Consider the following 288,358-nt stretch of genomic DNA (forward strand, 5'->3'; position numbering starts at 1 on the left):
TTCTTCCCCTTTGGCTTCTGGCATGCTTGCTACTGAGCTAAACTGAAGCAGAGCGAGCAAGCGGAAATCTTCAAGCAGACTCCTTCCTCCCATGGAGATACCTTCTCACAGGTTTACACTTGAGCTCAGACTCCTTACAGAGATAGATATTGCGGTGCTTGACAGCACATCAAACTGTAAATTAGGAACAGCCTCAAAAGAGTCACTTCCAAAATACTCTCCAGAGGCATTGATTCCAAGGTGAGTGATGGGCAGATGCCACCCCTCCTGTGTCATTCCCTTTCACCTGAGGAACTAGCCCTTTCTTCTGTGGTTGGCCCTGGTGAAATGAGGGAAGAACTGGGCCATAGATTTCATTAGGAGGCACATGAAAGAGTGAAAAATATCCCAGGCAATGGTCAGAATGGACAAGTTGTTAGGGATCCCTTGGACTGGATGGAGCCTGGAAGGCAGCTGGGTGGGAGGCAGATACTGTGTGGTCTGGCAGTCTCCTGAGACACACCCATTCAGGGCCAAGTGGGTACTCTAAGAAAACAACATTTTTCACATTTTTTAAAAGGGTGTTGACTTTTAATTCAAACTTAGTTTAGTTTCCCCTTGAGATAGTTGACTTGCCTGTTCTAGAGGGAATTGAGTGTTCACTCTGGTGACTTTGGTTGGTGAGTCAAAGAAATGGGGAATTTTGTTTCCCCAGCTCCAGGCACTATATATGCATTTGTGCTTGGAAATTGAAGAATCCAGGCAGTTGTACTGTCTTCTTTATCCTGAGGATAGGCGGTTCTGTGCATTTCCTAATGAAAACCTGTCTGTCTATCCAGCCAGTATCACATTCACATGAAATGAAGCCAAACTTGTTTTGCTTGCGAGAGAGAGAGAGAGAGAGAGAGAGAGAGAGAGAGAAAGAGAGAGAAAGAGAAAGAAAGAGAGGAAAGGAGAGGAGTCAAGATTAGCCCTAATTAGGGGCCAGGACTTAGCTCAGTAGTTCCACTGCCTGCCTCACAATTGCAAGGTCCTGAGTTTGATCCCTGCTACAAAAAAAAAAAAAAAAGATTAGCCCTAAGATATGTTTCTTCACTACTGGGATTCTTTGCTTTTACCTAGAGTGAATGGCTATGCTCTCCATGTAAAATTGTAGGAGAGTAGAAAACAAAAAGAAAATAAAAATTTCTAGTGAAATCTCCCTGTAGTGTGATATAAAAAATGAAATACTTTTTACAATTTCCTCAAATTCTAACTCAGAGGAAGTTCGCTTTTCTCACTCAAAACAGTATCCTACACTGCACCCCACCAAATGCATTCCATACCCCAGCTCTGCCTCAGACCGCATGGCTGTCAGTCCACATTTCAGTCCTCCCAGGGAGACCTGTGACCATTTGGAGAGCTCAGTGACGCGTCCTGCACCGTCCAGCCTTTTTTACTATGTATTTGCCCTCAGTTTTTATTTTTGTAACAAAAGAACAGTTGACAGAGCAAAGTATCGCCTCTGAGGTCCCACTTACTTCACAATGAGTTTGCAGGGAGGCTAAATCTCAAGATTAAAGAAATTGGTCAAGTGCTACCAAAGGTCCTTGAAGGTTTTGAATCTAAAGGTGTAGAAGGGATGAGCATGTTTATCATTCTTTATTATTGCCAGTAAGTTCTGACCACTGGCCCCAATCAGAACAGAGCATTGTTAGAGTGAACCCTAATTAAAGTAGAAGAGCCCAGAGCTGCACTTTTTGCCAGGAGAGAAGCTGGGTTGCAGGCTTTGCAGGGTTGGGAGACCCAAGCCTCTGGAACTAGATGAGCTTGTTTGATTTAGTGGCAGCACCAATCTTATCCTTGAAATTGTTTCTGAGCAGAATGTTACCAGCTCTTTTGAAAGTCAGTCTGACTGTATTTGCTGCTAATTGTAGGTTAAAATGAGCTACTCCAGGCCAGCTTATAGCAAAGCATAAATTCAAGTGGCTGTTTTAAGGATGTCCTTGGATTAAGGTGAGCTTTAGTATTCTTACTACCTGGCTTCTAGAAGTTGAATAATTTCTATGCTTCTGATACATAACACTCTAATCATCAAATTAAGATAAAGCCCAAAATTCTGGGGAAGATAAGAATTATTCTAGATGAAATTTAAATTTCAGCAAAAATCAGAATCATGGTGACTAATGGTGCAGTTTACGTCTATCGTGCCCCTCCTTGGATACCCATCTTCTGAGCTTTTTCCTGCTCCTTCATTTGGCCACTTACTCTTTGGGCCATATTCACAAAGTGTGGTTCATAGGCCACATTAAGCCCTTGCAAAATTTCAGAACACTAGATCTCAGTTCTATTCTACTGAATCATGCCTTGGGTGTGGTGGAGATGAGTCCCAGGAAACCACGTTTAAAATAGGATCCCCGAAGGATTCTGATACACAACCCAGTTTTAAAAACTTCTCCTTACAGAGAGGTTAGGCTGGTTCATCAACAGGAGATTTATAAGTGAAAACTTTAGTGCTGATTTGAATGGAATGGAAACCAAGAGGAGAGTGTGGAGGGAAGGTGGTAAAAGGAGCTGCATCATCCTCTCACCTCCACTACTGCTAAACGAACATACTGTCCCTGCCACCTTGGACACCATAGCCCCAGGACAGCCAGGCTGAGGCCAATGTGATACTGTAATCACAGGCCACATTTTGAGTTCCCCATTCTTGGACCTTCATCTCCTCTCGGTCATGCCCTCTCCAGTCTGGTCAGTGGCTTCTCACAAAGCCATACCCATGTTCATAACCAAGACTCTGCTTATGCTTTCCCAAGCCCCATCCCATACAGAAAGTCTCACCTCTGTTCCTTGAAATAGCCCAATCTTTCCTACCCATCTTTCCTGCCAAAGTCCTATCTCCCATATAAACTTTTTCCAGCCATTTCTTCCTCTTCATTCCCTGAAACCTTTCTTCCCTTAGAATTATATATCAGTGTTTTAAAATTAGCATTTAATTATGACATTTATATAAAATTCCTCTTGCCAGTTGGATTTTGAAGTTCTATAGCTAAAAACTCTATTGGATTTTTCCCTTGACTTTTAGCTCTGAATACAAAGGAGTTAGATGGTGTGAATCTAATAAATTCTTTGAAATTATTCATTGATGGAGCACCTTCCTGCCTGCCCAAAGGACTATATGGTGATTTCAGCCATCTTGATTATATCTGACCCCAAGAGTCAGTGGTATTAGAGAGGTAGTAAAATTGTACATGAAACATTCACAGGGAGTAAAGCCCTTATTCTGTCACTATTTATTAAACCCTCACTGTATACAGGCACTGGGTTAAGTGCTGAGCATACATGGAGTTTTCACCCCCACCCCACCCTCTATCTGTGGAGTCAGATTATTTAGGTGCTCATAAAAATCAATAAAAGAAGACTGAGGATTTAGCTAAGTGGTTCCGCCTCCTGCGGTTCGCAAGCTCAAGGACTCAAGTTCGATCCCCAGTACCAAAAAAAAAAAAAATCAATAAAAGATTACAGAATGTTACATACTAGAATGGATGGTACACACAGACCCTGAAAGGGAAGCACAGGACCTGACCTTAGCCATTGGATATGAAAAAGGGAAATCATGCTGAAAATAACTCTGGACCTCCAGATTAAGACTGTGTATCCCACCCCCATACCCACTGCCCTACAGCAAAAATCAAAGTTGCAGGACTTTCCCTTGAGAGCTCCCAAACTACTCAAGAGCTGCTTGAGACCAGGGGGCTGAATTTTGACTATGAAGTGATAAATCTGATTTATTCCAAACAGACCAAATCCCTAGAATTCTTCTTGGATTTTGTGGCAATAAAATGGGTATGATAAGAGAGCCCTGCTAAACTCACACTGTGAAGATAAAGAAATGTTGTAATATACTGGAACTCCTCCAAAGATAGAATGCATTGTCAAATGATCCCAAATCTGCAGATTTTGTCCCAGATTATTTGCTAACCATCTTGAGAAGATGTGAATGGGTAAGAGGCAATGACAGTGTGTGTGTGTGTGTGTGTGTGTGTGCTCACGCATGCACATGCACTGTGTGTAAATGTGTAAGCAAGAAAGCAGTTGTTCCTGTCCCTGTGGGTCCCTCACAAAACTCAGTCACACAGATCAACTGCTGTCTTGTGACTTTCTGTGAGTTGCAACAAAGGGACATTTTAGGGGTTTTCAGAAGAATCCTCTTGGGGAAATTTGGCTGCCTATCAAATGACAGGGTATTGTTTAGTCTTGAATAGCTTTGCCAGCAACAGGCAAGTTCAACAACGAGATAGTTACTCTGAAAACTCAGTGGGTAGAAAAAGCAGTAACATATGGAGACAGAGATGTGTTTTCATTGTTGGCCTTTTCTGTAGCTTGCACAAAGTGTGCTTACACGTGTCTCTGGAGAGTGTGTGGGAAGGGCCGGAAGGGCAGTGGGGGAGACAGGAGATGCTGGCCACTCAGTACAGTCTTATTCAGTCCGATGGGTTTTATTATGGCAAACTCACACACTGAAGACGTTTCTCTTCAACCTTTAAATCATGAGATTCAAAATAGCATTGTCATCAGACCCAGAAGCTGTAAATAGGTAATGCACCTGATTGTAGTTAACAAAAAGGAAAACACCTTCAGGGACTAAGTCTATGAACTCCTCTGCATTAAACATGATATGATGTTAATCACTATTTAATAATTAAGCCATAAAAGTAAAAGATATCTGTTTTAACAAATATTTGCTTTTCTGGTCCATCTGTATGTTTCTCTTCTGTAAGTATTCAAATATAATACATTTAGAAGTCTCTTTAATAAGAAGAAAATGTACTGATATTTTACTTCCTGTGTCGGGCAACCTTCTTATGCCTTTGCACATCTAATTTATTTACTACTCATTACAATCTTGTGAGAAATATAGGAGCATTATTTGCATGCACAGTTGAGAAAACTGAAGCACAGAGAGGCTAAATAACTTGCGTAAGGCACACAGTTGATAATTGGTGAAAGCCTGATTTGAATCCAGGCATATGGATTCAGGTTAATACATTTGACTTCCCTGCCATTACTTTCCCCAAGGCTTATGAAGCGAGATGGCTGGTAGTAATCGTAATTGTCTTTGAGTAAGTCGAAAAAATATACTGTGTCTTGAGCCTTTTCATAGGCTAACTTTACAAATGGTTGTTAAGTTTGATGGTTAAAGTTGAGGTAGTCGTAAGTTAACTTACAGCAAATGACACGTCATAAATAAAAGCGGCTAATTTGAACAACCTAAGTCAGAATTTGCAATGAAAACAAGGGGGAGAGGTTATTTTAGAAAGCCATCTTCAGAGGAAAAAGCAGTAAGTTAACATTGAGCCCCTGAGGTGAAAAAGACTACTCTTTGCGATTTACCCAAGTACTTGGAGGTGCCGCACAGTTCCAGCTTTCGCTCAGATCTGAGTTTGAAAGTGCTTCTTTAGCAGCTCTTGCAGGATAAATTATGACTTCAAAGCAAAAATGTCTCCATTCACAAAATGGGCTGCTGATGAGAGCTCAAGGGTGCAAAGAAAGCCTAACAAGCACAGAAATACAAGGGGGGAAATGGAATTTTACCCTGGTTCTGTCTCCTCTCCCATATTTCATACCGACCGTATTGTGTGTCATTCTCAGCTCGGCATGGAAGGAGGGGTACCCTGAGGGTAGTAGACTCCATTAAACCCCACGGGTATGGTCACAGAATCATGCTGGGGATCATGGACAACCATCTCCTGTGAGGCCTGTGCTCCAATCCCTGTGAGACCTGCTGAGCTGAGGCCTTGTCGTGGCCATTGACCAAGAAATAAGGCTTTGCTTGGGGCTGCGAGTCTGAGCTCAGTGTGACGTGGAAATGCCCTCTGGAAGTCCCTCTGAGCCCGGAGCTGTCAGGCAAGCTGAAGGTCCCTGTAGGCCTCACTGTGTTGTGTATGGCTGTCCCTTCCTCATGGTGGTGAGTGTTGCCATTTTAAGCTGCAATGCTGGCGTGGCTTTGAAGAGCCCAGTGTTCACAGGTAAGGATGAGGAAGGCAACTGTCCCAAGGAGCCTGGCAGCTGGTGGTGTGAGGCATGGGACAGAGAAGCAGCAGCACAGAGCTCTGAGAAGGCAAGGGGCACATGGGAAGGGAGTGGCACCCAGGTTCTAGCCTAGCAGTGAAGGGACTTTGGAGCCAGGGTCAAGCCAGAGGGATTAGGTGACACCTTTACTCCATGGGTTCAGCTCCGATGCCCCTAACTCAAAGGAGTTAGTGACCTAGTGAGACCCTGCCTCAAAATTAAAAATGCAAAAAAGGGCTGGGAATACAGTGAAGGCCCTGGGTTCAATCACCAGTACTGAAAAAGGAAAAGAGTTCTCAGCAGAAGTCAGCTCAGATCCTGCAGCTAGTGAGCTGAGAGTTGGTGGAAGGAGCTGCCTCCACAGGGCTCTCAGGGCATTGCGCCTGTGTCTCACCTGGTACTGCAGCTCTCTCCGAGGCACAGCTGGGACAGACCACTGGGCTGAGGTACTGATGTCTAACCATGTCCCCCTCCACCCTGCCAGGAGCCTGAACACTTTCTCCCACCCTCACCTCCAAGAAAGAGCGTTTACGCATGGGGAGTGGGATGGGGAAGAAGGTGGGTGCTAGAGTTCTGGCTCACTTACTTCTTGGTTCAGAGAGAACTCATTTGTGTTTCCAAGGAACTGTGTCTCACCTCTACTCCTTGTCTAGAGCCATTCAATCAAACTATTAACCTGTTGGTGTTCTTGATAAAACCATCAACTCTAGGTCAGGCTTTGTGCCACATAGGTTAGTTAGTCCTTACATCTGCCCCGAAAAGAAAGTATTTGTTCCCTATCTTTTCCAGGAGGTAACAGGATACATGGTGGATGTGATTCACTGAAGGGCCAGCACGACAACATGGAAGAGCCAGCAGTCAAAGCTTGATGGTTTGCACTGAGTGTCTTGTATCACAGTCCTCCTAAGACTTGCTAACTAAGTTCCTTCATCTTGCTTCTCTCCAGCAGAGGCACCCACCTCTGACAGTCACTGCAGAGGCAATGGGAAGAAATGCGATCTGATTCATAGTTAGTTCTACTCAGCCACTGTTACAATGGAAACACCTCTTATAAAATGGTGTGAACAGTTTCTCACCTTCAGTTAAAATTTTCCTCCCACCACCCCACTTGCCTCTACTTTTGTGGTAAAATAAGAAACAAGAAAAAGTCTATACTCCAACTCCTGTGCTATCTTGATTCAGCCATAAAAACATAGAAAATAGATCCAGTCCCCTGGGAACAGATTATTGACAAAAGGGGTAGGAAGAGTTAGCTGAGAGCCCAGTGCAGGAAGGAAAAAAAAATTGTGTGCATGAAAAACTCAAAATGAAAACAAAAGTGGGTTTTTAAAAAATTGCTGCTAATAGAGTATTGAGACACACATGAAAGAAAACATATGGGAAAAATAAATACGAAAAGCAAAGAAATATAAAAATTTTTTGCAACTGTGTCCCTTTCTCTAGTGAAAAGACATTGGCCATTAGGGAAGCTGAGTGCTTCTAGCTGGCTATGAAGGCAGCCAAGACCCTGCCCTTTTTCTTAGTTCCACATTTACTCTGAACACCATCAAAACAAATACACTCTGTCAATTAATCAATCCACTGGTACTGTGTGTGTGTGTGTGTGTGTGTGTGTGTGTGTGTGTGTGTGTGTGTGAGAGAGAGAGAGAGAGAGAGAGAGAGAAAGAGAGAGTCTTGCTATGTAGTTCATCTTGGCCTTGAACTCACTATGCAGCCCAGACTGGCCACAAACTCATGGCAATCCTCCTGCCTCAGCCTTTTAAGTGCTGGGATTAGAGGCGTGCACCACCATTCCCTGTCATCCACTGGTACTTGACTATTATGAATTATTCCTACATCTTCACGTCCATAACATACATAGAAGCAAAAGAGCAGGAAAAAACTAATAGAAAGTCACTCACTCTCTTGTAAAAAGATTATTTCATTTCAGTCTCCTAATGAACAAATTCAAACTTCTTTACATATCCACACATATGCACATGCAAATGCTTCACCAATGAATTTATTATTTTTTTCCCATTAACTTTATTGGTAATTTTAGGTATAAAATACAGTTACATTCATCATTGGGATCTTGCACCATTACATGAGTATCTTGGTTCTTATTTTTTTCCCCTTCCCCTGCCCTCCCTTTACCCCCTCCACCCTTCCCTATTTGCAAAGACTTTGTTTCTATTTTTTTTCTTTTCTCATATTTTTTCTTTTCCCATTTTTTCCTTTCCCCTACCCCTCCCACTTCCCCTGCTCCTTTAGGCCTTTTCTTCCTATTACACAATATCAATTATACATTTTTTAAATTACAATATCAAGATCTAGGAGACATTACTACAGATTTTATAGAATTTAAAAGGATATAGAAAGCATATTACAAAAATCTTTTTTGAAATCAATTTGACAACTTCTATGAAGTACCCTGGAAGACAAATTAATGAAACTAACTCTGGGGGAAATATAAAATTTGAATAGCACCTATTAAAGAAAGTACGTTCCTAGCTTGAAAACCTACCTATATGACAACAGCAGGCTCATATACATTTTAACTGATAAATTATATCAAACAATTAAAGCAGAAAGAAAAAGGAACACTTCTCCCCTCATTTTAGGAACTCAACATTGTGCTAATCCTAAAACTGGATAAAGATAATAGAAGAAAAAAGTATGAACATTTAACAAAACAAACTATTCGAAGTCAGATCTGGCAGTATGTAGAAAGTGATTTTGTCATAGGGATGGCAGTGTTGGTTCAGTATTGGAAGATCCACCCCCAAAAGTCATCTTTTTAACAGAGGAAAGGAAAAAGCCATATGATCCTGTCATTAGTTGGAGAAAAAATACTGGACTAAATTCTACAGCTGTTCATGGTAAAAGCTATCAGGAGACTAGAAGTAGAACAGAAACTTCTCAACAGATTAAGACATGTACTCCATATTTCCAGTGAGAACGCCTTACATGAACGGAGAAGATACAATGCTTTCTCCTTAAGGTGGGGAACAAGGGCAGATATGCATACTCTTTATCTGTCCATTAAACTTTGAAACCTAGGCCCAACCAAAATAGTCTGGCAATAAAATGACACAATTAGGATAGGATTGGCAAGGTAGAAGCAAAATCTTTATATGTAGATGAAATGACCATCTACAGAGAAAATACTAAGAAATCTCTAGGAGCCCCTAGAACTTGTATTTGAATTTAGCAGGATTAGAAAACACAAGGTATATATAAAAATTCAGGTCTGTGTATACTTGCTATAAATGAAGAATTGGATATTGAAATTTAAAAGTTATGTAGGAGTACAAAGGACCTAGAAAAGTGAAAAAAAAAAAAACAAAAACAGTGTTGGAAGACGTTTAGTACCTAATTTTAAGACTTCTTCTAAAGCTACAGTAATCAAGGCAGTGTAAGGAAAGACATAGAGATCATTGGAATAAAACAGAGAATCTAGAAATAGAACCACACATATATGGTCCACTGAGTTTTGAAAGATTATTTAACATTAGCATTTTACAGAATATAAACTCAATTCAAGAGCCGAGGAAGAGATAGTGTTTTCAGCAAACGGCACTAGAACACCTGGTATCCATCTATAAAAAATTAACCTCAACCCTTTATTTCCATACATGAAAATAACTTGAAGGGATCTATGAACCTAAATATGAAAGCCTAAAAGTATAAAAGTTCAAGAAGAAATTATAAGGGAAAATGTTTATGAATTCAGGGTAGGTAAGAACTACCTAGGATACAGAAAACATGATATATAAAAGAAAAAAATTGATAAATGAGATTCCATCAAAATTAAGAACTTTAAATGACATCATTAAAATGAAAAGTAGTCCTTAAACAGACCATATTTACAATGCATATAACCTATGACCAGAATATATAAAGAACTCTTACAGCTCATTAATAGACAACCCAATTAAAAAGTAGACATAAGAAGATGATAAATAGCCAGTGTAGCACAAAGAATGGTGTGCAACTCTAGAATCAGAAAAATACTAATCAGTACAATAACAAGATTGAATTATGCACTCATTAGGGAGATGAAATTAAAAGTTTTAAAAGCCTTGTCATGACTTTTTCTTTTTGTTGGACTCTCCCCCTATGCATTTAATTTGTCACGCCCAATGGATTCATTCTTCTGGGTTTCCTGGGGTTGTGCTCCTCACTGTCTTTTCCTAGGGTATTGTCTAAAATTTTTTGGAGTGCAGCTTTGGTATTCATGAAGTTCCTGAGGTGCTCTTTATCATGAAAGTATCTTATTTCTCCATCCATTTTGAAAGATAGTTTTGCAGGGTACATCAATCTAGGTTGGAGGCTGTTTTCCTTTAGGGCTTGAAATACATCATTCCAAGCTCTTCTTGCCTTGAGGGTTTGCATTGAGAAGTCTGCTGTGATTCTGACGGGCTTTCCTTTGTATGTGATTTGTTTCTTTTCTCTCACTGCTTGTAGAATTTTGTTCTTCTGTTGGATTTCTGGAATCCTAACTATTATATGCCTATGTGTAGATTTTTTTTGATCAAGTCTAGCTGGAGTCCTATATGCCTCACTTATCTGTATGTCAAGTTCTTTTCTCCTCCTTGGAAAGTTTTCTGCCCTCACTTCTGTGAACAGTTTTTTTATGTCATCTGCACTCTCTCCTCTTTCTTCATTGACTCCAATCAGTCTTATGTTATTCTTCTTTGCACCATCTAGCAGCTGCTGGATTGATTTCTTGTGTTCCTTTATAATTTTTCAGCAATTTTTCTTTTCCTGGTCACTAATTGCAATCTTATCTTCTATATCTGAAATTCTGTCCTCACATTGGTTCTTTCTGCTGTGCAGACTTTCCATGGAATTTTTAGTCTCCTGGAAATCAGTTTGCATCTCTTTTATGGATTCCATTTGTTTCCTATGTTGGGATTCCATTATGTTCCTCAGATCCTCTGTTTTTTAATCTGTGTCCTCTCTAGATTTATTAATCATGTCTTGCAACATGAGCACAATCTTTGTTGTTATCTGAGTAATTATTTCTGATTTCATTTTTCCCAGATCCTCTTTTTTTGGCAGTTCGGAGAGTCCAGGTGGTTGAGTGTCAGATTGTTCCATCTCGTTTCCCTTTGGGGTTGCTGTAGGTGATCCGGAAGTCTGTTTTTGAGGCTTGTTTATGTGTCTTCTCGTTTCCACGGTGTGTGTCTGTGGGGGGGTGCTTCTGGTGCAGGCACGGCTCACTTTCTCTGCCCTAGGAGCATGGAATGGCAGCTGGGGAGCTTCCTTCCAGGTGCTGGGACTGGCTCAGCTTCTCTGCCCTAGAAGCGTGGGATGGCAGTGGGGGAGCTTCTTCCTGGTGCTGGGACTGGCTCTCTGCCCTAGGAGCATGGGGTAGCAGTGGGGGACTTCACCTATGAATTTAACAAAATTTCCATTTGAACTGACATGCAAAAAAGAACAGAGTATGTGCATGTACTATGAAATTCACATTGCCCTGTTTTGGTTTTGCTAACATTAAATTGGTCAGACAGAATACAAATAGAGCTGACTAAAAGTAAGGGCTTATAGAAAATAACCCTTGTTTTACTTCCCGGAAGATCTCAAATAATATCCTATAGATAAAATAATAACTTAAGGAGTTACCTTGTTATCCAATAGCTTGTTTCTAAAAAGTGTCTTGCCAACTAAACATTACCGGGTTTGGTTGGCTCGTCTCTCCTTCTGGAGTTGGATTCTGGACACCACAGCAAAAAGCAGTGGGAAACTTTATTCAAGAAAGGAAAAGTGAAGAGTGGGGGAGAAACTGGCTCTGTAGAGCTAGTTTGGGCCAAGTAAAGAGAAAAAAAAGTGAGAGCAAAGATAAAAATATATAAGCCGTAGAAGGTTATGATAGCACCAGCTCCTCATGGCAGCCTTTCTTTTGTACTGTCCAGATCTGAAGGAAACCCTTCAGAACGTCTACATCTGGGTCCACAGGTGGTGCTGGGATCCCTTGCCTCAGGTTAATATCAGGTCTAGGCATCCAATTGGATTCCCAGGAGAAGTCAACACAACAAGCAGGGCTTTGGGAACTGTTCCATGCAAGTGTCCCGGATCTTGTAATTAACAGGTCACTCCTACTTCCCCAGCCAGCTTTTGCCACCCTCTACAGTCTTGTCCTTTCCTTTTTCTAGCATGTAGTAAGTAAACAGGCTGGGTCATAAAATCTGTGGTTATGTGTTCAGAATAAATTCTCTTTGCTAATGAGATGATAGCCCACATTTTAAAATGTGAAATACATATGGTGTAAAGGAGCCAAGCATTACTGCAATATCTTGCATCAAAATTCATCTTTCTATAGTTCCTGGAAACTCTAAAATTTCTCTGAACACTGTGATTAATTTTTAATAGAAGCTGGGAACTTGAAAATGGCAGCCCCTTGTGAAGTGTGAAGGAGTGAGCCACAGAGACCAGGTCCTCCCTCCGCTCACCTGTGAGAGGCTAAGTGGAGGAAACACAAGACATCCTCTCTAACCTTTACAATGACACCTTCTTTATTTAATGCACTCAGCTACTTAATGAGTTTGCCAATATAAATCTTTAAAAAACTGTGCGCCAACTCAGCAGGGGGTCTAAATCCTGGTGTTATTTTTTCCATTGCTGAATAAATGATTCCCACCACCAGCACCGCACTTGCTCTGTTTGCTTGCCCTCATTAATATGTATGAAATGAGAGGAATAAGCATTGAGAGATTTATACTGTACCATATCCAACTTAATTAATCAGAAAGGGAGCCCATTTCCAGAAGAGGGAGTCAACGTTCACAGGTTCCTACATCCCTCTGTTTAAAATCATATAAATCCTTCAAAAGGAGGAGACTTTGAAAGTGTCCTCCTCTTTTTCTCCACCTATTACAACTATTAACTGAACTTTTAGTAACCTACAGATGTTAAAGAATCATATCTAGGTAGCACCTGGAATTTAATTATAACCATAAAGTCCCTACCCAACACACTACTTAATCATTCAATAAATATTAAATTATCATCCACCAGTAGCTCAGCAGTATGCCAGGTACACAAGACACAAAGGTGGGCAAGACAGAGCCTGGTCTCCAAGTAACATTCAGTTAAGTAGAAGAGACACAGATACAAAAAGATGAAGCAGGGAGAGAGTTCCCAGAGAGAGTTGCAAACCTCAATTGTTAAAACAGCCTCAGGGTGCAGTGGGGAGAGTAGGGCAAAGAAAGAAGGCAGTCAGAAAAAGTTCCACAAGGAGCTGATAGCTGAACCATCACTGCAAAGACAAGGGCTTATCTCCCCATGAGATTATAAATGCTACTTGATCTCCAGGAACTAGCACAGACTAAATGCTCAGTAAAATTTTCTAAATGCATGAATTATGCAAGTTTGTCAGGCCTGGGAGCGTGTGAGAGTATCTCAAGGGAATAGGGATGGATGGCCAAGGTCAAATGGTTTGGGTACGTTGTGAGAATTACAGAACCCATTACAACAGAGAGGGTGTGAGTGAGGAAGTAACGAAAAGTGGGTCTGGAAAGGGATTATAAAAAGTACCTTGGTCAATGATGTTGGGTAGAATAAAAGGTAATCTCTCAAGAATTGTTACTTCACAAAAACCTGGGAGCATATCAGAGCACTGTCAAGCTCACACATAAACAAGCACAATATGAGAGGTGCCTTGCAGTCATTCTGGACTGTTCTTTGGCTTGTTTACATGGTAAAAAGAAAACAGAGCCAGGTGTCTCACCAGTAAGATGTATTTCCTCCAGTTTGAAACAATGGAAAAGTTCTGGAGATGAATAATGGTATTGGTTGCACAACAATGTGAATATGCTTAATGTCACTGAATTGGATATTGGAAATAGTTCAAGTGGTAAATTTTATGTTATGTATGTTTTACTAAAATCAAAGTATTTCTTGAGTGTCTATCATGGACAAGACACACAGATTTACCTCATAGAATTTTGGTATTGATATCAAGCTCCATGGGTTCAGTTCACTATTTTTTACCAAAACATAAGTAACAGAGCCTTCAGCAGACATCTCAGCGAATTGTTGTGTGTCAAAACAGCAGTACTCAGATTCAGCAGCCACATTAAGGTGTAGAAAATTTCCAGCAGGTTCCCTCCCTTCCCAGTAAGCAACTTTCCACGAAGCTAATTCCAATCCTGATTTCTAATGGAAGAAGCTCTTTCTCCTTTTGAAGATGAATGTTTACAAATCTTGCTTTTTCTTGATTTTATGCAGCAGAATCTTTTGGCAGTAGTTGACACTGCTGTTCAGTTTTTATCACTGCATAATGAATTACCACAAACGCAGATTCATCGCTGCTCAATCCCCTTGAGTCAACAGTCCAGGCAGCAGTCAGCTGGGTTCTCTGCTGAGGGTATTACTGGGCTGCAGGCACAGCACAGGCTGGGGGTGCTAGCACTACTGAGGTGCAGTCGTCTCCCACGAACCCTGGCTGCTGGCAGCTTTCCTTTTCCGGCACCTTGTCACTGAGGCCCCTCTCTGCTTGGCAGCTGTCAGTCGGGTCTTCTCAAGGCTGCCTTCTGCCCTTCCCACTCAGGGTCCCCCAGCCTAGCAACTTACTTTATCCAGGCCCACAGTAGACTACTGTTGCTGCTTGTCTCTTTCAAAAGTCACCTGATTATCTCAGACCCACCGAGGGCAATTTCCTTTTTGAATAACTCAAAAGCAACGAATTTTGACTCTTAATTTATATCTGCAAAATCTTCTTGCCATGTAACATAACATACAGGAGTGCTGTGGCTGACATTCACAATCCCACCCACACTTGAGGAGAGAGGATACTATAGCATGCACACACTGAGAAGGCAGAAACCTTGGGACCACCTGAGAATTTGGCTTCACCAGCCAGGTGTGATGGTGCACATGTGTAATCCCAGCACTCTGGAAGGATGAGGAAAAAAAAATATGGCTCATTCAGCCACAGACACAATTAGTGACTTAGCAAGACCTTCTCTCAAAATTTAAAGGAAAACAATTTTAAAGGACTGGGAAGATAGCTTCATGCCCAGTCTCTGGGGTCAATCCCCAGTACCACAACAAAGAGAGAGAGAGAGCATTGCACCTGCCCAAACTGCTTTTAGTTGTTTCCCTGACCACAAATGCAGGGAGGTCATTATTTTCCTATGAACATTATTTTTTTGGACATTTCCTATAGAAAATACCACTCAAAAATACAAATTAATATTAAATTACTATTATAATTAGCTACAATCAGCATTTTAGTGACCTACTTCCAGATTTTTCATAAATATTGTAAGTATGCATATATATGAGTATTTATCAATTAATATCAGAAAATTATTTAAATTACATTTTCAGTCCAATTCTTCACTGGGTTCTTCTACATCCATTTTCATCTTTTGTTTTTGAGCCCATTATGGACTGGCCTGTGTTTATTTATGTATTATGCCACCATATGTAGATATGTATATATGTACATTATTAAATTTTGCTAAAGTAGAATTTGACATTAGTAAACATCAGTGGAATATCCAAAAAGTCCCTCTTGGGCTAAGGATGTAGCTCAGTGCTCATAGAGAGGTTAAGTAGCTTGCACAAGGTCCTTTTTCAATATCCAACTGAAAAGGAAGGAAGGAAGGAAGGAAGGATGGAAGGAAGGAGGGAAGGAAAAAGAGAGAGAGTGTGTGCCTGTGTGTGTGTGTGTGTGTGCTCTTTCCCATTAAGCAAACATGAAGAAAACTGTCCAGGAAGGCTCTCCTCAGATTAAGTGGTTGCCCAATACCTTTTATTGGATAGCAAGAAGTATAATTGACAAAGTAAACAGTGAGATAGTCATACTTAATTTTTATGGATGATTTTTTTTCTTTTTAAATCTGTAGTGGCAATTAGGATTTGCATAAATATTCCATCTTTCCTTCTCTGACCGTATGATAGATTGCTTTTTTCCTGCCCCCAAATAGCATAACCTATGTGACTTATCTTGGTCATAAAATTGTAATGATGTAAGGTCATCCCAGGGTAAACACATTGAGGACTAGTTTGCTGTTCATAACATTGCCTCCACCCAGCTCTGTGCCCACATGGGCTGCTTTGGGAGGGCAACTTGCAGGTCCCAAGGTCCATGATTAGCAGAGTGCAGACCCTGTGAGCTCACGCAGAATGAGAAAGAAATGCTGCATTCAGACACTGGCTGATTTTCACTGTAGTATAATCCAGCCTAACCTGACTAATGTAATAACTAAAGTCTGAGAATAACTTTTTTTCATTTCATAAATTGGTGCCAATTCAAGTTCATATCTATAAGAAAAAGTCTGTTGCTTCTGTGCATTCTGATGTGTACAAGTTGGAAATGGGTAAGGAAAATATGGAAGTGCTGAGAAAAGCACATGAGAGCCTCTCCTCAGGGTAAATACATTCCTTCTGGTGGGACTGGGTGGGAAATGTTGGGAACCACAGATTTTCACACTTCGGCTGGGTGATCAGAGACTGAAGTGCCTGCTCACCTTGGCAAATATATATTATCCACTGCTAGTTCATCAGGCTAGTTAGAAACTAAAATGGAAAAATCCACACGTGTTCAAGTTGTTAAAATCTAATTCCACTGAAATTCTCTTTTAAAAGCAAGATATCATGAAGAATTACTTTTGAATAAGATCTTTAAAGCACTCAATCCTTTGTAGCCATTTCTCATATGAATTTGCCAAAGATAGAGTCTTCTGACCCAGTGCTTAGACAGTTACAGTGCCATGTGCTCAAGCTAGTATAAATCATAATGTTTGCTGTTGACTCAAAACAAAACAAATAAACAAAATCAAAACAATCAGTCCTACACTGAGTGTAATGAGGTGATAGAAGATTTTTAGCAGAGAGCAGAATACTTTCAGATGTTAAAACTCAGTTTTTCATCAGATGACACAGTGACTACCTTTAATACTCCGGTGACCCTTCCAACATCCACTGCCCCTTCTTTGTGGACCTGGACTCATTTTTTTCTTCAAGTAGCCACACTTTCTATGAGCTTCTGCACTTTGAAAGGGCTCAAAAGCCCCTGTGCCCACTGTGGGTGTGGGTCTGAGCCCATTGGTCGGTTGCCCTCCCCTGGCTATAGTGATTTCTGCCAGTGTGAATGACACAACATGTGGACCCATGAGACTGGAGGGGATGTTGTCAGAACTTCTGAGAAAAAAGTATCATTGTTCTTTTCTGAAAGCTTCTGGAAATGCTCTTTTCTCCAGCTCTCTGAAAGGACACATGTGAAAGCAAGTACCCTGGGAATTTCCTAGCAGCCAAATTACCACCATGAGATGAGTCTAGCCTCAGGATGAGTCTTCCATTGTTGTAGTGAAAGAAGAAAAATGGAAAGAAAGCTTGAGGTCCTGGTAAAGCCTCAGAATTGCACTAATACAGAGGGAGGGAGAGCCTACCTGTGGGCTTCCTGTTATATATATCAATACATGTGCTTTCAGTGTTTGTTTAGGCCAGTGTTTGTAGGGGTTCTGATTTCTTGCATCTGACACACTTACACTGACACATTACAGACTAACTAGAAACCTGGTTGTCTATAGTCTCAGAGGGAACACAAAAATCACAGAGCAGCTGACTGTTTCAAATCAATGGCTATGCACAGTCCATAAGTCTAAGTGCCCAGAAATGACAGAGGATGCTAAATCTCTTGCAGTTCCAATTGTAGTATGTTGGATAGAATGGTAAATTACAAACACTTTAGAGATGGTCTTTTTGGTGGTTTTGTTAAGAGGCATGATCAAGAAGGGAATAGTAGACAAAAAAAGAAAAAGCCCAAAGATCTGATGAGGAGGATGATGATGATGATGATGATGATGATAATCACACACACTGCTACTGTGCTTATTATGTGCCCAGCAGTGCTCCTCCAATGCGATGCCAACACCACCTTCTGCTGCTGCTTTGACCTTTTGGGTCCTTTAAGGCTGATGCAGAAACAACCCATTACTGATGCTGGGCATTCCCTGAGCACACTTTTTCTGTAGACACCTTTGAAATCCAGCAGAACTACCCTGGATTAACTTGGATGAAGAGAAGTGCTCAGATCGCTGTACCTGGCAGAACCCAGTGGATGTTGTTAGCAAATGAGGAGTTACATCAAGGCACTAGGTGCACAGGTGGGCTTCTCCTGCCAGCACACACTCCTCTGCCACCTACTTACCTGCTGATGCTATTGATAGTTTATTTTCTGTAAACAGATTCTACATTTTGCCTTCCACCCTCGCTAACACATGGAAGTTATATTAGGATGAAAAAGCACATATTAGAAAGAAGATGCATTTTTGCTAAAATTGTAACCATGTTAGTTAAACCTATAAAAGTAAATAAAGCAAAATAGAAGAGAACACATTAAAATGCTAAATGGTTGGAACAGCAGTACATTCCTTTTGTTTCCTTTGTAAATGTAAAGAAAGCGCTCCGTAAGTTAAATGAGGAAGGCTTTATTAGTCTCCTGTATTATTACCAATGTTGTATGCAAGGAACTATAGGAAACAATCAAGAAATGTGTGCAGATGGTTACTAGTTTTATATATTCACTATTTTTCCCTCTCTGTATTTTCCATTTTTTCTCTTTTTTCAATAAGTTGCTCTCACCCTACCCCCATTGTAGCACAAGATCAGATCTCTGTTCATTCTGGAGAGGCACACAATAGAGTGGAAAACAGGGCAAACCACAAGCTTTTGTGTCTTTGTTTTATAAAAGCCTAAAAGATTCTCTATTCATATCCTGAAGAAACAAGAATGATGAAGTTCCCCAAACTTCCCCAATTCCCTGGGCTCAGGGAAGGATGGAAGAGGCGGAGGTCTGGAGCCAGTCCCAAGAGTAGAGAGGAGCTGTGTCCCACATTAAGCAGCCCACTAGGAAGGCTGCCAGCCCAGAGAGGGATGGCCACATTGTGCACATTGACAGAAATATAAGCAGCCTTCACAAAGATTCCTGGGCGCCCAGCATGACATGGGAACAGCAGAAGACCATTAAAACTGTGGACAGAGATGACAAGCTCTCAGACCTATCCCATCTGGAGCAATGACAGAGGACCAGTGTCTCCTGCCTCCCCACCCTTGGCTCTGTAGAAGATGCCAGAACTGTGGCAAGGAACAAAGTTAGAGAAACCCAACACAAACCAAAATGTAGTTGTGCTTTACATGTTGACTTGTTTTTCCACAGTCCCAGCAAAATGAGTAAATTATAATCAGATCTCAATTTGAGATAGAGAAAGTAAGGAGATGAAGCACTGCTTGCAGACCAGAGTTTGATGAACAGGACTCTTGGCTGCTCTAGTGGAAGGCAGTGATCCTACCGTAAGAGTTTATAGCCTTCTGAGATACAACTTCAGAGACAGGTGGACCTAAAATCACCATGCCAGAAAGAGGCCACATGGTGGAGTGTGTGGTAGAAGGAGATATGACTGGGAGCTGGGATTTCAAAGAACCTCAGTGGAGAAGAGGAACTTGACAAAGTACCTCAGCAGAGTGTGTAAAATTAGGGCTATCCAGGTGAGGGAAAAGGGCTCTCCAGAACACAGGCAGCATGAGCAAGGAGTCAGAGTGGAACAGGAGCATATTGATTCAGGAATGATGGTAAGGAGACACATTTCACCAACTGAATCAAGGGACTGGTGGACGACTGGATACTAGTGAGCCACCCTTAAAGGGTGACTCAGAGCTTGTGTTGGACACCATGTGCAGTAGGACACCAAGAGAAAATCTCAAAGTCGTATGTGAAAATATTTTTAAAACATGTATTCTAAGATTAACATGTAATTGGTATGATAGATTTAGACAGCCAGGGAAACTGGAACCAGGTAGAGCATGTGGTAGACCATATCAAAAACAAGTGAAAAGTGTGGTGAAAGTTTACATTAGGACTGGATGAAGAAAAAAATGAACACAAGAAATAATAGAAGATGTCTAAAAGTGAAATTCATGTGGGTAAGTTTGAACTATGAATTTAGCAGTCTGTTTAACTGAGTTCACAATCAGTTGATCACATAGTTCATTCAATCTAAGTAATGTTACATTAAAAATCATGCAATATAATTTAGTTTGCTGTTATAAGCAGCTGCTCACCTTGGTCCCTTCGGAAATACCTTGTTTTGGTTGAGTGAGGAAAGAATCACAGAAGTAAAGAGAAAACCAGTGTTTCCATCCTCACAATGTTTTTCTTATAGTTTTTGCTGCTATCGCTGCTTAATATTTCTTAACAGTTTGACACATTTTTCATGAGGCATCTGTGAGGACAAAGTGTCTAATTGCAAGAACAAAGCTACCTTGGAGTACTTCAATATGTTAGTCTTAGAGAAGGGAGAATTTATTTTTAAAAAGGTGTGTGAAAAAACTACCCTGAAACAACAACAACAACAACAACAAAAACATTCAAAAAGCATGTGAGGAACTTCCTCAGCAGCATATTAGAGGTTTTGGATTTCAAATTGGGTTCAGTTCCCTACTCTGTGGCCTTGAACAAGTTAAATGTCTAACCCTTAGGACCTTGGGGAAAATTAGAAACAGGTGCCTCTTCGAAGTCCTAAAATGGCTGGAAGATTTGTTTTGTTTCTGACCCTCACTCTCCTTTTTGCCATGGCACCATGTGCATTAAGCAATCTACACCACTGTATACAGTAGCTCTGTTACTTGAAGTCTCTGTCTTCTTATCTCCTCTTTGTATATTGAAGTAAATAGTATCTGCCTCATGGGGCTATTTTGAGGACTTAATTGCTATAGAACACCTAGAGTGTTTAGGATACTGCTTGGCAGATTTAAAAAATGCTACAAATGCATACTATTATTGTCATATTGTTATGAATATAAATCTCCCACATTGTACTGCACAGGTTGGCAAACTTATGCCCCACCAACCTGTCCAGCTCACTGCCTGTTTTTGTATAGCCTCAGAGCTAACCATTATTTTTATAATCTTCAAGTTGAAAAAATAACCAAAGGAAGACTATTTCATGACATATGAAAGTCGTATGAAATGCAGATTTTATTGTCTGTAAGTACAGTTTTATTAGCACACTTCTACACTCACTCACGTACATATTTTCTATGGCTGCTTTCATGGAACAGGGACAAAGTTGAGAAGTAGTGTAAGAGGTGTAATTGCCCACAAAGCCCAAAATACTCTCTATCAGGCCCTTTACAAAGGCCAACCCCTCTTTGAAGATGTTTTTCAGTGGCACCAGGATGTGCTCGTCAATCTTTCCCAAGTATTAGAATTAAGTCAAGATGATATTTTAAATTCTTAAGCACCAGTGAGCATTAAGCTGTTGAAAGAGAAGAATTCTTAAGTCTTTCCAAGTATTTTGCAATAACTTTCAAAACACTGTTACCTCTTTCTATGGGTGATGACAGTGTGCCTCACATTAATTCTCCTTCTAATGTACAAAGATAGTGGCGGCATACTGCTCTGCCAAAGCCAGGCCCAACACAGGTCTATAGAGGCTATCCTGAGTGTGACTGTGTGTTAAACAGATTCAAAGTTAGAAATGTATTTTATATGGATAGGAGCCAAACAATCTTTGGCTGTCACATGATGTCAACATATATAAATGTAAAGCAGAAAGTTCAGTCATTGAGATGTTTTATCTGTTTGATGCCAAAAATCTAGATATTTGGTAACATCTGTAAAATTCATTACATTTCTCACCTTTCATCTGGATTTGGCATTCAGCCTATATAAGCTAATGAGACCAGCCAAATATTAACCACTAAAGAAACCTTCTTGGTTCTTTGTCTTCCTTTTCAATGCATGTTTTTTTGGTACCGGGGATCAAACCCAGGACTTTTCCCTTTCAAGGCAGGCAGAGGAACCACTGAGCTAAGTTCCCAACCCAATACATTCTTTTTTTAAGGCAAGATCTCAGTATGTTGCCCAGGCTGGGCTCAAACTCACGAATCTCCTGTCACACCCTCCAGGCAGCTCAGACTACAAGTATGTGCCCCTGAACTCAGCTATTTTCTTCTGTTCCTTAATTTCCCTTTTTCCTCTTTTTGGCTTTCACTGTTTCCCCTAGCATAATCTTTACTGTCACAACTTTTCAAGAGTGTCATCTTCTTTCAAACGCCTTTAGTCTGAGAAAGAAAAATGATTGGCTTTATCATAATTGAGACTCTCAATTAAAATCCAATGGTCAAGCCTCCAAAGGCCTTTCAATTGCTAGGAGGCTGTTTCCTGCACAATTCATTGCACTGCATGTATGGCAGAATTGAAAGAAAAGGTCATAGAGAAACAGGTTTCCATTTATCTGTTCATATTTTTTCTATTATTCTTAGATGATTTTTAATGATCTGTTTAATGTTATAACTGTTTATAAAACTCCTATGATATAACACAGACTTCTCCAGGCCACTTATTTACAATTATAGCAATTACACCTTTTCCACCACTTTGGCTATTTCAGGAGGCATGGTTATGGTCCACATTGGTCCACAGGCTTCTGCTGTAATAACACAGACTTTGCCAAGACAAATGCATCCCTCTCTCCCTGCTCCCCTAAACTCTTGATTGATGTTCTGCCTTTATGAAGTCTTACTGTGAACACAGCATTTAGTCCATGATGCTTTTGTCAGAATGTCTTTTGCACATTCCCAGGGAGGGCTTTTTCTTTTCCAAACAACACTGTAGGGTAAGCTGTAGCCTCAGATCCTATAAATAGGCAGAGCAGCTGCAAAACTGTGTATTTTATTGTCTTTGGTCCTAAAGCTGCTGATTTCATATTTTTAAAAAAAAAAAAAAAAAAGGAAGAGCTTTGAAAAGAAAAGGAAAAGTATCTTGATTTTAAAATAATTACTGCATGGTCTCTGGGGGGTAGTAAGGTATATAATATTCTTACAAATATTTGTTTTTCTTTTGCTAAACAATCACTACAAAAATACCATTTTCCTGAAACCCATTATCATTAAAGATGAAAATGGTGCTTATAGTACTAGATTGGTCAGCTTAATGTTAGTGCCAGCCAAATCTTAGAAATGCTAAACATAAAAATCTTTGAAGAGTGCAAGTATTGGTGATGAAGTAGCAATTGGTACAGTTGTGTGATAAAATCATTGCAGACCAATTTAATTTGCAGGCAAAATTGCATTACAAAGCAATCATGACAAATAATATTACAAAAACATTCTTGGGTCACTAAATTTCCTTAATATCTTAGGGGACAGACCAGAGTGACACTGAGTTTTAATTAGATTAATCATAATTCTAACTATTTTACAGACTATAATCTTTCTCAAATCTCAACCAGAATGTGCAGACTCTCAACACTCAGACATCTTTTTGTCCTTTATCCACGATGGAAATATAGTTAAAGAAGATAAGCCACGATCATCACAGCTCTGTAGTAAAGTGCCCAGTAAGAAGAAATCACCCTTGGCTCTCATATGACAGCCTCAGTGCCCAGTGCCACCCCTTGACACAGGCTTCAGTCGCTCAGAGGAGGAAAGCAGACACGTGTGACGTCACACCCTTTTCCTTTCTGGCTCGACTGTAACACCCTCTTCATTGACTCATTCACCAGTGAGTTGGAAAACACCTCTGTTTGCTCCTAAACCTTCTGCAAAGACAGGAATTCCCACAAGTCAATTGATTTCTGGAAAGATATGAGATCATACCCGTCCTCTCCAAGAACCTTCCAGAAAGCTTCCTATTCCCTTCAGAGAAAATATCTAATTGCTTTCTAGAAAGATCTAGAAAGCCCACATATCCAGCGTCACCTTTGCCCTAGAACCTCAAATTCTGCCCATGTGCACCACTTTGCCTAGTCCATGCCAGCTGCACTGGCCCTTGGTCTGTTCCTCCACCTGTGCAAAGCTGTTCCTGTGAAAGCCTCACTCCTGAGAGACCCTTCCACCAGGTCCTCTCCAACTCACTCAGACTGCTCAGGTGTCTGCTGCAAAGCCATCCCTCTGAAGAGGCTTTCCCTGGCCATCCTGGAGAAGGCAAAATAGTGGCCCTGATGGATTTACATGTTCTAATCCCTGAAACTTCTGAATATGTTATCTTACATGGTAAGAGAGGCAGGTGGGAATAAGTTAAGAATCTTGAGGTGAGAAGATTATCCTCTATTACATGGGTAGGTCCAATGTAATCACAGTTGTCCTTATGAGAGGGGAAGAGTCAGAGAGAAACTTGAAGATGCCAGGGTGCTGGCTTTGAACACAAAGAAAGGGGAAATGAGCCAAAGAATTTAGGTAACTTCCAGAAGGTGGAAAAAACAAGGTAAGCATTTCTCCCCTAGAGTCTCCAGAAAGAAAGTAGCCCTGCCAATATTTTGATTTTAGCCCAGTGAGACCCATTTTGGACTTCTGACCTCAGAACAGTACAGTAATAAATTTGTGTTGTTTAAGACACTAAGTACTGTGTATATGGTAATTTTTTATAGCAGCAATAGATTTAATAGAATTTTCTTTCCCAATTCTGCAAATGAAAGATCCCACCCATGGGGCAATTATCAATAATTTGGTGTCCATTCTTGAACTGTGTATTTTGACAAATTTCCCAAAATTATGTGACTAAAGAAGTCAATCTAGGGTTAGGGTTACTTTGATCAAAGCTGTAAAGAAAAATTAACCTCCAGAAAAAAATAGGTAAATATTTAAACTCAAGATTTGTAAAGCAAAAAATGCTTCCCATACACAAAAACAATAGAGAAAATAGAAATTTAAAATTTGAGAATTTAATAGGTACCAGAAATAGACCTTAGAAGAGGTATAGACCCAATTAGTAAATTGGATCTTGGTTGACATTTCTGTTTCCAGTGTAATTAAGTGTTTATTTAATTACCTTCAAAGGTCCTTTTCACTTGGAAAACAATAATTTTCTTTAAAATACTAATGACCCCTCAAAGAAATAAAAGGACAATCTGTAACTTTCCTCAGCAGTATATTAACCATGTTACTATTCTGGCTACCTCAAATGAATCCTAGTGCCATAATTATATTACTTTATTTCATTCACTCACCATTGCATTCGCTGGGTAGTGTGCTCAGTATTAGGAACTCAGTAGCAAAAGGTATGATCCTGGTTTCAAGAATCATACAAATAAAACAGGCAGTGTAATAATATAGTACATACATGCAGATAAACCTGACAGTGTGCTCAGGCCTGTGGTGGGAGGAGGACAGTGAGTGACCAAGATTTTTTTGGAGGGAGTAGGAATTAGGAACCATCCAGGTAAATGGGGTGGCAATGGGCGAATTGGGGTAGGGAAATATTTAGAGAAAGCTGGGAAACATCAGAAACCCTGGCATAATGGAGGACACCCAAAAATACCCCTCAAGTTATATTTTTATTTCTTCTCTACTAATGATACATAAGGTCATACTATATTCATTTAGATCTTTATGTGAAGGTAGACAAGTAGTTTGTACTCACTTTGCATAGTTGGTGTTTAAGCATCTCAATTTGCCATATTTTATTTATCCTTTTCCCTATTTATATACATTTAAATTGTTTCAACTGTTTTGTTTTTTTAATTTACAGCAATGCAATTGTCACCAAAGAGTGGTAAATGTTCTTGTCGTATATGTACATGTGAGAAATTTCATAGGGCATTATGTCAAGAATTGGGCAGAAATAATGTTCCTAGAATCTTCAGCACTTCTGGGAAGAGTTCTCATCAGTCAGTGAGGAGTGTCTTAGTTACTTCCCCACTGATGGGACACAATATCCAACACCTACAACTTAAAGGATCCACTGATGAGTACAGCCCCCATGATTCAATCACCTTCGAAAAGTCCAAAAGCCCTCCCCTGGAGCACAGGAGAGTTTTGGGGAACATTCCAGATCAAAACCATAACAAGGAGCTGTGTGATCCAGCTTCCAGGAGGGTGAAGGAAGTTCACTGCTTCTTCCGTCTCTCTCTCTACACTCACAGTTGTACTCCTTGCTATAAAATATGTCAGTCCTACTTCACAAATGGATACTCATCCTCAGTTAGTGCCTCCCCTATTTGGAAAGAAAGATGGTGGAATTGTTAAGAAACAAAGGATGTGGTAATCCAGATGCTAAAGTTGAGTTTATAATTGCAATTAAATTGACATATAAAGTTCATTGATAAAATTTATGTAAGAAATAGAAACTTAACGTGGTCCATGTTCAAGACAAAGTAGTTAACTGAGTAGAAAATTCCTAGCAATTAAAATTGCCTAATGCAGACATGACAATCCTAGCAGCCTGTGAATGTGACAAAGTTCACACATTTGGAAGGTCCCTAAGCAAATAGGACCTTGGGGGAGAGATAAACTAGTAAGAAAATCCTTGTTGAGAAATACAGGCATGCATGGGGAAGAAAGAAAGAAAAAAATAACCTATTAGGAAACTTAGGCAACATCTGAGAAGATTGTACTCAGCCAGTAAGGAAGGAGGAAGGCCCGCAGGCTGGGAGATAAAGCGCTTGCTGTAACTGCCTCTTGGATGTGCCTGCATTCCAGACACCCAACCTGGCAAGAGGGTCATTAAGGTTTTACTTTCACTGTGCTTTGTATCAGTCTATCCCTTGGGTTTGGGAAAGTAAGTGTACTTCTCACAGTTTGGAAATCAAATCCCCTGAATTTATAAATATTTCATGATTAATTATGCAATACAGCTCCAGTTTCCAAATAGCAAACCTCATAAGAAAAGTTACAGTTGCATACTTTCAGAATTATGCTTTTCTAATTTAAGCTATATAACAAGTATGTGTGTGTGTCCATGATAATGAGATTGACCTTTGACAAAGCACTAAAGTTTAATGATTGTTTTATTGCAATTTGCTTTCTTTCCTTTTCTTTGTTCATTAAGATTGATTTAGATTTTATAATTTTGCTTTAGCCCCTCTGGTGCTTCAGAGCCCATAGTTCCCAAAACAGGTAAGTGCAGGATTTATGTGCTCAGTTGAGCTACACATATATCAGGTGATGATGTGGGAAAACATTTTAATTATCTAAAGTTTTTAAGTTTATTGTACAGAGCACTGGATTCCCTTCCTAATATTATATGATAATCCACTTTTTTCTTGAAAGTGCTGCACGGCATATATTTATGTGTCCTAATTAAAGTGGGTTAAAAATAAATACTTCTTTTTAAAATTTGGGGTCATGTGTGGAGCTTTCACAGAGATCAGCAAAATCTGGAAATCACAGTTCCAAGAAAATTGCCTTGACCATTCTTAACTAGCATGCACAAGGGGAAAGAACAATGAAATTTTCCCCTGAAAGATTATTTTTTAAAGTAAAGGAAAAATTTGCACTTATATTTGGAATGTTTGATGCTAGTGGTAAATTTTTCTAATTTATCTCTACTAAGAGATTTTTGTTGTTAATAAAGTACCAGACCATTGCAATCCTCTTTCCATCTTTATAGTCAAAATTTTGAAGTGAATTCCCAAGTCATGAATGAATTTTTATAAACTGTTTCAGATCTCTGTTTAGTTTTGTTACTTCTCAAAAATTCATGTTAAATCAACTTCAAATTTCCTTCTACCTACAGAATTTTTTCAAAATTGATTTAGCACACACTTTCCCTCTTTTAGGTGTTATTTTTCTATTTTATTTCCTATGCCCATCTCCTCCCTGCTATTAGCAGCCATTCTGAAGTGTTTATCATAGGAGTCTGATTTTTGTTTGTGTTTTTACAAAATATTTGTATTTGTTACTGTTCTGCATGCATATTTTTAATTTATTCAATTTTTTATTAGTATATTTTTCAGTATATAATGATTGTATTCATCATGGGGAGTTGGCACAAGTACATAACACATCTTCATTCTTTTTACAGCTCCACCCCCACCCCTCCCATGCCTCCTTCCATCTCTTGGTCTGCTTCCCATCTGCAAAAGATCTTTTCCCCTGTTTCCTATTATCTATGTTTTATTTTGCCTTTAATTGATTTATATCTTGGGTTTCTCATATAAGACAAACCATGAAACATTTAAGCATTTTTGCCTAATTTACTTCACTTAACATTATGTTCTCAAGATGCAGCCATTTTTCTACAAACAACTCAAATTTAAACTTCTTTATAGCACAGTAGAACTCCATTGTATATAAATACCACATTTTCTTTATTCATTCATCTATTAATGAACATATAGGCCATGTCCAGGATTTGGCTATTATGAATTGTGCTGCTAATGTACATGAGTATGCATGGATCACTGTAACATAATGTTTTTAACTCTTTCAAGAGGATACCTAGAAGCAAAATATCTAAATCAAATAGAATTTCTAGTTTTAATTTTTTGAAGAATCGCCATTGATTCCCATAGTGATTGTACTAGTTTGTATTTACTAACAGTGTACAAGGATTTTTTCCCTATAATATCCCTAATAATTGTTATTATTTGATTTCTTGATGATAGCCATTCTTTCTGAAGTATGATGGAGCTCAGTTTTGATTAATTTAAATTTTTCTAATGGCCAGCAATATTGAACATTTTAGGTATTGATTGGTCATTTGTATTTCTTCTTCTGAGAAGTGTCTATTTCAGTTGTCCATTTTTTGATTGGGTCTTTTATTTTGGAGGGGTCTAATTTTTTTAGTTCTTTTTCTAGCCTAAGTATTAGTCCTCTGTGCCAGGAATAGCTGGCAAAATTTTTTCCTATTATGTAGGTTGTCACTTCTCTCAGTTGGTTGTTTCCTTTGCTGTGAGAAGCTTTCAATTTAATGTAATCCCATTTGTTGATTCTTAACGTTATTTCTTGTGCAATTGGGGTTTTGCTAAGAAAGTCCTTGTTCATGCCTCTGATTTCAAGTTTTACCTGTTTTATCTTTGTACTAGGTTTCAGTTTTTCTGTTTTAATATTTAGATCTTTGATCCATTTTGATTTAGTTTAGTACATGGAGAGAGAGATGGGTCTAGCTTCAATCTTTTGCATATGGATAGCCAGTTTTCTTAGAACCATTTGCTGAAGACGCTTTCCTCCAACATCTGTTCTTTGCCTTTTATCAAAGATCAGGTGGTTGACTGTGCCTGTTGTTTCTGCATAGTCTGTTCTGTGCCATTAATTCACAGGCCCGTTTTTGTGCCAGTACTGTGCAATTATTGTCACTGTATCTTTGTAATATAACTTGAAATCTGAAATTGTGATGCCTCCTATTTTGCTGCTATTGCCCAGGATTGCTTTGCCTATTCTGGTTCTCTTTTGGCTCTATATGAACTTTATGAACTTTAGCAGTGTTTTCTCTAGTTATGTGAAGAATGCTATTGGTATTTTGATTGGAATTGCACTAAAACTATACATCAGGTTTGGAAGTAGGACCATTTTGACAATATTGATTCTGCCTATCCTGGAACAGGGGATATCTTTCTATTTTTGGATGTCCTTTTTGATCTCTTTTTTTCAGAGTCCTATAGTTTTTATTGTATAGTTTTTTTGTGTTTTGAGGTTTTTTTGGTACTGGGGATTGAACTCAGGACCTTTCACTTGCAAGGCAGGTGGCAGAACCACTGAGCTAAATCCCCGGCCCTTGTAGAGGTTTTCTTAAGTTAATTCTTATGTATTCAATTTTTCTTGATGGTACTTTGAATGATATTGTTTTTCTAATTTCTTTCTTCATCAATTCATTACTGGTGTATAGGAATGCTATTGATTTTTTTACATTGATTTTGTATTGCTGCTACGTTGCTGAACTTAGTTACTAATTTTAGGAGTCCTTTGATGGATTTGGGGGGTTTTACTATGTAGAGGATCATGTCATCTGCAAATAATCATAATTTGAGTTTTTCCTTTCTTATATGTATCCCTTTTACTTTTTTTCTTTCCTGGATGCTCTGGTTAATGTTTCAAATACTACATTGAACAAGAGTGGTTATATTGGACATCCTTTTCTTGTTTGTGATTTTAGAGGGAAAACTTTCAGTTTTGCACCATTTAATATGATGTTGGTAGTACACTTGTCATAAATGGCTTTTATCAGATTCACATAAGGTCCTTCTTTAACTATTTTCTTTGTTTTATTTTTCAATAAATGGATGTTGAATTTTGTCAAAGCTTTTTCTATATCTATTGATATGATCATGGGAGTTTTTATCCTTGCTTCTGCTTATGTGGTGTGTTACATTTACTGTTTGGCATATGTTGAACCATCCTTACATTTTAGGGATGAGGCCTATCATGATGTATGATCTTTTTGATGATTTGTTGCATTCTTTTTGCCAGTATCTTGCTCAGAATTTTTGCATCTATGTTCATCAGAGAGATTGGTTTGTAGTTTTCTATATTAGTTGAGTCTGGTTTTCGAATTGGGGCAATGCTAGCTTCCAGGAATATATTTGGAAGTACTATTTCCATTTCAATTTTATTAAAGTGTTTGAGGAGTATTGGCATTATATTCTCTCTGAAGTTCTTGGAGAATTCAGTGGTGAATCTATCAGGTCCTGGGCTTTTCTTAGTCAGTAGGTTTTTTTTATTACTGCCTCAATTTTATTGCTTGTCATTATATTGTTCAAAGTTTTTATCCGTTCTTAGTTTAGCTTTGGGAATTCATATGTATTTAGAAATCTGTCCATTTCTTCAAGATTCTCCAATTTTGAGGGGTATAACTTTTTATAGTAATTACTAATGATCTAGATGTCAGCAGTGTCTATTGTTATTTCATCTTTTTCATTTCTTGTTCCATTTATATGAGTCTTTTCTTCCCTTTTTTATAAGATTAGCTAAGGGTTTGTCTATTTTGTTTATTCTTTCAAAGAATCTGCTCTTTTATTTATTGATTCTTTGTAATTTTTTGTCTCAGTTTCATTAATTTCCATTCTAACCTTTATTATTTCCTTCTTTGTACTAGGTTTGGGTTTGAACTGTGCTTTCTTTTCTAGGACCTTGTGCATTATTAGGCTATCCATTTGTGCTTGCTCTATTTCTAGAGCAAGTATTCAAAGCAATAAATTTCCTTCCCCCTTAGGATTATTTTCATTTTTTCCCATAGGCTTTGGTGTGTTGTACTGGCATTATCATTTGATTCTAGGAATTCTTAAATATCCTCCTTGAATTCTTCTGTGGCCTATTGAGGGTTAAGGAATGTCTTATTTAATGTCCAAGTGTTTGTAAAATTTGCATTGTTTCTTTTGAGTTGATTTCTAGTTTAGTGTTTTATGATCTGATAGTACACATAGGAGGATTTTAATTATTTTATATTTGCTTAGGCAGGCTTTGTGGGCTATTTTAGAGAACATTCCATGGACTACTGAGAAAAAAATGTATATTTTGTTGCAGTAGGATAGAACACTCTGAAGATATCTGTTAAGTCCATTTGTTTGAATGTGTGGTTCAGCTCTGATATTGCTTTGTAGATTTTTTGTTTAGTTGTTCTATTTGTGTGAGGGGGCATTAATGTCCCCCCTTATGATTGTTGGTGTTTATTTGATCTTTTATGTCCAGAAGTGTTTATTTTATGAGGTTTGGTGCCCTGATGTTTATTGTATATATATATCCACAATTGTTATTGCTGCATTTTGAATTGTTCCCTTAACTTATATGGTGTGAGCTTTGTGACTCTTTAATCAGTTTTAGCTTGGAAGTTATTTTGAGAATAAAATTTTTATTGTTGTTTGGTTTTAAAGTTCCTAGTATATGAAATATTGTTTTCCATCCTTTGATTTTTTTTGTCTATGAATTTATTTTTTGGATTAGATGCATCTCTTAAATAAACTATTGAGTTTTGTTTTTTGATCCAGTCTTCTAATGTGTCTTAATGAGGAAGTTGAGGCCATTTACACTGAGAGTTATTACTGAAAAGTATTGACTTATTCCTATCATTGCATTCTTTTTCTGTTGTTGGCTCCTTTATCTTTCCCTTTTTGCTTACCTTACTTGATATACTCATTCTATCCAATGTCTTGATTTTGTTGACTTCATTGTTGTTCTCTAGGACATTCTTTGGTACTTTTTGGATTTCTGGTTTGGTGTTTATGAGTTTCTTAATGTGTTCTTTTTCATGGAATGTCCTTATTTCTCCATTAATTTTGAAAGATAGTTTTGTAGGATACATTAGTCTAAGTTGGGAGCTGTTTTATTTTGGGGGAGTTGTTTTGATTTTTTGGTTTGTGCTTGAAACATTTCACTCCAAGCTCCCCTGGCCTTTAAAGTTTATAGTCTGCATAATTTTAATATGTTTACTTTATAAGTGAATGTTTTGTGTTTTTCTGAGAGATTTTAAGATTCTGTCCTTGTGTTGGACTTTTGGGATTTTGACTATGATGTTTCTCGGAGAGCTTATTTTTTTCCTTTTAGTTATGTGGTGTTCTATAAGCCTTGCTTACCTGTATGTTGGGTTCTTTCTCCATATTTGGATAGTTTTTTGTCCACCATCATTTACCTGTTTCATATCTTCCCATGGAAAATGAGGGCAACTCCAAGCTTAGCAGAGGGTCCCCCTTTGCCAGCACAAGGTGGTGGGCAGAACCTCATGCTGTCTCAGGCTTTTCCAGTATTTGGAGAAACAATAGGAGGGTACCTGCTCTGTTCTGGCTCCACTGTGTCTGCCTTCCAACCTGAGTGCCAGTTCCCATCTCTCCTCTCACAGATATCCCCAGGTCCACTTTCTGGCCTGCATCCTGTCACAGTCTTGGATCTCCTTGGCCTCTGCATTCTCCACCTAGGAGGTACTGGGGCTCCACCTGGGGAGCCTGCCTGTAATTGTGGATACACACTGAACAAAATGACTCACAAGTACAACACTCCCATTATATGAGGGGGAAATGGGCAGCTTTTTTTTTTCTGTCAAGCAAGCCTTCTTTCTTCTCATATTCCTGCCACTCACAGGTGTTGGAGTGCTATTATGTTCAAGACCTAAGTGGATGGCATTTTGTCTTACACTTTTCTCTTGCTTTCAGCTTCTCCCAATCTCTGGCTTGCATGTATCTCACTCACTGTGCCTCACATTAGGGAGGTTAGAGTGACTGTGAGTCTATTCCATCAGTCAGGCTGCCACTGGAGGGCCAGGTCCCTCCTCCAGTCCAATCTCCTCCATGATGGCATATATGTCAGTACTGGAGTGGGTGGTGGGGTGCTGTGATCCAGGAGTGGTCCAGTTTCCCCTCATAGAACCCCTAGGCCCTGGATTTTGGCCCAGCTAGATTCTCATTTCATCAACCTTCTCATATTAGACTTTATCTTTTGCTTCTACCTCAGGTACTTGCCCTCTTCCATGCCAATTCAGAGACACTCACCCTTGCTATTCCTTATTGCCAACCACTCTCTTTTCACTTTTTCTCTTTTCTTTTCTTCTTTTAAATATTTTTTTATTTTTGTAAATAGCATTGTGTTATAATAATTTTCTTTCATACTCCTCACACTATGTCTTTAGATAAAAGCAAATAGCCATGCATACAGCCAGTCCATTATTTTTAATTCTTGTGTAATTATTATGGACCCTTTTTCTAACTATTAATTATAAAGAGTCAAACAAGAAAATTCACCATTTCTGTTCTTAGTTGGAAAAGCAGACATTAAACAAATAAGCACTTATAATAAGTGTTCATCATTTATTTTTTCAATAAACACTTATCAAATGCTTTCCATGTGCTAAACATCTTTATTTGGGGATAAAATAGAGAATAAGATAGAAGAGAAGCTTACATTCTATAGGATTATCCAAGCATTGTAGACGATGGAAAGGATTTAAGGTCAATGGCAAATTATTAAGGTTGTTAGGCAACAGAATGATATGATACATTTGGTATTTTTATTCTAGATGCAGTATGAATAAATAATCAGTTGGAAGGAAGCAAGATTGGATTTAGGTAACCTAGTTAGGAGGATTTTGCCGTAAAACAATTGAGAAATGATAATGGTGTCAAGAGGGGTAGTGATAGTTAAACAGGAAAGAAAAAAGAATGATGTGACACATATTGGAGATAAGACATACAGGATTTGCTAACAAATTAATGGTGAATAATGAGGAAAAATTGAAAAGAATCCCTGATTTTCCAGTCTAGAAACTGAGATTGGGAGATTGAATGTGGGTTAGTGTTTTGAAGAAAAACACATTTCTGTTTGGGTCATGGTGCCTAAGCAGCATCTCAATGGAGGTGTCCAGTAAGCAACTGAGTATAGGAATCTGGTTCTCAGAGAAGAGCTGTGGACTAAAAAGTCACTGCCTTCAACAATCACCACTTATGGATTGTCTTAAAAATCAAGAAAATGAATTGGTGTAAAGAGAGGGAGAAAAGGGGCAATTACACATTTCAAATGAAATGCAACATTTTGAGACTGGGCAGTGGAGAAAGAATCAGGAGGCTCTACTTAGTCTGAGCCATTTGAGTGTCTCTGCTTCCCTATCCAATGACCTTAGCCACACTTCTTTATGGTAAAATGGGAAAGCATGCAGATATAGAAAGGTGTGTTGATACAGAAGAAAAACCAATGTTTATCTTTCTATACTCTCCACAGCTCAAAATGTTTCAGTGACAAAATATAGAGGGGTGAGATTGCCCATACACCAAACAAACAATCAGTTCTGCAGTGGTTACAAACTGGTTGTCCTCAAAGTCAACTCAATTCTGACACCATCTACCTGAGAAAGAATCAAATCCCACAAGTCAAAGGCTCAGTCCTACAAGGCTGCCACCTATGCAATCAACTATCCAGAAGCTCTCTGAGCCCTGTCCCTTTCAGTTCTTACAGAAATTTTAGATATGCATGACTGATTAAATCCTTGAGTGCTAGTGATCAACTAGAGGTTGATAAGTGAGGCTGAAGTTCCTAACCTCACTATCAGGCGTTCATCTTTCCTGGATGCTCCCTAGAGGCTGCCAGCCACCAGTCATTTCACCTGTGTGCAAACATCCTTATCATTTCAGATACTTCAAAGTTTTAGGAGCTATAGGGCATGTCAGCACAACAACCAAATACATACTTCACAATACCACAAATAGTACAAAGATTAAATGGAAGTTAGGAAGTACAGCTGGTGTATGCAGACAAATCTTTAGTGAACCTGGAGGTGAAGGGAGAAAAATATTATCAGACAATATCTAGAGGGGAATTATGGATCCAGAAAAGGATTGATTTTTTTAGGTGGACAAGGTTGGGCATGATAAAAACATGATATATAAGTGCATGGGGATAATGAACCATAGAAATTCCCTGAAGGGCTGGAGACAGACTCCAAATCCAGGATCAGGGTCTAGCATGCAGTGAGAGGAAGGGAAGCTCCCCACAGATGACACCTATCTATCCTGTCTCTAAACGCTATTTATCTGACAAAATTAGGTAATGGGAGGAGGAGCTGGTTTGCAAGATCTTTTCAAATGGGTTTCACAATGAGCACAAGGAAAGGGACCTAACTTCTCGAAAAGCAATTTGTTCAAAGGTCAGTGTCAAAGAAACTAGGGCCCAAAACAAGAAGACAGCTATAGAATTTAGCAGAAAATCTGATTCTGTATTGTCACAGGGCAAATTTGGGTTGAGAGAAGACTGTCTGGTGGAAGAAAATTACTCGGTTTTGTCTGGGAAGAGAGCATAACAGGTTCTGACAGAAATTGGGAGAAACTGTGGTGCAGCCTTTCATTTTACTTATCAAAGCACTGAAAGCACCCTTCTTCCTCAATGTAAGCAGACAGATGGAGCAGAAGGCAGATTCTCTGGGTTAATAAATTCAGGAATATCAAAAGAAGGAGGGGGACTGACCCCCAAAATGGGCACTGACTGGAGATACACTAAAGCCTTTTAGCACTTAGCTGGTCACTGGCCAAGGTTAATCCACTCTGAGATCTCACCTGTGAGTCTGAAATGCTCTGTGATGAGTCTACTGCTGCACTTGGGGAAAGAGCACATATAAATGGAGCAATATTTAATAACAGTCAAATGATAGGTGGAAACATATCTAAATGTAGTAAATCTACCTCTTTAAATCTTGGCTAAAGTGTATAAATGTTTCATTTTCCTAATCATAGTGTTAAAAATCAGTATTACTGTTTTGGTAGTCTCTGATTTGACTTTCTATACATAGTAATACATCTATGAAATCATATCCTGTGTTTTATTTCTTGGGTCTGTATACTTCGAACAGGTATAGGTACTTGTGTTACAAAACCAGCATTTACCTGGGAATAGTCATTTGTAGCCAGAGAGAAGTCATTTTTGTAGTGTTAGACCTTCAAACCTGAGCTTCTAAAGTGACATCACAGGTAGTAAAGAGAGAGGCCGTATATTATGTTGCAAAGAATGCTAGCTTAGGGACCAGGCTTTTAGTGCTGGCCTGCCATTAACATGGTAATATGACTTTGGGAAAGTTACTGAACTCCTTCAGCCTCTTCATCTGTAGAGTACCCTCTAGGCACTTGGGGATTTTTAAGATCTCTCCCAGTTTTAAAATGCCTTCCTCTGCTGTATTAATCAGGCTTAGTTTGATATCAAATGATAGGAACAGACCTCAAACTGACTTAAGTAAGAGCGGAGATTTATTAGTTCACATAACTTCAAAGCTATTGGCAGCCTACATAGCACATTCTGAGAAATGGAAAGGGGACTCTTGAATGAGCAGGTGGCTGGGCAACTTTTATTTGAAAACAAACATAAAATCCCTTCCTTTGCATAAGTAGAGCTTGCTCCCAGATGCACACAGTGGATCTCAGCCCCATTTGTCCCTTTGGCTGGAATCCCTTTGTAGTTCACACCTTGCTCAATGTTATAGAGTAGCTCTGAATCCAAGGTTAGTGTGGTGTCAATCATAGGGAAATCTAGGGACCCAAACACTTACTATGATTTACTATCTCCATTTGGCTCTGCATTTCTTTTGCTGGATCCACTCCTCCCTCCATCCTTTCCCAGTGGGGCATGTGTGTGTGAGTGTGTGTGTGTGTGTGTGTGTGTGTGTGTGTCCATGTGTGTAAACGAGACAGGCAGACAGACAGCAGACAGAGACAGAAACAGAAAGATTGAATAGTGAGCATACTGGGTCTTATGCTGACCACTTGGATCAGAGGGAGGTGCCCATGTCACACCAAACTACATCCCCTTGGGTCAAGGGAGTTCAGGTGCTGTTCCTAGGGGGAGGGGATGGATACAGCCCTGGGACAAATAATCTGTGCCCTTCCTCTTCTTCCCTTTTTATTAGCACATATTTGCAGTACATGCAATTTACAATCATCTTGGGGTCCATGCCCTTTTATGTAGCCTTTCAGTTTTCAATAGGCTTACTAAGGAAACTTAGAAGACTTCAAGAACCTTGACTGAAGTTTTTCTATCAGCAAAAGCCTTGGAAAGGTGCTCACCAATGCTGACAATGCTGTGGTGAAACTGGTGTATTTGCAAATTGCTGTGGCATCGTTACTTGGCACAAAGCTTTGGAAAGCTCCTGAGCAATTCTGATCAATAGTTATAAAATATGCTTATATCATGTGGCTTAGTAATCCCCCTGAGAACTTACTGTAGAGAAATAACTCAAATTTAAAAATTCATGTGTGAGAAAATGTTTATTCAACATTATCTATGGTAACAACAAGTTGAAAATGGCCTGGATGTCAACCCCAGGAGAATAGATAAGTAAATTATAATACAACAATTGAATAAAATATTGAGTAGCCATTAAAATGACAACTGTGAAGTATCTATAATAAGCATGCTAAGTGGAAGAAATACCTGCAAAAATATTACAAACCCTTTGATGACAACACAAAGTATGGAAGCATATAGATAAAATCTAAAATGGAACATCCAAGAATGGCAATAATGTTTTTGGCGAGGTAAGATGGGAATTGTTGCTCTTTAAATTTCTTGAAATGTTGGTATTACACTGTTTTATAATAAATAACATTTACTGGGAAAATTCTGTGGTTTAAAAATAATTACCTCAATTTTTCAAGGGGGGAGATCCCAGGGATTAAATGAGATAACATAGCATACAGTGTGTAGGAAGTGCTTGGCACATTTTGAAGTTGCAAAAATGCTGGGCATCCATATCAAGGCAATACATTTAAAACACTGTGTACACCCTGTACAACCCTAGAAGATGATAGACAGTGACTTTGTCACTTGAGTTTTCTCTAATGCTAAGAGAAAGTAAATTCTCCTTGCCATAAATCCCCTTACCAAATCATACTCCTTTACTCTGCTGATCTAGTCTCTAGGGCCTCACACAGTGTTTCCTCAGACGTCCATGCTAAGATTTATTTCCAGGTACCCTTACCTGAAGGGTGGTTGTCTTGGAAAGTTTTCCTTGGAAGCTGAGTACATAGTTGTTTTCCAGGGCTTTGATTTTATATCGCCTAGGGTAAGATGGAGAGGGGAGGGGAAGGGCAGCTATGGAGAAAGAGAGAAGAGAAAATTGACTTTAAAACATGAGCCACATAAATATATTCTCATTCTAAAATATGAGAACACTACAGCTAACATGAAGCTAAGACTAAAGTCCTCTTTGATACCTGTTAATGTGCTCAGGCTATCATAACAAAATTCCACAGTCCGTGTAGCTTAAACAACAGAAAATTAAATAGAAATTTATTTCCTCACAGAAAGTTATTTCTTCATAATTCTGAAGGTTGGAAAATGCAAAATAAAGGCTCTCACAGGCCTTGATCTCTGGTGAAGCTTCTCACTCTGGTTTATAGACCACTGCCTTCTCACTGTGTCCTCAAATTCTTTTCTGGTGCATCCAAGGACAGAGAAGAATGTTGGGAGCAATTCTACATAAGTTTTGGGAAAAGTCATTCCACAATTAAATTATGATCAGGCCTAGTCTTGCCTACAGACCAGCTATGGCATGTTGAGAGGTAACTCCATTTTTGTCTCTGGTCACAGCTAAAACCTCAATGGTCCCATGATGCCATGACACTCCAGGGCAGGATCACATCAGCTGAAGACATCCTGGTTTCTTGAAAACTGAGTAGTATAAGAAAGATTTCACCTGAGGAGGGAGAGACTCCTAATCAACATAAGTTCTTAATCAACCTAGGATCTTCATCAGCATAAGTTCCTCATCATCCTAGGATTATTTCTACCCTGTAAGTCATCTGTTACTCTCAATTTACTGAATAAAAGTGTGGCAAGCATGGGGTGCCTTCATCTTTGCTGCCCAGAGCAGCATTTATCAGACCCAAAGCTCAGTTTCTTCTCCAAGTTTCATTTCCTGTCTTTATTCATTAATTTGCCTTGTGCTGTTGTGGCTCACAGGAGACCAGGACTCACTGCAGGAGTTCTGGTAAAGTCCCTTTTCCCTGTTCTCTACAGAAGGAGAGATGGGAGTTCCCTGATCCTTTCAGATCAGGCCCCATGTATCCCTTATGGCTTACTCTAATCTTAATTACTCCAAATGCAACTGCACTGGGATTAGGACTTCACACATGAACTTTGGGGAAACACAAATACTGAATCTATAACAATACCTTTTCCTTTCCATCTGGACACTCCTTCCCCACCTATGGCTTCTAGTATTATTTTTCAGGTACAGGCATGTATCTAGAGTTTTCTACAAACAAAACAAAAAAGTATAGCCATAGATTTTATGAGGTTATTTTTATTTGGTGCAGTTTAAAAAATCTTCCCATGCATAAACTTCTCTAACTTGTGTTTTTGGTTTTTTTGTTGTTGTTGTTATTTGTGGTAAAGGAGAATCCAACACAGAGGTCCTCTACCACTGAGATACATCTCCAGCACTTTTTATTCATTTATTTTTGAAATATGGTCCAAGTTGCCCATGGGAGGGCTTAAATTTCCCCGTCTTTGTTGCCTTTTTTGAGACAAGGTCTCACTAAGCTGCCTAACTGACCTCAAACTTTTAAATGCTTTTACTTTAACTGCTCAAAGGACTTGTGCCACTATGCCCAGATCACTGGTTTTTGTAAAATATGTCTTGTTGAATTTTCAGAGTAGTATATAGTGGACCATTTTAAAAAATGTTTAGCTGTTGTATAATATTCCAAAATATGGTTACCAGAACCTATTAATTACTTTAAATCACTACTATTATATCACTAAATATTTACATGGTCTATTTTATGTTTCCCAGTTACAAACAATTCTACAATGAGAATCTTTATTTATGGTTCTTTCTGTTTGTTTGTTTTGTTTTGGGTACTGGGGGTTGAACTCAGGTCCTTGCGCTTGCAGGGCAGGCAGCAGAACCACTGAGCTTAATCCCCAGCCCTATTTATGGTTCTTTTTGTAGAAAGGTGAAATCTTCTCAAAGCTGACTTTTTGGGTCTGGCATATACATACTACCATCTTTAACAGATGCTATTAAATTGTCCTTCAAAGTAGCTATACCAATTTAGACTCTACAGGTAACTAAGGAGCTGTTTGAACATACTTGCCAACATTTCATGATATCAAATTTTAGTATTCTTTGCAAATCTAATGAGTACAATGATTTTTATCTTTGTTCTGATTGATGTGGAAGATGAGCATCTTCTGGAGTATTTATTGGGCAACTGCATTCCTGTCTAATCATTGCCTTTTTATGTGTTTTGCCCATTTTTTCCTAACAAATTGTTTATCATGCTTCTATTCAATTTGTATAATTCCTTTACATATTCTATATGCTAGTCCTTTGTCTGTTAATTAGGTTCCAAATATTTTCTCCTAATCTGTCATCTGCTTTTGTACTTTATTTACAGTACGTTTTGTCTTAGAAAGTTTTTATTTTGGAAATAATCAAAATTTCTAGTGTTTTCCTTTAGAGGTTTTGCTTTCATTGTCTTAAGAATGCCTTTTCTCTCCCAAGATTATATTTGCGTACTGTCATATACTCATTTAATTCTCACATTTTGTTTTCCTTTTCCTTTCAGATATATATGGTCCATCCGAAACTTATTTTTCAAAGTGGAATGAAGCAGGAACTAACTTTATTATTTTCCAAATAGATAGCTGTTTGTCCCAGGATAGAGACTTGACTCTTTTTGTTAGAAGCTCAAACTCAAAGAAAAAAACCCTTTTGTATTGCACTGTTTCTGGGCCCATCTCAAGAGGAAAATCAACTCCTAAATACAGTCATGCTCAACACCCTGGAAGAACTTTATCACACACTTGAAAGCAGAGAATCCAGGGTGTGATTCCTCTTCGTGCAACAGATAGAGGTTGTAAATGGAATTTTAGTAAGGTTAAACATTAGTCCTGAACCAAAGGCTTACTTCAACATTGATCCCTCTCAAAAGCAAATCATCTTTTCTATAAACCAATTTATCAACCCATTTTATCTCTTTTATAATTAAGATTTTCCTATAATTTGGTTTTTGGTTGAATGAACACACAATTGAATATAGACAATTTCCTGAAATTGTGTTAGGGGAAGATTTGCCATAACATTATGCACATTTTGAACCAACTTATATTTTGTTAAATCACCAGGAACATTAAACATCATTGCCTCAAAGATATTTTGGATTTCCATGTAGTTTTCAAAAAGGCTGAAAGAAGGAACCAACTGCACATAATATTCTTGATTCCTTCACCTGACTATGCAGTGCAAGGGAGGACCAGGTGTTGAGGATCTGCATTTGAAAATACTACCTCAGCCCCTTCATAACTATAACCTTGGCCAGTCCTCTTAATATCTAGTTACTTCACTTGCCATGTCTGTTGAATGGAGATGATGGAAACACTCGCATATTGGAATTACTAGAAAGACTTCCTGGAGGGCAATTCACTTTCTGGTCCCCCTTCTGTCTCTCTTAAACAGAAGCTAACTTTCTCTCAATAAATTTTTCCTACTCTACAAAAGAAAAGAAGGAAGAAAGAAAGAGAGAAAGAAAGAGAGAGAGAGAGAGAGCCAGCCTGGGTCAATACCCTCAAGCTCTTAGAAAAGTAATCACATGACACAAGACCATTTTTAGCCCTGCAGGGTGCTGCTTTGATAATGTCTTGCTTTTGTCCTTTTTTAAAACTTTGCATGTTTTCATGTTTTCTTTTTCACTATCACTATGTTTTTCTTATATATTTTCAAAGATAGTCTTTGTCCCAAATTCACTGAAGAAGATCAGGAGATGGCGGGAGCCATTCTACATAATTTTGGGGGAAAATCATTTCATAATTAAAGTATGACTATAGCTGACTAAGGCCCAATGTTACCTTGCCCAGGAGCTGGCTATGACATGATGAAACATAACTCCATTTTTGCCTCCAGTCACAGCTGAGACCTCAGTGGTTCAGTGATGCTGTGATACTCAAGGGCAAGATTACATCAGCTAAAGACATCCTGGTTCCTTAAGGACTGAGTAGTAAGAGAAAGATTTCACCTGGGGAGGGACAAATTCCTTATCAGCTGAACTCATCCCACCTATTATTGTAAGAATTCTATCCTTCTTGCCTTCATCAACCTAAGACCCTCATCAACCTAAGTTCTTCATCAGCCTAAGGTCTGCATCAACATAGGATTACTGCTGCCTCCTAAGTCACCTGATGCTCCCTTCTTTTCTTGTGTGTGCCCAATAAATGATGGCTACCTCAGAGAATCTTTGTCTTTGCCCACTCTGAGGCACTGACCTCCCGGCCCCCCATACACTTTGAAATTACACAAGTCTCTGTTGTCTGTGTTTCTTTAGTCCTCAACGTCCCTCTTTCTAGGCAGTCGGAGGATTGATCGCCCTCTGATAAGGAGATATCTTTGTGACCAGCACCTTGATCCTGCACCGCATTTTGATTCCAAAGGAGTGAGAACCTTCATCACTGTACTGTTCATAATCAACCTGGAAGGGAAGCTCCAGGCTTCAATTGTCCAGGTTCAGAAGACACTAGGAAGAAGCCACGTACTGCACCACAAAGCTTCAAGAACATGATTGCCATGTTTATAGACTGGAGCCCGTTTAATGAGCAGCACTTTGCTTGGAGACTTCAGATGTGTATCATCTGAAAAAAAATTAGGGCTAAGGATATCTGGGTGCACCGAGGATTCCTAGGTTCCAAGTTTGTGCTCTTTTATCACACCTGCTGCTGCCTCGTGAACCAACCTATGACTTTTAGATTCATTAGAGTCTCTTATCTTATAGAATCCAAGTCTCAGTACATTTTTAGGTTCTCCTCTGTGAATAAATATCATCCCAGAAGAGCAAAATGTACATGTACAACTTCTTTTGGGTTTTCTTTTTTCTTAAGTTTTTCAGGACTAGGGGTTCAACCCAGGTCCTTTCAAAAGTTAGGCAAGTGCTTTACTACTGAGCTATACTCCCCAGCCCTAGATTATATGTTTTTGCATCTACCCTGACAACTGATAAAGTCCTTGTCATCCAAGAATGGCCAAAAAGTGCCTGGAATTCTTCAGCCTGCCATATTATAAGTAAACCAGGGGTAAAAAAAAAAATTAGTCAGGAAAGACATTGAGGATATGGGAGACATCATTCATTCTGGAGAAATTCCAGAGGAAATATAACTATAAAAAGGAGTTTCTGAAAGGAGAGTGGGAGTGTAAGACTCAGGCAGGGGAGAAGAAACACAGAGCTATATGGACAGTAAGACTTGTGAAAGAATCACTAGCAGGAAAGGCCAGGGTTGGAATGATAACCAAGGTAAACAGGAGTGGCCAGAGTGGTGTGTGTTTGCCACAAATCTAAAAGGCAATGACTCCCTGATGTTGAAAGAGCCTAGAGGTGCTATTATTCAAAGAATAAGAAACATCAAATAGTTTTATAAGCACCTATATAAATGTTTAATTTATAAAATAAAAATATAATGGTTATATACGTTTGATATATTCTCTCTATATTTGTTATATATAATTTTTTGTGTATGTGGTATGTGTGTGAACATTACTTGAAGAAAAGGTCAAAATAAATAATTTGAGAACTTTCCTGAACATAGGACCAGAACCAATAGCAACTGCTGGACCCTTCTTTATGTAAACCAGCCTGTAAGAGAGTAGGCAGGAGCTTCACAGTATTCAGCTAAGCCTGGAAGAGAGGCTGCTATGGACCGTGTCCCCCAAATTTCATATATTAAAAGTCTTGACTTGGCCAGGGATTTAGCTCAGTGGCACTGTGCCTGCCTGCCAAGTACAAAGTCCTGAGTTTGAATCCCAGTACTGGGGAAAATAAAGTCTTGATCAGAGCGGTATTTATATTTGGAGTAAAGAAGTAATTGAGGTTAAATGAGATCATAATGGTAGTGCCTTGATTCAATGGGATTGGTGTCCTTGTAAGAAGAAAACCATAGAAAACTCCTTTTCCCCTCTCTCCTCTCTTCTTTTCCCTCTGCCCTACCCCTTCCTGTCACACACATCAAGGAAGGTCCATAAAGCCATGTGAGGACATAGAGTAGTAGTGATCCATAAGTCAGGAAGAGAAAGTGAGGCTTCCACTTTGGCCAGAGCCATAATGTTGGACTTCTAATCTCTAGAACTTTGAGAAAATAAATTACTATTGTTTAAACATGCAGCCTGTGACATTTTGTTATGGTGCCACTAGCTGACCAGTACAGATGGTTAGATGGAAGTTACAAGACTAGCTTTCCTATTCCTCTTGGTCACTAGAAATGACCATCTGAAGTAACCAAGCAAGCAGAGAAAAATTCTGATCTTCCTGGTAGACATTCCTCATTCAAAACCTCCTTCTCTTAGACAAATTTATGGGCAGAAAGGTGTAACCTTTCTTCATCCATTATGAGGGTCATGACCAACGCTCTTACAGGGAAAACAGGTGAGCAAGAGAAAAGTATTTATGAATTGAAGCTCTACGTGACATGGGAGCCTTCAGAGATCCAGGGTAACCTCAATTTTTATGCTTAGGTCAAGTGAAAAATGATCAGCCATGTAGAAATGGGGCTGGACAAAGTGTACCACCTACTGATAATAGATTGAACCTGGCATGTTTATTAGATTTTTTGATATCTCTGTGAGATGTTCCTCTGAGGAAATGAGAGTCTTGTGATGTACCATCAGATAAGATATGTCAGAAAACTGCTTTGTGGCCACTTCTTAAGAGGCTGAGTAATGTGAGAGTACTAGTTCTAGGTTATGACCGTCCTTGGGAGAGTCAGGTTCTAGTTTCTATGACCCACACTGGGGAAGAGAAATTTTTAAATTTATGGCCTTCCTTGGGGAAGAAAGAGGAGCAACAGGAAGAAAGGAAAGAAAGGGTTGGAAAGATCTTGCTTCTGAGGCTCTCCTAATGTCCCTTTACTTCAAAGTATTCAGCACACCAAGGTACTATATTTTGGGGATATCATTTCCTGAGCCCCAACAAAAGCCATACCTACTCTGAATTCTGAACATAGGCACTGCCCCAAAGTAAACTGATTTATTTTTAAAATGCACCACATGTAGTCTACTTTAACATTACACAAAGAAATTGCGTTAACAAAAACTGCTTGAGAGGGCCAGGGATTTAGCTCAGTGACACTGCACCTGCCTCGCAAGCACAAGGTCCGGAGTTTGATCCCTGGTAAAAAAACAAAAACAAAAAACAAACAAACGAACAAAAAAACTAACTGCTTGAGAGGACTTCTTGACCAAAAGTTACTTACTTTACATCACATGTTATTTAGTGTACAGTACATGCAGCTAATAGCCTGAATGTGATTGACATTAAGTGTGGTAAGGTGTGATTATTCATTCAGTCACTCAACAAATATTTATTGCTTTCATGTGTCAGGCAGTACTGTGATTGCCAGGGATATAGTGGTTAGTAAAAATCCATTCCTGCCTTGAAGCTTACCATTGAGTGATAGGAGACAGACATTAAACAAATAGACAGGTAAAATATATGTGGGCTGTGCGGGAACATAGATTAGGGTAAAAGGAAGAGCAACAAGTAGAGTAAGGGGGAGGAGTCCCCATGCTGTATGTACCTGGTCCAGGGGAGAGCCTGGCTGAGAAAATGAGGCCTGAGGAAGGACCTACAGAAGATGAGGGATTGAGGCCATGGAACATCTTTGAATGAAGAGCCCAAGGTGAGCTTGTGCAGAAACTCGGAGGGCTGAGTGGAGCAGGTGAGTAGAGAAGAGCAGATGATGAAATCAGAAAGTTGCAGGAAAAGCCAGGTGAGGTGGACTCTAGATTTTATTCCAAGGGAAGTGGGGGAAAATACTTTTGGATGGTTTGGAGCAGAGGAGTGACATGATTTTTACAAGCTAGTTAAAGAGTCATGTTGGCTCCTATGTGGGACTAGCTTGTAAGGAAGCAAGTTCAGACACAGGGACACCACTTATGAAGCTATTAGAAAGTTTCAGATGAAAGTGATAATGGCTTAGACCAGTATGATAATGGTTAAAAGGGGAAGCGATCAGATTCTAGATCTATTTTGATGATAGACCAACAGGTCTTAAATTGGATGTGATGAATGAGAAAGAAGCAGCCAAAGATGATTCAAAATTGTTAGGCCTGAGCAGCCAGAAGGATGACGTTCTGTGATCGGCATGAGCAATGTTAGTAAGTGAAGTATGGTCATATCTCCAGTCACCTTCAACCAAGAATTCTCCAACAGACCCGAGAGCATGGCCCAAGGTGAGTGAGTCAACACCACCAGTGAGGTTCCTGGGGCCTGTCCATGGTGTGCTTGGTAAGAAAAACAGCTAGCCAGCTTACCAAAAAAGGAAACCTAAGAAAGTAATATATTGTCTAATGAATTAAGAAAAAAGGAGAAATTCCCTAAAGTAGGGGTATCTATTTAAAAAAAATAGTCAAACATCAGACTGTAATAATTCCAAAATCCATGGCTGCAACTTGTTCAGAGTAGAGAATAGACAGGAACAGAATAGTGAGGAGGAGGCAAGGGTTGGGGACTTTTAAAAGTTGGCTTCAGTAGAAGAAAACCCTTTAAAAAGCTATTTGGAAAAAGGAAATGACTCAATTGCTCTGAGGCATGGAAAGAAAGGGGGAGGAACTGTGAGAAAATCAACATGTATATTTTGCTTCGTCTTAATAATACAGCCCATGGCACAAAGTTTCCTAAGAAAACAAGTGTGCAGGCTTTCATTTCATATGTTAAAATGTAACATTCTAATTTCTAGTAACAAATACCTCGTTATGAACAAAAGTATATTTAAGAGGTTTTACAAAGAAATTGACATCAGTTGTTCCCCTCCTCTGGCATTCAATGAAGTACGAATAAGATGCTGGTAACCAGTCACTGGATCACCTGAAACTTGGAATGTACTGAATTATATATTATTTATTTTGAAATGTAATACTTAAACTCCTTTCAGCCTGAAAATTGTATCTGAAAACACTCTTAAATTTAGCTAGTCAACCATTGTCAGTGTTTTATAGCACGAATAAGTTGAAACTTGTCCCAGGAACAAAATCCAAAGTCGGGGTAAGACTTTAGGAAGCCATCCTTATATTCTGTAATTACTGGGAAGTTTTCAGAGGAAAATTTTTTTCCAGAGGAAAATTTTGTATTCAATGATATTATTTTTAATATTTCATTTAAAAATTCTTTCCACTGATAGCAGTAGACTTTCCTTATATAATCTAAAAAGCAGAATTGAAACAAACTGAAATGTAACTTCATGTATGAGCACATCCCAAAGCATTCTTTCTTCTAGCGGGGTCTTCTACTACCTAGAAGCAAATGCTTTCAAAGCAGTTTTCAAAAACAAGAGTATTTTAGGCGGGGGATTTAACTCAGTGGTTTTGCTGCCTGCTTCGCAAGCACAAGGACCCAAGTACAATCCCCAGTACCAAAAGAAACAAAAAACAAAAAACAAAAAAAAAAACAAGCATATTTTAATTTTCATCATTCTTTTGGCCAAATAGCAAATTCCAAAGTGATGTTTAATCAACTGACTTATCTGGTATGAAAAGAATAAATTACATTTAGATAACTGCATTTTAAACAAACTCACATCCAAGTAGATACTTCTAAATCCAAATATTAGTAGGAGAGCAATTAAAAGGTTAGGTTGGAACAGAAAGATGAAAATATGGCCAAAGACAGTCTTTGCTCTGTGTTATATAACTAACAACTTCAACTAAATATAAAGAGCTTTTGTGGGGGCAGAAAAAAATATGAGTTCTGGTTTACTTACCATGTATGGTTCATTCATTACCTTATTTCTAATCTACCATTCTCTTAATATCCCAAACAATAAATTGATAAAGTTGATATCAGGCATGAATGCAGCCAAAGCACCACTGCGGTACAGTGAGATGCTTGTTGCACGCAGGGGGAGGCAGTGCCCCCAAAGCTATTCAGAGGGGCAGACAGTAAATCACTGTTAGTAGCTCCAGCCTGCTGGTAGAGCTGCGCCTCAGAAAGGCTCTTGCGTGGCTCCCAGTGGATTCAAATTGCAGCTTTATCTTCTTCCGTGGGACTCTTAGTGTTATATTTATATTCTTATTACACCTTATTTTCAAGGATCTTGCTTTTGTAATTGCTGTATTCACTCATCACTTGCATCTGTCTCTCTCTCTCTCTCTTTTTTTCCTCCTTCAAAAGGCAAATTAGACATTTGAAAGTGAAAGTTCTATGCTGGAAGAAGGCCTAGATTTTATCCACAGTTAGAACAGGAGTCACAAGAAGGGTACAGTATCTTTCTAGTGTTCTTTTTCCTTTCCTTTTAAAAATATTACTATTCCAGCCAACCACCTATTTCTTACCCTACTGAACCCTTGAAAGAGAATTCACTGCTTTCATTAACTCAGAGATAAGAGCAAAATGAAAGAGACACAGTCCCAGGACTTAAGGAGATTCTAATCTAATAGGAAAGAGAAACCTTTAACGAATAATTGCATCAGATATTGACTCGAGCTGCAACATATGATGTGTGCTATAAAGCACATTTACAGGATCCTTTGAAAATATATAATGGGGGTATGACCCACTGGAGTTTTGGGAAAGTCTTTCTTGAGGCAGAGACTGTGAGGCTGACATTTGAAGAATGAACAGGAGTTACCCGTAGAAGCGGGCACAGGGGAAATTGCACGCTGAAGCACATGGGCAGACCTATGGTTATAATGAGGAACATGGAACTCTCTAAGAACTGAAAACATCAATGATACTGTAAGAAGGGGAAGCAGTGCAGGGAGCACAGCAGAGAGAAGAAACCAGAGAAGTAAGCAAGAAACAATTTGCGCCCAGCCTTGAAAGCCAGACTAAGGTGTGGAGATGCCAAGGGAGGCTTCTGAAGTATTTTATGCAGGGGATTGATACATTCAGACATGCATTTTTCAAAGATCACATGAGTGAACAGGATATTATTTATGTTACTTTGGGGGAAACCAACCCAAATCAATGCTATATATTGACTCAGACGCATACATGCAAAGTGTAGAAAGTGAACTGTAAAGATGCACAGACAATGCCGTATAGTGTTACCTATGAAAAAAGGAGTATGTGAGGGGGAAAACAAGTGCTGGCTCTAAGGAAATTCACCTTTTTTATGATGTTTTATTTCCTAAAACAAATACAAGAAGCAAATGGCACAAAATGTTAATAGCTGTTAGTTCTGAGCAGTGCAAATTGGGATGTTGCTATATTATTTTTTCAAAATTCGTATCTTTCAAGCTTCTCCAAAGAGAAACAAAATTAAAAGAAGAAGAAAGAAAGGAAGAAAGAGAGAGAAATGGTAGGAGAACCAGGAGAGAGTGGTGTGTCAAAAAAGAGCAGAGAATACTTCCCAAGGGAAAGAATGGTCATGGTCATTGTTGCTGAGAATTCAAATAAAATGAAAACAACTTCCTCCTCCTTCTCCTTTTCCACTTCCCCTTCCCCTTCCCTTCTCCTTCTCCTTCTCCTTCTTCCTGTTCTCCTCCTCCTCCCTCTCCTCCTCCTCCTTCTTTTTCAGTACTGAGGACTGAACCAAAAGCCCCATTTTGTCTTCTACTTTGAGACAGTGTCTCACTAAGTCACCCAAGCTGGGCTTGAACTTGCAATCTTCCTGCTTCGGCCTTCCAGCATGTTAGGAGAGTCCTGTTTCGGAAATGAGAGTGACTGGAGCTTGTCCACATGGTGACAGGAGATGGGGGAGATGGGCTGGAAGTCAAGCACAGACTTCCTGAGAATGTGTCGATGGGACGGCACTCACACCGGAGCAGGAGCGCTGCCTTCAGGGATAAGAAGTGAATATGGGGCAAAAATTGCTCCCATCTTGTGAACTGTGTTTTTCAGGGAAGAGGGAGGTGCTGAGGGCAAAACATCTGGATAGGGTGAGATATCTGGCTAAGGGGAGAAAGAGACTGAGATGAAGGAAGAGGAGACTGAGGGAAAGATAATGGTAAGGATACAGGTGAGGTCGGGAGTTCAACGTGCCTATACGTTTTCCTAGCAGGCTTCAGCCCTCCAGTGCTAGAGCAGAGGAGGCTGATGCTAATATAATATAGAACTGGCTTTTGGTCAGATGGCCGTTCACCAGGAGATAAAGAAGAAAAAGGACTTGACATTTCTCCCAAGAAAGTGCGATTGTGCTAGATGGAGGGGCTAAGGAGGCAGTGGATGGGTAGCAGTGTCTGGAGGTCATCTAGACCAGCAGTGAGGGCGGGGGTGTGAGCAGAAGGGTGGAAGGCGTGGAACTGTGATCAGAGAGGCGGGACTCAGAATTAGTGCGTCAGACCTGGAATCTTTCTGATGATAAAGCCTAGGATGAAGTTCAGACTGAGTAGCAGAGGGGGAAGAGAAGACTGTGCAGATGAGAGAGACAAGCAACTGAGACAGCAGAGGATACTGACACTGCTGGAACTGGAACGACAACAGGAGGCGAGACAGGTAGGACAGTAAGCCTGGCTCTAAGTCTTATGTGGTCTGTGGACCATAGCCTGGAGGTAGTTGTAGAACACAGCCACCAAAGGCTGGACCGTTTTGAAAGGAGAAGAAATGGCCTGAAGTCAGCATAGACCCAAGGAGGACATGGACCTTACCTCTCAACACCAGGGTGAAAGGGCGAGGGAGAAGCAACAGCCCCACTCCAGGATTCACGGGACAGTGAGTCTCCCCTGGCTGAAGTCAGAATCTCCTAGGGAGCTTCCAAAACTCCCGTGCCCAGGTCACACCTAGTGAGGGGACCTCTGGAGCCTGACAATTCTGACATTTAAAAGGTCCTTTGGTATTTCTAACACACAAATGGTTTTGAAACCACTGGTTTAAAGTAAGAGTAAACTTTGGAGAAGGGACCAAGGATACAGAGAGTGTGCTTCTTGGTGATGAACGATAACAGCCCAGGTCTACAGTAAGCCGGGCACAGAGTTCTCCCCGTTCACCACTCCTTTTTGTCTTAGCACGGAGGAGGTCTCTTGAGGGATCCTAGGTGAGTTCCCCTCTTTTTATTTTAACCTTCCTCCTCACCCTTCCCAGGTGATGTGAGGGAAGCGGATGCTGTCATGGGAGCATTTATCGAGGGAGTTGTTATGGGTAGCTCCCTGCCCTGCCCTGGGTTATTGACACAAGGCGAGCCACTTTTTCCATTGTGTCTCCACCTGACCCCTATAAAAAGTGACATTAGGATTGATGTGGAGGGTGAGGAGGTGGACAGTGATGCTAGTTAACATCTACTGAGCAGTGAGTGCCCTAGAGTCATTCTCCATTCACACACCCCAGCGATCCGCACGACCCTCGGGCAGGGAGTATGATAGGAATCCCGCTGACAGATGTGTGCCCTGAAGGATAAGCGGCTTGCCCTGCCCACGATCACCGATCGCGAGCTAGTTAGTTACATATAACCCAGTCTCCGGAGACCAAAGCCTTAATCACTGCACTGCAGTAACTGCAGATCGGCTCACTTTTCTCCTAGTTGTGGCAATCTGTGGTTCTCTCTCATTGGCTCCTTCCGCCTCAGACCTCAAAGGCTTTAGGGGGCAGCACGGGGGAGGGACGAGACCATGGGGAGTTCTGGGAGCCTCCCTGCGCTGGCTCTTCCTCCTTGCTCCCGGCTTCTCCGGGGAAGTAGAAATGTGCTGCTACATGGCCAGGACGACGGGCGGCCGACTGGACGGTGGGAGTTTCAGATCTAATCCTTCCAGGAAGATTCTGGGTGGTATTGCATGGCAGTGCAAAAGTAAACTCGAATTCCTCCCCTCTCGTATTCTACAGTTTTAAATTATGTAAATTTAATCTCTGCCTCTTGGCTCAGTGTTACTACAAATTAAATATGCAAGTATTAATATTGAAAATAATTTCCCTTTAAACAATATCCTGAAACTCGATGTGGGGCATTTTCAATATATCCATAAAGCAAACAAGACAACTTAATTGTTTGTTTCTCCAAGGGAAGGAGCTAAACCCGGAATTAATTTGGTTCGTCTAAGAAACAATTCGTTTGCTCTGCCTAATTCTGCCAATTGAAGAACTTTTCCCGGACACAGCATGTTAATCAGCGGGGGAGCGAATAAGGCTGGGTCTCAGGCGCGGGACCTAACGGGACCAGCGTGGGGAGGCGGCCAGCACCGGCTCCGCGGCACCGGCCCACGTCTGGGTGTTTGCAGCGCAGCTGAAAACCGAGGGCTCCACGGGCCAGACCGCGCAGTGCAGCGAAGTGGCCGCCTCCACCCGCCCCGCCCCGCCCCGCCCCGCCCCGCCCCGCCCCGCCCCGCCCCGCCCCGCCCCGCCCCGCCCCGCCCCGCCCCGCCGGAGCCGCCCGAGCCCGGGCTGCGCGCGCACCTAGGACCGCGCCCCCGGCGCCCCCGCGTCCCGCTGGCCTTCGAGGGGAGGGGGGGAGAGCGGTCCCTGCTGGCGGTAGGGGAGAACAGCAGAGGAGCTGACATCGCCTTTACCATTCGTCCACCTTTTCCAAGTGGTTTGTGGAATAAAAGGGGACGGTGGTGGTTTGTCACTCGTGCATTTATTTATTCTTTGTGAGCACTCTTAAGCAGATGCCTGTTCATACAGGAACAGAAAAAGGGAAAGTGGTCTCGTTAGTGGCGTTAGCCCCCATTAGGGAGCAGGTAGTTTCTAACACGAGGCCACTCAGCCTCAGTGGACTTGAATCCCCAATTCCCCAACTTGATTTCCTCCGTCGACCTCTGGACTAGGAAAGATTGCTCCGACAACTGCTGGGGAGCCTGGTGTGACTTTCTTCAAAGGCTATGGCCACGGCCCGAGCCATCTGCGCAGCCCACTGGGGAGCAGCAGCCGGGGGCGCGCAGTTGCTAGGGGGCGCACGGCGGCCGGGGGAGGGGCGCGCGGTCCCACCAGTTGGCACGGCCCCCGAGGTCGCCAGACTTTTCGGCTATTGTAAGTCCGGGCGGCGGAGGAAGGCTGTGCCTGCCACTCAGCATGTGATCATAACAATAGAGCCTTCCAAGGAGTTGCGATTTTTCTCTTTCACGAAGCTCTTGGGTTCTCGGCATTGTTCGCGTCTTATTTCTAAAGTTTACGCATTTCTAACAGCAGTCGCGTTGTGGACTTTAAAACTAAGGAGTTTACAAAACAGATTGTCGTTGATAACCCCATTCTCTGTGCTGCAGTTAACATGCTTTACTAACGTGTGTATGCGCGAGACTAATAGCCATGTTCTCCTCTTCCGAGTGTATTTTTAACCGCACCGGCTTCTATCTATTGAGGTGCGTGGAGCGTCCATCATTTCTAGATCCACCTCTTGATACAGTAATCAGAATCAGAAAGGCTCGCCGTTCACTTACCCGCCTCCTTTAGAACTTTTCCATTTAAGAAAATCGATGACCAAATCCTTTCTTGTAACTCGCTCCTGCACTACGTCTATTTTTATTTATTTTTCTGATCTGGCAGGGCTCGACAGTGCTGTCCGGGATCTTCTTCCCCTAGCTGGGGCAGGGTGGGGGTGGCGAGATGGGAGCTGGGCTGCTCTGGGAGTCGCCACCTGGACCTCCGCCCAGCGCTCCGCGGCCAGGAATGGTGCTGGGAGCTAGCGGCGCTGCCAGAGCCCCTAGAACTCCACCTGCAGCGCCTAGGTTCTCTCTCTCTCAGCCTCGTTCGCATTCGCGCGCGTGCGCGCGCGCGCTCACACACACACACACACACACACACACACACACACACACACACACACACACTCCACAGCTTTCCTCTGGGTCGGAGGAGACGCCAGCCAAAGGAGGCGGGGTTGCAGGAGGAGAGTCAGCCGCGCGCAATCCAGTCCGGGACTTGGCTCCGCCCCGGAGCGTCGGCCTCTCCGTTGACAGAGGAGTAGTGAGCTGCTCGGGTGAGGCTGCAGCCAACTCCGCTCCCCGCGCACTCGCTGCCCAAGCGCTCGGGACGCGACAGCAGCGCTTCTCCGCGGCGCCCACTGCCCATGATGCCCGCCTAGGAGCGCGCGGCCGTGGCCAGCACCGCCACGCCCGGAGCCCCGCGCCGCTGGCTGCAGACCGGGCCAGAGCCGCGCCCCCACCCCCACCCGCCCCCCGCCCCGAAATGACTTGTTAATCGGCGTGGACACACTGAGGGGACTCGCTGGAGCGGAATCCAAGTGGAATTGGGATTTGGAGAAGAGTTTCTTGAACATTTACCCTCCTCAGTGTGGGTGTTTCTTCTTCCTCTTTTTCTTTTTGGCTTCTTTTTTTCCCTCTTCCCTTCACCGTTTGTCATCGGAGATGAACGCAGCTCGCTTGCATCCCAGAAAGTAGACGACGCGACTGTTGCCCCCAAAGAGACTAGCACACATGTAGGAATGACAAAGGCTTGCAAAGCAGAGAGCGCAGCTCGAGGCCCGGAGAAATCTCCTCGATAATGGATTACTAAATGGGATACACTCCGTACCCGTCTGTTCGAAACCCGGCTGCCTGCCCGTCGATGCACCGAAAAGGTACGGCCCGGGCGTCCCCGTGCGCCCACATCCTGAGCCGCTGGGCTCCCTCCCGCCCGAGGGTCCTAGGCTGAGACCACCTCCCGCGCTCGCTGTGGGCTTTGTAGTGCCTGCGTTTTATTTTGTCTCATATTTCTGCCCCCCGAGCGATGCCCAGTCCTGGGGGAGCAGTCCTGAACCTGCCTGCCGCTCCTCTACGCCGTGCGCCCCAGAGATAGCCAGTTCCGCGGTGCGACCTTCCCCACCCGCCTCTCGTACACGCCCGGCGCCGCCCCGGACCGACACGAAGAGGAAGGCTGCCCTGCCCAGGCCGTGTGCGGGTCCGAGGCTAGTCCTCACTCTCTGGCCAGCAGGGAGCAGAGTGGGTCCGGGAGGGTGGGATTCTTTGAGCGCTCCCTTCTGGTGTGGACCGCCAGGAAGGGGTTCTGCCCTAAAGGACTAGAGGCTAGGTAGAACCCCGCTGTTTTCCTCCAGCCGTAGGTTTGGGTTCTGGGATGGAGGAAAGGCTCCCACGGAGACCATGGGGAGGAGAAGAGAATCTTTTGTTGTCGGGGCTGGGCCCCCTGGAGTGCGGGAAACTTGTAATGGCCCTGGCACCCGCGCCTGCCTCTTGGTGAGATCCCTGCTCCAGTGGCTACTGGCACCAGAGGTTCCGGGCTTTGTTTGCTCGAATGAGCACCCAGGGCGGCCACTCGGTATCTCGCAGTGCCCTGGCTCTCAATCCAGTCCCCACCTCAGCTCTCAGCCGAGTGGCAGGTTCCCTGTCCGCTGCGTCCCGCTCAAGCCCCGAGTCCTCCCCTTTGGGGCTGGTGCCTGATGCACCTCCTCCAAGCTTTGTATGTCCCTCTTTGGAGAGGGGGGTCCCGGGGGGAAGGGTGGGGAGACCTGACGTGAGATAGCTCCGGGCTTGCCACTCACACGGAGACGCTTCCCCAGCCCCAAGTTGAGGATGTCCGGCTCCTCCACACACCCCTGAGCTGCCTCTCTGGCGGCGGCGGGGCGCCGGGGAGCAAGCTGGGCAATGCCCACCCTGCCTGACCCTGACGCGGAGCGTCTCTGCTCTTGGTTCTCCACTGTGGGAGACCTTGCAGGCAGGATCCTGACACCCCCTACCCCCTGGAGCTGCACACAGCGAGCCATGGAGCTATCCCGGACTTCAGGGTGCCGGGAAAGGAACCCGACCCCCACATTTTTCCGCTCCGTCCGGCCCCTGCTCCTGGCGCCTCCTCCCCTTACAGCGTGGGTTTCTGAGCCAGGCTGTTTTGGAAAGTTTCTCCGAGGGCGGCGGGCACGACAGGATTGGAGCTCAGCGTGCTCAGTCTGCGGGAAACCGGACCGGAGTGGATTGTGCGGACAGCCGGGATGTAGCCGGGAGCCGGTCAGGCCCGCTGGAGAGGAGCCTCCTGGCCCCGCGCTACCTGCTGGACCAGTCTCTCAAGCAGTGGGGGAAGGGTTAATGGGATGAGTATAGGGCAGATCTCGGGATGCTGGTGTGACATGGTGACACGGGCCGGTGCGAGAATGCAAGGGACCCAGGCCCGGGTTTCGCTGGCTTGCAGCTGTCCAGCTGCCAGTGTCGCATTCTGAGCCTCCTGCGCCCGTGTGCGTTGTTCCTGAGGGGATGTCCAGGGAGGAGGAGAACGGAGCCAGGTGCGCGGGAGCCAGTGAGGGACGCGAGACCAAAGGTGCTGCCTTCTTACCGGGACCAGCCATTTCAGGGGCAGCCTCCAGCCTGTGTGGCCCCGGGCAGCCCAGGGGCTGTTGCGCACCGGGTCTCCTCTGGGAGTGCGATGGCCAAGTACTGCCACAGAGGGGGCGCTCCGTGTTTACCCTTCCTAGAAATCGACTTGCTACTCAGGAAAGGTTTAACACTTGAGGCGCTTGAGGACAGACCCAGAAGCACGCTCTCACACTTACATGCGCAACTTTCTCTGCTTCAAGTCTGAAAAGCCATTTAACCTAGGTGCTGTATGTGCAGGCAGGTCCCCGAAAAGCTGTTTAATGTTCCCTAGCACTGGCTTTCAAGTCTTTCTTGGTAGGAAGATCCAGTTCCTATGCCTTGCTTTTCTTTAACCCTGATAGTTGTCGGTCTTTTTTCCCCTGGTGGACATACATTTTGGGCATGAGGTCAACCGTCTGGTACTGTGAAGAGCAGGGGAAAATTAGTGGTTCAGAATACATTAATCTTTTTGCTTTCCCCCAGAGATAAAGACACTTGTGTTCAATTCTGAATGAAAATATTCTACATTTTTTTTTACGCCTTACCCAGATAGCTAGCAGAGGTCAAGATTTGGAAGCCTTTTGTATAGTTTTTTAAAAATTTTGTGTTTAGTCATTTACGGTAAGCTTTGATTAAACTACTGCAGGCACCAAAATTAATTATTAACCTAACCTTAAATATAGTGGCAGAACTGTGTCTCTACCTATTAACCTGAGCTATCTGTTAAAAAGTAATTGGTCTACCCCTACTTGTTTATATGGTAATTTATTTGAATCTTGAGTAAGCCCTACTCCATTTGTACTTTGGTTTTAGACATTTTTGAATCAGGCATTTTCCAAACCACTCTTAAGTCAAAGAAGAATGAACAGCAGATTTAACATCTTAATTTTGTTTTATGAATTTTTTGTCATGATGTGAAGAGGCATTCTATTTTCTTATTTGAAGTTTAAGGGTGGCAATCTTCCCAGTGTGTTATGTTTTGCAGCTATTCCGCTTTAAAAATGTGCCACGTTCTCAATACTATCTACAGTCTACATGTGTAAATGTTAAGCAGATACCCCAACTCACCATCTCAGGAGTCCTCTGTACTGAGTGGACAAAAACTCTAAGTTAAAATAGGGTAAAAATGAATAAGACCTGGCAAAGAGCACTCAGGTAAACATTGCTTGAATAAATAAATGAATGAATGAAATAGTCACACCTTGTTCACATTTCTCCACTTAGCGCATACTTTTTTATTTTTCCTATGTGAAAAATGTCTATACCTTCAATTAAGTGATTATCACAATGTGGTAAATAAGTCAAGTTCTTTCAAAGTTCAATGATTTTCTAACTTAATAGAAAAGTATTGTTAGAAAAAGCATTGTAGGGCCGGGGATTTAGCTCTGTGGTTTCACTACCTGCTGCGCAAGCACAAGGGCCCAAGTTCGATCCCTGGTACCAAAAAAAAAAGAAAAGAAAAGAAAAAGCATTGTAAAAAACAGCATTTGTGTGCTGAGTAAGCTAACAGTAAACTAGTGAAGTTGCATATATTGAATCAGGATAGCAAGGATTAGGAAGACTTATCTTTGTTGAATAAAAACATCTAAATTAAGAACATGTATTAAATTTAAAGTAAATATTCATGCTTTAAAAGTAAATGGTTTTGTATTTCCATATGAAATGAAAGGAAATGCTGTTTTGAACAAAGGGGTAAGTCAGATTGTTTACTATGTATACAGGGACTTGGCTTTTTCACAGCAGGATAAAATAGTGATGGTGACACTGAAAGTTTTTTTAGAACTAGGTTGCCAAGAACTGATATGTTCTTCCATCTTATTATTTGCAGAAAGGAATCACAGAACAAGCCAAACTAATTGCAAATGTGTTAATTAGGCATCTGCCACTTGCTTCCATGTAAAGCCATCTTTATTGCCCCCCGCCCCTTTAGGGTTAGACAATTTATTGTCCTACTCCTGGAAAGGGTGTTTCTTAACATATTTACGTGAGAGTCCTGTGTTATGGCACTACATTGATGTGTGCCATGTAAGGTGATGCCTTGAAGCATTTGGCCAAGTGTTCTCATCTAGGTGACCCTACTCTCTTGGGGTGCCCTGGAGCCAGGTTGTCTTTGAGATATTTCTATTTCACAGTGAAGGCTTTTTCCATCTGCCTTAAAATGTGCTGCAAGAGCAACTGAGCTATTCTCTGCTGGCAACCACATGGTTGCCACTTGGGGATATGGTAAGGTAGGGAAGGGAGGCATTTAATCCCTTTGAAATGGGCAAATAAGATGTCATACCCACAAACCTCAAGGGGAGAAGGGAGTTCAGGACTACTTAGCAAGGGACTATTATAGTATAGTATATACACAAAGGTTTCTTGCTTTGTGAAAGAGATGAGCACTTGCAAGACTTTATTAGAATAATTCTAATTACAATAGTGTAGAGTGTCATATTCAACTATCTACAGTATTTTGGACCTGGCAGATAGCCAGTGCTTCCTGGGTAGATAGTGCTCTTCAATATAAAAGGCCGCTGAAACTTAATATCTTCAGAAAACCAACCTCTAGCTCCTCCTCTCTGAAGTTTGCTTTTCTTATAATCTCCATCATGATACTTCCATTATTTGAGTTACGGGAAGTCCTCTCTGCACTGCTGTGGGCTGCACCTTCAGAGTACCTGCAGACTTCACCCAAATCTCGCACCTCAGTGGCCCACGCATTAGCCAAGCCACTGGCCTCTTCTGCTGGGCAGTTCTGCCAGTCTCCCTACTTGTGCCCCTGCTTCTGCTCTTGGCCACTGCTGACTTTTCTCAATGCAGCAGTTGTTTTTGCTTTTTAAAAAGCTAAGCAAGGTCAGTTAACTTCTCTGCACAGGTACTTTCCTGTCTCATTCTGGTAAAATCCCAAGTCCTTCCTGTGGCCTCTGCCCTCAGGTCTCTCCTGGCTTCCACCTGTCCTTGTGGTTACTTCCATATGCCAGGCTTGCTCTCCTTTGGGGTCCTTTGCAATGACTTTGCACAGGCTCTATTGTGGCATGGAGTGGCTTGCTCCCCAGATAGCTGTGTGACTGGCTCCTCACATCCTTCAGATTTCTGCACAAATGTCACTTCCTTAGCAAAGGCTCTTTTTGATCATCTTCTTTACCTCGTCCTTTTCCCCTAGAGCTTCTTGCCCCATTGCAGGCCTCATTTCATTCCTTTGCATTTTTCTCTGACTGACTATATATTGTCCTTGTTTATTTTCTGCCCTCCTCTAGAACATAATGCCACAAAGACAGACATTTTTATGTTTTATTCCCTGCTCTACCTCCAGCCCCTAAAACAGTGACTTTTACATCATAGGCCTTCCATAACAAGTACTTGTTGAATAAATAAAAAGTGAATCATTTTGCAAGCAGCTGACCTCTATCTCTCTTTTAGGGCCTGGTTTTTCTGTATCGTGTTTTCATCAAATGAGTTATTTCTGAGTCTCATGCACCATTAGTGGAACATTCACTGTGTGTTGTTTTCTCAGTCTTGGTGATGGATTGGCACCTGTGCATTCCCACACTTTCACCCAGTCTCCTTCTGTGGTAAGAGCACACATCTGCGAGACACCTGGTTGGAGCTGGAAGGAGTCTGAGTTAGGTAAAATCAACTTGCCAAGAAATAGAGATGAGAAGATAGCCAGCATTTATGAGGATTGAGCTTTTGACCCTGGCTTCATTTGTTCTGCACTCCAACCACTGACTACACAACCTTCTTACTTTTTTGGAGTTTGCCAATAGTTCTAAACTCTCAGGAGAATTTATTATGCCTATTAGGCCATATTTTGCTCTGTACCAGAACAATATAACTTGTTCAACATCCTGTACTTAGAGTCAGAAGACAGGTTCAGTACTTTGAGTTCCTTGGGCCACCCACTTAAATTTGAAGCTGCAGTATTTTAAGTGAAATTTGTGACTGGTAAGCTTACTCTTCCCACCTTGGAACACTGCAGCTAGCCTAATAGGAAATCACAAATGCAAATGCATTTGGTAAAATATATACTTTGGAAATTTGAAAAGTTTGATGCAAAATCTAGTTCCCACTCCAAACCCTGGGCATAGCAAAGACCCTATTTCAACATCTTCTAAATCATATAAAAATTATAGTCTTTTGATAAAGTTTTAGTGTAAACCACATTAGGAAGTTAAATATCCTCATTCACTAAAGATGCACAATCCACAGAGCAAGCATAGTGACCATATTAATCAGAATCTCAACTGCTTCAGGGAGAGATTTCTTTTGATATGACCATTAAATCAGGCAAGGTCATGAGAATGGCACTTTGCCAGGTATTACAAAAATTCAAGAGAATTGTTTTTGTCCAGTTAAGTTCTGAAATCCTGTATGTCAGTGTAACCAATAAAGTAGAACAAAGACATCAGAATGAACCAGGAGTTCCGGAGGAAAGTTTTGAGTGTTAGGGTTTACAGGGTGCTGTTTATAAATGTGAAGGGACCATCAGAGGAAATGTAGCAGCCAGCCCTGGAGGCAGGGCTGAAGCTTTTCTGGAATTGCATCCTTCTTTTCTCATTACAAACAGTATGACTGAGCCAGTCCCTTAACTTCTCTTTTTCAGTTTCCATTTGTACATTGCTAACACGATGACAATGTCATGATTGGTGAATAGAATCAATGTGATAACATCCATGAACTTCCTAGCACAATGCCTGGCACACAGTAGGTACTCACTGAGTGTAAGGTATTATTTTTATTTGGGTGATTATAGGACTGGAAAACGCTCTGGGAATGGATTTTGAAACAGCAGACAGTGCTTTCGTAGGGAGCAGTAGAAATGGAAAAGCCTACAAATATGTGATATAAAGAGAGGATGCAAAAGAAACAGGTTTTGGGTTAGAAATGAACATTCACATCATAAGCCGTCAGTAGTGTTGTGAATTTCAGCTGAGAAGTGTGTGAAAGAGTCACTTGCAGGGCAAGAGTGATGGTCATGGTCCTAACTGTAGAAGTTGAAAAAATACTACCTAAAACATTGAAGAAACAAACCACTGTACAAACAAAACAAAACAAAACAAAACAAAACAAAACACCTAGTTGCATACAGTGCAGGACCTATGTCAAATTAGAGCCCACAGGGAAATTTTTTAAAACTGATAGTTATTACTTATTAAGGATAATTGAAGGATAAAATGCACTATCTGAACCCACATTTAGAATCTGAGAGCAGCTCCTTCAGAAATGAATCAAATTCCCAGGGAGGAAATCTGTAGGAGAAAAGCTTGACTGCTGATAGGGTTATTCCAGGAGGCTCTAACCAGAATTTTTGCCAAAGGTCTTAAGAATGGCCATGTGCCCGCCTGGTCACTGTTCCCTGGAATCAATTTGGAAGAGCACTCATCTCCAAGCAAAAGTAACAACTACCTTCCCCACCACCTGAACAGAGGCAGCATTTTCTGTACTGATATCCTGCCACAAAGCCTAAATTTTGATTCACATAATCCTCATGCAAGTCCTGACCAGTGAGAAAAATCTGACTTCCAAAAGGCACAGCAAGGGGAAATAAATTGATATTATCACCACAATTCCCTGAGGGCTTTGGCTGTCCTCATGTCTTCTAGGAATATATGGCTTCAAATTACAGTTATTTTCATCCTGGGGGAAAGAGTTTTCTCAAGTTCTCTGTAAGTGGAGAGGGGACATAAAGAGAGTAAAATAAATCAACAATAAATGTGCCCCAAAGACTGAAAGACTGGATTCTCCCAAGAAGCCACTGTGATGACCATTACTTTGAAAATATTGTTAGTAATAGATATTTCCACATAGGTACAGCCTTTAGACTTAGGACTTTCCTTTATTCTAAGTGGGTGCTTTCTAGTGGTTTCCATCTAACCTACAATTGCCATCTGTAGAAAATGTAATTTGAAGAATCCATGCCAATTTAAACATTTTAATAGATGATTCTCTAAAATCAATGCTGTTTACCCCTCTCTTGGCCCTTCTGCCCTCCCTCTTCTTTAAGACCTGCCTCCAGCCATGATTTGATTTGAAGCATTTACTGAACAGGACAGGCTCTGGTATTTAGTACCATGAAAACATGCCATTGGAAAATAAACATCTTAGGGGCTGGGAAGAAGTAAAGAATTTTATTGTTTAATGTTATATGGGAGTTTCACAGAGAACTGTCTGTGATGGACCCGTCTTTCCTTTTTTTCCTATTTGCAATTCTTTACTCAACAAGAGTATTCAATGTTTTCATTAATATTGCAGGCCCTCCAGGACTTGCCCACCCCTCCCCTAGATTCCTACTGGCCTTGAATGAGAAAACTGAGAGAATACTGATCGAGCTGGGGGATGAAATGCTCCTTTCCTGAAAATGGAATGCTCTATGACAATCTACATTCCACAGAACACACCAAACAGTCCGAAAACTGCCCCTCCTCCTTCCTACCTCAGAGAACCACATGACTTCATTCACATATTTTGGTTTTTGAGGGCATTTGTTCTTAGACCTCACTTACCCAGGTGGAAAACTGTTCTTTCTATTCAGCCTTTCACTATTTTAAAAACACAAGCATTGGAGTTACTAAGCTCATCCTCCTGGCTACCTAGTGAGTGATAAATAGAAATTGTTCACAGCGTACACATTTAGTATGTGCAGCAGGATGGCAGGGGGGTTGATTTTTATAATACTTGTTAATGGTTTTCAAGATGGGTTCTGTGCTAGTTCTGCTCCCATCGTGAATGATGACCCTAGCTAGACACTGTCGTTGGGGCCTTCATCTATTAATCATGGAGGCTGCTTTCTTATTCGGTTGCCATAGTTTCAGTGCCTCAGATAGTGTTGGGGTATCTCAAAAAGGTTTGAAACATACTAGGGCTTGCAAGCCTTGAAGTTATCTTGGCAGTTGTGCTCAGAAAGAGCTGAAAACTGCTTCCCATATAATTCAACACTGGATTAAAAGACAACTTCTGAGAGTCTCCCTGGACCTTGTTAGGCGCACATCCAGCTGATATTTACTCCAGGATTTGTCTCTTGCTCAGTCTTGCTCATGAAAAAATTACAGTCCAGGGGCTGATGTCACTTTCATCTTCTGACAAGAAAGCAAAGGGGAACGAACTCTGCATTAAAGGCAATTCATAAATGTGGAGGTAAATGAGGGCATTCATGACTTTGCTCAAAAATTCAGCTTCATTTGGCTTTGGCTGTACAGATTGCTAAATAAATAAAATGACATCATAAATGCTTGTTTCGTTTTGGCAATGTAAAGATTTAGAGCTTTACTTCAGGTTCAACCTGTAGTGTTTTGGGTTTGACTACTGAGGAGCTAGACACTGTCTTACTGTATTTTGCAACCAAAGGATGACAAATTTTGGACCACAGGGCTACTGCCTTGTCAGCTCTTATGTATATGAATACTTTTCATTTCTTTAACAATTCTAATATTTCGCCTGGTTTGGAGGTTTTTAACTTCACAGCTGATTAGAAAGGCTCTTCGGTTGTGTGTGTATTGACAGACTGTCAGGAAAAGATTTGGGAGAGTAAGTTGCTGCATGAGGGGGATGCACACATTGTCATGATTTATTTGCCTGGTGTCTGATATAGGACACAGCTTGCTTTTGTTAGGTAAATCTGGCCTTGTGCAACAGATACTGGTACACTTCTCAATGTTTTAGTTGCCATTTCTCAAATGGGAGTTCAAGGACTCCTATCAGTCTAAGCCAAACAATTTGATTCCTTTTTAGATTGAAACAAAATAACCTGACACATTCAGGACACGCAGGCATCAGGTAAAAATCCAGGCAGATGCAGAGGAAGAAAACTTCTGAAGTCATTACAAATGGGACTAATGTAGGAAATTAGCTACTTTTTTTTTTTTTACTAGAAAATGACTAGTTTTTATTTCAAAGTGAACCTCAAAGCAGCCGTTTTAAATTTCCCCAGATCCAACCTGCCAAAATTTTTGTGTAAGATCAACAAGCATCTTTAATACACATCCCTGTTGTACAGGCCCCTCCCTTTCCCAACCACATTAAATGATTGATTTTAGAGCCCAATAATGTGAAGTAAATTAAAAGGATAGCATGGCCTTAATTGCTACTGGCTTCACCAGGCTTCTGGGCACTGGAATTCCTTGTGGAGAAACACTTTTAAGTGTCACAGCAGTTTTTGATCATGTGGTCTGGTTTACCCATAGGCGGCAATTATCCCCAGCCCCTCTCCCCTCCCCCTCACGTATCTCCCAGAAGCAAAGAAAACATGCATTTGTAAATTCAGTATTATGGGCCCCTGATTATTTGGCAGGGTAAAGAAATAGTTCCTGCTTAATTTTCTAAGTTGGGGGGGGGGCGGCGGCAGTGTGACTAACGTCAGATCTTTTTCTGTTAAAAGAAGAATTTTAGTAAATTTATTTTCTTGCCTCAATAATCTCAAGATTGTGGTTACTCTTGGGTGTCCAATTAGACATGAATAACATATAGTTTTCAGAAAAGTGAGCAGTACTTTTTGTGTGGATGTCAGTCAAATACAACATGGACTTTAAGGAATCGTAATTAATGATTTCTGATTACAGATGTTCTCTTGTGCCTCTAAGGGATCCACAGAGGCTGTATTTAGATGGAGCATTTTCAGACAGCATTGACACGAATGTGCTTCCATTACCTTGCCACACAAATCACACTGTGTTCTTATTATAATGAAAAATGGGATTCTGTATCATTTTTATAATGGCCATATAAAGAGTGAAATATCACTTGAGTGACTACTGAAATTTATAAGTCTTACAGAGTCTTTGTTTCTGTAGAGGAAATGTATTTAATTTAAAAGAAATTTACCTTTTAAAATTGCCGATATTTACTGCCTTAGCAGAACTCAAGACCCTTCCAATGACTGAATGGGATTTTGAATGGTACCTCAGTTTTTTTCAGATAAAAACCTGTATTTGCTGAAAGTAGTAGGCCAGGTAGCATTTCTTTTGCCCAAAAGTACTTTCACTGAGTGTGCCACACAGAATCAAGAAATATTGAAGACACTGGAGAGAATTGGTTAAAAGTACATTTTCCTATGTCATGAGTTTTACAACATATCAAGAAGCTGAATTATAAATGTTAATGTGCTATTTACATTCAGCTTTTAACGAGAACCTAATAAAAGTTGGGTATAATATACAAATGCCAACTTATGAATTAAATTTCTGTGAGAACAATCATTTTGTAGCTTATGCAAGACTCTAATAGCATATAACCCATCTAGTTTGGCATAATTTGTGCTTATGAATTATAAATGTTTAGCTTTTACAATTAGACTTACCCATCTGTAGGCATCTTAATGAGAAATTACCAAGATTGAATTGATCTGTAATATTTGCCATACTGTGTTCTAGAGTAGTGATTATTTAAGATAATTTTTAGAGTGGTTGTCCCACTGAGTACAGTATGACTTTATCTTAAATTGAAATCCAGTTGCCTTGCACCATGGTCCCATGTTTGCTCAGAGAAAGGTGTCAAAAGTAAAAGAGCAGAAGAGTTGTGTAGGTAACTGAAAGAGAAGGTGACACATCTTTTGGATACTTTTTTAAAAGGGATGTTCAGAGTACAGGGAAAAGTTTTCTATAAAAGTCAATTTATTATCTACAAGGCGTTTCTTCCCATTTGTGATGAAAGGAAGTTCAACATGATGAATATGCTGATTAATTAATTCTCCAGGGAAATCTCTGAGGGGGAAACTTTCACTTCATATTTTGTCATGTCCCACACGAAAGACCTGTTAATATTCCCAAATGTATCCGTTCCCAAGAAAAAAGAGGACATCATTGCCTTTGCTCTCAGAAAAACAGCCACGTCTAGTTCTACAGCAGATCCTCCAGTATGCCAGGTGTGGTAAAGGAGGCTGTGAAATGTTGTGAGTAATCTGACACCATCACATTATTATTGAAATGCAAATTCCTCTGAGCAGAGCTTGAAAGGCCCTAAGATAATTATTTTCTTCCACGTTGTCAGCCATACCTAGACTTAACTGGAGGGCTTATTATGTGAAAAGTGTTCCTAATACATTCACATCTCTCATTGTTTCCTATTCCCTATGTTGTCCTCTTCCTTGGAAGGGAGTAGACTGGCTTCCAGCAGTGAGATGTGCACAAGAAAGAGGCTCCCTGGAGTCCCACATCAGAACTAGTAGTCAGGCATACTGATGACTATCAACAGTGACAGTATTTGATGGTGTTATTAACAATAAAGACTCATTTTTATAGTGCTTATATTTTTCAGAGTGTGTCTATAAACTCTACCTCGTTTAATCTCATTACAACCCTCAGTTGCCAGGCAAGTATTATTATGGGTTAGGTAGAGCAAGTATTATTATGTTCAATTTAAAGATGAGATAACTGAAGGTTAGAGAGGTCAAATAATTTGCCTGGTAAGAGGGCCTGGGACCAGATCTCCAGCCTTCTGAGCCTGAGGTTTTAGTTTCAACATGTCTCTGTGCTGTTTGCTCAATACTTCACAAATCTTTTTTATTTATTTTTATTTATTTATTTTTTTTATTCACAAATCTTTTTTTAAAAATACAGAATTCCAGCCATAGATGTTCTTATATAGTGCCTATTATGCAGATTGAATCTCAATACAGAGCAAGTTTAGAAGTAGCTTTCTGAGCGGGCTTCTCAGTGGAAGGCCATTTATGGAGGCCACATCGTCTCTGCGAGATCCTTGGAACTTTAAGTCAAAATCTCCTGAAGCAGATCAGTTGCCAAATGGAGGATGTTTTTATTTTGATTCTAGCCCTATTTTATTGTAGGAGTAAAAATAATTAGTAATATAAGGATGGCAACTTTGACCCTAGCACAGGGTGGAACAGGAGGGACAAAAGGATGAAGCAGATATTCTGGGGCTTGCAATTTGTACCTAAACAAAACACATGTTTTTAGCAAGGAGTAAAGAGCACCTATGGCACAACATAAGTGGACCTTCCCTCTGACAAAGATCATCTTACTCTGATTAAGAATACTAGGAGTAGTCAAAGTAGCAGTTCAATTTACTTGAACAGATAAACATTTTTTTTTCTTTTTTTTGGTACTGGAGATCGAACTCAGGACCTTACACTTGCAAGGCAGTCAAGGCTCCACTGAGCTAAATCCCCAGCAGAATGGATAAATATTTAACACACTCTAGGCAAGAAAAAGTTCTAGACACTGTAGAAAGATAATGATTAACTAGCTAAGAATTTACTGAGCAGTCCTATTAGTTAGCTGAGACACAATACCGCCCACCCAACTTTAAGGAGGAAAGGTTTGATTTCCTTATGGTTTCAGCCAGGGTCGGTGGGCTCCAGGGCAGAGACAGCATGGTGGAAGGTGTGACTGAGCAATGCTGCTTAGTTCCTGGCAGCCAGGAAGCAGAGCAGGGGAAGAGTACTAGAGTGGACAGGGCTAGGATTAAGGAATGGGTGAGATTCCAGCAAATGGGAGCAAGGGGAGGAAGAGCCGGGATCAGGGGGGCAGTAGGGAAAGGGAGAATGGGCCCCAGAACAGAAAGAGTTTTCCCTGTATCTGGAGCTCAGGCACAAGTGGTGTGGGAATCAATTGAGGACAGCTGAGAACAGCCATTGGCGGGTTCTGCCCTGCTTAAAAGAGAGGAGTTAGAGCCAAGCATGGTGGCACATGCCTATAATCCCAGAACTCTGGGGGCTGAGGCAGAAGGATTGTAAATTCCAGGCCAGTCTGGGCAACTTAATGACTTAGTGAGACCCAGTCTCAAAACAAAAAAAGTCTGGGGATGTAGCTCAGTGTGAAGGTCCTAGGTTCAATCCCCAGTACCACCAAAAAAAGAAAAGAAGGGAGGAAGGGAGAGGAAAATAAGGGGGCTACTTGGCTCTGCAGGCAGCTGCAACTTTTCAACAAGAAGATGACATCATTAGATAGACGTTTTAGAAATACTAATCTGTTAGGACTGTGAGTGGAAAAGGGGGACAGATTCTGTTGGCAAGGTTTAGCTGAAAGTAAAGGAACAGAGGAATAAGATGTCACATCTGGGGAGCTGAATGGACAGTAGTGGCACTGGCCAAAACAGGAACCCAGATTTATAAATAAAATATTTAACTAGTAGCTTTCATAAACTGTACTCATGTGATACATAATAGACCAAATACCAAAGACACGGACCTGGTTCTATTATGCTCACCCTCAACTCGGCAAAGAGAGTGCTGCTGTCTTAAAATTAAATGCATCCAAGATGTCACATTTGGTGTGGCAGCTGAGACCAGTTTCTCCAGCAATAGGGAGACTTACCCCCTAACTCGAGGTGGGTGATGTAAGGAAGACTGAAGCACTGTCCAGGGTGTCAGTGAAAACTGACCTTGAAAAGGGCAGGAGAGCTAAGGCCGGAATGATTTGCTCATGTATGAAGCTGGGCACAGATGAGTCACCTACCTCTCTTTTTCATTCCAAACAATTTTATGAAAGTTTTTAAATTTTGAAATTAGATACACATGTGGTTGTTCCTCCCCTCACTCCACTTGGGGGCATATTTATATGAGTGTTTATCTCTTAGATTGCCTTTATGCAACTGAAATGTTCCAGATGATGTAATTTACAAAACACAAATAACACCTCAACTGTGGTGTTTATTTCAAAAAACAGTGTTAATAAGATAGCTAGGGTTTTTAAAAAAACTTTTGCTGCTTTGTGCTAAAATTGAACACTGCGAACACTGCTTGTATAACAGAAGGGGAAATGTGATTGTAATATTTATTTGGACTGTCTTCATTGCATAGATGGCTGAGGTATCACAGATTTCATTTTATGGTTTCAACCTTTAGATAAATATTGATATAGTGCAGTTGTCCAGAAGATTCCACCAATGCTTCTACTAGTTAAAAGATATTTGTACACAAAATCCTGAAAATATGACTATTCTACACTTACCTTCACATTGCATTTCTCTTGCAAACTTTTCTAAAAAAACTTGTAGCATGTAAGTTTTATTCTCATACATTAAAAAAATCAACTGAGTAGTAGAAGTAGTAAGAAACAACATTGGAAACATCAGGTGTTTTCAGTGGCTTTAACACATTTTCTAGACAGAGAAAGTTTATGAATCTGCTTTGATGTCATATGTTACAGGCACAAACTTGTTAATTCAAGTTAAAAATTAGCAAAGTAAGGAATAATTATTTTTAATGTTAGGACACCGTGTTTGAGTCGGTGAGAACTGAATTATAGATTACTTATCTGATCTCTTGTATGTCAAGTTACTGCATAGAGGCCGGTCGGATTGCTTGTTTCTAACTTTACTTGCAGACTGCCCTCTAGTGTTCACGTCAGCAAACCACTTTTGTTTGGATCCCAAGAAAAGTGAAAAAAACATACAGAGAATGTTATTATCTAACCAACAGCCTGCCCGCCAAGCCACGCACACTGACCCAAATACAGATAGGAAGTTTATGGTGCATCATTTGAAACATTGTGAATAAAATAAAATGTGCCCATCACTAATGGCACAAAGGACAGCGTGAGTGGAAAAACATACACAGGAGTGACTGAATTGAAAGCTGAACTCTGAAGTCTTAAGTCAAACATGAAAAATCAAGGCTTAGGGCTCCCAATTAATTTCACTTTATTTTCTATTTTGTTTTAAAATAAACTCAGTCTAAATAAGTTAAAAGAATTTCTTTAATAAATTTAAATAAAATGACAAGTATTAAAAAACTTATTCAACCACCATTGGGTGTTTGAACAGACATTCTCAAAGTTTGTGGGTCCTCAGAGAAGAGTTCTCAAACTTCGATACATTTTCGTAGTCCAGACTTTCCAAGAGTAAGTCCAAGCACTTTAAGGAATATTCTCTGAAGATGTTAAAGAGACACACACTGCAGCTTAAACTGGTGTTAAGTACTTTGCTTTCAGTAGTGTCAGCTTTGCTGTTCCTTGGATAAAAAGCAAACATACTCTAGAGTTTGCAGTAAGGGAGGAGAGTAAATTTTGGACTCCCTAGTTATTTTTGCATGTATGATGTAGGCATTCCCATTGGTCATGACAGTAACAGGACAATGATTCAAGTACATCCAGCTTATAGAAGCAGTGACTAACAGGTATTCCACCAAAATGGTTAATGATGATGATGGTGATGATGGTGTTTGTCCCAGAGCATTGAAACTACCATCAGGTAGGGCATCTAAGACCATATTAATGCTAGACATACACAAAATCCATCTGAAAGTCCAGCTTCATGTAGAGGAGTATCATGACAAAGTAGTTGAATGTATGAGCTCTAGAGTTTGCTATTCTGTTGGTTATGTGATCTTGGGAAAGTTCCTTGGTATCTCTGTGCCTTGTTTTCTTCATCTCTAACATGAGAATGCTAAGGTACCTATCTGAAAAGATGATTCTTATGATTAAATGAAGCAATATGTACCAGAAGGAAAACTGGCGTGTGGCAAGCCCTCAATAAAATTAGCCATTATTATTTGACATCAAGCCCTTCTAGTAGAATTAGGCAAATTTAGTGTTTTTGTCACCAGCAGGGAATAGGTCCTTTGTATGAAAGTTGAAACTGAAAAAATAAGGTAATGACAGCATGATAGTGTCCAAATGACGCTCTTGCCTGCTTCTGTCTTTTTCTCTATGTTCTTTTGTGTGCCAGGGCATGACTTAAAATAACTGATTGAATAACTACCGATTTATTTTATGTAGGAAATAAATTTATTACATGCCTACTGTTTGCAGAGAGCTAAGTTAGATACTGCTGCATAGTTTTAAAATAGTAAATAAAGTATTAGAGGCGAGGTACCTAAGTTTGCTACGGTGTTTACTTGCCTTTGGGTGCAGTGTGAAGTCTGCAACCAGCTCTCATCGGCTAATGTCTCATGCCCTAGGCTGTGACTCTCCTGCTCTCCAGGAACAGACATAGAAATGCTGGGGTAATAACACCAAGAGTGTTATTTACTACATGAGTTTTGTGAATTGCAGTGTTTAGATTGTAGGTAATGTTATATTTGGAATCACAGTGTTCAGGAGTTTTCATCAAGATGGCCTAAGTTCCCTGTAAAAGTCTGACTCAAAACCAGTGTGTCGAAATCTGTTATGTACATCCACTAATCCCCTAAGTGAATGTAAACATTATGTATTGCAAACATGTACTAATAAAAGTAAAAAAAAAATTTAAAGGAAACAACTCTCCCACAATGTATACTTGCAAAAAGTTCATTTTTTACAGTGAAACTTTGTTATATTGCCATTTACTCTTCATAACAGTAAACTGAACTGTCACATGAAGTCATTAGCTTCAAACACAAAACCTAATAGCAAACCACTAAACAGTAAAGTGGAGGGGCTGGAAAGTAGTCTCTGTTCTGATCTGGCCTTCATTCCTACTTCACTGAAGTACAACGAGGAGAGAGAAAAGTTGGGCGACTGAGGAAGAAAAGCGTGGGCTAAATTGATCATTAACTCTAAAGCAAGTGAGAGTTAATTCTGGCTTTATCTATTCCAATTATTTATTGAGGTGGGCAAAGCTTTCTTCACAGAAATAAGGACATTACTGGTCAGGGATTAGGGAGTACACCAAGTTAGAGCCTGAACACTGGGTGTCTCCAGAGATGGATGCTAGCAACTGAGGCCTCCCCAGTGGCATGAGAATCTCTTTCATTTGGTATTCACCCAAAGGCAGGACCATCTGACGGCTGTTTGGTGTTTCTTGTGAAATGGACTTGAGCCCTGGCCAGATGCTACGGGCAGATGTTCACAACACAAAAACCTCCATCAAAATAGGCCCTACTTGGCAGTGTCCTAACAATCTCAACAAATAAGGCAGTACTGGTCTGGACTGACAGTGACCCTACTGCCCAGACTTGTCCCTTTGGCTTCTGGTGCAGGCCCTATTGGGAAACAGCTTCCTCCAGAGTCAAGGACTATGGGTTCCAGAGCTTCTTGACACAAAGCCTCTGAAAGGGTATTTAATGCTTATTTCCTATGTATGTGTGCTAGTATGCGTGTACCTAACCGAAACCTTTCAAGAAGGTGACAAATCGGGTTATTTGGACTTCACTGCCCACCTTACATCAAATCAAATTTTAAAATGTAGAATTTTCTTCACAACTTTGCTTTCTGCACAGTCATTTTGAAAAACTATATTATGAAAAATACTACATGTTACTTTCATGTAGGCCTCTCCAGGTGAAAGTGTATACTTCATTGCCTACCTTTACTAATAAGTAATTGGTGATAACTGCAATATACTTTTGTGCAAATATTTTGCTCAGAAAGGATTTTTGCACACTAAAATCACTTTACAGTGCATATTTCAGGGGCAAACTGGTTGGATGATGCCCCGTTAATGACACTGGCTTGCGCTGACTTGTACAGGCTACAATTAACTGTCTTTGAGTTCAGTGGTTAAACTGCGGAGTGCCTGAGGCACTTTTGGGTAGAAATTCTCCCCTGTTTTTTTGTTTTGTTTTTCTTTTGTTTCTTAAATTTTGCAAGTTAAGCACTAACTCTTAACTCACTCCTGGCTTATGACTGGTAGAATGTGTTACCCATCTGATAGATGATTCTTTCTAAGGCAAGGTATATTTTGTAGTAGGTGATTTAAAACATTCTCACTGATGTTACTGTTCATTGCTTGTTTTCCTGAGCTCAGGCCACACATACACACAGAATACAGAGACCCTCCCTAACTCTAGGCTCTCTCTGGGACCCACGCCCGTACCCATTCATTAAAGTCTTCTTCTCCCCAACTCTTTCCAGAGATAAAAATCTGAGAAAGATCCGTCATCCACCCAGATCTTTCCAGCATAGAGGCTGGACACATTCTTTCAATCATTTCTACAGGTGTTAATAGAAAGAAAGATTATAGATTTGCTGAAGCTTATCATAGGAATGTGAGAAGCCATATGTGTATTGTTTCATTCAGTCATCCTGCTTCAAAGTCTGTTGAGTTTTTCCCCTAATGTGTGATTCTGTTTTTCTGGACTTCTTTTCCGTTCTCTAATGTGGCTCCTGCTCCCTTAAATGAAAGGCACCTCCGACTAAAGGAGCTAAGACTATGCCCAGCAACCAGTGCAGGGTCCTATTGAACCCATTGTTTGCCCCCAGCACTGTGGAGCCACATCTCATTTGATAGCACAGTGTGTTCTAGGAATTCCACTTCATCAGTACAACAGACCTTCTCTAATGCCTTCCTATTTCCCCATTTACTGCTGTCACAGGCAGCGCCACACAGTCCTGCGGCAGGCAATTATAATTCACTTCTCCAAGGCTCCACTCTCCCCAGTTTTCAAAGGGACCACAAGGCCTCAGCTGCCATATTAAATAGACACTAATGACACCAAGCATGATCTGCCAAAGCAGTGGTTGAGAAGGTGTGTTTAAGATTTAATCCCTTTGAGGGGCAGAACTTGGAGTTCAGAGGTAATCTCATGACAGTGGTTACATGGAAGTTTAGAAGAAATTTGACTAAGATTATACTTGATGGATTGTCAAGTGGTTAAAGGTAAATGAGATACTACTTGTGTTTAAAGTAAATATGTTAATAAATTTCGCAACACACTCCCTAAAAAACAGGCCAAATACAGAGTTACACAATGCAAGAGTCAAATGTGCTATACATACACATTTTTGCTCTACAGTTTTCAAAGCTATTTGGAAGCTAGTAATACAGTCTCGTTTTCCAAGCTGGGAAACATCCTCTGGGGCCCCTAAGACTTTTAGGAATGAGTTTACGCTCTCTAAAGCCCAGCCACCTCCTCCTGGGCCTTGTATGTAGGGAGATGCTTTCTTCTTCACGGGATCTCCGTTATTACTAATTTATCCTCATCCCAGATCCAGTTCTTTTTTTAACTTTCCAGTATAATTTGGCAATGGCTGAATGAAAATGTATTCATTTTTGTCACATCTGGCAACATTTGGGACCACTTATGAAATAATTTTCTATTAGATTTATAAAATTGCCCTATTAGTAGTATTTGTTGTAAATGAATGTGAGTATAAGTAATTATATGTGTAAATAAGCTTTCTAAGAGTTGGCCCCACAGTTGAGGGGGGCTTGAGCCCCTTCCTGGAAGGGAGGGTACAGTTTCAGGCTGCACCCATGCTGGAGCTGTCTTCTCCGACTCCAACATTGTTTCTTGATCTTGGCCACTGTGCTGAGGGAGGAAAAGAGCCTCCTCCTACTGAACCAAACCTTTGGGGATTTTATTTAGCGCCAAATCCAAAATTGACCCAAAAGGTGATAAAGTAATCAGTGTAGAGTTTCTCCTAGCTCTTTTATATGCACAACCTCATTTTATTCTCATGGCCTTCCATGGTACCTGTCTTTATTCTGGTTCAGAACAATGGCAGAAGCATTTTCCTCTTGACCAGAATGATCGTCTATGTAAAGTTACATAGTTGTTTTTTTTTTTTATCATTTTGCCCAAATATTGCACCATGTAACTTTCATCTTGACAGACTAAGACATGTTGAGAAGGATGGTTGGCTACAAAATCCTCTTTTAAAAAGCGGTGTGAACTTCAGAGGAAGCTCTGGGCCGTAGATGGTGTGAAGTGTTAAAGAGTGAGAACAAGCAAGCCTGTGGCGCTCCCCTTGCAGTGCTCTCTGGGCCAATATGTGATTCTCTGACTGGTGTCAGTGATGTCGGGGGTGGTGATTGACATGCCAGTGTCTTCTGTTGTCACTGTTTCTTCAGGTTAACAAAGATAACTGCAGTGAGGATCTACTAGAGGATCCTGTGACTAACTCTCAGGAGAATCATAGTAGCAAATATCAGGGAGATGTCCTCAAGCCCTACCCTGCCTGTCAGAAAGGTGGCAGCTCCTGACACTTTTAAGTTGTCAGTGCAGACAAATGAATCCCTTAGTGGGACGTTTGATGTCCTTATTGTTTTAGCATGTCTGTTTAATTGCAAACAGGAGGCTGATAAAGCAAGCTTGTGATTACAACCTCTAAGGTACCTGTTATACCTCAATTCAATACCTGGGTCAGAACTTACAGGTGGGTAGGAGGGAAACAACCTCAGCAAACAAAAGGATGTGCTGGAGAGAACAAATAGGCAGTGTTTTCACAATTAGGGCAGAGAAGCCAGGACTTGGATTCACAACCAGATGCCACCCTTCACTACCTGTGTGAATTCAGGCAAATTCCTTCACTTGTGTTTTGTCTCCTTTGTCTAGTGGAATAGTAGCAGCAGCTGGTTCATAAGGTTACCTGAGGATTCAGTAAGTCAATTGTGTAAACTGCTCTAAGCATTGGCTGCGTTGTAAGTGCTAGGTAAGTAAAGTTTTCCTCTTTTTACCCTCCCATCTTCTGTGCAGGTAAACATGCTGATAAGAGATGAGCTGTGTGTGTGTGTGTGTGTGTGTGTGTGTGTGTGTGTGTGTGTGTACGCAGATGTGCTAGCAGATGTCGCCCAGGAGTGGTTCTACACATGAACTATAACAGGAGCACATCTGGCTTTGCCAAAGACCCACCCCATCCATTACAGGACTGAGACTCCACAGAAATCAGTGTCTTTTAGGTGATTGTGAAGATCAGTTCATTTGGGGAGCCTCTCATTCAGTGAATCATTCTGAGAATAGTGTTCCTCCTGTGTGATATGATTAGAGAGCCAAGCTTTTCCTCTGAGGTTTTGGTGCATACCAAATGATGTCCTAGCTGTTTTAACACTGTTTAAAGCCCTGAGTGACCCTCAGGTGTCTGTATTGCTGCTAAATGCAGAGCATCTGGGTACTGTGCAAGGTCCTCAGACAGCAAAGCAGAAAGATGTACACTGGGTACAGGCTGACAAGTCCCAGGAAAGTGATCATTGGAGAAGATCAGATCTGCATTTCCAGGAAAATTGTCTTCTTACTTTTGTTATGGTTCAGAAAAGTTAGTTAAAGGCAAAGTTTCAAGTCCAGGAGCCTGTCATGTGCTCTCTGTATCATTAGATATTGTTAACATTAGCACATTGGAAGTATTATTTCACAGGCCTGGTTTCAAGTTCAAGAACTAAAAGGTGGAATAGTGGTGTCAGATAACCTCAGAGTATCACTCTCTTCTCTCTAAAAATAATCCAGACATTGCTGACAGTGTGAAATTTGTGATGAACTTTCAGTACAAATATTTATTTTGCTTTTAAAATATAAACCAAGGAAGCTTAGAAGCCATAAAAGGAAATATTAGGGAAACTTATGATCTCAAGTAATCAGCAAGTATGTATAATACTTATATTTTAAGATGACAGTGGTTTAAAGTGCCTCTAAAAAATAAATTCCCTGACCATTGATATCTTTCCATTCAATGTTAAAAGGATGCAGCTCCTTATTTTTATCTGTACAGAGGTAAGATTGATTACTAACACAAAAAGCCCATTTACAAGGTGCATGAACAATGGAACCAGATTCCTGGGTCACAGATAATTATGTGTGCTGTGACCAGATGCACAGGTAGTGCTTACCTTTGGCAGAGAGCTGTTTGTGATGGTGCAGGTATATTGGTAGAGCATGCTGGTTATTGTTTGTACACTACTAGATAGTCTGAAAAGTATAATTTAAACATCTTACGAACTATCTACAGGAAGATTTGTGAATTTTACATAAATGGTGTGCTGCATTTCTGTGATTACCAGAGAAGTACTCATATGGCACAGTCTGTTAACAGTAATTGGATATTTATGCCTCATTAGAAAAGTCTAACTTCCCACTTGTTATAAATAAGATCATTTTATTTGTTGTTTTCCCACCCCTGTTCATGTTTTATTTCTCTTGTCTATGCTAGCAGAGGTGGAAAAAAATTAGCCTTTCTCACCTAGGTCAGGGAGCTCCAGCTGGCACAGCTGGCCCCTGTGCCAGCCCCTTGTCCACCTCTTCCCATTCCAGTGTCTCAAGGGTATCACAGTGGTCCAGTCTTCTGCAGAAGACATGTGATCATAGTCAGGATACTTCTGCATCTCCTCTCTCCAAGCCCAGTGCTCTCGTTCTAGTGTCTGAAGTCTCAGTATGCTAAGGGAGAGAAGAGGGCGAATATATCCCATTTTAAGGCGAGCCCCTCATACTCCAAGATGAATTTTCATTTCTTGATTCATTCCTAGAATGGTAGAGGATTACACAAGCTGATAAAATAATCTCTTCCTAAGTCATTGGCTGTGTCAAGGGAATTTAGTACGAGCTTTCCCTCCAAATTTCAGAGATATCAAAGAAATGATTTATCGGGTCCATATTGTTTGCTTATAATGATTTTTATTTTTGTTTCCAGTTGATTCAACAGAGAACCTGAAAAGTACTTATCTGGTTTTCCCATCAGCTAGCACGGAGAAACTTTAAATTAGTGGTTTAGAGCACTGTGTCTACACAATCATTCTCCACATCTTAAATAGTTCCTTTTAGAAATAGAAGATATAGATAGAGGAGGCCAGGGCTGTCCCATTATTTCTTTAGTTTCCAAGGCAGCATTCATTTAAGCATAGAAATTTAAATGTCTTCACATAATGATAAAAATTAAAATTGCTATCTATTACAGTTTGCGGAATAGGATTGTAAAGAGCACTGTGGCTTTAAGGTACATTTCAGCCCTCCAGACAGAGAGAATAAAGTTGTCTTCATTTCTCTTCTGCTGACTTGGCATAATCTCTGGGTTTCCTGGCTTCAGTGTTCTTGCTGAAAAGATCTTTTTTTTTGAGAAGATTTTTTTTGGAAGCATATCTTAAACTCTTCAGCTGAAGAAGCTACATCAATGAAAAGTGTATTATATAAGCATAACTTTTCCCTGATATGCAACATTATCTTTATATATTATAAATTGAAAAGAGCTTTGAATTTAACACAAATACTGGGGGACCTATTTTATCATTCTCGTCTATTAAATGCTCTGAGATGTGTAAGCCACCCTTAGTGACCCTCTAGAACCCAAGCAGGAGCTTAGACATTCCCACCATGCATGACCCCAAGGCTAGTTTTCTGCTCCAGTGTGACAGAAAATATAATATTCCCCGAGACACACCGTGGGCCTTTTGCACCTTTGCTCTGCTGACTTGCATGTGGTAGCTAAATGTACATTATGAGGAGTGTGCCAGTCATCCTGGGAGCAAGAGGCACAGTCCATAAATCAAATCGCAAGTTAAGAAAACTGTCAAGGAGGGTGAAGGTGTCATAACTGGCCCTTATAGTTCAGTGGAGCCCTGCTGTGTTGTTACCCACAGAGCTTTGAAGCCAGTTCAAGAACAGTCTTTCCCCTGGGACTGGACGGGTCAGTCCCAGGAATGACAGACAGCCCTGTCTGCAGGTGTGGGTCTTAAGTGGCAGGATAGATGATCTCACTCAGCAACCATGACAGCCATGGGCCAGAGTCCTGGGCACAAAAGGTGTGTCCAGGGATCAGGTTCAGCACTTTTGAAAATGGCATCAATCTGTATCCCCTCAGAGCACATCTGAAAGTATAGCTTACATACTGCAAGGTTCTGAGTATAATATACTTTAATTAATACTGCTGATCATGTTCCTTCCTTATTTGCAGAATGCTTTACATTCACTGTTGTTGACTCAGGGGATCATTTGACTTCTTAATAAAAGTATCAGATGTATAGCAATTTACATCATTGCATTTTCTCCTCTGGTTTAGATCCAAAGACATTACTAGCCAGTCTTAATGCTTGCTTGTTAGTAATACTGTTATGAAATAAAGCTTCTATTGTAGAGGCTTCCTTAATAGATAAAGCAAAGACCATTTTAAAATCAGCATATTACTTAAGAGAATATTAATCAAATAGTTAAGTAATGAGAGAAAAATGATAAGTTCCCTTTTGATCTAAGAATATATAAAATCCAGTAACTTTGGATAAAACCTCAAATTTGTTGGCATCTCAAATTCTTAGGAGTGAATTTTATATGTTTGAATAGTGAAAAATAAACATAAAATGTAGTGTGAATACATTCAGAAGCTTAGTACATGCCTTGATTAGCAATCCAATTAGGATGACCTGGAAGAAAAAGATCAAAGTAAATATTTCCATAAAATTGGATATGAGATTTTTCAACCACATCAACGTGCACCTCTTTAGGACACTTAATACATGTGCCCGTGGTATTATCTGCCATTTCTTTAATGATAGTAGATAAAAAGCAAGATTTTTTAAAGGCTAATAGGTTTTAAAAAATCTCTTTAAAGTCTTTTTAGAGTAGCAGGAAAAACTGATTCAAAGGCAATGAGCAAACGGGACAGCTTAATGGAAATCAGGCACAAGCCTAAGGAAAAAAATAGGCTGGGAACCTAAAATAAATTAAATATATAACACCTTTCCATTCTGTTCCCTTTCCTTTTTGTTTTCCATGAGAATCTATTATTTATGGAAAAGTCTGTTGGTTGCTTATCAGGCTGAAGCTTGTGTTTGCTCAGACAAGCGATAATGAGCAATAAAAAGAGGTGGGAATGGCTAGTGAGGGCATGGAATAGGGAAAGTGGGTGGGCAGTACAGACACTACACACTATACACATAGTTTGCAGGGTCTGAGTTTTGAGAACTCTGTGATTCCCCCATGTGTTCTTATGTTAATTGGAAGGGGGTTAGGATAAGGATCTGTAATGAGTACGGGGGCTTTCCAGGCAATCTGCTGGCCCCAGGGAAGAGCTCCCAGTAATTACCTAGTTACATCCCCAGGGTCCTGTTGACAAGTGATCTAAAGCCTTGTTCCTGGGCCAGCAGCATCTGCATTACCTAAAAGCTTATTAGAAATGCAGATGCTCAGGCAGATTGCAGGGATATAATCTGCATTTTAACATGATCTTCAGGCAGTTGGTGTGTATGTTAATGTCTGAGAGGCATAGGTTAGGTTCAAAGGCACACAGACACGAGATATGAGGCCTAGTGTTGGCAGGCAAAATGGGGTTATCCTAGAAAAAGCAGGAGCAGACTATTTTTAGCTAGTGAGCTAACTACATTGTAGCCCTGTGAGGGCATTTGTCAGTAGTTTATCTTTCAAGATGTAAAGCAACTTGAGTGTCTCTGGGAAGTTAATTATCTGGACCCTGACTTGCGTGTGACTCTACTAATGGGGAGCCAAATATTTGCCTAATAGCCCAAAGGCCATGTGGACAAACTGAGGTTGAAAACCTGGGTGATGAGAATGATCCTGATGTCAGTGGCATTTAGAATTATGTTTATCACCAGGTTTTAGGGCACTAACACCAGTAAACCATGATGCTGCTCTGGGACTCCAGCACATATTTGTTATTGAAATGATTTATTGTTTTTTTAAACCTTGTTTCCAACATGTTTTACAGCTCCTTTAAGAAAACTTTAACCATCACAGCAACCCCACAAAATAGCTCAAGGCTGTGTTCCCTTAACACCAAAAGGCAAATGAGGATTTCTGCCATTACTCCTGCACAGCTATGATGGGTGAGAGAACTGGATAAGGCATGAAGATGGGAGGATAGAAAGACAGCCGTTGTCAGAATAGACTGCCACCACATCTGAATGGCGTCTTCCCACTCTGAGCTGCCCTTTTCCAAAGCAACCAAGCCCATTTAGATGGCACATGTGTAAACTGCTTTTCTCTTAAGAGTTGCCTATAATAGTAGAGGGTGAGGTTGCAGTTAAATCTTCTGCCGTTTCACCTTTTGTGCCAAAGTTTAAAAAGCAATAAATACCGAGCTAGAAAAACATTGACTAGAAATGGTGATATCCCAGTAATTACAAGACTGTCTTTGTCCTTGCAACTTTTAGATATAATGATCTCAGTTCTGTTTGGCAGTCAGAGTCATAGGAAACCTCATTTGAGAAGTACACAAGAAAATTGTAACTGCATTCATGCATGGACCCTGCACCTTTGTGCCAGGCCCAGTGTTAGAGAGGATTGGGAAGGAAATACCTCAGTGACCCTAAGAAGGGCCACTCATCCTGGAAAGGGTTGGAATGAGTGCCTTCTATTTCCTAGAAACAGTAAAAAGACGGAAATGTAAATATATTGCTAGAAGAAAGACTAAAGTTTATTCCCATCTGTTCCAGTACCCAAGTTATTTCTTGGAAACATTAGAGGCCAAAGGAAATTATTATTCCTATTTCTATCATGGTGAAATGCAACAAAAAACATGGATGGCCATATAATCAGAGACACTACAAATGTTATTTTAAGAGCTTCCCAAAAGATCACAGAATTTAATGGAGAAATGAAAGAAAAGAGACAAGTGCGTAGTCTCCTGCAAAAGTGGAAAAGGCTAGTTTGGTCATGAGTTTAACCACAGTGAAGACCTGATCGGGAGCACTGAAATTTAACCACATCATCCACACACATCTGCTGGTCTTATCGAATAGTCCTATTTACTTTTCTTCTGCCAGCATAAACTTGTGTCAGCGTGTGAGGGTGTTATTTCTACTACTTAATCTGGGTTAAACAGCCCTGAAAGGTCAGGAAACTGGTCAGATTATAAACCTTTGGAGACAATTAAATAGTCGTCATGCGTTGATCAGTCTTGACACTCTTTGAACTTAAAAATGGGATTCTTGACCTGATTTTAAAAAGTAACAAATCTAGGTGTTAAAGATAAAAGTTATTAACCTGTTAGTTATTTCTTTGTAGCCAGGAGTAATGTTTCAGGAGTGATGAAAATATTTTAGGAAGAAAAAGATGTTTTCCATAGAAGCTAGAATGAGAGAAAAACAAAAGGTTACAATATTCTTGCAGTTTTGAAGAATATCCCAGAAAAAAATGAGCATGGCAGGGTTTCAAGCACAGAGAAACTTTCCTGAAATGGGTCACGTTGTCACAGGTTGTATGCAAGGGTGTGGGGATGGAAGACATCTTGCTGAACCAAGGGGCCTTCTAATGAGTTTTCCAAACACATTACATTCAATTTAGTTATAAAATAGAAAGGTAACTGTTCTGTGGCTTAAAGGAATCCAGTTATTGTGCTAACATAAGAAAACCAATCATCCCTCCCATAGTAGTTAAAAAGATGACATTGACATCATGTTGAAAGAGAAGAGCCTGGGGGTGTGTGTGTGTGTGTGTGGTGTTGTTGGGGGGGGGATCATCAATTCTCCTATTTATACCATTTAATTTATACAACTTATACTATTCAACTCTATTATTAAACTATTTGGCCTTTGTGGGTATTCAAATAAACAGACTTTTGAATACAGAATCTCGGCATTACAAATGGGAAATAATAATGCGGTCTCCAAAATGACAAAATAATATCAGAGCAAGAGTTGAGGTATGCCCTGAAGCAAGTGTGTGTGGAAGTGAAGGAAGTGATGCCCAGCCCAGGGAAGTGATGACAGAGGAGCGACCAGCTACCAGTGTCCCCGCCCCCTTCCTGTTTCTCCAAGTGGAACACCAAAACCAGTTTATTCCAGGTTTAAAATGGTGATAACAGGCACAGGTTTTCTCCTGGTCTACTACTTTCTCTGAATGGTCAGACTTCACCTTCAAACAAATCTAAATTCTCTTGGACTCTTCAAATTTTGCATTTTTTTGTTTTGTTGGTGTATGAATTCATGTTATTTTTCAATTCTCTACAATGTAAAGTAAATGAGAGGGGAGAAAATAAATGTTTTCTAGACCTTGTTAATGAACGATGAAAAGATACTCAAGGTCCTTTTTTAAAGGCCATTAAATATGAGATATGTATGTTCAGAGGTCAGAGTGCATCTCATGGGAAGAAATAAAGCACAGTGGAGCAATGAAGAAGAAAAGGGAATGCCAAGGTCCTGTAGAAGATATTTTATTTCTCAAAGTGTCCAGATAACTAATTCACACACACTCCACAGAATATTAGTTTTGGTAGCCCACTTAGGTGTATGACTCCTAGAATTTAGCACAATTTAATGGGTAGATTCCAGCTGTAAATGATATAAGAAATGATCATCTTGGATTCCCTATCCAGAGTCTTAAAAAGAATTCCACACTAATTCCTATACTGTATCTCAAATGAAAAAGGAACATAGAGAAACTCTTAATCCTTGGTGGTTCTGCAGGCTGCACTCCCTGTGGCAGGGATTGAATCTTCAGATAATAGGGAGGGGAGAATGAGTGGGTAACTAGCAGTGCATGTGGCAAGATGTAATATGGACTTCTATCCATGGGACTTCTAACTGGATAGAAAATCATCTTAAAGAACTTGAGGTTTGCTTTTGCCCTGCAAACCCAGTCATGTGTAAGATTCTACCAAGTTCGCTCTAACTATTCATTAGTGTTCAAAAGTGTAATGACAATAATGCAAGCTTAGCACTGACAGAAGGAACTTGTGGGGGTGGCCTCTGATCCTAGGAACATGGACAATAATTAACCCTTTATTTTGTCTTGTAAGTTTGGGGTTGCTCCCTTTCAGAATGCTGCTTTCAAATGTCATTGAATGTCAAATAGTCATTTTAAAAAAATAAAAATTTTGGTGACTCTACTCCCATTCCTAACATGACTTCTGAAAACTAACACAATAGGTTTAGGTGGAGGCTGGCAGTGTTAATTTGAATCTGCCAAGTTTTGAATATTTAGAATTCACTGAACACACTGATCATCACCAATTTATATTCTGTGTAGCCAGGCCAGCATGTGATTCCGCTATTTCCATGTTCACCCTCCACCCCACCACCCCTCAGTGCTGATCCTCATGAATGTTATCAAGTGTCTACAGCCTGTGAAAACCACAATCCACATTGAACTCCTGTATTTTGCCCCCAATAGTGTCAAACACAGCAGAACAATCTCCTTTGTAAGTCATTTATGTTGTCATCTTAATATTATCATGAGTGTGAATTTTATTGTCTTGGGATAGATCGATAGCTTTGACATCAGTTCCATGTTGCTAATAGAAAATATTATTTATGCAAGACTTTTTCCTGTCTGCTTTCAGCCATGTGGAAATACACTGTCATCTAAGTGCCAAAAGATCTGAAGTAGAAGTTGTTGGCAGGTATTGGTGCCAGTCAGCTGAGAATAAACTGCCAAGGAAGACACTGGAGTGAAAAATGATAGTTTAGGCCAACTTTTTTCTTTCTCTTTTGCCCTTGAAATGAGGTACCTAACACTTGCATACACACAACATCAGTCTGTATGAAATATGAGGCTGCCTGCTGACAAGCAAATGGGAAACGTTGGGGGCAACTTCTATATACCCCCTTATCTTGCCAACTTCATACCCACCCCTTTATCTTGCCCCGTCTTTGCTCTGATAAAGTGGCATGTGGGAATCATGGAGAAGTTCATTTCTTCTAGATCCCAGAGTATGACAAAAGGCCAGGCCCTCTCAGGAGGAGTGATGTAAAATGGAAGCTACAGTGATAAATTGGGATCGTTTGTGAACATCTGAAGCAAGAGTTCATGCAGGGACGGATGCCTCTGAGGTGGTGAAGACAACAAACAGGCAAGGCCAAAGGCAGCCTTCCTGCCACTCGCTTAAACATGACCTCACAGTGATCAGAGTTCAGTTTGACTTGCAAGCACCACAATAATTTCTTACCTACCTTTTATTAAAATGGGTATTTGAAATGATTTTGAATCAAAAGCATGAAAACAGATAATTTTCCAACTAAAAAACATTTTTTAGTGTTACAATAACTATGTGCCTTGGAAACAATGACTATTTGTATCCTATCTCATTATCTGAAGAAAATAGACTGAGCATACAAAGAATCATCTTTCATGTAACCAGAAAGTTACAGAATAAGAAAAGGAGTTTTATTAAAGTTGTGCAATTTAGTACAGGAAAATGAACAAGATAAAATGAAATTGGAAAGGAAAACTAACAGAGGTAGCAGTGAAATCAGAAAACCCTCAAGAACACTTACTTGCAGGCTTGGTGGCCTATGCCTGTAATCCCAGCACTCTGGATGGTTTAGGCAGGTGGATTGTGAGTTAAAGGCCAGTCTGGATGAGGCCAGCTTGTAGCATAATGATATCCTGTCTCAAAAAACACCATCACCCCCCCAAAACAACACTTACTTACTCAACAATTTAAGAATTAACCAGACTAAGCAATATAACTCATTGTGTATCTAGTGACAGTTCAAGATACATTGGGAAGAACAATTGACATTGACTAATGACCTAAATAATTAAAATTTTAGATAAGAACCCAGAGGTTAAAGCCCAGACCAGAAGTAAAATAATACCTAAATATAAAGTATCCAGACTTTAAAACCCTTGAAAAATAATTTAACCTGAGCATCTACCATGGATGGAAATATTGTGAACCATTCTAGTGGTGAAATCAAGTTATTGAAAGAAATCCATCAGTTTCTCAATGTATTTTTGTGTGATCAAAGGGAAATTAATCAGGTATGAATTAAAGAAAAGCTGTGCATGTCAGTGTTAGAGGAATTATAAAAATGCATTTTAACAAAAGCACAAGGTCACCCTACGAGAATGACATGAGGCTCTCTGCGAAGAGCCGCTAAGGAGCAGGGACAGCAGTTCTGCACACCACCAAGCACAGCTGCAGCAGCAAGATGATTCCCACAAGTCATGGCTCTCAATGATGTGTTTTGTTCTCGGATTGCAGAGCAGGGGAAACACTTTCATAGCATGTCAGATTATGTGCATACTCAAAAGTCTGCAGAACTTTAACTACTTTAGAATTAGGAATATGTGACACGTATTTCAAGAGGAAAACTACAAAAATAAAACAACAAAAACACTACGAAAGCAACCCGCTGTTGTCTTCAACTTTAGGAGGGAGAAGCGTATGTAGTATGATGCTTGTCCAGATAATCACAGCCAAAGCTCATTGTAAAATCTTGTGCTAGAGGAAAAGTGATGCTTGACGGCACTTCCAGAGGTAGGAGTTTCGGGTTGTGGATAGGAGCGGATAGGGTATAGATGTTTATAGCTCTTATACATAATAAAGAACTGTTGCTTGATTACAGAACACATGATTAATAATATTTTCTTAATTGCTATAAATGACTTTCAATGAAAAATATGGCCAACTACAAGAACATACCAACAACAACAACAACAAAGACGACAAACATGCAAAGGCAAAAAAAGGGAAAGAAAATTCTAGAAAATATCTGTAAAACACTGTGGTAATGGAGTGTCTAAAGTGGGATGGCTAGGAGTCTTATAGGATAAGCTGGCATAGGGAGTGGGGCTGATGGTCAAGTAGGACTTCAGCTTTGTCTCTTATTTATGTCATGAGAAAGTCATCATGTTTTATGTGTGTAGTTTAAGTATTTAAAAAGCATCTATTTAGGGCTGGGAATTTAGCTCAGTGGCCTGCCTCACAATTGCAAGGTCCTGAGTTTGATCCTCTGTACCAAAAATTTTAAAAAGCAGCTATTAAAATATATTCTAACAGACATACAGCAAGTTAAATGAAGTAGCAGGTAAGAATATTACCAATTATTGTTGAAAGCCAAACATAGCTAACAACACTAACTGAAATTCTGATCATCGATCAGAATAGAACTAACCTGAGAACACAGGTAAAATGATAGAGGTAGAAGCAGCGGTGATGAATCTATGGCACATGTGTTATTTGTTTTTCTCTTAAGACAAAAGATGATGTCTAAGTTGTTTTTTCTAAACCAAAACCTCAGCATTCAGGTTTAATTGCAATGCTGGCACTTTGTGCTAAATAAGTGGGTTTTGGGTTGCAGTTTAGGCATTTGTCTCTAAAAGGTTTGCCATCGCTGACCTGAGGCCTTGCTGAGTCACTAAATTGCCCAGGCTTGGTTTGTACTTTATAATGCTTCTGCTTCAGACTCCCAGAGTACTGGGGTTACAGGTGTGTACCACCATACCCAGCTTTGGCCCAATTTTTAAAGCAATTAAAACTGTTAAAACTGGCTTTGGATGACCTGGCTGCATTTATTCTCTATATCCTTATTCATCAGTCTTTGTGTGGGTTTTCTCTATGTATTTCTAATTACTGTGTTTCTCATTCTTTCTAAAAGTGTTTAAATTCCTGAGATGAAAATACTGTTGCTCCTTTTAATAGCAATAAGTATAGCAACCAACATTTATTTAATGCTTGGTATTTGTTCATTTAATCTTGGCAGCAATCCTAAAGGCACAAGTTACTATTTATTGTCTATTTGAGAGAACTTGAGGATTAAGGAATTTTTCCCTAGGTCACAAACCTGGAAAATGTCAGTGCTTAGGAAGTTGAGCTTAAATTAGACTGATGCCAAAACCCAGGGTCTGGTCTCTAGTGACTCCTCAACATTGTCAGATACACAGCAGTATGGGAGTACCAGGTGGTCCTCCCTAACAGGTGTCTAGAGCTTGTTTATTTATGAAGTATCTCTGTGTCTTTGCAAGTCACATAACCTCTCTGGGAGAACGAGTTTCTTCTCTGCAGACTGAGGTACAGGATTAGATGATCTCCAGACCCTCCTGCCTCTAATCTTTTCTATGATTGCGTTTGCTATCACCATCCCACTCTCAAGTATTCGTTATGAACATGCACTGTGGTATCTTACTGATAGGTATGTGTGTGTGCACGCATGTATGCCTGTGTGTATGCCTGTGTGTGATTGCTGCAAATACTCACCTTCTAACTGCTGTTGAAGCTGCTGCTTGCCTAGGTAGGTGTTCCAAACACTGGGCTGCTCTTACTATGGACTCAATTTTAAGGAACGCCTGTTCTTTTTGTTCACACATGCTAATACATTGTCCGTCTTGCCTCTCCTAATAGCCCATGAGTCTTGAACTTGGAGCCAGCAAAGTGCTGCCTTTGAAAAGCACAAAAGAACACCAGTTTGGTTTTTTAAAAAAAATCACACGAGGCCTGAATAAAAAGCTATTCGGCCATTCAGAGGCTGCTTGCATTGTGCAGCTGTTCCTCGACTGCTGAGAACATCGTGCTGTGGACAATGCAGTACCTTGAAGGAGACACAGCACATCGAGCTATTCAGGACTTGCAGGACCTGGGATTGTTGCCAGTGTGCTCTGAGGAAGATCGGGTGCCTTTTTTCTTGGTCAGACCCTGATAAGCATATTGCAGTTTGTTGATGGTGGTTTTTGTTGTTTGCCTGCCAGCGCTGGTTTCACAATTTTATTGCAGTGATGTCTTCCCAACATGTTGGTACTTAGGGAATTTTTTTTCCTGTTTTGGTCCCACCTCTGTGAAATGTACAGTGAGACTTTGATTGGTCATAGTGCACTCATAGTTAGCAATACATCACTGTGTGGACTGAGTTCCCATGACTGGCTTCCCAGGACAATGTCTCTTTCTTCACCAAGCTGATGGTAAATATCTGGTCAGCCTCATCTATTTAAAACCAGCCAAGCAAGAATCCTAGTGCTGGGGAGAGGATTCTTTGTTTGTAAGTAAACAATGGACTCAGCTCTTCCTAACTAAAATTCCAGTCACTCTTAAAATAATACCAAAGGACTAATCCATTTCCAATATGGTGGTGGGAGTAGGGGTCTGCATAAAGGCAAATGTACTGGTGATGGCTGCTATTTCACCACTGTGCCTAACATCTGCTTTCATAACTGATAATTCTTGTGCAAAGGAAATCATGTTTCTCACAGGTAGAGCTGGGTAAACCAAAAGCCAGGTGGGTATCTTTATCTGAAAACATTTCCTTCTGGGTAAATAGGCTTGAGTTGATTGAATTATTTGGGGTTGGTGATTACATCTTTTTAGGGGTTTTTTTCTTTTTAATGCTTAAAAGCTTATGCCTGGCATGTTGGCACATGCTGATAGTCCCAGCTACTGGTGAGGCTGAGGTAGGAGGATCACTTAAACTCATGTGTTCAAAACTATCCTGGGCAATATAGCTAGACCCCATCTGGAAAAAAAAAACCTTAAAAACTAAACTGCTATGCAGAATGACTAACATGTATTTTTCCTTTAGAATGATATAGAAGACTTAAGCAGTCTGTTTATGAAAATATGGGTTGTGGAAAGATTGAGGGAATAGGTGTAACATATTTTTAACAAATCATTTGTAGAAGTCTCTTGAGAAGAAGCTCTGCTCTTACAGTTATAATGTGATTTATTAAAAAGCTGGACATTTGGGCTGAGGACGTAGTTCAGTGGTAGAGCACTTGCCTGGCATGGTCAGGCCCTTGGTTCAATCTGAAGCACGGCAAGTAATAATAACAAGATGTAAGAAATAAATAAGGTGCTACATATTTCCTGCCTCCCCCTGAGCTCAGCCTCAGCTCCAGTTTTAGGGTATATTGAGACCCCCAGAATGAATGGTCCATCAGTGTAGATGGTGGTGCTTTCCGGCTCCCCCTGAAGCTCAGCTGATCGGCTATCACCCACTGTCTCCTTCAGGTTGAGGCCAGCCTGCTGTCCTACAGTTTATATTCCTATCTAGTATTTGAACCATCATCAACCCCACTGTTCTTTATTTGTGATTGGGGTACAAAGTCAAAATAAGTGTGATAGTACATTGATCACAGTTCCTAATCATTCACAACCCAAAGATCACTTGTCTGTCAAGAAACGCCCACTGCTTATTCATCCATGCTCATGACAAGCTCCTGATGTCACCATGTATCTGCCCTTCACTGCAGTTTCCATTCGTCTCTACCCAGTCCTTTCTGTCCTCTCTCCTGATCAGCTGCAAAGCCAGCTTGGCAGTTCTGTGGGACTTGACCCTCTGCATCTCCTTCTTTGCCCACTTCCTGGTTCCTCAGCGGGTCGGTGACCTTAGTTGGTCTAAGCTTCCCCATCATAATCACCCCCGTTACCCCTACTTCCTTCTCTCCTTTTGGGTTTCTGGCTGTGTACTCCTCTCCTGTGAGCTAGCGGCAGGCCTTCTCCAGGCTGCCTTCTCTCCTTCCTTCCCTTAGCTGATCCTAGTCACTAGTCCTCACAGTGTCTGCACATTGTGTATAAAAGGATGATTATTTGTATTATGCTGAATGCTTTTCTCCCCCAGGCTGAGTGGCCTGATGTTCGTGTATACAAGAATGAGTAAGCATCCTTTCTTGTATTTCAATTGCCAGAAAGCCTAAACTTTGAATTTTTTCAATTGTACTTTACTAGTTATTTCTCCCTTTTCTATATCCCTTCTAGAAAAACCTTCTGTACTAAAAGTATAAAGCCTTCCCCTTTTAAAATCATCGATTCAATAACTGTGTTCCTGATTCCGGCCTAAGTATTGGCTGCCCAGTGGTGAATAAAAAAGACATGATGTGGGGTTTCCTGGGGCTCAAGACCTAGAAGGAACAAATGTGAATTCAGCCAGCAAGTGTACACGTGCATTGACCACTGTGGCTGGTGTCACCAGTGAAGGGTGGGCATGGGGTATTCAGAAGGGAGTTGTGTTGAGGAAGGGCTGTCAGAGTAGAACTGAGCAGGTGACAGGTGAGCTAAGGAGGTAACACATTTGAGCTCCTTAGGTAGGGGGAGCAACAAATGAAAACAGCTCCAGGAGAGAAACAGCCCTGGGGATTTTAGGACACAAAGACAGTCAGCTGGACAGTGGTGAAAGGGGGCCTCTTAAGAAACCTGTGTGTCATTCTAAGTGCGCTGGAAGCAGCAACAGGACCTGACTTACACTCTCCTAAGTGAAGTGCAGCAAAACAAAATTGTGGCAGCAAAGATGAAGCTCGATAAATTTAGAAACAGTCAACAAAACTTGCTGCAAAGAAGCCATTGGATCCAGTAGCTTGTTTGTGATGGCCTTTCTGCAAGTGTTTCTGGTAAAGTCACAGGGGAGGGGGACTAACTCAGGGTGGATGAGAGCTTAGGAGGCTGATGCAAGTCGGACCCACCTGCAGATACTGAGTAATGAAGGGAAGGACTTAGCTTTCCACAGAAAGAAACATGGGAAAAAAAGGAGACAGGCTTGTTTATCGGAATATCAGCAAACCAATGTGAAGCCACCAGAGCAAGGGGAAAAAGGGTGGGGTAACCTCTTTGGGGGCCTGGGGAGCAAGAGCACACAGCACAGGTGAGGGGCAGCACAGATGGGAGTGAAGCAGCATCGGGTGGTGAGGGGATTGTGCGTCAGGCCTTTGTGTGTCCCCTGGTAGAAGTGTTCCTCTGTGGGAGGAAGAAAGGCTTTCAAGAGAGTAGTAGGGTTTAGAATCCCAGCTGCCTCAGGATGCTAGATAAGGGCTGCTTTCTAGCAAGAGAAAGGACTGAGGAGCAGTTAGCAGCTTTGGTAAATTTGTTTTGCAGCCCTTCCAACTACCTCTGTACCATTTTTCTGTGGCAGAGCTGCTTCACTCCAGAGAAAAGCATGCTGATATATTTTAGAAAGATTTTCAATAACAAGGGCTTTCTAAATAACTTTCAGTTTAACGAGGAAATCATCCAATCAGAATGCCCTTCCCCCAAGTATTCCAGTTAGTCAAAGTTTTACTGAAACATGTCAGCATTGAAAAATGCAGAAGGCAGCAAAGTAGATCTGACTAAAAAGGCATAAGAAATTCCACATCTGCACACAGAGCAGCAGTGCTGCTCTTCAGCTGCCAGCCATTTCAGACCTGCCTGGAGAATACACAGGAGCCCTCTGGTTAAAAAGAGAGGAAACAAAGGAGATTTAAACACAGAGTAGAAAGGCAGCCCTTTCAGAAGGGTCCCAGGCACATATGCTTATTGAGTTGTGTACAGGACATTTTGAAATGTTAATTTAGAAATTAATCGGTAGCCTTGCATAGTTTGAATTAACAGCTAATGGGTCTTACGTAGCCACAACACAACCCAATAGGCGTGTTAGATTTATTTTAAAGCACTCTTTTAAGAATCCATACAGTGCATGCACAGGGGCAAGATAAGGTGTGTTTTTGAGCAATTGGCAGAGGGTGGGGAGAAACTTGATCCTGCACTTTGTAAATTATGAACTGTTTACACCTGTCATCTCTGTCTGGATCCCTGTTAATGATACTTTAACAAATGGCTCATGTCTGAGAAAATGCTAAGAGCCAGTGCTTTCAAAGAAAAGGCATTGCTATTGATGTCCCTTGCAGTTGGAGAGGAAAACTAACAAAGCGCGGTGACATAGGTGAAGTCTTTTGCCACCAGGTTTTGGGAATATCTAGAAAGGTGGCCTTAGAACTGTCTCCAGGCGAGTAGCAGGATCTTAACACCAGGCAGTTTGAGCTGGTTATGCCATCCAGGGGGACCCAAGTGTCTCAGCAAGTAACCCCCAGATCCCACAGTCCCCAAACTGAAAAGGACCAATAAAGGGCAATATTTACCACTTCCTATTAAAGTCAGTGGATCATACCCACCTGGTTCACAAAATTCTGCTAAGAATTGTGTTTTTAAAACTTTATTCACCTTTTCTTCACTTTAAACCTCCCCATTCTCACCCCCAACATCTAGTACAAGGCCTTGTATGCAAACGAATTGACTTTTATGAAGTGTTTAGTGGATTTAAGATTAGGAAATGTCTATGATTAGAGAGAGACAATGTAATAGTTAGGAGGGGCTTCGGGGTCAGGTTGTCCGGAGTTTAAACCCCTGTTTCCCTGCTTCTGAGTCAGTGTCTGACCTTGGGAAGTCTCCTCATCTGCAAAATGGGAATGATAATAGCATGCACGCAAGGTGTTGTGAGACTTAAATGAGTCATTACACATCAAAAGACAGAGCTGAGTCTAACACATGGTAAACGCATGCTAAATAGTATTTTGCAAAAATAAATCCCTCCCAGGCAGGGAGATATCGTCTCAAAATGTACCACCTAAAATAAAGGCAAGCAGGTATTTTTTTTGTCACTGACTAATAAAGATTATACAACTTCTGCATTTCAGTAGCATGTTTTTAAAGTTAAAAACTTTAGATAAAACAAAGGATTTACCACTCAGAGTCCAAAGGGCCTTAAGTAAAATTGTATGCAATTTTATGTTTTAAAATACCCTCAAAATCTAGTATGAGTCTTTTAAAAAATAAATTAACTTGCTAAAATATTTTTTTCCTCTAGGAGGAGAAAAAAAAAAAAAAACCTTACCAGATTTTGTTTCCTTTTGGAAACAAATTCACATCTGTATTGCCAAATTTCAATCTTAATACAGTGTAAAACAACTGCATTTTAATTTTTTAACCTTCACAGAACACATAGACTTCTGATGAGAACATGTGAAAGAACATTTATTTTGTTCAGCTGTTTGAAAATAAAATCTAGTGAACTAGAAGAAAAACACATATTAAAAAATTAAGACTGTGTAATGGGGATATCTAGCTACAACACTGGCATTTGTACAGTTACCCTATATACAGATTATAATGTCATTTACCAGTTTTTGGAAGAAATAGTGACTTTTATAATAGAATGAAAGTAATGTGAACAAATATTTTATCTTTTTTTCCCCCCTGTAACAGGAATCGAACTCAGGACCTTGCATTTGTGAAGCAGGTGCAGCACCACTGAGCTAAATCCTTGGCCCAAACTGGTCATTTTAGAAAGATATTTAAGATGACAACATTCAATTCAAATGTGTGTACCGGCAACCATATTGAATTATAGCCCTTTTTTTGATTGGGAAAACAAAACATAGCTCCAAAGAAAAGGTGAAAATGCTGATTAAAATTAGCTTACTCAATGCCAAGTGTTAGACCATAGAATGGCTCCTTTAGCTGTGTCTCAAGATACAGCTATTTCAGATAACCCTTTGAAATATAAAATACTTAGTTAATCATCATTTGCACTGAACAGATTCTTCACTCACACTGGCTCAACTCCTCTTTGGTTTTGTTCTTGTTTTGCTTTAATGCCTGAGGTTAATAATACCCTTAGAGACTTGTCTAAACGTGCACCCAGGACCTTCAGAGTCTTGGCTTATTATTATGCCAGTTTCACAACCAAAATCCATTAGTTAATTTAACATAGAAAAAACTCATTTGTCTCTTTCAGTGTTTCACAGTCAAAGTGACATGGGGCAGGCATTATCTGGTGGAGGGGGGAAAGTGAAATTAAAGTCCCTAGGTGCGGCCATTCACAGCAGACGGGTGATTACTGGGCTGGATATAATTATAGAGCCACAGCGACTCCCTCAATACACTGGCTATCTGCCTAGCACAAAGGTTTAGATCCCTAATTTGTTGTGGCTGGAATATCCATAAAGTAGCCATGTATTTTTGGGTACCATCAATCACAACTTAGATAGGCACTGCTGCTGTTTGCATCTTGGAAGCTTGGCGACTGTTAAGCTTCTGCCTCATTTTTGGACTGGAAGATAGGATGAAGGGCTGCCGAGGGGCTTTTAGTGGCAGAATGATGACACTTCTGCCAGGGTCCTATCGCGGGCTCATTAGCTGAGTGGATATTTGAGCCTAGTCAGTTTCAATACATACAGAGTCATCTGTTTCATTACGTTAATTTACCTGAGCTGGCTTTCCTGGTAATCAACTGCTTCTGCATTATCAGTTTAGTATGATAAATGCAACTGAGGATGGGAGTGTGAGGGAGGCATCAGTGAGCAAGGTGCTGGGGCCTGTGGTTGCACTTCCCTTCTAGGAGCACTTCCCGAAACGCACATTGTATTCAGAAGCAGGAAGTTCACCAAGGCTTGTTAATCATTTGGTTTCAAAGGAGAAGTTGGGAAAATAAGAAAGAAATTGTGTACTCTGTTAATTACTTAAGAAGAGTATCCAGTTGTTAAGGAAATGAAGAAAGGAAAAAGAAGCAAAAGAAAGGGCTACCCATTTGTTCATTAGGTGTTTAACTCTAGTGATCCTGGAGAGTTGTAAATTGCTTTACAACTAGATTCACTTACATGATATGGTCTAAAGGAAATTGTATCTACCGCTTGAATCCTGCCAAAAAGTTGTTAATTGAAAAGAAACCTTATTGTTTTCTTTCCTGTTTTTGATTCTCTAAGTTGAATCTTTGTTCCTTTAATAAGCATTTGCTTTGTGCTTTTAAAGCTTGAGTGCTATTAAATTAATGACTGAATTGGACTTTGGTCTGTTAGGTTGGTTAAGAACAGTTTTGTATGTTAACATTTAACCCTAAGTCTGTCCTCACAGGGCTGACTTCTAGCTGAATGTTATTACTGAATTTCATACCATGCTGTTGACTCAGTCTGCCTAAGACAAAGAAGACTACTCGAATCAATTCGTTTGACAATAAATAAATAAATAAATCAGCATTGAACCACACAAAAAAAGAAAAAGCATTTATATAAATTTGAGGCTATATATACACATTACCTACCCCTTTCTCCTACCACATCAGCTCTCAGGAGAAAGATGGATAAGAATTTCTTCCCTAGCCTTCTTTACACTTTCACCTTTTCAAGGCCTGTTGGAATAAAAGATCACTTTCTGAAAGTATGTATGTAAGAAATACTTCTCTACATGCAGAGAAAAAGCCCATGTATTTTCTTGCATTGAAGCATTAGAAATAGTTTATTTATTTAGCAAGTCCAAATCCATTTGTTTAAGTTGGCCACAATTGTCTTTTGGCTATGTTCAGCTTTCATTATCCAAGACTGTGGAGGACCCAACTCCATTTTGTGAAACACAAATATTCCATTTCTTTTTTTCATAATTCAGATAAAAAATGTTAAATGTCAGGTATGACTGTGAGGAATTAACCTCTGATTGAATTGATCATTTGGCTGGTAGGAGCTTTAAGTAACAGTTTAAACTTCATTGTCCGGAGTAGATAAAATAAGTACGATCATCTTTTCACACCCAGGGAATTCTGCACCAGCTATATCTTTCTCAGTTCTTATTTCATTGTCCATATAATTGAATAAGGTATCTACTCTAATGCAATATTAGGGTCACAGATTTAATAATACAGGACTTGGGGAACGCAAAATTTACTTTTCTCAAGATAACAATCTTTTCCTTGTGGTAGGCACTGTATGCACTTAAGCTGTGCTCTCAGCAATGTAACTAGGTCAGGGATTTCATAGAATGTGGAAGTATTGTGTTACTGTAAGAATACCAGCTTCTTACATTTCATGTATATTTCAAGAGCCTATATTTGTAAGTAGAAAATCAGACTCTGTGTGTCAGTCTTGTGTGTGTTACCTGAGTGTGTGTATATAATAGGGTTTCTGAAGCTGGCTAGCACTAAGTCTTTTAAAAGGATATATTCTGCTTCAAGGACACCAGTCCTTAATGAAGTGAATTAAGTAAGTAAATCTAAGCCTTTCTGAAAAAAAATTTGTTTTGGTACCGGGGATCGAACTTGGGACCTTCCGCTTGAGAGGTAGGGGGCAGCACCACTGAGCTAAATCCCCAGCCCCTGTTTCTGAAAAAAATTAAGATATAGAATGTGTAGAATTTTTAATAGTACATGTGCATGTGTACTTTATTTTGTAGTTTGTTATTAACATGTCTCTCTCCCTCATAAATTATCAATCCTTTATGGACAGGGATTGTGTAATAGGTTAGTCATTCATGAATCTTTCACCCATCAAGCATGTGTTAGACTTTGCCAAGTTCGCTGTCTAGTGGTATGGACAGATTAGTAAACGAATAATGCCAGCTTGATTGCTGTGATAGAAATCTCCCAAGTTCTGTGGAAGAAAGGAGGGAAACATTAGTGATTCACTGTGACTGGAAATCAGGGTAGACTTCACAGAGGAGGTGGTGTTTGGAGAGTGTCTTTTGGGAAGGGGAGGAATTCATAAGGCAGGAAAAGGAAATGAGATAGAGCAGTGGTGGGGAGAGAATGTTGATGGTGAAATCATTGCAGGGAAAATCCCAAACCCTGGCAGAGGGAAAAGTAGTGTAAGATACAAAGCACCAAAAGGACAAAAGAAAAGGAAGAAAAAGAAAATTGAGGAGTCATCCTTCCATACCTGTCACTCACCTACTCAATTCAGTTGAATTGTGAGAAGTTCTCAAAATCTGTGGTTATTGGCAGTTCCTTGTGATCTGATACTTAACTATGTACAGCAGGCAGGAAAGCCAAGGCACTAGGGCAGGGCACCCCGCCAAATTGTGGGGAGAGAAGATGCTGGGAGGCTCAGAAGTACCACTTCCTTCCCAAGTTCTAGTCCAAAAAATGTCCCTCATTTTTGTGCTGGCCAACAGTGCCTCAATAGTGCCTTTGCTCAGAAATGTAGACAATAAGCTCAGTGTAAATGACTGAACATAAATACAAAGGACTCTTTCCTATGAGGGATTTGTAGTGTAGTTAGAAAGAGAGATCGATATGAGCCAAGAAAATGATGACTAACACAGTAGCTGTAGGCTGGTTCTCTTTTTCACATTGGCATGACACCGGAAAAACACAACATAAAAATGCAACCCTTCTTCCTTCAAAGGAATAATTTAAGTTTCCAAGAAATTTTGCACCAAAATGCAGTTACCAGTTTTCTCAGAGTAGTAACAAAATATGGCCAGTTTCAGTGCAGGAAACACAAGGCTGCAACTGGTTAGTTTTGGGAACAGGGAAACTGAAACTATACTGAGGACGTGTTTTCAGGAGACAAGGGATGGTGTATAGATGTAGGAAACACCTATATAAAATCCATAATGCTGAATGATAAGGATACTTACTTTCCAAATGCTAACTCTAACTCTTAAGTTACTTAACTCTAACTCTTAAGTACACTGAGAGGTAATTTAAGTGTACATTTATTAAACAACTTTTTATTGGCTGAGGGCTTTTTATCCTAACAATATGTGAAGGGAAAGCATCATTATCATTATCTTTGAGTGTAAAGCAGTCAAGAAACCTGAAGCTTACAGAGATTAAATAACTAGGCTGAAGCCATTTGACCACTAATGGAAGGAACTGGGCAACAACCCCTTAGAATGTTAGCTTTCTAAAACCACAGGCCTCTTTTGTTCCCTGAGGAATCCTAGTGCCAACAACATGCGTAGCACAGAGTAGGTGCTCAATAAATATTTTCTTAAACAACCCAGACTTCTAGTCCTATGTTTACAAAGCAGTCGAGTTCCAGGTAGTCAAAGAAATGATAAATTTTTGTATCTCCTCCCAGGATAAAGAATTGTCAAGATAGGCAAGTGGGCAGACATGCAGTTGGGGTAAATAACAAATTGACAGCAGTAAAAACAGTAAGGATGAATAGTTTCAAGATAGTGTTGCCTAGGTTTTACTCAAAATATTTTTTCTTGTACTAGTAGGAAAATGTTTTCCTTGTCATTAAAACAACAGCTAAGGCAACATATAGTTTATATATAGAACATCTGAGCCTTAAGGAATAACTTCTAGAAATTGTGTTTGTGTGTGTATATAACCACTTAGTCACACACACATTCTATAGAAAGTTAGGAACCTGTAAAACAAATTGTTATGTTGAAAGACACCTTTTATCCTCACTGTAGCATTTGCTGGTGGAAACTCTGTAATTACTGATAGGTTTTGGATGGTGAATGTTCCAGATTTTTTTCAAGGCTTGACAGCTGCCCTCTTGATATTTATGTGTTTCTTGCTAGGAGCCCAAGATTCACAACTCTGGACTTGTAATGAGGAAATGAATACAATACAAATAACATGAAAAGGACTATGAATTGGATTTCACCAGAGAGACAAATCACATATTCTGTGCTGCTTTAATTGGAAAACAGTTCTTTCATAGGGTTCCTTTCCCTTCAGCTGAGATAATTAAGACTGGGCTGACACTGGTGACCAGCTACTGATAATATATAGTCAGTTGCTAACAATGCACCAATCAGTAATCAAAATTTATATTTCCCAGGTTACCAGGGCATGGTTGAAGAGAAAGCAGTTTTGATAAGGCTAGGAGATGGTCTCCTAATGCGATATTCATGTGGCCTGTACTCCACAGCCTCTTGGTGGGTTAATTAGGTCTGCTTTATTTCAACCCTGTCATAAAAGACAGCATACCTATTATCCGTGTTTACATTAGAAATGCTTTGCCAGCCCCATGCTGGAAAAGAAGTTTTCTGCATGGCTCTCTATCATTTTTAATGGATTAAATTATATTTGTAAATGGGTTGGTATGAGAGTAGGTGGATACAAATAATTTCGGATATTTTTAAAACCACTCCATGCAGCTGGCATAAACATAAGTTTTTGGATCATGATTAATTACCCCTGGCTATGGCTGAGGCATTGAAATGGAAGGGATTATGGTTATAGTTTGAGTTATCCTTTGTGTTGGAATCAGGAGTTCCCAAACTGATCTGCTCACCTAAAATCACCCGAGGATGCACTAAAGTTTCCAAAGCCAGATGATAGCTGCAGGTCAATTAAGTCACTACCTCTGGATGTGGGGCACAGGCATTCTTAATTTCTGAAGCTCTCCTGGAAATTTTGATGTTCAGGCAAGTTTGGAAACCACTAGTTTATGCTCATTGTATTACATATTTTTGTATGTGGTTTGGGGCAGAGAAACATGTATGGTGGAATTAGAAGAGAACAGGCATGTTCTTCTGAATACCACTCACCTCTAGTGTGCAAGTTAGAGTTGAAAGTGGAATCAGAAACTACTCTCTCCCATCCCCATGAGAGACCTGAAATCCCAGGAGGGACATCAGGTGACCACTGGGTGACAGAGAAGCAACTAAAAAGTGCTTGCAGTGGACATAAGCCTCTACCTCCTTCTTAGCGTTTAGCTCAGTTTTTGTTGAATAGAGAAGTAAAAAGAAGAGGAAAGAGGAGATGGTCCCTTGCAGCTCAGCTCCCTGACCAAGGTGTTTGTAGGATGAAGATGTTCTTTGGGATCGAATCCCCCATAGTGGGCACCTCTCCACACTGCCCCCTTCGCTCTTTTATATTCTCGTTTCCCTGGGATACTCTAAGAAGACCATCCGTTGTTCACTAAACTTCTAAAACGCCTGAGGTCCTTTAGGTAGACTTCCAAAGCCAGATTTGCTGTTTCTTTGCCATAAGAGGTGAATGGGAAGAAAGGGCAGTCAAGTCAGACATTGTAGGGGCAGATGCCTACCCGGAAATAAACATGCAGGTAGAGAAAGGAAAAAAGTTTCCATACACAGATTGGAATCTCATTGTATTACATATTTTGTTTTTTTGTGGGGTTTTTTTGGTACTGGGGATCAAACTCGGGACCTTGCACTTGCAAGGCAGGTGGTGGAACCACTGAGCTAAATCCCTGGCTCCGTATTACATATTTTTGTATTTGGTTATGGGCAAAGCATCTCATAGAGGGAAAAAATAAATAACAAAGGGCATTTGCTTTGAGCTCATCTGATTATTTTTGTATTTGACTTCATTGCACCCTGCCTTTCTGAATTTGCTACATTTTTATTTGAAAGCTAATAAATTAGGCAGCAGTTCATAAGATACACAGGCAAGTTTATGGTGTCCATAAACTATCAGCCAGCATATATATCCATCAGCGTCACAAATAAACTAGAGTTATCATTACTGACACTGTAGAGCCCATAAACTTCCCTTACCTCACCCTGCATTCCAGGATATTACAATTGGTGAAGCATACTGACAAGGGACAGGATCTTAGGGAAAACTGTGGGAATTGGCAGGTATTAGGAGGCTTAAGTTCCAGGTTTGCCTCTGGAGACAAAGATTTTTTAAATTACCATTAATAATGAGTTTTGTTTTGTTTTTACAAAGAAACATATGCGTGGGAATTTTTCAGAAAAACATGAAAGAGTACTACATAGGAAGTGAGTACATTCCCACATCTGACCCTTCATCCCCCCTCCCAGAGATGCTGTTACTAGATACTGACATATTAGAACTGAAATACTGTAGACACAGCACTTTTTAAAAGTCATTCTTCACTTGCATTTCAATTTTCATTGACAACAATAGCACCTTTTACAATCACCATAGGACTTAATGCAATGAAAGGTAACAATACTCGAAGCCACTTGAATCAAAATCAGTACATACTTAATAAGTACCTTCAATGCACACATGTTGCCTAAACAAGCCATTTCTAATGAATATTTACACCCATATACTTCATTTTTCTCCCCTGGTGAATAACTAATCTAAATTTATGTTGCCTGTCTTTGTTTCAGAATACTTTTTCCAGAACAAAAATTATCTCTTTCTTTTCCACCCCTCTTTTAATTCTCAGCCTTTTGAGGAGGTTCTAACTTGAGATCTGTTTTAAGCCCAACATCTGGGTGGGTGGTACATCCTGGCTAGAATACTATCTCCCATACCTTCTCTAGATAGTTTGGCACAGGATCTGTTGTTGTTCCCCAAAGAAGTAAAATCCCCCCGAGTTGCATACAGAGAAGAGCTGCAGTGCACTCTCATCTGAGCATGCATGTGCTGAAGCATGAGAGATGCTTGCCTCAGAGTCAGCACCCCACCCATGTCTTGTCTGCAGAGGGAAGACACCCACTGGCTCATTGTGGGATTCTGGGCTGATGGAAGAGCAGAGCTCCAGAGCCCCTCAAACTCCAGCCAGCAACATCTGCATACCTTCTCTCCAGCTGGCTGGTCCAGCTGTTCTGGTGTCAGGAGAAAATTATGAGTCACTAGGAAGGGATTGGAGGCAAGAGTGAAGTTAAGTCATCACTTGGGATCTGTTTGTCATTGGCAATTGAGCTTTAGTAACAAGCCAGGGGCTGACATTCCTAGGAAGGCCACACACTCAGAGCCTAACTTCACATTCCAAACTTCAGGGCATCTGAACTCAGTATAGTGAAATGAGGTGGGGTTGTATGGATGCTGGATATCCCCACCCCAAAGACCTCTGATTAATGCATGATCCTAATTATATTATTGCCACCTCTCTCCTTGCAGATGTGTTTTGGCTGTAGTCCTGTATTCCATACAAAGTCAAGCTAGTAGGCTAAATAATGCTTGGCCAGAGCTGGAAGGCTTAGGTCTTTTGATTCCAGGCACAGTATTTCCTTAACAGAGCTGTGGGAGAGCAGCTGCCAGAAGAGTGTCCACAAAAGTCCACAACAGGATGCTGCTGGACCATCTGTGGCTTCCTGCCCTAACCAGGGCTCCCCCAGTACATAGAAGGAAGGATTTGTCGGAAGATCCAAGAACCATAGACCATTGGGCTCTCTGCCGGGACTTTTAAACATTGTCTAGTCGAGTTCCATGTCCTATGTCTGAGTTCCCTGGATGAAATTCCTTCCACCCTAGCACTCATCTGGCCCCTCAGTCCTCTTAGGTACTGAGGATGCTAGAAAATTCCTTCTTATTTTGAGCAGAAATCATCTCCTTAGGGATTTTACCCATTGTTCTTAGTTCTACCCTCACAATTATGTTTCAGGTTTCTCTTCAGATATCCTTGCATCTTTTTTTCCTTGTTTTAACACTTTCTCCTCCAGAAATTGTGGTAACTTTCATAATTCAATGAGTATTTGTAAAGAATTTACTGTGGCCAAGCTTTCTTCTAGGATGTGGAGATAGTGATTAACAAGACAAATTTGCCTATATGGAGTTTACATTCTAGTGAAGGGGAAGGACTAACAAATGCAAAGAAGAATGTAAATATGAAAGCATCAACTAAGGACAAATCCTTTGCAAAAATTAAAAATAAAAAGATGGAAACCAAAACAAACAAACAAAACATGGCGGAGAGTCAAAGAAGGCCTATCTGAGGGAGTGGCATTGTAGCTGAGTCCTGACTGCCAAATGAACTACATGTATGAAGACTGAGGTGAGACCCTGCTGCAGAGGGAGCATCAAGCCCACAAGGTGGGAATAAGAACCTGTGCCTTTAAAACTAGGAAAGAGGGAGTGGGGCAAAATGGGAAGTTGTGGAATGGATCATGACAGAATCAGTGCCCAGGATAATGGTTGAAATTTTGTTGTTAATGTAGTAAAAGGCAAAAGGTTTATACGGTCTGAAGAGAAACCAGAGAATTGTTGTTGATGTAGTGAGAAGCCACTGAAAGGTTTTATGCATGTGTGATGGTTGATTGCTTGTGTCAATTTGAGAAAGAGAAGCTCAACTAAATTGGCTCAGCAATTCCACACCCTAGGGTGTGGAAGACCCACCCTAGGGCAGCTTGTCACCTGGATAGTATAAAGGGAAAACAAAGAAGGATGGATCTGGTTCTGTTTCTTCAGAGGAGCTCCAGTCTTCATGTTCACCTTGGACATGATTGTCATCTCCTGGCTTCCAGGGAAGACTCTTCAGTTTCTGGCACAGATCCTTCAGCTTTCTGGCATTGACTCTTCAGCCTTCAATTGCACACCCATCTCAGCCTCCTGATTCAGACTCACAGGGGACACTGCAGTGAGCTCCAGACCTTCCAATGGGTCCTTCAGTCTCCAGTGTGCAAACAGACCCTCTGCACTCTTCGGTATCTGACTCTGTGGGTGGCCATTGTAAACCAATCTTGTAAATTCTTATATATTTGTATATCTTGTATTATATCTGTTTCTTTAGTAAACACTGACTAATACTGATTTTGCTACTGAGGGTGGGCCCGTTGTTATGACTGTACCAGACCATGTGGTTTAGGAGCCTTTGGAACTGGCTTGTGGGAAGGGGAAGAGTTAGGAAAGGTTTGGAGATGCTCGTTAAAAAAGTAGAGCTAGAATGCCTGAGGCAGTACTTGATGGGAGATTCTGATCAGTGCTCAGAAGACCAAAATGGTGACAGAAATGATGCTGATAAAGACCAGGCTCAGGAGGTTTCTGCTAGGAAGAATCCTTCATTGGCTATTGGACTCCAGACAATGTGTTATGGCTTGGCAGAAAGTTTGTCTTCATTTTGCTCATGTCTAGAAACTTTGCCTGGGACTGAAATTAAAGACAGTGGACTAATTAATCTTGCAAAAGAAATTTCAAGACTAATGTTGGGGCAGTGGCATTGCTACGGTTGGGGGCTTTTAGCCAGATTTATGTTGCGAATCAAGAGGAAAAAACCCAGCTGAATGGTCCAAAACAGTGTGAGTTTGGCCAGAAAGGACGCTCCAGTAAAGTTGCAGCCTGCAAAGATGGAACAGAGGAGAAATTGGTAGCTGAAAAGACTAGCAAGAAAAAGCCAAATATTTCAGAAGACAACAGAAAAGATGGCCTGAGAACATCACAAGAACCAACAGGACTCCATTTTTTTCAGCCTCAGAGCTGTAAAGGTGAAAGGCTTTGCTTTGAGAAGAGAGCCCCAGGGCACCATGTTCCAGAATGGTGACAGCCTAGGAAAGTTGTTCCTTGGGATTTGGTTCATAGGCACTTGAGCCCTATAGCCAAGAGAGAAGGAAGCCTGGCTATTCCTGTAGCTGGTGGTATCATCACCCTGGCATCATCCATGTGGTGCTGGTTTTAGGTGCATAGAGAATGCAAGAGCTGTGATGTCAGGAAGGCTTCCACCCAGATTTGAGAAGAAGGCTGGGAGGCCAGGCAGTGTGCCCCTGAGAGGGCAGCATGTGAAACTGTGAGTATGAAATGAAGGCAGTGGAGAACTCAGGAGTTTGGAGAAGTCAGGAGTGTGGTTCATCTGAGAAAAACTGCAAGGAGAGAGCAGATCCTGCCCAAGAGAGAAGCCAGAGAGGAACTACCATTCAAGAGAGGATCCACTACCACCAGAAGTGCCACTGGGGCAGAGCCACCCAAACCCTTTGGAGTTCACATTGTGTCACAGATTGTCTCAGATGCTGGACATGAAATGACAGGACAATGTTTGCTCTGGTGGATTTTGGACTTGCTTTGGTCCATTCCTTTGTATCTCCCTCTTTGTACCTTTTGGAATGGTAACATCTATCTTGTGCCATTGAATATTGGAAGTGTTTGACTTTTCATTTGTACAGGGGCTCCCAGCTAAGAGTTTACCTAAATCTCCAAGACTTTTGATTTACACTTTTCAGCAATGCTGACACTGTTAGGACTTTGGCAACTCTTGGAGATAGATTAAATGCCTTTTGCATAAAGGGATGTGCATGAGTCTTTGGGGGATTAGGGACGTAATGTTATAGCTTGTGTCCAGTTGTCCCTCCAAAGCCTCATGCAGTCATAGATGGGGCTTTTTCAGAGGTGGCTGAATCTAGAGTGTGTGACTGATTCATGGTGCAATGCTAGGATTGAGGGTGCTAGGGTTAAGGGTGAGTGGTTACTAAATCAGTCCACTGGTTTGGTACCACCCTAATCTTGGTAGCCTACATAGAATATAAGGGACAGAAAGAGACTTATCTTGTCCCTATCTTGCTTGCTTTGCTACCTTCTTCCCACCATGAACTGTTTTTCCTCTACGCTATCTGTCTGCCATGCTACCCTGCCTTGGAGCCAGCCACTCATAGACTGAAACCTCTACAAACTGTGAGCCAAATAAATCTTTCCTCTAATTTTGGATGTGAAGTATTTTGTCTCAGCAACAAAAGAAAAGTAACTAAGACAGCAGGGGAGAACACTATGATCCATGTGTTTAAAAGATGATCAGCTGCTGGGTGGAGATTAAATTGAAGGAGAGTTAAATGAAGAAGAGTAGATTGCTACTGCAGTATCCAGAGAGAATTGAGGCTGAGTTAGGTTAAAATGATTATAGGTAGAATGTAGGGAAGTGGAAGAAAATCAATCCCCATAACTCTTGCAGTAGAGTTGTGAGAACTGTAGCTGCTTATGTTACCTTCCATAGCAGTCTGCAGGGTCTCTTAAGAGCAGAGCCCATGGACTCCATGTCCTCCACTGTCTCATTGTGGTGCTTTCCCTGCACAGAGGACAAACTCAGGAATTTCTGAAGTGAACAGACAAGTGAACAATAAAGTGAGAGTAAACCATGAGCAAAGCCAGTTTCTGTGTTTTATTGAATATTGAAAGTAACATCTTTTTTCAGTGCCTACATACTTGTACAGTATTTTCTCACATCTCATGTTCTTTCTGGTAACTCCCAAAACACTAAAGAGTAATCCACAAGGTACAAAAACAGTGTTCCTTTCGAATAAAATTGCTTTCAAAAAATGGAAATATTATCGATAAGAACTCTCATTGACTTTCAGATGTCCTTCTGGTATAAAGAAGGAAAGGCATCCTTGTGCCAGTGCTTTCAGATGGTGGAACAGTGCCCCAGCAAGATGTTGATCTTCCTCAAGCTCCACACAGCACTTTGCTCTCTCCTCATTGAAGATTCTGGAGGATGCTCAGCCTTTCTTTCATGCCTTAGTGCTGCTAGAAAGAGCTGATGAAATAGATATGTGAGGAACACATCTGTCTATTCTTGTGTGACACTTCAGAATGACCCCCCCCCAGACACACACACACACACACACACACTCTTTGGAAAGATAAAGACTGTTAACTCAACAGGAAGAATATTGCTATTTGAGAAGACAGTTTTTCTGCCTTAGTCTTTTAGTTATTCAAAGTGAATCCAGAGAACCTCCTTTTTGAGGAGATGTTTATGCATTATTCCCCTCTCCATGTGGTCCATAACTGTGTCTTTTCCATCCGACTGCTCAGGCCCTTGAATCCTTAATGGAAAAGCCTAGATAGCCTAGGTAGACTTCTGCTTCCTAATAAACAGGGGATCAGTACCTGTCAGAGCTTTTTATTCATTTTTTCTGCCTCCATTTCCTCTCAAAGAAAGGTGGGCTTAGAACCCCAGGGATCTTGGTGCCTTGCAGCTCCTCTGCCAGCTGGCCATGCATCTCATACTCATTTTCTCAGATTTATCACTTCTCTTTTATCTGACCATCAGCACTTTAATTTAGTTTCTGTCTGTCATACTCAAGCTTATTGAATGATTTCACTTTTCCTTCTGATTCTGCTCTCTCTGACAGAGATTATAATTACAGTGATTGTCTCCTGTGCTATTAATTATAGGAATTGTGGGGTTTTTTTAATTTAAGGGTTAAATGGTGATATCCATGTGCTATCTTCCTTCCAGATCATTTAGACTGCCATAATTAACCATGTTTCCAGGTTATTTTGATGTTAACCATTTGCCTTGATTTTATGTCAGAGTTAAAATTGATTACTTTTGCATGTGATGCCCAATGTCCACTCTGTGAGAAAGGAGAGAGTCAGTGAATTGGAGGAGCATCTCAGAGTGGAAGGGCAGTGAGCAGGTGTTCCATTCCCACCTATTGTCTGCTGAAATATTCTGGAAATTCAAATTTTTCCTTCTATTTGTTAGTCCCTCAACTTCTGGTGTTACCAAAAGAAAATTGAAGGTGTTTGAAAATTAAAGCCAAAACGTGTAACCAAACAGAGGGCAGCTGCTGACTGTTGACAGTTGCCTCTCAGATACTACCATTGAAAAAGGCCATTGCTAGTTTGTTCCCTGAGGGAGAGGAAGATTACAGTGTGCTGACATGTGGACGTTACCTTGGAAAAACCACCACCAAGTGCACAGAAAAAGCCTGTGAAGTCTACCCATTGGACAGAGCAAGCTGAATCACTTATCAGCTCTCCGATGGGAGAGAGAAGGAAGCTCATCCAGGAAGGAGTGGCTGAGCCCCATGAGGCAGGCACTTCTTTTGCTAGATGTCACTGCTTGCACACAGGAGGCTTTGAGATCCCCTCTACCAAGATTGTACCCACTCTCTGAGCATCACTCTTTTGTGGAAGCCTTTTCTGAGGCCCTTGGAGAGAGCAGAGCTGCCTGGGACTTTGTCATTATTAGAATGGAACAGAAGTAGCTAAGAGTAGGTAACTAGCAACTCCTGATCTCTGAATTACTCCCCCTCCCCCACTCCGGGAATCGAACTCAGGACCTTAGGCTTGCAAGGCAGGTGCGGTGCCACTGAGCTACAACCCCGGCCCTCTCTGAATTACTCTTGCAAGGATAATGTTACATTTTAAAAACTAAATGGTATCAGATTAATTTTTTAATCCTCTAAGGATTTCACAACACACTGTGGGATAATTAGCCCCCAGGCTTAGCCAAACTAATGTTGGGAACTTTGCTCTTTCACTTTTTCTTTTTGTCTTGTTTTTAATCTCTTCAGGAACAAAAACACACAGTCTCTGTCTCTGTCTCAGCCTCTCTCTCTCTCTGTCTCTGTCTCTCTTATCCTTGAAGCAGATATGTTTCAGAATTTTAAACTTTTAGATCTTAGAAAAATGACACAACCTCATTGGTATCAACAGCAATACCTAGTAATCAAATCTATTAACAGTTTTACAGTAAAATGTATAAAATATGAACTCTAATGGGAATAAAGACTATAAGTGGCTTCATGCCAGTTCATAAATTTTGTTACCATTTGAGTAGGGGAAACTGGGTCTCTGGCTTTGCCATTGCAAATAAAGGATTGTGCACCTGTGCTTCCAAACCACTTACTGCACACTGATCCAGAAACACAGGACAAAGCCAAATTGTTTTCCTTTCCTCTTAAGGAGACTCAGATTTAAAGACAACTAACACCTAAATTACCCCTCCTAATGCTGCTCCCTTCTGAGTACTGCACTCACATTCCAAGGAGCAGGACTGTAAATCCCATTGTCTTGACCCTTCAGTCACCTGTGCAAAAAAGCAAGCATTAAGCGGTAGAGATATTTAAGCAAACCCGTAATTTCCTGGAACCTATTTTCATTGGCCTTAAGGAAACATATTTTCAGGATGTTTGAAAATAATTATTAATTTTGAAGGTAGGATTTCACATTAAAAACAAATGAAAATCTTAGGGGGTCATATCATTAGATTTGATTTTAACTCCGGCAGCTTATGAATACTGCTCTCTCCATCCTAATTCAAATAGGGAACTGCCTTTGGAAAATGCCTAGGTTATTTTGCTGTAAGCAAATCAAGCCAACCTCGTTAGTCACTTTATAATGTAAAGAACACAAACACAGATGATTAAGATGGCACTGGTTTCAGAAAAACTCAGCAATAGGTCTAAATATGTGCGTTTGCAACTTTCACCCAGCTCATTGGGACTTAAAAAAATAAATGAAATAAATTTCTTAACAAATGTGGAGAAATTATGAAAATTCAGGAAATAATGCTTCCATCTCATTTCTATTCAGGATGTGTCTAGACACACAGACATATAGAGAATCCACCATGCGCATAGACTTTAATCATGATAATGCTCTATTCCAAAGCAGATCCAGAAATGGTATCATGTCTCCTTTTGTAAAATCAGAAGCTATTAGTCAATTATAAACTCTATTTTTGGCTCCTGGGATGGAAGGAAAGAAAGCATTCAAGCTTGTGGAGAGAGGCAGGAAAGGCAATGGGAGATGGCACATGCTCAGCCCTCCCAGAGGAGCCAATTCAGGCAGAGAAATGGTTTTCACTCTTTTTTTCTTTTTGTTTTTGTTTCACAAAACAAAAGTTCACACATAAGGAAACAATAAAGACTTATTCAAAATTCACATCGCCTCTGATTGATACTGTGTTGGTATCTGGGGCTGACATTCACAGCTCCGGTGAGGAGAGACCTGCAGCTTGTTTTTCTGTGTCTGAGCCATGCTTGGAGTTAATGTCCACTCTGAAACCTGGAGAAGAGCACATCCGCACCACGAGAGAGCTTGAGCAACTCTAGCAAAGCGAGGAGCTTAGCATGAAGGTGGGGAGGTTTTGTTTTCTCCTAACAGTGCTGAGAGAAGACAGAAGAGAAATGATTAGAGTCATCCTGGCAAAGAACAGTGATTGCTTTATTCTAGTTCAAATCCCTTCAGGATTTTAACAAAGGTTTCTGGAAAACTCCTGTCACTGAATATCTCCAGTGTACTCCTTTAAAGCCACCCAGCAGATATCTTTCTGAAGGGCTAGGAAGAAGTACCTTGGACCTAGATGTCTTATTTTTGCTCTCTGCTTCATGGAGGGGAGGAGGCTGGGGGAATGAACCTGGGGTCTTCACCCTGAGCTACATTCCCAGCTTGTTTTTTGTTTCTTTTTTGTTTTGTTTTGTTTTTCTTTTTTGAGGCACCGTCTCACAAATCACTAAGTTGCCCAGGCTGGGCTCGAACTTGTGACCTTCCTGTCACAGCCTCCCAGAGTTCTGGGATAAAATCACAACTACAGAAAATTAATAGTAATGTGAAAATGATGCCCATGCTCAGCACCTCCAACAAATACGTTTGTACCAGAGCTCCCCCACCCCTTTCCGTCTTCTGTCTTAACCTTAGAAGAAAAAAATGTCTCAGCAGACACAATCTTTATTCTGTTATAATACCTTAAACAAAACTTTAGTGAAATGAAAAAAAAATACATCCATTACTTTAAACAAATGTTTGAAATCCCTTCAGCAAAGAATGAAATAGTCCAATTTGAGCGTCTGGAAATTCAATCAGCATAGTGTTATCTGTTTTAACTGCCTGCTGCCTTGACCTGGTCCTTTGATCTGAACAGTCTTATTTCCAGCCTGCCCTTCTGCAGGAAGTGATCAAGCCACTTTCCAAAGTGCTCTCTAGCTGAAGCCTTTGCCCATCTTGCTACCCTGCGTACCCTGCAACATTTTCAACCCCCAAGTAGTACTCTCAAAGATTCTTGTTGCTTATGTGTTCTGTGTGGGGGCAGTGAGCGGAAGCTGCCAGCCCTCCCCTGTTTCCAGTACGGTCCTCCTCGGTGGACGGATGGTTCCATCCTTCTCTGTATGCCCCTCTCAGCACAGAGCCTGGCTCCCAGCAGAAAACAGGGAGTCAGGGAGATGGAAATCAGGCAATAGAAATAATGGGCATCAGGCAGCGAGCCAAAGAGAAATGAATGAATTTTGGCTCCCTTTCTGAAAGCAGCAGCAGTAGGGAAAGCACTCTGTGGAGGAGTTGTGTGTCCTCCACTGCTGCTCAGCTCTGCCCCTTTTGAGCAGCGCTACATTTGGCAATTGACCTCTCTTCTTCTGGCCTCAGTTTTCTCAGTAAAATAAAAGGAGGATTTGTTTCTGGAGCTGAAACAGATGTTTCAGTCCAGCAATATTATAAAAAGTTTCAAAATAAGGCAATGGCAGAAGGCCGGGGCGTGTTGCAGATAAACATGGTTGGGACTGTTGGTGATTTCTCAGATCAAGATAACTGAGTCCTAATGCGCCATTAAATTGGATCTGAACTATTCAAGCAAAGTACATTAAATGTGTTGGCTCAGGGGTGTGTCTTTGGGTGGGAGTAAGAAAACTGTCATAGCAACGAATTGACATGAAAGGGATTGGCCTTCGCCCCTCTAAAGATTACAGATATATAACCTACGTTTACTTCTCTAAATTTTTTTTTCTAGAAGTACTTCTGAATTCACCACTGTTTTTCTGCTCCTTGCTGACAGTGGTTTCAGATCTAAAATGGAAATCTATTATACACAGTCGATATTTATTATTAGCCTCCATTGAATGCTATCATCATTCTCCAAAATGTGTTGAAGTTGGGTCTGTGGCATTTCCTTTTCTTCCGATATAGGTGCTTTTGTCTCTGTTAATGGCTTAGAAGAGGAGGAGAGAAAGACCAGATGGTTTATTAAGAGGCTGGAGCTATTTTTCGCATTTTTGTGAAGCTTGTGAAGCTTGTGAAGCTTCTTAATGCAAATGCCACTGGATAAGGGGCTTTCATAGTCCCCGAAGACTGCACACAGGGGAGGCTTCAGCCAGGATCAGTGGGCCCAGGCGGTTTCCAGGTCCATTTGGGAGACATCTGACCCTGTTCTGTGTCCTACAGACAGCACCCTTCCTTCATGCTGCAGTCCTTGAAACAGAGGTGTCCAGGTCACTGAGAGACACGTGCTATTTAGACACTCTTTGGTGCTTTAAATTTTCCTCTGATACAAGAATAATCAGCAGTTTTGATCTCTGTTAGACAGGTCTCCGGCACTCAGCGAGCTGGCTTCTCAGCACAAACACCTGCCTTCCCAGTTCTCTCCGGGCAGAGGTTCCTCACTCTGACTTGAGAGGTGTCCAATCTGTTTATCTCAGCAGCCCCCAAAGCAGGCAGTCTGGTTCTTACCCTTAACAATGGACACGGTTCTCTATGATGTATTGACTTTAAAACACCACTACCGAGGGAGTCTGCAAGCAGGCAAGTGGTGCCAGTTAACACAGTGGTGTCATAAGATAATCAATTCCTCCTAAAACTGCAGTTGAGAAGCATTTGCATCTTTCTGTCACCCTAAGCCTGCAATCACTGGCTCATAAAGTAGAATGAGCCTTTGCACGCCTACATGTTTGGAAGCAACTGTGTACTCCTTTTATAGATTTTTATTACTGAAGCCATTAGGGACTTTTCAGCCTCTCTGTCCACGTAAGCATAGATGTATCAACCTATATTAAGATATTATCTTAAGTGCAGTTTCCATTTAGGCCAGCATATCTATCTCTCTCCCCTCCCCCTCTCTTTCTCTCTCTCTCCCCCTTCTGGTCCCTTTCTTTGATGTCCTGGGAAAAACAAAATCTTTCTCATCACATAGACTTGGGTTTGAGTCCTGGCTTTCCCTTTTCAGTACTGTGCTCTAATTTTTGTTTGTTTTGTTTTGCCAAAGTGCTATAAATATTTACTGTGTGCTGCTTAAACATGTTATTTAACCTCTCCGAGCCTCAGTTTCCCTCTGGGTACAATGGAGATGTTAGGCTTGTCTCTCTGGGTTGTTGTGATATTTAAATATCATGCACATGTACTGTACACACAGAATGTGCTCAGTAGACCTCTACATCTATCTCATCCTTTCTGTTTTCTATATCATTATTTTCCTTCGCACTAGTGTGAGTGACATGATTTATATTTTTAAAACCCACAGCAGTATGAGTGTGATTCCTGAAACAGCCACTCTTGCCTCCCCGAATCCACTCCGAGATAGGAAGCTTAGTGTTCAGACAGGAGGGAGAGGGGGGAATTTCTACTGAATCAAGTAGGACACCAGGAGCTAATCTCCGTCCTGCATGAGAATTTGTTAAAGGAATCCAAGAAAAGTATTAAAAAGCATTAATCATTAAACATTCATTAAGGGCTAGGCACAATCGGTTTCTGAGGACCTAGAGCTGGGAAAGTGAGCTCAAGAGCTTAAGCATCTTGTGAAAGGTCCTGGGGGTAGTGGGCAGAGGGCTTCTGTGATTCAGATCTAGGATGTCCCCAAAGTTTCAGAGGCAAGGCCTTCAGCAGGTGTTTGTGTCATGGGGGTGCTACATTCACCAATGGGTTAACTCACTAATGAGTTATAGCTATGTAACTCCTAGCTATATGTGTCATTAGGTGTAGGGGCATAGGTGGAAGAGGTGGGTAACTGAGGACATGACCTAGAAGGGTCTCTCTCCTTCCCGGGCTCCTTCCTTCTCTCTCTGCTTCCTGTCCAGTACGATGTGAGCAGCTTCTCTCTGCCAGACTCTTCTACCATGCCATTTCTTCCTTAGAGCCAGCCAACTGTGAACTGAATCTTCTAAAAATCACGAGCCAAAGTGAGCCTCTCCTCCTTAAACTGTGGGTCTCGGGTACTGTGTCTCAGTGACAGGGGAGTGACTGAGGTGCCCTTGCTTGATCCTCTGCCCTTCCTGCTCTTCCAGATCATTAGCAACAGTTTGATTTTACTCCCGAGCTTTATAACTTATTTCTGGTCAAAATTTCAGAGATTCACACTGAAAGGAAAAGATGATGAGGTCAGAGAGGCGAAGAATAAAAATGAAAATGTTGTTTGTAGTGTAAAATCCAGCCAAATTCTGAATCTGGTGAAATGGTGACAGCAGCACCCTCTCTAGTGGTTGGAGCTTTCTGAGACCTACTCGGGGCCCTGCAGTTGAGGAGAGGCAGCGGCATGCTGGGGCATCTTTGGCCCAGTGGATGAGCTTTGCACAGCTCGGCATGCTGTGGCTGTTGCAGCCCACAGTTGTTTGCTGAAGACTTGACTCACCTCCTATTTGCCTCACACAGTACCACCCATAGACACCCTGACCTCCCTAGTTTCCAAACCACATGCTGTTTGGGGACAATAAGGAGAGAGTGGAGGAAACAATGAGCCCTGGTCCCCATTCATTTTAGAACAAACACTAGCACCGTTGCACGGAATTTTTTTCTCCCTGATTTTGGTCATAAGCTTCTAGGTGGCCTGACACAACCAGAGCCTGAGTAATTAGCCTGTTGACACAGAGCAAAGAGGGAAGATGTGGGGGCTCCCATGCCCAACTCACCTCAGCTTGGGTACCCTACTCCTCCTGCATCAGCCTCCTACCTCCAATGGTGTCGCTGGCCTTGGAAGAGTTTGATAGTGGAGGGGCTGACTCGGGGTCGTGCCTTGTATGGTTACTCTCACACACACGCACACCCTTCTTCACTAGGGTAAGAATCATCTCAAATAGTGCAATCTCAGAGTCTGGACAAGTTTTATAGGCCATTATGCTGAATGTCCTTTCATTTTACAGGTAAGAGAACGGGGAGCAAGCAAGGTTGACTGGGCTAGGGTCACAGCATTATGCCTTTCATTTTCTTAATGACAGTGTGAATTATTGATTATGTTGAAAACTTCCTATGATGTCAGGAGAAAATGTGCTTTTTAAAAGAATTACTGAAACATGGTCGTAAATAACTTTCCCCATGAAAAAAAGAGACTACCACAATCATTTCCTCCTTATTTTAAGGCCAATCTTAATGCTTCCAGGTATATTATTTTTTCACATTACCACTTATTATTAAAATATTCACTAGGTGCCAATGTTCTAGAAGGTGCTGTTGTATCAAATTTAAGTTGTATTCGTACAGTCAGGTGTATTACTGCAAGTGCAAGTGCATTACTGCATCGCCGGCTGCAGCTGGAAATGTAGACAGGACATGGAGTGGCCCAACTGGGTCTTTTTTAAAAAGCAGTTTCCATTTATTTTTGTGTTTATGTGTTGGGTCTCATGGGGTCCATTTGCTAAGGCCAACACACAGCACCTTGCAGAGGATGGTAAACATAAGCAGAGTATCTCATGCCACAGCAGTGATGTCCTTAACTTGGGTGGTGTGGAGCTTGTTTTCAGAGAAAGCCTTCAGGGGTCGAGCAGGGGAGGGTGATGGGTGAAGAAGGCTTCCTAAGAAAAGGGGAAGTGGCGTGGATTTTTCCAACTGAGGAGGGTCAGCCCCTCCACTTTGGGCAGCCACCCCTCAGCCCCAGAGTGTTGCCGTGTGGCATCACAGGCCAGCCAAGCCAGATCCCTGATTAATTTTTTTTTTTTTTGAGAAGGCAGAAATCTAGAATTGTATGCTAAATCTATTTTATCTATATGTTGCTAATTTAGTTTTTTTCTATGAGACAACTTTGGATAAGTACTGTACTACCAGTTTGTGAACCCACTGTAATTTTTCAGGGGGTAATTGGGCAGAAGATTTGACCTAGTGGTACTTTGACTGTATTGGCTTATCATGGCTTTTCAATCCTCCTGGCTTTATGAAATGAACTTGATTGATTAGAACTAAGATGTGGCAATTGCTGTCCTCATTCTCTGACTTCACAGTCATCTCCAGTTCCACTGGTGTCCCCTTTGCTTCACATTTTGCCAACACAGCAACCTAGATGATGAAGGCATGGGAAGTGTGTGTGTGTGTGTGTGTGTGTGTGTGTGTGTATGGAAACTCCTATCATTGAAAATATATCACTTTAAAACACGATATCAGGATGAATTCCTCCGCGAGATTTTCAGACAGACCTCCTAGTAGCCCCCTTTGTTTGGTCTTCAATCTGGAATACCTGACGGCCAATTTCCTGGCCAGTTAGCACTCTGCATGGTTCACTTGGCTCATGGCAGCCAGTAGTCATAACACCATTTGTGCATCACCGTTTTAATTATTTGATTTGGTCTTAAAAACTGTCATGAAAAATTACAGTAAAAAAATTTTTTGTCTGAGTTCAGAGTGTGTAGAAAGTCAACACAAATTAATTTTAGATGAACTGAAATAGACCTAATAAATTCACAAAACAGATGCCTATTAAAATTAAGAATGTTCTTCAGCTGGGGCAGAGTAGATTTATAACTTCATAGGAATGGTGCATTTTACAAAGGTGAGTTCTTTTCAGGCTAAGAATAGTGACAGGCTGAGACAATTAGATGGAAAATTCAAGCATAATAAGCTTACTTTTGAAGTAAATGTTTTTATTTAGAGTTCTCAAATTGACAGTCCTCTCATCTCGTTTTCTGGGTAGTTGCTGAAGCCTGTGTCCTAGTTGGTCTATCTAAGCAAGTCATAGGCAAGGAAATTGACAGATGCTTGCAGATAGTTATAGATATGCTATGTGAGGGTAGCACTTTCTAAAGTTTGAAAAGTTACTTAAACAGCATCTTAATTTGCAGCAACTCAGCTAACTCAAGATTTTAAAACTCAGTGGAAAGTTTTAGTTTTTCTCCTGGGCTGGTTCAAGTCTGTGTTGCTGGGATGTTACGTGGGAGACCCAGTCCATGTTCTGTGAGATGGGAAATGACAGTGTAATTGAACTGGGATTCCTCCAAAAAGCAATCATTTCAATAAAAAAAATATACAAGGTTTAGGGCCCAAAGTTGAGTAGGAAGGGAATAATACATCAAAACTTCAGCTTTAAAGAAAACTTTAAAGTTTGTGTGGACTGGCCAAGATTAACCAGTTCTGCCAGCAGACTTTCACGCATATAATGTACATGGTAACTACCTGATGATGTGATGATAGAAGAACACATAAAACAGCTATTTTTCATGGCAGAGAGGCCTCTTGTAAACCTGGAAATACTTAAATGATGTATCCTAGCCATGATCCTGGCTATATATATGGAAGAACTAAAAGAAGCCATTGAATTGCATAATAGACATCTTCTGTATGCATTGCTTTTCCTGCCAGCTTCAGGAGTTAAGAATTTTGCATTCAGCACATACAATCTACAAAAAGAATTAAAATTGGGGGAATATAATAATGTAGCAGAGTTCTGTCTTGTTAACTTGGAGAACACCTGTGCAAAGATGAATGCAATTGTGGAAGAGTGCTCATCTGTCATAAGAAAAGTTAATCTTCAAAAGTATGCTATACATGTATTTCCCAAGACTTCTGAAGGAATGAGTATCAACCTTTCCCATTTCCTTTTTTCCTCATCATGTGCTGCAAACGCTAAGGCAATATGCTTCTGTGCAATGCTGTAATTCTGCTCTTGAGCCCTTGATAAGTGTTGCAGTTTCTTCCGCTTCCCCATATGCTCCCTCACCTAAAATGTAACAGCTGAGGGGTGTCTTATGTTTTACCTACTCTTGCTATTGCTTTCTCCCCTTTGATGTTATGTTGAACAGGAGTCGTGAGAAACAAATATGGCCCCACAGAAGCTTCTTTCCCTTTTGTTCACACTCTCTAGACTAGAAAGAACTGGCAAATAGATAAATAAATAGACTTGCTTTTAACTCACCTATAAATACATGTTTGTGTCTCTCAGTAATGGGCCGCCCTTGTGAACAAAGAATCATTTGAATTTAATTTTAATCTGTACATCAGAGATGCAGATATGGAATTCTTTAGGCTTTTCTCTCAACCTCTCTCCCTCTTTGATTTTCAAGATAAAACAAATTAATTAATGTGCACTTTTCAGTTGAAGAAATGATTAAGACCCAGCTGTGTCTGTGAAATTATAAGTTATGACACAACACTTGGGACTTATTAATGCTTTTTTTGGCATGAAGAAAAGAGACATAGGTATCTAATATTAAATGGTGCTCCAGAAAGTGTAAAATAGCAGTTTGTTTGCCAAATTAACTTTCAAAGACATCTAGGTTACTAAGTTTGACGTTTCTACACGCAACTCTTAAATGATTGATGAACTTCTATAACATACCTTTGTTCAGAAAAGACATTCTTTGGCAGTCTACTTTAAAGAGCACTAGCCTGGAAGGATGAAAACATACCGCATTTTACATTCATTTCCCAGGTAGATCAACACTTGAAAAGTGCCTGAGAATTATGTGATGTTTACTGTATTACATGTCTTATTTCCCTGTATCCAGCAGTTCCACATGGGATTTTTATTCCTAAGATTTAGGAGAATTTTTCTACACAGAAAGAGCATCCTTAAGAAAATACAGATGTGTAGAACCACACATCTGGCATTTTATTTACTACTCTTCCAGTGTAGGGTAATATTTCAGACTAAAATATATAGATATGATTTTTAAAAATCTGCAGTACTCTATCAGGATGTGGTTTCAGATTCTCCTTAAAGTATTCTTCACAATATCTGAGAGCATCTAACTATTGCTTTTTAAACATAGATTGTGTGATTTTTGTCTATGTCTAAGCTCACTGTAGAATTACATGAAGTAGGATGAAAAGATATCAATGAAGGGATTCAACAAGTGATAAAAATGAGCAAATGGGATTGTGCGTGTGTGTGTCAGCACAAACAAGAGAGCTGGTGTGTAATGTCTAGAAAATACTGTTGAAGTCAGTATGACAATCTTCTTTTATGAAAAAAGCTGGAAATCTAGATTATTATCAGAGATCTCCTAATTTTTCTTTTTTTCTTTTTTTTTTTTTGGTACCAGAGATCAAACTCAGGACCTTGCACTTGCAAGGCAGGCGCCATGCAACTGAGAGCTAAATCCCCAGCCCTCTCCTAATTTTTCAATATCAGCAACTACTTCAAATTACTCAAAGACCTTGGGCTAGCCACAGAAAACATGTTTGGGACAAAGCACCTTTGATTTCTAAAAACTTGCTGTGAAGAAAGAGATTTAACTGAAACAGAAAATGATGTTTGCCAGTTATCCACATTTTTGGGGATGCAGAATTGCCTAATCGTGAAATAGGGGCCTACGGATGGCTCAAAGGAATGGAGCCACTGTGTTTGGGAGAAGCTCTGCAAAAGGTCTCAGATCCAGGGGAAAGAGGGTACAGTGGGCTCTTCGTACCATCAAGATCTTTGTGTAAGACACAGTGATTAGTGAATTCACAACGGACAAGGTGTGAAGCAGAAGTCTTTTTGTCTTGGGTCATCTTCAAGACCATTTCATTTTATGAAATTGAATAAAGCTGACTTGCAAAAGAAAAATATCTGTCTTTGCTTTTTGGCAGGGTGAAGTAGAGAAATAAAGTCTCCCCGCTGAACTACTATGAGGTCAGAAGCCTTGCTGCTATATTTCACACTGCTGCATTTTGCTGGGGCTGGTTTCCCAGAAGATTCTGAGCCAATCAGTATTTCGCATGGCAACTGTAAGTACCACAAATTCACTCACTGTCTCCTTTTGCAGACATTTCAGCCTAGATCAATGGAGCAAAACATAAAAATTAGGGCCGGGGATTTAGCTCAGTGGTTTTGCCGCCTGCTGCGCAACCGCAAGGACCTGAGTTCGATCCCCGGTACCAAAAAAAAAAAAAACAGAAATATTAAACAGAAAAGTAGATGTCATTTTAAATGGCTAAAGTAAATAATCTAAGTCTAGTCAAAATGGTATGATGACAGTTATGTAACTCCATCATTTATTTTGGGGACAGATGTGAGCCCCTGAAATGTCCCTCAGTAACCCTGATGAAGTCTCAGTGACTGACTATCGAGAGGCCATGCCTATACCTTAAAACTAGCTGTGTGGAAGAATATTACTACCACTTCAGTGTTCGTGTTATTACACATTTTCATCTATAGTCAATATATGGGCATCATTACAAGATATGAAAAGAAAATAATGACTGGATTAGGGTACTTTAGAAAAAAATAACTTTAAAATTTAGAAGTTGTATCATTGTTAGTCTTGGATAAAAAGTGATTTTGAATCTACAGAGGACCTATTTTAACTGTTTGTAACATTTTTTGGTATCCATTTTATTGCCTGGGTAGACAGTGCCATTATTGAAAATTCAGTCCTCTTCTCCGAAGAGGAAAGTTCCACCTGTGTGTTGGATAGAACATCCAATTTACTATTTTTTCTTATTCTCCCAAAGGCTATTTTATCTCAGTAAATGTGAAAACAAACATTTTCCCAAATACCCATTTTCCCGGTAGTTATCCCAACATACTGAATGAACCATACAAAGAATGTATATCATTAACATTGGATACTAATCGATCCGTCAATGCCCAGCTCTCAGCTGGACTCCATGAGTTGAAAAAGAAGATAATTTCAGATAAAATTGAGGTGACAAGACTGATACATAAAGCACTTAGGGAACAAAAGGCCCAAAGGGTATGATTAAAGACCAAATTGGGTCTTAATTGAAGTCAAGACCATCACTCCAAAAATGGTAGAGTCCCCCACCCTTAAAGTACAAATAAGCATCTGTTTATCTCCATCTCAAATAAGTTTTTTCTCTTGGGCACCACAGTATAGAAGAGACACTAGCCCAAACATATATATGAAAATCATACATCCGAGTCATCCAAATCCATGATAGTAGAGACATGAATTGTTTTAGGAACTTCCTTTATGAATGAGTAAATGAAACTTTAGAACAGTGGAAGGAGAAGCAAAAGCTAATCTTATGCCACTTGCTTGGGAGTAAAATATTCCAAGCCCTCTAATTACACTGTGCATAATATTCAGATACTACAGTGGTTTAAAGTGTAGGGAACTAAGTGTAAATCTGCAAATGGTTTTCTAGTCATTACTCACAACCCCTCCCTCTCCCTAGAAAACACTCCTTCCAAATGAGACTCATTTAAGGGGAGGGAGGAGGTTGCCAGTGCTCTGGAGACTGTAGGTTTAAAGGCAGGGAGATGTGGAGGTGTAGGTAATTTGAAAGGTTAGATGTTATTGCACATTGGCCATTCTCAGCCCAAGAGAACTGCAAGATAGGAGAAATGTGCTTATTGACTTTCCAAGTCAGGGAAAGTTCCAGATCACCTGACTGGCTACACTCAGTTTGACCCAGACCCGTCAAACCTCACATTTCTGTGATATTAGCCAATTGCTTAACTCTGGAGTGAACTTCCCACAGTTCCTCGAATGCCATCCAGCCTAGCAGGGCCGCCTTCAATAGTAGCTTATTCCAACTGGATGCCTGTGGAGACTGTATTTTTCTTCTGGCTCCTGGACGAAGGCTCTCGCCTCCAGACCACATTGCTTTTGTGGTGATTGATGGGAAGGCGCCTTTGAAATAGTTCTGTCCCAAGACAAGATTTTTGGCAGTCTGCCCCCTCAGGCTTAGCACTCTACACAAGATGAAAAGAAATCTAGAAGAAAAGAGCACCTTCATGCAAAGGGTTCACTACCAAGTGTAACCCCCAGAAATTGTGACACTTGGAAATCTTAACTCCCAGCTTATTGTCATCTGGAACTGAAGTGTAACTTGATCTTCCTTAAAGAGTGTGCTTCTGTCATAGTATTTCCTAAAATAACACTTGTTTGGGGATGAAAAATGGGGACATGGTATGAATTAAAAGTGGTTGTGTTTTGGGGCCTCCTCCTTTGTCATCCTGCCCTAAGAATTCTTGGCCTGATCTACTTTTCCCCCTCTGGCCCCGTCTCCTTCTTTTACAGATACAAAACAGTATCCAGTTTTTGTGGGCCACAAGCCAGGACGGAACACCACACAGAGGCACAGGCTGGATATCCAGATGATTATGATCATGAACAGAACCCTCTACATTGCTGCTAGGTGAGCGGACTCTTCTTCACATTTCTTTAGAATATCCCAAACATTCAGAGTCCTGCATTTGCAGTTTTGCATCATTTTTTTAAGAACTTGAAGTTCTCTGTATTATTTAAGTTACAACCTATTTTGTCAAGCAATCATTCTTTCAAGATTTTCTGGGTCTGTTTAACTTTGCATGGATTTACAGAGAAATAATTGCATATTTTGGTGCTTAAATTCAAATAATCCATAAGTATCTCGAACATATATGCAAATATTTACCCAAACATCCACTAGAGTGCTCTGCTCCTTGATCCTTATTTGTTAAATCAAGTTGAATGTATAAACATGTGTTACAGTGTACATGTAGGTGTGTTTATATTAAACCTATTTTTGCAGCAAATATATAGTATGTATCATTACTTTAAAAGAATGGCAATGGCACCCAAAGAAAGCATAATACTGGATGTTCCAGAGTGATTTCCAATTTGATTATAGTAAAAAAAATTACTCATCCTTTTGGAAAAATGTCATTTAGACTGATGCCTTAAGGCTAAATGGCATAGCACAAATACTACCTAAGTAGAAACCACATGGATTTGGGCTTTGTTTTAATCCTGGACCACAACTTCTCTGGCTGTAAGTGTCCTCTGCTGAATGAGGGGTTAGATTATCTTAATGGAGTCCATTAGGGTGTCAACAATATATGATCCCCCATATTTTGGCTGTGTGGCTTATTCAGAATAATTCCAAGTAGAGAGCACCTGGAAGCCCTGTGTAGGCAGATGAAAAACCTCCGACCCCCTCCGGAAGAAGATATAGAGATGCTGATTGTATCCTGCTATGAGCATAGGTAAAGATCAGGTAAATAACAAGGGTTTTCAATTGTCTTAAAGCACTTAGATATTTTGCAGTGACAACATAAAGTAAAAAGGCTTAGGTATGCTTAAAGCATCCTGAGAATAAGCCAGATTTGGGCACAGGAAGCAGTGCCAAAACACTTAACATTTTTTACTTCACAAATATAGCACATACTGGTATGTCCATATAAGCTACAAATGTAGTTGAAGATTTCTTTATAAATATCAGTTTGTTCAATCCTGGAAATAGCCCTATGAGAAATAGCCCTATGAGATACTATTCCCCCCCATGTCTTCTGAAAGGAATCCAAGGACACAGCAGGAAAAGAACTAGGCTCAGTGACAGAGGCAGGATTTGAACAAGGGAGACCCTAAACTGGGAGCTGCACTGCCACTTCCTGTTCTGTGCTGCCCATTCAGAGGCAGAGCTGGACAATCCGTCCTGGTAATGCCCTTCCCACAGCTGCCACCCAGGAGCAGTCAGCCTAAATGTGTGTGTTCATCATGAAACAGCCCAGTTCCTGGGAGGACTCAGTACCCACCTCTCTGGTATTGTACCAGCTCCTCTTTTGGTTTCTGAAATATAGCAAGACTAGATTACATGTGTACAGGATTACCAAAAGGCTGGTCAAGACAAATGATTAAAGATTGGATCTGTGAGAAGTAGTTTAACTCAGAAATCTCCTGTGCATTGTTCACTTTGCAGTTGAGTTTCCGGGAACAAAAGCGGTGTAGCAGACAGCCTTTATACCTGATGTCGTAGCACAGGTGTGGGCCTCAGGTTCCAGCAATACAAATGTTGGAAGCTAGGTGCTTCACAGACTTAAAAGTGGCTCATTAAAATTAAGATAGTTTTAGGCCAGGGATTTAGAACAGTGGTTCTGCCGCTTGCCTTGCAAGCTCAAGGTCCTGAGTTCGATCCCCGTACCAAAAAAAAATTATGACAGTTTCTTCTGAACTCCTCCCTATCCCAAGGAAAGGGGGAGAAAACAAACACATTCCTTTATTTTTAAACTATGAAACAGACTCAGCTTTCATTAAAGGTCAAGTTTGTAACAACTTCTCATTGACATGTTGGTTTTTATTCCACACTCAGCTGCTTCCCTTCAATACACTCAGAAAAATTCATACAGGTCTTCAGTGGCTGCCATATGTGGGGCTGTTCCTTTTAATTTCCCAGTTTCCATCATTGTTCTGAGGGACCTAGGTTCCTAGGCAGCAAGTAACAGGACTTCATGTTAGATCCTCCCCCCTAGGCTTAAGCCATGGCAACACAATTCAATGGGAAGAGGAAGTCCTAGGATTAAGTCAGTTTATGTTCAAATAACTTAATTCAGGAAGAGCAGCATATGAATCTTGGGCTATGCACATAGGCATTGGGAATGACTCCCACCCCCACCCGGACCATGTCTGACCATAGAGCATTATTTCTGTTTGCTGGGGCCATGTGATCTTCAAGATAGTGAAAAAGATTGCCTTTATCCAAAAGGGGATTTCATTCATGCACTTCTGTTTTTAAAAGGCTTCCCAGTTCTTCCAAACAATTGGTGTCAGCAATCGACAGCCAGTCCCATCCAGAACCCTGGGGACTGAGTAAGGCTTGGTGGCAAGAACCCCTTTCAGTTCTTTTTTTATTGTTATCCACTTTATAAATTCGTCTTTCTTTATAATCTCTAAACTACTAATTAACATAAACAGGCCATGCCAAAAGGGGGCAATCTGAGAGCTTTCTGGGGAGTTGCCAGTGCATATTAATCAGTTGTTAATTTACAATTCATATATTCAGCTCCTACTGCAGTTTTGAAGGGTAGCAGGGCAAGGAAAAGCCTAGAGTCATCTCAAACCTGAATTCCATTCCAATAATGTGCCTGACCACTACAGCACTATAAAGTCAAACAAGTAATAAACGAATGCAGTGAATTGCCTTGAAATTAAAGGGCATAGTGATTCTGGCACCCTACTGAAGTTTGAAGAAGCTTCCCATCCAGCAGTTTACAAAACAGGTTCTTTATTCTCCCCTCACTACCACACACACACACACACACACACACACACACACACCCATACAGTTCAGTAGCAGGCAAGGAATTTTATAAGCTGACAGCCCTGCCCCTTCTTTTTATGTGAAAAGCTTATTTTCATTTTTCTCTATGTCCTTTCCCTAAAAACCAGAAGCAAACATTTCCCAAAAACTGTGTATATACATATACTATATTCATGTATATGCATATATATGAATCCTGCAAATAATTCCTTTTTTCTTCTTCTACCCCACTCCTTCCTTTTAGGTAATGTAAGGGTTGGAAAGTCTGCATGGGAGGCCTTGAGGTCTTGGTTTAAAGCTGTGGATAATTTTCCAGCCCCAGGACTTCCTGCATTTTAGAAAAAGTCAATGTTATTTCAAGGGAAAATGAGCTGTTTGGCTTTCCCTCGCTAGCCCCCATCTCCTCCATTGAGTACAGTGCTTTTCTTTTCTGTCGTCTGAATTTCAGACAAAAACACCCTTGTGTTCTGCTTACACAGAAGGGGGGAGGTTTAAATATAGCCCCACACCTGAGCTGCAGATTCTGTTTCTCTCCTTCGAAGGGGAGATTGGCAGCAAACTATAAAGATAGCTAAATTCTCAGCAAAACAGGAAGGTGAACAGAAGCAAGAAGTGTAAACTTTAGTTCCAGAGCATTTTCGACTTTAATTGACCATCATCTTGTGAAGAGTGGCTTCTGGAGATAATTTCACCCTTATCATCTTCCATCTTGTCAATCAAATCATCAAAGCTAAGGCTGAAAATGCATTTTCTAAAGAGATGAAGGTGGAGATCAGCTTTGGGTTAGCTCCTTTGGCGAACAATGTGGCATGTTGAATACCAAGCACTGAGTACATGGGTTTGTAGATGCTGAGAAGGCTCGAGATCTATCAGTGCTCCAGTCTTGGGCCAGTTTAACCTTCATGCCCTCCCACATGCACTCTGGGCATTCTGGAATTGTAGTTCTGGTATTAGAGAAGAGGGAGACTAAGCAAAGTCTTCATAAAAGGAGAACCACAGTGCCAGAGGCCATGATGGATCAGGAGGTGCTGCATGTGATTCAGAGGCATCTTAGGTCTAGCGTGTGGATGGCTTATTTTTTTAAAAAGCATGGGTATGGACTTTTCTGTGCTGAGTGAGATGAAACTCATTCATTAGAAAATAAAGATTGTTAACTCCCGTGTTTGACCTTGTATTAATCTTTCTTTGTTTCTAGGGATCATATTTATACAGTTGATATAGATACATCCCACACAGAAGAAATTTACTGTAGCAAAGTAAGTTGTTTTAAAACCATCTTTCTAAAATGGAGGACCTTAGGCTAGTTTTGAAGAGAATATATATATATTAAATGATTGATAAGATGATGTGGCTAATTGTAATTTGTAAATGCCAATACCAATACACTTTTTGTGAACTCCTAATTTGGAGGTACACAAGGGTTTAATATGTGTTCAGAAATAAGTACTTCATATTTTTTGTATTGATGTATGCATGTATATTTTGGAGATTTAGGTAATTTCTATAATCCTTCAATAAAATATTCCCAACTCTGTCCAGGAAAAAAATATCAGTAATTCATAAGTAATATTTTGTCCCCGAAATGTTTCAACAATAATGTTTCTATGTCTTGTAGTATTAAGCTTGATTTGATCGCTGTGCCTCAGAAATTGATAGTTATCAATTTTATTTTTTTTATTTTTTTATTTTTTGGTACCACGGATCGAACTCGGGTCCTTGTGCTTGCGAGGAAGGCGATGGAACCACTGGGCTAAATCCTCAGCCCGGTAGTTATCAATTTTAGAAAAAGTCCAGCCCAGGCTTCCTTCATCATTTTAGTTAATTAAACCCGAGTCTTAGAAGACCCCGTTATTCCTTTAATTTACACAAGGAGCTCAACCTGAGTTAAATCTGTGTCCACCTGAAGTGAATGTCCCTTTTATGTTTAAGGAAATAACTTCCATGTTTTAAGGATAAAACCTTCTTTACAAAAATTGACTTAGCAACTGAAAGAAAAGGGCAAGGACATGCATTTTATCAAAATGAGCAACAATTAGCTAGTTAATTTGGGTATTGTGTGTGAAATTTCCAGGCTATTGTTTCTTCTTCCCTTTCTCCTTTATCTTGTCTCAGAGAAGGCCATTTCGTAGTTTAATGAATACATAGGAGTTCAAAATTAAATGAATGTTTCCATCTCTAATCTTTTGTTGTTATGGTGAATTAATCATGGAGAAAGGGCGTGGAAAGCATTCAATAAATATATGTTCAGCCTCTAGTCTCCCCAAGGGAACTCTTACTTCTAAAAATCAAATGCAACAACCTCTGGGCTCTAATTGATTTCTTTCTTGATCCCTGTAGAAACTGACATGGAAATCTAGACAGGCTGATGTAGACACATGCAGAATGAAGGGAAAACATAAGGTAGGCAATTTTCATTCCTCCTGCAGCTGCCACTTTGGGTTAAGTTTTTGACGGTTATCTCCAGCCTTAGACTGTGATGTAGAATGCATCATGCTATTCCCTTTTCCCCAGTAATTGCTTTTTCCATCAACTTACTGAAGGCTTTAATTTGCAAAAATAGTTTGCTTTTAATGTGATGAAACATTACAACAGCCGTTAGGACTGCATCGTACACTGAGGAAGAACGCTTGTGATTATGGACACAAAGCTGGCTGCCCGAGTCTTCTTAGTGCTTGCTCTCCCGAACTCCACCTCCGCGAGTCTGGGGAAGCATTCATAAAAGGCATTCAGGCTTCATGCCTTTGGTCATCTAACGACACAAAAACACATTTAACCAGAAGCCTTGGACATCAAGGGACTCTGGAGCATCTGGCATTAAAATTAATGGCAGTCCAGCTTGCCTTCCTTTTGTGACATAAAATAAAAACACTTCCATTCTGTGCCATGTACTGCTGAAACAACAGTTGTTATCAGCATCATCTTTTGGTTAACATTTTGGCAACTCAAACATTTAACATGGGAACTCCTCAGATGCCTTCACTCTAATTTTGCTGTGGACAGATCGTGGTGTATGGCAATGAATAGGTTTTTGTATTGAGTGGACTTGAAACCAAACAGTTTGAATTATTTTTTTAGGATGAGTGTCACAACTTTATTAAAGTCCTCCTAAAGAAAAATGATGATACCTTGTTTGTCTGTGGAACAAACGCTTTCAACCCTTCCTGCAGGAACTACAAGGTAAATGCCATTTGTCTGTTGGAACCACACGACCAGGAGGTATTTCGTAATTTCCTGTGATTGTACCTGCAGCAACCTAAGAGGGGTTATTCAATACCACCTGGGTTCCATTCCCTTGTTCAGCTTAATGTATTGCTCCACATGAGTGATCCTGTGCTGGCTTCTGAGCTTCCTGTTTGTTCAGGATTGATTGACACAACTGTAAAGAGCATACCCAGGCAAGGTAGTTTCTGTAAGACCCTATTCTTCATTGTTCAGAAGAACAACATACCTACCATGGGGTAATGCCGTGTGGATTTCCTCTCTCTCTTTCTCTTTCTCCCTCCCACCCCACTATCTCTCCTGAGCACAAAAACACACTTAATTGGTGAGGGATTCCTATTCTAAAAGATGTCTCAAAGGCATGCTATTTGAAACCATAGACTTTCCTCTTGGTAAGATTTTCAAGAGCATTGGAATTTAATTCCATTTAGCACTCACTGCTTACTTGACTTACTTACTTTGGCCTTTATGCAAAGAAAAAAAAAACATAGCTCTCAAAGAGTTAGTAAATATAGTTAGCTGAGACACAGCTGATACAGGTGCTGCTGAGGAAGCCGGGAGCTCACCAGCAGCACAAGTAGAGCAGCAGTGGCCTATGGTCTTGGCGTTGCATCTTTTCGTTTGCTTTTCTTGTCCCTTCTTCCTGCCGCAGTCTTTTACTCAGCAAGCTGCTGTGTGTATCTGTTGTAGCCAGGCACTGATGCTGTAAAGGGAGAAAGAAGGCCTCTACCCTTAGGGAAGGCAGACAGGGATAATAAAACTCTTAATTCCATAGGGTTGCTGCCATGGTGACATAATACAGAGAATTATGGGAGCACGAGCCTGAGATGGCCAGTTGGGGGAAAGCTTCAGGAAGAAGGTAGAGGATTCTCTTCAGAGTCCCTAGCTGCTGTTCTCACACTGGAACACAAATACTTCCAGCCTGTAAGAAACCCAGAGGTTCTGTAAGGACAGGGATCACATCCTAATGCAGGGCTCTCAAACAAGGGCTGAGTTTGTATGGAATAAATCATGACGAGGTGCTGCCTAACCTCTGCCTTAAAGGATCAGTAGAGGTTAGCGAAATGATTCCCGGTGGGGGAAACAGCAGGGACAAGGCATGGCATGAGAAATGGCTTCTTGAGCCTGAGAAGCTTCATTTGGTTCTGCTTTGCTGGGCTGTGAAGTGGCAAGTGAGAGCAGAAAGAGGCTGGAGGGGGAAGTAGCCTTAGGGATGGAAAGAAGGGGGATTCAGGAAATTCTTATGTGACAAAAACCAGGAGGATTTAATAATTGATAAGGCACATAGAACAAGGAGCGAGAGAGAGAGAGGAGCCAAGAGTGACTGCCAGGCTATCTCTTGGTGGTGGACAAATGGGGCTGTGACCAGTTTAGACAGGAGATAAATGAGGCAGTGAGGTTGGAGAGATAAATAGACAGTGAGGTTGGGGGACTGAAAGGTTGCGGGTTTAGCTCTGAGCATTGTCAGTGTGTCTTGTATGGAGGGCAGTGCCCATGGGGCAGGAATGGCTAGCTATATCCAGCCTTGATTTAGGGGAGAAATGTGGGAAGAAGTAAGAAATTTGGGGTTCTTCGTCATCAAGTACAACCCTAGGGGTATGAAGAATAGAAAAGCAATGACAGGCTGAAATCAGCCAGTGGGCTCTCCAGCACGGACCCTGCCTCCTCTTGGTTTGAGAAGGGCCAGCAAGGCTAGGAGTAGGGTGAGGCAAGGGAGCCCAGGCACAAAATACATGGGAGCACCCCAAATGCAGTACATAAGATAAATTTGATTTTTCATGAAATATTTTTAAGAATCAAAATTAGTACAGAAAGTCTATCATAAACAAAAGATCAAATTTTAAAGTAAAGACAGTCTATCCATTCCTAACAGGGGCAACCCACCCAGCCCAACATTCATTCTAGCCATAACAGCAGACAGCTAAAGCTTCAACCTTACTTCTACCTCTTAATAGTCCATCCCAGCTTGTCACTGTTCAGGACTCATTAAGATTAATGCTTCTTCTTCCACATGGCAAGGAATTCTCTAGCTGGAAAGCTATCTTTTATGACACATTACAAGTTTTCTTTGCGCCATGAGCCACAGGCCATGTGTGGTCTGGTTTATTCCTTTGTACACACAGGTATTCAATTTCCTGAGGTGCCTCACCTTGAGTGATGCTGTCGCCCTTATTTGCTGAAGCCACACTTGTAGAAATATGTTCAGGAGACTGGGCTTCTCAGAAGCCACATCTGGGATGTCTGTGTGCCTAGGCCTGTAAATGGTTTATAAGAAACCGTGATATTAAAAAAGTCTTATCTTACCTTCAGAGCACAGCTTGATTTGCTGATGATATGGGGCATAATATATTTGGCGGCAGGGACCATGGCACCTTTCTCTTAAGTGCTTCTTATCAACAAATCAGAACCAAAGATACAAAGCAAAAACAACAACAAGTCTTCCAACAAAAAACCCATGTTGCATCATCAGAAGTATCAATTTGATTAGAGTAACAGAAACGGGAAAGTGACAGATTTTCAGTCTTTGCCTCCACGCTGTGCCCAGATTCATACAATTTTTGTTACAAAAGGAAGCTGAATGTGTTAGAAAGATTATAGCCCCTAATAAGATTATCTGGGGAAGAATTTGAAAGGCTAATTCTACATCCTTTATACCTGTTTCCTCTTCTGCTCTGAACCTCTTGAACTTTCTGCCAAAGGCAGGCTGGTTCTCTGTATAATTATCTGTACCCTATGGTGATTTAATTTCCCAGGGGCTGCTCTGAGGCCTGAGATTTGATGACTATACAAGGATTACTTCTTACTTCATGGAAAGAGGATTTCACCATGGCATTATTTTGTTTCTGGACCTTCTCAGAATCACAAACCAATATATTAATTTTTCCCTGACTTTGACTAGCTAGAGCTGGAGCCACTGTTTTAGGAGCAGATACATTTAAAAAAAACACCTCTCCCTTGTATTTGTTTCCCTGTTGCCAGGATTAGCACATGCACTGCTTGGGCACAGGGCATTTCCGTTGCATCATTGTGCAATAAGCATTGTTTCTGAATAGTTGCCAGACCCACATACCACAAAGTCCGCCACAGTTCAACAGAAAGCTCTTGTTGGGAGAAAATATCTTTTGTAAAAGACTTTCATAAAGAAAGGGAGAGGAGTGTACTGCTTTAACATATATCTGATTTGACTACCTTTCCCCTAAACATATATTTTTTAAACACAACTATATGATGTGATTCTCAACTCCAGTTTGGAAAAGGCTGGCTTTAGCAGGGCATCTCACATAGGAAGTCCTTTCACATCCGTGAAATGGGGTTAGCGCAAAAGGCACAACTGACAAAAAGGACACACCAACGGTGGTGCAGCCTGAGGGACTGCTGACAGCCTTTATATGGGTCTTTGTTTAGCACTAGTGCTGTTTAGATTTATGTCCTTTCGGTTTTCAAGTCTGTTTTCGGTTTTCAAATCATGCAACTTCTAGATGATAAACATAATATCTCAAGTTAGAAAGGGGATTGAACCACAGATGGCTTTAATACGGTGTGGAGATCATTTTATGGACTCAGTGGGGTGGAGACTTTATATTTCAAGAAGAAATCTCAGAGAAGGAAAGGAACTGTGTGCTACACAGCTGGAGCTGTGGTGTTGCTGTTCAGGGTGGACAGCCTCTGATTGATGTTATTATAGTCAAGTGTGGGTCAGGGAGAGGGTCTAGTCATGAAGCTATTCAGAAGGCCAGCCTCCATCCTGCTCAGACCACTGCAGTCCCCTGGGGTCCTGGGCTCCTCCATGTCCGGTGGGGGAGAATGAAAATAGAACAAGATGCGGGGTCCTAGAGGTTTTCAGGAGCAAGACCGAGAGGCAGCTGATAGCCTCAGACTCATTTCCCATGGCCAGTGCACAGTCAGAGGTCACATGGGAGGGGAAATGCACTTAAGGTGATCTGGAGGGAAGGGAAATGAAGTTTGGTGAGCACCTAGTAAAGATTTGCCCACCTACAAATGTCTATAGGGTCAAGTTTTGTCACCTGTAGAGTAATATAGGTGAATAGTGACCATTTGCTTAAGAAAGGCTTGAATTGACTTTTCCACTTGTTCAAAAGAAGCTAGAAACCCAGGTTTTTGTGTAAAAGAAATTTTAAATTGGAGTTATCCACCACCATCCCCCATACTAATTTAGCAAAATAGAATTCACTGGCAGGGCACTTGTAACCTCCTGCATAAAGATGAGTTGGACACCGATAGATGTAAGTTTCACGGTGGCCCGCCCATTATTGCTTTTGACTTGTGGGAGTCCCTCAACTTGGACTGAGCCATGTTTCTAAAATCCAGTTTCAGAACTGCCATCCCATGATTCTGAAGTAGGTGTAGAGGCCACTGGAGTTCTGCTCACATCCATGATTTTATACCTTTGCTGGTGCAATACTGTTTTGCTGACAAACCTGAGGAAAAAATTTCAGGGTCTTTTACTGGGATTTAACCCGCTAAGGTAGGACTCCTCAGGCAAAACAAAACCAGAATCTAAAAGTCGTTCTCTATAAAGTTCATGATTCAGCAGATAATTAGGGCAGGTGAATTTTCCCAGTGACTGCCTCAGACATTCTTGGTTGAGAGGGATGGAATTCTATCAGGGATAGAAATCTATTGCAATGGTCAAAAGTCAAGCAGACAGGACCACATTACCGGGTATTGTAGCAATAGAGTCTTAGTCATTTGACTTAATCTCTCTCAACCCCAGTTGAGAGACCAATTGGTTTATCTGAAACCAATGCCCAGAGGGCATGTATAAGGATAATTTGCAAGCATGCATATAAATTATTTTGCACATTACGCACTTTGAAAAAGGTCAGTTGCAGTTACTACTTGTTGATGGTTGTTTATAATTAAGCCCTATTATTTTATTTAGATCGATACTTTGGAATCTTTTGGGGATGAATTTAGTGGAATGGCCAGATGCCCTTATGATGCCAAACATGCCAACATTGCACTGTTTGCAGGTAAATGACTTGATTTCTTCTCATTGCATTTGCTTTTGCTCATTTTATCCTGTCACTGAGAATCTGCCTTGGAGGATTCATGTAGTCATAGTTGTACTTTGATTCTCTAGAGAATACTGTAATTAAGAATGCCTTTTCCATTCAAAATTAGTATGGAGACTGTACTTCTCAAAAGAAACCTTCACCACACTTACCCATGCTTTTGTGCCTTCAGAAAAAAATAGCAACACAACACTGAACATGTGATGGCATGTTTGGGCTCAGATAATAGGAAATCTCACCTGAGACCACCCATGTGGATTAATGTTGGAGGTAGGGTAGACTTTGGGGTTGGTTCAATTCAACAACATTCTCCAGGATGCAGCTCTATGGCTTCTTATTTACATATTGAAGAGCATAGGGAGGAAACAAAAGGAGACTCCTGAAAGCACACTCACAGCATTGAGGCCATACACCCACAAGTTTCCAGCAGACATTCCAGACATCATTGACCTGAATAGGTGACACACTCTTCTCTGACCAGAACACTTCCACCCTCATCTCATCCTTCCACTACAGAAGATATAAAGAAGTTGCTAATAAGCCATCATTTTCAGATTTAGTGGGATTTTTGTGTATGAGTATGCTTTAATTAGGAATTTATTTAGGAATCCATTACCAGCTGTGTATGTGTATGTGGGTGTAGAGAGAAATGTTGATATAATAGTGATTGTTATAATATAGAATAAAGCACTTAGCTAAAATTTCTACCACAGAACTAAAATCTTGCAAATCCTAGCTGAATGAGAAACTTTCGGGCTTTGATTATGATTATTAGTTCCTGGCTCTTTGAACCTCATATCCTCAGTGTCACCCACCTGTGGAGTTGCCTGCAGTGACAGCTTGTAGTGGGTTCTCCCACTAAGAGAGAGCATAGCACTTCGGGGAAGCAGCACTGTCACCAATCTCACAGACCAGTTTACAGGCATGGATGGGAGAAGGCCAAGGTCCAGAGGGCCTAAGTGTATTCCCAAGTGCATGAGTAGCACTGGAACACCTTTCTGACACTTGGAACATGCATTAATCGGGACCTTGGAGGATGTGAGCTGCAGGGGAGACTTTAATTTAACTGTAAACTAAGAAGAGGACTTCCTGTGGTCTGAAGTAAAGGAGAGAAAAGGCACAGTATTTACTAAGGCTGCCAAGCTTCCAAGAGCTATAAAGAACAAGGCACATGAGCTAAGACAGTGACTTTCTCCATCCCTGAGTGACATATTTGGACAGTTTTTCTTTGGAATGTTTGAAATCTCATAAAAGTTTAGCCCTTGGTGATGGAAAATCCTCATAGCAACTGGTGTTAGCTTGTCAAGAGTGGCAGAGGAGCGTTCTGTTTTACAAGTGAAGTTCTGGTGACACATCAGTGTTGAGTGTAAAAAGGAGTCCAGAAGAGTAGTTAGCAGGAATGACCATCACCACGGCCCACTCTCCTCTCCACCCTCCCACTGTTCCCTCCTACCCAGGGCGACTTGGGGCTCTGCGAATATAAAATATTTATTCCATGAGAAAAGTTGTGATTTACAGATAAGTGTTCATCAGTGAAAAGGTTTGTTGTCTGCAGTTCAACTCCACCAAAACCAACAACAGCTTTTGATATATAGCTGTTAATAATATAGAGATCAAGGTAGTTCTAACTTCAATCTGACCAAATTTGAGTTAAAAGCAAAAGTAGACATGAAGATCTTTGCTTAGGTATGTTTGGATAAGCTTTCTTTAAAAACAAAAAACCTTCATGTGGAAGAATTTGAGTACTATGCCGTGCCTAAGTCACTGACATATAACTAATGGAGATGTGTAATCCATTAAAAATGAATCAAAGAATTTATATTTTGCTTGTAATTATTATTTTTATGTAATCTACATAGATTTTTTGCAATATCCCAGTTGGTTATTGATTTAGTGTTTGCTAATCCAGGAAAGAACCAGAAGATTTAGGGACCAATCGTTACTCTTCTTCATTCTCTTCTGGCTTGAGTGTACCCACAAGTATATCTCCCAGCAAGCATGAATCCTTAAAGAAAGGCCAGTTTGAATTCAGCTTCACTCCTTCCCTTTTCTTCTTTGCTTTGGCATCTTGTCTATCTTAATATTTTCAGTTTGTGACTTTGGAAATCCTGAAGCAAATATCTAGATTGGCAGGTCTAACTGATGGTTCGCACCTGAGGTGAGAGCAGGGATGACTCTCTGGACAGAAGTAGTAATTGAGTCAGCTCTTTTGTGCTTAGGAACCCTCTCTCTTCACTTCCCTCACCTACTCAGGCAGATAGTATCAGCTCCTATCTTTCCCCCAGCTCCAAGCTAATCCGGTTTGCCATGGGGTGGTGTCAACAGCAGTGTCCCAGGGTCCTTGGCCTTGAGATTTCGGTCAAAGCCCATCTAATCAAGGGAAGCAAACAACATTTTTCATTTACTCTGTTCCCTGAGCTGCTGCTGCTGCTACAAAAAATTGCCATGCAATTTAAAAATGAAAAAGGTTTCATCTCTCATGATCCCAATTTAAAATGGCTAGGAATGTGGGCCAAGTATTATCCTAGCGACTCTTGGATTTTTCCCAGTTGTCCTCTCTCATTTGCCTGGTGTCAGAAAGCAATCTGGGAGATGTCTTTATTATTCCCCACCCCCTCTGTCTGGCTCGCACCCTGTTCACCTCACTTCTTTCTCATCTAAGATGGAAAGTTATACTCGGCCACAGTGACTGACTTCCTTGCCATCGATGCTGTCATTTACCGGAGTCTTGGAGACAGCCCTACCCTGAGGACCGTCAAGCATGATTCAAAATGGCTGAAAGGTGAACAATTAAAAGAAAAAAGAGAAGGGGATAATACATATCTTGTGGGAGATTTATAGTCTGGATGGACAAGACTGTAAATTCATTTTAGTAATAGTTTCTGACAGACAAAACTTTGTAAATTGCGTCTTTTGCCTCAGTTGATTTATTTGCCTCCCCTTTTCCCTTCCCATGAGTTTCTGGAGTATTCACAAAACTTCCAGTGCCATGACAAAAGAATATGTTACATTCGTCTTTCCCTGCTTCAAACTTTCATTTCAGAGTCCCACAAGAAAAGAAATGAACAGTTCATTCATGAAAGAGAACAGGGGATCGGAGGTGGTAGGGAACAGGAAAGAAGCGATTCACAACCCCGAGTGAGTCAGGGTGATGAGGCAGTGTACAAAATCTATCACAATAGAACATTGCATTGTGGAAAATGAAATTACAGAGATTTGCAAGACTCACTTATTCTTTATTGTTGATTGCAAAGCTTCTGAAACATAATTTGTAAGCTTGAGTGCCTTCTGAAATCACTAGCACTCGAATTAGAATGGTTAGTGTTCACCAAATGCCTAATAGCTATATACTTTTAATTAATAACATGACTTTGGTTACACTTGATTAAAATTCTTTTAATACCATGTGACATATCCCAAATTAAAGTATCCATTTGTCTGCAGAACCATACTTTGTCCAAGCAGTGGATTATGGAGATTATATCTACTTCTTCTTCCGGGAAATTGCAGTGGAGTACAACACCATGGGAAAGGTAAAAGGGGAGGACTGCCTGGCTCCCCCTGTGGCAGTTTCAGAAGCTCCCTTTAGAATCAGCGTTATTAAGAATGACCTTGAAATGAAAGCCACAAGGTCATCATTTTGAGAAGATGTAGCTAATGACTGGCAAAACTGAAACATTGTGTTTTCTGAAAGTCCTATACCTGTTTCAGAACAGTAAAAAATTTCAGGGAACTTCTTAAATATTTCCATTGAAAATTTGACAGATGTTTGGTTGATTTCATACTGAACTCAGGTCATCTTGACGTGTGGTTTCCAGGTACAGTTTTCCTTCTTAATTGAGTTGCTCCACAGGAAGAAGAAAAAAAAAAAAAATATATATATATATATATATATATTATCTTTAAGCAGAGTTTTTTTCTTTATTGCAAAAAGCAATAGAACAGTTAGGAGATGTCTACATCAGTTATTTTTACCCGCGATTCGATCAAGGTCACAACCTTGGAGGGCACACATAAAATGCTGGGGTGGCTTGCACAGTTAGTTAGAGGGACTCACACTCAAAGTATGAGATTTGGGCCCTAGAGGCAGCCAGTGAGGATGGCAGTGTTGGTGCATACAAAGTGTGCTTTTGTTTGAGGAAATAAAAAGCTAAGCAGTCTGTATGGAAATGAGTTTATGTGGCTGGGAGATGATTCCCTGAAGGATTTATGGCTCTGTATTAAATGCCACAGCCTTATCTTTTAAAACATGCTGTTCCAATGCCGAGTTTTCCTCTTTTTTTCCAACTGATTTTAGAAACACAATATTAAATTAAGCACCTTGTTGTTCTGTTTCTGTTGTCAAGGAAAGGCAAATTCTACTAAGATCTTCTGGCAAAATGACTGCATCTCATTTTCCCTGTTTTTCCTCTCAGGTCATTTTCCCTCGAGTGGCTCAAGTTTGTAAGAATGACATGGGAGGCTCTCAGCGAGTCCTGGAGAAACAGTGGACATCTTTCCTCAAGGCCCGCCTGAACTGCTCAGTTCCCGGAGACTCTCACTTTTATTTCAACATACTCCAGGCCGTTACAGACGTGATTCGTATTAACGGCCGTGATGTTGTCCTGGCAACCTTTTCCACACCTTACAACAGGTAACCATGCCCCGGTTATGTGACCTAATTGGTTCTTTCTGGCTTCCTCTCCCCAGGGGATTCTCCTCTAATACATGATATTTGCAACGGACCCAACATTGCCGTTCACTACTTGTAGCTAAGAAGCACTTAACACTTAGTTTTCATCAATGAATTAATCAGAATGTGTAAGCATTATTAAAGTAGGGTTTTGGGGGAAGTAAATAAATTATAACAATATCTTCTCTATATGGCTGGCATATACTTTTTATGTGCTATTTGTAAATTCCCCCAGTAATCCTGGAAGCTAAATAATACTATCCTCTTTTTACACTTGAAGACTGAGCTCAAGATATTACATGACCTGGTTGGGTAGTCAGTCAGTAATGGAGGAGGCAGATTTGGACCTAGGAAGGTTTCTCCTGTCTCTTATAAGTCATCTAACATTCTATTTGACTTGTAGTATTTCCATTACTGAGCAAAAGCCCTTTTGAAAGCAAAAGCCTTTTGCTTTTTTCCTTTTGAAGCAAAAGCCCTGGAAATTTATTACAATGTTACAAAGTGAAATTCAGGATTCAAATGAATCTATTAAGCATCCTAGCCAGGGATTCTGATTATTGCCCTGTTCAAGAAGTTGCCTTCAGGTGACCTCAGTCAACAAATTGGGTCATGGCCCAGATCCGAACTCCAGCACCATTGTCTCTGGAGGGCTCCCGACAGGATTTATTAGTCATCAAACACTGTACCTAGGCATATTGAGTGTCAGCCAGTTCACTCCTGTTTTTGTGTTTGTTAAGCTAAGACTTTTAAGACAAAAAAAAGTCACAATAATTGCTCTCTGGTGGTGAAAATGTGTAAAGATTACAGAATAAAAGGAAAGTGTTCATGTCCCTTCCTGGCACTAAGCTCTCTGTTAAGCCCACAAGATTTCAGTCCTGGCACTGTTGTGTGAAAATAATCACAAAATTGGACATGGCCATGAAAACCAAATGTACCATATTTTCATTTCTATGCAGAATTTTTCGTATTCCATGTGGAATATCTTCCTTTAGGAATATACTGGTTTGCCTTGGTTTATATCTTTTCCAAAGGCTTTTAAGAACTTGATGAATGCCTACTTGACAGACACAAAGATTAGAGATTAGAGGAGGGCATCTGAAAAGAAATGCTCGGGACTTGGGTAGATCTCAGAGCGCAGCAAGCAGAAGGATGAACTCTTGTTCCTCAATTACATGGAGGGTAAGAGTCAAGCATTTCCTTCTGAAGATAAATGAAAATATGAGCCTACATTGCAGCAAGAAGTACTCTATTAGATTTAGGTGAGCTTTAACCATCTGTAGAGATTTTCAGACTTGAAGACAGAGTTTTTTAAAAAATCAGGCTTGATTGTTCATATATCAGAACTCACCTATCACAGATTTTGTAAAAGTATACTACCTTGGTACACAAGGATGCAGGAGCTTTGGGAATTTGATTGTATTTTCTAATTTGACAGTTTCTTTTTTGTTGTGTTTTTTTTTTAAGTGTGGGTTCGTGTGTATAACATTCACTCCGTTTAAAGTATTTTCTTAAGTGGCCTGTAAGAAATATCACCTGTACCAAGCATACTGTCTTGGTAAATGGAAATGCAATAGCTAGTGGAATTTAAGAGCACACCTTTTTAGTTTGAGGGGTTTTCTACGGTATTTTGAAAGTGTACGTTACTTTTAGATTTAAAAACTCAGTGAATTTCTGGGTATTATAAATATTCTATTTAAAGTATTTTCTTAAGTGGTCCTTAAGAAACGCCGCTTAGTCCACAAGGATGCATGTGCAGTCTGAGAAATCATACTTGTTCAGTAAAATCAAAAAGCGGTAATTTAATTTTCAGTTTAAAAAATATATATATAACCATTTTCATCTATAAATTATATCCCTGCTCTGGCTTTCCTCCCTCTAATTTCACCCCACTCCACCCTCTCCATTCTCCACACATGCAGATGGTTTCCAATCTTTGAGGGCCCCCCCTTTGCCCTGAAGAAAACCAGAGCTCCTTGGCATGGCTCACCAGTCCCAGCGTGATCTGGCTTCCTTCCCTCCTGAGCTTGTCTCCCCTCCCAACCTCTGCCACCCACATATCCCACGGCCTCCAGAGCTAAAGTCTGGTTCTGGAATGTGCCATATTCTGCTAGTGCATTGCTCTCTGCCAGGTCTGCCTGCCCCCCAACATCTGCCCTTGACTCCCCTCTCAGCTCAGTCACCTCTCATGAAACTATGCCGCTTTCTTTCATACACTGCCATTAGCAGATTGCCCTGGTGTTTTTGTGGCTGTTATTGTACTTGCCTCTACTCTGAACTATGAGCCAAAGACAGGCAGGACTCTACTATGTATGGAGCACTTCCTGCTATAGAGGGATTTCACAAATACATGGTGATGAACAGAAGATGGAAAGAAAGGAATGAAGGAAAGATGAAGAGAAGGACGGGAAGGAGGAAGGGAAGAAAGAAGAAAAACAGATTTCAAAAGTACTTCTGGTCATAGGAATATTACAAAACCATAGGGTATCTTTAGTCATTATGGAGTGCATCATAAAATTCCTCAGGTGATATTTATCTGATTTTTCTCAAGACATTGGGTAAGTATGTAAACTTGTTATATTTAGGAAAGGAAGATGTGAAAAGAATCTTACAAAATTAAATAATTAATGCCAGATTCTGAAATTCCAAGGCAAATGGGGGCTACTCTCTTATAAACTCCATTCTGTGAAAAATATATATACACGTATAAATTGTATATTTTCAAATTCATCCTGCCACCTTGTTTTAAAATTTTTAATCCTGTTTCTTGCTTTATGAGTAACACTTCAATAATTGTATTACCAAATTAAAGGTGGCATAAAAATCCCTAATCACTGTCTTATAACATTTATAAAATCAAGACTAAATTCCACCTCGCCTGACTGATGTTCCCATACTGCAAGGCACCTGAGTCTCTACCCAGGATGCCCTGCGGGTAATGGCTCAGTACCTCAAAGCCTGATTAAAACTCATGGCCAGTTGGTACCTACCATTCAATTTATTTAGTCAAACTCAAGTAGCAAACACAGTCAAAAACAAACATGGGATCAAATGTAAACAGTGTACCCAGAAGAATGAATAATTTATATCTTTCCACAATTGATGGAAAAAAATGCCTAAGTCCTGCCAGAACTGTAAGGCAAGGATGCAATTATACATGGAGATTACTGTCATTATTATTTAGCACTTGATAGAGTACTTTATTTCCAAAATGCTAGTGTTTTAGACACTTAAATTATTGGTCTTGTGCAAATAAACATGAAGTAAAAATTTATAAAGGTATAGTGACTGATATAAAATATATGTGGGTACCCCTTACTCCTTCCCCCACTTCCACATTCTTACATCTGGAGAACTTGGTGCAAAAAACCAAATTCAAAGAAGTAATATGTAGAAAAGGGGGTACTTTTCTTTCACATTTTTACCCACATTACAGATGTAGAATATTCTTTAGAAATTTTTATCTTTGGATTATTGGCTAGTGGTTAATATGAGAGAATTTATAAAATGTCTATTATCAGCTCAGTGATTTTTCCTTTATAAATAAAAGTGGTTCAGGAAGCAAAGAAGGCATGAAGGGTTTTTTCTGTCTTTTGAGTTCACTATAGCTGGACCATTCTTTTTTTTTTTTTTTTTTTTTGACTTTAAATTAATTTTATTGGTACATTTTAGGCATACAATATAATGACATTCATCATTGGAAATTTGCGCCTTTACATGATCTCTCTTGGTTCTTATTTTTTTCCCCATTCCCCTGCCCTCCCTTCAACCCCTCCATTCGTCCCTATTTACAAAGATTTTGTTTCCATTTTTTCATTTTCTCATATTTAAGACTGTTGATGCATATTTGATTGACCAAAACATATTTCTTTATGCATTAAGATCTCTTAATTTGCAGTATTTGGGATATGAACTTTATAATTATCTGTAATAAAATTTCTTGAGAGCATGTTATCCAAACTATGTGCATAATGGTCACATAACACTGTGAATCGTCCTGTTGCAGCATCCCAGGGTCCGCAGTCTGTGCCTATGACATGCTTGACATTGCCAGTGTTTTTACTGGGAGATTCAAGGAACAGAAGTCTCCCGATTCTACTTGGACACCAGTTCCTGATGAACGAGTCCCTAAGCCCAGGTACATCCAAATACTTAGTTGACTATTTTAAACTTCTAGTAAAGAAATGAAGCTTGCTCCTCTGACAGTGAACATCCTGTGAACTGCATACCTCTGCCCTCCATGCCAGCCAGGAAGATAATACAATAGTAGAAATGCCTTCTAGTTCATTTGCCTTCCTCTCCTTAATCAAAATCCAGAGGTATCTTTAGTACATACAAAACAATGACTCTCTACTCATTGCTTACTTAACCTCTCTCTACATATATTTCATCCAGTGTACTGTTAAGGTGAAGGAACCATCTGATACTAGCTGTGTTGGTCTGTAGTTGGGGAAATGGAGCCCCAAAGAGAAAAAGTGTGTTGTACAAGTCCTCATAGCTGGAGAGATTGTTTCTGTTGCTCTTTCCTGCTTCCCTGTATGTTATGATTAGATTAGAGCTAGATTAGAGCTGAATCCAAGACACAGCTAAGAGCAAGATGAGTCCAGTGGGAATCGTGGATATTAGGGTATCTCTGGCTTCCCATATTCTGGCCAGTTTCGAGTTCATATGCAGCATGGAGCACCCTAGAATTGCTTACATGGAAGCCTATGTCCCAGGAACAACTCAGAGAGTTCTTAGTCCTTTAAACCCTCCTACTGAAATGGCTAATTCTACCTGGAATAGGCTGGAGCTCACCCCACCCCACCCCTACATGCAGCATCTGCCACACCTTCATTACACTATTCACAATGTACATTGTGTGGAAGCATCTCCACTCTCTCTGGAAGAAGTCCAGTGTCTTACTAATTTTATTTTTATCTTCTAAATTTCTCCCCCAACCTCTCACCTCTCATTCAAATACCTACTAGTACAGAACTATGAAACCCCATACTCCAAGGAAAAGCTCAACTGGTCATCCATCTTCGCCGCTTGAGTTAGTCATGTATGTTCATGCTCTGTGCTTATGGAGAGAAACCTCAGATAGAGGCTCTGAGTCGTCATCTGTGATTGTTAACTACCTGCTAGATGAGTAGGAAGGGGAGTGAAGCCAGAGGGTCAGGTTTTAGGGAACAGGCATGTGGTGCTCTCTCCTTGGTATGTAAGATGTTGTTCAGTCATCACCAGGGCCCATGCCATTAAGTGATTTTCTGCCCATACAGGTGGGTTTCCCCACCTGCCTTGTCCTTGCAGACATCAGGGTGCTTTCGCGGGGCTGGCTGTGTTGATGCAATGCGCAGGAGATAGACAGCATGAGGGTACATCATACCCATGCTGTGAGGCCCCACACTCATCTCTGGCACCAGCACATAAGCCAGATACTGGCTTTGGTATTTCCCTGACCTGACTTTTCTGGGATAACCCTTAACTCCCGAAGCCATAGCATTTCTTGTAAAAGTGCATTTTTACTGTCACTTTTCAGTTACCAGGAACTGACATGTCAGGGAAGAATCTTCCATATGATGAATTTTTATGCCAAAATCACATAAAGATAAAACCAATAACAAAAAGTGAGTTTTCTACATTTGTATAAAAGTCGTTTCTCTCCCGTTGTAGAACAAATCCCTGAATAGCTAGCATGAATGAGTAGAGCCGCTCCTGAGATATGTGCAAACCACACACTCATTCACTTATTTCAAGTTCCATGCATGTTTCCTGGGACATGTTTGTGCTTCTGGAAGGAAGCCAAGGTGGTGGTCGAGATGCAGCTGAACCTCACTGGCCAAGACTTCTTTATACAATGAGGAGGCGGCCAAGAGGAAATCTCAGCATATTGCACTTGGTGGCATTCTGTATTGTTCAGCTTCCTCTTCTCAGCCTGCAGTACATTCTCCTCCATGCCAGATGCTTAGGGAAGTGGTTCATTCAAAGAATTTTATTTCATTTGTAGACCAGGTTGCTGTGCTGGCTCATCCTCCTTAGAAAAATATGTGACCTCCAATGAGTTTCCCGATGATACCCTGAACTTCATTAAGACACATCCGCTCATGGATGAAGCGGTGCCTGCCATTATCAACAGACCGTGGTTCCTGAGAACAATGGTCAGGTGGGTACCAGTGCCAACCAGATCCTAAACAGATTTCCCCGGCTTTGTCTTATGCCCATAGAAGGTATTGATAGATCATGCTTTGAAATGCCACAAACATCTTCTGCTATCCTGGGCATTGATTCAGCTATGAAAAGCTGGCAGGTTGGGTGGATGCCACCAAATCCTCATAGCCATATTCATCTTGAGCAGAGTTCCAGTATTTTCAGGCTAGTTGTACACTTGCCAGCAATTAGAGGAAAGAAAGATATTTCCTTCCGGGTTAGCTTATTATATTCAGTCTGTGCAAAATAATGGTGTGGTAAAGAAGACATGATGAATAAATAGAGATACCCTTTTGGTTGGATGTGATTATAAAACATGCAGGAGATTTCACTTGATCATGGCCCTTGGATTGTTAGCTGTCAAACAGCATAGTTCCACATTTGCAGATGTAGGACAGCATGAAGAATTCCTACTATAGTATTGGTTATTTTAATTGGTGGCCAACAGAGAAGCGATAGCTGATTAGAGATCTACAATAGCATTAAGTATTCTTCCCTGTTTTTTAGAGGTTATTTTCAAATAATACAACAGCAAGTACCATCCAGTTGTGGTAGTCAAACAAAATGTTAACTGACTTTATCATCATTTTTTAGCCTTACTTCATTAAAAAAATATTAAAGTACAGGTATGGAAAATTGAATGACCAAGGGATTTCAGAGAAAGAGGATACTCTGTAGGATTTATTTCTAGGCATGCCTTTCACCTTTGGCTCTACATGGAACATAGCTTGACTTTAATATCCTTACATTTACTGGTGGTGCCATTACCCTTCCAACTTCAGAATTCTGTTGGACTCTGTACATACGTTTGGAAAGCATCTAGTCTAATATCTTGTGGATAAAGGCTTTGCTTTTCAGAGGAAGAGTATAGAAAAAGGTATATGGTAGCCCTCACATATTCTCAATGTTAAAAGGAATGCTGCATGTGTTCACTTTTGCTTCTTACCACCTCTATGGGAGACATCAGTCTTTCCTTGTTGCTCATGGAAAGGACAGTTGCTGAGTGGTTTCAGATGGTAATGACTGTTTATTATGGAACTTGGCCTCCATACATACCTCATTCCTCCCCTTTGGAGCCATACTAATGGTCTGCATATGGGAAAAAGGGCCAGAACAGCTTGAGAACATTATTTATATGCATATATTTTTCTTGAGATTATTACTAGAAAGCTATGTCACAATTGTTTGAAGTAGAAAAAGGAACACTGTAATGATAGACAAACAAGAGATAAAAAATATGATCCTGTCATTTTAGATACCGCCTGACCAAAATTGCAGTGGACACTGCTGCTGGGCCGTATCAGAATCACACTGTGGTTTTCCTGGGATCAGAAAAGGGAATCATCTTGAAGTTCTTGGCCAGGATAGGAAACAGTGGGTTCCTAAATGACAGCCTCTTCCTGGAGGAGATGAATGTTTACAACCCAGAAAAGTGAGTAGAACGTTGGTTCTTAATTTAGTCACTGTTATGTTATTGGAATCCCTTGCATTCAAAGAAAGTCATGCAGGCTTAAATTGTATGTATTTTTAGGCAACTTTTCATACTATTTATAGAAGTCTTTTAACACATAAAAAGAATTATTTTTGTTTATCAATAATGAGTCTAGTTTTGTTACCTTTTGTTTGTGATACTGGGAATTGTACACAGGACCTTCAAACTGAGCTACATACCCAACCCTTTTTCTTTATTTTGAGACAAGGTCTTACTAAGTAGCCCAGGCTGGGCTGGAACTTGTGATCTTTCTGCCTCAGGCTCCCAGAGTGCTGGGATTACAGGCATGCGCCACCATGCTGGGCTATGTGTGTTTATGTGTATGTGCATGTGGTAGGATCTATTTCAACTTTAGTTGGATCAGATTAAGAGCTGGGAAGTGGAGCGTGAGAGTAGTGGTGGGAAAAATACAGTCTACTCAAAGCATCTGTCAATGATATTATCCTGCCTTGTAAAACTAGGTGCAGCTATGATGGAGTAGAAGACAAGAGGATTATGAGCATGCAGCTGGACAGAGCAAGCAGCTCTCTGTATGTCGCATTCTCTACCTGTGTGATAAAGGTTCCACTTGGCCGGTGTGAACGACATGGGAAATGTAAAAAGTATGTATTTTGCCACACTAATAATTAGGTAGTCACAGAGGATAGAAAACAGTCCTAGGTAGCTCATGGTCTCCTCTTCCTACAGAACCTGCATTGCCTCCAGAGACCCGTACTGCGGGTGGCTAAAGGAAGGAGGCACCTGTGCCCATCTGTCACACAGCAGCAGGTAAGGAGCCCAAGGTGTGGACAGGGGAAAGTTGCCTTTGGCTGGAGTACATTCTGGGTGGAGGGGTAGCTGTGCTAACACACACCACTGACACTCAGCCTTCTGCACGGGCACCTGAACGCTGGGACTGTCCACATTATCCTTCCCTGTTCTCATTTCATAGAATCCCACAATATCACATGTGGCAGATTTCCAAATGAATAATCACCCTTGATCTGATTAAAAGCACAGAGAAGGGAAACGCAGTGGGCTTCAGAGTATTCCCTGGAGAGAGGGACAAGAAGGTGGCTGCCTTGATCATCACAGTGTGAGAACAGCAGAGAGAGGGAGCAACAGGATACCAATTAGATTAGTGAGTGGTCTGTCCAGCTGCAGCAGAACTGACTCTTTTAATCGACTGTCCAGGGCTCAGAAGAAATTGCAGAGCATTTGTTAAGCCATACATTTATGCTGCAAACATGATGTGTATATCCAATAAAGTTTTCTGTGAGCTGAAGAACAGTTGACCCTATTACTTGTTAGGAAGTCAGTCAGTTCTTGGCAAGTCTCAAGTAGGTCAGCTAAAACAGCCAGTCTATCACGTTTGTGATTTTAGTGTTTAAAATTGTTACCCCAGCTTAAGTGCTTAGAAAGTATTGGCTAAGAGATTTCTTTTTATGTTTTATGAAACCCAAAATGTTTGGAAAAATATCCAAAGCATCTTTGACAGTTGCAACAACTCAGGTGAGGGGCCATAAGCCATCCCTTGAGCCTCCTCACATCCAAAGGGCAAATGACCACTTTCCCATCCTCTGCACCTCCTTTTCTGTTTTAGAATAGCTAGATGAACAGATAGAAGGCACAGCTGAAGACTACCACCTGCAGGATTTGAGGGCAAGTACCCATAAAGAGCTAATGATAACTGTAAAATCTGACCTGGAAATTGAACTAATGCAGAGCTGACCCACTGTATATTATAAGAACAGCCTTGCAAGTAGCATCATTGACATACTCTAGTGTGAGCTTTATATCTTTTCATGGGAAACCTTGGGGTGGAAGAGAAAGGATCACAAAGCACAGTGAGGCATTCATTGTGTGAACAAAGGTAACGAAATTTTCTATACATGATTTTTAAACCAACATCAGAACTCCAAGATGGTTCTTCTAAGGTCTGTTTACATGTTCAGTGACACTGGCTTTGCTCAAAACATGTGGGACTCTGCTTGGAGAGTAGACTTCAGGGGTAGATGAATACTGGCTTTTATTAACACAAGCAGTCTCTACCATTTGAGGATGAATTTTATTTTTAATGCAGTAAAAGACATTAGACATTAAACTTGGTGGATTATTAGATCAGGATATAACTTTCAAAACAATTTTAGATGGCTCACAAATAAACTCTGAGGGCAATCACAAAACAGAAATTTCAATTATATTATGGAAATAAACACAACATTCCCTTAAAGAAGGGCAGTATTCCTTTGGATAATACTTATCCTTTGGATATTTATTCTTCTTGGGATATTTATTCTTTTTTTAAATCAAAGTAGGTATTATGGAAATTGGTTTTGCTAATGTTATGAGCCTTGAACAGCCCATCAGCGACCTAATAGACTTGAAAGAAAAATGAGCATGTGCAGGAGGAGAGTGGTAATGCTCTTGATGATCTGGGCAGAGCAGACAGTGAGCACAGAATCTAAGTGGTCTCAGCAAAGGCACCACTAGGTTCAGTCCCCCCACTGGCCCCATGCTGGCCATTTATATCTTGGAACACTTGGTTATCTGAGTCTTTACTCAGCAAAGAAATAGAAAATGGACTAGGAAGGCAAGAGTAGGAGTGAAAGAGAAAGTAGAGAGGAAAAAACTAGTTTTAATTTCTAGGCTTCTAGGTCAAAATTAACTGTTTAAACTGTGGATTTTCTTTTGGAGATTCACACAAGCCTCATTTCTATAAACTTTTGAGATAAATTTTCAAGCTGTTACCTATTTTTTTTGCCCCTGCCATTCCATTTATCACATGATGTTTCTGTCTTTAGTGAAACTTAAGGCTCATTCCTGAGTAATAACTCATGATATTGTAATGTTTCTTTCCTTGTCTTCCTTTTTTTAAAGACTGACTTTTGAGCAGGACATAGAGCGTGGCAACACAGACGGCCTGGGAGACTGTCACAGTAAGTAGAGCTTTTTATCCATATTCATTTTTGAGTAAAGATGCTTTTATCAAATGGCCTAGAAACATTATCCTACATGTCAGATTGGTGTGGCTGACATAGAAACATACATAAATATCAGAAATCATCTGCCCAGTATCAACTAAAGAAAGCAGTCTGCATGACAGCTAGTGCTGTCAATGTCGTTGCTATAAATGCTGCCCCCATTTCATTATTCTAATGCTGTGAAACAAATTCACTCTAGAGGATATTAATTATAGCAAAGCAGTAAGTTATATCAGCATTTCTATTACAAAATGACAGTTTGACTTTTTTCTAATGTGCTATTACATTGTAATTTTTAGCCAAATAATAAAAAGATTGATCATTGTGCTGTAGCTTTTTAATTGAGTAGGGCTGTTTTATTCTTGAACATATTGACTGATGAAAGTAATTATTTTTAGAATTAGATTTATGTGTTACCATTTGTGATAGGAAACAACTTTTAGAAATAATCCGTAAGTACAAAGTGATTTGAAATAACCTTTTTATAGGATCTAACCTACAATGCTAATCTTAGAATTTATTTTAAATGTTATTAAGTGGTAACATTTTAGTTAAAACTTTATACAAAAGATCCTGGTCAAAATTCTATCCAGATATCCTTGACCTGATTAATAGCAATGTTCTCTTGAATATGCTGTATTAATACTAATTGAAAGACTAATACCAAACTTTTGGAAAATATCCTTATTTTGTGATTTTTTAAAATGTTGCATGTGAATTTCAGAAGTTTGCATTCACGATGGCACCAAAACGTAGCTCCTAAGGGAATAAAACTGGATGACTTCTAATAATTCTATAATGCAGGTCAGGAAAATAACTAAACCTTTGAGCCATGAGCACTGAAATTTCAAACTAGGATGTCATTCAACTTCTGACCTTACATTTTTTTAGAGATCAAATATAATCAAGTAAAAATGGCTGTAGGTAGCCTTATCTTCAAACTCATTCCTATATATATTTTTGTTTACAAATACTTTATATTACAAAAAACTCTTAATGTGCTTTCACATGCAAAATCTACAAGCTAAAAACTAATGTAGGAGACGGTGTTATCACTAAATGTCTGTGTCACATATTTACATACTTTTGCCGTATCAGTGAAACATTCTGAAGTTTGATCATTAGGCCTTCATCTTATCGCTTCACTTTTGGAGAAACAAGTTTTGTGTGTGATTGTGTGTATGTCTGTGTGTCTGTGTGTGTTCACAGCTACTTAGTTGACTTAAGTGAACCATTTTCATCATAATTTTTATGATCTGATGATATGAGCATCTGTAGAAGAATAGAGATGTGCCTTTGGATTGAACCAGGAAGTAGAAGAACGTGAAGGTGGTTATTACCATGTCTATTAATTGTCTGCTATATCCATAGACTGACACCCATATCTGTGTTCTCAGGCACAAGGACCTGTATTTAGCATAGGGGAGACCCAGGTCCCAATGCAGGGACTTTATTCTCAGCAGTCAAGACCCTAAACTCTCTGCATGTCTCCTATTGTGTTTACAGACTTTGCCCTCACTCCTGCTGAGCACTGAGGGTGCTTGCCCAGAGCAGGAGGTGAGGCTGTTCCTGTGCCTGCTGTCTTCCCTCAGAGCTTCACCTTTCCCCATGCTCTTACTGGAGCAGCAACTGGCTTCTTCCCACCTGGGATTCCAGAGAGCATTCAGGTCATTGGCGCACAATGATGCTCTACCTGGATGTTGAGAAGAAGTGAGGAAATCATAATGAGCAACTGAGATACACCCCACACACATCCACATATAGATGTTGCCTAATAAGTGCATGAGTTTAGTTATTTATTTTTGTGCTGTTTTAAATTCCAGACGAAACCCCTACTGAGTTCAGAACATTGTGGTGCTGGACATTCCTCCTAGCGTGGCCATGAGAATAAAACGAGACAAGAAGATATAAAGAGAAGTTCTCTCTTTGAATGTGTGGCCCAGACACCATTTACTTTATCCATACACCTGCCCCTCAGTATAAAGCAGGACTAAAATTCCCAGAATCACAGCCATTTCCTCTGCTAAGTCTTCATTCTTCTCTGCCTCTTGGAAGTGACTTTGAGGAAACTCACTTGTTGGCTGAGAGTAGGACTAGAAATAGGAGTAGAAATTGGACTGAGTAGAAGGTATTTTAGTTTATAAGCAGGAATTTAATAGCACTCAATATTAGGGACCATATGTTGGCATAGTTCTGATTCGCTCATTCCCACTTATTGTGTAAGTCGCACTAAGCAGAGTGTGAAACATTAAGTAACTTCCTCCTCCCTTTTGTCTTTCAGATTCCTTCGTGGCACTGAATGGTAAGGAAGATATTGCTGTCATAATTTAATATCAGTGGAAATCTATCTTAGAAATCCTATTTCACTAATCCTCTTGAGTATTTTCAAATCTTAGGTTTCTTTTTAATTAATTTTTTTATCCTCATTATTTTTTTATAGACATTTCAACTCCACTACCAGATCATGAAATGTCTTACAACACAGTGTATGGTCAGTTTATTGATTTTATATATATATATATATATATATATATATATATATATATATATAGTTTGTTTGTTTGTTTTAATTCTTAAAGTCATTCATCCTATGATAGTTTGTAGTTTTCATTCCTAAATATTATGGACCAGCTTCTTTGTTACTTCAGGAACCCAATTCACTAAAATTATTTATAGATTTCACTATGCCTCAAAAAAAATCACTCTGCTTATATGAGACAGTTAATGTGGGAGACTGAGTCCTAAATTTTTAATCTATATAACATGAAATATGCCAACCTTCAGGAATTTGGTGAATATATTTAATGAGTTCTTGAGGGAGAAAAAACTGCTTTTGGACATAAGTATATCCAAGATAAAAAGAATAGTGCTTATAACTAATAGACCATAGCTCCTTGGCTGATAGAAAATATCACTCCTAAGAATCTTGGCTCTTAGGACAGTACCCTCCACAAGGGAAATCTATACAGGGTACAAACAGCAGGTTCTTATTAGGCAAAGCTTTTCAATATAGCATGAAATTGGCCATTGAAATTTAAGCTCACAACTAGTATGAATATTTAAACACATTTTCAGTGAGACTTCTTCAGAATGTATACAAGGCAGAGTGACACAATGGAAATGTTACAATTTATCCCATTGTTCTGGTCTGAGATATATGAGCACTGTATTAAACAAAGCTACTAAGTCCATAAACAGAATATTCTGAACTCTTTATATGAACAGTTGATATGTAGCTTTTCTGCTTATATTTCTGAAAGTACCCCTGAATATTTATTCAGATAAACCTTTCATGTGTTATTTTTTAATATAATATGAAAAACATCTATGTGATGACCAATTTAACCATTTACATTTTAATGGGGACTATGAATCCAGCCATTTATAGTTTGTGAGTTTAAGACTCAACAAAGTAATAGTTACAGCATAGTCTATAAATATAGGAGTAGGCAATAAAGGAGGGGGAAATTTAAAGAAAGGAAGGAAAAGGAAAGAAAAGAAAGCAATGTACAAATTTGATACAAAGAAACAGTTCAAGATGGTTACAGATGTGTTTGGTATCTCTATATAAACTTTCACTCTTAATGTCTGATTATCATACATAAAAACCCTCTTTGAAACCTTAAAGATTGGGAAGCTGCCTCATTTCTCCTGACCCACACCCTTGCAAAGTGAGCTGGGTGGAGTAGAAGAACTTACAGAGTTCATCCATTTTTAACATTTTCTCACCTACCAGAATATTTAACACCAAAGACCTGGTGAAAATTGCTCAGGAAGAAAATGTCATGTAGCTTAGCCTTAGCCTTCAGGAAGAAAACCCATCTTAGCATCTGCTCTTTTCCAGTATCATACTTTGCAATCATTTCCTATAACTGAATAATCTTTATCGGATATTGAGAAATCTTGAAGCTAATTGAGCCAGCAACCTCCCCAGCATTCATCAGTTAAACTAATATCAATTTTAACTCCCGGGAAATTTCTCAGATAGAATAATTAAACTATGGGATGCTTTTTATGAACAAAATAATCACTCTCCAAGCTATGGATCTCTCTTTTCCTTTTCAAAGGAAAAATACTTATTTTTCCATATTAACACTATAAAAGACAATGCCTGTTCATCCTCAGCTTCTGATCTGTAGTTTTTGTGATGAAACTGACGAGTTGGCATTGTCCTTATGAAGTAGTTGGGTGATTAATTGACCATCCAAATGAGTGGTGATTCAGACAGTATTTATAAAAATATAGAAAGTTTTTCTCTACCTACAAACTATTACAAGAGATATCTACTTTGGATTAATAAACTCAGAAGAGATTTAATTAATTCATCTGGCAAATATTTACTGAGTGCTTTCTCTGGTCCAGGCAGGGACCAGGAGCTCTGTTTGGAGCATCAAAGAAAGGATCAAATTGCTGTTTTATGAGCATAAACATAGATGAGAAAGCCAATCTTAAAGTCCAAAGTACACGCATGCAGTTTCTAGCTGTGTCCTTTGCGTGTCCTGGACTGTGGCTAGGTGCAGGTCCATAGAGCAAACCACAGAACTAGAATTACCCATTTTGGGAAAGGGATCATTTCAATAATCATGTAAACTTTCTGTAGGCAAAAAGTATGTGACACCAGTTACATATGTAAAAACTTTTTTTAGTGAATTGGACCCTGATTAATTTCCTCCCCTCTTTTTCTCTATTTAGTGTCTCCCTTGTATGTTTAATTGGCTATAATTATTGTTAATACTTTTGAGTAGCTTGAAGGCTCTCTAACTTCTAGACTCACAATGACTTGTAGATGTAGAGAAACTATACACTGCAGTAAACTTTTTTTTTTTCATGTGTGTATGGTACTGGGTACTGGGAATTGAGCTCAGGGCCTTCTCTCTGAGCTACACTCCAGCCATTTAAAAAATATTATTATTTTGACGCAAAGTCTCACTAAATTGCCCAGGCTGGGCTCAAATTTGCCATCCTCCTGCCTCAGCCTCCCAGAATTCTGGGATTATAGGTATGCACCAATACTCTCAGTTCTAAAATTAACTTTTTAAGTAATATTTATGTCTTCACATTTTTAATAATAATATAGCATAAGCTCCACTGATTAAAATGTGACCTTTTGCATTGACAAGACAAAATCATAGGTTGCAAATATATTACAATACTGTGTATTTCATAAAATACTGTATCCACAAATGATTGCCTATTTTTGTAGCGACAAAAGTTACAAAGTCTCTTAAGAGATGCATAAAAATAATAGAGCTTCTAAAATCAAATTACAAGGAATACAGTGGTTTCCTTATAACCTTTTAAGCTTAGAAAGATAATAGTAATGCACATCTTGATTTCAAGCGAAGGATTTCTTCTTAGTGGTGTTTTTCCATGGTGGTTCTCTGACTGTTTAATTCTCCACTGGCACATGTTCCATTTGTTATCCTAAAGTGTAAGTTTAAAGATTACAAACCTCATGCTGCTCTCTATATTTTTTTCTTTTGAGTAAATCGGATGCATGGTTTCTCTAGATTTACATATAGAAAACAGAGAAGTGGTAGGTATTAGACTAACACTTCAGCGATAAGAAGAAGAGGCTGATTTCTCGCATTTGTGTAAAGCATTTTCCCACCTAACTACCATCTGGTCCACATTAATTTTTGTCTCATAGCCATAGCTTTCCATTACCAATGAGTTTTCCATGTATTTGCAGCATATGGTCCAGGAAATCTTTCTACAGAGAATGTGTCCCTTAGGCATATATTTCCCCTAGATTACCATATTAAGAAATGTTTTCCCTAAACCATACTTATGGCATTACCATAAAATTGCCCCTTGAACACAGTTAAATTTAAAGTGCTCAAAATGTATATCATTTCAGGTAAAAAAAAAAAAAATTCTTGCTACTTGGAGGGGAAATTTTTTTCTTCCTCCCTTTCTCTAACTCCCTAAAAGCTACTTATAACTGCTTATGCAGGGTGCTGAATTCTCTCTTAAGCCAATCATATTATTCATTAGGGTAGTCTTAAATTCATGAGAGGAAAATAGAGTTTATATTTTAGACTTCAATGTAGGCAAGAAGGAAATAACAAAATTCTTTATTTCCATTTTTTAGGCTCATTTTCCTGTCCCTCTTCTCTTATCAGTATCAGGCAATGAGATGTGAAACTCAGAAACACAAAAATAAAGACTCTAAAGTCAAGCATTCCTTGAGTCTTAAATGAACACATTCTTAGCAGTGGGATATGAAGCAGACTATTTTCAACCAAGTGGATATTTGAAGCTGTGTGAGCCACATCAGTTCTGCATAGAAAGGGACTTCTTAAATGTTACCAAAGCTTTGTGGTGTCATTTAAGTGTGGTGTTTCCACAGAATTGTCATAACTTAGATAAGCCACTTGGCTTGCTTTTCCCTGCTAAGCAAAAGTTTTAAAGATAAAAAGCTATTTTAAAAATACGTTGTCTGTTGTTTGCACTGTGAAATCTTCTGCAAATCCAACTTCCAATGATTGTGCAAAAAGACGAATGCAATGTATTTATCATTATTACCTATCTTTCTAGTGTCATTTTATTTATCGTGTACATGGTAATCACATCCTAAGGCTGGAAGTTTGAGAATTATTGTGAATCTGACCTACTTTCCACCAAAGACACTGTTTACATATGCTCGGTAGTTGTCCTGATGTCTTTTTAAAAATTGTTCAAGAGGCTGCTGTTACAGGCAAGATGGTTTAATAAGCCAAATCCACTGGAAAATCACAGAGAGGTTATATTTTATTTCAACTGAAGAGAACAGGTAGTAGGGCTTCCTTAAATCATTGTGACAGCTTAGACCAAAGCACCTGATACAGTCTGCACTTAATCTTGAGAAATGATGGAGAGTGTGCTCACAAGGTTGCTAACAGGAAATGTCCACAGTGTCTGCCGTAGCTCCCAACCTCACCATATCCTATGGTGGACTACTCTGGATCTCAAAACTCTCTCTTTTTTTTCCTTTGACTCATGTTAGTCAGTGAAACAACTGACTCAGTGAGTCAGTGAAAACAACATGTCATAAATATGAGTCCTGACACAGAATGCAGTCATAACACTGTGTAGCACTTAGAGTCCCCATTCCAGTGAGAAAGAGGTGAGTGCAGTTGTCTTTGGAAAGCAGAAACTCAGAACAGGGAGTCCCTGTGAAGTTGAGTCAACACGAGGTTAGACACACCACTGCGCTTCCTCATTAGGGCTCAAGACAGGAGTTTTGAGGTCATCAGGAGCACCCCCCCCCCAATTCCTGTACACCTGCCCACCAGTTACAGTGTCCCCAGAGTGGATACATTCTGTATTGAATGCTGCCATGGGAGCCATAGAAGGACAATTCTATTTCTTGTGCATTTACTATGGATCAGACTGTGCTAGATGCTTTCACTGTTATGAGACTTTATCTTCCCAACTCTCGGAAGTGTCTGTTACCCTTGTATGCACAGAGGGAGTGGTAAGTGTTCCCCAGGGCTTACTCACCAACTGACTGAAGTAGGATCTGGCTCTTCATCATCTAACTGTGACTTTGGCAGAGCACACCACGTTCCCTACCACCAGTTCGCCTTGTCATTGTGAGGGCCATGTCTTCCCGGTCTCACAGCCAGCATGAGTGTCCCAGGTCCTGGCCTCTGGACAGAGAGAATGTGGGTCTCTCGGCAATGTCTACCCTAACTGTATTTGTGATGAAAACAGGGCACGCCAGTTCCCTCTTGCCCAGCACCACCACGTCAGATTCGGCGGCTCAGGAGGGGTATGAGTCTAGGGGAGAAATGCTGGACTGGAAGGATCTGCTCGATTCACCTGGCAACACAGACCCTTTGGGGGCAGTGTCTTCCCATAATCACCAAGACAAGAAGGGTAAGGCCTTGGACATGCCTCGACTTTGGGGGGAGAGGGAGGGAAGCGTGAGGAGGGCTGTGTGACCGCTTCCAGCTGAACCCCAGTAACATTTATGGGTCCTCTTCTCAGAAAAGACTGCAACCCAACCTTGTGTGAGGCTTGATCCTAGACTATGCCCTGACCAAGAAGAAACCACACAAAACAAATAGCACCTCCTCTGAGCTCCTTTCTCCTAGGAGAAGTGTGGCTTAGCCCTAAGCAGATGCTGCTCCTAAGATCCCTTTCCAGCTTCCGAGTTTCACGCTGTGAGTTTTGCACCTTTTCCCACCATAATGTGATGGAATGCTGTGCAGGCTCTGGCAAGTGAATGTACTTGAAGTAAAAGCCCATTAATCAGTGAGTTAAGAAATAGCAGGGCAAAGACTTCTCTGGCTGGAAACATCTCTCCCTCTCACATGGTGCTGAATTTGAATAGGGCTGTCATCCTCAGACTACTGTAATTGCCCTTAGAGGCCAGCAGCTGAAACAAAAATATGTTATTTAATCAAGCAGAATTGCTATGCATTTAAAATGGAAAGGAAGCCACACTAAATGAAAGGGACTCCACTGTGAACTGTCCCAAATTTTCCTTTGCTTTCTTTGCTTGACTACAGACAGGAAATGTCATCTCTTTTCTTGCCATTCGCTGCTTCTGGTAACACATCCTACTTCAGCTGCAGCTGCAACCAAAGAGGCTTTTTCTTGTCCAAAAAACAGTCTTGTAAATCAGAGGCTGAAAAGCCCAGTTATGTTGCTGACCTGTTTCCTCCCATTCAGAATTGTTTATTTCTATATGTTTTCAAGAGTTCCATCTAAGCTGGGGTTTCAGTTTCGAGGGCAGTGCAGCCACTGTGACCCTTGGAAGACAGTCTCTGTCATGCCCTCTCCCAGGATTTCCTGCATCTATATTTCCATCTTTGCTTTAGTAGAATATTTTCTGGGCAGACGCTCATGCTAAATTTTGATCCTCTTTTTTTTCTTGCTTCTCCTCCTCTGAGAGCACTGCGCTCTCTGCTGCCCTACTTCCTAAGCCTTGATGTAAAGACTTGCCACTTTTATCTTATTCTTGAGCATGGCCCCTTCACTGATGTTATTATGCTGCTATAGAGTTCTTTTTCTTAGTATGCCCTGCCACAAATCTATTTAAAGGTGGGGGGCATGTTATTCTCTGCCTCTTTAAGTCAGAGGGATCTCTGTTCTTACCAAACTGAGAAAGCAAATGATGAAGGACAAACTGCCTGGATAGCCATAAGCCCAGCGTGTGCCCTCATTTGTGATGTGTGGCTCCAGACTCAAGATGGGTCGGTTGGTCTTGGCTCTATTCTCCAGAAGAGACAACTCAATAGAAAGCATTTTGTCTTTGCCCACTGTGATGTTCTGGAACAGTCTTTCCAGTAAAACATTGCGTGTTAACCAAATTTCTATCTGTTGGTTGCAGTCATTTTCTTTTCACTTCACTGAGAGGGGTGGCATGGATTTTCTCCAGTCGTTAACTCCCCTAAGGAAGGAGGTTCTTGAAGAGTCCAATTAACACTCTGACAGATTGTTTTAAAATCCAGCATTGTGCATTCTCCTGGGTCTCATTATGAATATTGACAAAGCTGGAAGCAGTCTACACATTGTCAAACAATGGTGGCAGAGGTGACTGCATGGGTGTTTAACATGCTCACTGTTTTTGTGCACTCCTTGCCTTGCCCTGTCAAATTTGAGTTTGATTTCTGACAGTTGATTATATGTGTGATGGGGCAATGCCAATGAGTTGTGATGAAGAAATTTTTTTTAAAATGATATGACTCAATGTTCCTTTTACCATGATTTTAATTTCCATTTGACTCTGAATTATTTTTCTGTTTACTGTTCATGATTTATTTCAAACTTTTGTTTTGCCAAGCACTGTGTGGTATGACTTGGTGGTGGCGTTATTCTGTTGGAAAAGTCCTGTTCCTTTTCTGACTCATTGTGACAGCCCTTAACTTGAACCAATCTGTGATCCCCTCGCTTCTTTTCATCCCCCGATGTTGGTGCCTGAGTGATGTCACATCCGTGTGTGCGCATCTTCTGGGATGCAGGACCTTCCTGGGTTTTGAGGACCTCTGATGGGTGCTCTTTTCACTGGGCCGATCTTCTCATGGGAATGTGACATTTGTGTGCTCAAATTTGGGGAGCTAAATATACTCTGGAATTGTTTCTAAAATACCTAAAACACTGCACATTTCCCTGCTAAGCAGAACATGTGTCTGCTGACCAGCTAGCTGAGGAGTCCAGTGTCCAGTGCTCTTTTCATTTCGGCCCCTGAAAAAGAGCCAGTGAGCAAAGTAAGCCCAACGGCTGTGCTGCAGATTGGCTGACTGCCATTGGGCTGGTGTGTAACACTTCATCTTCAACATAATTCTGCACTTCCAGAGTATGTTTGCTTGCCGATTTCTTTCTTTTCCTTGCTATGTCTTTTGTCTTGATTTAATCCTGTGCGTCCCTCACATTCTGTCAAAGCACTGTCCTCACCTTGCAGTCTAACCCCCTTCTGCTACCATTGTTCGTAGCCTCCCAATTTCAAAATAATAGACCCAAGCCCTCTGCCCCTCTGTGGAACAGTCCAAGGCTCTTCCCTTCTACACAGTGAGTAGTGTGCGGATACTGTATGTGTACACAGTAGCACTAACAAAGCATAAGAACAGACCCTCAGAGCATGTAGGAGCAGCATTATCATAGAAAATGAAGTAATTTTCTCTCTCAGTAACTGGCCTTGCCCTTCATTACCCTACTAGCCTTGGCTAATGTCTCTTGTCCTTGCTGCTTTTCTTTAAAATTGTCTGATATCTTTCAAGCCCTGGATCATTAGTAAAAAACACAGCCAACTCTTCTGCTTTATCTCTGGGTCCCTAGATGTCTGGAGCCTCAAGAGCCAGCCCTTTAATCACCAAGCTGATAAATTAGATGCAGCCCTGACTACTTGTTCTTAGTTTTGCCGCATCTAAAAAAATATATTTATTCATCTAATAACTATTGAGGTGGTAATGAGTAATTACAAAGGGGCTATAATTACAAAGAAAAAAGAAAAAAATCCAGTTTATTTTTATCTGAGTTACTCCCAACCATCCCACCCCACAGCAAGAGAAATGAGGGCTTGGGGGTTATGCTTTGTTTCTGTTGTTAAATAATCCTGAGAATGTTAATAGCTATTCATTGCTCTGGTTTCTTATGAAAAGCAACAACACTATCAAACCTGACTTCCAAGAGCACTGTAAGATATCTGAGGAATTTGGCTGTGCACAGAGCTGCCAGGACTCTGTGGGACATAAATATAAAATGGAAATGTGGTGGACAGTAGTACACAAGAGTCAATACAGAACAGAAGAAAATCTCCTGCTTCAGACTTTATAGCGTTCTTGTGAGTTCTCTGAAAACAGATGAAATAGTAAATATGGAAAGAGATGTTCTCATTTGATAAGGAATCCCAGAACTGTAGTATTCTTATATACTTTGGGAGATCTTCAAGTGAGGTTTTACCACATGATTACTTTTAGTCAAGAAGAAGTGATCCTTATAGGGAAGGAAAAATGGAGAAACATAATCCAAATTAGAAATTAAATGAATAATTTAAACTCAAATATACAGTAAATGTTGACTACGTTTTAATTGTCATACAAGCTATTTGTCTAAGCAATTTTTACTTTGAAGAATAATCCAATAAGATTTATAATGTCCATAGAGGACAAAGAATATATTGTCTATGCTTCATAACAATCCTAAATGGAATTCTATGAATCACAGAGTTTATCAACAATCCTCTTTGTAGCCAATTACTTATTCTATTAATGCACTACAGCCTACAACTGTATTGCCTCCCAGTGGGGAGAGAAGCACCTCACTGAAGTAAGACTTCAGTGGCACCTGGCCTTTAGGGGCGTTGAGTCACATAGCGGGTAGTTATGCTTTCTCATTCCTCCTTCAGTCTTCTTGCTTATGTCAAGGAATAAGTCTTAGTTTGGTACTTTGTCACTTAAAACTCAGTAAACTTGTTGCTATTCCTGTTTGACAAAGGAAAAACAGGAGTTGGACTGGTGCTTTATCTTGCAGACACTTTTAGCTAGAATTAAAGTTAACTGAAAGCAAAATAACGTTACCTTCTATCTATGAAAAGTGATATTGTTTCCATTTAGACAATGATGTTACATTTCCATTTGAAATATACTTTAGGGTTTGTAAATAAAATACTAAGTAAATAATGCAGGTGCTCTTGGGGATATAAAAATGTTAAATAAACAATATGCTACATGACACTTGGTAGGACTGAAATTGTAGTATTAGTACTTGACTGAAATTTAAGTTACACTGGCCCAGAACAGTTAAAGGAAGATTAAACTACCACCAAAACCTTTGCTTCTGATATGTGGAAGAAGGAGATTTGATGACCGCCAACTCTTCTGCTGATTGCACCCTTTACAGCCCAGTGAATGCACTTCTCAGTTTGTGTTGCAATTAGACAATCTAGTGCTATTCTGTTTTCTTTTCCAGCTGCGAAGTTTCTGATTGGAGATAGGAAGTTTGTTCAAGTAGGAATTTGAAGTAAAATGAATTTAGACTAAAAAGAAATTAGCCACTCTAGGCTTATTAAGCATCTGGTAGGTTTTCTTTCCACATCAGCAGTGAGTAGCCTAGTGTAGACTGCAGCTAGTTATCGCCCACATGGTGGCCAAGGGAAAGCTTACCTGCAGCACTCCTGCTTCTCACCTACTTTCCCAGTACCCACGAAGACACTGTCCTGACAATACCTACCCAACGCTTGACCTTTCTCCCATCCACTCTTTACCTATTCTCAGTCCCAATCCCTGGGAGCCAGGTTTGCAGAATAACAGACAGAGAAGTCTGAGTCCACTTACTAACCAAGCCCAGTTCTGATTACTCTGGTATTTTAACATTCTCCAACGCTTGAAATCTCCCAAATTTGGGATTTTCAAGCACCTCAGTTCTCCCAATGAGAAAGGTAATTTCTTAGCTCCTATCAAGTCACATGTAAGCCATTTTCTGTACAGAGAAAATTATACCTGATGTCAGTAATATGGGAAGGAAAATAGACCTTTGTCTTTTCTTCACTCCTGAAGTCCGGCCAGATTTCTCTGCCATTTCTTCAGTAACATTATTGTAACAAAATGTTTTCTGAAGCATCACAAGCAAAATTTATCGCTGGTTCTGCAGTGCAATTTGGATCCCAGTGAAGGCTATATTTGTGATGGACATAGATCCTATCCAAGAAATACCAAACTGCCAGACAGACAAAGTGTAAGGAGTCATGAAAGCAAAGCAGAATGCATGATGACCACGACTGTCTCTGTGAACAAGGCTGAAAATGCACAGCAGATGTTAGGAAACATGTTGGACAGCTGAAGGCAACTAACTGGTCATGACACAGCAGGATAGAATGCTCCGAGCCAGTTTGGCCTCCCCTCTTCATTTAGTCTTCAGTACCAACACAATAGTAGTAATATATCACTTCATAAGGAGGATGAGGAAACTGAGGAGTGGTCTCTGGATTCGTACTTAAAAATTTGTAGAAATGCTAGCAAACTCTGCCTTTGCTTTTTGAGTAACCCAACCTTTATTAAAAAAACAACACTAAGCTCATACAGGTTTAATTAGGAAAACAAACAGAATCATAGCCATTTCTAGGTGCAATAGTGGAGCAAGACCGTATTCAGAAGACTTCACAGAAAGGGCTTCTGTCTTATAGGGCTTCACCTAGTGGGAGGGGGAAGGGCCCTTATTTTCACTTAACCAGAAATTAACCAAACCAAGTACAAAAGAAACAGGTCCAGTCAGATGCAAAGAACATTAAGAGAGAAGAAACTGAATACTGTTGGTTCAAGAACTCTTTTGAATGACATTTCGTTTATTTCCATCATGGAGTGTGAGAGGGAAAGTATTCTACAAAGTTCGTAAGAAATTTAGTTCATAAGCTCCTAACAGTAATAGAAAGTTAAAAAAAAAATTCTTAAAATTTAGTCTGTTTTTAAATTTATAATCTGTGCTTTACCTCCCCTATAAAGACTTAATATCATTTTTATACCTCTCTCTTAAACTATTTTAACCTCCAAAAGTTCTGAGTTCATGTAAAGAATTTTTGTGGGAGTTCATTAGAAATACACAGCTTGGGGTAGAAGAGGAGGTTGCTAGATAAAATACAGTATGTGAAGTTAAATTTAAATTTTAGATACACCTGAATACTGTTTTTAAATATTTAGATGGAATTGAATAATTTTAGTGTAAGCACATTCCAAATATTGCATGGGACATTATAGTTTATCTGAAATTTAGATTGAACAAAGGATATTTTTGCTACCTGAATCACACTGAAGAGGTTGCTGATAAACTTACCCAGTGTGGGTATGAGGTCTAGTCTCTAAATCACATTTGTCCTTTAAAACTCTTGGAAATCCAAAATAATATTACTCTATCAGAGGCATTTAAATTAAAAAAATTATTCCATGAAAAATATTCATATCATATTTAACTTCAGAGATCATGCATTCAAAGTGACGTATGTATTTAAAATGAGATAACGTGTAATTTAAAAGATTATCACTGGAAGCAGTCTTTCATATGTCACTTTTATGTAAAGAAGGCTCAGAAATCAAATTGTTACTGAACCAGGATGCTGTTAAAACTACTGGTTCTTTTAAATTTTATTTAACTTCAAATTTTGTCAGCTCTTTTGTTAACCATATATATTTTTTCATTTTTATGGGTTTGGAAAAAAGAGCTAAAATCCAAAAAGCACGAGAAAATAATAGTTTAACAATAGCAATGATAACCCTACTCTGAAAAAAAGGGCCAAACATGACCTTTCCTTTCTTTCTTCATGCATTCAGCAGATACTCAGCCAACATGTGCTATATGTAGACCTGATCCTGAGAGCCACAAAAGATACAGATTTGAATTCAACATAAGGCTGCAGTCAGGTAGCTTATAGGACAGATACACAGGTGATCCATCTACCTGTGTATCTGCTGGGGCAGAGGGGAGCCTGAGAATAAGAGAAGTCGAGATGGGGGTGCAGAGAGCTGAGGGAGCACAGGAGAGCAGAAATGGTTCCAAGTGGGGAGCATTGAAGGACAAGTTGGATTTCAGTGGCAGAAGAAGGAAGACAGGCATTCCAAACTGAATAACTCTATGACCCAGACACAGTGCTGTGAATGTGCAACGTGTGGTGCTGGAGGTAGGCAGTGTGAAGTGACCAGGCTGATAAAGTACATGGACAGCCGGAATGTCAGCTGAGACTGGAATGGTCTATCTGCAGCCCTAAATATCATGCTGAGGAGTTTCACCATTAACTCCCATCACTGGTGGGAACACAAGGACCCAGGAGAGAGAAGGAAGGGAACATGGTTTGCTATACACTGTATAGGTAATACATAGCAAGGTGATTATTTAAACATCGGAGGTGTTAGTTACAGACATATACACAACAAATTTGAGAAATTGAATTTTGCATTGATACTGCTGCTACAACTCGCTGAACTTTCCCTGGTAAATGCCTCTTGCCAAAGTAGGCCTTATCCCAGGTAAAGCCCCAAAGCAAGCTAAACTCTATAAACCGTAACTCCTGTCACTTTAGTTACAACACTGGGATTTGTGGCTTATGACAGATGTTTCTCAATCTCTTCAGATTTTTAAATCAGGAGTGGTTGAAAAAGACATGATAATATAACCTAGGGTGCTGCTCTGTTTTTACTATATTATTTCTTTGCCACTTAACCCAAAAAAGGGTCTATTTGTAGTCCCTGACTTTTCTTTGAAGGACTGAGGAAAATGATACAGACGAGGAGGCAATTTCCGCGTGCGAATGTGTGCTGAGCACTGAGCAGCCCATGTGGAAGCCTGAAATTGTTCTTTCAAGAGTGCAGGCATGGATGTAGATTTGATCCAGTTAATTGTGTATCCTCTTGACAACTTGCTGAATTATCTGAGTTCTTGATGAGATTATTGTGGAAAGGGTGGAAGGAAAAAAAAGTTAAATGTCAACCATGTAGAAAGCTGTTTCATCTGCCTGCCTGAAGTGCACAGCAATATTTAAATTTTCTAGAGATATCCACTAAACCTCTTTTTTTTACCTACAAGCTATTCATTTTCTCAAAAACCGAAGGACTTAAATTATGATTAGGGAGACTTGAACTTTTGCTTTTAAATCAGCATCTTAAACCTCAGGGTATTAAAAAAACCCACCTTCTTTAATCGACAACTCCATTTTCAATCCATATCATTTTTGACATTTTACCCTATTCTATTTTATTTTTCATTCTCTTCCATCTTTTGTACAAAAACACATGCAACGACAAAGTTTTCTCACAGCTTAATGGAACTTTCAAGGACTAAAGGGTCTAGATGAGGCATGATTTTATTAACTGAACATATGGAATAGTTACAAACTTGCACTTTAATTGATTCAACTGCACTGTGTTCATCTAGATTCTATTTTGTCCTCATAATAAAATTGTGAAGAGTCAATCTAAAGTTTGGATGCTGTGCAATAATGGAAAAATAATATCAGCTTTGTCTCAATTTTCTGATAGTTGAATTTCATGAAGGAGTTTTTGCTTTTATGCTTATTAGACATTTGACTTTGAAAACCTCATTGTTTCTTAGACTAGTCTACAAGAAGGTACCTTTCTGAAGAGAGCATCTCTTTTTTTAACTTTACACATGAGAATGGTCTCAAACTCTGTAGGCCTTTCCCAGAATATATAATACATTCCACTGCCCTAGAGAGAAATAGGTTGAAAAATGTGTGTTCACTTGCAGATCCTAAAGAGATATAGGCTGTGGGAGTAAAAGATAAACCCTCACAAAATGTACAGGCTGCTGGAGGGACTGAGAGAAAGCACATGAATTTCACCACTTTAAACCCCAGAAAAGCCCTGAAGTCAACTAGTAAAATGTACTTGGATAGCATCAGGTACGGTGTGTGCACAGTAGATGGGATCCTAATTGGTGTCAGAAAGCTAATTACAGGCACTATAAAGGTTTGTCATCTTTAATTAATATTTCTTAAGCACTTATAGGTCTTCTACTTGGGAATTATCTTTGTAAAATTATTCATTTTTTAATGGGGTAATAGGAATATTCCCACTCCAATTATCTTTTTAATTTCATATTTTTAAAAGGATGCACTGTTTTTCAAACATCTACAATTTTCTTCACTGAAGTCAGAGGTAGTCATTATAAATTATATAGAAATAATGGAATTTTAGTACAGGCAGCCACTGACAATACTTTATTAGGAGGGAAAATGGTGTCGAGAAATTTATAGGGCTGCAAACTGCATTATGTGTAACCTTTTGGACATATTAAAGCCTGTCATTTGCAGTCCTATAGCCTCTTGTTATTCATAAATAATAGATAACACTGGACACAATCAGCTGACATTTGTTAAGGTAATAAATATACCTTAAGTGCCAATAGGTCTTGCACTCCAGGATTTAAAAGCACATAACAGAAATTTTATGTAACTTAAAAATATCTTATGTAATTCTATGGATTTACAGATTCAGTTCAGCTCAGCAGATTGGAAGTGCCAGGTTCTATTGAGTGCACTCTTATGCTAGGCATTTTTATTATTTTTAAGCAGGACTTTAACATGGAGAATAAACATGACCTCACATCACTCCTTTTGGCTTAGAATATGAAGGGAAAGAACTTTCCTGAGTTTCTTTTTCTCTTGTCTGGTCAGACACAGATGGGGGGAAGATTTTTGCATTCCCTGCCCCATTCTCAATATTGTTTAAGGAGTTTATTTTGAGGTGACATTACATGTAAAGATGGCTACTGTACCCAATGGCAGCTCCATAAAACCTTCTGCCTCTTCTGCCCTTGGGATCCAGTCATGACTGGGCCCATCCAATGTAGGATACATCTGAACTCTGCAGTTCCAACCATACCTAATAGCCACTGCTACAGAGGAGGGGAGCATCAGAATTTCCCCTCTTCACGCCAAGTGGAATAAAAAGACCCTGGCATCTTTCCAGTACCTTTGGTACTAGCAAATTGGGTTCAGTTTTGGGGCATAAGCCATGCTTTTGTCAGATACCAAGGGGAAATGTGAGGAATTCGATGGTTGTTTCCAATAAAGTAACATCAGTCTTTGTCTTCTTTGTGAGAGCATGACAACCAAGTATGGAAATTACACATATTACCCACTAAAGAGTCATACTTTGAACACCAAAGAAGATGTGGTGCATTTATTTGTGAAAACTTCACAAGTCATTTTGGAAGTCTGGAAAGCCACTCCCTCTGTGCTGTATGAGGTTGGACAATAGAGCTAAAGGCTTAGTATCATTATCTAGAATATTATCGATGTCACTGATGCAGTGCTCCCCAAGAGCTAGTGAACATGAGACTCTTTTGAAGGCCTTGTTAAAACGCAGCTCTGGGCCCTACCCAAAGATTCTGATGCAGGTCTAGGTAATACCCAAGGATTTGTTGTTTCTAACAGGTTCCAGGTGAAACTAATGGTGAGTGGCACTGACTAAAGACACTTTCCTGTTGCTGACAGGTTCCTATAGTGCTCACTAGTGAGGATTTTGCTTTATGTATTTTTATATCCTCAGTTTTCTATTTTTGAATAACACAATGGATCCCTAAAAAGTGTTGCTTTAAAGTAATCTATCTGGGACACTGTACAAAGTATGCAACTTATCAGAAATTCTAGAAATACTGCCTTTTCATTATTAGGTATTACCATGTTTCCTGCACAATGCTAACTGTTTTCCATGCATTCATTTATTTAGCCTATTTTATCCTCCCATAAATACTCATCACATAGCCAGCTCTACTGGGGCTTAGAGGTTGAGCGACATGGCCACGGTCACACAGCCCCTTATTTGCAAAGCCCAGATTCAAATCTTGGATTTTATGACCTCAAAGCTTGTGTTCTTAACCAGTAACACCTACCCTCATCTTTGACCTAAATCTCATGAACTTTATTTCTGTTAAGTTTAACTTGGCAGTTTTACTAGTGTTAATACTCATTTCATCACATTGGTTTTATTTTTACTTTGTAGAGAAAAAGCACTGCAGCTAATCCAAACAATTATCTGAATTTCACAATTTTATAAGAAGACCTACTATCTCCTTTTGTAGCTTTAATGCTTTGTGAGAGAACAAATGAAGAAGATAGGAAGGACCAGGAAGTTGAAAAGTAGAGGAACATTTTGTCTGGTTGCAGAAATTACTTAAACATTGAGTTTCCCATCTCATTTAGGAAAGAAAAAAAGAAACCTAAGGCAGGAAAATAAACTCTAAAAATTTTCAAAAACTTTGTTAATATAAAAAACAAATTACCTTTTCAAGAACAGTAACCATATAAAACATGGAAACACAGAGTGGCATTCCAGGGTATGGATTATAAAACGTGTCCTGTTAGAATTCTGGATCTAGACATCCATCGATCCATGCTCTGGAAATCTATTCCTACCAGCAACACAAAGTCTGAAACTGTAGTAACAGAGGGCCAGTGAACCAAGCACAGGGAAGCTGTTCTTAAAAGAATGAAATCCACTGAGTTTCATGCTCATTTCCCCTTCTCTCCTTATGATGGCATCCCAACCAAAACTGCATTGATTTCAGAGGTGACAGAACTGGAAGTGTATTCATCTGTAGACAACCGCAGTGAGCAATGTTCAATATGTGAGTTTTAAAATAGCTTCTGGACTGAAACAGACCTAGGAAGCTGCCTCTACTGGTTAGTCTACTGCCTGTACTCTACATGGTTAGTCACTAACTTTAATCTTAAAGACCATATTCTATCCTGGTACCTAATCTTTAGACAGCCATGGAGGAAAAAAGTAAAAAAATAAAAGGAAAAAGGAAAGTTTGAGCCCATTTCCATGGCGGCTGGAGGATCAGTTTATTCCTAAGCCATCTGGTTCACATTATGCCGTAAGACAAGAAGGCTGCTTCCTGCCGAGATAACCACAGAGAGCTCCCATTTCTCTTTCAGTGTGGTCATCTCGATTGGCTGGGGTGTGGCTTTGAGAATAAATGTCTCCAGTTGGGGTTTTTCCCCTATTTATTTTCTTTTCTTAAATAGGGATACAGTAGGCACCGTGTGGATAGCCGTGGTGATGCTTGGCTCGTGATTAGTTCATTCATATTGCCTCACAGGACTGTAAGCCTGGCATTTTATTGCAAGAAAATTTTCAAACAAGAAAAATTGGGTTGTTAGATTCCATTCACCCCAGTTGTTATGAGGATTTCAAGGAAATTGCAGGCTTGTCTTACTATAAAGCAGCATCATGAGTCTATTTTTAGGGGCTCCTACTCTGGGGCTTTTCTTGGTATTTTGCCATCTTTCTTAGCTCTCAGACCCAACATAAACCCTCTGTGGCTCAGAGATGGAGGAAATGTCCATCCTCCTCTTTGCCTTTGCATATTTCTCCAAAGGACACAGAGAGGCTTTGTTGTCTTTGTGGTCACCGGGTCCACTTTACACAGATGCCTATTAATCACTTCACTATGGAGACAGACGCATCCATCATATCTCGGCGGCACAGGGCGGGCAGTCCAGGGAGCAGGCTGAGGCGCAAGTGTGCTTAACCATTTCGAGTTACTCCTGCGGGGTCTGACCCAGTCAGAGAGGATTTGGTGTGAGGGTGAGGAGGGCTGTTCCTTGGGGTTTGGCTTGATAGGTGCAACTGATTTTGTATATTGTTGTTTGTTTTGCTTCATAGGATATAAAACATCTCCTAGACACCTGTGTAGGGTGCAGGGGATTGAGAGTGTTGAAGATTGAGAGTGTTAATTTTTAAAACAGTAATAGACTAGCTCTGCTTTTGATACAAAGTTATACACTCTTTGAAACCAGTAGGTTTTCAGTAATTGCTTCAGTGTGGAGCAGAGGAAGCTCAAAGTCAGCTTTCTCAGGCAAGAAGGTCCTTGAAATTGCAGGTAAATTAGCCAAGAATGTTTCTTCCAAAACTAATAGGTCTTCTAAACATCTTGTTTTGGTCATTCAAGGCTATTTATAACCTTTTTTCAAATGTTTCTAGGTCATATTTGTCTTCTCCATGTTACTGATTCATTCATGCATTGTTTTACTATTGGCTTAACAGACATTTACTGAGCCCCTTTATGCCTGGGCATTCAGTAGTGAATCCTTCTCTCTTAGAGCAGTCTAGGTGAGAGAATCACAAGACAGTATCTGACAAGTGGTGGTTTAGAAGAGAGGAAGGGCAGAGCTGTGGAGACATTTGTAGAAGGAAGCACTGTCCTGATCTGAGAAATTGAAAAAGGCTTCTCTTGAAGCTGAGACCTAAAAGGATATGGTCTCCTGTGCCGTTTCATTTCGGTGGGCAGGGATATTCCAGGCAGAGGGAACAGCCTGTGTGAAGTCCCAGAAGCAGGGAGGAGCACAGCAGGCTGACTCATGTCTGGCACATGTAGGAGACCAGAAGAGTCAGGCCATTCTCCTTTTCCTTTTGCTGCCCTTCCTTTAGCTGCCCTCCACCCCTTGGTTTTTGTTGCTTTCTCTGCTCCTGTTGAAATCATATGCATCTTTAAGGCTTAGCTCAAATACCATCACCTAGGAAAAGTTTACACCCAGGAATTGAGGTAGAGAAATCAAAACTGTATTTGATTACACTTACATACTGTGGGTGGAGCTGTGTGCAAGTGCCTCCCTTCTTACTCCCCTTTGTCACTGCCAGCACCCGGCACAATGGTTTAGCGTGCTCAGTAAATGTTTGCTAAGAGCAGCTTCAAAGATGCTCGGAACCAAAACCTCGTTATACCAGAAGAATAATAACAAAGACACCAAGAGAATCACAGTCTCGAGTTGGGAGACAGCATCACTGCTAGAACAAACTGACCCAGAGCTTGGTGCTGGGCCTCTGACCCATGCACTAGTTAAGCAGATACAGTTCTGTAAGCAGGGCTACCTGAAGCTATATTTTTAAATAAAGAATTTGGGGTTTGATTTTTCAGAATTCATTAACAATTTCATCGAAGGAAAATTCAGAACTGTATCAGGCTTCCTCGTAAAGTTTATAATTGTTCTTGTTTTGGATTATGTGTTGCAGGGCTTCGGGGGCAGAGTTGTTCATAATCTTTTCATTGCTTTAGCCTCTAAAGATCTTCAGACTACCTTACTGAGGCCTCCTGGCAGCATCTGAAAACTCTCACCTTAGGGGAAAAAAATGCACTGGAGATTCTCTCCTTTCTCAGTTCTGCCAATTTAAGGCATGATTTCAGAGAAATGGGCCTCTAGGCCGTTGTGCGCCTCGCCTAGCTTCCTGCAATAGGAAGGTGGAAAGAAAAATCATTTAGCACCTCATGACTGGTGAGAAATAGCTGGGGGTTAATGAATCAATCCAAAGGATTTTTCAGATACTGTGTTCATTACTAATGCCCCATTTTCAGTTGGTGGAGCAGAAGGCCCAGGGGTTGTCAGAAGAAGGCATTTGAACACCCCAGGTCAGGGAAGCCTACTTCAACTATTCCTGCTGCAGGGATTCTCAGCAGGGTAGAATATCCACCAACAAAGGCTCTCCACTTACCAAGGGCTCCAGTGCCATGACTGAAGCACAGGTGGCACCAACCTCCCAGCCCATTGCGTTTTGACCTTTGCAGAGATGTCTTTGTTTCAAAGTTTTCAGTCCCTCTGGAGCGCTCCATTGCTACAAATAACTATTTACCCTCCTTGGCTCTTTTGGAATTATCCCAGAGCCAATTTCTCTTCATTTTTAAAATGTTTTCTTATTGTTTTGAATAAACACTGAACACTTTTACAGTTTTTTTATGCAATGGATAGTATTATTAAAATTCTATTGCTTGATTAGCAATATGATTCCTTTGTGACATCAAAAGCAAGATTACAGTCACTCTTAAGAGTTTAGAAGTGCATTTAAAGTGTCTTTACAGTATATTAAAAATCCTTGCATTCAACAGTCATTTATTTAGCTGCACTGCTATCAGCGGTGAGGATGGCCAAGGTTATAAATACAAATACGTGGCTACTGCCCTCAAGCTGACTGTAGGACTATAGCTCCATGGGGAATGATAATTGCTGTGTTTTGCTCAACATTTTCCTCAACAATTTTTAATTACAGTAACTTCAAAATTGAAGACCTATAGGAAGCCCTGAAACAAAAGTGCTCTTTGATGTTGTCTCAACATCTCACCGCTTTACACTTGGACAACATAAGATTGGAACAGAGAAGAGCATGTCTGCCTTTAACCCCTGGGAGATCAACAGCTAATAGAATCAATAGGAGCAGCTGTGACTGTCACTCAGCAGCCCTCTACAAGCCACTAACTCACCACTTACCTTGTGGCTTCTTTTGACCATTAGATTTGTCCAGCAAACTCCAGCGTTTAAGTGCTTTCCTAGTCTTTGTTTCATCTGATTCTTCTAACACCCAGTAAGGCAGTAAAATTGTGTTAACCCCACTTTACAGATTAAAACTGAGGCCTAGAGATGTCACTTGCCAAAAAGTCACCCAGCTTGAAATAGGCACTTGAGACTCCCAGCTTTCTGAGATAGTCTGTGGTGTGGCTTTTTCATCCCTGTTGAGGCTCTCAGATAAGCCTGCTGTACTGTCCTTCACGATGTCCAGGTCACAGAGCTGATTTGATCATTTTCATAAATGGTCCTTTTCTCTTTTGCATGATGTGAGCAGAAAGCCTTAAGTTTAGAAACCATCTCCGCAAGAATAACGCTTACCTTCTTCCACTGCACTTTCAATTTAATCTCTGATCTCTTTCTAACTTTGGGCATGGGTTTCTGAATTTGCACAAGCAAATGAGGAAATCCCCTGCCTGCAAGTCTACAAGATGAAGAGATGCAGAAAGGTTTTTAAGGGCATTATTTACATAACAAAATGAGATGAAAAAAACTATCTGAGACACTATCTTCCTTAAAGGTCAGATTCTACTTGATTTGTTAACAACCAAAAACCTGAACTCAAATATCATCCACTAAAAAAAAAGTCTTTTCCCAGCAAAAGAGCAAGTGGTTTTCATGAATCTAAGATAGCTAAGGAACTTCAGGTGTGAAAGAAGAACGGCATATCTGGGAGCCAAAAGGAAGCAATGGATAAATTGCTCTGCCTCTTTACCTCACAAAAGGCTTGGTGTGCTCAGCTGCATGCCAGAGCCAATGTTGAGAGCCAAAGCAGCAGTAGAAACAGAAATTTCTTGCTATGAGCTAGGTGACAGGAAGCTGGAGGACCATTTCATCCTACAAGGCCATATTCCTACAAGGCTGATTTAGGGGCGGTTTATATAGAGAAGATTGATGATCACAGGTGGGTGGACACCTTCTTATAGGTGGAGGTGTGGGGTCAAATGGCATACATCTGATTCTAATCAGCTAGTCATGAGATAGTTTTTAGTTTTGCAAATCTCAAGAACAACAATCATTATTTCCTTTGGCTATTCTTGCCACTGTTCGCCCAAGTGGAGTTCCTGGACATACTACACAGTAGACTGGGTGATCACCCAACATTAAAAAAATCACCTGATGATTATGGAAGACAAGTCTTATAAGAGTCACATGAGATTTAAATCAGGAGTCAGCATGAAATTGTAGAGTACCAAAGTCAGTTGTTGACAGCTTCCTATGAAAACTAAACATATTTTGGGAAGATACAGCTCACCCCTCAATAAAATTGTCTAAAAGTGTTCCATGAAGTGTCCTCTGCCATGAAAAATTGTGCTTATTCCCCATCATCTGTGGTTGCCTAGTGGTGTTAGAGCCTACTGAAATCACCAATTCAATAAGGGAAACGAAATTCACTTTATTCACAGGTATATATTTTTGTGCAATCATGTGTAGGTGGTTTAAAAAAAAGAGGTTCAATAGAACCCATACAAGGAAAATCAATTGCTGTTTTAGCATAACAATAAGGAAATGAAAATTTTAGGAAGAAACTTTCATTAGCACATTTTCTTGGTTGACTGGGTATTAAAACATATTTGAATGCAAGGAACCCTGCTGTGTAGAGAGCCCCGCACATAAAAGGTGGGAGTTATAGGTGGATTTTTGCTTCCTGGTGTCTATTCCTTAAAAGATGCTAAAGATAAATATGGAAATATGGGAAAAGTGTCATGTTTGGGAGTTATTCAGTGTCTCATCACCTTAAGCATTTTCCTTAGGGTGACTCCCTTTCATCACCAAGGGTATTTGTTTAATCACAGAATGTTCTTCAAGAGATTTTGCTGCTTCTGTGTTGCCACTTCAAGTCACAATCCTTTGTCACAGGACAATCATTTTTACAGCAACCAGATGTAATGTCACCCCATCAAGGAGAGGGTCCTTTAGAGAAAAGGATCTAATCTGCAGGCTAAGGTTTCTGGGTTTTAAAACCATCACTCCAGTAATCAAAATATCTTAGCAAGAAGAACCCCCAGGACAAAGCTGCATTTCTTCAAGGTCTCAGCTGTGACCTTAAAGAAAAAAAAAACTGTTTTCAGCAGAAGTTTAAGGGTTGCATGTTGTAGTATTGGGGAGGAGTAGAGATTTTTTTTTATTTTACTTCATTGTAATTCTGTCCCACTGATACCTGCCAGTAAAATATATTAAACATGTTCCAGAAAGAGTTGATTTAGTAGATGAAAAATGTGTCTCCTGAGAGCAAAGAGGGTACATTTTCTGTCTTGCTATCATTTCCATAATAGAAACAATATTTACATTTCCTCAGCCCATGCAGTGCTTCTAATGTATTCATGTTCTTTCACTCTCCAGAGGCAGGAATTGAGGTATTTGAGATTTTTTTTTTAGCTACTGCATCAAGCACTTAAGATCTGACAATTGTGATGTGTATTCTCACTTGGTATTAAAAAATAAAAGCTTCAGTGTTTGCATTTGATTAGAGTCACTCAGCTTGGTGGCTGATTAAGCAGGAACAGGAAAGCAACTTCAGAAACACAGCTTCTTGGTTAATGTAGTGTAAGATTATAGACGGGTGTAGTCACATAATTTTTATTAAATTGAAGAGATTAGCTCTGCTGAAGAACCTCACAGTGGCAGCAAACTCTTAAGCATAACAATGGGACTGACATCTCTCAAACCCTCTATGGGGCTCCCAAATGGTCTTTTTTTCTAAATATTTTCCCAGTTCCAGTATTCCATTGAAATATTCAGCATATACACCTGGAATTTTTGGAGGCAAAATAAGAATAAATGTTGCAATCTGTGAGCTTTAATTCTTTTCTTCCACTGTAAATGACATGTACGCTCTATTCCCTGGTTGCTTGGAAAGCACTTTTCTCCTGACAGAGACCCTGGTGCTATAAGAAGTCATCAGAAAGGAGCCCAGCTGGAAGCTTGGATTGTTGTGTGATTTCTCCATTTAACATGCATATAATTGTTGCCTCTTCCTCCAGATAGAAAATATCTCAGTTATTCTAATTCTATAGGGAGAGACTAAAAAGAAATGAAAAGGAAAAAGGGGTAAATTTTGTGAACCAAAAGCTGCCATGTTCCATGGAGTGCAGCTAACTAGAAAATATGTGTACTTGGAGAGCGTAACAGACCCAAATAAGGCAACAGAGGAAGATGATTTACATAGGCAGGGCCAGGCTAGGGAGGGTTAATTAGTTAATGTTTGGCAAGCTGCACCCTAAAGACAAATTATGCAGGGGTGCTATCATCACTTATTACTGTTATTAATTAACAGGGTGAATGCCAAACAACAATAAGCCCCACTGTGCTTTCATTGCTGAACACCTTATGCAATGTCTATTGCAGGAGTGATTCGGGAAAGTTACCTCAAAGGACAAGACCAGCTCGTTCCTGTCACTCTCTTGGCCATCGCAGTGATTCTGGCTTTTGTTATGGGGGCCGTTTTCTCTGGCATCACCGTGTACTGCGTCTGTGATCACCGGCGCAAGGACGTGGCGGTCGTGCAGCGCAAGGAAAAGGACCTCACCCACTCGCGCCGGGGGTCCATGAGCAGCGTCACCAAGCTCAGTGGCCTCTTCGGGGACACTCAGTCCAAAGACCCAAAGCCAGAGGCCATCCTTACGCCACTCATGCACAACGGCAAGCTCGCCACCCCCAGCAATACCGCCAAGATGCTCATTAAGGCTGACCAGCACCACATGGACCTGACGGCCTTGCCCACCCCCGAGTCCACCCCGACCCTGCAGCAGAAGCGGAAGCCCAGCCGCGGCAGCCGCGAGTGGGAAAGGAATCAAAACCTCATCAATGCCTGCACAAAAGACATGCCCCCCATGGGCTCTCCCGTGATCCCCACGGACCTGCCCCTCCGGGCCTCCCCGAGCCACATCCCCAGTGTGGTGGTCTTGCCCATCACACAGCAGGGCTACCAACACGAGTACGTGGACCAGCCCAAAATGAGCGAGGTGGCCCAAATGGCACTGGAAGACCAGGCTGCCACCTTGGAGTATAAGACCATCAAGGAGCATCTCAGCAGCCAAAGTCCCAATCACGGGGTGAACCTTGCGGAGAACCTGGACAGCCTGCCCCCCAAGGTTCCCCAGCGGGAGGCCTCGCTGGGCCCGCCGGGAGCCTCCCTGTCTCAGCATGGCCTGAGCAAGCGTCTGGAAGCAGCGCACCACTCCTACGGGCTTGACTACAAGAGGAGCTACCCCACGAACTCGCTGTCGAGGGGCCACCAGGCCACCTCTCTGAAAAGAAACAATACTAACTCCTCCAACTCCTCCCACCTCTCTAGAAACCAGAGCTTTGGCCGGGGGGACAACCCGCCCCCCGCCCCGCAGAGGGTGGACTCCATCCAGGTGCACAGCGCCCAGCCCTCCGGCCAGGCTGTGACAGTGTCGAGGCAGCCCAGCCTCAACGCCTACAACTCACTGACCAGGTCGGGGCTGAAGCGCACACCCTCGCTAAAGCCGGACGTACCCCCCAAACCCTCCTTTGCTCCCCTTTCCACATCCATGAAGCCCAATGACGCGTGTACATAATGCCAGGGGGAGGGCTCAGGAGTCGACCAGCAAGCGAGGCGAGTCATCCGCTTAGCTCAGCAAGGTTCTCCATCGCCTCGGGCGCCCTCCAGACCCAGATGGCCGCGGCAGAGCTGAGGACACCGTGTCCTCCTCTCCCGGACACAGGAGTACTCTCAAAAATCGGGCCACGTGGTTTGGTGAAGGTGTGCAACAGACTCACCCCCATTCTCTTCCTTCACTCTTCCCCACACCGCACAGCAGGTCGGACCCACGAGAGACTTCAGTTATCATCACAAACATGAGCCAAAAGCACACAACCACCCCATTTCCCATCACACGTGCACACACATACACACACATACACACACACATGTGAACAGCAACCACAACACTTGTCCGTGACTGCACGGGGCGTTGCCAAACTGGGCTGGCGTTCCAGACTGCAAAACACAAACACATTTTTAAAAATCATGAAAATTTAAAAAGACAAAAAATAAAGAATTCATTGATAATTCTAACTCAGACTTTAACAATGGCAGAAGTTTACTATGCGCAGTTACTGTGAAATGCCCACCAGTGTTACAGCTTTCTGTTACAGCAGATAAATGCCATGTTGGGCGACTATATCATAGATTTCTGCTCCTCCTCCCTTTTAATGAAATAACGTGACCGATAACGCAAGTAACTCTTTATTTATTGTTCACTTTTTTTTTTTTCCTTAAAGAAAGGACTCTTCCACATATCAGCCTACAAACAGCTCTTCTGAAGCCCCTTGAAAGTTAAACTATTTAACGTGAAATCCATTAACTGGAATAATTGAGTTTCTTTATTTTTACAATAAATTCACTGAGTAAATAAGTTGAAGCTGGAATTCTGAGCTTTGTTTGGTTGGACTGTCTGGTCTGTAGCTAAAAGAAAGAGTTAGGAGGGGAATATTTATTTAAATCTACCAGTTAATTTGCAGATCAGGTCTCTGGCCTATAACATACAAAAAATTAATTAGTTTAAAAGCCCTTTCAGATCCTAACTTCTAAGCAACCCGGAGGGAAACCTTTAGAATGGCATATCCTGTCCCATTGGTGCCAACTTGGCGTGGGCAGTGGTTCCTACTTTTTGTGAAGGCACCAGCTTGTGATTTGCCATCTCATTTCACCTTGCATGTGAGACAGCAAATAAAATCCACAAATGGTGTGAACTAATTAATATGCTGGCTGCTACCTTGCATACATTAATAGTTTGATCACATGGGTTTTTCGTGGGTTACATCTGTGAATAGCCTGTTTTCCACGTGTAAATTTGTGCCTTACACCCTGAGTTGTGTACACTTGTAAACTGTCATTATGATCAACTTTTCCTTCCTTCTGAAATAGATGCAGATATTTATTTAATCCTCCCTCCTCCCCACCCATGCTCCAGCCCTCTGAAAGATTGGAGTCAAACAGATGGAAGAAGAAAGCAGTCCGGAAGGTTGTGATGCCACAGCCTGGCAGTGCTGGGTGGACCCACACCCTCCAGTTCACACCGCCTTCTAGTCACACCAACTTGAACCACCCTTCGGCTGTGCTGCCAAGGGTGGACCCCAGTGTTGCGGGTGTCGACCCCCTCCCTCCAGAGCTCTGCACCTCTTACATTCTCACCCATTTCAATATGGTGGCACCCTCATTAGCCAGCAGAAAAGGGACTAATGCCCTAATCGTCCTTGCTGCTGTGTACACTGGCTGGAAAACACGCTGTGTGTGGCTGGCTAGGCACCTGGGAAGCATCTCTAAGTTGTGCACTCAGTACACAAATGCAGTGCACACAAAGAAACAAGTGGAAATAAATGGGGGCAGGCTGGGCCCCTGTAATTCATGAGCAACTCAGTATGAAGCCAATCATGTGGATGTGACAAAAATGAGTGGGGCAAAAGATTTTTAAAACTTGTTTATCCTTTTATTATTGTTTGTAAAGGATTAGGAAGGAATGGCCTGTGTTTCTCTCCTCTTGGTTTTCCTTTGTTGGAGCACATGGAAGGGACTTTTGTTTACTTTATCACCAACAAAAGAAATGTCAACATACTGTAAACTGTGAGCATTGTTGTCAGTTGTTAGTGTTTGTTTGTTTGTTTGTTTTAAGAAGTTAAACAGTATATTTGGTGGTCGCTTTGTCTATCTCCAGTTTGATCTTTTGGGTTTAGTTTTGTCTTTAAAAATAAAAATTAAGAAACCTTAAGAAAAAGACCGACAAGGATGATTTTGAGTGGGGTAGTGAAAAAGCGGTGCCTTCATAATCAGCATGTTCACCTGGAGATCCAAGCATACAGTGGAGGAAGAGGGCACGGCCCTAGGTCCCGAGAGTCCCTTGCGGTTTCACTGGGGTGGACGGTGGTTATGTTGTTTTCTTTTCTAGTGGAGTCAGTATTCACACCCCCGAAACTATACACTAAAACCATGACGTCTTTTCTAGAAACTGAGAAACTGTTTTCTCCCTTGCCATTTCCTCACAAATGCAGAAGTCGGGAAGGTGTTGGGCATCTATCCCTTTGCTAACTTCTCCCCCGTGCTGGACTCTCAAGAGTATTGGTGGGGCAGCACCCAGTCAGGGGAATCCTGTACCTGTGTCCTGGACACCATTGCCCCAGTTGTGTTGAGGAGACCTGTGTGCAGACATGTGTCGCACCCTCCTGCACCCCACAGCCCATCGCGTGCAGTGTTAGCTGGTGCTCACATGTGTGGAGCTGGTCTTCTGCATCGAAGTGTTTTATCCCTTTCTTTTCCCCATGTGTGGGGGGAGGGTCCATAAACCTGAGTGTGCCTTTGCTTTCCTCCCTCGCTAGACACTGTAGATGCAACAGACTCAGATTTATATTTGTTGTAAAGTTGTAAAAATATTGTGATGTCACCAATTTTCCACCCATCTCCACATCTCCTAACATCTGATTCACAACTTAATGTATGTTGTAAAAAAGAAAAAAAAAGAAAAAGGGTAAAAGAAAAAAAGCAAGGAAAAGGATCTTTATTACTTAAAAGTAATAAAACCAGACTGTTCTACATTATCTTTTGTGTCCTGATTGCCTTTTATTTATCTCTTTTTTTTTCTACTTTAGTCAATCTCCCCACCCCCTGATTTTTTCGGGTGAGACTCTCCTCTTGCCTTTATTTGATTTCCATTAGGTAAATAAAAATATAGTTTGATAAATTTGTTTGTAAAAATATCCACACCTTGCTCCCTCACCCAAATTATTGATGTGTTTTCTCTGCTCCAAGCCTGGAGCAGGATTTCAGCAGAAGCCACCGGTAATTAAAAGGCAGAGCATGCATTGCCTCCTTCTATTCATTCTATGCATTTTCTTTTTATGGGCTTGTTCATCATCAAACATTTATGGTAGCCTTGGTAGTTTAAGAGATCAAGGCTCAGATTTTAGTATGTAGGGTCCACTAAAAATAGATCCTTGCACAGATGTGACTTCAGCCTTTTTGCATATTAATAAGGTGGAGGGTGCTGGATTTTACTCCTTGTTAGCATTTCCCTCCTAACTCAAAAGACTCCATTGGAGGTATATTGGGATGCCATGCTTGGTGTTCATTTTGCAGAATAACATGAAAGGCCTAGATCAGGTTTTCCTCTCTGGGGTATTTTGAAAAACAGTTATTTAAGTAAGTCCTCAGCTATTTGACCTTCTAAAGTAATTTTTAAAAATGTTTCGGGTCAGCCCAAGTGTGGAAAGCTGCAGTTTGGGGCCTTGGTTCACACCTGGAGTGATGTCTCAGCCTGGTGCAACATCTTTTTCTACGTCATTTCCAGTTGTGTTGCTTGAGTTACATGCTTAATGCCAGGCACTGTTGGCATGGAGTTCACTGGATGTAGTTCTTGCCTCCTCATTTGCAAAGACAGATTGACATGTTCCTCATAAGCACCACGCTCAGATGTAAGCACAGGGTGCTGAAGAGGCTCCCCAGAGGTGGGGTCACGTGGCAACTTCTGACCTGGTTCTCACAGAATAAGTTCTCTGGACACCGAGCTCAGGATGAGGAGAAAGCTGCACAAAGGCACCAAGTGTGCTGCCTGGGAAATAAAAGATTGAGCAGCCCTTGAGCAGGGACTGTGAGAGAGCCTGGTGGGGCAAGGCTGGGGAGGGTGCTGGGGACAGATCAGGAGGGCCTTGGTTCCCATGCTGAAGACTTTGGCTGTGGGGACACAGAGCACTGTATGCTTGGAGCAGGTGAAGCAGCAAGCGTGTGTTAGAGCTTTAGTGAGCTACCTGGTGGTCATGTGGGAACTGGCTTGGTCCAGGGAGAGACTGCAGGCTGGCTGGCCAGTATGCCATCTGACAGCCAGGTTGGGAGGAGCAATACAAGTGGAAAGCCCACATCTAATTTCAGATTGTGTAGGAAAGACAGTGAACAGCTCTGTGACTGTCCCTTCCTCTGTAGACAGAAGACCTTCCTTCTTCGTGTGTGATTGGCAGGTTGGCCTTGCCTAGATTTACACAAATGTCTTATAGAACTCAGGATGGCCAAAACTAGTCTAATGGGATGTTTTGTTTTTAAAAATAGGGGAAGCTGGGTACTACTGAGTAGAGGATCTGCTTGTGATCTCGAACCTGGTGGAAAGCAGCTGAAGTGAAGGCAGATTCATCACTTCTTACCTTGTCCACTCAGGTTGTTACCTACTGCTGCACCAGCTGGAAAAGTGACACTCCAGACCAGGCAGCATCTCTCTCTCCACCATTCTTCTCAGAAGAAGCCTCCACACACCTCCCCTTCACCAGCCCAGCTCACCAGAGTCCTTCATCCAGGCCCAGGCAAGAGGGTGGGCAGACTCTCAGCTCACAGGGGGTGGCATAATCTCCGCAGTGCAACTTGATCCTTGTCTGGTGCTTTTGCTGCAGTCAGCTTTGTTCTGGGCTGGTGAAGAGGTGATAGAGGCTGAACAGGTGTAGTCAGTATTTTAGCTGGAGCCCCAGGGATGGCCCTGCTCAGAGAAAAAATGCCTTAGACAATCCAGAGTTTTAATTGTGTCTGTTTGCTTGCATGCTTATTAAAGGGGTTGGAGATTTCTGCAGTGAGTCTTCAGACTGCTGTCCCTAGGGAATGGTTCCTATACAGACTCGGGGTAGGTATTTCACAGGTCCAGAGCTGACATACTGGACCTGCCTGCTTTCCTCAAGTGATATGTCAGATAGACACAAACTGGTCTTTTTGTTCAGCCTTGCAATTTGGCAGAAGCCAGACGAAATGGCCCAGAAGCACAGTGCCTGGGTTTTACTGCTTGAACAAAAGCTCTTTCAAAAAGAAATCAGCAAGCAAGAGTGTCAGAAAGACACCTCAAATTTCAGACACTGGTATATTTTGCTTGAAGGAAAGGGGTGAGGGGAATTTATAGGAACCTTTTAGTAACAAAATAACATTATTAAGAACATAATCCCTCTCCTGGCTCAATGCTGTGACAGCTGGGGGTTTGGACTCACTAACCTTAGAAACCCCCATCTCATGCTTGTCTTAAATCCAGGTGGTGACGTGTCTCTCGTACAGAAGTGGAGCAGAAGGGCTCACATTTATTGATCAGGACTGCCAGACAGATGGGGATCTTCAATATTCCATTTAGATTATTGTGTGTCCTTAGCTGTAACCCCCCACCCCCCGGGATGCCAGGGTTGGGGGATAGCTGACCTCAGCAGAGAGTTCTGGCTGAACTGATGTGCGCTAAATGTGGCTGGACAGAAAAATGTGCAGATGTCCCTGTAGCAAATGGAAATGAAATCTGAGCAAATCAAGGGAGGCAGCTGAGTGGCAGGGGGTTTCCCTTCCCCCTCTGCACACATATTCATGCACATATTTGTGCACACAGATGCTTTCATGAGTACCTTTTCTTTGGTGTCTCATACAAAAAATGTCACAGTGATCAGAACCTGTGTCTGCTGATGGTGGCCCCTTTGAAAGCACTGTCACCATTTTCCCGGTGAAGCATGGGTCACACCCAAGCCCTTTCTGCTCAAAAGGGAGTTATAATAAAAATACAATTTTAGAAAAATGAGCCAAGGCATTTGCAGAGGAGCCTGGACACAAGTTCCTTACAGCATATTCACTGACGCCAACTCAGGTGGCTAACAACTTTTTATTTTTCTTAATCACCTTCAGATAGAAGACTGTCTTAAGAATCATTAACACCATCCCCAGAGCAAGTCATCAGTCAGGCTAATGGGCTGTAATAATACTGCAAATAAAGGAAGCCAATGAAAGTGAAAAGTAGGTAACCATGAAATCAGAAGCATTTTTTATTGATAGTTTTCAGAAAAAGAAAAAGAAAAGGATGAAGGTGACATTGAACATGATGCCAAATGCCAGGCTAGCAGCATGAGGGAAACTGGGGCAGGGTTCCCAAGGGTTTACAGGGTACAAAAGTGATGAAAAACCAACCTAGGAAACTATCATTCTTGTTTCTTGGGCCTCACAATGACTACCCTGACTGTGCTATGGGGAAGAGGGAAAGCCAGCTGATCTCAGCAAAACCTAGTTTCAATTCTTTGGTGTGGGCATTGAATATTTTTCACATCTAGTTTCACATCAGTGCAAAAGTACAAATTCAATAATAGGATTCACATTTATTTCAAAAAAACTTAAAAAGTGAAATGATACCACCACCCAAGAGGGGCTGGCAGGTTTTCCTACTGTCAATAACAGTGACATTTTGCATTTGTAGCATTTTACAGTTTGCACCCATAATGATGTCCATTATATTATTTGATACTCATAACAACCTGCAAGAAAGGGCAGCACATACGTGATCATCCCATTACAGAAATTGGAGTTTAGAGAGGAGGGACCTGTTAAAGCAATGATCAACAGAAAAATTAGCCATGTTAAAACCCTGTGTGTTGACATCATCCCGAAGCTCTCTTGGGGACACCTCAGGTTACACAATTACCGTGCTTCACTGGAGGGGAAGAGCCTCCTGCATCATTTCCCAGGAGAAATAGTCACAACAATAAAGTCCCCAAAATAAAGGCGAGGCACACACTTTCTATTTAAAGGGCATTGTGCTCTCATATTTTTTCCATCATTAAAGAACACATCTCTTCCTTCCTGCATCTGCAGAATACTGCTGCCAGTGGTGTTATTAGGAACTGTCAACAAAGCAGGAAAAGAGGGAGTTGAAGCTAAACTCCATGGCCCACCCAACCGCCTCGGGCAGCAACAGACCCCTCCCTGAAAGCAAAAGGATAAAAGGCTCTTGGCTTCCTGAGCAGCTTTATCCCACCCGTGCCACACAGATCACAAAAGAAATATAAGAAGCTTATGAGAACCAGGAGGAACGGGGAGCAAAGAAGAAGAAATGTGCAGAAGAATGAAAGATTTGCCCAGCTCTCCCTTCACAAGGGGGCTATAAAAAGACTCCAGCCAGTCCTCTTGCCCACTTTGGCACTGTGGGCAGCAGCTAAACCACCTGAATTCATCACTGATGTCAATGGTCAAATGATTTAGTTGAGTGCATAAAAGAGCTCTTCCAGGAGACAGAAGGCAGAGTTGGGATCCATGTAGGTATAGATTCACATCCTCATAATCCCACCCCAGCCTCCTGCCCACAGACTTGCCCTTCTGGAGTTCACAAGGGTTAGAGAAGGAGATCATGGAGAGGCAGGACCCCCTTCCCTGGGGAGAGCATCAGCCTCTCCTGCCCCAGGCAGCTTGCTGAGCCAGGCACTGTGGGGAGCTACTCTACCGCACTCCAAAGATGCCAGGAGCTTCCTCTGCTGCCCCTGAAAGGAGGCCTCAGACTCCACTCCCAGGGAGAGGAAAGCAGACACTCTCTTTTTGAACCCCACCTTTCTCTTACCATTTAGTTGGTTAATGTTTGTTTTGTTTGCTAGACAATTAAAGCCCTGTTTTCAGTCCACAGTGCCATTTATTAGTAAGTAAATGTGGTTTTTAGTAAATAGGCTTGGGTGCAATCAAATAAGGTAGTGGTAATATAAACTATATGTGTAATTCCACGTGCCTTGCAATGCTATTTACTTAATTATGAGTTCAGTAAAGGTAACTTTCTCTTATACAAAGGGTCAGACAGTAAACTTTGAAAAGGGAGCTATATATTTCAAACATGATTTACAAATGCTATCTGTGTTCTGAGGATCTGCCTCTTCCTTTCTTGGGAACAAAATACTGTTTGTGTGTGCGTGTGTGTGTGTGTGTGTGTGTGTGTGTAACAAAGTTGTCTCTTGAAAGTTGACGTAGGTGTTTGCTTATTTGATGTTCTTATTGGTGTCTAATTTTATTTAAGAGCCAAAAATTTATTCCAATCTGTTTTCAGGGTAAAGAGAAAAACTATGATCACATTTCTTGCTTGGGGAGAAAAGATAATGTGTTAGACTTATATGTATGAATAAAAACAGGCAGATAGTCATATTTCCTTCTGACTTTGTAATTTAAACAGTGTAAGTCAGTACGAAAGGGCTGTAATTGGAGCCAACATGAGGTGAAAATTACTAGGTGTTGGAGCATCTGCATTTCATTTTAATTAGGTGACTATAATAGCAAGATCAAAAACTTTTCCTTGTCACTCAATCTGCTGGGCTTTCTAATCAAGAAACCAAAGGGATCCCTTTGTCCTCAAGAAACAGTGACCCAAAAGGATCCTCTCTAATTACCTGGCCAGAGCAGCAGACAGACCTGGGCCTGGGGACATTGGCTTGGTGTTTGTGTGGGGGGGGGTGGGGGGTGCTGTGAGTAAGAGGTGCTCCAGACCACCTCACAGGGGCTTTTAGGGACAGTCGGTCTTCACTGGCAGTTTGACATCCCCCCTCACAAGGCACAGTAGCCTGGAAGGAAGTGCCTCGTGCTGTGAGCTGTGACCTGGGTTCCACTCTTTGCTGGCCTCACTATCTGTGGGTTACTGTTGGGGACCAGACAGCCTTTCAAACTTCTGGCACCTCATTCACCCCATCTGCAAAATAGACTTGCTGATGCCTGCCTGTGAGGTCGATGTTCCTCCACCAGAGCATGCAGAATCAAATCCCCACTGAGTCCCTCTTCTCCCGCATGGTCACAAAATCAGATCCCAACCCCCTAAATCATCAGTTTAAATGACTGAGTTCCCAGCCTGCTGATAATCAAACATCTCTTTTCTCTCTCCCCTAACTACTCTTCTCTGTCAAGAAAGCAGCCAGCTCGGCCTGGTTAAATAAATCTCTGCTTGGCCTGATCAAGAGATCTGGCTCCTTTTCACTGGTATGGCCATCTCAGCCGCATGAGGACCACATCAAGGCCACTACACTGCCATCCTTGTCTCTCCCAGGTGGGAGGTCTGGGAACAACTGGTGACAGATTCTGCCTCTCCTGCCACCTGGGGCTCTTCCTGATTGCTGGGTCCAAACTGCTCCTCTAGGGAGGATGCTCAGGCCTTGGCAATGGGGCCCAGGATGCGCTTTGAAGAACCCAGCTGTAAACTCCTGGAAGCAGCACAGGACACCTGTGGCCTTGGCTGGCCTTGGGCAGCCTGTTTCAGTGACTTGCTCTCCAAGCTGGTGGATTCAGCCATTTCCTGAAACACATCTTCAGCACTGCCTGTCAAGGCCAGCATGCTGTACTCAGCCTCAGATGGCCTGGATGAAAGCTCAGCTCCCTCAACCCCAAGCCCTCCCTGCCTCCCGTCCCAAGAGTGTGGCTTCTTTAAAATTTATTTTTATTTTAATTTATTTTTCATGTGTGTGTGGTACTGAAGACTAAACCTAGGGCCGAGGCAGAGGGCAGAATGGTGGTTTCTAAGGGACACAGCATAAGGAAGATGGGGAGGCGCTGGTCGAATGGCACCGACTTTCAGTCAAACAAGATGAACAGTTTCTGGGGACCTGAGGTACAGCATGAGTGTTAGGTGATTTGTTTGTGGTAGTCATGGCACATTGCACACATATCACAAGTAACCATACAGTACACTGGGAATATATCTAATTTTCATTCATCAATTAAATATTTTAAATAAAAAATTTAAATTTTAAAAATATAAGAAAAGCCAAGGAGTGGTGGCCCATACTTGTGATCCCTGTACTCAAGAGGCTGAGGCAGGAGGATAGGTGCATGTTTGAGACCAGCCTGAATTACACAGTGAGATCTCATCTCAAAAAAATAAACCAGAGAGAGAGAGAGGATACTGCAGGGAGTCAGCTGTCTGTCACGCTCTGTCCATGTAAGAGCATGAGTAAGTATTTTTGTGGTACCAGAGATTGAACCCAGGGGTGCTCTACCACTGAATCCTCTTAATATTTCATTTTGAGACAGAGTCTGACTCAATTGGCTAGGATGGTCTCTAACTTATGATCCTCCTGCCTTAGCCTCTAGGGTAGCTAGGATGACAGGCATGCACCACCACATCCAGCTAAGAGCGTATAGAACTTATTGCACAGTGCTCATGTATTATAATAATCAGCCTCGGCATGTGCTACATCAACACCCTGGGTTGGCCTCTTGCCTCCAGCAAGCCCTTGCTGAGCTCCCTGGCTGTGCTCTGCTCTTCTCTCCTCTCCCAGAGCACTCTGTGCATAAAGGTTTTAATACCTTCCACAAAGCTTTGCTTCCCCCATGAAACTAAGCACATCAAGGATAGTAACTTTATCTTTTCCACTTTTATAAGCTCACTGCCTACAGTGAGCCTAGCAAATTGCAGGTGCATGACAAATCATTTGCTAAATGGAGTTACCATCAGCAGACAAAACATAGTAAGAGTTGAATCTCCACACGCCACAGAGACAAAATCACTGTTAGTGGTTTCCATAGATGTTGTAACAGTTGCAGCATAAATTGCACATTCACCAGCTGCCAGGCAGTGGATAAGTGTTTCTGAGGCATTAGGTCATATAATCCGTATAAGAACCCTATTGGGTAGGTGTCCTTTGTTATTTCCATTTGACAGATAAGGTAACTGTAGTACATACAAGAACTTTCTCATACTCACAGACTAGTAACTGGTGGGTCCAGTGTGTACATTTGGGTGATTCCAGATCCAGTGCTTTTAGTCATCTGTCTTACTGTGGTAGGATGGGATGGGGCCCTTTTTTCAATGTGAACAAGAGTGCCCATCAGACAGCCAAAAGACAGTCAGCACTGTAGGAGTATGAGAGACCAATGCCAGGAGGGATGGGAGTCAGCCTGATCCCTCAGGCTCATCTTTCCACCAGCACACAATAGCCAGGAGCAGCCCATTTTGCAGGTGCTCCCCATGCACGCTCCCACATCTATACTGCTGTGATGTCCGTCCTGGCTTCCAAAGCACTTTAACATAGGATATACAGCGAGCAACTGAAATTTCTAGTATTTAAAACACAACAAAGTTCTCAGTACCCTCCACCCCGACCCTCACCGAACCCTCACCCAGCACACATTCAAGGACCTCAGTCATTCACAGCCACAGTGAGATCTGAATACGAAACGAGAGAGGAACATAAGTCAGAGAGGACCCAAGACAGCTGAGGAGGTGTGGAGGGTTTGCCCTGAGTGGCACCAGGGACACGCGGGCACATCAAGTCTAAGGACGTGTATTCCCATCATGGTAGATGGAGTGCGGGGAGAGAGGTTTACTTCTCTCTATTAATACTGTGCTGTGTAAGTGCTGGTAAAAATTTCCTAAAACTACTCTAAATTTTTTTAGTGCAACTTGGGTATATTGAGGAGAAGGTCCCATGATTTGGAAGAGGAAAAGACAACAAGATTTGATTTCACAGATGCTTCAGAAATAATGGGATAATCTTATCCGTTTTCAGCAAATAGAATCTGAATCATTCAGCCTCTGATAAAGGTGTATCGCCTTTAGTGCAGCAAACTGCAGATTAAGCTTTTTTTTAATGCTGTTCAAATCGCCTGTGAGGCAACCTTTTATGAGATATGATGGTTCAAACAATTTTGCAAAGAGCAGAAGACAAAGAATACATTTTTACACCCAACTGGTTTCCTAGGAAACACTGAAAAAATGTAATCCAATATCTCTTAGAGGTAGTTCAAGGACCAAAGCTCCTCTTTACTTATTTAATTTTTTTTTGGAACGCTGTTTAGTATCTGCCTCTTCCTCTCCCAGCAGTGGAAGTTGGCTGAACAAACTCTCCTGTACTCAACAGCCCAAATGTCCTCTCGTTAATTGACTGCCTGCTCTTCACAAAGGAAAAATATTTGAGTCAACTTGAGGCTGCCTTACTCTCTGAAGCAATTTGAAACAAGAAATTAAAGAATAGAATTTGAAACTTTTTCTCTGCCACAAAAAAAGCCCCAAATCCCATCTAAGAAATTAAGAAAAATAAATAAACCACTCTTTTCAAATCACATCTAAATTATCTGTCTCAAGGTTTTCAAATACCATTAATTTAGCTTTATTTTTGCTTTGTCTCTTCATCCATTTCTGCAATGTGCTACCATACGTAGGCTAACAGAACAGGGCCCAAATGAGCAGCCTTACACGTTTCCCAAGCTCACATCAAAGACCAGCAGGATCTAGAGGCAGCAGAGAAGCTCGGGATAATGGTCAGGAGAATCTGCAAGGCTGAAACCTTTTAGAGAGCATGAGATTATTGGCAGTGACACCTCTGCTGGCCCTCATTTCCATTACTCATGACTTGTGTCAAGAGGAAATCAAAATAGGAAAAGTGAAGGAACATCTGGGCTGTGTGGGAAGGAGTTCAGTTTGATTTTAAAATAAATAAGGCTTCAAGGCTTCAAGTTTCCCTTATTCAAAAATTTGAGATGAAAAGCAAACTGCTGGCTTAAAGAAGTTTGGGACCTTTTTGCAAGTGGGTGTGGGTGGGAGGGTGATTCAGCCTTGACCAAAGTTCTTGGCTCTGAGGAGATTTCACCCCACTTGACTTAGGCAATGCCGAGAAGGCAGCAGGCTGAGAGGATGGCTACTGCCCGGGGATCCCCTCCTACATCAGCTCACCACGGACCCCCACCTTTCTTCATGACCACTGAGTCTGGCTGAGTGTGGCGTTCTGGGAGGAAACCTCTCCAGCTGAGAACAATGGCCCTGTTTCTCATCTGGGATCTTTGAGGAACAAAACTGGGGGAGAATCAGTGTAGGCGCATCAAAGCACAGTGACAGCCCTTCAGATGGTATACCATCTGAAGCTCCTAGAGGAGCTCCCCTGGAAGAAGGCAAAAGCCAGAGTTTTAAGCCTTTCACAAAGACAAGAACTGTAAAATGCAAAACCAATACAAGCACGTTAATATGCACTATGCTCACTCTCAAGGCTTTATAGGACCCAGGCTCATGCTAAAAAACATGAGAGGTCCTGGAGGGGCCCCACTTCCCCACCCTACACATTTTTTTTAATTTTAAAAATTTTTTTGCTTAAATTCTTTTATTGGTACATTTTGGGTCTACAATATGTTTACATTTATCATTGGGTGCTTGTATCTGTACATGATGTATCTTGGTTCTTATTTTTTTTCCCCATTCCCTGTGCTCCCTTCACCCCTTCCACCCTTCCCTACACATTTTTAATATAGGTTGAATTGGATTTATCTGAACATAAGGGACTTCATCTGACGATAAAAAAGCCAATTTTAAAAGCAGCCTGTGGGGTGTGGGGAGAAGAAACAAGCCATCCTTGCCATTTGCCTCAGTATTCCAGAGGCAGGTGATCACAAGCAGAGGATACACATAACCCTCCAGCAGTAGGGACATTTGGATGCCATGTTTCCTCTCTTCTTTTTTAATAACATCATCCTGTCTTCCAGAGTTGATGCCCCCTTTGTTATGATCTTGATGGGATCCACCATCAGGTTGCCCTCACCTAATCAAGAGGGTGATAGGTGACCCAAGGAGAATAAGCAAAGTTTTTCTTCTTTTTCTCAAAATCTTTAGAGAAGGAAATTCTCAAACTTAACACCCATTCTGGACTGTCACTTAATGTGCCCTCAAAAGCCCAAGCTTTATAGCTGAAAGGTCCTCTGGATACAGAGACAGTAAAATACTTGTATCTCTAAGGACTAGGACAAGGGCAGTTTGAGGAAGGAAGCACATGTTGGCACAAAGGAAGTAAAACCAGAAGTGCAAGTCATTTTGAGACCACCGCCTAAAACAAGTGAGGCTACAGGCAGCACCTCTTAGCTGGGCCTCCTGGAAGACCTTTGGAAGGCATGGTGATTTGTGGTGGGTGGCACCCAGTGTTGGTGAATCATGAGGATGGCACATGGGGCCTTCTCAACAGAGGGTACAACTTGGGGACCAAACTAATAGGACATATAGTCAAGATCTAGTTGGTTATAAGTATTAGAAACTCACTCAGGCCAATTTAAGTGAGAAAGGAATTTGTTGTCAGAGTACAGGGAGGTCTGAAAGAACCTGATACAAGAGTTCTCTGGGCTTTCTGTGGCATTGTAACCCACAACTAGACAGTCAAGGAGCAGGCCGCTCCCTGTGGCCTTGGCCTCTGGTGTCCTGTCTGAGTTCAGGCCTGGAGACAACTGCTATCTGAGTCTCTATATGTGGGTCAAAGGCTGCTGCAGAAAGGCAGCCTAAACACCTAAACACCGAAGAATCTCTCTCCCAGATTCAAGCACCTGGCAGAGATTGGCCGCATCTCTGCCTCTCAGCCGTGGCACTTGGGGTGGAGCCAGGGTGTGTGGGGCCTGTGGCCACTGTGGCCACTTCAGGTGGTCCTGCCTAAACAGATTGTGGCTTACTGGTGCTCTCTGAGTCTCAGAGTGGACAAGGGCATCATCCACCCTCTGGAGAATTTCTCAGCATGATCTAAAGGCAAGGGTGGAGGAAGGTAGCACGGCAGCATGGAGTCTGGCTTTCAGGCTGAGGGAGTTGGGCAAGTTGGAGAATTTACTTAAACTTTCTGTCTTAATGTCTTCATTTTAAAAAACAAGTTGGTTGTTTTTTTATGTGGAGAGGCTTAAATTAGATAATTTAAGAAAAGTACTCCACACACACACTGACTTTTGGGGGGGGGTATCAGGAATCGAACTCGGGTCCTTGTGCTTGCAAGGCAGGCAGTGGAACCGCTCAGCTAAATCACTCAGCTATATCTCCAGCCCTACACTGACTTGTAACAAGCCAGTCCTCCATATGTCCTTGTGAGGGTGATCAGAGGACAGAAATGCTTTCCTGTGGTATTCACAAGGTCCTGGGGAATTCAAGCACATGCAGGCAGCTCTGGCTTTTTGTTAGGTTTTCTGGATGTTTTGGGAGCAAGCTCAGTGGATGTGTGTTTACAGCCAGAATGAATTCACTGAGCTTTCTCCAACTTCCAGACTTGGCATATAAGACCATGAGGCTGCCTAACAGTGCTGTAAGTAGCCTCTAAGACTTGAATGTGTTTAAACAAACATGACATTCTACATGCTAATATGACTCAATGGGTGCTCAATGTATTTTTATGCTTTAATGGTAAAATTAAAATAGATTTTTCCAGAGTACCAGAACATCAGCTGTTTGGTGGGAAGGAAAAAAAAATCTCAATACACAAACTGTATTCATAGACAAGGGGATGTGGAATACTTGGCTGCAGAGGGTGGGAATGGAGTTTTAATAATACAGGAACTGCACTGGTCGTTTTTGGTGTTAGGCTGATAAGCATTGTTGCTTATTCCTAGTAGCTACAAAAAACAAGTGTATTTCCTCAAAATGTTTTTTGGAAAATCTGAAACTAATTCATCTAGTTAGAAAAAATGATTCATGCATTGTTTCATGCACTGTTATAAGAGATGGAAAAATGGACAAGTTGAAAGATAAATGAGACAGTCATGCCCTGACATGCTATGAGGAGGACCCCTTTCCTGGACTGAGGCTGGAGATGGCTTTCAGACGGCTCCTCAGAGGAATCAGCCCTGCTGCACCTTCCAGGGTAAGTGGGAAGTAGTTATAGGAGTACAACTTATGGTTCAGCTGGGAGCAGGGTAGCACAGAGGGGTTGTTCCAAGAGAAAGAAAGAGGATGTAAATAAACAGCCAATTAATGTGCCTCCTGTGAGGATATGCGGCACCCAACATCTTTAAATGTAAGATGGACACATTTCTTCAGACATTAAGAACTTTGAAGTCAGCACACACTTTCTAAACAATATCTACACATAGTGCTCTTCCCTGGGCAACACAGACAGACAGACACACACACACACCCACACGCACACACACACACACACACACAATGTGACCACTATTGACAATTTGACATGTCTCCTGACATACTTTTATCTTTTCAAATTTTTTCAAATGTAAGATTTCTTCAAATATCTCTACTCCCACTAACCATATCTTGTAAATCACATTTTTTTTGCATTAGCCACATAACCAAGTTAATAGTAATATTATATTTCATATTATAAATAGCATTAATATGTAGCATCATATATTTAGTTGTTCCCATGTCAACAAAGCTATAATACATAAACTTGAACCTATAGCTTTAAAAACTAATATTATCTTTGCTTACAGGATGCCCAGAAAGTGGATTACTATGGCAAAGGGTATATTTATATCAAAATACTAATTATTGCTGAAATTTTCTAAAAATATTCCTGTAATTCATAGTAATAGTAATAACAAGTGAGATTATACTTTTCATGTGCTGATCATCCTTAGAGGGTTTCCACTTTTTTAAGTTTGGCCAATATTTTGAGTAAAAAGGCCCATTATTTTAGTTTCCATGTTTCTGATTATTTGTAAAGTTAAACAACTTTCCATCTGCTTAGAAAACAAAAGGAAAATGTTTTCTCTTTTTTCCCTCATGGACTTCCTCCATTTTCTGATTGTATTTCTATACTTGCTAAGGCAAGCCTTTATCTCCCTGTTTTCCAAGCAGGTACAATTTCTCTAGCCCTGTTTGTGAAGTTCTACTTTTCCCTCTTCTTGTACTGTTACTGCAGTGACTCTGAACTCTGTCGACTCAGCTAAGATGCAACTCTATTTTCAGGAATTCCCTTCCCCATATGGTTCCAGGATATGGATAGTAAAAGAAAAATCTGGAAGGTGGTTGTGACATAACAGACATGTGGTTTGAAGACCACAGTAGGATGCAAGGTGCTATTGCCAGCTCTGGCTTGAGACAGGACCCCAGCCTGCTGCCCTTTCAGCTTCTCTGCGTCCTAGAACAAATTTGTGTGTGTTGCTCAGTAACAGCTTCCCTGCAGCTTACCCACAGCCCTGAGATGGGAGGAGGTAAAAGACAGAAGCAGGTTCCAGTTTATCTTCACGGATTCCAGTCTCTGATGTCTTTCATGGCTTTTTGTCTCTGATGGCTTTCCAGAATTGTCCTTTCTCTCCCCAGGTCCATGTTCAGCTTTCCTTTCTGGCTGCTGCCCAACCTGACCTATAGTGACTAAGGCCCTAAGATCACAGGCAACAGCCTTGCACAGACTTCCCCATGAGCTCTCACCATCGAATGTGTTCTGTGTCCTATAAGCCTTTATGTCAGACATTCTCAGCCTCATCACTACTGACATTTGGGGTGGTTGTTAGGGGCTGTTCTGTGCATTACAGGGTGTTTACCAGAACCCCCATCTCTACCCATTAGATGCCAGCAGCACGTGCCTCCTGCTTGTGGCTGCAAATAAAGGTCTCTGCACATTTACAAATGTCCCCTGGAGAAGAAATCATCCCCACTAAGTACTGCCACTCTATAGTATTGATAGTGGTTTTGCCTCTGTAATTGAACCCTAAGTGATATCATCACCTTTATCATATATTGCTTCCAAGTTAACTTGGATCCTTTTCCTTATTCTATCCTATTGATCAACTTGTGCATTTGTGTCATAAAGATCCACTTTCTGGGAGTCTTATAAGTAAAAATAATACTAGTTTTTCAAGCTACATGTTCAAGTTTATTATAGCCTTGTTGACATGAGAACAACTAAATACAGGATGCTACATATTAATGATATTTATAATATTATGAAGTCTTTAAATGTAAGATGGACACATTTCTTCAGATGTTAAGAACTCTGAAGTCAGTGCACATTTTATAAACAATATCTACTTTTGTCTTTTCAAATTTTTTCAAATATAAGATTTCTTCAAATATCTCTACTCCCACTAACCATATTTTGTAAGTCACATTTCTTGTATTAGCCACAAAACCAAGTTAATAGAAATATTATATTCTTGTAAATTATGGTAGTTTTAAAGTAGATAAAGCAAAACTGTCACACTGTACTTCTGGTTAAATATTTCATTAGTATTTATCAATTTTTTCATTAACATAACAACATCCTATTAGATCCATCCTTTAAAGAAGAGATCTTTAAACTGGAGTACCTGGTCCCCTTGATGTTGTGTGTAAAACTGCATCTGTCAAGAGATGGTAGATGGTCACTCTGAGTCTTGACATCTTTCTAATTAGACTACATTTTAGAATCTCCTGTTGTGTGAATCTGCTTTCCATTGCTATGACAAAATACATGAAACAACTTATAAGGAGGAAATATCCCCCTTTCAGCTCATGATTTCTTGGCCCCATTGCTTTTGGGCCTGTGGTGACACTGTACATCATGGCAGGGGGTGTATGGTAGAGCAGAGCTGGTCACCTAGTGGCATCCTGGAAACAGAGAGAGAGACAAAGGGGGTGCAATATTCCCTTCAAGGAAACACATCCAGTTATCTAACTTCCTTCCACTAGGCCTAAGTTCCTAAAGGTTCCTCCACCTCCCAGTGTCGCCCTAGGCTGGCAGTCAGCCCTCAATACATGGCCTTTGGTGGGCGATCCGGACCATAACACCTGCGAAAGCACCTGGTTGGCAAATCAGGGTGATCTATATATAGTATAAATGAAATTGTTGCGTACATAGAGCTGCATCCCCAAAACCCTCTCAAGAACAACACAGGCTTTCTCCCTGGGCACCACTGTGTCTGATATAAATAGCAACCAAGACTTTATCTACTCCTAAATGTGACCCAGCATCCAGAGTGTACATCTGAGGGGTTAAAAGCACACACAAATACACAGGATGGGGGAACGTTTTGCTTTAGCAGGCAGTAAAGCATCATATGAGCACCATATCATATGTTCATATCTGATCTATTATTTATATCCCATCTGCTTTCAAAAGGATGTGACACAGCTTTCACTAAAAAGCACAGATATGAAAGAACCATCCCAGCTTTAAAACTAATGTCAAAGCAAGAGCCAAGAAAGAAGAAGCAACAGGAGAAAGGAGCCTGTAGAATAATTATTCCAGTAAATGTTGGCTTAGCTCTGAACTTCTTGTCTTCCAGGAGAGAGAAGCAAAGCAAAAGAACACACAATGGTATGAAGCAGTCTTTCCCTAGCGACAGGAAGCAGGCCTTCAGGAGAGACATTAACACCTTCCAAGGAAATTTGGCCCCTTTGGCCAGCAAAGAGCCAGGCAAGGAGAAGAGAGGAGCTATGTGTCCCTCCCAAACATCTGGCCTCTGTAGAAACCTGTGCCAATTAAAGAACAGATTTTTTGGTGTCCAAGAGAAAGTTACCCTTGTGGAACTAATTGTTCATTTTACTCATCAAATATTTACTTGGCATTGGTTCTGGCTATATGTGGTATTGAAGGTTTAAAAGTGAGAATAGGAACCTAATGCTTTCCTTCAGGAAACTCATAGACAAAAGCAGACATAAACAAATCAGTAAAATGGACCTTGATAAAGTCCCAGCACAGGATGAGCATGGAGCACGGGAGTACAGAAGAGAGTCAGGGGCTCCCTTGGTAGGGTGCCAGTGTGCTAGGGAGACCGGGATGAAGGATGGTGAGCACTCCCAGCTGAAGGTCTCATTGTGCAAAGAAGGCACAGACTGCCCAGCCATTTGGGAGAAAGGAGCATGTGTTTGCACAAGGTGCAGAGCAGAGCGTATGGTCAATGGTATAACAAGTACAGACCTGAAATCTTGGCTGCAGACAAACTGAGAAGGGCCTTTTACGTAAGGCTGAAGAATCTGGCCTTCAGCATGGAGCCATCAAAGCCTTCTAAACCGGGACTAATGAACCCAGATCCTGGATTTCGTGCATTTGCTTAAGATCCTCAAACACATTCCCAGAAGGCTTGAGTAGAGGCTAGAATTTGTCAACAAACCCTCACCTGGAGCAACACAAACCTGAAAGAAGGGCATTCTACACCAGCTTGGTGTTCTTTTGCAAAGCAGAACTGCATGTCTGTCCTTCTCTGGAAACAGATAATGAGGGACTCTGAACAGAGATCCTCCTAGACACAGCCAAGAAGAGAAGTAAAGTCACCAGCAGGGGGATGTTTCCAAGAATAAATCTAGGAGTTTGGGGAGAAAAAAAGAAAAAGACACACTTGTGAGTCATCTAAAAATATATTCTGTGGTGAAGGACAACCAGGTACTTTCTGCTTCTCTGTGAGGTTAAAAGAACAAAAAACATCCTGCTCCCATTAGTGCAAATGATAAAAGTGGGTTTCTAGTGGAATAAAAAGCCAAGGGCAGCACAGTTGAATGAGGGGCAGGAGGAGCTCAAAATGGATTGGGAATCAGGGTCAGTGGTTCCAGGCAGTGCCTACTGAGAAATGTGAGTGAGAAACATACCCACTCTAAATGTCGGGGCAAGGGACTGAGGAGGCAGGCAAGGGCAAGAAGTGCAGCTCTGCTCTTCACCTCAGCCCCTGAGCAACACTGAGCAACCCCTGCAAGATCGCCACAGAACTCACGCTCCTGCATGGGCCTGCCACTGTGGAAGCTCTCTCATCACACATGTGCTGAGCCTAAAGCACCCAGTAGAAAAGGAAATATTTCCATATTTCCATAGTTGATACACAAAAGTGATTTACAATGCCAGAAACCCGTCAGTAGGAGTGAACTGCAATCCAGTCAAGACACTTCCATTTTATGACTCTTGGGGGCCTCACGGTGCAGACCCGAGCATTTGCCGTGACCTGAGATTTGATACAGTAAGTCCTTTCAGAGGACTGCGTGATGTCATAAGTTTGTTTGATTGCCTTTTGGAAAAACCCAAACATGATTTATTTTTCCTCTGCTTTTTCTGAAAACCAAGCTTTCATAGTCCTCCATGTCTTTTATGATTTCCGTGCAAGTATCTTTCAGGGCAGTGCCACCTAGGCCACTGACCACATCATATGGCTCCTGCCTTTCTGTCCCGCAGGAGGGTGTCCCTCATTGCCTAACTAAGGCCAGCAGCAAGCAGAGGAAGAGACCTTCTGTTTCCTAGAGCTCAGGGAACTGTCTGCAGGCCTGCAAAGAGGAGCTCCTCACGGTCCAGAGGGGAAGGGCTGGGTGTTGCTCCCAGGTGATCAGGAAACAGATGCTTCCGCCTTGGAGAAGCCATGGCCCTGTCTTCCCCAGAAGGAGCCCACTCTGAACTCAGCAGGACATTCTAATGAAGGGTCAAGACACTATCCAAAGGCAGACACAGTAGATGAGTTGGAATATAGGCTTAATTTAAGTAACATTGTTCCTTGGCCCACACAAGGCTAGGGGTGGAGAACAAAACACTGGGGAAAATCCTGCATGCTCAGTGCTTTGCTCTGGCTCAGTGGCTGCTGGTTTGGGTTGTGATTGAAAATTAGAAAAATACAGTAACCTCCCACCTCTAGCCAGTACCCTGCCTTGTACCTGACACCTGGCTTGGTAAATAGAGCTTAGGCTGGATTACAATCCTTGCTCATCCTTTCAGTTCTCCCCTAATGCACAGAGCTTGGGCTCCCTGTGTTAGTTACTTTTCTCTTGTTGCTGGGACAAAATACCAGACACACAAATAAAAGGGAAGGGGTTTATTTGGCTTACAGTTTGTAGAAGTTTTAATCCATAATCGGTCGACTCCAAAGCAGGGATGACAAACAGGCATGGTAGAGCAGAAACAACATGGTGTGCACAAGGTAGCAAAGGTAACAAGAGAGTTTAACAGCATCTTTCTGACCCTTTTATCTTATTCAGACTACCAGGATTAGGGTGGTGCCAAACTAATCACATGTAGTGGTTTGATAATTACCCCCTTAACCCCAGCATCACACATTCCAGATTCAGCTACCTCTGAAAACATAAAGTCCTACCTTTGAGGGGGACATCTAAACACGAATCATAACACCACACAACCTGATAGGGGAGCCCTGAAATCTCCAAATGCCATCTCCTTCCCCCACCTGCAGCCCCTCTCTGTTCCGCTTCTCCCCATTTCTTGCTCCCATCTGTCCATTTGGATACATCCTTTCCCAAGGGAGATAAGCTGGCAGAGGCAATGGGAATGCAGACTACTGGAGTGGAGCAAGGTGGATCCTTTGTCTTCTGGTTTCTTTGCTGGCTGCAAAGTGGAGAGTGGTAGGTTCTGTCTCAGGCGTGGCAGGGATCCACTTTAGTTTCTCCACCATTTCTGGTTCAGGCAACCTTGTGATTATTTAAGAACAAACAACTTCATCCAATAATAATTTGGTTTCTTTTGAAGTCAATGCAATCTGATTTTGCACAAAGTATGTTTATTTTTTCGGTTAACAATAGTTTGGCTCTACTCTTAGAGAAACAACAATCCTGATATTATTATCTTAAAGGAAATAGTGCCATCTCCAAACAGTTTCATTCTGATATGAAATCTTCTTTAGCCAAATAAAGACGGGGGAGAAGTTTTGGTACATGGCTTCACAAAATGTTTTTAGGGATTAGAAGGAAAGTAAATCTCTAGTCCCTTCTGTGTGCCAGTGATTCACTTTGTTCTGCTGTTTCCATGGAAGTATTTTCTCTTCTATTTAATAGATGCAGCACTTATGGAAGAGCATGAAAGCTATAAGGTAGTTATCGTTAGCTATTGCTACAATAATGCTACATAAACTCAGAGGCACACAACAACAAGCATTTATTTCTCCCTCATGTATCTGCAGATCAGCTAGGGTCCAGCTGATCTAGGCTGGGCTCAGCTGGATTTGACACTCAGCTTCAGGCTGAGACCAGGTCTCCTCCACACTTCTCCCATTCTGTATGTACCAGCTGCTTCATATTTTTCCCATGGTGAAAAGTGGGAGTGAAGGAGACTAAAGTCAAGCATAGAAACACATTTCATGCCTCTACTCCTGTCTCTCAGTTTTCCAGTGGTGAGAGCAAGTCCTGTGGGCAAGTCCAAAGCAAATCAAGTCACCAAGTCCAATATCAGTGAGACATAAAAATATATTCCACTACTAGTGGAAAGAACTTCAAAGTTATGTAGCAAATGGTACACAGAGGGGACTAAAGAATTGAAAATAATAATGCCACCCAACACAGCAAGGGAGAAGAAAGGTAAGGGTGGCAAAAGAAATGATACTTTTGGGTACTTGCTTCATACGAGATGCTCTACTGTGTGCTTCAGGCTCAGAACTTTCTTGAATTCTCACAAGAGCCCTACATTGTAGACAGAAAGCTAACATCCACATGTGGAAGCTGGAGGCAACAGAGCCAGGGCTGATTCATGGGTCTAACAAACTCCCAGCTATGCCATCAGATTTAGAGGTTGAGGTAGCAGCCACTGGAGCTGTGTGTTGTTCTCTTAGAGCAGTAAATGACTACTGGGCCAAGAAGGAGGTAAATTAACTGGAATCTTTTCAAATGCAGGCTCTTCAAAGGGCCTGAAGCAGGGTGTGGTGCTTGAAGTGATAATTGCCATGCAATGATCTAAGTCCTCCATCATTAGACTCACTGCTTATGTATTTCCAGTGCTCTTTCAGGCATTTAAACTAGTATTGGACTGCAAGAGTCATATTATCCTTTCCTAAAATCTATGTTATAATAGCACAAAGAGTCATTTTTAAGACCTACATAAGAAGTTTGCATTGTACATGCTTATTTGCTTTCCTCCTTTTGACTTAGGAGTGTTACATATTAACACAGAAGATGTGTATGGGAGACAAAGACAGTGTCCTCTGAAAGTGCCCCAGATGTAGCTTTGAATTCCTTAGCATTGAGTTTTAGACAGACAAGGATGCTTTTAGGAAGCTCAGGTATTAAGTTAGTTGATGCTGAACAAATATTTGTCAAAAGAATGAATTCATCCAGGAGGATTTTCTCCCTTTGCTGAGCAGCTATACTGCACGCTGTGCCATGGGTGATTGGACCTGAAAGGATGATTATGATTCTTCTGAACTACTAATATTCCTCCATTCAGAAAAAAGCATAACCTCTGAGGTTGATTCCAACCTGCTTTCTCCTCTCTCCTTTCTACTTTTTTCCATTATTGACTTCCCTATGCTCACTAATGATTTGGGTTCATGGATTACAACCTTACTCTAATCCACTGTTTCCACCAGCATCCTGGGGATCTTGGATGCCACTGTGAGTGATCCTGTCACATGGGAGCCTTATAGTTCCCAGCTCTTCCAACTCCAGTGGCTTCAGCACCCTGCAACCCAGACTTACCTTAGGACATCACCTTGAGCCAAAGCTTCAAAAAGATGGTCAGAGCCACCATTGAGTCATGAAGTTAGTCAGCTGCAGCATTTTACAAAATAAATTAGAAAAGAAAATTTTGAAACCATTGTCTACATAATAAGAATATTTTCATAAAACTTTTGTTCAAATTAGATATTCTGTATTGATGGGTGGACTGGACTGTCATATTTTTATTTTTCTGTGGTTAAAAACAAATTTGAAAAGTACTCCCTGTGATTTTTTCATTTGTAAAACATTCCATTTTTTAAAAAAATGCTCCTCAAAAACACCTGTCCTTACATCTGCTCATACACAGACCAAGTCACAGCTGTTGTGATTCCATGTAAGCCCACTAAAGGACTTAAGGACAGGGACACTGGTATATTATAAACTTCCTACTTCATCCCAATTCCCACTGACACACACAATACTATACTGAACACATACAAATTCTTTAGGGTGTGTGTACACACACAGAGAAACCAAAATACCTGTTAATGGAATTCACATGGATGAGTGTCACATCTGGACTGATATAGGACAGAACAGAGACATCACATGTGGCAAGATGCAATGACCAGAAACTCAAATGTGAAATTTTGCAGTCCTGAGTACAGGAGTATGGACTGAGGGATTTGAATTAATATCATGAAGTGAACTCAAGGCACAGGAAGATTTCAGCTTTCATCTTGATTACATAATCATAACCTGGAAAGGAAAGCAGTTTGTCCGTGATTTTTCAAAATTGCCTTCCCGAAGATTCAAAATCATCCTGTGGCATTGATATGGCAGGGGGTGCTCAATTTTGTCTCTTTGTATTGGATAATCCTTTATTGCAAGCAGGCAGGTGTTTAGCAGCATAGTCGGCCTTTACTCACTAGAGCCTGATAGTTTTCCCTATACACTTGTGGCCACCAAAAATTCTCCAGATGTTGCCATTTGTCCTCGAAAGGCAAATTTACCCTGGCTGTGAACCATTGGGATTTGCAATGATACTGAAACCAATGTCATGAAGTGCCTCATGATTGATAGGTTTCTGTTTCACCATGCTCCTCTTTAGCCTATCCCCAACTCTGTGAAGTAAGACAGGGCCAACTGGAGTTTTCCACTGCCTGGGGTATACGTGGTTAGGAGCTCAGCCTCAGCCTCAGCCTTGTTAAGTAGAAAGCATGTCTAGCATGTCGCTTTGAATTGTTGAATCAATCACAAAATGAGCCATCTCATACCTTATCCTCAGTTTTCTGGTAGCACCCACGCAGAAGTCAAAATACCAGGAAACAAGATGTCAAAAATGCCTTAGGAGGCCAACTTTGAACATTTCCAACCTGCGCTGGATTAGGAGAACACAGACTGTTAACATCATTTATCTTCCTCATTTACAGGAAGCTAAGGCCCAGAGGAAAAAAAATACCTTCTTCTACATCAAACAGGTATCAGTGATTCTCCTTGCTCTAGACCCTCAGACTCCTAACTTCAAGGTGGTACTCAAGAAATGTAAACCCCAGCAAATTATAGTGCAGTCTGCCTGCATCCCAATTCCGAACTCCTGGGAGCAAGTAACTGCTGGGCTTTCAGGATGAAAACCTTACAGCTATCTCCAGGGGTTTCCACTCACAGAGAATGTGCAAACCCCATGGTGCCTAGTTCCAGAGTATGAATGGGGCTTCAGAGGCCACCACATAGCTAAAAGCAACTCCCAGAAAAGGTAGTAACCAGTTGGACAAGTATCTACTGAAGTGATTTCAGGAAGGTTACTAAATTTCATGGAACTTCAGTTCATTCAGCTCAATTTTGCAGTTTTAAAACTTGGCCCCAAGACTCTTTGACACTTGTCTGACTGGGAAGAATAGGCCTTTGTGGCTTCCCTTGAATCTGGGCTTCATGGCAGTGTGGCAAGGAGATAATGGCACAAATGCTGCTATGCTAGTGTCCAGACAGGTCTTTAAAAACCAAAAATGTTCACTCTACATTTCCTGGGATGCTCCCTGCCCCACAGTGAAATGGGGAAACCCAAGTCATCCCTGAAAATCTCCCTGGACACCAGCACTAGTGGGTGAGTGAGTCATATTGGAAGTCTTCTTCCAGCTCCTATTCAAATTGTCAAAGCTTATTTCTTGTGCACCAGAGATGAGCCTTCCCTATGGTGCACTTGCTGAATTGCAAACCCATGAGGTAAATAAAGGAGTGTTGGTGTTGTTAGGCACTGTATTTAGGGATGGACTATTATGCCACAATCACAGTATTAAGGCAAAGTAATGAGATAGAGGGCAGGAACAGCAGAAGCTCTTGGTAAACCAGGGAGAGTCAAATCAGCTTTCCTTTGCATTATTCCAAGGTAAACAAGCAGCAAAGCCATGGTCCCCTGGCCAAGTGAGCAGCTGGCCTTTGTTCAGGGGAAAGGAGGTGGCTGCTAACAGCACAGATGAGAGGATCTGGGTTGGAGGAGAGGAGCAAAAACAAAGGGGAGCTTAGGATTGGATGCTCTGGGTTACCAAGTCTCAGGGCTAAGGGCAATCCTGTGAGGTTGTCTGAGCCCCTTCCTCCAGACAGATATGAAGAATATTGATTTTATTTTAAAAGTTCTATGAGGAAACAAATGTCAGTGTCTGGCAATAAGTTTGAATTATTCTATATTCTCAGTCAGGAAACTCTAACCCAAGTCTCTCTGGTTTCCAATTTGGCCTGTATCTCCAGGTTGTCTGATAAATTAAGGGACAAATGTAGAAAGTCCAAATGGAAAGCAATTTAGGAATTTGGCTAAAGAAGATGAGCCAAACAAAGAGACAGACTGATGAATGGGGCAGGGGCCAGAGGCGGCAGAGAGACAAAGTCACCAGGCACCTGCATAGCCCTGGTCACAGCATGTCTGGCCCAGGGGATGTTTCCAAAAGTCTCAGTCCTTCAAAGGGCCATTTTGCTGTCTTCTAAATAAATATTTCCCTATCATTTTGATATATGTTTTGTAAACTGAATACAAATCTGATAGCCATGCATTATTTTGCACATCAAGGTGCAAATACTACCAAAGAGATCTTTCTGAACCAGGTTGAAGGATGGTCATTTCCCTCAGTGGCTTTCCTCTTTGCCATGCAAAGCTACCCCTCAACTTGGTCAAAATAGCGTTTTATTTTCCTGCTGCATTGGATCTGCCAAAAAGCTGAAGCAAAGTAGGTAGGCCGGAAATATTGTAGAAACCAATGACAATTAGATGCCATACCGCTGCCATCATATTACTATTATAGAAAGTCAAGACATAAGCCCACTTATTGGGAAATACAGAGACAGTGAGTACTAAGGATATTGTGTGAGTCTCCACTCAGCAGCGCCTGAATGCAGTTGTTCCCCCTGTGCAGTGAAGCCTATTCGCATCAATATGTTCTGCTACTGAAGACCGATTGACCTGGATTTTCTGTCACTTACAACCAAGATTCTTCACTGACACATATATACAAAGAAAATGTCCTGAGGTGACTGAGACAGGAAAAGCACATGATAAATGGCTCTGCTATCTTCATAAATATTACAAAGACCCTATCCCAGTAGGAACGCTCTTGTTTTCTTGTCCAGCCACCTAGCAGCCAGTGTTCATTAGGATGGAAATGGGACTACACAGACAAGTCCTAACCAAACACTTACCTTGCTTCTCACTGCTAAGCTTCAGTGTATCAACTCCCCGCTGCCTGCCCTAGTTAGTTTTGACCATAGTAGCTCAAGCACCTGAAAACATCTCAGGGGGTCAAGGCCAACAAGGAATTAAAGTTTTGGAAAATGAACAGCTCTATTAGAGCCAACCCATAGAAACCCAGCAAGCATCAAGCATCAGCCAGAAACTGTCTCCAGGCAGGGCCACTTTGCCCCTGTGAAGCAAGCCCACAAAGGGGTAGGAGAAGAGCTTCTCAAGTGAGCAGTGTGCATAGCAGCCTCATTCCCTATGTTATCTGGAGCCACCTTATTTTAAATTATTCTATCCTGTCTTCAACCTACGTGTCCTGATTTGAGGTTCTGAAAATACAACAAGCTTTTATCCTGAGGAGACACAGCCATCACAAGGGTGGGAGCTGCCCTTGGAAACTCAGGCCTATCTGCACTGTCCCTATCCCACACCAGGCACAAAGGTCATGAGAAGGGGAGGGTGGAGCCAGTAGCCTTGGAGCCTCTATGTACAGCAGGTCCCATGTGGTAGAAAACAGTTCTTGGTAACCTCAAACATTGATTAACGAAGTGTGGACTTCCACTGACTTTTTAGAAGTGACACGCAAACATTTTGCATTTCAGTTGTCAGGTCTTAATTTTAAAATGTTTTAGTAAACATCTTATTCTCAGAATCCCACTTTTTCAGAGATCAGTTTTGCTTTCCTTGCCTTCATCTCTCACCTTTCACCACCACCGACCACCCAGTGAACCCAGAAATTCACCACTGGCTTTGGAGAAATAGTGCCTAGAATTAGGCTTGCAATAATGTCTCAGACTATGCTAAAAAAAAAAATGCAACTGGTCACACTATAAATGTGCCTCAGTGGTGATATGTTTTACATGATTCTAATATTCAGTACACATGTACACTTCATGTTAGGACATACAATAAAAAGTTAATCTGTTCACAACTTTATTTTGATTGTGATTCAAAACTTTTTCAACTTTTATTAAATGGAACTGCAGTACTAGGTGTCTTAGTGAGGAGGGGGACAAGATTCACACTCAGAGTGTTTCCACTTAGCAAGAGGAAGAGATGTCAAAGCTACACAACCCATTTTATCTAGATACAAGTAGCTCTCTATTTTGGCCAGGTTTCCCGTTAGTATGAAAAAATACTTGACATCTGCAACTTGAAGGAAAATAAGTTTAATTTGGCTCACGATTTCAGAGGATTCAGTCCATAGTAGTCTGGCTCCAAGGCAGAAATATGACAGAAGGGCCCACAGTGCAGCAAAACTGTTCTCTTCTTGGCAGCAGGGAGGCAGAACACAAGAGAAGAGCACCAGGGAGATACATATCTTCCAAAAGAATGGCCCCAGTGATCCACCTCCTAACAGCACATTCAGCTATGAACATCAGTGGATTGACCCACTGATGAGTATAGCACCCCCAGATCCAATCACCTCTCCAGGAACTGCTCAATCCAGTCAGATGGACATTTAAGATTAACTGTCGGCCGAGGATTTAGCTCAGTAGTTCCAGTGCCTGCCTCACAAGCACAAGGTCCCGAGTTCGATCCCCGGTACCAAAAAAAAAAAAAAGATTACCTGTCACACCCTGGTCTGGGCATCTTTTACCCTTTCACAATAGTGTCTTCTAGACTGCATGTCTTTGTCTCTTTATCTATGTCCATTTCAAAGACAAGACAAGAGCCTCTCAAATCACAGGAGTAAGTTTTAGAAAACTAACAGACTTAGAACTATAAAACTGGTGGAACCCTGAAGGATAGACTTAAAGGAAAGCCTCCACCCTGAAGTCTGAAGTGAGAAAACCTGAATTCAAATCTTAACTTTTTCACATCACATCATGATGTTAGTTGAATTACTTCTTGTATTGTTGGTCTTTGTTTCTTGTTTTTTAAAGGTTGGTTACCACACCTATTTGCCAAAGTTCTTAGGACAATTCAGATTATTTTATGGAGAACCCTTGCCTCACAGTTGCTAAATACTGACTTTCATTCTGTAATTCTCTCCTTCTTCATCATTTAAATGAATAGGCCTGCAGGAGAAAGGCAGCTGCCAGGAAGGGGCTGGGTGGGCAGGGATTTGGCCCAAGGCTAAGCTGGGGTTTTATTTGCAGAAAGAAGCTGGTGTTCTTTCTCCACTGTCCCTCCAGACCATGGAGACAGGAGAACTGCTGCAGTCTCTGAGAGATCAGCTTCTGACACGTACTCTGGCCTCAAGGCATAGACCTCCTACAGGAACTTTGTGTGAGGCTAGGGCTGAGAAGGATTTGCTTCCAGCCTGCTGTGCCTAGGGACCTCTCCACTGCTAGAGGAAACATTTTGAATTTTCTCTCTTATCTTGTTCTCTCCATTCTCACAGGGCTGTCTGGCAGTAAGACTGCAAGCCGTGGATTTGGGCAGCTCACAAATCATGTGCTTTGGATGCCATTCTGCACTCCATGCAGTTTAGATGGTCAGCTACATACAGCCACAATCTAGGGCATGGGGTTAAAGTGCAGAAAGGAAATATTTACATGTTTTGTCTTTTATTCTTATTAGAAAATTGACTTATGTTGATACCAAGGAAGGGGTAAAAAACTGAGTTTCCAGTAATCTCCTCCCAGAGATAACTACTATACATGAATCTTACCTGTAGGCATCTCATTTCTCCCTTGTTGAAAACTGAATTTCTCTGCCACCTTCCCAGCTTTCTTTCAAAATAACAAGACACCTGGCTAGTGGTTTCTATAAGGAATATTCCAAGATAAACCAAATCTGTGTGGTCTGGACTAGGTCCAGGTTTCAAGGTAAAGGTGTAATTTCACTGGAGGAGGTGCTGGGCACATCCACACATGCCACACACCAAGGTGTGTTCTTTATTGGCCACACTGTGGGAAGCCAGACACCTGGCCCTTCCTTGGACTCAATAACTTAGCAGAGAATAACAGGGATTTGCTGCAACCAGACTTCTGCAATCACAGGACAACAGAAAGGTACAGAGGCAGACTAAAAAGCCCAAACAGTGCTCACTACTGCATGGCTTCACATTTCTATACACTTTGGGCATTTATCCCAGTTGCAAGGCCTTTCAAGGGCAGTCCATTCTGCTCACCTCTGCATTTTGAAAGGAAATGGGGATGGGGCTTGCAATCTCTCCATACTGTGTTACTGTGAATTAAAGCAATATTCAATTAGTACATTGAGAATTTAAATGATTTATAATGCATTATTAATAAAGTTTTGTGTACATAGCTTGGCTGAGTCACTTAAAAAGTTTCAAGGCTTCAGATGACAACCAAGCTTCTATTGGCACTTGGATTTTTTGCCATCTGTTCTTTAGGGCCTATTTCAACAAAAAAAAGAGGTAAACTTCACAACTCTCAGCTCTGTGGTTTTCAAAACAAAAATGGCTGCTTCTCAGTTGCTGAGAAACCAGAGGAGTCCTTGTGCTCTTGCTGCCAACCCAGGAGGGAAAGAGTAAACAGCAGGTGTGGAAACTGGATTGCATCCTCCAGGAGCTAATGAAACAGAAAGGAGCTTCTGGTTGAAGTGCTACTGCAGCAAAGGTGGAGGGAGTGCTTCCATCATGGCCCTTGCCTCCAGCCATGGTTTCAGGAAGAGCAGAACACCTGGCCATTGGCTCCACTGGCTTCCTGTCATGAAGTTCATTGGCTGTGTATGTCACACACTAGTTCACAGCTGAGGAGACAGGAAAATGATGTGGGCAAGTTCACCCTTCGAAGGCTATACTCCTTTGCTAGTGCTACCAGCTGATTTAGACAGCAGAATGTTTTTCTCCTACTATTCTGAAGGCCAGAAACCTGAGCTTAAGGTGTCGGCATGGTTTATACCAAGGCTTCTTGCTCAGGTTGCAGATCTACTCCTTGTGTCTTCACATGGCATTCCCTCTGTGTATGTCTGTGTCTCAATTTCTACTTTTAATGACACCAGTCAGACTGGATTAGGGCCCACTATAATAACTCATTTTAACTTAATTACCATTTGAAAGCCCTTTTCCCAAATACAGTTACATTCTGAAGTACTGAGGGTTAGGATTTCAACACAAGAACATTTCAGTCCGACAAAGGCTATAAGAAGGAAGGGCCTTCTCTCCACATTAGCATGATTTTCACTCATTCTGTAAATGTCTCACCTAGGTGTCTCTATGTGCATTTTCCAGAATCCAAACAGCAATTCAAAGCCAGTAGAACAGAGAACTGAAAAGACAAGATCAGGTCCAGCTCCTTATCACTGAAGAATCAGATTTCCTCACTCCCTAATGCCTACCCCAGAGCCTTTCTCACCAGCAGACCCTGAGATTGACATTGCTTCCTTACATTTAGTTTTAGCAAATATTTTTAAGCACCACTGTCCTGGTCAAGGTAGTCATGGAACTGGTCCCCCTCCTAGCCCTGAAGAAGGACATGGCCCAGGCTCTTGTTTGATCACAGATAGTTGATATGATTCTTGTGACTGACCTTCCTGCTCAGCTGATTGGCTCAGAGACTCTTCTTACTTGACCAAAGGCAACCTATCAATTGGTTGGCTTGAAGGGAAATCTTCTTCCTCATACAAATGATGAAGTTAGGTAGTCCAACCTTATTCATATTCTCTCTGCTATCCTAATATATACACAGGAAATGTGAAGAGAAGCTTCCCATTTATAGTGGCAACTGAGAGAAGAGCCAGGAACAAGAATTATATTGCTAAGTCACACCAGATTGAAGATTCTTTCTGACCCTATGGTCAGTGGCTTTTGAGTTACTGTGAACACAGAAAAGCCTTCCAGACTCAGTCACCCCAAGCTGCATCCACACTAGAGTTTAAATCCTGAGGTGTCTGAGACATTACACAGGAATCTAGATCATAAAACTCCTTGTTTGAAGAAATCCAGATGTTACCTCTAGGAATGGAAACAAGGCTACCTCTAGGGCAACACTGTCCAGTATAAATAGAATATAAGCTGTATCTATAATTTTTAATTTTCTAGTAGGCACATTTAAAATTTTAAAATATGCCAGTGGGATTAATTTTGGTAAAGTATTATGTTAATCTAATGTCTAAAATATATCCTTTTAACATGTAATCGGTGTAAAAATATTTAATGAGATATGTAAAAGTCTTACAAATCTGCTGTGTGCCCTTATAGACATTTCAGTTTGAACCAACCACAAAGAAGAACAGAATGATTTGCCCCCTGGAAAAAATTGCCCGTTGACTCAGCATCACATTAACATATCCAGGTTATGCAGTGGCCGTAGCATAACCCTGAAAACTGCAGGAGTGTCCAGCCGGATGCCAGGCACAGTTACAAGGTATCTTTTTTTCAATTGTTTTTTTTATTAGTACATGTTTGTAGTACACACTGATTGCATTCATTGTAGGGAATAGTTAAATTTGCATAATACATCTTATTTCTTTTTATTCTCATTGCCCTCCTTTCCTTCCCCTCTCCTTGCATCTCAAGATCCCCTTCCCACTTAACAAATGTCTATCTCCCAGTTTCCTATTGTTCATCTTTTCTCTTGCTCTTTACTCATGCTTTGGTGTCTCATATAAGAGGTATTATGTAATATTTAAACTCATGTATCTGATTTATTTCATTTATCATTATAGACATAAGGAGAATCCATTTTCCTACAAATAACTCAAATTTATCATTATTTATAGTAGAGTAGTACTTCATTGTGAATAAATACCACATTTTCTTTATCCATCTGTTGACTGCTTCTAAGATTTAGCTATTATGAGTTGTGCTGCTATAAACATGGGTGCATATATCACTGTAGTATGATGTCTTTAATTCTTCCAGGAAGAGAGAAGGGTAATAGTTGGATCAAATGAAATTTCTAGTTTTAGTTTTTTAAGGAAACTTCACACTGATTTCCCTAGTGGTTGTACTAGTTTATGTTCCCACCAGCAATGTAGAAGGATGCCTTTTTCCCTACAGCCTCACCAGCATTTGTTATTCTTTGATATCTTGATGGTAGCCATTCTTTCTGGAGTAAGATGGAATCTCAGTATTGTTTTAATTTGCATTTCTCTGATGGTCAGAGATGTCAAACATTTTTTTCATGTGTTTATTGCCCATTTGTACTTCCTGAGAAGTGTCTGTTAATTTCAGTTGCTCTTTTTTTAATTGGGTCTTTTATTTTGGGAGGTCTGACTTTTTTTGTTGTTGTTCTTTATATATTCTAGATATAAGTCTTCTGTATGAAGAGTAGCTGGGAAAAATTTTTTCCCATTCTGAAGATTGTCTCTTTACTCTGTTGCTTGTTTCTTTTGCTGTGCAGAAGCTTTTCAATTTGATATAGTGTAATCCAGTTTGTTGATCCTTGATGTTATTCCTTGTGCAACTGGGCATCTGCTCAGAAAGGTTTTACTTGTACCCATATCTTCAAGGGTTTTGCATATCTTATCTTCCAGTAGATTAATTGTTTCTGTTTTAATACTTAAGTCTTTTATCCATTTTTGTTTTTAATTTTAGTTCATGGTGAGAATTAGAGTCTAGATTCAATCTTCTGCATGTATATAACCATTTTCCCCAGAATTGTTTGATAAAGAGGCTCTTTCCTCTAGTTTATGTTTTTGGGACACTTTGTCAAAAATCAGATGACTTAATATGCCTGGGGTTGCTTCTGCATCTTCTGTTCTGTTCCATTAATCTGAATGTCTGTTTTTGTGCCAGTACCATGCTGTTTTTATCACTGTAGCTTTGGAATATAGCTTGAAATCTGGGATTGTGGTGCCTTCTGTTTTGTTTTTGTTGCTCCAGATTGCTTTTGCTATTCTGGGTTATTTTTGTTTTATAAATTTTAGAATTTTTTTTCCTAGTTCTGTATGAAATGTTATTGGCATTTTGATTGAGAATACATTAAATCTATATATCAGTATTGGTAGTATGGCCACTTCAACAATATTGGTTCTCCATATCCAGGAACAGGGAATATCTTTCCATTTTCTGATGTCCTACTTGAGTTCTTTATTCAGTGTACTGTAGTTCTTATTTACAAGGGCCTTCACTTCCTTAGTTAATTCCTAAGTATCTAATTTTTCTTGAAGCTATCATGAATGGCATTGTTTTCCTAATTTCTTTCTGGGTGAATTTGTTACTGGTATACAGAAACACAACTGATTTTTGTGTGTTGATTTTGTATCCTGCTACATTGTTGGATTTGTTTATTAGTTTCAGGAGTCTTTTGGTGGAATGTTTTTGGGACTTCTATGTAAAGAATCATGTCATCTGTAAATAATGATAGTGTGACTTCTTTCTTTCTTATATGTATCCCTTTTCTTTCTCCTGCCTGATTGCTCCAGCTGAAGTTCCCAGTACCATACTGAATAGGGATGGTCAGAACAGACACCCTGATCTTGTACCTGATTTTAGAATAAATCCTTTCAGTTTTTTTCCCATTTCCCATTTGCAGTGAGTTTATCACAAGTGGCTTTTATTAGATGAAGATAAGGTTCTTATTTATGCATCTAATGAGATGATTGTGTGATTTTTGTCTTTGCTTCCATTTGTGTAGTGTATTACATTTATTGATTTGCATATGTTGAACTATCCTTGCATGCCTGTTGGTATTTTGATTGGGATTTTATTAAATCTATATAATAGTATATAGATGAATAGATAAAGATCTATATGTAGATGAAAATGTATATATAGATGAAGATGAAGCCTACTTGGTCATGATGTATGATCTTTTTGATGATTTGTTGCATTCTCTTTGCCCATGTCTTATTGAGGATTTTTGTGTCTATGTTCATTCAAGAGATTGGCCTGTAGTTTTCCTTTTTATTTAGGCCCTTGACTGATATAGGTATCAGAGTAAACTTACCTTCCAGGATTGAGTTTGGCAGTACTCCTGGCCTTTCAATTTCATTAAAGAGTTTGAGAAGTATTAGCCTTAGATTTTCCCTGAAGCAGTGAATCTATCAGGTCCTAGACCTTTCTTATTTGGTAGGTTTTTTATTACTGCCTCAATTTCATTGCCTGGTATTGAACTGTTCAGGGTTTTTATATCTTCTTGGTTAGTTTTTGTAATTATACATGTCTATGAATCTGTCCATTTCTTCTAGGTTCTCTCATTTGTTGGAATGTAAGTCTTCATAGAATTTCAGCAGTATCTGTTGTGCTATCACCTTTTCCATTTCTAATTGCATTGATATGGGGTTTTTCTTTCCCTCTTTTGGTAACATCAGCTAAGGATTTCTATATTTTGTTCATTCTTTTAAAGAGCAGCTTTTCAATACATTGATTCTTTGTACTACTTTTTTCCCTGAGTTTTACTAATCTGTTCTGATGTTTATGATTTCCTTTCTTGTACTAGGTTTGGATTTAGACTGGCTTGTTTTTCTAGGACCTTGAGTTGTATCATTGGGTTATTTATTTAGTCTTACTCTGTTTTTCTTCTAATGGACATTCACAGCAATAACCTTCCCTCTTAGGACTAAAAACATGTGTCCCGTATGTTCTGGTATGTTGTACTGACATTGCTGTTTCTAGGACTTATTTAATTTCTTCTATTATTTCTTCTCTGACATGTTGATTATTCAGGAGTGTGTTATTTAATATCCAAGGTTTTGCAAAATTATTTTGCCACTGATTTCAGTTTCATTGCACAATGATCTGATAAACACTCTTCTTTTTTTTCTTCCTGGTACCAGGGATCGAACTTAGGATTTTGCACTTGCCAGATAGGTGCAGCACCACTGAGCTACATTCCTGGAATACACTATTTATTTAAGCAAGCTTTATGAGCTATTGTGTGGCCTATTTTGGAGAAAGTTGCATGTACTCATTAGAAAAAACTGCTTCTCTGTTGTGGTAGGCTAGAACACTATGTAAAATATCTATTAAGTCCATATGTTTGAAGGTATGGTTAAGCTCTGATATTTCTTTGTTGATTTTTTTTTGTCTAGTTATCATTCTGTGAACTCTGTAAACAGCTTTTTAATTCATGTGTGGTGTTCTCTTATTTTCTATAACTCCAATAAGTCCTAGGTTAATCTTAGGTAGATTGAATCTAGATGTTGGATCAATTTTTCTTGCTCTCTTATTGTTTTTAAAGTATCTCTTATTTGTCTTCCATATCTGATACTCTGTCCTCATGTGGGTTGCTTCTGCTGCTCAAATATTCAATAGACTTCTTTATTTCTGGAATTTTTGTTTTGCACCTTTTAATGGACTCTAGTTCTTTGGTAAATTTTTCATTCATATTTTGAATGGCTTTGGTTGGCTCTTCTAATTTTTTATCTGTCTTTTCTTTATATGCATTAATCAGTTTGTTTACTAATGTCACTATCTGTTTTGTTATATTATCTTTGAGCTCGCTAAGTTTCTTTTCTTACTCTTTAATCATTTCATACAATTCAGCCATTTCATGCTGGGTTTCCTCTCCAGCAATGCTCCTTGGATCTACTTCAGGGGAGTTGGGAGTTTTTGAAGGCATTTTGTTGCCTTGCTTTTTTCATGTTTCTATTTGTGTGCACATGCAAGTGCACATGCTGAGAGTTAAGGTTAAATAGAATAAGCAGCTTTGTTGTTGGTATGATGATTTCCTTAGAAGATTCTGTTTCCCTGTGAGGTGATCTTGGCTGTATTTGCAAGATGTACTGTCTACCACTTCAACCTATTCAGTTTAATTGGTTTGGAGCCTGTCACTGTGCTATGTAAAGAGAGAATTCCTATTATAACAGCATCAACAGATCCAACCACACGTCAATCATGAACATTAAACATTGTTTTGATAACCTCACCCTTTTATCAATGTCCCTTACAGACTATATTATACTGCTATTTGCATTTAGTCTGAGATGTGGAGGATAGAGGGAAGGAAAGAGGAAGGGGAAAAGGAAGGGGATAAGTCAATAAAAAGAGAAGGAGGTAAGAGAAATGGAAATTGGTGAAAAATATACAGGAGGTCAGACTCTTGGAATTATTTTTGTAGCTGGTGTAAAGAGCTGTGTTGAGGGGTTTGAGAGTATTTTTGGAGCCAAGAGGAGGGATACAGAGTGATGGGAGTATAGTTAGAGATTGAAGGAAGCTGTGAAACTGTTGGAACCTGTTAACATATTTATAGGTAGCTTTGTTTGGATCCTTTAACACAGTTTTGTTAAAGATTACCCTGACATGCCCTTGAATGGCATTATTTAAGTTAAAGCACTGGTTAATTCTTATTCCCTTTTGTGCATATACAGTCCACCATGTGAGATGTGAAATGGAAGAGAGGAAAGACAAGGAGACAAGAAAATTGCAAAGTCAGAAGAAAAAAGTATAGAGAAAAAAAGTCAAAAAATAGAAGACCAAGAGAGAGAGCAGGAAAAGGGAGAACCCTTAAAAAATAAAGTAAAAATTTAAAAAGTGCTAATAAAGGAGCAAGAAGTAGAAAAAAAGAAAAACAAGAAAACCCAGAACAAATAAGCAAGGAAATAAATTTTTAAAAACCTTCATGTGGTCGCAATAGCATTAACCCAGAGCATCACACAGCTCTCTTCACATTGGAGTCAGTCGGATTACAAGCAGCCTAACAGTCCTCCCTGTGGAGTAACCAGTTGTCTGTCCAGAAGCAGTGAGGGCTACCTTCTCTCCAGACTCACCTCTTGGTTGCAAGTTGTGCTCTGGGCATGGCCAACTTCGGGCTTCCATTACAGTTCCAAGATCTGATTGCTTCAATCAATTTGGGAAGAAGTAGTTGTGGTGTAGTTTGCCCGACGACGTTTAGTTCTCCACTGACTTCCACCAGGGAACTCACACTCCTGGGCCTTTCACTGCCAGGCAAACCCTATGGTCATCTCCACAGGCTTTCTTTGCCTGGGGTATCACCGGAAGTCCTCTGACACAGGCACTACTCTCCATCCCTTCTTCCCACAGTCCTCTATCAGGTTCTAACCCACTTGTAGAACTTGGTGCAGCTCTCAAGCTCAGCTAAAGGCTCCCTTTAACAGCCAAAACTGGGTGATGGGAAGCACCTCATGCTGTCTCAGGTCTTTCTGGTGTTTGGGACAACAATAGGACAGGATCCTCTGTATCCTAGTCCTGCTGAGTCACCCTTCTCTCCCTGGAGGCTCCAGGCATGTGATCCACAGCCCCCCACCCTGTGGGACCTGCTCTTCCCACAGCTCACAGTGTTGAGCTGCTCTCTGCTTAGGGCAAGGGGCCTCCCCAGGCCTCCACCAGCCCTTTGCCCAGTGCAACATCAGCAGCCCTCTGGCAGGGTGCCGGTCTCCTGCCCTGCTTTCAAAGACCTCCCCACTCACTGTCCTGAGAGCTTCACTTTCTGATCTGCATACTTGGTGCAGTCCCGGGTCTCCCTGCCCTCTGCAGTCCCCAGCAAGGGGGTGCTGGGGGCTTCCCCTTGGAAGCCTGTACACAGTGTTCATATGCAGCACACTGGATGTCCCACAAGCACAGCGCTCCCATTGTATGTGGAAAGAATGGGCAACTACTTTTTTTTTTTTTTTGGTGTCAGGCAAGCCCTGTATCTCTCTACAGTCCCGCTGCTCATAAGCGCTGCATGTTCCCAAAGCTCTATTGTTTCTAAAACCTGCGTCTGTGCCGTTGTTGTATCATAACATTCTCTTGGTTTCTCTGAAGCCCTGGTTTGCGTGTATCTTGCTTGCCATGACTGCCTTCCCAGAGGGGAGGTTATAGTGACTGTGAGTCTATTCCATTAGTCAAGTCCAAGAGCAGGCTCCCTTCCTCAGCCTGATCCTCCTGAGATGGCAGGCTTGAGGTAGAGGGGGGTGCCATAATCAGGAGTAGCCCCATTTCCCCTCATAATCCCCCAGACACTAGTTTGGGGCCCATAGAGTTTCTCTTTTCATTTTCCCTCACTTATCAGACTTTATCTTTCACTCCCATCTCAGGGTGCCTGCTTTTCTCAAGTACCCCAGCCACAGACTCTCACTCACACTTGCTGTCACCTCCTTGGTGGCCATGGTCTCTTTCCTTATCTTGTCTAACTGTTAAGACAGCTGTTACAAAGTGGTCATTGTTTCTGCCTGCCTCTGCAAACTGAGGTCAGAAGGTCATGTGACTTGCTGGAGGCCAATCTCCCTGTGTGTGGTAGAATCAAGATTCAAGCCAGGTTCCCTCTAGTTCCAAATTTGGTGCTTCACAGGGCATCCCAAGCCTTCAGGGACTTGAGTTTAAATACAATCAGTGTAGAAAATAAAATCTGAGGTAATGGGGGAAGAAGTTGTTTTAGCAGGTTGTTCAGGTCTGGACTGTAGTGCTTGGCACATGGAAGTCCGGCTTGGTTGAGCAAGCGGACCTCAGAATTATTCTGGTTCCTTTGCCTTCCCAGTCTCCTGAGAAGCTGGGGGTGGAGGGACTGTCTGGACCTCACTAGCCAGGATGCTGAATGGGAAGTAAAAGCCCCTCCTCCTTGATGGGTGGAGTAAGATGAAAAGATGCCTGTTAAGCACTTAGAGCATCTTGGAATAATAGCTCTCTGTTCTGCTTTATTACCACACCCTGGTCTGCCCTCAGTCTGCCCTACTGCCTGCAGGGCCATCACTCTATCCATCCAGCCTCTGGAGATTCTCCTGCCTCAGACCCAGCCCAGGCCTCCTGATCCCTGGGATGTTCTAAAAGATTCACCTGAGTGGGTTGGAGTTTAATTACACTCATCAGGCAAGGGATTAGGGGAGCTTTAATTTAAGGCTGGTGTCGAATGCTTTTAAATTATTTTAAATTTTCTGAGTCACCCGGGTGCAACACACATCTTTTATAAATTACAGAGCAAATGCTGTGGAGGTTGGGGGCACAGAAAGGCCAAGGATAGGATGGGTCCCCAAAGGATGAAATATATTTCAAGCAACGAAGAAGAACTTAGCGCATACCTATCATTATTGTTAATGGAACTGGGGTGCTGGGCTTGCTCTAGAGGCCCAGTGCAATGCAAATTTGGCTCTTGGAATTCAGTTCCTCACTGCTCCCTGCCCACTCAATAGCAGTGAGCCCTGGTGAAATGTGTGTCAAGTTCTTCAAAATAATTATTAGTGCTGAAGGAAAAATGATCAGTGAGATACTCTGAATTTAACACCTCCTTAAAGCTAGAAATTGAAATGGAAATCAATTCTAGAAATGTTTGCATTCTTTTTAATATGAATCCACAGACATATCGGGAGCTATGTGCAAAAAAGGGAGAAGGGATTTTTAACAGATAATAAAGAATTTAGAAAGAAGCTTGCGAGTTTCCCTAGAGTCTAGGGTTGGTATTCATGCTCCACTTTCTTACCACAGTTGAGCAGTATGTCTTGGGGACACTTTTGTGAGTCTGACTAACAACTTACATTAGAATCTAAATAATGATTCAAGACACCAATAAGAGTGACTAGAAGTCTCATCATATGTGAATAAAATCCTTCAAATGGACATAGAAGCAAAATGTCAGTTGGAATTAATACTACTTCAGAAAAAGTGAGTTTCATTCCTGGGACCACTGTTGTCCTGATCTTCTTGGAGAGATGATTTGGGGGAAAGTCCAAAGATCACATGGAAGATGACCTCACCAAGAATATCCTATTTACAGAACCAGAAAATTCTGACATGGGCCACAGGCATGGACTAGGATGTTAAAATGAGATTTATTAAAAAAAAAAAAAAATGGGGCCGGGGATTTAGCTCAGTGATTCCAGCACCTGTCTTGCAAGTACAAGGCCCCTAGTTCGATCCCTAGTACCAAAAAAAAAAAAAAAAGGAGAGAGAGAGATTTATTGTATCTCAGTTTTGGTCAATGCCCCTGGAAGCAGAGGATTATCAGTGAAATTTAGGAGCCACCAAAACCCCAAGCCAATGTAAGTGCTAGATAGCTTCTGTAGTCTATTGCAAAGATTTGCCTCCTAGCCATAATTTGTGGGAAGGATATAAAAGGGAGGCTGCCAGATTTTCTTTGAAGAGAACTGAGCCTGTGCTCCTAGCCCTGAGGGGACTCCCTGTCTACATTGGCTTGAGAAGGAGAGATAACTTCCTCTTTTTAATCCAACTGAAAAGGGCTTCAGAATAATTGCTTGGAGAATTTGACCTATGTTGCCTGGAGTATGTGGGATCAGACTAACACCTGAAGTCTATAGGCAAGAGGCTTGCTGAAGCAACCTGGGTAGCAGAGTAGAGAGGTATGCCAAGGGCTAGTTACACTTCTACAATGGCAATTTCTCAAGGATTAGATATGGAACCTCAGGAAGGAACTGGCTTGGGGAAATCTTAGACCCAACAGATATGGACTACTTGGTGAGAAAATGAGACCCAACAGGGCCAGGGGACTGCAGAACAATGCATGGGGCTGTAGGACAAAAGATGAGGTCCATTTCAGTTAAATTTTCCCAAGAAGAGAACTCCCTCATGGAGACCAACCAGTGAAACAGTGCCTGTTGGGAACCTGACCAACCAAGGGGTAACATAGGCTATGCCAGTCTAGTATGAGGTTTCTTATCCCTCACCTCTCCTCCTTCCACCATTCCCAAGACCTGCAGGAGAAGCAGCCTGGAACAGTAAAGAGGAGGAGAAAGACAAGGCCAAAGAATGATGGGGAAAAAAAGAATTGTACTTCCTGCACTTCTGCTCAGGCCCACTCTGAGAGGAGGGCGAATATCCAATTTCCAAATTAAATCTGAAGTTGTAATTATTATGACAGCCTGGATATCTCAATTATTTAAATGAAGTTATTTTTACAACAGGAAACATTTAATTAGAAAATGCATGGGATTTGCCTGAGCATTCATCCTACACATAGTGGTAAATGGTCCACAGTAAGAAAGAATAAAAGTTAGTTTGCCTGTGCCCCACCAAGTTCAGATCATCAATGTGGCAGTTAACCATGCTTCATGGACTGCATTGTGTTAGCAATGAACAGTTGTTACCTTTTGGGACAGGTGTGATACGGTGAGGGCAACTGGTCCACTCATGAGTCCAGCTGGATGTCCAAGATGCCCCTGATGACAGTGAGGCCACTGCTCTCTGGATGCAGAGCTGAAAAATGTCTGGAGATGGGCTCCCTCTTTCCAGTCTCTGAAAGTTTAGTTGGTGCCCAGGAATACATAAACTTCCAAAAGTGCTTTATTGCCCTAGAAGGAGCATTTCAATCTATCTAAAAACTCTCTGATTAAAGGGCCTCATTTATTTTTGTCAATTATATACTAAAGCCAAAGAGGTTAAGGCATTTTGCTAAAATCATAATTATTGTAGTGGCAAATGACAAAAACCAAGGCAGAAACAGGAAAAGGGAGGGGGAGACAGAAGAAAAATTCAGAGGAAAGGGAACATTTATTAATTCCTGTATTTTAAATGTCATTACTTTCTGCAGGTATGGCTACATCTAAGTGCTCAGTTAATGTTGTCCTAGATGTATCTTTCTCCGTTTCTTGGCAATGCATGAGGTAGCAAAAGTGATCATCAGAAACTCCAGTCTTACATTGTCTCAACTGGGCAACCCCAGCCAAAAGTAAGATCCTTTTCTCAGCAGTTCCAGTGAAAGTCAGGCTGAATCACAGTGACCTAGTTTAACTGGCAAAGTCGGGTGTGGACCTAATCACCATTACTCTTATTGCCCCCAGGGCTGGAAAGAAATTGACTTCAGGAAAAACATGGAGCACGATGGGAAAGAGCTTCTGCTACTTAAAGACAGGGCCCTAGGCCATGGACAGACATCTTTTGATTCCTACACCAAGGATTTGTATAGACCCAAAGTAATTTCACTGATGTGTCTCTCTTCTTAAAATGTGGTGTTTAATATAGTAAATTTGGGGTTCAGCCATGAACTTATCCAGCAGATTTGGGTAAAGGATCTGCTAAGAATAAACACATGTAAACAGTATCATTTTATATGCAAGGCAGCAAATGGAACCATCCGCCTCATTTTATTAGTATTACTCAAGAAAATCATTTGTGCTGTAATTTGCTGTGACAATAGAGAAAGCTCTAATTTGATAAACTCCTGATTCAGGATTACAAAGTGCCACTGCTTTCACATGAGTGAAACAAAATGTAGAGTAAGCTGGCAATAGAGTCAAATGTATTCGGCAACACTCTCTGGGATTGTGTCAACCTATCACAATTAATTCCAAAAGTACAGAGAACTTAATATGGCTTGCAGAAGTGACAACGTTGTCATATAAGAGATCAAAAGCATAAGCAGAATGACTAATGTGAAGTTTGAGGGGTTTTATTTACTTGTATATAAGAAAAGGATACTTTGAGTGCATAAAGAAATAACAACTACATTTAAAAAAATCTGTATCCCTGCTACTCAAGACTTTGAAGAGTTGAGTCATTCTGGGATTGGCCAGTCCATAAATTAACCAGGCAACAGTTAGAAATGCAGAAACACAGCAGGGAGTCAGGTAGGCTATGACAGAGTGGGATTTCTGTGATCTCTCAATTCCTTGCTTTGCGGATCTAAAACTCAGGACTGGAATCCATACCCTGCACTGTGTAGCCTGAGATGCAGGGAGAGGGAGTAGGGAACTGAGGGCCTGCATTCCAGAGAGCCTTCAAGGCCCAGAAGGAAGTCACACAGAAGGTGGTTTGTGCTGTTTGAGAATGTAAGGATCGGTGTATGTAATTTTCAAGGGATTTTCTCATAAATCAGTGAGTGCATATTTCCTGAGAAAGATGGGCTGCCTCTGACTCCCAGTAAGAAGCCTGTGCCTTGGATAGTGAGCTCCTTGCATGGGGGTCACTAGTCTAATGACAGGGTTGGGACTCGATCCCAGTTTATCAATCACCATATACTATATATGGGTCTGGCCTAGTGCCAAGCATTCAGTGAAGCCCTCTTTAAAGCTTGTAAGCTTCCTCTACCCATCTCCATCCATCCATCCATCCGTGTACATCTTCTATGTACATCCACCATCTCTCCATGCATCCACCCATCCATCGAGCTGCCCAGCATGCCTGCATGCCAGCCTGTGCAGATGGGAACTATCTCTCACATTTCAGGGCACAGAATGCAAGGGAAGCAGGCACTGAACAAGTCACCCTGTGAGGGATGAGTATTACAGGGGTGCATAACAAGGCCCTTGACCTAGGCTCTGGGTCTGCTTTCAGGCAACACTACCCCTCCCCAGGTGTCATCTCAAAGGGTGTCACAGACAACATGAGACAGCAGCTGGAAGGATGAGGCTGCTCATGGTGCCCTGCGCAGAAGGGAGGCTTTGTGCGAGCTCACTGTGGAAACTCCGACATGGGGCAATGTGAGCTTTCAGATGGACTTCCTATCATTTATCTTCTTATCAAAAGGTTTAATCACTTTGCACTCTCCTGACTGTAGGGAAATAATGAGCTTATTCTCTCCCTACCAATACAATGCACAATAGAAACAGTTCAGAGATCATTTGGCCTTTTAAAATGAATGTTTTTATTGTATAAACATCATTAAAACCACAGTTAAAGGAATGTTTAAAGAAGGAAAATCAATCTTCGTAATCCAGTGCACAGCTATGCCGTCAGTCTTGCCTGCTGGTCTTTGTGTGTACACGGTGAAGGAATTTACGTGAAAATTAGTTGTCATCTTATTTCCCCCAAAAGTTGAATATATTTTGACATGTAATGCACCTGTGATTTCTAGAGAAGAAAGCATTCTTCCTCATGATTTTCAACTTTTTACCCCAGATGAAAAAGTACTTAGAAACTGAAAACTGTGGTGGTTTTTGAACAATTTGGTTGCTTAAGTCTTTTTCTGGAAATAGTTAAAAATTACATTTCTTGAAGGCAAGGTCTATATCATAACCTTGATGCCACAGTTAGCTCACCTCTTTAAACAAAGCTCCTTTATATGAAGTCAGACATATTAAATAACAAAAGTAGCATGCAACTTGAGACATCCTGAGAGGCTTTGGTAGCTAGTCCCTGTTTGACTAGACCTGCACAGAATGGTCAAATTTGATTCTAGCTTCCTGAGACTCCTACTTCTGTTCTATTTCCCAGGGCGAAGTTAGGGCCCTCAACTCTCCACTATCAAAGAAGAAGAGTTTCTGCAGTCATCAATCATCTTATCCTATGATGGGATTTATCACCGATACTGTTGCTTAGGTTGCATTAGAGCTTTTCTCTAACTGTACCATGGAGGTGGATGTAGACACTTGCAAGTAAATGTTATAGGGAAGCAGACCAGGCTGTCCAAGTGGCCTTCAGCCTGCTACTCATGAGGCCCATAGACAAAACATCTGCATCCCTGAGAGCTTGTTAGGAAAGCAGAAACCCAGGCCCCACAAGCAGTACTGAGTCACGATCCACAGAGTGCCTAGACCCCAGGTGGTGCTGGGGTAGCTGATCAGGCACCATGTTTGGAGAATCACTACCCTGGAGCTACTCAGGTAACTCACATATCTGGAGTGTCTCTCCTAGAGTGTTTTCCATGAGGTAGAAGAGGCAGTTGATTGGTTTTCATTCCCTTGCTTTCAGAAGAGGCCAAAAGAGGGCAGTGTACTAGAGGTAAAAACCCCTTTCTTTGCCACTAGCCATGTGCGCACTCCAGCTTACCCTGTGACCCCTCCACACTCCTTCCACTGTCCTCAAGATTTCTAGTGGACATTGTTAGGTACACAGGAGCCCATCTAGTTATCAGAACATAACCCCTTCGTAAAATTCTCAATTTTTCAAATTTGAAGCCATGTTACATAACATAGTATTGATAAAGCCTCATGATATTTACAAAATTGAAACTAGTATGATTTCTCCAAAAGTAAAAAAATTCCAGCAAGAACTGCACAATTCTGTCCCACTATAGTAGAACACAGCTGTAGTCCCAGCAGTGAGGAGGCTGGGGCAGGAGGATCAGAAGTTCAAGTCTCACTTTGGCAGCTTAGCAAGATCCTGTGTCTAAAATAATTTTAAAATGAACTTTGGGGATGTAGCTTAGTGTAAAGTCCCTGGGTTCGATCTCCAGCACCAAAAACATTTTGAAAACAAAAATTTCATAATTTCGTAATTCAGGGACTGGCAGAGGTCCCTGAAAAGTTTATACCCACATCAGGCCTCAGAAATGCCTGCCATCGTTTTTCAAGATCTGTAGTCTACATATCTATTTATTCTTTACATTTCTCAAAGATGTGAATAGTATCTTGGTAACTATTTTGCTGATATTTTAATCTTTGCTGACACAACTTATTATCTTTAAAAGCCTACAGAACAACACCATGTAAAAGATCTCGAGTGGAGGAGCTCATGCAAAGGCTAATGAAAAGTCCCCCCAAATAGAAAACTCTGCAAGGGAAGTAGACATGGTAAAATGCCAGAACAAAGCCCATCTGCACTCTCTGATGTGCTGTTAATGTAGGGAAATCTCTGCAAAATATTAAAGATAATGCTAAGAAAATAAAAAGCAGCTTTAAAGCAAAAAGACGACAGAGTAATTACAGATTTATGTTCTCCTGGAATGCATCTGACTTTACATTTATTGCTATGGAAAAATTTGTCTTGAATTATGCAATGTCTTCAGAAAAGCATCCGTTGCATAAAATATAACCATGCTGTCTATGAGAATATTTTATTTTTTAGGTTACAGAAGCCAGAAATGTATCCTGAGATGTCCAACATGATTTCTACCTCCTGGGGGAGGTCTCAGTCTCCCTTTGTCCTTGCCCCGGACCCCACACATCATGTTGCATATAGTGGACACCCAGTTGCATGATAGTTCTGTCACTACCAACAAGAGATCTGGCTTTTAACTTGTTCTCTTTCTTTTTTTAAAATCCAGGCTGATAATATTTTTGATCTTTGGCACTTACCAGAATTCTTGCATGCTCTGTTCTCTAGGTGTTTTACTTCTTGGTATCTCTGTTTCCCACATGTGCAAAGAGATTTGCCCTCTGCCTGACAGTCTTCAGAAGAAGTTGTATGAAGAATACACAGGCACAGAGTCATAATATCCTTCAGATCTGGAAAAGCATGGCCAGTCCATCCACACTCCTGTGCCCATTCTTAATCTGGGGTGGGAGCTATTACAGGGTGGAATATAACCATCACATTCTCTTCCCCTGTGTAAAACCAATGGCAGGACTTCCTTAAATGGTGAGTAGGTGAGCACTGGGTGTTGAGGTAATGATGGCGGTGTGATGGTTGAGTGATTGTGTCAACTTGAGAAGTGTGGTTAAGAGAAGCTGAGCTAAATTGGCTCAGCGATTCCACACCCTAGGGCATGGGAGATCCATCCTAGGGCAGCTCATCACCTGGATATTATAAAGGGGAAATGCACAAGGATGTAGGGTGGCTGCTTCTGTTCTTTTCGAGGAGCTCTTGTCTTCACCTTGGACTTCATCTCCTGCTTTCCAGTGCAGACTTTTCAGCTCAGCATGGACTCTTCAGCCTTCCATGCCAATCCATCAGACTCCTGATATGCTCTCCTGGGACACTGCAGTGAGCTCCAGACCTTCGACTAAATCCTTGGGTCTCCAGGGTGCAGACAGACCCTCTCCACTCTTCCTCATCCAACTCTGTGGGTGGCCATTATAAGCCAATCTTGTAAATTCTTATATATTTGTATATCTTGTGTTATATATGTTTTTCTATATGCTGATTGATACAGATTTTGGTACAAGGATTAGGGTCGGGAAGGCTTCTACCCAGATTTCAGAAGGCCTGGAAGGCCAGGCAGTGTGCTCCTGAGAGGGCTGTGAATGTGAAGCCAAAGGTGCTGTGGAGAACCCAGAAGTTTGGAGAATACAGGAGTATGGATCATCTGAGGAAAACTGCAAGGAAGAAGCAGAACTGGCCCAAGAGACAGCCCTTGGGAGCTACAACTATCTGCAGTGCCATAGAGGTGGAGCCACCCAAGCCCTTTGGAGATTACAATTTTCCACAGATTGCTGGGGATGCTGGAAGTGGAGCTGTAGGATTTAATATTTGCCCTATTGGATTTTGGACTTGCTTTGGTCCCATTTCTTTGTATCCCTGTTTGTAACTTTTGGAATGGAAATGTCTATCTTGTGCCATTGAATGTTGGAAGTTTTTAACTTTCTTTTCATTTGTACAAGGGCTTGCAGCTAAGAATTTACCTTAAACCTCAGAGGAGACTTTGGACTTGGGCTTTTCAGCCCAAGAAACCTGTTAGGACTTTGGCAACTCTTGGAGATTCACTAAGTGCTTTTGTGCATAAATGAATAAACATAAGTCTTTCTGGGGTCAGGGGCAGAATGTTATGTCTTGTGTTTAGATGACCCCCTAAAGCCTCACATGAATGAGGTGGGGCTTTCTTTTTCAGAGATGGCTGAATCTGGAATGTGTGATTCGGGGATTAAGGGCATGTGGTTACTAAACCACTACATGTGAGTAATTGGTTTGGTACCACCCTACTTTTGGTAGTTGGATAAGATAAAAGGGGCAGAAAGACACTGTTAAAGTCCCTTCTTGATTCTGCTGTCTTCCACCACCATGAACTGTTGCCTTTCTGCCATGTACAACTCTGCCTCGGAGCCACGCAATTATGGACTGAAACTTCTACAAACTGAGAGCTAAATAAACTTTTCCCCTTTAACTTTGGGTGTCAGGTATTTTGTCTCAGACATGAGAGAAAAGTAACTAAGACATGGGGGACTTCTGAGAAGATGGCAGAGTGGTGAACAGCAGCAAGTCAGCCTCTCTGAGATTTGGAATCCAGGCACTGGAATATAAATAAAATCAAATAAATCAAAGATTTAAATATTAAACCAGAAACACTAAATCTGCTGGAAGATAGAATAGGTAGAACTCTTGAAGACATTGGTGTAGGCAAAAACTTTATGAACAAAACCCCAATCGCACAGGAAACATTACGAAGAATCAACTGGGAACTCATCATATTAAAAAGCTTTTACACAGCAAAAGAAATCACCAATGGAGGAAAGAGAAAACCTTCAGTGTGGACAGAAACTTTTATCAGCTATTCCTCAGACAAAGGACTAATATCTAGAATATATAAAGAACTAAAAAAAAAAATCAGACCCTCAAAATTTAAAGACTCCATCCAAAAACGGACATCTGAAATGAATAGACACTTCTCAGATGAAGTAGAAATGGCAAATAAATGTATGACAAAATGTTCAACATCACTGATCATTTGAGAAATACAAATGAAAACATTGAGATTCCAACTCACTCCAGGAAGAATGGCTATTATTAAGAAATCAACCATAACAAATGCTGGAGGAGTTGTGGAGAAAAAAGAACCTTCTCCACTGTTGGTGGGAGTGTAGAATGATGTAACTACTGAGGAAATCAGTATGGAGATTCCTCAAAAAACTAGAACTAGAGATTCCATTTGACCCAGTGGTTCCCCTTCTGGGTAGCTTCCCAAAGGAGCTGAAAACATCATACCACAGTGATATATTTACACCAATGTTTATAACAGCACAATTTGTAATAGCTAAATCTTGGAAACAGCCCAGATGCCCATCAGCAGATAAATGAATAAAGAAAATGTGGTTTTTATATACATGGAGTACTACTCTGTCATAAAGAAGGATAAATGAGATATTTTTTGGTCAATGGGTGCACCTTGAGACCATATTTTAACTGAAATAAAGAAATTGGACACATGTTTAAATATAGCATTGTTTCTTTTGTGTGAGAAGCCAAAAGGGTAAATCAGGATCAAAATGGATGATATATATTGGAAAGTAGGAAGAAAATGATCAAATGAGACAGGGAACAAGGTAGGAGGGAGGGAGAAAGGAAGGAAGAAAAAAGGGGGAAAAAGAGAATAGAAGTAAAGAATGAAAACAGGGCCAGGGATTTAGCTCAGTGATTCCACCGCCTGCCTTGCAAACGCAAGGACCTGAGTTCGATCCCTGGTACCAAAAAAAAAAAAAGAAAAAGAAAACAAAGCTTTTGTAAATAAGGAGAGGAAGCAGGGAAGAATGGAGAAAAAAGATCAAGTTATAATATGTATGGGGAACAAATTCCCTATGATGAATGTGATTGTTATGTATATCAAAAGTGTAATAACAAAATTACTTTTATAAAAAAGAGGTAATGATGGAAAACAGTGGAGTCATGGAAGATCATCCTACTGTAGGAACAGGAGGAGGAGTTGCAAAAGAGGACCTGAAGATTACCAGAGAGGTAGAGTGAGAGGGGCCCACACAGAACAGCATGTTTGCCCTCCCTCTACAAACACCTCTTGGGTGTCATCCCAAATAGGGCCAAGGAAGAGGCATTAGATTGAACTATATGAAATTCCCTTTTTGAGGTAAAAATGATTGATTATTGGCAATTTCGTACAGCTTAAGCTAAAATTATGTAGCAGAAAGTCTTGGAAACAAATCCATGAGATCTTCTAAAATTTGCCTTTGGAAGGAGGCAGACGTGGGGAGGGGGCAGTGAATGAAGCTGAGAGGCATGAAAGTTGTGTCTGTCCCCATTCACAAAAAAGCAGAGTAGAGTAGGGAGTGGCTTCAGAGATGATGCAGCCCATTCTGGGTGTTGGACATGTATGACAGAGGGGAATATTTCTGAAGCTGCTTCCTTACCAGTTTGTCCTTCATTACTCTGTCTGGTCATGATTTGTTTTCAGGTATGTCCTTGGGATGGGGATAATACCTTAGTTCCCTGAATGTCCTCTGGCCTGGGGTCTGAACACACAATTGAGGCTCCAACAAGTGGTTTTGAATTGAAGTGAAAGCCTACTAGTATTGGCAAAAGTTCAATAAAAAGAAAAACCTCTTTATTATGAAATCCAATAATACCACCTTCCTATGGAAAACTGGTACTTGGGAATCTCCCATATAGTATTGTTACTGAGGTTCTGGGGTGCTGTGCTCTTTCCAGGGGTCCTTTCCAGGCTCTTGTTGTTCTGAACAAAGAACTGGTTAGAGAGCATGCAAAAGATAGCCAGGTTTTATATTTAGTAAAGGTATTACAGACAGGAAAAAGAATACGGTCTGCAGAGTGAGTGCAGGCCAATTAAAGGTAGGAAAAGAGGTATGCTCTGCAGAATGCAGAGCAGGCTGGCAAAAAGACTCACAGCAGCCACAAGGTTAATGGCTGCCATCTTTTATACCTCCAATTCTGATGTCAGATCTAGGCTGTCCTAGCATATTTTGATTGGTCCAAGGTGCAGGGCTTGTGTGCATGGGTCCTGGATCTCCATGATTGACAGGTCATACAAATTTGTCCAGCCATCTGGCCATACCCTAATCTCCTGGCTCAGTATTTCCTAAATTTATTTGATCACAAAATGTGTTGTTTTCATGGTGCATCTCCCTAGAGTAGTATTCCCGGGATACATGTTGGTCATTGGGAGAGGAGTTGGGCTGAAATCTATAGTATCTATGAACAGAAAGTTAATAGTGTAAAGTATATTTCTACTTTAATAGAAATATTAAGATACTTGGGAGGAAAAAGCTGTTTCAAAAGACCTGGGAAATATTTCAGAAGTATCACTTACATATAAATAATTGATATGATATTAATAATAAATTCATTATTCATTAAAATAGGTTTCTTAAAGATATAGATGAGGAAAGATTAGATCAGCCTAGTTGGTTGGCAATATATATCTGGGAGTAATATGACTATAGTGTTTCAAATATATTCAAACTTTTCAATAATTCACACTAGTTCCACCATTTTATTCTGTACTTTAAAGATTTTAATCTATCCATTTAATTCACTGATTCATTTGAAAATATGCAAAAGGTACTGTGCTTGGTATCCTGGGACAACAAAGATGAATTAGGCAAAAAATTGCCTTCGAGGAGATTTCTATGAGAAAAGGTACTAAATCAGGTCAATTAGATTCCATAAATATTCTTCAAAGTAGGAAATGTTAAGTGGTCTATGAAAGACACAGACAAGTACCAAGGGCTTCTGAGGGAGGGCAGTTGCTTCCAGCATGGGCTGATAGATGACTCTGGGAGTGGTTCCATCTGGGGAGACAGGGCTGATGGTAAGGCAGGGAACTGCTGAGGCAATGAAGGGCAGGAGACAGTCCCTGTACGATAGGCACTATGGATTGTGTTTGGCCAGCCAGGCGTGATATCTGCACAGTTGAATGGTCAAGCTAAGGTTTGCGACCTGATTCTGTAGGTGATATGGAGCCATCAAGTGTGCAATCAGAGGAATGATCAGCTGTGAATGGCTGTGTGAGAGGCAGAACTGCCAAGTACAAACCCAAAGAATGCAAGGTTTTAAGAGGCTTTAGTAGAGAATTCTGAGTTAAAAGAAGAAGTTTTTGGAAATATGAAATCATCAGCTTGGCTCTGCCTGCCTTAATATTAGCATATTACACCATGCAGTGATTTGCCAAGTGGATGAGAATGCAAGGTGTCCTTTGGGTTCATACTATTTAAAATAGTGCAGGAACAAGACTAATGAGGCTGGGTCATTTCAGAGTGAGAACATTGAGAAATGCCCTGACAGTATCATATCCACTTCACGCTTGGTCATCATTCATGGTAACTGACTCTGAAGAGGTATAGGAGCAAGTAAAAAGATAGAACACAGTACATGGGCTGTTGATAGATTGCTGCCAGTATGACTACAGGAATTGAACACCTACCATGCTTTCTTGTTTTGTTTTCCTGTCACTACCATACATTATATTGTTTCTGTTTTATAGATAAGGAAAGTGGCTCTGAATAGTCTAAGACATTTAAAAGAGGCAACATCACAAGCCTGAGGGAGGACCTCAATTTAAACCAGACCCTTTGACCACAAACACTGGGCTCTACCAAAGTCACACTTTTGCCTAATGTACACTAATTCCTTGCCTCCTCATAACCTCGGCTTCCTTATCTGTAAAGCAAGGGGTGAGTCAGGGGGAATTAGGCAGTTTCTAAATCTGCTCAGTTCACGGGGTCATTTGGAAGTAGAAATCTGAAAGTATCCTTGAATTCCCAGAAAGAACTTTTTTTAACAAGTGTATTTTGCTCAAGGGATGGGGGGCTGCCTCCAGGAGCTGTAAAGCACAGACTCTTCCGGGAAACAGCAGACTTGCCACAGGTAGTTGGACATGGGAGGGACATGCATTTTAGGTATGGTCAGAGGAGGCGGCACTGGAAGAAACTGGAAGAGTCAAGGATGAACTCCTCAGGCTCTCCAGTTTTGCCTCAGGCCCCAATTCTGAGTTCCAATTAAGTGGGTTGGAACCCCTCTACTCCTTGTAGGTGGCCCCAAGATATAACTTCAAAGGTGAGAGTGAGGGCTAGGCCTGCAGACCACTGCACAGTGCCTGGTGTCTACCCCTTGCTGACTGACCCCCAGATCTCTGGCCAGCAAGTGCTGATAGACAGCCCCAAGCCAAGGCCATCACCAGCAACACTGCCAAGTGATTTGGGCTGGATCCACGCAGCTTGTCTAGCCAATGACAGAGAAATGTATCCAAACTGTAGCCAAGAAGCCTTCCTTTCTTTGTTAGCTGAGGGAGCTTATGGCTCCCCACAGTCTACAGGATAAATCAGTTCAAAGACACCAGCTTCAAGCCCATAAGAGGCCCCTATTAACATTGGCCAAACAGAGTCAATGCTGTAGGATTTATTTTCTATTATACAAATGTCCTCCCAGCTTTAAGAGTCCTGGCTAGCAGGAGCTGTGCATAGAGGCAGAAGCAATGGCCATGTTTCAGCCTTGGCCTCCTATCCCCAGGTAGTCTAGGACAGCAGAGAAATGCACCACTTAACCAAGCAAACAACAAACTCCGGGCTGAATTTTAAGTGTAAAGAAATAATGAGGGAAGGAAAATGATGGGTTCTACCTAAATTGTCTAGAAAATGGCCTCTGACTTTGCTTGGCTTGGGAGATAGAGAGCAGCTCTTCAGGGCTTTGGGCCACCCTCCACCAAAAAGCTCTCTGGAGATTCTTCCTGGGCTCCCTTGGCCTTTGGCTACATGTCAGTAGGTTCATGAACTTCCTTAAATTGTAAGGGACATAGCCACATCATGTGAATGTGCCAATGAGGATCCCCACTGGGAACCCCGCTGGTGCCTATTAGAACCTGAGAGAATTATAATCCAAAAATTGTTACGAAGTTGTACTCTCTGTGGAGGGAGACCCTTGGCTCTCAGATTCGCATGAGTTGTTTTTTGCTTGCCTGGAACATTATAGATGAACAGAGTTTTATGGGATGGCTCTAGAATCAGTATTTAATATTCTGAAATGGGCAGCGCTTTCCCCTTGTTGCTTGTAAGGACACTCCACCTCCCTGTTCCTGGCCATTCTTCCACATAAAGCCAGTTTCTAGAGTGGAAACAGACACTCAGTTACTCCTGAAGTGGGTACCAACCAGATGACTGCAGAGCCTTCTCCCAGACAGAGTGCAGTCTGTCAGAAGACGGGGAGCCTCTTTACATTCCTAGGACTTCGGAATTGGAGGAGCTGCTGACTAGCCCCAGGAAAAGAACGTTTCAGCTTGCACAGAGCTTAGTGTGCTACACATCCTGTCTTAAAAGAAAGAATACCCCCTAGAGGTAAACAAGAGCTATCAGAAGGGCACAGAGCTGCAACAGTCTCCTGAGCCAGGAGAGACAAGATGTCAACAGAATGGTAAAGAGCCAGCTGAAAATAGCACAAGGATGTGTCTATATGCAAAATATTTCCAGCCTAAAGGGGTAGGGGGAGTGCCAGTTTCAGAAGCTGGAGGATTCAGGCAATGGAAGCAGAAAGGTGTCCTCAGAGTGTCTCTCTCTAAGAGATGCCCCGAGGGGCCTTGAACACTAGTAAGGCTTACCAGAGAGGCAGGGGTTGCTGTGGGCCTCACTTCAGTTAAAGCCTAGGAACACCCAAGCATCCTGGGTGTGGAGCAGCTCAACAACCTGGAGTGCAGATGTGGAGAAATTCTGCCATTCAGAAAAGCTTCAGGTCCACAGCATTCATACAGTATTCAGGTGCCATACAAAAGCAAGAGTCTTCCAAATCCTTTCTTCTTAGCAGTTGAGCGCATATTCACTGCTGTCATCTGCTTTCTCCAAGGGAGAAGGGAAGGGAAGGAAAAGAACTTTTCCCACCAATCACCTATCTTTTCCTAACTATCTCTCCTTCCAGTTCTGTTTCTCCAGGGATAGGGCCACAGTGGGGACCTTAGGGACCCACTTTTATCATCCCTATAAACTGCAAGCTCCCCTAGGTATCTGAAGTGACTGAAACAGGCAAGTGGGAACTGAAGCAAATAGAGCTGAATCTCAACCCAGTGGCTTGTTGGCAGGAGAGAGTAAGAGTCCAGTGTGGTCAAGCCCATTGTTCAAGAGAAGCAGGAAATCTGTGTTTCTAGGTGAAATGTTAAGTTTATAATGGTTCAGATTCCTGAAGAGTGGTCTGTAAAACAAACTTGGCCAGGGCGACTCTGCTCCCCCACTGTGTAGGGAGGAGCTTGGGTAGGGCCCTGCCCTGCACAGTGGGCCTTCACCTATCAGCACACACAAGCAATGCCTGGAGCCATGCAGCTGTTCTGGGGTGCTTCCTTCAGAAATGGCTCACCAACCAAACGCATTCCAGGGCCTTCTCGCCTCAAACAAAGAATTGGATGAGGCAAAACAAAACTTGTGCCAAAAGTTTATTTGAAAAGTGACGGCTAAAAGGGTAAGGGAAGAACTAGCTCTGTAGAGTGAACGTTGGCAGAACAAACAGAGGAAAGAATAAAATAAAAAATAAAAGTGCAGCTACCGTGAGGAATCACGATAGTAGACTGTCTCATCTCTTCTATGCCATCCACATTTCATGGGCGCTGGGGAGAAGTTCCACATATGGGGTCCTGGGACTTATTTGGCATTGTCCTGGGATCTTGCGATTGACAGGTTCCAATTATTTCCCAGCCACCTTTGCCACACCCTACCTCCTATATCACAGCCACAGCCCAAGCCACCATCCACAGCAGCTGGCTCTAGGAAGTCTGCAGGCTGAAGAAGATATATTTTTTAATAATGTAAAGTCCATAGATCCACCAATTTGAGCACAGTTTGGGCTGCTTCACGAGCACCATTTCCAGTCTGTAAGTTACTACATTCTTGTCAGCTACATAATCTGAAACAAGAGATTGTGACACCTATCTTTACCTCAAGTTGGAAAAATAACAACCTCAGGCATTTGACGCTCCTTTAAGAACAAATAATCATGATACTTCACCGTAACATTACTAAAATAATAGGTACTGGCATTATTATGAAACCTTAATACGCTTGCCAAATCTCTGTGAAGTTTTAGAGATATTCACAATCTTCCTAATTTCATTGTGTGGGTTGAAGCTAAGGAATTAAGAGGTTAAGACTGCTCAGGGGCCCTCTACAATCAGGCTTAGGACTTGGAATTGGGATCTCATCTTACTGTCACTCTGTGAGGCCTTCCTGATCCCCCAAACTCCACAGACACTCCTTGTTCAACCTGTGGCACAACGGGTCTTTCTTTTCCCCTTTCTCCTTCTTTCCATCATCCACTCATCCCTTCTCAAGAAGTTAGAGCAAGATACCCAGCAGGGGAATAGCTGGGTCAAATGGGACCTCTAGTCCTAGTTCTTTGAAGTATCTCCATACTGATTTCCACAGTGGTTGCACCAGTCTGCACTCCCACCAACAATGGAGAAGGGGTCCTTTCTCCCCATAATCCTGCCAGCATTTCTTATTTGTTGATTTCTTGATAGCAGCCATTCTTTCTCAGGTGAGGTGGAATCTCAGGGTTGTTTTCATCTGCATCTCTTGAATGAAGAGTGATGTTGAACATTTTTTCATATATTTGCTGCTTTTAATTCTTTGTCTGAGAAATGTCTGTTCATTTCAGATGCCCATTTTTGAATTGGGTCTTTGAATTTGGGGAGTCTGATTTTTTTCAATTCTTTATATATTCTAGATAGTAGTCATTTGTCTGAGGTACAGCTGCTAAAAATTTTTTCCCATATTGTAGGTTGTCTGTTAGCTCTGTTGGTGGTTTCTTTTGCAGTGCAGAAGCTTTTTAATAAGATGAGATCCCAGTTGTTGATTCTTTCTGCTAGTTCCCGTGCTGCTGAGGTTTTGTTCATGAAGTCTTTTCCTATGCCAATGTCTTCAAGAGTTCTACCTAACTTATCTTCCAGCAAGTTTAGTGTTTCTGTCTTAATATTTATACCTTTAATCCACTTTGATCTTAGTTTAGTGCATGGTGATAGGTATAGGTCTAGTTTTAATCTTTGGCAGATTGAAATCCAGTTTTTCCAACACCATTTATTAAATAGGCTATCTTTCCTCCGATGATGCTGGTTGCCTCCTTTGTCAAAGATGAGGTGGCTGAGCATGTCTGGAGTTGTTTCTGCATCTTCTAATCTATTCCACTGATCCTCAGGTCTGTTCCTTTGCCAGTACCATGTTGTTTTTAATCACAGTAGCTTTGTAGTATAGTTTCAAGGTGGGGATTGTGATACCCCCAGCCATGTCTCTGTTGCCCAGAATTGCTTTAGCTATTCTAGGTCTCTTATGGTTCCAAATGAATTTTTGGATTGTTTTCTCTAGGTCTGTGAAGTATATTGTTGGAATTTCAATTGGCATTGCATTGAATCTATACAGAAGTTTTGGAAGTATGGCCATTTTCACTATATTAGTTCTTCCTACCCAGGAGCAAGGGATATCTTTCCATTTTCTTATATCCTCTTCCATCTCTTTTTTCCGAGTGCTGTAGTTTTCAGTGTAGAGGTCTTTCGCTTCCTTTGTTAGATTGATTCCTAGATATTCCATTTTTTTGCATGCTATTGTAAAAGGAATTGTTTCCCTAATTTTTCTCTCAGTGAGTCTGTTATTTGTGTACAAGAGGCTATTATTTTTTGAGTGTTGACCTTGTATCCAGCTACTCTACTGAATCTGTCAATTAAGTCTAGAAGTCTTCTGGTGGAGTTTTTTGGGTCTTCTGTGTAAAGTATCATATCATCAGCAAATAATGACAGTTTAACTTCTTCTTTTCCTATCTTTATTCCTTTTCTTTCTTTCTTTTTTCTAATTGCTGTGGCTAATGTTTCCAAAACTATATTGAACAGGAGTGGTGATAGTGGACATCCTTGTCTTGTTCCTGATTTTGGTGTGAAAGTTTTCAGTTTTTGACCATTTAGTATGATGTTAGCTGTTGGTTTTTCATAGATAGCCTTAATCAGGTTAAGATAAAGACCTTCTATTCTAATTTTATGTAGGGTTTTTATCATGAATGGGTGCTGGATTTTGTCAAATGCTTTTTCTCCATCTATTGAGATGATCATATGGTTTTTGTCCTTGACTCTGTTAATATGGTATATTACATTTATTGATTTATGTATGTTGAACCATCCTTGCATCCCTGGGATAAATCTGACTTGGTCAGGGTGTATGATCTTCTTGATGACCCTCTGTATTCTGTTTGCCAGTATCTTGTTGAAGATTTTTGCATCCATGTTCATTAGGATTAAAAGAATCATACCACAGTGATATATGTGTACCCATGTTCATAGCAGCACAGTTTGTAATAGCTAAAGCTTGGAAGCAGCCCAAGTTCCCATCAACTGGGAACTGGATAAAGAAAATGTGTTTTTTTTTAATAAAATGGAGTACTACTCAGCCATAAAGAATGAAAAACTAGAGTCATTTTTAGCTAAATGGATGCATATCGAGGCCATACTCTTAAGTGAAATAAATAGGACACATGTGTAAATGCCAAATAGTTTCTCTAGTGTGAGAAACTAATAGTGTAAACAAAGGTTAAAAATGATTAAAATGAATAATTGATAATTTGAAATAGGAAAAAAGGTCCAAAGATGAAGGAGTGAAGGGAGGGGAAGGGGAAAGGAAAAACTATGAGAAAAGAAAAAAAATGGAAATGAAATCTATGTAAATAGGGAAGGGCAGAGGGGGTGAAGGGCACACAGATAAGGGGGAAAAAAATAAGAACCAAGATATATCATGTACAGGTACAAGCACCCAATGATAAATGTAAACGAATTGTATACCTAAAATGTACCAATAAAAGAACAAAAAAATTAAAAAAGAAGTTAGTTCAAATATTTAAAGGCCTCATTATAATAACCCATTAAAGCTTTGGCCTTGGGAGGGGGTCACCGTCAGCACAGTTGCTTTATAGGAAATGACTCACTCTGAATAACCTGAGCCCATTTCCTCCAGCAAACACACAGGACCCCACTGATCACATACTCAGATACACAGCTTCTTCTTCCTACCAGCCTCTGGGCTCTAGCAGTACTTAGAATGGTGGAGAGATGAAATTTCTTTTTGGCAATGGAAGGCTCATACCTATGTATCCTTCTAAGTATTAAAAACAAAGAATTATCCACTGTCATATACACCTTATAAAGTACATTCAATATGAAGCTGACCTAGATAAAACAAAGAGAACCCTTTCCATCTCCTTTTAAGTATATTTCTTTCTGATTTACTAAAATACGGAAGAAAAATATAGTAAAAAAATCTGTCATTGATAGTCTATATTGTGATTGCCACACATAATAATATTGAACACAGAAATATTGTTTTATGACTGTTCTTTCTCAACTAGTCAATTAGCCAATCAGTTAACAACTGTCTATATCCACTTCAGTCTCTAAGGGACATTTGAAAGGAATATTAGAACTACCACATCTTGAGATCTATTGTACAACACTGCCACTATAGTTAACAGTAATTGTATACTTCAAAATATTTGAAAAGTATTATATACTTGAAAATCACTAATAGGAAAAATTTTAAATCTGCTTATCACAAAAGAAATAAGTATATTAATTAATACGTGTTAGCTCAATTTAGCTATTCCACAATGTATACAGCACATATTTCAAAACATCCTGTTTTGCATACCACATATATTTGTTAACAAAATGCAAAAACAAGTCCCTCATCAGTGAAAATAAATTTATATATACCAATAAACTATATAATATATAGTTAAATTGCTAAAATTTGTGATTGAGACAGCCAATTCTCTAGACTTTCCAAGGAAGGGCAAAAGGAGAACAATGAGAGCTGGAAAATCAAAAATTTCTTGGAGGAGGTGATATTTGATCTAGAGCTTGAGAAATGTGGAAAACCTAATTGGATTCTTAAAGGCAGGAATGACTTTTAATTGACAGTAAGAAATAAAATTTCTGACTAAGTTGGTGTGGTGGAACAAATGGAATCCAATAAAAACTGTTATGGTAGGACTGGGGATTAAGCTCAGTGGTGCCGTCGCCTGCCTCGTAAGCACAAGGTCCCAAGTTCAGTTCCTGGTACCAAAAACAAACAAACAAAAACTGTTATTGTTTGGAAATGTTGCCCAAAAGCTCGTGTGGCAAAGACTTGGTCTGCAATGTAGCAGTCAAAGATGGGGCTGTGAGGAAGGGATTAGATCATGAGGAATCTGACCTTATGAATGGATTAATCCCACTGATAGATTCATAGTTAGCCAACTATTAGGAGGTGGTGGAAACTTTAGGACTTGAGGCCTAGTTGGAGGAAGGAGGACACCAGGGGCGTGCCCTTAAAGATATATTTGGTCCCTTGCCACTTCCTCTCTCTCTATCTGGTTGCTGGCCACCATGATGTGAACAGCTTTCCTCTGCCACCTGTTTCTACCAGGATTTTGTGTCTGGCCACAAATCCATAACAGTGGGACCAAGCAAACAAGGACTGAAACCCCTGAAACAGTGAGCCAAAATAAATCTTTCCTTCTTTGGGTTGATTTTCTCAGCATTTTGTCATAACCTTGAAAAGCTGAGTAACACAACATAGAGAATACTTGGCCAATTCAGTGGTAAAATAGCAGGCTTTTAAATTCCACACTTTTTGCGAATGGGATTTAACAAAATTGGTTTGGTGGTGGCACTGGACTGAATAAAGAACATACACAAACCAGACAGAGTAGCTAATAAGAATAATAATAGGGTGAGCAACTGATATGGCCCAGATGTTTTTGTGCTCCCAAATTTCATGTGCTGAAATCCTAATTCCAGAGAGAGAGAGAGAGAGAGAGAGAGAGAGAGAGAGAGAGGCAGAGACAGAGACAGAGACAGAGACAGAACTGTCATGCTTTTTTGTTAAAATTATCTGGCCAGAGTGTGGTGGTATATACTATATTTGTAATCTCAGCACTCTAGGAGGCTGAGGCAGGTTTGAGTCAAGTTCGAGTCAAGCCTGGAAACTTAGCAAGACCCTGTCTCAAAATATAAATAAATAATAAATAAATAAATGAATAAATAAAGTAAATAAGTAAGTGGAAAGCCTGGGGGTATAGCTCAGTGCAAAAGGCAAAGGCCTTGGGCTCAATAACCCAGCATAGATAGATAGATAGACAGACAGACAGACAGACAGATAGATAGACAGATAGATGATAGATAGATACCTCACTGATCAACAAAAAATGAATATTTTCTTTGAAAAATGAGCAAAAGACAGTATTTAAACATGTTGCAAAAGAAGAAAAACATGAAAAAATGTACAACTTCACACATACAGAAGAGAAAATTTAAAAATACAAGCTGTCAAGATTAAATAAAAGATAAAAGTGCTAATTGGCAAAGAGGGCATCACCGTACACCACTTGTAAAAGCACAAATGGTATTGGTTCTGCATTTGGTATCCTGTACATACCTTCAATTCAGCATGTAAGTCTACATTTTAGAACATATTCTGAAGACTTAAAAGTCTGTACAAAGAATTTGTATAAGAACATTCATTACATCAAGCTTATCATGGTCAAATGTTAAAATAACTTTTAAGGTTTGGAGGCCAAGAGCATTGAACAACAACTATGTTTATTGAGATGAAAGGTTATCTGCAATATTTTATCAAGTTTTTGAAAAAATCAGAGAGAAGATCACCAAAAGTGTGTGTAGCTGAGGATTTAGCTCAGCAGCACTGCACCTGCCTGGCAAGCACAAGGTCCTGAGTTCAATCTCAGGTACCAGGAAAATAAAAAAGTATGTGTAGTGTGATCCCATTTGTGCATAAAAGTAAAATAAACAAATAAAATTATATAAACATTAATGTATACATAAAATAAATATATACCCCATACAAAATATACATCTTTATGAATTTCTGTCTCCATATAAATAATATATCTATATATATATGAATATACACAAACATGTATGTATAAAAAATACATAGAGGGGCCGGGGATTTAGCTCAGTGGTTCCAGCGCCTGCCTCGCAAGCACAAGGTCCCAAGTTTCATCCCCCGTATCAAAAAAAACCCCAAAACCTAGATATCTGTATATGTGCATGGTAAAACTGAGTATCTTAAAGAAATAGGATTATTAGTAATTTTTCTTCTCCTGCTTACATTATTTTGTGCTTATTTTAAACCTTTTTGATACAATTACTACGCAAAAATTTTTTCTTCGACTTAAAACAAGAAGGTTTAAGATTCTTCTGGCAGAAGCCCAGTCATTGGGGTGAGTATGCTTGGTGGTAATTCGCTGACTTAAGATACTCCTGTTGCATTGAAGCCATACGCTTAAGTGAAGTAAATAGGACAGACGTGTAAATATTGAATAGTTTCTCTGGTGTGAAAAACTAAAAGTGTAAATAAGGGGCAAAATGCATAATTAATATTGTGAAATAGGAAGAAAACATCTAAAGGAGGAAGGGAAGTGGAAGGAGTAGGGGGAAGAAAAGAAGGGAAAGAAAAGATATGAGAAAAGGAAAAACATGAAAACAAATGCTTTGTAAATACAAAACGGTAGAGGGGGTGAAGGGAGGGCAGGGGAATGGGGAAAAAATAAGAACCAAGATACATCATGTAAACGTACAAGATCCCAATGGTGTATGTAACTGTATTGTATACCTAAAATGTACCAATAAACGTAATAGAAAAAAAAAAAGATACTGCTGCTGAAAGACAGGCAATTCTGAGAGGGCCATACCAGTGTTTATAGCCCTGACTGCAGCACTGGAGTGGCTTATCAGGGAAAGACAGTGGGCATTGTTGATCAGCTTTCCATTACTATAACAAATACCTGAGATGAGCCACTTACAAGGAAGAAAGTTTTATTTTTTTCCTTAAATTCTTTTATTGGTATATTTTAGGTATACAATACATTTACATTTCTCATTGGGTAATTGTACCTGTACATGATGTATCTTGGTTTTCATTTTCTCCCCATTCCCTGCCCTCCCTTCACCCCCTCTACCCTTCCCTATTTACAAAGACTTTGTTTCCATTTTGTCCTTTTCTCATAGTTTTTCCTTTCCCTTCTTTCCTTTCCCCTTCCCCTCCCACTTCCCCTACCCCTTTGGACCTTTTCTTCCTATGTCATATTATCAATTATTCATTTTAACATTGGTATTTTAGGTATACAATATAATGACATTCATCATTGGAAATCTGCACCTTTACATAATCTCTCTTGGTTCTTATTTTTCCTCCTTCCCCTTCCCTTCCTTCAACCCCTCCATCCCTCCCTACTTACAAAGACTTTGTTTCCATTTTTTCTTTTTCTCATATTAATTCCATTCCCTTCTTTCCTTTCCCCTACTACTCCCACTTCCCCTTCACCTTTGCCCCTTTTCTTCCTATTTCACATTATCTATTATAACTTTTAGTCCTTATTTACACTTTCAGTTTCTCACACTAGAGAAACTATTCGGTATTTACACATGTGTGTCTTATTTATTTCACTGGAGAGTATCGCCTCTATGTGCATGCATTTAGCTATAAATGTCTCTTAATTTCTCATTTTTTTATGGCTGAGTAGTGCTCCATTTTATATTAAAAAAAACCCCACATTTTCTTGATCAAGTCTCCAGTTGATGGGCATTTGGGCTGCTTCCAAGTTTTAGCTACTACAAATTGTGCTGTTATGAACATGGGTGCACATATATCACTGTGGTATGATTCCTTTGATTCTTTGGGGAAGATCTCCAGCAGGAGAATAGCTGGGTCAAATGGGACTTCCAGCCCTAGTTCTTTGAGGTATCTCCATACTCATTTCCATAGTGGTTGCACCAGTCGATACTTCCACCAGCAGTGGAGCAGGGTTCCTCTTTCCCCACAGCCCTGCCAGCATTTGTTATTGGTTGATTTCATGATAGCAGCCATTCTTTCTGGAGTGAGGTGGAATCTCAGCATTGTTTTCATTTGCATCTCTCGAATGACAAGCGATGTTAAACTTTTTTTCAGATGTTTATTTGCTATTTCTATTTCTTTGTATGAGAAATGTCTGTTCATTTCAGATGCCCATTTTTGGAATGGGTCTTTAAATTTGGGAGGACTGATCTTTTTAAGTTCTTTATAGATTCGAGATAGTAGGCCTTTGTCTGAGGAAAAGCAGGTGAAGATTTTTTTCCCACATTGTGGGTTGTCTCTTCACACTGATGGTGGTTTCTCTTGCTGTACAGAAGTTTTTTAATAAGAAGAGATCCCACTTGTTGATTGTTTGTGCTAGTTCACGGGCAACTGAGGTTTTGTTCATAAAATCTTTTCCTACACCAATGTCTTCAAGAGTTCTACCTAACCTCTGGTCCAGCTGGTTCAGCATTTCTATTTTAATATTTAGATCTTTAATTCATTTTGATTGTAGTTTAGTGCACGGTGAGAGATATAGGTCTAGTTCAATCTTTGGCAAGTTGAAACTCAATTTTTCCAGCACCATTTATTAAAGAGTCTGCCTTTTTGCCAGTTAGGGTGTTTGGCTCCTTTATTAAGACGAGATGGCTGAGTGTGTCTGAAGTTGTTTCTGCATCTTCTAATCTGTTCCACTGGACCTCAGGTCTGTTTCTTTGCCAGTACCATGTTGTTTTTATCACAGTAGCTTTGTAGTATAATTTCAAGATGGGAATTGTGATACCCCCTGCCATGTCTCTGTTACCTAGAATTGCTTTTGCTATTCTGGGTCTCTTCTTGCTTCAAATGAATTTTGGGATGTTTTCTCAAGTTCTGTGAAGTATGCTGCTCTGATGTCAATTGGGATTGCATTGAATCTATATAGCAGCTTTGGAAGTATGGCCATTTTCACTATGTTGATCCTTCCTACCCAGGAGCAGGGTATGTCTTCCCATTTTCTGATATCGTCTTTAATCTCTCTTTTCAGAGTGCTATAGTTTTCAGGGAAAAGGTCTTTGATTTCTTTCATTAGGTTGATTCCTAGGTATTTCAGTTTTTTGGATGCTATTGTGAAAGGAATTGTTTGCCCTAATTCTGTCTCAGTGAGTCTGTTGTTTGTGTAGAGGAAAGCTATTGATTTTTGTGTGTTGATCTTGTATCCAGCTACTTTACTGAATTTGGTCATTAAGTCTAGAAGACTTTTGGTGGCATTCTTGGGGTATTCTATATAGAGTATCATGTCATCTGAAAATAATGACAATTTGACTTCTTCATTTCCTATCTTTATTCCTTTTATTTCTTTCTCTTATCTAATTGCCCTGGCTAATATTTCCAAAACTATATTGAACAAGAGTGGTGATAGTGGATATCTTTGTCTTGTTCCCAATTTTAGTGTAAAGGATCTCAGTTTTTGACCATTTAGTATGATATTGGCTGTTGGTTTTTCATAGATGGTTTTTATCAGATTGAGGTAGAGACCATCTATTCTAATTTTTTGTAGGGTTTTTAACATAAATGCATGTTGGATTTTGTCAAATGCTTTTTCTGCGTCTATGGAGATAATCATATGGTTTTTGTCCTTGGCTCTATTGATATAGTGTATTACACTGATTGGTTTGCATATGTTGAACCATCCTTGTATGATACTCTTGATGATCTTCTGCATTCTATTTGCCTGTATCTTATTAAGGATTTTTGCATCTATGTTCATTAGTAATATTGGCCTATAGTTCTCTTTTTCAGTTGGGTCTTTCTCTGCTTTGGGGATCAAGGTGATGCTTGCTTCCAGGAATGAATTTGGGAGTATCGCTTCCCTTTCAATTTCACTGAAGAGTTTAAAGAGTAGTGGCAGTAGTTCCTCTCTAAATGTCTTGTAGAATTCAGCAGTGAAGCCATGAGGGCCCAGCCTTTTCTTAGTTGGTAAGTTTGTAATGATGTTTTCAATTTCATCAGTTGATATTGGGTTGTTTAGAATTTTTAGGTCTTTTTCATTCAACCTTGGTAATTCACATGTATCTAGGAGTCAGTCCATTTCTTCCATATTTTCCATCTTATTGGTGTATAGGTTCTGGAAGTAGGTATTGATGAGCCTCTGGATTCCTGCTGGGTCTGTTGTAATTTCACCCTTTGCATTCCTAATTGCATCGAGTTGGGCCTTTTCTTTCCTTTTCCTGATAAGGTTGGCTAAAGGTTTGCCAGTTTTGTTTATTCTTTCAAAGAACCAACTCTTGGCTTCATTGATTTTTTGTATCATTCTCTTAGTCTCCATTGAATTGATTTCTCCTCTGATCTTTATAATTTACTCCTTTGTATGAGCTTTGAGTTTGTCTTGCTCTTCTTTTTCTAGAAGCTTGATGTTCACCATCAGGTTGTTTCATTGGGATCTCTCTGTTTTCCTAATATGTGTATTCACTGCTATGAATCTCCCTCATAAGACTGCTTTCATTGTGTCCCATTGGTTCCAATATGTTGTACTGTCGTTGTCATTTAATTGAAGGAACTGTCTGATTTTTTCTTTAATTTCCTCTGTGATCCATTGGTTATTCAGAAGTGTGTTGTTCAATTTCCATGTGTTTATGAAATTCTTGCAGTTTCTTTTGCTATTGAGCTCCAATTTCATCACACTATGGTCTGATAATATACAGGGGATAACTTTAATTGTTTTGCACTTACTTAAATATGTTCTATGAGTGAGTATGTAGTCTATTTGAAGATCAACCCGTGTGCAGCTGAAAAGAATATGTATTCTGATTGTGTGGGGTGGAACACTCTGTAAACATCTGTTAAGTTCATTTTTTCAAGCATTCAATTGAGTTCTAGTATTTCCTTACTTAATTTTTGTTTAGTTGATCTATCTATTTGTGACAGTGGGGTGTTGAGTCCCCCACTACAATTGTAATTGTCCATATATGACTTTTCATGTCCATTAGTATTTGTTTTATATAGTTGGGCACACTAGTGTTTGGTGCATAGATATTTATGATGGTCATCTCTTCCTGTTGGAGTGTTCCCTTTACAAGGACGTAGTGTCCTTCTTTGTCTCTCTTAATCAGTGTTGGTTTGAAATCTACTTGATCTGCAAAGAGGATAGCTACTCCTGTTTTTTTTTTTTTTTGGTTCCTGTCACATGGAGTATTGTTTTCCACCCTTTAACTTTCAGTCTATGAGTTTCATTTTGAATTAAGTGTGTTTCTTGTAAGCAGTATAGTGTTGGATTTTGCTTCTTGACCCATTCTGCCAGTCTATTTCTTTTGATTGGTGAATTGAGACCACTGACATTGATGGTTATAACTGATACGTATTGACTTATCACTCTCATGACTTTTTCTTTTTGTTGGACTCTCCCCCTTTACATTTAATTTCTTGTTGCACCCAATGGGTTCATTCTGCTGTGCTTTCTGGGGTTGTGATCCTCATTATCTTTTCCTAGGATATTGTCTAAAATGTTTTGGAATGCTGGTTTGGTATTCATGAAGTTCCTAAGGTGCTCTTTATCATGAAAGTATCTTATTTCTCCATCAATTTTGAAAGATAGTTTTGCCGGGTACATCAATCTGGGTTGGGGCTGTTTTCCTTTAGGACTTGGAATACTTCACTCCAAGCTATTCTTGCCTTGAGTGTTTGAGTTGGGAAGTCTGCTGTGATTCTGATGGGCTTTCCTTTGTATGTGATTTGTTTCTTTTCTCTGACTGCTTGTAGAATTTTGTTCTTCTCTTGGGTTTCTGGAATCTTAACAATTATATGCCTATGTGTAGATTTTTTTTGATCAAGGTTATTTGGAGTCCTATATGCCTCACTTACCTGTACATCAAAAGTTTTTTTCCCCTGCTTGGGAAGTTTTCTGCCATCACTTCTGTGAACAGTTTTTTTTTATGTCATCTGCACTCTCTCCTTTTTCTTCGTTGACTCCTATCACTCTTATGTTATTCTTCTTTGTATCATCTAGCAGCTGCTGGATTGATTTCTCATGGTCCCTTACAATTTTGAAGCAATTTTTCTTTTCCTGGTCACTAATTGAAGTCTTTTCTTCTATATCTGAAATTCTGTCCTCACATTGGCTCATTCTGCTGTGTAGACTTTCAGTGGAGTTTTTGATCTCCTGGAAATCTGTTTGCCTCTGTTTTATGGAATCCATTTGTTTCTTATGTTGGGATTCCATCATGTTCCTCAGCTCCTCTCTGGATTTATTAATTGTTTCTTGCACTATAAGCACAATCTCTGCTGTTATCTGAGAAATTATTTCTAATTTCATTTTTTCCTGATCCTCTTTTGTTGTCAATTCAGGGAGTCCAGGTGGTTGAGTATCAGAGGGTTCCATCTCCTTTCCCTTTGGGCTTACTGTAGGTTATCTGGAAGTCTGGTTTTGAGACTTGATTATGAGTCTTCTCATTTAGACGGGGGCGGGGGGGCGGGTACTGTTGTGCGGCTCACCTCCTCTGAGCTGCGAGTGGTAGAACAGAGGCCTGGAATCCCCTACCTCTGGGTTGGGAACAGTGTAATGGTGGCCCAAAAGCCCCTTCCTCTGGGCTGGGAGTGGTGGAACAGTGGCCCAGAAGCCCCTTCCTCTGTGCTGGGAGCAGTGGAATGGCAGCCTGGAAGCCCCTTCCTCTCGAGAAAGTTTTATTTTTAATCACCAGTTTCAGAGGTTGTAGTCCATGGCTACTTGGTCCCCCTTGTTTGGAGGACCATGGTGAGCCAGCACAATATGGTAGGGGCAGATGACAGAGGAGGCTGCTCATTTCATGGCGGTCAGGAAACCACAGAAAGGGTCTCAATATCTGCATTTATGTGGAAAACCCTCAGTGACCTATTTCCTCCCTCAAGGTATCTTCCTAAAGGCTCCTTTACCTTCTTGTAGCACCACAGGCTGGGGACCAAGCCTTCAGCACATGGGTATGACTCTAACAGTGTCCCAAGACATGTTACATTTCCCAGTGTGTGTTCCAAAGGGCAACACCCAAGGAAAGAAAGAAGGGAGAACATAGAACACATAAGTAATAAATCTGAGACCCAAAAGGGAAATATGGGCAATAGGGCTTAAAATCTAGCACCAAAGGCTACCCTTTTCTTTTTTTTTTTTTTTTTTTTTGGTACCGGGGATCGAACTTGGGACCTTGCGCTTGTGAGGCAGGCACCAGAACCACTGAGCTAAATCCCCAGCCCAAGGCTACCCTTTTCACACATCACCCTGGATATCTGAGGCATCCATGTGGCTATCCATGGTATATATGGATATCTAAACTCGTGGTTCCCACACTTCAGAAAACACTGAGAAGTGAAATTTGCCTCACTGAAGAGATATGTTTGTTCCAAAAATCTCCCTCCATGGAGCAGACAGTTCAATTGACCTCAACATGTTTGTTGACTCTTCTCTATTGAGTTTTAAGCATCAGTTCCCATTTTCTTCTAGAAATGACAGTGTCAACAATGCCAATATCTTACACTTATGAAACAATCCTTATATCAAATAATTTCAGGCTCTACTGATTGGGGAGCTGAGGTCCAGGAGCACAAACCGGATTTGACTTAAATAAATGTATTGATTATCTTCTCTCTGGGTAGCTTCTTGAAACTTTTTACAAGAAAAGCTCATTTGAAAGGAAACCATTTATTCCAAATATGCATTACAATGTTTGATATTTAAGCAAAGGGAAGAGTGCAATCATCCAAGTCTTATTCATTATCTTGCTTCATTACACAATCAAATTAAAGTTGCTGATACATTGAAGTGTTAACCCAGTTTTTTGTTTTGATTTGTTTTTGTTTTGCTAATTCCACAATAGAGTGTCTGCTCTACTAGTTAACCTTAAGACTGGAATGCTCTCCTCAGGAATTCTTCTTAGGAAGGAGGAAACACTTTGAGAGGAAGCTGACCAGGACTCTGGTGACAACTCTGAGGGGCACAGGCTCTCTACCTTTTCACCTCTTGCTGCCAGGTCTCTGAAGCACCATCTTTCCTGGGGAGCACAGGGCAGAAGCAATTTCCTCCCTCATTTCCTTCTCTCAGAAAGGGAGGTGCTGCTTCCTCACAGCCTCTCTGCAACCTCAGCCTCCTGCTCTGAAACACCCTGATGATTTTAAAATAAGGGCTCTGCTCTTTAAACTAATCCACACTGACACAGCCTTCACACAGGTACAGGATGTGCTCTCAGTTTCCTTTCATGCTGAAAAATAAACCCGCAGGCCACAAGGGCAGGACAGGTGTGGTGTGCAGCCTGCCACACCACAGGCGGCTCCAAGCTAGAGCCTCGTCAGACTCCAGGAAGAGCATTGGTGGGGACTGGAGGTCTTGCTGGCTTGTTTGCTTTGTTTGGCAGTTCCCCAGATGCACACCATTTATTTTTGTTTGTTTTATTTTAGAAAAGGTATATTTCTATGTCTTAAGATTTGCCTTAACATTTTTTCTGAGACTGGTGAATAAACCCAGGGCCTCACACACAAATGCTTTACCACTAAGCTACATTCCCAACCCAATGAATACCTAGAGTATGTTGCTCACATCTATGCTTTATCTCCCTATTCCCGCTCCTTACTGGCAACCATTTTCATTAGTCTCTCATGAGTCTTCTCCTTCCATTATATAATAAACTTCTTTTTTTCCTTTGCTTATTGAATAGACATGCTCAAAAGTGGAGATATCACTCCCAAGAGCTTTTGGAAGTGAAATAATTCATACTCTTATACATATAAACCAGATACACATTATAGACATAAATATAAAGAGATAAACATAGTATTAAAATTGGATGGGAGGTGAAGATTAAGAAAAATGTTTTAAACAGTCTTCTTGGGAGTGGCAATAAAAATAAAAGGTTGAGGAAGATTGCTGTAGAAAGTAGTGCACAATATACACTGTTTTGTGTCTTTTTTCCCACTTCACAATACATCCTAGAGATCTTTCCATATTGATTCATATAGATTTACCTGGTCACTTTTTGTAATGGCATACCACCACCATTTGTTTAATCAGTTCCATATTGACGAATATTGGGGTTGATTCTAATCTTTGGGAGTTATAATACCACAGTGACTTGCTTTTGTATACAGTGAACACATGCATACACAGAGATATAGATCCCCAGAAATGGAGTTGCTGGATGCAAGGGTAAATCCTTCCAAAGTACAAGCAGCCATTGGCAGAGTCTCCTGTTTGCACTCCCAGACTCACCCATCTACCATCCAGTAAGTAAGAGACAGTTTGGATGCCCTTTATTTTCATCCTTTTTTTATTAGTGTATGTTTGCATTCCTTCATGGGGAGTTGGTACAGGTATGTGGCACATTTTAATGTTTTTATCCCAGACCCTCCCCGACCCTCCCCCATCTCTGTCTGTCTGACACCTCCTGGGGGTCACATTAGTTGTTACTGAACTAGATGCATGGTGGTCACTGATTCTGGGGCTTCTCTGTGCTGCTCTGGGATTAGGGCTAGTACAGAGCTGAAGAAGGGGAGCAGCCCTTGGTTTGGCAGTGAGAGGACACTGTGCGACCCTGCATCAGATAAAGAGACCCTGTATCTTGGATGAGGAGCTTTCAGGTCATTCGAGTATTGCTTGGGATGACCTCAGCCATAGTGTGGGAGGGGCTCTCCTCCTCCACAGTCCTGAGCCTCCAATTTATAAACTGCAGCTCCCAGTGGAGCTGATCCTAGTCCACCCTTCACTGTCTAATGCCTGGGGCACAGGGCCTGGTCACAGAGGTCCTCACTGCATGGCATAGCCAGGCTTCTGCACAGCTCAGCTCCAGCCATATTCACCTCCCCACTGTGGCCCACATGCTGTAGCTGCCCACCTTTCCCTGGGACCTCACCGGATGGTGCCTGCTTGGATGCCACAGGCAGGCAGGACCACAGCAGGTGCCACTTCTGCCATGCAGTACACTCCCCACGTGATCTGGAGACATTTGTGCTTAACATCGCAACTGATTCTGTGAAGATTTTATTTGATCTTTAAATTATTTAAGCCAGTATAATCATATTTGCTTTCAACAAAAACCTGCAGCATTCATGAGTTTGAAAGAGGTCTAAATGAAGCCCATGGGGTGGGTCACTGTCACTGGGGACAGTTTGGATCCCCTGGCAGAGCAAGCATCCCCCAGGAGGGGCTTGCATCTGCCTTCACCTGGTACTTGTTAGCTGAGGTCAAATAAATCACAAAGTACAGAAATTTTATGCTGCATTATGGTCACGTTGAAACTATTGTTGGGCAAGACTTTGACTCTTATAATTTATTCAAGGCTTCCTTTCCTAGCCAGCTCCCTGAGAAAACCATCTTTCCTGCACAGTTCTGTAAGCTACTCTAGACTCTCCCTCAGCTCACAGGATAGTTTCTGGTTGAATGAATGAATTTAAATAAATAAACAAACATCTGCCATAAACATGACTTCAGAGATGAAGTGAGCATAGTTCTTCTCCTTGCCTGTGCAGCTTCTTGAAGTGCAATAAAGCTGTGCGCCCTCCAGAAACATGATAGAAGTGTCAAACGACATAAATTGTGAATCATAAGTCACAGTTCCATTTGCTCTGCTGCAGTGTAAAAATTGCAGATTTTACATCAAGAAAGAAAAGAACTATGAGCACTTCGGTATAACTCAGCTGCCATGACACTTCCATCACCCACATCTACCTGGCGGGCTCAACTTGCTCTGCTTGGGCACACCAATCTGCCTGGGCTCCTGTCCTCCTTATTCTCCTTCAGTTGATCAATATTTCAGACAGGTTCCATCCTTGCTTCATTCATGGTAGCAACAGTGCAAAAAGATGCCAAATTGAAATTTCACTCCCACCCCCACCCTGGTAATTTTTTCTGTGGTTATCCTTCTCCAACACCCCAACTAACTGCTCACTCACCTCCCCCTTCTCTCCTTCCCACCACCACATTTTCTCCTTCCTACTGTAGAATCCAAAAAAGAGAGGTGGAAAAGTAACCAGCAGGGCCCCGGGGTTAGGAGAAACAACCAGGTCCCTTAAAAATCATCCTCAGCACTTGTATGGGAAGCCTTCTCAAAATTTGATGGATCCTGTTATGTCTATGACAACAATCCCATGGTTCCCTAGCCCTTCCTAACCTGAAGTACTTCTGAATCTTTAACTTTTACCTCTACAGTGAGCCAAGAAATATTGCCAGATTCCAAGTCCTGTGAAATGGGCCTAGGTCAGGCAGTGATTTATATATTATTGAACTAAGCCAGAAAATGTGACTTGGGATATGCACTCTTAGATGAACAGGACTGGACTTATGCCATCTCCACAAAATGTCACCCAGAGGATCTGAATATTGCCTCTGGGCAATGAGAGCATGAGATAACATTATTTTTTTTTGAAGAGAGTTATGCCTTTATTTCCTTGTTTTGTTGTTCTGAGATAGAAAGTGTAGGAAAATTCTCAAGATGACTTTGGGCCAACTCAGTTCTTGCCCTTTCTTACTTAGAGTGCTCCAGAATAACTGTCCAATGTTCTGGGAATAAAACACCCTGCTTAGGGGCTCTGGTTAGAACAGCTGGTGCTCTGTCCCTGTGCCCCTTGGAATCAGACTGACCTTCAACACAGTAGCCCAGCACGTCATGTCATCCTGGGGTAGAAAACCTTAGTCTGCCAGGTATTTAGTTCAGTGGTTCCACTGCCTACCTTGAAATCACAAGGTCCCGAGTTTGATCCCTGGTACCAAAAAACAAAGCAAACAAGAAAACCCTAGTCTGGCTCCTTTCCTAAGCCCCTCAGCTGCTATGCCAGTGATTCACGAACAGGCCAGGTACCACCCAGCCCAGGCAGCTTTCCTGAGCCTTGGAGGAGGGACAGAAAGCAAACTCCAGACTTCTGTTGCCCCTTGGTGCCAATCTGTAATAAACTCACTCCATGAAATGTGTGTGTCTTCTGTTTCATTGGACTCAGACAAACTGGTGAGCAGAGCACAGTGAACCTGCTTCACTGCAAGGAGGATCATCTGGTACAGTATATTTTCAAAAAATATGTTAATAGTGTCATCTGAGATTTCAAGTAAGTTTTATGAAATTCCCTGCAACTCTAAACTAATAGAAGAAAACTGGATCAACTTGAAAAGAATAGAAGTGTTATTTATTCTTTGATCATCGATTTTATAAAACTTATTCTATAAAATTGCATCAATATGCAAGGTACTATTTGGTAGAGTGGGAAGATAGACAAATGGGCTCTTGCCATCAGGATGTTTAAAGAAGATATAATAAATAACAATTTTAAAAATCATAACTAACATTGCTGAGCACTGCCAGCCACTTTGTTCACAGGAACTTGGATTCATTCATTTGATTTACATAACAGTCCTGCGCAGTAGTTATTGTTATTGTTCTCATTTTACAGATTAAGAAACTGATGCACATAGAGGTCAAGTGATTTGCTCAAGATCATGGAATAAATACCTAAACCAGGGTTTGTACCCAGGAAACCTTTCTTCAGCACCTGCATACTTCATACATCTCTGAAGCTAGACAAACTTTACATGTTGCAAAAATTAATGGGATTTCTTAACTAGGCTAAAACAAATAGCTAAGAGAAGCCAGGTATGATAGCACACACCTATAATCCTAGCACTCTGGGAACCTGAGGCAGGAGGATCCCAAGTTCAAGCCCATCCCAGGTAATTTAGCAACTTACCAAGACTCTCTCAAAATGAAAATATAAAAGAAAAATGTGTTTGGGATGTAGCTCAGTGCAAAGGCCCTGGATTCAATTCCAAGTACTGAAATAAATAAATAAATAAATAAATAAATAAATAAATAAATAAATGCTAAGGGAATCGAGGGGAGAAGGAGATCACCTGAGGGTGGGTGATGGAAGGAAAGGGGCACTGGGGTCACAACCATGACTTCGTGAATGGTGAGGCTTTTGTGCTCAGCTTTGAGAATGAGCGGGTTTGGAATGTTGGAACTATCGGAGGAATTTTCTAGGTAGAAACAATGTGGTCTTAGAAGAAGCAGAGAAATACAGGCCTTCTATGGGACCAGTAAAGTGTCCAGAAAAATAGTTACAGAAGAATCATGCAAGGCAAGATTGAAAATAGTTTGAAGAGAGGAGGTCATGCATTTTATATTGTAAGTAAATGTTTCATGCATTATGGGGATCATTTAAGTCTGACTCCTTCCTAAAGAAGCCCATAAATGGCAGGATATCAGAGCTTCTGCCTGGGAATGGTAGGAAAAATGAGGGGGCTGGGACCACGTAGCAGTGGAGTATTAACCAGGCAGTCACTCCTTTGCCTCGGCTTTCAAAACTCTCTGGAGAAGCATATCTTTTTTATTATCATAGAACAGACCCACACGGATGCCTCAAGTTGGCTCAGTTCCTTTTGTAAGGTAAGGTACCATCAACTTCCAAAGCAAAATGACTTGATCTGAGCAGATGGCTGCTCAACCTGACTGGTGACCAGTCTATGACTGCATCCTCTTGCCCGGAGTATCAGTCAACGTGCACCCTGCTAGAGACTTCTGGAAGCTTCTTAGGTCTAACAGCTTGTCCCATTGCTGAAAATACCAAACAGGATGGGCTCTGATGCTTTGTTCAGTCCAGGTTTTCAAACAGAATGATTGATGTCAAGAAGGAGGGCTGGCACTTGGAAAGCTTGGACAATGTGGCTGAGAGGAACCACAGTGTCTGGGCCTGCCCAGGCTCTGCCTACAGTTCTGATCTTGCCAGCTGTGGGAAAAGACACACAAGCATCCTAAAAGGACTGAAAGAGGGAGGCCACTCTGAAAGCACAGTGATGGAAGGAGTAAAAAGTTTGAGGATGATGTCAGTCTCCTGGTTCATATGGGTTCTCGATTGTTCATATGATTAAATATTTAACTTAGGCAAACAGATGGTAATAAGATAGCATCAAAAGCTTCCCCTTCTGGCTTCTCCGTCCTTGTCCTCAAAAGAGTTCCAGGGTTTTAGTTTTGTTTTGTTTTTTTGTTTTAACAAAGGAAAGTAGACAAAGCAGAGCACCAGTCTTTGGCAGTGTATGTAAGGGAGAGGGAAGGTATGCTGTCTTTGCGGAAGTGTGGCTGGCATGCTTTTCAGTTCTGCTTGGATTAGTGGCTAAGGAAAGGAATCACACCAGCAAAGAGCAGTGAGACTTCAGATCCTGGGCACGAGTCCATATCAGGCAAATTAATTGGGCTTTTGGTTTCAGCTGAAATCTGTTACAGGGAGGTCTTTACAACACAGAGGAGGCAGCATGCTCTGAGAGGTGCATCTCATAATAAATTCTCCATCATGCTGGGGAAAATAAAGCATTTTCTTACTTTCATTTGTCAGACATCTTGGGCATACTGAGGTGAGAGGGAAAAAAATAACAGGACCTAAAATAGCACAGCATTGCATGGAAAGGATGATAAAATTATGGCACTTTGAATGGTGACAGACATGAGGTTTCGCTTTATCACTCTATAAAAGTGCGCCCTGGGAGGTTTTCTGTTTCTCCTTTTTTTCTCCACATCCTCTTGTTTTCCTCACATGAATATGTACATTGCTGCATAATTTACTTCAGTTTTGGATGTTTTCTCCTCATCTCATCCTGCCTCAAACCCACACAGCCCCACTGCTCAGCAATTCTGGGTGGGGGTGGGGGTCCCTGCCCCTGAGTGGGGCCTGTTTATTTTCCAGCCAGTCCTCTGGGGCCACTCCTCTGGAAATACCTGCAGCTCCAGTCTGGCCTCCCAGACACATCCTTCAAAGACCTGTAGGCTGCTGCTCCTTTGAAAGCAAACACATCCCCTGATTTGGGACATGTGATTTCCTGTTGTCTCTTCCCAGCTCCAGTTCACAGAAGCCAGGCAGTAAATGTCTGCTGAGCTGCAAGGAAACTGCTACATACACCTCTCATCCCCACCCTGCAACTGGGAGCTGCTGTGGCATCTTCATCACGCCTGTCTGAGTAGCTTGTTCGTCTAGTTGCAATCACATACACAAACCCTACCTCTTCTACACCAATCCATCATAAACTGCACAGGCAGGAGATAGGGGGAGTACAGAGTGCCTCAGTCCCTCAGCTCCAAGATGAGGATGAAAAGTTCCCACCACACTCACTTGCACATGAATGCTCTTAGACAAGGTGTGACCAGGGGACTGCACATGAGAGGACTCCGCATGTGCCATCTGCTACCATAACTGGACCAGGCATGGTCTGACTAGAGAAGCACAGGCACTGTGGGTGATTTACAATAAGAAGTTGTGAGACCCTCTGACTACACTGTGATACCATGTATGCAGCCCACGCTTCTGCATCTACTGTTAGACCTCCAGGTAGGACATATCACTCAGCTAGGACTTCAGCTGAGAAGGAAGCAGGATAGAGGGCAGAACAAGAAAAACTGGAACCCACCATACGGGTCCTGAGACTCACATGTCAGCTGGAATCCAGGAGGACAAAATACAACCTGTTTCTGTCTCTCACCATCTCAGGCCCCTGGGTGACCTGCAGGAGAGGCTGGTTCCCAATTCCACAGAACAGCATAGTTACCTGGTCCAGAACTCATAGAAGCTGGAGAAGATCCACAGAGCTAGATGCCAGCCCGTGCTGCCCAGGTGAGCCGGTAGACCATCATCCATGTGTGCTTGGCACTGTCTACCTTCAAAGCGTAGGAACTGTGGCTGCTTCACCTCCTCTCTCCCGGTTTACTCAGAATGTCTCATGGGACCAACACTAACCTGAGGCCATACAAAATAGAGTTCAGGGGGTGGCAGCCCTGGTTTTGCTAAGTTTTAAATGAAGTACAAACCAAAGTGATACTTGCCAAGTCAGCTTTATCTTCCACCTCTCTCTCCATCACCTCATATGCTAAAGAAATATGAATCCCAATATGGTGTGTTCATCCCCATCAACACATCATTATGAGACCATAAGGTCCATGGAAGCACAGAATTACATTGTTCTTTTTTTTCCTTAAATTTTTTTATTGGTACATTTTAGGTGTACAATACATTTACATTTATCATTGGGTGCTTGTACCTGTACATGATGTACCTTGGTTCTTATTTTTTCCCCATTCCCTGTGCTCCCTTCACCCCTTCCACCCTTCCCTATTTACATAGACTTTGTTTCCATTTTTTTTCTTTTCTCATCATTTTGCCTTTCCCTTCTTTCCTTTCCCCTTCCCCTCCCACCACCTCTACCCCTTTGGACCTTTTCTTCCTATTTCAAATTATCAATTATTTATTTTAATCATTTTAATCCTTATTTACACTTTCAGCTTCTCATGCTAGAGAAACTATTCAGTATACTCTTAAGTGAAATAAATAGAATTACATGTTTTGATCATTACACACTCTATGTGCCCAGCAGGATGTGCCTAGTGTCAATGCTAAAAACAATCAGAACAAATGCTGAGCTTTGCTCAACTCTTCAGCTCTGTGTTTTTACATCAATCTACAAATTAACAGGCATCTACTAAGCAACTATTTTGAGCCAAACTTTGGACTCAAAGAAAGCAAAGAAGTACAAAGAATCACTCATGCCCTAAAAATTATGGCCATCTGGCTTAAGGAAAGACAGAGATTCAGCTGAAGCTAATTAGTATCACCATGTTACACTGAGTTGCCACTAATACTCTAGGAATTCCAAGGAAGAAGAGATCCTTGGATTCAGGGAAGGCTTCCCAGAAGAGGCAAGACTTCGGCTAGTGCCTGAGGAGAAATGGAGAGGAGAAACGGAAGAGGAAGACAGTGGCAAAGGAGCAAAAGTCAGAGTTCCGAAGGTCTACTGTGGGCAACTGGAAGGCCCTTACCTGGTTGGCTTTGTGACTTCATGTAGAGGATGGAAACACAGTCAAAGCACACATCTTGGATGATACCAGGATGAAATCGCCCATTATCTGGGCTCTCTCAGCATAGTAAATGGAAAATGTGCTCATGTTGTTCTCTAGTGAGCACTAAAAGTAGCTAACACTAAGCATTTGCAGTATACCAGGGCTATTATATCCATCACTTAATCCCAAACTAACCGTTAGACAGGGGTTACCATCCCCGGTGATGAAAAATCTGGGGTTTAGAAAAATAAAGTTCCTTGATCACAGTCACCAAGCACTAAGTGGCTGAACTAGGATCTGAATTCCTGCCAGCCTGAATCCCTGCTTGTACCTGCACTTCCAGCCCCAAGCTCTTCACTGCATGCAGTGTCTTTTGTTAAGGACTATTCCTTCCTGATTGCCTGCAGACTTCCCAGTCAGGCCAGTGGCACAGACTCCTAGTGAGGAAGATGCTGCTGTAAATGCTAAGCAACAAATCAAATGCTAAACTCCTGAGGGCCCTCTGTTATTTAATTTCACTTTTTTGATTAGTGAAGGAAACCCCTTAGAATTTAAATCAGCTGAATTACAGGAGAATTCTGTTGCCTAAGAAGGTGGCTTTCTCTATCCAGGAGGGTGGACTGGAAGAGAGCCTGTTGTATTTATTTTGGAGTAAGCACTTGGTACTTACTTGCTTTTTATTTTACAAGGATTTCCCCTGCGGGTTATAGACTTCTTCTATGAAAAATGTTTTTAGTACATTATGCTGCAATGTACTCTTTAACGCTGGCAATGAAAATCTGCACGTGCACAGAGGTTGTCACCTGAGTGCGGGTGACTGCCTCCTGACGATCAGGGCCTCCTCCAGTCCCGAGCTTGGAAGCCCACTCTCACGCCGGGAGACCAACTTCAGCAACAGGCAGCCTGGCCGAGCCAATGAAGCAGCAACGGGAACAGGGGCTCAAGCTAGTAAATGTGTCAATTTACTTGGACTCCCTGCAATTTAGAAACTGATTTCAGAGAAAAATTGCTTCAGGCTTCGTACTCCTTCTGCTGTTGCCAACTGTGACCCATTTTCACAGTTGACTGACCGCCGTCTGAAAACGAGGATCCCTGATCATCGTGGCAGGCCTTGATCACTCCGGGCTGCCCCGAGCAGAAATCAGAAGCATAATTACAGCTAATGGAGGCAGGTCGGGGCAGGCCATCCTCCGTCACCACCACCTGCTTCCCCAAGGACTGAGCCAGGCACAAGCAGCTGTTTGTTGAGAATCCCAAGTTCACAGCTGACGTGATTCATTAGGACTTCACACTTGTCCACCGCGGGCCCCTCGAACCTCACGCTGCCCGGTCAGTGCTGCCAGCTGCAGCGTCTCCCTTACCACGCTGAGCCTCGGGTGACCTCTGGGTTAACTATGCTGCCCCAAGTCTTCCACCTAGAAGGTACATAAACAGTCTGATTTCACTGGGAGGGAGCAGAAGAGCCAAGAAATCCAACCTCCACACAGGTAAATCACAGTACAGCAGTTTCCTGGGGCAGCCCAAATCTAAACACATCTCATTCAAAATCCATCTCTTGGGTGCCAGGTTGAGACTGGGGGGGGATAAGAGTTATCAGAATGCTCTGCAGTCATGGGAACACATTAATCGCAACCTAGTTTCCACAGAAATTCTGCGTGTGTGTGTGTGTGTGTGTGTGTGTGTGTGTGTGTGTTCAGAAAGGGCAGTTGTTTAACAAGGGTTGTTTGGCAGGTGAACCACTGATATATTTTCCACCCAACAGACCCTTTAAGAACCAACTAACAGAGCCTCCGGTCTTCATAGGGGTGATGGCTCTGCAGGGCTTATCTCCGGGCACTTGGAGGACACATTCTGGCTGTTCAAAGAGAGCCTGGAAGCAGGCAATCTGGGGAAGCTCAGCCAGCAGGGTCATTCTAGGCCCGGCCAGGACAAATGGGGGTGGGCCCTGCAGCTGGGGCCCTGGGTGGAGCTGGTGGATGAGGTGACCTTTCTCCTTTGCTGCACTTCAGCCTGGCTCCTCACCAGCATTCGCTCCTCTGAAGACAATGCAGCAGTCTAGGACTGAGGAAGATAACCTTTCCAGACAGATCCCTGCAGCCTCTCACAGGGATCTTTGCCTGAAATTCTTACCTAAAGGTCACCCAGAAAACTCACTGGCCAGAGAGCATCCTTCCGAACAACAAATGTGCTGATTAAAACAAAGCACCCTTCTCATCTGATGGCGCTGGAGCAGCTGGGATTCGGGACAGCTCAGCTGGCTTGGGCCTGTGGCATTTCTTACCTGCAGGAAACAATAGCAGCTCTGTAGGCATTTCTGTCTGAAAGGGCAGGAGCTGTGTGCCTGCCTGCCTGCCTGCCTGCCTCCTTTCAGGCCAACAAGAAAGGAGCAGCAGAGACTTCCCATCAAGGCTGCAGGGCAGTTCCCATCTTCCTGACACCCCATGTCTCTCAGTGTTTGTGCTCAGGCAGGCACAAGCACGGTGAAGACACATTTAAATATTGTTTTGATTTCAGGGTTGGAGCACAGGGCAGGCCTAGAGGCTGTGGGTGTGTCTCTTTCACTACATTCTGAAATAGCTGCATCCAAGGCTTTGTCCTTGAGGTAGAAACAAATATTGGACTGTTAGAGTCAAAGACACATTTCTCACCTTCTCCCAGCTTTTTCCATGGAAATAGTTCTTCTGTGTAACTGATAGCTCATGAATAGGCTGTGGCTCTCTAAAAGAACTCATAAATACAGGCTGGCTTTATAGGTGGGTGCTTGATCTGGTCAAAGCATACTTCATTCAAAGGGAAACTGGCCCAGATAAATCTCTTGCTCTTTAGATGGTCTGATTTTGACCAATACCTTTTCATCCACATGGTTCCATACAGCTGGTTGGGCCAGGGATTACAGATTTGACTCACAAAGGACCAGGTTATAACTTGCTAATAACCTGAAAGAGAGAGAGAGAGAGAGAGAGAGAGAGAGGAGAGTAAGAGAGACAGACAGAGAGACAGAGGCAGAGAGACAGACAGAGACAGCAGACAGAGAGGCAGAGAGAGAGGGAGGGAGAGAAAGCTGAACTAATTACATTCTCTCTTTCATGAATCATGAATCAGAGAAGAATTTCCCACTGGCAGGCTAAATGATTTCTGGAGGGTCATGAAGTAAACAGAACTAAAGAGGTTAAAATTAAGGGCAAGCTGGGAGCAGCAGGAGGAACTTCGGACAGCGGGAATGGAGAAGCATGGGTGAGACCCTCCGGAGGAGTCTCTGGCACTTGCTTCTCGAGCCCACCCTATCCCTGGAATCCCTCTGTTCCCATCCCAGGTGACTTGGCTGTGCCTTGATTTCTGTCCTACATTCTCTGGAGCCTCTGGCCTTTCTCATTGTTCCACAGATACCTTAACATTAATCCTGCCTTACATACTGGAAGAGACCTCTGTTCCTTCCCTGAAAACCAGCCTGAAAAAACAACAACTCACCCCTTGAGGAGATTTGTTTCCCAGAGTCCAATGAGAAAAGAGTGATCACATTCAGAATATATGCAACTGTTGCTGTTCTGTTTGATTAAAGGAAGAAAGACAAAAGCCCTGATCTATGAGGCAATCACCAGACTCAGAGAGGACAATCCAGAGAGCCACGCCAGTGGTGTTTCTGTAGATTGAGCAACCTTCTTGCCTCAGAGGGAGAGACAGGTGTCTGATTAATCCCACTTGAACAGCTGTCCATTTGGAAATGGCAGAAACTGAGGTAACTCCAAGCTTCCCAGATCTCCTTTTGGGCACTGCAGCAGACCTGGTCTGGGAAAGGTCAACGCCTGTTCTCCCCAATTCCTTCAGCTCTCAGAACCTGACAGAAGATGAAATGCTACAGAAGAGTTGGGTAGTTTCATATTCTAGGTCATGTGTCAGTCACTTAGTTGTTTTATCTTTTTCCTGTTTGATTTGCAATGGATATGCCCTAGGCTGGGGAGAATGCACATTATTTTTATAAATATGAAGAAGATTCTATGACATTAAGATTCTTCACAACTTTTTGAGGAGGCTAGTAGGACAAAGACAGAAGAGTCTACAGAGTGAAAAGACAACAACTAACTTGAATTCAATACAATCAACCCTTGCTCCCATTAACCAGTTACTCTACTTTTAAAAACATAAAAGATCAAAGGACAAAAAAATTTTAAACGTTAAAGCAGATTATGCCATATAAGCTGCTCACAGAGATGGCTGGGACGATGGCTTTGGTATTTCTGTCACATTTCAAATGCTGTTATGCTCATTAAACTTAAAAGTCATGGAGATGGCCACAAATACTTTGGACAGATTTGTAACAAGAGAGGTTTTTGTTTTGTTTTCATGGAAGCAGGGAACTGGAAAGATTCTGAGCACCATTGTTTTGGGCTTGTGACAGCCAGATTATTACTTTCTCTGTAGAGAAGAAGAGTCACCAGGAAGGATTTTCTCCAATGACCCTAAGTTGGACGAGGGCCTCAAGCACTCAAAGGCAGGAGAGAGCCATTGAAAGTAGCCAATTCTTGGGAGCTGGACAAGGGAGTTGAAAGACATGTGTTCAAGTCTTAGCCCTGTCGTTCAAGGGATAACCTTGGGAAAGCACAGATCTCAGTTTCTCAGCTAAGACATGAATGAAATGAAGATTACATTGTATTAGGTGACCTGTTCTCAAAAGCTCACCTTCAAAATTTTGTATCACCACTTGGAGAGAAAATTTACAAGTTGTTTATTCTATTGTTTTAACTCTGAACTCCAGGTAGGTTGGAATCCCACGCTCTGCATTACAATTTCATCTTGTGAGAGAAAGTCTATCTGGAATAACATGACTGCATGTCTAGTTTTACTTCACAAAGGCCTTTTTTGGCTGCAGAAAGATCTTAAAGGTACCACTCAACCACCTAGATTGGCATTTAAAAACATATTCCATTCCCGATGGGAACTCACTGACAAAATTTGAAATTATATAGAGAAAGATTCCTTTTACATTTCAGTCCCTGAATCCCAGGCCCAAGCCAGGAGTGCTTCTAAATGGACTAGAAGTGGGTGGCTCCATGTGGGGAAATGATGAGGTGCTTCCTTCCTGAGGAGCTGAGTTCCCAGATCACCACTCCCACGGCTTCCCAGGCCAAAGTTCAGAAGCCTGAGACATGGAGCAGAATCAGGTTTCCCTTCAGACCACAGACAGCAGGTCTGATTCCAAACCCATTGTGCAGATGTATGTAATGTGATGTGATCAAAGAGAAAGGGTATTCTCATGATTACCCTCTAAGGTTTTAGGGTCACATAACTTGCACAAATGATTTCATCTACTTCACTTTTGTCTTCTCATCTGTAAAATGAACCTAGAACCAATCTCCCCTTTGTAAAATTGATTTACAAAGTCATTGAGATAGTTCATGTCAAATACCAGGCATGTAGAAGGTGTTTATTAATATATAGCTCTTGTTTTTGTCCTGTGTCCTAACACCCTATTATGGCTTATAACTAGACATCCTCCCAAAGCCTCATGTGCTCATAGGTAAGGGGTTTGGGGGAAATCTGATCACGGAGGTGTGATATTCATCAGTGAATTAGTGCACTGATGAGTTTAAAGCTAAATGTGATGCTGGGAGGTGAAGCCTCATCAGAGAAGGTGGGTCACTGGGAGTGTGACCTGGAAAACTGTATCTCCCTTCTTCCCTTGATCTCTCTCTGCTTCCCACTGACATGCCATGAGCTCCTTCTCCTCTGCCACGTCCCTCTGCCATGCTACCCTCCCTTGGACTATGAACTGAAGCCTCTACAAAATGTGAGCAAAAATAAACCTTTCCTCCTTTAAGCTATGGGGTCAGGTACTATGTTTCAACAAGAAGAAAGTAACTAAAACAGATTTTGGTAACAGGAGTAGGGTAATTGCTGTGATGCTACATGTGGTTCAGAAGCCTTTGGAACTGGCTTGCAGGAGGAGTTTGGAAAGGTTTGGAGGTGTTGCTGGAGAAGCTATAATCCAAGCTTGATGGGAAATTCTGGTTGGAGCTCAGAAGACCAGAATGCTGATTTAAAAAAAAAAAAAAAAAAAAAAAAAGCAGATGGAAAGGACCAGGCTCAGGAGGTTTCAGTTGGGAACAAAGACTCCATTGGCAGTGGCCTTGGGCCATTTGTTTTATGCTCTGGCAGAAAATTGTCCACATTTTGTTCCTGATCTGAGACTCTGTGGGACACTGAGATTAAGAGCAGCAGACTAATTTCAAGGCAGCTGAACTTTCTGGCTGTGGCATAGCTACTATTGAGGGCTTTTACTCAGATCTACATTGAGAATCAAGAACAAATGGCACAGTTGAATTAACAAATTTTGAGTTTGGCCAGAAAGGAAGCTCTGATAAAGTTGGGCCCTGCAAAAGAGAGCTTAGTTGCCAAAAAGATTGGTGTTAAAAAGAAGCAAAAAAACTAGGACAACTGTAAGGATATCTTGAGTGCATGTGAGGAACCAGTAAGACACCACCCTTTGCAGGCTCAATATAGCAAAAATGAAAGACTTTGCTCTGAGAAGCAAGCGCCAGGCCACCCAGCTCCAGAATGGCAGCCTGATAGAGAACGTGTTACTTAGGAATTAGTTCAAAGTGCTCAGCCATCCAGAGATCCCCTACAGCCATGAGAGAAGGAAGCCTGGCTACTGCTCCAGCTGGCAGCAGACCTTGGCATCACTCATGTGGTACTGGTTTTAAGCACATGCAGAATGCAAGACTTATGGAATCAGAAAGGCTTCCATCAAGATTTCAGAAGAAAGCCTGAGAGGCGAGGCAGTGTGTTCCTGAGAGAGCAGTGTGTGAAGCTAAAAGTGCTGCGGAGACCCCAGGGGGGTGGAAAGGCAGGAATGTGAAATAAGCCACAAGGAAGAAGAAAAGCCAGCTCAGGAGAGAAGCCATAAGGGTACAAACACCAGCAGTGCTGTTAGGGTGGAGACACCCAAGCTCTTTGGCATTCACATCTTACCAAAACTGGCCCCAGGTGCTGGTTATGGAATTACAGGATTTAATATTTGCCCTGCAAGATTTTGGACTTACTTTAGTGCCATTCCCTTTTATGTCCCTGTTTTTTCCTTTGGAATGGGAATGTTTACCCTGTACCTTGTATGACAACAGTATTTAACTGTTGTTTTTTTTTTTAAACAGGGCTTATAGCTAGGAGTTTCCCTTAAATCTCAGAGGAGACTTTGGACTTGGACTTTCCAGCAATGCTGAAACTGTTAGGACTCTGAAAACTCTTAGAGATGGACTAGATGCATTTTGCATAGAGGGATGCCCATGAGTCTTTGGGGGACCAGGGATAGAATGCTATGATATATATCTTGATGTCTCCCTGGAGCCTCATGCACTCGTGGTGGGGCTTTTGGGAGGTGATTGGACCATGGGGGCAGTGTGATCCTTAGAGCTAAATATAGTGTTGGGAGGTGAAGACTGTCAGAGGAGGTGGGCCACTGTAGCATGACCTGAAAGGGTCTATCTCCCTGCTCTTCCCTTGACCTCTCTGCTTCCCACTGACATGCCACAAGCTCTTTTGCCTCTGCCATGCCTCTCTACCATGCTACCCTGCCTTGGAGCCAGCTGACTATGGACTGAAATCTCTACACCTACATCGTGAGCCAAAATAAACCATTCCTCCTTTACGATGTGAATGTCAGGTATTGTGTCTCAATGACAAGAAAGTAACAAAGACACACCCTTTACTGATCCCCGAAAGTCTCCTGTGAGGACACAGTGCCACTGGAGCTAAATTTGGTATAACCTACATGTTCATCTTGGAGCAAAGGCAGGGGCTGTGGACACTTTTGGCTTGGTAAGGGCATGAAGAAGTTTACTGGTGTGAGCCAACAGCCCTAGTTTTTACATCTGTGATTTCACCTCACTCAAAAGCCCCCCAAACCACTCCTACATTTGTAGATAGAGGTGAGAAATGAGTCATATTTGCCACCCTCCTGAGAGCCCTGATAATTTCAATCACACCTAGATTCATCAGTGGTCTATGAGAAACAAAATAACTTTTGGTTGAGGTTTGGGTATTCAAATACTCCTAAGATTAATTATAAAAGAAGAGGTCATATAATTCCACACAAGGTAAATAGTCAGCATGGTGCCTGTGGCTAAACCAGTGCCATTGAGGGCTTATGGTTTATTCATCCTGGCTCTGCCACTTATGGCTGCAGAGCTGGGAGCAAGTTGTTGAAGAACTCTGTTATGGTTTGGATCTAAGGTTGAGGTATACCCCCCAAAGCCTCATGTGTGTATATGTGTGTTAGGTGGGTGGATCATGGGGTCACTATACCTGACTTGATTTTAGGAGGTGGTGTCTGGTCAGAAGAGGCAGATCACTGTGGGTATGACTTGGAAGGGTGTATACCCTCCCTGATTCCTCCCTTCACTGTCTACTTTCTTGCTGCCATGATGTAAGCAACATTCCTCCACCAGGCCCTTCTACCATGCTGTTTCTGTCTTAAAGCTGGCCAACCATGCATGGACTGAGAGCTCTGAAACTGACCCAAAACAAACGGCTCCTACTTTAAGTTGTGAGTTTCAGATATTATGTCCCAGTAACTCCAACCCTACATTTTCTCCTTTATGAGAGGGAAAAGATAAGAGTCCAGGAATAAGCCCTTTCTAGGGATGTGATGGAGCTGCCATGCCTCTGAGTCTCTCTCCCAGACCCGTGATGGTTGGTAGACAAGTCTTTTAACCACCTCCTATCTCCCTGTCAATGACAACCACAAGAATGCAGCCTTCCTCCCCCTGGGCCTTTCCCCAGGATGCACACTGTGCCTCACCTGAGGAGCTCAACATCCAACAGCAGAGGGTGTGTTTCCCAGTCACCCTCATGGAGTTGGCCTTGCTACAGACTGGAGTCAGTGCAGCAGAAACCACTTTGAATTGATTGACATCGGTCAGGTCTCATCCATGTCCAGCTGGAATCTGGTAGAGAGGATAACTCAGTGGGGATGCTGGCTCCAAAAACATACAGAGAAAAGTCTCCTTTTCTCCTTCCCTTGACTCCTGAGTTTCTCTCACAGGACTTCTCCACCTAACATCCTTCTAAACTTATTACTAAACTTCTAATCATCAATAGCATGAATTCTGGACTTAGACTATCTGAGTTTAAATGCTGCCCTACCACTTCCTACATGAGAAACCCATTGCCCCTCTGCATCTCAGTTTCTACATCCATAAAATGGAGGTGATAACTGCATCCTTAATAGGGGGTTAGAAGGGTTAAGTGAGTCTATGCATGTAAAGCACTTGGGACAGCATATAGGATGTAATATCAACCATGTGACCATTGGCCATTTTATTACTTTTTCCCTATCCTTCAGCAACATCTCATAGTTAGCAGTGTTTGGAAGAAGGGGAAGAGAGACTGCCCTGTCAGCTGTCCTCTCAGAACATTGAGTGAATTCATCATCTTGCAAAACACAGTTGTACTGTACTCTTCTTCTGCTTGTTTGTTGTGATCCTGAAGCAGCTCTGTCCTTCCTGTTTGGGGACAGTTCCTCTTTTTCCTAAACTTTCTGTTTACTCACATTTCCGTATATCTACCCTTCCTTGCATATACAGAGAAATATATATCTTATAAAATATGTATATAAGAGATATATAATATAATATAATTTTGAAGACCCACATATGTCAATCCCACTGATATCATGATCAACTCCATACAATGAGCCAAGGAAAAGGGCAGTTCTCGTACCTCTCTGGGCTTTTGAAATATTTTCTCTCAATAGTTGTCTATTTAAATGCTCCAATAACAGAGGAGTTGGATTATAATAGTTCTTCAAGGTAGATCTGTCTCAGGTAAATGAGTGGAAACAAATGACCCTGACCCTGACCCTCACCCTCATATGCACACAGCCTCTGGGAAGCCAAGTCCATGGTAACATGAAATGAGGGTGGAGCACATGGTGGAGAAGGTACCTCCACTATGACAACATGTGTGCTACCTTGTGCAACTCTAAGTCTTCCTCATGTCTCTCCCAGTGTGTGTGTGTGTGTGTGTGTGTGACACAAGATAGTCCAGAAATTTCCAAAAAGTTACCAGCTTCCAAGTAAAACAAAAGCCCATAAGATGACACTTTCTTTTCTTTCTCCACCAAACCTGTTCATGCAGAAATAAAAAAATTTTTAAGTCTACAAGTTTGGGGGAAAAAAGCTTTAAAAAAAATCTAAAGCTACCCACATTAAAGGAAGACTCTTTAATTCTAGATCTATAGCTAGAAGATCAAAAATAGGAATAAAGCCTGAGATGTAACTGTTAAGAAAGGCATTCCTTCTCCTCTTTGCCAAGTCCTTAAACAGGTAAACCACATATTTAAAAAAAAAAAAAAGAAGTACTAAGATCTGAAAATCCCAGTGGGAGTTTTGGGGTTTTTTAATGTTTAAGACATAATGAATTCTGTCTTCAGAAACCATGGAGCAGGGTTTGTTAAGCTCTGAACTGTCAGTCGGATAATTATCTAGCAAAGCCTGTGTTTAGGTGACTCCCTGTGATTCAGCTTCTTTCCTGTTTTGAAACAGAAGGTTGTTAACCTCTGGAACAAAATTTGGCAGAGTCAGGAACATCAGTTTTATGCGAACAGTATTTCTTTTTTGTGGCCTGCCTTTTCATTCTGATATCTGACTATTCAAAGTCTTATAAATATGCTGAATTCTACTCAAATACCCTTTCCAAATGCCCCAGAGACCATGTAGAACTTATTTTAAAAACAAAACAAGACAAACAAAACAAACATCCCTTTTCCAGGATGGCCATAGCCACACGAACTTTATGTCAAAACCCATGAACAATCTGACAATTTACATCCCAAAGAAAAGGGGAAGCAGACACCTTAAGGGTCATATGCAAAATAAGTATTCTGGGGAAAAGTCTAATTACTGCCAAACCTATTGGTCTTTTAATATGATTATAATTTTAAATTGTGACTTCAAAAATCTCTAAGTACTTGGATGTTATTTCTTTAAAGTCTCCATGTTACAGACTATAGCTGTGGCTTCCCTTTAACCTAAAAGTAATCTGAACAGCTGAAAAATGGGCTGATCTTTGTGTCCCACAGGCCTGTTCATCATATTTTGAAACTAACCCAGTCAGCCTTCTTCCCCACAGGATTCAACCTACCTTCAAGCAAAGACAATGCGTGTCATTATCCTAACCTGAATGAGGAAAAGCTGAGCAATGAACTTGAGATCAGATACAAAAACTGAAGTGGAGCAGAGATAGTCCCTGGCTTGCTGACATCCCCAAAACATCCTGCTTAGTGTCAGACAGGAGCACTGACTACACCTGACCAGGTAAAAGTGGGACTTGCACAACAGAGCTCCAAACACATTCACTGAGCATAGAAGAGGGAAGGTAACAGCCCATCTATTTCAGAGAACTCCAGCTTCCCCCAAGTGTAGTCAAACAGGATACTGTGTTATTCTTTGCTTTAAAAGCAGAAAGACAACTCCAGTGGTGACTGCTGATGCCTGGATCATCTGCCACAAATCAAAATGGACCTGAAGAAGGCAAGTGACTTACTGTTTCCCTGTCAGGGTTGGACTGGAGATAGGAGAAGGGCAAGGAGCAGGAGTTCCATCCTGGACTCTGTCCCCAGCTAAAAGTCACCCTAGCTCCACAGTCTTCATTATCCATACAGAAAAGGAGGTAGCAAAAACAGGCAAATCACTGAAGCAGTAGGCCAAGAGCCTGGATGTGTGCAAGGTCAAGGTGCAACACCAGACATGGGGAATCTGTGAAGTGAACTTGATCCTGAAACACAGCTCTGGGACATCAAGTTCTTCTGCATTCACCACTAAGGTAGAAGACATCTCCAAGTTGTCAAGAAGAAGTTTCCTGGGTGTGCCTCCTGGGAAAAGAAGATGTAAGTACAGGAATTCACCAAGATTTATTGAGCGTTTGTTACATGAAAAGCATGGTAGCATGTGAGGTTAATATGATAAGGTGCTTTCTTGCAGAAGGCATATAATGAAGCAAGGAAGGTTAAGATTAGGGTTAGCAAGAGAAGTTATTAGAAGAAATTGTAACATACCCACACTTTAGCAGTGACAGAGTATGAGTCAACTGCAATCCTATTATATATGAGGCAATGTGCCAAATATTTGCATAGAATTCTCAGAGTAAGTAGAAATTTTTACCTGATTTAGAAATGAAATGCATGTTCAAAAAGCCTATGAAACCTCCCAAGGGATACTCAGGTTAACAGGCATCAGAGCCAAATGAGCTTATCTACCTGGCACTGAAACCTGCCTTTGTACCCTAGTGTGGGGTGCTGTAGATCAAGCAGAATGTAAGTACTTATATTCCATGTATGAATTCATAGAAAATTTTCAGATCACCTCCATCCTCAGTCTTTTCGATCTTCCCTTCACTATCTTTCCCTCCTTCAGTATTCACCACCATTCCTATTTCTCTCCCTAAAGCCGATCTTGCCCTGCTCAGGCAGAAGTGATTTCTTCTCCCCAACATCCACTGTGTACGCTTTAGAATTCTAAAATGACTTGTGGTCACTCAAGTCTCTTTTTCTGAAAAATTCCTCCCTTGAGGAAAGGAATGCCTTGAGGTTTAGGTTTAAGAGCTAGGATGCTTGTAGCAAATACTCTGAGAGGGGCATGGAGTAATTCAATCTTGGAAACACCTGGAAAGACTACTCCAGGTGGGTATCAGAGGTCTCCAGAAGTGGGAATATTTTGAGTTCCATCACAGCTGATGAACAGCATGCCTTAAAGGAGCAAGGAAGAAAAATAAGGAAAGGGAGTTTCACACAAGGAAGACCGGAAGCCAAATACATCTTGGAAGTTGCAGACTGAGTTCAACTTGTTGGAAGCAGAGTCCAAGACATGTCCTGGGTGCAAAAAGACGAGGCTTGGTCAGATTGAAAGAATACACATACTCATCTCCAAATTATGGATTAATTATGTAAAAAAAGCAGAATTGAGTAAAAAAGAAAGGGAAGATAGTTCCTTGGGCTCTTTGTCATGATACGTCATATATATTTTTAACATTGGTGATTTAGATTCTCTATTTATTTATTAATGATATATTTTTCTGAAATGTTTCTGTTGTATCAAAGACTTTACATTTGTTGATATAAAGTTCTTCATAGAAAAAATCCCTCAAAACAGGCAAATCACCAAAGCAGTTGTGACCATTCCTCACAGGACCTTGTTTCTAGAGTCTCAGTGTGGGCTGTGGTTTAGGGCCAGAAGCTGGTAGGCATGCCATCAGCACTCGACAACCCACAGACAAGGGTTCAAGGATAAAGGAGCAGTCCTGCAGCCATAAGCCTGGCGTTTCCCTCTGGACTCAGGAGTTAAGCAGCTAGAGTGATTTCCTTCACTCTGATTTTTTTCCAGGTCCCTCCAGCCCTGGAAAGGTACATGTCTCTGTGACTTCCTCTTACTTCAAAACAAGCTACCAACTGCTCAGGAAACTTCTGTATCCTAACACCTACACTTCAAAGTCTGGAGCTGGTATTCACCTCCTTTCTTTGTTCTTAGTGTTCTAAACATCAGTCCCCTTGAATGTTTCTCTCCCCAAATTTTAAATCCTTTGTAAAAAGCAGACCCCCAAGATCTCCTATGCTGATGTCTTGGAGTTCTTAGGTTAGACACAAAGATTAGGCTCTGATTAGTCAACAAGGCCAATTTCAAATAGATGGCATACATATTTAAATCCATGAAAGCCTGACAGCTTCCATTCTCAATGCCAGCCTGCCTTTGTAATAAGGAAAATGGTACATATGGTCAGTTTAAAAGAGATGCGGAGACAATATTTCAGCCTAGCCAGAAACAGGGGTTCCTTTAAACTTCCTGTATTCTTTGACAACATTAACTCTATGGTTCCTGTAATCACTAGTGTCACCAAATTACACTGCAGCCAACTTAGTCTTTTCCTGATGCTTGAAGACCAATCAAAATCTGTCTATATCCCTCTAACTTACTTTATTTGTTTCTAAACACTAAACCAATAGCATGCTTCAACTGAGAAGTGAAAGTGGTAGTACCTCGGTTCACAAACTTAATTTGTTTCACATTTTTGGAAAAGATGGCCACGTTTGTGTTCCTTACCAGATGCAGAGTTCATGAACAGAAGCGAAATTTTGCCCAATGCTTCTGTTCACAAATCAAATTGTTTGCAATCAGAAGTGTTTGTGAACTGAGGTATTACTGTCTGTATATGGCCAGAAGTCACTTTTAGGAATCTCTTCAGTTCTGCAAAATATATCAAATCAAATCAAAACAAAAAATACAACAGCTTGGCATCAATTGGGGTAAAGGACTAAAATAACAATCTAATTTTGACAGGTGGTTGGAAATGTTATTTTAAATTTTGGCAAACCTAAGCTGTTTTGACTTTGGTCTTGATAGAAAGTCCTTGGTCAAATATTGCAATCTGGACCCATCTTGCTTGGCTAGTTCTGTCAATAATTCCCTCTATAGTGATGGCGGTACAATACTGTATAAGATTTTCTTAAATATTTAGGAAATCATTTTCAATATTTTTTCTATGGAGGTCTTAGACATCTTATATTAAGTTTATTCCTGAGTAGCTTGGAGTTTGTAAATGTCATTTGTAAATGTCTTTTTTCCCTCATGACATTTTCACAATTGCTCATTAATGGGGAACAGTATCTGTCCAATTGCTGAAGTCTCTTATTCAAATGATTTCTCAGTTGATTTGCATGGATTTTTTTAAACAGACAATTATATTGTCTAGAAGTAAAAACAATCTTGTCACTTCTTTTTCAATATTGTATTTTTTATTTTTTAATCCCATTAGCTAGGCTATTGAGCTAGAATAATAATAGTGTCTTACTTTCTTTGATTCTGATTGTGACTTGTGAATGACAATTATGATATTTGTGTAGGGTTTCCTTCCTTTATTTCCATTTCCCTTTGTTTTTTTCTAAATCATGAGTGGGTCTTTGTTCAGTATATTAGAAGTTTTTTCTAAATCTATCAAGACAGTGATTTCTCCCTCTAATTCTTGATCAATTGAATTATACTGATAATTTCCTAAGGTTTAAATATGCTGGCATACCAAGGATAAGCCCTACTTAGTTAAGATGTATTATTCTTTTAATACACAAATGGATTTTTAAAATTTTTTGCTCAAGATTTCATCAATAAATGTGTTTAATCTATAGTTTTCCAGTGTTATTTTTTATTTATTGTTGATATATGATTATGCATGCCACATATACAAGTTGAGAAGCTTCTAATTTTATTCTATGCTCTAAATTATCTGTTTCATGGTGATCTAAGCTTTATGACTAACTGACTAACTTTTCATTGTTTCCATAATTAGTTATTTTTGGTCAATGTTAGAATTTATGTTTGCTTAGAAAAATCATCTATATTTAATCTAGATTTTCAGATTTATTGTAATGAAGTTGAACATGGTATATTTTTATGTTTTAAGTCTCCTAATAACATAAGTCTCCTCTCTTGTTTTTGATATTGTTTAATGAATCTTCTCCTCTGTCCATAATTGGAGACTTGATCAATTTTTCCTTCCTGCTTTTACTTGATTAACCCCTACATTTTCACATATTTATTAATTCCCTCCTTAACTTTTTTGGGGAGTTTACCTTATTATATGTCATCAGTTTCTTAATTCATAAGTTTAGTTCATTGTTAAAAAATCTTTCCCATTGTTTAATACAGCCTTTAAAGCTATAAAATGTCCTCTATGTATCATTTTGTACATGTGCCACAGGTTTTAGTGCTGTGCTTACATTTTTATTTATTCCCAAGTTGTTTCTAATTTCATTAAGATTTCTTCTATAGCCTAGAAGTTATTTAGAAATCCATATTAAGATTTTCTAGTAAAGTGCAAGGTCCTGAGTTCAATCCCAGGTACCAAAAAAAGAAAAAAAAAAGATTTTCTGGTAGATGTCTCTAGAGTATATAAAGAATTTCTATAATCAATAATGGAAAGTCCAACATCCCATTATAAAATGGGTCTAGATTTGAACAAATACTTCATAAAATAAGATATTTGAATGGCCAATAAATTTTTGAAAAGGTGTTGAACCTTACTAGTAATCAGGGAAATGCAAAGTAAAACCACAATGATGTGTGCATTTCTCTTTTGATAGATTGGTGGATAGCAAAAGTGATGAGAGTAAGAATATATAAGACATGAAATCTCATACAGCTTCCCTTCCAGCAGAAGAGCCAGACTTTTTGCCAAATAATCAAGCAGATTTAACCCAAATGCATAAATTGTGATTACTACAATGACTTGAAATAGTTCTATAATCTTAGTTCGTTTTCCATTTATTCTACTTAAAAAAAAAATTTGTTAGTTGTCCCTTTCATACCATTCATTTAACTGATTTAAATAACTGATTTAAATTCTTTGAATTGCTTCCCTCCAATGCTTTGGACATTATGCATCTTATTTCTATTTTTACAGGTAATTATCTTTTTTTTTTTTTTTTTTTTTCGGTACCCGGGATCGAACTGAGGCGGCAGAACCAGTGAGCTAAATTCCCGGCCCTTACAGGTAATTATCTTTTAATTTTAATATACATTTAAACATATATTTTTCTATGACTATCTGGAATTAGTTAATATCTCTATATTCTCCCTGAACATTTATCTATTGATTTGATACATTTCCAAATCACCCTTCCCTTTTTTATATTTCCCCCTATCCTAAAGTCACTATGTTGAAATCAATTGGGATTTTAATTTTATTAATTATTTTTACAGTGTGCTGTCAGCATCATTTTAGATCGATTACTCCGCAAGTTTATTTATTTACCACTTTCTTGTTACTTGTTAAGGTTCTTGTTACATGTGTTAAGGCTCATTTTTCTCCTTGCTAGAAATACTTGAGTATATATATCTGTTCAGAGAGGGTCTGTAAGTAGTAAAGCTTTCCAGTCTGTGCACATCAGTAGGTCTATTTTCCTCATCAACTTTAATGCTAGCTTGGCTCAGCATAAAGTAGTAGTTTCTTGCAGCTGTTTTTTTCCTGCAGTTGAAAACTAATGAATTCCCCTAAGTCACTGCCTTCTTTTGATCTATTCTGCTTCTCCTTATATTTCAGTTTAATAAATATTTGTTGAGTTCCCATTACATGCAAGGTACTTTTTTTAGGCACTGGGAATATGGGGAGACTAAGGCACCTGTGCTCAGTGTGCCCCGTCCTTCCTGTACTTCTCCCAATCACTGGCCAATGAATGGGCTGCCTTTCTCAAGGGTAGCCAGTGCCAGGGCCTGGGCAACAGCAAGTGGCCTTACGCATTAAACAAAGGCAAAGCAAAACAAAATAAAAAACAGCTCTGCTTAGATTCAGTTCTCATTCTTGTGCATTTGGAAAATGCTGAAGAATGAAGCTGTAAAAATAAAGCTGTCTGCTCTTTGGCCTCTGCCCACTGAGGGCAGAGCTGGGGTGTCTGGTCTCTTCTGATAACTGTTCTAAACCAAGTCTGACTGACAAACTGCATCTTTCTATTACTTTTAGAGCAATGACATTTGGGAGAGGAAAGACTAGCTTCTTGACAAAGTAGTTCTCTAGAGAAAGAAAATAGGTCTGAGGGGAAAGGAAGTATTTATTAAATTACCTGAGGAATTTTTCAGATTCAGAAAATGGTATCTGGTTTTTGGAGAAGGCTCAAATGCAGTGTTTTGAAGAAGTATTTCAGGAAACATGTATTTTATGCATGGCCCCTGCCAGCCTCAGCATGGACAGCCACTGATCTTATCCAACCCTTTCATTTTATAGACAAACCATGGCTCCCAGAAAAAAGGGGATTGATTTGCCTAAGGCTATAAAGGTAGTTAATAACAGCCAGCATGACAACTCAAGCACATTGAGGTTCTTCCAAACTTAACTTCTGAACTGCGGTTCTTCTTAACTTCCTATAACTTACACTTTCGCATAGAGCCTTGTGATTTTTCCTAACATGACTTTCACTTTCCCTTTAGCTCTTGCTCTTACAGTGGTCATCATCACCACTATCCTCCTCCTTGCCATTCGACCCACCACTTTACATAAAATTAGCTTTCAAGTTTTCAATAGTCCTAGAAGGCAGGTATCATCACATTCTTTCACTCCAGGTCCACATTCTCAACCTTTATAAACTATGTATCCTGAGACAGGATCTGTCATCAGCAAGTTCCCTTGTGTTTTTTGTCCTTCCCTCCTTCCTTCCTTCTTTCCTCCCTTTTTCTTTCTTTCTCTCTCTCTTTCTTCCTCTCTCCTTTTTTCTTTCTTTCTTTCGTTCTTCTTTCATCTTTCTACCTCCTCCCTCCCCCCCGTATCTTGCCTTAATGGAATTTTTTTCGGTCCCATGCAAGTACACCATCTGCAGCCTCTCAAGTGGAGGCCTTTTTCCTTGTATCAAAGGGCCTAAAGATGAAGAGATGCAACTCAGTTATCTTCCTTCCTTCCTCTTTCCAAACTCCCAGGTCCTTTGGAATTCATGTCACCAAACTTTATCATCTGCCAGCTGTACTTGCTACTGTCATCCAGCCACCTACTCCCTTTTATTCATGAATAACTTTAGCACCTGGTGTCCCACCCCACTGCCATCACCATTCTTGGCAACTTGAACCACCTCATAGAACATGACTCATTCAGTACCCTGCCTGCTGAATTTCATGATCTCCTCACCTCCAACAATCTTTACGTTACACTGTGCCTCAGCCACACTCTCATTCTTGTGTCCCTCATCCTGTCATCCCCAACCTATTTACCACTCCTCAAATCTGAAGTTCTTTTTTTTTAAATTTTCCCCATTAAGTTTATTGGTACATTTTAGGTATAAAATACAGTTACATACATCATCGGGATCCTGTACCATTACATGAGTATCTTGGTTCTTGTTTTTTCCCCTTCCCCTGCCCTCCCTTCAACCCCTCCACCCTTCCCTATTTGCAAAGACTTTGTTTCCATTTTTTCCCTTTTCTCATATTTTTTCTTTTCCCTTCTTTCCTTTCCCTTACCCCTCCCACTTCCCCTGCTCCTTTAGACCTTTACTTCCTATTACACAATATCAATTATACATTTTTAAAATTATAATATCAAAATCTAGAAGACATTATCACAGATTTTACAGAATTTAAAAGGATATAGAAAGCATATTACAAAAATCTGCTTTAAAATAAATTTGACAACTTCTAAGAAGTACCTTGGAAGGCAAATTAATGAAACTAACTGTGGAGGAAATATAAAATTTGAATAGCACCTATTAAAGAAAGTATATTCCTAGCTGGAAAAGCTACCTATATGACAACAACAGGCTCATATACATTTTAACTGATAAATTATATCAAACAATTAAAGCAGAAAAAAGAAGGAACACTTCTCCCCTCATTTTAGGAACTCAGCATTGTGCTAAACCTAAAACTGGATAAAGATAATAGAAGAAAAAAGTATGAATATAGATAGACATTTGTTTAACAAAACAAACTATTAGAAGTCAGATCTGGCAAGATGTAGAAAGTGGTTTTATTACAGGGATGGCAGTGTTGGTTCAGCATTGGAAGATCCACCCCCAAAAGTCATCATTTTAACAGAGGAAAGGAAAAAGCTATATGATCCTGTCATTAGTTGGAGAAAAAGTATTGGACAAAATTCCACAGCTGTTCATGGTAAAAGCTATCAGGAGACTAGAAGTAGAACAGAACCTTCCCAACAGATTAAAGGCATGTACTCCATACTTCCAGCAAAGACACCTTATATGAATGGAGAAGATACAATGCTTTCTCCTTAAGGTGGGGAACAAGGGCAGATATACTTACTCTTCATCTGTCCATTAAACTTTGAAACATAGGCCTAAGCCAAAATAGTCTGGCAATAAAATGACACAATTAGGATAGGATTGGCAAGGTAGAAGCAAAATCTTTATATGTAGATGAAATGATCATCTACAGAGAAAATACTAAGAAATCTCTGGGAGCCCCTAGAACTAGTATTTGAGTTTAGCAGGATTAGAAAACACAGGGTATATATAAAAATTCGGGTCTATGAATACTTGCTATAAATGAAGAATTGGATATTGAAATTTAAAAGTTACGTAGGAGTACAAAGGACCTAGAAAAGTAAAAAGAAAAAGAAGGAAAAAAACCCAAAACAGTGTTGGAAGACGTTTAGTACCTAATTTTAAGACTTCCTCTAAAACTAAAGTAATCAAGGCAATGTTGGTGTAAGGAAAGACATAGAGATCATTGGAATAAAACAGGGAATCTAGAAACACAACCACACATATATGGTCCACTGAGTTTTGAAAGACTATTTAACATTAACATTCTATAGAATATAAACTCAATTCAAGAGCCGAGGAAAAGACAGTGTTTTCAGCAAATTGCACTAGAACACTTGGTATCCATATATAAAAAATTAACCTGAACCCTTTATTTCCATACATAAAAATAACTTGAAAGGATCTATGAACCTAAATATGAAAGACTAAAACTATAAAACTTTTTTTTCTTAAACTCTTTTATTGGTACATTGTAGGTATACAACACAATTACATTTCTCATTGGGAACTTGTACCTTTACATGATGCATCTTGGTTCTTATTTTTTCCCCATTCCTAGCCCTCCCTTCATCCCCTCCACCCTTCCATATTTACAAAGACTTTATTTCCATTTTTTCCATTTCTCATTATTTTTCCTTTCCCTTCTTTCCTTTCCCCTGCCCCTCCCACTACCCCTACCCCTTTGGACCTTTTCTTCCGATTTTGCATTATCAATTATTCGTTCTAATCATTGGTACATTTTAGGTATACAATGTAATGACATTCATCATTGGAAATTTGCACCTTTACATAATCTCTCTTGGTTCTTATTTTTCACCTTTGTCCAGCTCTCCCTTCAACCCCTCCATTCCTCCCTATTTACAAAGATTTTGTTCCTATTTTTCCATTTTCTCATATTAATTCCATTCCCTTCTTTCCTTTCCCCTACCCCTCCCACTTTCCTTCCCCTTTGCCCCTTTTCTTCCTATTTCACATTACCTATTATACATTTTAGTCCTTATTTACACTTTCAGTTTCTCACACCAGAGAAACTATTCAGCATTTATACATGCATGTCCTATTTATTTCACTTAAGAGTATTGCCTCAATGTGCATCCACTTAGCTATAAATGTCTCTAATTTCTCATTTTTTATGGCTGAGTAGTACTCCATTTTATAAAAAACCACATTTTCTTTATCCAGTCTCCAGTTGATGGGCATTTGGGCTGAAAAACTATAAAACTTCAAGAAGAAAGTATAAGGGAAAATGTTTATGAATTTAGGGTAGGCAAGAACTTCCTAGGATACAAACAACATGATGTATAAAAGAAAAAAATTGATAAATGAGATTCCATCAAAATTTAGAACTTTAAATGACATCATTAAAATGAAAAGTAGTCCTTAAACAGACCATATTTACAATGCATATAACCTATGACCAGAATATATAAAGAACTCTTGCAGCTCATTAATAGACAATCCAATTAAAAAGTAGACACAAGAAGATGATAAATACCCAATACAGCACAAGGAAAGGTGTGCAACACTAGAATCAGAAAAATGCTAATCAGTACAATAACAAGATTGAATTATACACTCATTAGGGAGATGAAGTTAAAAGTTTTAAAAGGCTTGTCATGACTGTTTCTTTTTGTTTTTTCCCTTTGCGTTTAATTTGTCATGCCCAGGAGATTCATTCTGCTGGGCTTCCTGGTATTGTGATCCTCATTGTCTTTTCCTAGGATATTGTCTAAAATTTTTTGGAGTGTTGATTTGGTATTCATGAAGTTCCTAAGGTGCTCTTTATCATGAAAGTATCTTATTTCTCCATCAATTTTGAAAGAGAGTTTTGCAGGGTACATCAATCTGGGGTGGAGGCTGTTTTCCTTTAGGGCTTGAAATACATCACTCCAAGCTCTTTTTGCCTTGAGGGTTTGCATTGAGAAGTCTACTGTGATTCTGATGGGATTTCCTTTGTATGTGATCTGTTTCTTTTCTCTCACTGCTTGAAGAATTTTGTTCTTCTGTTGGGTTTCTGGAATCCTAACTATTATATGACTATGTGTAGATTTTTTTGATCAAGGCTAGTTGGAGTCCTATATGCCTCACTTATCTGTATATCAAGTTATTTTCCTCTGCTTTGGAAGTTTTCTGTCATCACTTCTGTGAACAGTTTTTTTATGTCATCTGCACTCTCTCCTGTTTCTTCATTGACTCCAATCAGTCTTTCCAGATCCTCTTTTGTTGCCAGTTCAGGGAGTCCAGATGGTTGAGCATCAGACTGTTTCATCTCGTTTCCCTTTGGGGTTATGGTAGGTGATCTAGAAGTTTGTTTTTGAGGCTTGTTTACATGTTTTCTCATTTCCATGGGGGGTTGGTGGGAGTGGCAGTATGCTGCAGGCACCCACACAGTTCACCTCCTCTGCCCTGGGAGCCGTGGAATGGCGGCAGGGAGCCTCCTGGGCACTGGGAATGGCTCACCTCCTCTGCCCTAAGAGCAGTGGAATCTCAAATCTGAATTTCAATACAACCTGCTCATTAGTATCAATCCATCTACCACATCCTCTACCACCTTTCCTTATGTATTTATAAAGATACAAAAATGCCTACTATACATAAGGACATAAAATGTATGTGTATGTTCTTCCCCTTACGTTCTTTTTTATTCCTTGTTCTGCTTAATTTTATGGCTTATCAAGTAATCACTGCTTTGTAAGTTCTCTAGCTTTGCCTGCCCTTCTCTTTTACTCAAATTTATCTGGCAAAAGTTCATTCAAGATTAATTCCATACCCACACACTTTGTGGCCACACCTGTGATGATCAAAGCCATGATAGAAAACACATTCCTAGAAACCACAGATAGGTACCAGCACACCTGGCAGTTTTATGCTACTTTTTTAATGTGCCCACTTTGTCACTTTGTGAAAATATTTCTCCATACTTTCTCCTTCCTCCTTAGAGTTTATACGTGATCTTTTAGCCTGGGTTCCCTAAAAGACTTGCTTGAGACTTAGGCTTACCCAAAGGTTGTCTTTATGAGAAGTGATCCCAGGGCTGAAGGAAGGACCCAAAGAGTAAAACAGAAAACATGTAATGGCAAAGATGAATGAGTGAACAGGCTTCTCCTGTGGGTGACTGCTGATCAATCCCATGGGACTTTCTAAAAATTCTGATGGGCTGCAGCTCAGATTTCTCTGCCAGGGAATGAAATGGAGATATATTTATCTAGTGTCTTTTCTTCCACTGGTCAAGGGTGGCCCTTTGGGTGCACTCCCCCACATCTTCAGGTGTCCAGGGTGAATACCCAGTGGGTACAGCAGCTCTGGAGAAGGCTTGAGGCAGACACTGTCACATTGCTGGTGAGCAAAGCTGTTTTGAAGCCTGTGTAAAGCTGGTCACTGCAAAGGTCAGAAGAGAGAGAGTGATGCTGAGATTTTAAATAAGGAAGAGATATGCTCTGAACCTCTCATATCAATCCTGAACCCTCTAAATTCAATCCTAGTCTTTGTCAAGACTGCATTCTCCACCAAGACTTAATGTAAGATCACAAGTGACACAAGCTCTGGTCTCTTTGTCCCAGCTGATCTCCAGGCCGTGACTGACAGTCATCATCAGTTTCTATTCATTCTGCATTACCTCATCCTCAGTCAGCATGCAGCTAGTCCAAGTTGCTTGCTATGTGCAGTGACAAAGACTCTTATCCCCAAGATATCTGATACGTTAGGTCATGGTTGCTTGACTTGTGGTTCAACTTAGTGAAGTGACAGGAAGTACTGAAAGTCACTCCTATAGATCCCCTGGGTCAGGACAGGTGCCCCCTGCCCTCGCTGGCTACCTAGCAGCAATCCAGGCTAGTGCAGCAAGGAGTATTTGGGTACTAACCTTGGGTAGAAGGTAAGAAAGATGGCTCAAAAGTTTTATACTGGAATGGGAGAAGGGGCCAAAAACCTTCAATAGCCTCACAAAAATGGGTTTATCTTTTCTTCAGGGCCAACGAACGAACTCCAGTACCAAAAACAAACAAATAAATAAAAGAGAGAATACCAGACTTCAGAGCAGGGAGCTAATTTGCTAAGCCAAAGCCCACACCCAGGAGGGACCTGAGCCCTTCCTTATTGTCCTCAGCCAGCCGCCTCCACCCAGGGCGGTGTGGGCTGCCCAGCAGCGTGGGAATGCTCTCTTCGTGACCCAGAGTTCAACCTGATTAGGGTTGAGTGTAAAATACTTCAGGATCTGTGTATTGAGACACTGCCAGGGAAGCAGGGGCAGACCAGGGAAGGTGTGATTCCTTCAGATCCGTCCTGTAAATGCACCTACTCCAAGCCGCCTTCTCTCCACTGGAGCTTCCCGTCTGCCCTCCTGAAAGGAACACCCAGTCAGCTTTCGGCGGGCTGAATCAAGTCCCCGAGGCGGTGGCACAGCTGTGGCTGAGCTCTGTCCGACCTCTCCCCGGTCGAGCCGCGACCCCGCAGCTGGGTCCGAGGTGCCGGCCGGACCCTAGAGATGAGAGCGCCCAGGGTAGAGGCAGCGCCGCGGCCCGGCCCTCCTGAAAGACAGGGCTACCGGGGCAGACCGGTCAGATGGAGAGGCCTGGGTCGGGAAGGGCTGTCCGGGCGAGAAGCCGCCCAAGCGAGAGCTCAGACGAGGCCTGGCTTTCGGAGCGCTGCGGAAGGGAGCGTGGCCGAGGGCTGTAGCGCGGCCCCGTCGCCTGTGTGCAACTCCCGTGCCCTCCTTGCAGCCCCCCACGTCACTGTCACTGCACAAGCAGTCGGAATAACACACTGGTCGGCTTTCGCAACCCCGAGGTTACACGAGCGAGGGCTGCTGCCCGGTGCCCCTCCTCTGGCCGCGCTACCGGCAGCTGGCACAGGCTGGGCCACACTCCTCCGCTGCCCTCCTGCAGGCCAGGAGACGGGAGAGATCAGCTCTGCGCTTCAGTCCACATTCCGTAAAGCAGGGCTGCTGACGCGGATGGGGGCGCTGTACCACCTGCCCCTGCGCTGAGGGTCAAGGGTGCACGTGGAGGCCTTAGAGAGCAGCAGAGATGATGTATGCTTTGCATCATTTCATTCACTCCTCAGAATAATGTGTCAATTGGCACATTTTACATGTAGGGAAACTGAGGCTCCAAAGTTCTTACCAGATGTTATACTGCGGCTGAGATCTGAAGCCCAAACATTACGAGTTCTGGTCTCTCAAAGTTGAGGCATGGAAGGACAGACAGGCAGACAGGCACAGCGAGCCCCTGTCCTGCCTGGGCTGGCCTCTGTCCCCCGCCAAAAATGGGTGCAAGTGGCGCTGCTTCACTTTTACTTCTGCTCAGTGTCCTGGAACCATGCCACAGTTGGAAGCCAAAATTCCTGTTGTGAAATGAAAGGCCAGCCTCAGCTGAGGTGGTACAGGAACAGACACAGGTGATCTGTGCATTCCCTCCCCTTTCCCTTCCCTACAGGGCCACCTGTGAGTAGCCGTGGGCCCTAAGGGAGAGAACAGAGCACTGCAGAAGTTGCCACTGAATTTCAGGATTGAATCTGGGCCTTTTTTTTTTTTTGAGGTTCCAGAGGGAGAAACGGAGGTGGTGCACTTTTTGCCCCATGCAGAGAGGCCCCAACAAGCACATTCTCTCAGCTCTCCTGGGTCTTGCTTTCTCCACAGCTTACTTCTTTCTGTCCTTTGCCAAGCATTCAATTAACCACCCTGCTTGTGCCCCCTCCAGCCAAATAGGTACCAGCTACACCAGGCAGAACCTGGACCAAATGGGGAAGAATAACTCTACTGAAATCGGCTGGGAAAACACAATTAGGCAAAGCAAACAGAGCTGAAGAGGTGGTTGGTGAGCAGAGTGTCCAGGAGACCACATGCAACACATTTCCAGGAGCCCTTGTAAACCCTCTCCTTGTAATGGAGGCCATATGGAAGCCCCTAGCCAGCAAAGTGAACCCTAAGCACAGCCAATCAAGACAGCTACTGTGCTGGGGGATGGGGAAGCAGAAAGAGGTGAATTTGTTTATGTCCACACTGGAGTCTCCAGGAAGGATGTAGGGCCTGTGGCTGCTGTATAAACACAAGAGCTTGTTGCCAAGAAAGGACCAGAAAATTGGCCTAGCTCCTTTCTTATCTTGCAATCTAGACCTCCCCCAGCCTGAGCCAGGAGTTGCAATGGAGGGACAGGGAGGAGGAAAGGCTAGGTTTGCATTAACTCTTTCTCTTTGAGGTCTTCTCCGATCACTAAGCTAAAAATAGCAGCTACAATCCTGAGCATGAGAGAGGGTCTCTCTGGTGGCTTCTTCGAGCATTAAGTAGGCCTGGGCTACTTCTGCCCATAGGCAAGCATTGGAGTAGGTGGTTTGTTGCTGCCTCTCCCTCGGAGCAGCATCTGAGATGAAGTGCAGAGGAACTTCTTGCCTCACAGAACAATACAGCACCAGGAGGCTGGAAGCACAAGCTGTAGGATCAAATACAGCTTCAAATTCCACTACTTAGATACTGTGCAATCTTAAGCAAGTTGTTGAGCCTTTCTGGACTTGTTTCCTTGTAAACAACCTAATACCCAGGAAATTGCTAGTGTTAAGTAAGACAAGTGCACAGATGACACAGAACACAATCCTGGCATAAAATCAGCACTCAAATGGCAGCAGTTTTGTGATGAGCTCAGTAGAAGGCCTGAAACACATAGACATAGGAAGGCAGAACAAAGAGGAGTGAATATGAAGAATAAATCTGTAGCTAAAAGGTGTGAGAGAATAACAGAGCTACAGTTGAAAAAAGCAAGTAAAGTGTTAATAGTACTATGTCATCTGCACCCTCTTATAAAAAGAACAGAGCTCTGCTTGCTTATTAGCAGGGGAAATGTTCTATTTTAAAAACCAAACCAGTCCAAGTAAACATCAACTGTTCTGCATGTACATGGTGGAAATGCTCACTCAGCTCTACTGCTTTTCCTGCTTCTATGCCCTAAATGTTACCTGAGCTTGGCTCTCCAGACTTTTACTTTTATCCACTGCCTTTCTGTATGTAACTTACACTTTCTTTGATACAGAAGTTATTCCAGATGAAAAGCTGTGGGTGGAGTCCACCTGGAAGGGGAAGTATTCCAGGGTGCTGCCAGAAGCTCAGTTTCATGGCCCGGCCCAAGATCTGGAATTGACAGCCCAGAGCTCTTCGTAGAGGTCACCACATCTGTCCAAGGATCAGACACCTAATGCCTTAAAGACAGTACATTTCAGCATCTTCCGTGTGCCCTTCCAGAGAGCTGACCAGAGCTGGGGACCTTGGCACTCACAGAGACACTAGAGGGGATTCCATGGCTATAACTCCACAGAGCCTGTGTTTTGGCATTTAACAGTTTAACAATATGTCTCAGTCTGGAAAAATTGGCTTTATGTTCTTTAAACTTAAAATCCAACTCTCAACTGTCAATCCAAATGTCTGTTAAAAGGTTCAGTTCAATTTCTGTCAGGGCCTCTCTCCCCAGGTGGGGCTGGAAGGGGAAGCTTATCTTAGAAGATGTGTGTGTGGTGGTGGTGGGGGGTTGTTCCTAAGTGCTTCACCATCAAGACTGCCTGTCACCACTGCAGACAAACCCACTGTGGTCCCATGAAATCTGATGGCTCTTGGCTGAGTGATAGAGTAGAGTCGGTGTGAACTAAGGGGTGGATGTGGAGGGAGGGTCGTGGACTCAGTCTGCTTTGGTGTGTAGTGTAGCCACCCCTCTGATTCCATGTCTCCCTCTGGATGTGCCCACCAAAGTGTACGGAGGTTTCACTCGCTCCATCCCCACAGCTTCAGCATCTTTTAGTCAAGGGAAAACTCTCCCTTTCCTTGCTCAATGGCCATTAGACTTTATAGTGGTTGAATGCCAACCCTCCAAAAGATGTGTCTATCTTTGAAATCTTAGAATGTGACTTTATTTGGAATAAGTGGTGTATATGCATGTGTAGTTTTTTGAGTATTCGTTTTTTGAATATTTTTTTGTATATGTAACTAAGGTGAAGATCTTGAGAAGAGATCATAGGCCCTAAGCCCAGTGACAAGTGTCCCTTTGAGAAACCACAGAGGCACGGAGTAGAAGGTCATGGAAAGACAGATCCAGGGAGAATCAGGAGCTGCCGACAGCCAGCAGGGTCTAGGATAGAGCTTTGACTATGAACTGGTGATCCTTAGTTCTGGATTTCTTCACTTCAGACTTTCCGAAAGATAAATTTCTATTCTTTAAGCCACCAAGTTTGTTTTGTTTGTTGCTACAGCCTTAGAAAACTAGTAAGGTCCTTAATATTCTTTTATAAATTACCTTAGATTTTTTTTTACAGGATTGGCTTTTATCTCCAGTAGCTTTTGCTTCCTACTTGATTAAAAAAACTCTGAGGCACAGAAATAGTAAGGACTATCTCCCTGATAATAAGGGGTGGAGGAGAGAAGTACAGGGGAACACTTACAAACTAAACTCAATAAATTATCCTGTCTCAAACACTTACAGAGCCTTTACTTGGATCAAAGAACTGTGGTGAGTAGTTTTTGAGATGAAATAGAGTTCAAACCAAGGAGCACCTGCACTGAGTCCAGCTTCTGCGGGGTAACACTGGAGGTCGAGGGTTTGTGGATTGATTCAGTGATGTGGTTGATCGTTCCTCATTCTCCCAGGACATCCCAGGCTGGTCCTTCTGGTTTTGACTTTGTTCATGATTCTCAGTGCTGTCAGGAATTTGGATGCATCTGGGGCCAGTGACCTTGGTGGGAACTTTTGACCCTGACATGTAGAGTAGATGGGAAGTATAAGAATAAAGGAGAATATAGCTAAGCCTTGTCCTCCTACCATGTGGTTCTGTTCCTGGGCATTTACACCTGGGATTGATACTGCAAACAAAATTCAAAACTAACCCCCACCACCACCACCACACACAAACACCACCTTCCTTTTTTCTGAAATTTTTTTCCTAACCATCAGCCTTCTTTAATGGTCACTTCATGGCTGTAAGAAACACATTTAAAATTTTAACCATCTTCGATGCATCTATATGTTCTTGTGTGGTAGAAAAAGGATGAATAAATGAATGTGCTGGTCAGGTGAGTTGCCAAAGGACACCAGGAGATGAGTCAATAAAAACTAGAAGCCAAGTACCAGCCTTTGAATGACAGAAGGCAGCAGGGGCCAAGATCTGTCCTCTGTGTCGTAGGGCAGCATCACTGGCATTGTCAAGAGTGAACAGGAATCCAAGAAAGCAAGGTGATGGAGATATCTCAAACTTTGTAATCAGCAGGCCTTTGGTTCAATTTAATTCCTGGTACTACTGTGTGGTATCAGGAGCACAATTTAATTTCTTTGGCCTCAGTGCTCCTAGTGCTCAACTCTTGGCTTTCTGTGAGGATTAAGTAGTATTATGTTATTTGGGCTAAGCACAGATCCTGGCACAAAAAGCACAGATTCCCTTTCCTTTGGTTTGGATCTACAAATCACACTTGCAGGATCAGGCAGACTTCTTGTTTGTCCTTCACTGCTCAAGTAACCTATGTTCAAACATACTGCATTACCACTTCACCCCTGCTGCCACCACCACACAGCCAGTGCCTGCTTTTGCCCACATTTCCTTTTCCACAGCCACTTGTGTCCACAGCAGTGGGCAGCCTGAGCCATCTTCCAGTGCACAGCCTGGTTCCTCGTCTCCTCTTCATCTGTCCTGAGTCACCCAATAGCAGCTACTCAAGAATTGAGAAGAAAATAATATCTTCCAGCTACAAAAAGGTCAAAGCAATAATCTTTTCCTGCAAGAAACTAGACAGGATGGTATGAAAGAATAACATGTCCATCTGTCAGAAAATCTAGCGCATCAAAGCACTCCAAGACCCACTGCGGACTTCAAATCTGCCAACAGGGGCTCATGTGTATATGAAAGTTGAGCAAAAAGCATAATCTACAAGGAAATGTACGGTGCTTTTCTGATGAACAACAACCCTGAAGTTCTGCCTTCATGTTTTCTATTTCTGTTGCCCATCCCTGAGTACAAAGGGATTTCATTTAGAAGACCAATCTGCATGGGCACAACCCTGGACCAGAAGGACACTCGGGTCCAGGACATTTTGGGCTCTCACACATACGTCACTCACTCTGAACAGTCACATTTGTATGTTTGGCTCAAACATCTTTCTAAATCCTGAAGCTGAAGCGATGCCAGTGCTCTAGGTGGAACTTTTTCCAAACCTCTCACAAAGCCTCCACCTGTTCAAGAACAGCAGCTGGTGGGGACAAGTTCTGTGCTGTCAGCAGTGGTCCTGTCTTGTCAACCACAGCCTCCGTCCTCAGCCCCTGTGCTTAGCACCTCTAAAGGCTCGGTAAATGTCCATGAAACTACACTCCCATGCCCTGTTGTGGATCCTACTGTAAGTCAGACAGTTCTGAGAAAAGAGATAGCACAAGTACAAATTTACAACTGTCTTATAGCGGTTCCAACCCAGAAGAGCAAAGCTGGGTTATGTCTTTGAGCTGGTTCTTGCTCAAGGTATCTTATTTCTTGTATGTCTGGTTATCTGCCGCATGCTAGTCATTGTACCTACAACTAAAATATCTTTTGAAATAATCTGAAGTTAACGAAGATGAAGTTACTTTCCTTCAGAGATGATTTTTGTCTGGCCTTCTTTTGAGCATAGAATAATTACAAATCTGCGATCACCTTAATACGAGTGCAGGACTTGAAGGTTTTTGGACCAACCAGGTGATGTTAGCTCAGGCTATCAATCTGAGAAGGAAAGAAAAAAAGAGAGAAGAAGAAGGAGAGAGAAAGGGAAATGGGAAGGAAGGAGGGACAGAGGGAGGGAGGGAGGGGGAAAAGGAAGTAAGATTTGCTCTCAGTTTACTCTTACCCTAAGTGTGAACACATTCAGGATACTAGCCTAATAGGTATATGAAGGAATGACTATCAGATTCCCATTCGGAGCTGTAAACCTTGGGCTTTGACATCTGTTCCTCTTACCATATGAGATTACCAAAACTGCAGTTCAGTTTGCAACTTTTCCTTATATTTCAGCAGATGCCCTCAGGATAAAAGATATTTTAAGTGAGTAATTTATCTCTTTCTGGATTTTGACTTGTTAATTCCTCCCTCTATTGCTAGGGTTCTCCAGAGAAACAAAACCAACAGGAAAGACATATATATATATATACACACTAGCTGCAGATCCAGCATAGTTAGTCATGTAACTAAAAACTCTGAGATAGGATTCTTCATCTTCTGGTTTTGGTCTGAAAACCAAAAGCACCAAAGGCAAGAGAAGATTGATGTATGTGGTCTTTAATTGAGATGTGTCAACTGGACTTGAGTATAGACTGCCTAGCAGATTAATAAAGTTCTGTGTGTATTTGTGGATGACTGACATGCAGGCTAGAAAACTGAGGGGAGAAGACCACCCCAAATATGGGTGGCACCAAACAGTAAGTTTGTAGCCTAGGTGGAATAAAAAGGGAAAGAGGAGAGACGTTCTCTTTTCTGAAGGAGCACTGGTCTTCACCATTTTATTTGTACACTGGTCTCCAGTCTCTCAAGCTTTTAACACAGATTCTTCAGCCTTCCAAAACAGTCACTTCAGCCTTCTGACACAAATTTGCATCAGTGACTCTGTAGTGAGATTCCACACCTTCAACCTTAGACTGCCACTGGATCCTCTGGCTTTCTATCACACAGAAGGCCATTTTGGATTTTTCTACTTCTTATCCCACAGACTGCCATTGTGACTCTTTTGCTTCTGATCCTGTAAGCTTACCTAGTAAATCCCTTTGTATAATTATACATTTATTTCATGTTGATTCTGTTCCTCTGAAGAAGCCCAACTAATTCAATGCCCTAGCTCAATTAGGCAGAGCAAATTCAACCTTCTTCTGCTTCGATGGACTAGATAATACCCACCTACAGTGGAGAGAGTATTCACTTTCCTCATCACTGGAACATAATCTCCAATCCTCAACTAAAAGGAAGAGAGGTTTATTTTTCCTCACAGTCTCAGATATCTTGGTCCTTGCATGATCAGCAACATGGCAGAAGGGCTCAATGGAGAAAAGCTATTCCTGTCATGGTGACCAAGAAGCAGAGAGAGAAGGAAGACCTGGGGAGGGAGATGCATCATTCCAGGTCATGCCACCCATGGCCTGCCTCCAACCAGGCCCCACCTATGGGCACACAGGGCCCTTAGGAGACAGTCTCAATTCAGACCATAACAAGGCCGTCTGCTTTACTCTACCAAGTTAAATGCTAATCTCATCTTGTAGACCTCATAGACACAGCTAAAAATATTTAACCAGCTACTGGGTATCCATGGCCATCAAGTTGACCCAAAAAATTAACCATTACAAGTCTACTTCCTATCAAATTGAAACCTATATACATCTCCTTACTTAATTTCCAAATAAAGCCATAAACAAGATTGTACGTCTACCTGACATAATTCCACTGCTCTGCATACAACAAAAAATGCACTAATCTCTACCCCAGAAGAGAGGTCCCAAAGTAAATGTTTACTCTTCTCCTTGATGTTTTGTATCTTGAGTGTTATTACATATCATAATATTTTATATCATATATTATGATATAAAATAATATTTAAATATATTTGAAATATATAAAATCAATACATCTTATGTTACATGATACAGAAGAGTAAAGGAAAGGAAAATAGGTACATATATATCTATAACAAAATGAGGAAACACCCATGACAATTATAGTACTCATTTGCATAATTAGCCATGTGGTCATAGATGGTATTTGTAACTTCTTTCATTGCTACCAACTCTGCATTTCTTTTTTTTTCTTTTCCTTTTTTTTTTTTTATTAAATTCTTTTATTGGTACATTGTAGGTATACAACACAATTACGTTTCTCATCGGGAATTGTACCTTTACATAATGCATCTTGGTTCTTATTTTTTCCCCATTCCTGCATTTCTTTTGACTTTATCAAGCACCTTAGCTGGAAGTGATTTTTTACCTCATAGTATGACTCAAACCTTTCATACTGAAGGGTCTAGGCCACCCATAGTCCTGATTGGACTTAGGTTGTAGTTTTCTACTGACCTTATCACACGGTGTGGTAATACTAGTAGATGCCCTAAAGGATCTCGTGTTCCAGACGCAGTCTTCTTTGCCTCC

At 41.1% G+C, this 288,358-nt stretch overlaps 1 protein-coding gene across 4 annotated transcripts; it reads left to right on the top strand.

Annotated features, from left to right (window-relative positions):
- The first annotated feature begins 50,462 nt into the window (after positions 1–50,462).
- Positions 50,463–178,631, top strand: Sema6a (semaphorin 6A). Of its 4 annotated transcripts, none has more exons than XM_087194683.1 (20): positions 50,463–50,561; positions 118,832–118,969; positions 121,231–121,348; positions 125,424–125,484; positions 126,566–126,628; positions 127,304–127,405; positions 132,351–132,441; positions 135,146–135,265; positions 135,928–136,016; positions 136,899–137,116; positions 141,159–141,290; positions 143,142–143,297; positions 144,597–144,773; positions 145,295–145,435; positions 145,521–145,601; positions 147,693–147,751; positions 150,078–150,098; positions 150,237–150,287; positions 155,495–155,659; positions 174,420–176,064. In XM_087194683.1, the coding sequence occupies exons 2-20, from the start codon at positions 118,870–118,872 to the stop codon at positions 175,613–175,615; spliced, it is 3,141 nt and encodes a 1,046-aa protein (XP_087050809.1). In that variant the 5' UTR covers positions 50,463–50,561; positions 118,832–118,869; the 3' UTR covers positions 175,616–176,064. The 4 variants fall into 4 exon arrangements, with proteins under 4 accessions (XP_087050809.1, XP_004836221.1, XP_004836222.1 ...); XM_004836163.3 differs by lacking the exon at positions 50,463–50,561 and adding an exon at positions 54,379–54,567; XM_004836164.3 differs by lacking the exons at positions 50,463–50,561; positions 150,237–150,287 and adding an exon at positions 53,946–54,567 and having other exon boundaries at positions 174,420–178,631.
- Positions 178,632–288,358: the final 109,727 nt, after the last annotated feature.

The sequence above is a fragment of the Heterocephalus glaber genome, unplaced genomic scaffold (genome assembly GCF_053883595.1).
Source record: "Heterocephalus glaber isolate CG9 unplaced genomic scaffold, H.glaber_assembly_v1.0 deba00001606, whole genome shotgun sequence".
NCBI lineage: Eukaryota > Metazoa > Chordata > Mammalia > Rodentia > Bathyergidae > Heterocephalus > Heterocephalus glaber.

Bases quoted from the DNA above. Each gene is read 5' to 3' on its own strand.
- Sema6a (XM_087194683.1), top strand. From the start codon at position 118,870: ATGAGGTCAGAAGCCTTGCTGCTATATTTCACACTGCTGCATTTTGCT. The intron at 137,117-141,158 runs GTAACCATGCCC...GTCCTGTTGCAG, and splicing joins TTTTCCACACCTTACAACAG to CATCCCAGGGTCCGCAGTCT. The intron at 141,291-143,141 runs GTACATCCAAAT...TTTCATTTGTAG, and splicing joins GAACGAGTCCCTAAGCCCAG to ACCAGGTTGCTGTGCTGGCT.